General features: G+C 40.8%; 1 protein-coding gene across 1 annotated transcript; it reads right to left on the bottom strand.

The window, feature by feature from the left end:
- Positions 1-103,680: 103,680 nt before the first annotated feature.
- Positions 103,681-217,868, bottom strand: LOC122842958 (homeobox protein Meis1). The gene is made up of 13 exons (XM_044137292.1): positions 216,971-217,868; positions 214,849-215,069; positions 213,598-213,739; positions 213,087-213,137; positions 212,427-212,477; positions 210,930-211,073; positions 197,119-197,230; positions 159,223-159,368; positions 136,254-136,330; positions 116,187-116,245; positions 113,546-113,635; positions 112,649-112,746; positions 103,681-106,394 (listed from the first exon to the last, which is right to left on the bottom strand). The coding sequence occupies exons 1-12, from the start codon at positions 216,980-216,982 to the stop codon at positions 112,688-112,690; spliced, it is 1,164 nt and encodes a 387-aa protein (XP_043993227.1). The 5' UTR covers positions 216,983-217,868; the 3' UTR covers positions 103,681-106,394; positions 112,649-112,687.
- Positions 217,869-288,358: the final 70,490 nt, after the last annotated feature.

Below are 288,358 nucleotides of genomic sequence, written 5' to 3' on the forward strand. Positions count from 1 at the left end.
GTAATGCTTGCAGTTCTCTTCAGGGGGCATTATGAAGTAGCGTTAAAAGCTAAACAAGGTGACAGACAGTAGCCAAACAGGAGGGAAATCTCTTTGGGTTTTTTTGTTTTTTTGGTCCTGAAGACCTTCATTAATCTTGTGACTTTCTTGGGACTGTTGACCTGGGAGAAAAGTCAAATTTGATCACACAAACACAGGAAGCACCCACTATGAAAACACTCGTGGCTTTCTATGGCAGTTTACACGACCAGGATGATCCAATAAGCCACCTGGTTTTATTGACTTCGTGAATCAGAGCAAAGCATCGATTCGGCGTAGCTATGAGCTAAATGCTACATGCTACGCGCAAATCTCCAGTGTATAACTTGATACAGGCAGAGCAGATCTCTCCACTCTGCTCAAGGGATCTTTATCTCTGCAGCAGGATTGAATTAGTTCTTCTTGCTCAGCTATGGGAATTAAGTTATAGTGACCATAATCCTCAAAAACAGACTGCTTGTGTCATAGGTCTGTGTAAAGAAAACGTGAGCAGAGCACACAGCCAGATGCTAATTTGGCTGCAAGTCCAACGCTCTTGCCGACTATTCAGACACTTGGCAGCACAGTAAGACAGACAATGAGAGTCAAGGAGAAATGCTCTCCATATTCCTTTGACAAAGACATTTTCACAATAGCTTCTAAAGTTAGGAGGATTGTATGCGGCTTATTGATTTCTTTGTTGCAGTGTCCGGGAGATGGCGCCGAGAAAATTAGGTCTGGCTTGAAGGTTTATGTCCTGCCACCGTCAGGAAGAAACGTGAGCCGAGGATTCAGCTGGCCTTTTATTGTAAATGTGCTCCCTCTAGATGGACTTAAAGTGTCTGTTTTCCTGGCTATCGGAGACGAATTAAATATGAAGAGTATCAGTAAATGGGCTGGAAGACTCCAAACGAGTGCTCAGGGACAGTTTCCCATTATTGTCATCTATTATCTTGGACAGTTAGGGATATTGTCCGGTCTGTCGTCAGCTGCAATTGCACTGTGCATTGCTGTGGCAGGTGCGCAGGTTATGGGGTTATGTGAAAACGAAGTGGAGCATTTGACCATTAAATGGATTATTTGCACCTACTTTGCACCACAATAACAGATAGGACAGTCATAATTAATGCATAAGGCGAGACAATTCACAAGACAGCACGACTGAGTACAAGAGAACTTGTAAAAAAAGCAAAAAACTGATTTACTCTTGAATAGTAATGCAGCTGAAATAGAGTTGTTAAACAGTAAACAAATATTCATCTTTATAAGCTCTGACGTCTGAGCAGTAGGACACAATTAGACATGCGATCTTTTTATGAATAGTGTCATTTAGTGAACGCACCACATGTAAGCACAAAGACAGTCTTCAGTGCAGATGCTGAGACCGATTAAAGAAGATGTAAGGTATGGATCCTCATTCTCTGGGGCTGTAGTTGGAACAAGTATGAAATGTTTAGTTGTACTCAGAAGAAACCTGGGCACTATCATCTATCCATTTATCACAGGACACAGAGACACACAGAACAACTATTCTACGGTTGAAAAACACAGTGGGGTTTGGGATTTGGCGCAGCTATTGACCAGTCTGCTATTAGGACTGTAAATGTTAACACTTTAATACAAAAGGAAACCATATTGTGCTTTTGTTTTGATTTCATGTTTTTTGGCTTTCCCAGCCAGAGTTTTGGGTTTTTGATCATTTTTCTGACTTGAAACTTGAAAATTTCAGCTTTTGATTAAAAATAGAGTGCAGAATTCACTCATCCTTTTACTAATCAAGCAATGCCAATGTTGATAAGAACAAGTTAAAAAAACACCTTCCTGGCATACGGCAAACAAACGGAAAAAGTGCAGATCTTGTTGTGTAGTATCTTGTGATACTACCAAAACATAGTCAGTTGATTTGAAAACTGCTAATTGCTGCTAATTCTGTTAAAAATACTAATAAAACCTTTTTAACAGCAACTGCTGTCTTCAGGATGTATCCTGATGCTGCGTCTCTTTCTAATACAAATTATTACAGTTCTCAAAGAGAAATCAGAATTGACTATTTCAGGTCAACAGTTTACAAAAACTGGGAACAAAACTTACTTAATTATCTTATTTAATTAAAAAAAATTACTATTTTCTAATGATGACAAAGATTCTTATAAATTCCATTCAAATTTATTTATACTAAAGCGTTATTAAATGTTTCATCAGAGTCGTAGATGTTGTATAACTGTCTTGTGCTACAATTTCCAACCAAGGAGAAAGACGATACATAACGCGTAAAAGCTGACGGTAGAAAAATTCACATTTAAAGACGGCAGAATGTTTTTAAAATATGAACAAGTTCTCTAACCACAAAGGAGTGCGCCGTTTATGTGTGTGGATCTGCGTTACAGTACGGATCTTTCTGGATGTTTGGACTGCATCAGATCCCAGCGCAGCTCCAGGCTCACCTCTGCATATGGCGGCTGTAAAACGTTGCTCCTCACACCGACAGTCACTCTGAATAATAGGCCTACGAGCCATAAATGTCACCCCTTTAAATCACGCACAGGCCAAAGCTGCGTCTTAGAGAGAGAAGGCTTCATCACCGCTTAAGCTACAGATGCCCATTTATAATGTGTGTGTTTATAAATCACTAAGGAGACCTCACATTCCCGAAGCCTGCAAAATGGAGGGAGTGCGGGGGAAGAAGGGGGGACGACTGGAAAGGGAGGAAAAGAAAGGAAATCAAAAATATATAAAGTGAAGTCAACATCAACAACATATCTCATAGCTTTCTGCTCTGATCACCATGAAGTTGGATATTTTGGAAAAGTGTGGATATTTTCCTTCTTTGTGTAGAATTTTATTTTGTTGCACAAATATTTGCAATTCCTATCTTACAGGAGAACTATTAGATATAGGCATAATGATTATTAACTGTAAAAATTATAGTAGCTAAATTGGTCAAAATGATAGTAAGTGTTTCTATTTGTGACGTGAATTAAAAGAAATCCTACTTCAGGATACTACTATCCCCATGAATAAGTAATAAAAAGTTAATCATCTAGGTATGAGTCACAACATTTATCTAGTGTTCGGTCTCTTTGTTTGTCGATGTTATCTTGATTCTTATTATTATTTATGTGTGTTTTCTTCATATGTAGCCTAGTAAAACCCTGGTTGTACGCTTTACTCCTAGCAGAGGGGCTGGACTCCTAGCCATTAAGAAATGATTGCTTGTTGGGAGCCTGGACTCTGCTCGAGTTTTAAATGTTACCTATTCACCAACGTTTACTCGTGAAGTCTGTAATGCGCCAGTTCAACACTATGATGCAGTAAACTACCATCCTCTACTGCAAACGGAGAACGAGTTAACACTGTTGATGTTAATTCAGCATTTGGAAGCGTGACCAACACGTACTGAACGCCGTTCACTTCCTCCTCTAAAGCCATTGCTAAAACTACAAGCAGACTGTAATTGTAAGACTGTGCAGAAAATTAACGTCCTTGTTCACAACGTCTTCTCCTGCTTTCTCATTGGCCCCGTTGAAATTCTACTAAGGAATCCAAGTCAATGGGAGAAAACCCAGACGAAAAACTGAAGGGAGATTTAAGTTGAGTGGAGTTGAGTGGAAAGGCAATGACCAGGGTACTTTATAAATATAGTCTGAAGTAAAAGTGTGATCTGTAATAAGCCCATAAATGCAGACATGGAGGGATAAACATTCTGTTTTTTGGAGAACACCGTGATATATTAGTATAAACTCAAACCTATTTAAATGTGAAAATGTTTTTTCCCATGGTCTCTGTACAGGGAAAGACAAGTTTGTCTGCACAGACAGTCTCCTTCACTCAGGCGTCTGCTCAGCGTCAAGCAGCACCACCTTTCCACTCGGACTAACACTCTTGTTCTCGACGGTTAACATCAACACTAAATTTCTAAACTTCTGCCAGGGACACGGATCCACAGACTAAAATAACTCCTGCAGCGAAGATGAGTTAAAAAAGGCAATCAACTCTTGAATCCCAGCCCGTTTTACAGTCCCAGCTTGGAGATTTATGAAGTCCAGCAGCAAGAGGTCCGATTGAGGAATTCATGTACTGTATATTTATACTTTTTATGGAGTATAATGCTCCATAAAAAGTCATTTGTGATAAAACAATATGGCACACCTAAATTTTACCCTTTGTCTAACTTTTTCCTTTTCTTCTACCTTGTTCGGGCTTTTTAATTTATTTAACATTTTAAAATGACACAAGAGACAAAATAAAACATTTACTTATTTGGAAATGTATTTATTTTGAGGGAAATTCAAAAATAGCCAAGGAGCTTGGAAAAGTCTTAAGTGCATTATCCAAATTTAGACACACACATTAAACGGTACTGGACTCACTTTACTGTGTTAGCTACCTCTGCTGAACACACCATCTTTGTCCCACTTTCTCTTTTCCCAGGCTGCTCTGTTTTCCCTCCGGTTCAGTTGGTAGTTAACCAAACAGAAGAAACCGCATCTCGTCTTAGATCCTGCTTAGATCCCTGTTGCTCCAGGACACAGTTTCAACTCTGTGTCACTTGAATTTCGAATTAGGGCTTTGTATAATTTTGTCAAGTAGCGGTGAGGCCGACTCTTAAACGTGGTTACTAAAAGGTTGCCAATGTAGGACTGATCCAAAAACTATGAACCCAAGGTAATTATTCGGTATGAATGCAACTGAAGCAGTCTCAAATATTTGTTTAGGCTCTGGTCATTTCACTGTTTGGACATTTCATAGCTTTTAGATTTTGGTGGTTTTCACAAAAAGGAGCTGTCTGCCAATGGAACATAATGTACCAACCACGTGTCAATTCATGTCCACCTTAAGAATGATTTGTACCCTATATCACCACTGGTGAATTAAAGTAATTTTCTTCAATCAACTCATGCAAGGACAGTTAATAATATGTACAAGCAAGAAAACTGTAGAATCAACAAAACTGAACAGGCTGTTACAGGATCACAGTTATGACCATTTTCAGGATGTTACATTCCCATTTTGACAACCAATGGTTTAAAGTAATTTTTCTTGAATCAAGTCTGTCTAGTGTCAGAAAATGTGGGTTTATGGCTCCAATAAAGAATATCTCCCTGCAGTATGACACAACCAGTCACACGTTGTGTCACACTTGTCTTTGATAACCAATGAATTAAAAGTAATTTTCATCAACTAGTGTGATGTGGGGAACTAAGGGTAATGACTCCAGTAAATGACATCTACGAAACAGGAGAACAGATGCTTCATACCAGCAACGTATTGGTTCATTGTTGACTTTGGAGCGTTTTGTACGTTCTGTGAAAGCCAGTGACTTAGGAGTCATTGTCTTCAATCCTGTTTTAGTGACCTGGAAACCTCTCATCTCTTTCAAAGGCACAGTAAGTTATATGATGTTTAAGGTCACGTTTTTCTCAGAAATGTTGATTTTTACCATAAAGAATGGAGCGAGGGCCATTTCTTTCAGTGTTTGAAAATTGGTCTTGAAAGCTGACTCTTTTTTTTTTTTCTCCCCCAACTTCACTGTCATGCTGATATCCTTATGCATCTTGATAAACATCTCTTTTCTGCGTCAAAACGTCGTTCAGGAACTCCGCTTACGTGTCAATACAACCCGAGGCCCGGTCTTAATTGAGACGTATCTGTATCGAGCAGCCAAATCTACAAGTCCCTCATTGAATATGAAAAATGGAATGTGGGAATGAGCGGCGAGGGCGGGAGAGAGATCAATGATATGGATCTGCATGTGCAGACTAAGCCGATCCCACTCCCCTCCGACCCCCACGTCTTGTGTGCATGCATGCGTGTTTGCACGTATGTGTGGCGGGCGCTGCAGCATTATTGGACATCTGAATGAGTAATGACGTCGTCCCAGACAGGGCAATTACCACCAGCGCTCATTTATTAAAGAGTGGATTGAGAAATGGAAGGAGCAGGATGGTGGCTCTGGTGCTAAGGGAATAGACGATGAATAGAAGGAGGAAATGACCCAGGGAACAAATTCAGGAAATTCTGTATTTACTCTATGTAATTCATTGAAAATGTGCTTCATCAAATGTGCGTTTAGGCCTTCTTTGTGAACAGATGTGACGCTTAATTTAAGTCCTTAGTTTAGTAACCGTGATGCGTTGATTGTGCTGCTGAGAAGCAGCTCATTGTTTCCCCAATAACTCGGATCGATTCTGATCTGAGATTATTTTAACTTGTTAGTTCCCACCTATAGATCACGCTCGCTCTTTCATAGATACTATTGGTGTTTAGTTGATCCAATTATTTTTATGATTCACAATTACAACATCACCTCTTGGCGGCACAAATGCACGGCTCCCATCCCAGTTTTGAGGTTGGAAATTTTACTAAGCGGGTTTTGTTTTTAGCAAACTGCGGTTGAACACTTTAAATAGTAAATATTGGTGTAATTGATTTAGCTGTTCTCACTGAGCCCTATGTTGGAACCAACGGGCAAGTGACCAGACACACACATGCTGTAACACACCAAACAACTGTGCAATCTGACTACTTGGCTTCATGCAAATCCAAAATTCAACACCTGCTGGCACAGATTCTGTTTCTGAACCGCTCCACAATCAGGAAGCAAACTATTGTGCAGGGTATTCTGGGTAAATACAATCAAAACAAACGTGCAAGTCTATTGCTGGTGGAAGAAATGGCTCATGGTCTTTTACCAAAGACAAAGAGAAATCCTAGAACTGCTAAAATTTGATGCTACTCAATTTTTGAGAAGAAGAAAGTTGCTCTCACGTCTTCTTCAGAAGTTTTTGTGTTGTTTTCTTTAGTAGTTGTTGCTGCAGTTCCACCACAGGCGAGTTATGGGAAGAGGTTTGCAATTAGTTTGGATCGTTTGGCACAGTGTTGTGTGAAAGTTAACCACACCAACTGAAAATGTTACAAATGTTGCAAATTTTGGACTTCTGTCAAACTGAGTTTACCAAACTTTCATACATGAAAACGCCTGTCTGCACTAATAATGACACACTCACCCCAGCATGCTGGTTGCTTGAAACTCAAAGTGAAACTACAAGCTTCAGCTGCTTTGTGACCAAATTCTAACCACCTGGTGGCACGCCAAGATTGTATCCCTAATAATAACTTAATATTTCTTTCTTTCTGATGTTGCCTTGTGATGAACTGGTGGGTTGTTGACAGGTCGTCCGCGCCACGACCCTGTAAGGATAAGCGTGTATGGAAACTGGAGGGATGGAGGGATGGATGGCCAGTTAACCCTTAAATATGAAAAAACGAATAAAGCGAAGAATGGAGATGTGCTAATCAGAATGGAAACCCGTCAAAAGGTTCACATGCTTGAACAACATGACAAAATACAATGTTTCACAACTTGGTTCTTCAGTTCCTCATGGTTAGAAAAGTATTTTTCTTTACACCAGCGTACATGACAACACAGACAGTGTGACCTAAGTTGGCAGTTTTGTGGGGGGGGGGCTGGGGGGGGTTGTATGTCGTATGTATTTATAAATCAGATTATATAGCTCAGATTTGTGGGAAAATCTTAAATAATTCCAGGGAGGACTAGAAATAGGGAAACTCCATCTGAGCTCACTCCATCCCATAAAGTCAAAAGAACGTTAGTTCACATTTTATATTGCTAGCCCTGACAGTAGAGTCAAATTTCACTTTCCCCTTATTAGGACAGAGATATGTAATCTTTTGCCTGAATCTCTGTGTCCGACTCAAGCTAGTTCCATATTTCAGGATAGGAAAGGACAGGGGGACATTGTCCCACTCCCACACAATCCTCCTCTGCTCCTCTCCACCCCTCGCCCCTTCATTTTACGTTTTCCTTCCCACTTCTCACCTCCTCCCTTTTCTCACCCTGTCTGTCTGCATGTCTGAAATGCTAAGAAAACATTGTGGCTATGTAGGCTATGCTGAGAATCAGTCAGCAGCTGCTTGGTGATCAATGGGAAGGAAAATAAATCCCAGCCAAAAAGAATTTAGGTTTTTTTGAACTTTCCCCACCCTGCTCATAACCCAGAAATCAAGCGAAGGAGTGAAAAACCATTTGAAAGATGACGGTCAGCACAGAGGAATTGCTTGTCTTTGTTCGCTGCGTGTGGAAATATGGAGAAAGAACAGCGTCTATTTTAAAGGAATGTCAACATAAACTTGTATTTGCCTCGAACATTCGGCCTAAAAATAACCCCTCACCAGCCCTCAGGTCCGTCACATGAACAGCGGCTCAGAAGTAAAACCCTTTTGTTGTGCATGCACACATTCATAGTTTGGCACGGCGTGCCTGACTCATGACTCAACCTCAGACGTCCGCCAGTGTCATTATGTTGTTGTAGTGGTGCCACAGCAGTCGAGGCATCCTCATTTCAGCCCCGCCGTGTCACGAAAGCACACAGAGGGAATATTGTTTGCCGGTCTTGGGAAAGACCAGAGTTCAAGGACATTGATAGCCGTAATGTGTAATTTCCCCTCCTGCTTTCTGCTGTTCCACATCCTACTCATTCACCATTTGAGAAATTATGGTTTGGACTTGGGCATTTTTGTTTTTCCTTTTTCTGGGAAAGCACCATTGACAAAACCTGACTGCTTTCACTAAGAAGTGATTATCTTTTCTCAGATATTTCTTGTCATGAACATCTATGAAAGGTTCTACACCAAATTTATTTTGTATTGTTTTGCAGTATACAGACAAATTTTTAGATGGTGACTTGACTTAATGTCCCTTAGCACACACTATTGACATAAATAAGCTTGTGGTATAATTCTGGCCTTTATATTTGGTCTTTTCTTTATAATCAAGAACAACTAACTCATCCATCATTGTCAACCAGCAGTGCTGGTCATGTTACTTCAGTAAATACTAACTATTTACCCATTACTTCCCCAAGTAATGTAAAGTAATCCAGCCACTTTACTAATTACTTATTTTTAAAAGTAGTTACTTAATTGCATAGTTTCTTTAAAAAAATGCCACTAGGCAATACACCATTCAGTTTATTCTATTCCTTCTTTCAAGTGAAACTTGAGAAAATGATATGCACCTTCAGCCTGGTTTTTAATGTAATATTTGGTAAATATTACATCTTGAATGCTTTTAAGTGTTTTTATAAACTGCACAACAGTGCATCTCAATATTTCTAGTAAGTTGTTGTGGATGTTAAGATTGCATGCACCAGGATTTTTTACATGATAAGGTTCATATGAATATTAAAAGCTAATTTCTTTTCTTCCGATCATCAATTTACGTAAAAGTGAGGAATGTAGCAACACTGTTCTAGAAATCTCTCCAGATTCAAAGCAACACGGGGTTTGAATATTATCGTAAAAATGTTTTAACCTGCCTTTCTCCTTTTATACATTATTCACCTAAAAGCCAGAATCACATCAAACGTGACACAGAGGAGCTGGAAACCATTGGTTTCACTTTGTCTCTCCTGCGATGATTGCTGAAAAGAACATCATGTTCAGTGTAATCTTTTAGCCAAAAATAATAACTGATTACCAATATAATAACCAAATTATGGCTTTGATATGGAAGAAAATCTTTATACACATGGATCAATGTGAAAATGTTTTTAAATCGCTGCTTAATGAAAAGATTTACAATAAAATGGCCTAAAAAAAGAGGAATCCTATTCAGATCTTTGTTGGAGAAATTAGCTTCAAATCGGTGGAGTCGATGTTTGTTGATTTTGTAAGGATTTAAATAGCTAATATTCAATGAAGTCATTTGTCAGTTTATGCTATTTACACAGTGCTAGTGTCATGTTTTTGCCACCAGCGGTGTTTCACATGGGATACATGGCTGCCTACCCAGGGCAGCATGAATAGGGGAGGCCGCATCATTAGCACTGAAAATCAATAAGCAGTTGTCTGTTAGTTGGTTTCTAGAACTTGTTAGTGTTACACCACTGCAGGATGACTTGGAGTTTGAAAAAAAGAGAAAACCAAGAGTTTGGTGACACTTGAATGTTTGTAATTAAACAATAATTATTAACAGAGTTGGTCAATTTTAGCAATACACTTAACCCTTCCTCATTTCTAAGAGGCAGGGTCACTTTTATGAGTTCTTTTTAATGTGGTTTCGGGAACTGACGGTCTGATGGGGCACTCTGATCACTTCCCCGTTGTCTGACCGTGATATCTGCCATGCTCTTGAGCGTCGCACTAAGACTTTGGGAGGGTCAAGCAAGTTGTACATTAGTGAGCCCACCCAGGTCGGAGAGGCGCCCAATGTAGTGTTTTGTACCATGGAACCACTGTGAGAAAATAAGGCTTAACAAACAGGACAAAATCACACATTTGATTATTTTCAGGTCTAAATCCAAAATGCTTTGACTGGTTCAACAGAATATTCTGCATAAATATTCTTGAAATAAAAGGTAAGATTAATAGAACCTTTAGGCTAATCATAAAAAACACACAAAAAGTAACATTTCTATTGTTAATCTATTTATTGTTTGGCAGTAGGATCGCCTTACACTGAGACAAACATTAGAAACAAAATGTGAACTCATGTGATATCTTTCTAAAATAATGGCCTAAGCCACTTTTGGCCAAGAGTGATTTCTTTATTTATTTATTATTTTTTTGCAAATATTGCTTTTTAGGAATGCGACAATATGAAACTCTTTTATTGTAGCATGAATGTAAAACAGAGCCATTGGTCAGTTCTTGATGGTTTTATCAAATTAAATGTGTTCATTGGAAAAGTGTGTGTATTTGTGAGCACTGGAGGGGATTCATACAAAAAACGCCACTGGTCATCACTAAATTTTACTTGTAAAACAAGGCATTTTTCTTTAATTAATATTCTTGATTTATTTACTTTCTATACAATTCACACTCATGTCCTTCCAAAGAACTACTGGTGGAGATGGTGGCTAACGTTGGCAAAAAAAAAAAAATCCTGACTGAGAGGCCTGAACTCAGCATGTAAAGAATGCGGGCCATTGTTTTATTAGAGGTGTCACACATATGAATAAGAAATCAGCATCTTCTTTAGGCCGTACTCCCCTGGCTCTCAACACCCCTGTGTTCTCTTATTTTTATGCAAAACACACCGCGAAAGGTCAAAGAAGAGACGCGGCAGACGAGAAACGAGAGCATGAGCGAGTCGGGTATGAGCGCACATGCACTTATTTTTATAGATATATACATATTTGCGAGAGTGTCTACAATTATGAGTTGTGTGTGTGCGTGTGTGTGTGTGTGTGTGTTTCCAGCAGGGGTTAGAGCCGGTCTCCTGTGCACGCTGTGCTCATTGAGAAGTGCTGTCTTGTGCCCGAGGGGGAGCGGAGGGGGGGGCAGACGGGCGGCGAGGCGCCGAAGAAAGAGGTCACATCCATATTCATCGCGTTGGACATGCACATGTAAAGCACCTTTAATATGCCGTGACAGGGGAAAGTTGTGTTGAGGCGGAAGGAGACAGAACGAGAGCAGCCACGGTGACAAACGGGGATGTTTGTGAGAAACGTCCACATGTTCATCGGGACCCGGCTGGCCTGAATCTCAATGACCTGCAAAATCGAGTGACGGGGCAGCGGGCAGCGAGCGCGTCGTTATCATCGCTGAAGAAAGAGCTGAGTGGTGCATTCCTAATGAATGTGACTTGATTAATAAATGTTGCCCCTTACATATTCAATCCAAGTTAATCCATGGGATTTAAACTGTCATGACTGACGAGTGGCTTGATAGACATAAAGTGTCTTAAAAATGTCATCTTCTTTCAACTTTAAGGGTTGAAATACAAAGTTTTTGTCTTATATTATTTTAATATGATGCATGAACACAATGTAGCACAGTTTTGGAAGTCATTGGAATTCTTTCCAAAATTAAAGCTGTCTAGAAACGGGTGTTTGTGCCAATTCTTATTTAAAACCTTAGTCTCAGACTGGATGGAGAGTATATTTGAACAGCAATTTCAAGTGTTAAGCCTTGAGGCAGAATATCTATTTACTTTGATTTTCGTCTGGACTTACACTAGGCCATCCTAACACATGAGTATGCTTTTTATTTAAGCTGCGGCTGGATGCTTAGGGTTGAGGTTTTGCTGGAAGGTGAACTAATCCCAGGCTCAAGTGCATTTTCAAACAGATTGTCTTCCAGGATTGTCATATTGAGCTTAATCGATCAACTCTGGTCAGTTCCCTGTCTCTTTTGAAGAAAAAAAAAAGTATTCCTGTGCCTTGATGCTCTCCCCATACTGTTTCACAATGGGGATGGTTTGTTTGAGTCTGTTAATAGTTTTCACCAAGACGCAGTGTTTTTTGCATGTGGGGAAAATGTTTAATTTTGATCTTGTGGACATGTCTGTTCACATGGTTGCTGTGTCTCTTACAGGGCCAACAGGCTGGAATCGGACCTCATTGTCGCAGTTGGGTGACAAAAATCCCGTCATTTTGTTCTCGGCCGCTTGTCGTTCACCTATTCTTGTCACAGCTCCTCTGCGTGTGAAACTAACATGTAATTGACCAAAATGTTGTGGTTGTGTTTGTTTATGCTGCAAAGCTCTCAGACCTCAGATTATCACGATGCCGGTTTTTCAGTCAGACACCAGGATGGACAGTTTTTAGGAGCAACTGTCCAAGGCTGAGGAAGTAGATGCATCTGTACGACTCTTCCAGGCCAACCCACAAAGATTAATACCTGGCAAAAAAATAAAAAATAAAAAAATGCATGGAAACAGCACAGACATTGTGCAGAGAGGAGGCCAAAAAGTGTGGCACTCTCCACATGACTGTTTTGTGAAGGCCAAGCCGTACTGTTGAAAACAACACCTGTTTACTCCAAACACCATGACATATTCCTCAGTGGGAGGGGTTTCACAGGGCCTCGTTTAGAACCCATCCCACCACATTTCTACTGGTCGACTTCGACCGGACCATGCTGGGCCCTGTGCATGTCTCCTGGAAAACAGAATTTCTATGGTTCTAATGGCTTCCTTTCAACAATAAAGACTTGTGGCACAGCTAATAGTTTGATAATAGTTCCTGTTCTGTGGGCCAATGGTGATTTTGGGCCCAGGGATCTTTCTTTTTTGTTTTGTTTATTTTTATGATGTTTATTGGTACTCAAACGTGGCAGATCAGCGGCCCATTAGTCACGATTGATTCTGCGCTGGACCGATTACAGCAGCCGAGGGTCATTGCTGTCAATCAGTCAGTCATAAACACAGGAAGATACGACGACATGGAGGGTGGAAAACAAACAAAAATCAGGCTCTGAAAAAGAGAGGCAATTCGTCAGTAATTACACATAGACTGTTTAGCAATTTAGTTTTAATGACAGTATTCAAGTGACGGTGATCTTAGTGCTTCAGTAACTATTTTATTCATTTAGTTAGTTAAAAGGACTCTTTACTTGTTATGTATTTAACAATCTTCGTGTTTCTTACTTGATTTTTACTCAAACAGTTAAAGCTCAACAGAGCAAAATTATTTCATCATGAGCCGTCTAGACTTGCAGATACAATTTAGACCGAGTCAAACGAGGAGATGAGATGCTGCTCATTAACATATAAGTTGCATGACATTTAAAAAAAAAAAAGAAACAAATTTAATGAATTTGGTGTTTAAATAAAGGAAGCCTATTTCTCATAAATATCCTTTCTGTCCAAATTTTAGTATCCTGTTGTATATTGTTGTGGAGGGCTGCTGGCCTTCATAGAATAATGGGGCCTGATGGGCCAGTCTCTCCTCAAAAGGCAGAGTTTTTATTTATTTATTTGTTTGTTTATTTATTTATTTTTGCGTGTTCCTTGGTTCTCGTGTTGGTTTACTAAAGTAAAATACTAATTAGTATCAGAATAAATGAGGCCTTCACTGAACAACTTGATTCTTGCTGAGATTAAGTTACACACTGATTAACTGTAGTTAATAATTGGGCTGTACAGGATTTTATTTAGGGGTGTCAGACTAAAGGAAGCAGCATAGAAAAGGCACTTTCAGATTATCATGATGAAAGGCTGTAAACCAGATGTCTTTTCTGTTCCAGTTTAAAGTGTGCTACTTTGTGTTGGTCTGTCACATACAATTCTAATAAAACACAACAAAAAAAACATGAAAAAGTGAAATATTCAAATTCAAATTCAAGACAATATACAGATTAAACAGTTAACTAAAACGTATTAAGATCAGGAAGCTGACTGTTAAAGAGTTATAGTTTGAACATGTACAATGTATATAATATAATTTAAGCAAATCTAAAAGAAAAAAAGGGACACTGGTTATAATGAGTCTCTTTGAGGTCAGCAGGAGGTCAGCGTATCGTGACAGGGGGGCCCAGGCTGGCTGTTATGAAAATGACAATGTGACATTATATGGCATCTTTTGAAGTTCAACGCTGACAGTCGCTCAGTGTAAGTCACTGACCGCCACTTTGAAGTTTATGAATAAAGACCAAAAACAGAGGGAAGAAGAAAGTAGAACCATATCCAGTTCAGGGGTCGCGGTAAAGCAGCGTCCTAGAAGAAAGGATCGCAGATGTTGTTAACGGCGAGCTGAAGTACAGCACCGGGTTGGTTTTGTGTGTTGTGTTTACAGGCTGAGGGTAAACTATTAGGTGGCACTTCAGACAGAAGCGACAGAATAGGGCCTTTCTCCGGGACACTTAACCCGCTGTCACGAAGCGCCGCATTCAGACCTCACCTGTACGGGCCCACAACCGGATCATCCCACGGGTGGAGACGGGGTCACGGGCGAGGTCGGGGTAAAGAGATGGGACTTTGTGGAAACCTTACTCCTGACTTTTCATACGACTCTAGACTCCCCTGGGCTTCCCCACCTTTTACGGGCTTTAATTTGAACAAAGCTTTAGGAGCAACAAGAGCTTCCTTAAGTGGACAAATTATACTATCGTTTTCCACGCTCCCGTTGTGGACTTGAGAACGCCGGGCTTCCTGTAAATAAAAGAGAAGCCCTCCATCTGGAAATGCGTTTACAGTCAGTCAAATTAAAGCTGACCCGAATTTCCAAGCACATTTAGCACATCGTGAACATCAGAATTAACTCTTATCTTTTGTCTTTAATGAACACAGTACGTTAAAACCTCAGTGATATTTTTTCGGGGGTTGGGGGGGCAATTAGGACGACAAGCACCCACTGTCTGGCAGTGAATCTTTCTCGGCTCTAACCTCCAGCTTCTCTGGAGCAGTGGGGAATCCTCCTCAATCACCATAAGCAGGTCGCTTTAGCCCGGCTCATATTTTAACCAGCAGCAGCACGCCACGGGGAGCTGTGTAACAGGACGTCAGCGGCTGTAACCCAAGCGCAAAAATTGCATTCTGAGGCCGTAGCCGGTGTTGCTTTAGGAGCGCCGGCCGGGCCCCCGCGTCTACCAAATAATGATTTTCTCACTTACTTTTCCCCAGCAGGGGGGCAAAAGGAACGAGAGACCGAGAGGGAAACTGAGAGGAGCATTCCAAAGCAGTGAAGGAGAGACTTTACGACGGTTATTTCCGCAGCAAAAGAGGGGAGAAAAACCTCTTGCGATGCAGTTTCTTAAAAGGATCTGGTCACAAGGCCGAAGTCGGGGCTACTCCTACGGAGACGGGTCCTGAGGGTGAAAATCCGAGCAGGCTTTTAATCAACAGGCGCTGGACGCTACGCAAACAAAAACCTGCGCTGATGTCATGTTGAAAAATTTCTCTTAAATAGCCGACCTCCGCTCCATAATTTAAATCTGTTGTTTTTTTTGCTTTATGGATTTATGTTAGTCAGACAGCACCTCAGACACAGATTTTAATCATTTCAAACTCACCCATTTGCACGATGGAATAATAATAATAATAATAATAATAATAATAATAAAAATAATAATAATAAAAATACCACTGCTACTGCTAACGTTAAGGTGAAGTTGTATCTGCAGCAAACATGTTGGGATTTTCATGAAAAAGTCCGGTCATCTGTCACCTTTCTGCTCATCTCTCTTCTCTTGGAGAGTTTCTTCCCACACGCTGCGTGAATCGGGTTGGTGACACCCACTTGAGAGCTTTGAAGCTCTGTGTACACACAACCACAAGTGGTGTAACTGTTACCGGGGATCATCTTACCCACTTCCATCAGTTACATGTCTGACAGCAGCGAGGTGTGCTTAACGCACTGATACAGTCCTTCATGCTGAACTGAGCCTCCATCACCGTCTTCTTTGCCGCTGGAGGATTTCATATCTGTATGTTATCTTGCTTTACTTTGCTTGATCTGAATTTTGTTTAGCAGCTCATGATAAAAAGATAAATGACAAGTTGTCAATTAAACATTACCCAGAGATTGGAAATATATTCAGAGTTTCCTAGATTCTTTGTTCTTTACAATAAATTTCTCTTTTATTGCATTAGTATAACGTCACACTTAAAAAAAAATCTTATACAATGAAGTTTTTTAAAGGACCGTTTCTAGCAAACTTAGTGGTGGCACAATTATTGGTGGTCAATTTCCTTCTGTCAAGAGGGCAGCTTTAACATTTTACAAGGTCGAGGCCAGCAGAGAGAGATCTTTCATATCATCACCTTCTAAAATAGTAACTCAAGTCATTTTTTGCTAAAGTGTTTTTTTTTTTTGCCTAAAACAACATAAAAAGAGTATATATAAATATATAATTTGTTTTGTTTTGGTCAAAGTCACTTTTGGCAAAAAATGACATTAGTCGTTATTTTTGGAAAGTGAAGGTAACTTTCCTTTTTTTACAATTCCTCTACATCATCCAACCTTGTCTCCTCACATCTTCAGCTCGCAAAGTTCAGAAATCAACATGGCCATGAACAAGACTGGTTTCTCTGCGGTGATGAAAACTTCACCTGCGTAGACTAAACAGCTGCATGGTGTATTATGAAATTGAAAATACGTTATTGCTGTTGCGGTGGGACCATGCTTATAAATTATCTAGCGTAATGTATATTTGTTTTATCCATGTAGCTTATCATAGCAACATTCATGATGATAAACTTTGTGACAACCTGACATAGCAGGGGATCAATTTTACCACTTTTTTTTTACAGTATTGTAAAAAATGCAATTATGGAAAGTTATTAACTCAAAGCTCAATATATTTTCACATCATTAAAAAAATAAGATAGAAATTCAAAAGTTGGATAGAATATTAAGCATTTTGGCTTAACAACAACCCACTGTGTTGGGAACTGCTATTCTCGTCCTAGTTCACTGGTATATTAGCGGACTACTTTTGTTCCAAGAGGGAATCGGTTAGCTTGTTTCAGCATGTGCACATTAATGTTGAGCGCTTTAGCTTTAATGAGTTTATACGCCACAGTGAGAATAGCACTTTGGGTCGCTACCCAAGATGTGTTTAAAAAATAATAATAACAAAAGCGTTTTTCACGTTTTGCGTTTCCGAAGTGTGCTGCCCTCAATGTGTCTGGTGGCGACTCGTCCAGAAGCCTCTCGTGTCCCTTCGAGCAATGTTTTTTTATTTCCTGCTAGAAGAGACCAAGAACATGAGTCAAAACACATGAGCTCAAAATAAATCTGGCAAAACTGCAGAGATGTGCAATAATGTTTAAAGTTGACTCACAGGACACCGTTTGTCATAACCAAGTCAGTGTTAGCTATCCTAATTTACACTCTTAAAACGTCACACTTTCACCCTTCAAGGAGTTATGTGTAGCATCATTTGAGTTGTTCTGGGTATAAATATGATGAATGAACGGCAGGCAAAGGTCAATGCATAATAAACTGAACTGTCTGCATTAGGTTAGCCTGACATTATATAATATTGGTCTTATTTATTTTCTATCGATCTCTGAGAATAGGTCGCAGCAACACAGTTTGCTTCAACGCTTTAGTTGGATTTAGCTGCTGGGCTTGTCAAGAATCTGGGTTTCTGCTCCCTGTTCAGAAGCCAACATACATCTACTTCCACTTTCCAACACTAAGGAGACGTGTATCCTCAGCACTAAATCCCAAAAAAAAAAAAAAAAAAAGAAAATGCTGATGCCGGTGTCCTTTCAGTATGTCCTTGTTTCTTTACACCACCCGGCTCCCCCGTTCGCCTCCCCAGTGCCTAACCAACCTGTGATTGTAATGACGAACATCATTTATGCAAATGTAATTAGGCCTGAGAAACACGATAGTGGAGCGCGGAGTGGAAATTTATCACTGAACACTCGGGCTCTAAACATTCAATTAAAATATTGAATTTCACTGGATTTAATCTAAACGCAATAAATTAAGCAGGGGAAGAGGAGTTTGCAGTAGAGCAGGCTGACATTCGGCTGCCAGTGTAACACTTTAAGATATTTGCCGATTCTTTGTTGACTCTAATCCTCCGGACGCCAAACTGGTGAACGGAGAAGTACGATGTCTGGTCCTGGTTGTTGTGTCTGATGTGGGAAAACAGGACAACGTGGAGGACACACCAGTAAAAAAAAAGAAAGTGTTCAGGAAAGCATTCATTGCATAAAAAAGGAGGAGTCAGCTTGCAAAATGATTGCATTCAACCAACGATGGGCCAAAAACACATTTCTTTTTTGTAATTAAAAAAACATTTGACACTAGTTAGAAAATATAAGTCGGTCTTCCTGCATCATCACAGCTTAAACCAATTCCTGATAGTTCTGGTTTAATCATTGTTTTGTTTGGTGTGTCTGAATTAGGAGCTGTTGTATGGCGTGAATTTGAAAACAGCAGTCGAGTTTCTCTGAAGGGGCAGTATTGTGTGGTTCTAAGCACAAAGTGCCATTTTAAAATTGCTATATATATCAAATATGACTTAAAAGAAATTTTACTTCATAGTTTAACACCTTCAAATTGGATCTCTGTCTCTTTAAAAACCCGTGTTGTTTCTGAAACTCCGCCTCCAGGAAGTCATCTCAACATCGCTCCTCTATTAATCGTTCACGTTTTTAACAGTGTTGCACTGAGAAGTAGCTCATACAGTGACGTCAGCAGAAGACATTAGGTGTTTGCTAATTGCTGCTGGCTAGTCTGAAGGAGCTGAGGGGTGGAAGGGCCGCTCTGTGAAGCGGAAGCCTGGAAACTGCGTCTCCAATGCTAGATCGTCTTGCCCAGCTGAAAGGATCAAAGCAACACTCCAGGCATGTTTTTGGATGGATTAACATTATAACGTGATGTAGAGCTCAAAAAAGTGAATTTTACATAACACTGACCCTTCAAAGTAAGGCTTAAATAATCTTTTTCTTTTTTTTACTTGTTGGAAAAAAAAATTAACAACATAATTGATCAAACACACATATTCTGCTGCAAATCTCTGAACCTTCTTCTTGTAAAAAGAAAAGTCTTGACTTTGCATGCACATGTGATGAGTTCACATGTGCATGCCAGTCTCAGCTTCATGGTAATGAGTTGCCATTGTCCCAGTTCTGTTAGTAACACATTAGAATTTCATCTGTAGGGATGGCTTCACTGCAATTATAAGAACTCTGGATGTTTTATGGATAAGACTGGGGAGCCTCTTAAACAGCAGAACATGACCCGGGTCGCGCTCTATTTCCACACAACGCCTCTGGAGCTCAGTGATATTTTGCCGAATTATGCGTTGCATTTAAAGCGCAGAGTAAAACGAGGCTTGTCTTCACATCCAGGCTTTAGAAAAGGAGTTACTCGTTTCCTGAAGTAATCCCATCCACAGCTGACGTCGATTGCTCGTCATGGTGTCAGCGTTGTACGCTCTGTGACGTACGAGGTTAACTCTGTTCTATCTGTTTAGCGCTGAAGTTGATCCCTGGCCCGTGATCGGTCTTTTCCATTTGCCCACATGTTCTTTATGTTTGACACCAGGCCAGGCAGGTTCCACACTAAGATGAGGATTTTCTTTTTCCTTTCGCTAAAGTGCCGTCCAATCCGTCCAAACCTCAGAGAGTTTAATGCAGAGCTGTGTTAAAAAGACGAAAGCAAATCGTCGTCAGGGATAACAGTCCTACTTTGGAGTTTGATTAACTTTATTTAGCTGGCTTTGTAATTAGCACTGAAAAGTATAAATGTTCATCTACTTGCATATGATTAGTTTGTCTGCTGGCCTGCCTAACCCGACTGAGTTCATTTTCCTTTTTCTTCAATCTCTATAAAATTTGTTTATTTTTCCTGAAAACTGAATTTTTGCTTCATGTGCAAGACATTTTCCACCACTATACATCACTTCTGAAAAAAAAGTATCCAAAATTAATTACAAATGCCCCAATAGTAGTTCTGTTGACCTTTAGCTAATTACAATTTCCTCTTTAGGAACTTAACAAAGAATTTTAACTAAACTTTTTTGTTTTTTTATCTAGCAAAGATAACTTCAACAAATAGAAACAAATAAACTTTTGAAATCATTATTTTATCTATTTGGGTTAAAAAGCTATCCTCTCCCTATGTGACGGTATATTTGATTCCTTTAATAAATCACAATTTTTTACACGATTCACCTCATTATTTTGTTCCAGTTTTAAGCCAATGTAAACGCCCAATGCCATGCGTTCACTCACTGCAGCAAAACCTTCCTATTGGGACAATAAAACATCCATAATCAACAAATTTCTAATCATGATATGAATTTTGAGCTATTATTGTCAGCATAAATTCTAATTATGTTTTTAAAAAAACTTTCCATAATGTCTGGATTGCAATTTTCAGTATTTTCTCTGCGTTTTGTTCAAATAGAGTTTTACTTGCCGTGTGCAGCTTACTGATGCAAATCACACTTTCTTTATTAGACTGGCGTCGCAATTCTAATTAGGATATTTTTCAAGAGCAATGTTTGTGTTTGTGTGGCTGTGGCACTCAGCCACAACCAGACAGTTACCTGAAAAATAAGTAATAAATAGTTCGTACTGTCACATTCACTGACAGTAAGTACCAACAAATATTGTGACAAAAGTCTTAAGCCCATATTGTTCACCGTCGTCCTTGAGAACTGTTGCTGTATACAATGATTTGAAAGCGTGACAGAGTAAGTTGCGGTAAAATGCGATTTCCCTCTTTTAAACATTGACCAAACGATGAGAGTCGACAGTTAGCATTGCTATATCTGTAATTGTGTATTCCTGCTCTCTTTAAGTTGCAGCCTGAATGAAGTATCTGGAAATTTATTTTGTAGATTATTTGTTCTTCCTCTGATTTCACGTTTAAGCATCACACTATTATTGAAAATGGCTAACTGTGAGTCTTTTTCTGTAATTATTCCTGCACTAAAGAGTGTTGATCAGATTTTCCAGCTTCCAGCCAGAGGTCCAGTCAATGATCTGAAAATCTTCCAGTTTTGATCACAAGTTGATCTACATGCGTCTCTAACATTAGCTTTCATTAAAAGCAATAATCTGTGCATATATTACTTCATTCTTGGGATAAATGACTCCCAAAACCAAGGAAGGTAACATGACAGTCACTCAATATCTTCTGCACTATTTGGGCTCCAAATCAGTGCCTTTCTAAATGTAATCTTTCACTAACGTCAGTCTGATCTCCGTTGTGTCTCGGACCCACAGTCCGACACCAAACACCAGCCCTGGAGTTACAGATAGCTTCCCATCACTTATTTATCTCTAATTAGCCATTGTTCATCTGAAATCGTGAAACCGCAGACCGGAATAGACAAAACTTACTCCTTGCGTCCGTGCCAGTGTTTCGTCTGGGAGAGCAAGATTGATCCACCTTTCTGTATTTGATAGTGCCACGATCCATTATTCACAGAAGATCAAGTTTTAAAAGCACGCCTGATGTGCACTATTAATGACCCAGTGCGGGAACGATTGACAAGGGATTTCTCTTGTTTTGCTTTGTTTTGTTTTGAGTCTCCTCTCCGTCCTAGAAAGTCGGAGAAAGGATTCTCAGCTCATTGATGTTGGCATAAAAAATAAAAAATAAAAAAAATCCCTTATTTTATTTGGACAATCACCTAAGAGTAACAGAGAAGATCTTTCCAGGATAAACTCAGTGATCCGAGGCTGAAACATTCAGCAGATGTAGAACAAATATCCTTCACTGGACGCCCCATTTTCACACCAGGTCACACAACCTTTGGCCTAAACTGTAAAATAATTAACAGTAGCAGCTCCTTTGCTTTCCTTTCATGTGTTGCTATTTGGCTTAACAAGTCTGTGCCTTTCAGTAGCTCTCTTTAACTGGTCTTTATGGGTGAAGCGTTTTGACTTTCAAGCAGAGAGAGACAGAAAAAAAGGAAAATCTGCCCCACAGACCATAAAACGACAGCACTAAAAGACTTTGAAGAAGATAGTTAATAGTTGGTTCATGCATGAGGTCTTTTTTTAAACACAGTTTTGTTAAACAGCACGTGTAACGGCCATCCCGCTAAAGAAAGTGTTCTAATTGCCAACATTTTGCAGCGTCTAATACCCCTGCAGCTGTTTTCCAGGACCAGACTTTATGACTCACTATATAAATATTTTATCTGCACCATAAATATAGCTCTAGTCTGTGATGTTAACTTCGGTCAAGTGCTTATTTTGGACAATCGGGAGACCTACCGAGACTGAATTGGTTTTGGCTCATCTGTGTTTTTCACTTTTCGCTTCTGATACTGTTACTTCTCCATGTGCAAAGAGAGGCGGATTATAACGGCAAAACTTCAACGTCGACTTGGGGGAAACTGTTACAGGGGGAAAAAAATTTAAAAAATGTTTACTCTGATTCTTCATAACTATCTGTCCTTGAGAGGAAAAAAAGAAAAGGTTGCGAAATATGCAGCGCTTGCAACATCCAAACATCCTGGATGGTGATGACTGGTACACAAAATCAAAAAAAAAAACTGCCTCCTCGTTCCTCGCTTTGAATCGAACAGAGAGTCTGTTGAGGAGCGATTGCTTCCTGAAGGCGTGGACTCTGTTCAGGTTCTACATTTTACCCAGGCTCTAACTTTTACCCGTTGACATTTGTGGCGCGCGGGTTTGACTTTACGAAGCTGACCGGAAATGACCTGTGCTGTAAACAACCACCCTTCACTGTGAAGAAAGAAGTTCGGAGCTTAACGAGGCGGCTGTTGATGTTAATTCAATATATGAATTCACTTCCTCTGCTCACATCGCTAAAATTACAGGCACACTGCATCTCTAAAACAGAAGTCAATGTCATTGTTCACAACTACTTCTGTCACCTCCAGGTAAATGGGAGGATGCCCGGCCTGTGCTGGGAAGCGAGAATTGAATGAAGCTGAATTACAATGACTAGTCTATTATGTCTGGCTAACATGCAGGGTATTGATTAATAACAGTTTTATTTCTGCAGTCTTCGTGGCTTTCCTCAGACTTTGTCTCTTGCAGCCGTTGTAACTACCTGAACCTAAGATACGCACTAATTCCCCCGGTCTCTCATAATGGATGTCCTAATGTTTTATTCACCTGTCGAGACTTTAATCAGGTCCCTGATTTCCTCTGTTACACACCTTACCTTGAAACATAGCCTCCCTCTTATCTGACGGAGCCAGCTGAGCTCGCCGCCCGGCTGCCAACGCCAGACTTGGAGGCGGTAGACGGGGAGCATGTGTCGCGCCAGCGTGTGTGTGTGCGTGTGTGTGTGTGTGTGTTGTTTTTTTGCGATACGTTTCAAAGGTTGCCTGTTACAACCCTTTTGAGTTCGTGCTCGTCGTCGGGTGTTTGCATGTGTGAACGTTAATGTGTGTGACAGGTGCCAACTCCTGTGTCAGGAGTGAGGTCGCACCCTCCCACCTCGGCGCAGGCGTCTGCGGAGGTTTGCGTCGACTCAGCAAACCGCGGGGTGAACACCTTTTACCGCCTCTGCACGAGCCGCGCACACCCGACCCGCTGGATCTCATTAGCCTCGACGCTAACAGCAGGCCTTCCAGACAACTTGGGAAAAAAATGCGGAGCGGTGTTAGCACATGTTGGTCGCATGTTTTTGGTAATGCGCTCAAATGAATACGTTGCGCATTTGTTGCTAGGGCAGCTGTAACGACGCAGCGGTTTAAGAATGGATCTTGATTAAAAAAAAAAATTATAAAATTACGGTGAACAGCTGTTTAGACGATAAAACAGCCCCAGCTCAATCAGACTAAAGATAAAATTACACCTTTAGAGTGTTTCTCTGATGTGCTGTATACGTTTCCATTAGTTATAAAGTATGCTGAACTTACTTGTGGGTGCTGGAGAGTTTGGAAAGCACATTCAGAAATGGGATAGGTTAGCCTTTCCTATGCAACTCCACTCAATTCTCATCTCTATTCTACAGATTTCTACTATTAACTTGGATTTCTTTGATTGAATTTCATCTGGACTAAACAGAAGAAGTTGTGAATGTCGACTTAAATTTTCTGCGCTGTTTCAGTATTGTAAAGCCGTTCAGTCCTCGTTGGCTGTTCAATCAGTTGTGCCAAATCATAATTTTGCCTGCCTCATTCTTAAATGTTACATTAGTTGTTGAGAAAAATCGTGTGCTTTTCAAACCCTGTTTGTTCTTGACATGCATGGTCCATTTGGATATTTTTATCTTTTCCATCTTCTTGATCTTTTCTACTCTCATCCTGAACTATTAAAAGAGAACTCGGCTATGATGGGTTAGAGATTGCTAGACAAAAATGTTTTACTCATTTATACTTATGTTTTTTACATGAAGACTGATTTAATTACTTTACTTAATATGAATTAAAGAAACTCAAATTTACAATAAATATATTCAGTATTCCACTGTTATTTTAACAAATTTTTCTCAGTAAGACAGATTAAAAGTTTGCTCTCCAGTCAGTAGATTGTTTTATTTTATTTTTTTTCAATACATTTCATAACTCCAGGATTTCCTTTCAGATGGATATCGCAGCTACGGTCTGTTTATTTGCTCTTTCTTTTCTCAAACATTCCTCCTCGTTGAACCAGGCCTTGGGCTGCCAGTGGAGAACGCGACGTGAAGTCACAAAGCCAAGGCCACCGTCGGCTTCCAGCGGTTGGAGAGAAACCTGGGAAATTCAGCTGAGACTCGTTCTGGCAAGGAATGTCAGACAGAGATTACTGATGAATGAGCGTTTAGGTCAAATGTTCATCTTCAAAACTCTCTTAAAAATGAGATATAAAATATGTGGGTGTGTGGAAGCTTCATGTCAGCCAGTCTACTTATTAGCAGCTTTATTTGTTTAGTGTGCAATACGTTTCACTTTAGGAATAGTTTTCTTCTTTGAGTTTGTACTTTATATAGCACTTAATATCAGTACTTAACCCATGCTGTAGCACTCAGAGTTGGTGTTTGAGCACCAGGGAGAAGCCTAAACATATTCACTTTCACAAGTGGAGCTTTACAGATTTTGATTTGACATCTGTAAAGAAGAAGGAGAGGAAGAAGTTTTATTTCTATAGCCCTTTTTCAGCAACAAGGCAGATCAAAGTGCAAACATTATTAGAAATTCCTTTGGGGTTATTTCAAATGCGGTGGACACAAGGACGGAAAAAGGACAACAAGAAAAGAAAGGGAGAGAGACGGGGCAATACTTTATAAAGGAAGGAGGGAGATAAGGCAAGGCAGTTTTGTCTGTACAACACATTGCACTGATAGGGTAAGGAAAAACAATGAGAGGAGAAAGATGGATAAAGAGAATACAAGGAAACACTTGAAGTCTGTTTCTACACCTGCAGGAAGAGAGAACAACAATACATGCACATGTAACAATAACAAAAGTTGTCATATGTGCAACCACTACCAATTAATACAGCTGCTCTGTATCTGTAAACACCTCAGTCCAAACACCTGTGGGTGTGTGTGTGTGTGAGCAAACTGGGTTTTATTTAAAAAAATGTTTAAAACACCAGGAAGATAAAGTTAATGGCCTTTGCCTTAACACAATCTTCCCAGTGTCAGATGTTGTTTGAGCTCATTCTCTTCTCGCTCCTTCTCGGCCCTCGTGTGCCTTTGACACGTATGTTGGAAGGACACGCACTATCCGCTTTCCTAATTACTTATTGGTCATGATCAATTAGCAGCATTTTAAGTCACTACGGTAACCTTGTATAAATACACCGGTGGGGCTCAACAGCCATCATGGCTGACAATTAAATTGGTCTGTCACTGCCGGGCCCTTCATTAATCTCAACTTGTCATCCTTGTTTATGCTGGTTATAACGGCCTGCGCCAGTGGTGTGTGTGTGTGTGTGTATAGACGCCGTATCAGATTTTGTTGTGAGAGCACTTTGAAGTTCTGTGTGTGTACGTTCGTGTCACGTTCACATGTGTGTTTATTTACATGAATCCGTACGCGCACATGTGCAGGAGGTGTATATTTTTTTATTAGTGTGGAAATCTTTTCCGCTCGGCACCGTGAAGCCATTACCTCATCAGTCCTTGACTGATTGGCCTAAATGGCCGAGGATTGTTTAGAGCCGTTTTCACCATGTGAGAACTTTTGACCCGCCTTCACAATGACGGAGCCGCTGTTGTGTGTCGTTTGGTGTCGGGGTTGACTCATCCCTCGGTGTGAGTTCAAGTCGGGGTAAACCTCACCTATAGGCGCCCCGGCTGAAGATTGGTTTAAAAAGCTTTAAAAGAAACTAATTTTTTATTCCAGTAGGATGGTTTCAAGTTGAAACATGCAGAAAACTCTTTACGTTCTGAGCCAGCAAATTTTATTACAAGCTTGTGACTTTTTTAACCGGAGAGTCAGGTTTTTATTTTAATGTTTATGAATTTCAATGAATGAGTGTGTTTTAATTTCTATGCCAGCAAGAAAGTCTGGTAGATAAATTAAGAAAAATATGTTTTTCTTATCTTTTGTCTTTGTTTGAGGTTCTGACCAAACTTTTTACTTTGACTTGAACACCAGGATCTGATTTTGTGGCTCTCATTTTGTTTGTTTCATTTCCAAAACAGTTCAGTGGGGAAAAAAAATTATGTTTTAGCAAACAACTACATTTTTATAATGTCACCACTGACAGAGTTATAGATCCCCCTCATAGCCCATCTAAAATAATCCAACTACATATTTTCCTTTTAAATGATCAGAGTTTCTGTTGTGTAAACTAAATAAGGTGAAAATCAAGTCACCGTAGCAACCATTTAATGCTATTTAGTTGCTTGAAAATGATGCCAGAAAATGTTTTTCCACCCTACTGTCACAAATATTCACATAACATTTTCTAGATGGAAAATTGGAACTATGTGCTTTGATAAAAGAAAAAAAAAATTACAGCAAGAAACAGTAGAGCACTATGTAAGTTTTACAAAAATGTGCTTTTCACATGTTTGTTCAAACGGTCACTATGCGAGACAGATAATCTACAACAGGTCGAGTTCCTCCTCCTCCTCCTCACTGTGCTACTATAGTTATCTGCAGTGACGTGCGGTGAGGTTCATAGCTGGTGAGGCACTGACGTCATCAGAATCAGATTTGCAAATAGATGCATAGATTGACAGCAGTTTACAGGTTATGTTTCACGGGACAGAAGGTTAACTGCCGGTTAACCTTCTGTCCCGTAGTCTGAAACAAACCTTTCAGCTCCGGCGTTGGTCTTCCTTTGGTTATTATCTCCTGCTTCGATTGAAAGTCCACTTGAGAAAACTTTTTTAGTGTTGTAATGTAGTCATCCATGTCGAAAGTTGGGATAAGCGAGAGGAAAAAAATCACTATCTCTACTATAATCTATCGCTGCACTTGACTTGCTTGTTTAGCCTAGCTCGCTGTCACTTACTCGGCAGTTGAGGAGTGAACAAGGCGCGTCTGGAATCTTGGCGCCCCTGCCATGAGGCAAGAGAACTGCCTGCCTCACCTCGAACCTGTTCTCTGCCGTTTATAATCGCTCATTACGAAACACGTTACACAAACACAGTTGGTGACAAAAGCACTGTACATTATATACATAAGCTAAATTATTGGAAATAAGTTCACATATTAAATTTGTTTAAACCATTTTATTGACGCCAGTAAAAGCAACATGCTCTCTCCGCTTGGCAGCCAGCGCAGAGTCAGGGGTTGCAATCCAAGGTGAGGCAGAGCTAATGGGAAAATAAGAAAATTCAGCGATTTTGAACAAATAAAAATCGAAATTGGTGAAGCTACATGAAAAATAAATATTTTTTAGTACAAACCACCGGATGAATATAACAATTTAAATTACTTTATGATTATATATTTTCTTTCTTTCCATGATGGCTGGTGAGGCACTGCCTCACCTGCCTCCCCTGACCGCACGTCACTGGTTATCTGCAGAAACAACCAGAGACAGGACAGTCTTAATGCTGTTAATCATCTTGTGTACGTGCTGCTAGATGTGCTAATGTTGGAGAAACAACTTACCGCTATGCTAGCTAATCATTCATGGCAGACTCTACTGACAGAAAGAAGGTGTGGTGTAGCAGAGAGCAAAGGGAAGGGTGTGAGCTGTGCATAAACAAGGGGGATTGACAGCGCTGAGTCCCTCTTCCTGGCTCTGATTGGTTGTTTTGACTGAACTGTGTATTTCTGCAAATGGCAGTAGGACTACAGGGAAAAAGCCTGGTTTTTACACAGATTATCTGCCTCGTATTATACTGTGATGAAGTGGTATATTATTACACATATATTTTTGCAATAGTTACGTAAAATGCAAACATGACTGACTCGTCACAAAACCAACTTTTTTTCCCGTGGCGATCGCACACTGAGATCCAGTAGAAAACATGTGGAGTGACCTGCAGTGGGAAGAGATTGTTGAAGTTTCGCTTTCAGTTTTTGTTTTACATCTAGTGTGAGACGGAGCTGCTCCAGTAAAAGCTGGAAATATTCAGAAGCTTTTGCACTCGTCGTTCCTGTGGCCGCCGATAAACTGTAAACTGGAGCTGTATTTGTTTAGTTTGATGACATTGTTGGTTATTTTAAAAAAAGGATAATAATAGGATCCCTATATGGAGTGATAGAGCACGGACGGAAACACGCTCGCATACTGCTGGGAAACAACAGCAACACACGGATACGCTCCATAGTAGCTGACCTTTGACCCTGTCCACTGTCTTTTCATCCAGCCCTCCCACCCCCGTTGTGACACCTCCATCCCTTCGGCCTGTGTACCTCTTTGCCCCCTCACTGGTCCAGGCTCATTGTTTTTGGGTTGGTGTCTCTTACTGACGACGAACAAAGCAGCGTGCGGGTTCTTGTGAGCGCCGGGTCGCCCCGTTTTCTATTTACATATGAATGTCAGCACCTATTTGGCAACTCGTCCTCCATCTATAGATTCCTTTCCACAGTAATGATATCAGTGTGTTCAAGTGTAAAGAAAAAAGTGACTTTGAGGAAACTGGACTTCACTCAAAGTCTGTCTTGGACTTCACTCGTTTTAACCGAACTGAATTGTTTTGTCTTTACTTTTTTATTAATTTTGTTTTTTTAATATGCTTGTTTTTTTTTGCACTACAAACAAAATGACGAAATAAGATGAAATAAAACCAATGTTTTTTAGAATTTTTTTTTTTTCTGATTTTCATTGAAAATCAATCAGTAAAGCTTCTGTGACTTTTTCGCTTACAATGTAAGCCCTGCCATAATCATCTTTTATTATACAGTATATAATAATAATCACATCTTTGACCAATTAAGAATAAATACAAATCTGTTCACATATTTTCTCCAAAATTAAGTGCAAAACAAAGTAATGTCATTTGATATAGACAAAGACATAAATTGTAAGTAATTTAATACTTAGAAAATGAAACATGGAATTAAAAGATTATTTAAAATATCAGATTTAAAATGTTGCCCAGATTTTGTGGCTCATCGTTCCTAATTTGCAGACAACACATCAGCACATGGTAATGAACTGAGAACATTTGCACATGCCAATTTTTAGTCCTTTTTTTCCTTTCCACACCCTGTTAGTGTCCATCAAGTCACGTACCTTGACTTGGCGTGCGCACACACACACACACACACACACACACACACAAAGCCATAATTAGCAGGGTGCCCATGCCTCAGTGGTTTTGTGTTGAGCAGCGGAGTGGACAGTAAGGTAGAGGGAGGAGGGTCACGGTAATGCAGACAGACACGTCACAATGGTGGGTGGCTGGCATGTGGGCGCCAGGGATGGAGACGTCGCCTGCTAATTAGGAGCCTCTAACACGAGGTGCTGCATGTCTGCCTGTGTTTATGTTAATGCATCGCCGTCGGTTCTGTGCCAGATGACAGCTACGCGCGGCAATCATTCATTCTCACATCTCCGACGTCTTGGAAATACGATCGGCTTGTCTGTGATTAACTTGATGCAGAAGGTTTTCTTGAGACGCTTCACTAAACGACCGTATTACGTTAAACTAATGTTTTTTAGTGGTCTTGTGAAAAAAAAAAAAGTAAGATTTTATGTAAATATTAAAAATAGGTACTGGATTTAAAAAAACAAAACAACAAATATAAAAATAAATCTTTTAGTCAAATAAAAATTAATCCAGAAGTAAAAAAGTATAAATGTGATCACAGCCCATCAACTTTTTCACAGTTTCTCGCCCACAGAATATTTTATGGGACAAAACAAAGTAATGTCATTGTGATATAGATAATGATACACAGATCTCATGGCTCTCAGACAAAATTACAATTGTTTACCCACATTTATTTTCAAGCAGCTTCTACATCAACTCTGAGCAGCTTTCTCCATTCTGCTGCAGACGTGCATTCCCACAGCATGATACTGCCACTGCTACTTTAACTTCACTACTTTCAGGGTGAAACGTAGTGGAAGGTAGCCACCATGCGTAGTGTTTAGTATATCTTCCCAAAAGTTGTGTGGCCATAAAGTAACAAAAGCTAAGAAAACGTTTTAGTGGTTTGAGTATTTCAGTAAACTCTTGTAGCTTTCATGTGATATGCTGGGCAGTAGCCCAGGGCACAAACTTTTGTGGGGTGCCAAAGATTTGGAATAATTTTGTGATGAATTAATGGTTTAGATTGTATCGAATGTAAATCTCATATTAAGTGGATTGATTTTCTAGTGTTATTCAGAACTTATAAAACATCTTTTTGGGACCAACATGGAGCCATCTCACATAGGATGTTTTAAATCTGCTCTAAATGCACTGTAAGTTTTGCAAGAGTAAAATGCTTATTTATTCATTTATTTATTCATTTATTTATTTTTAGATAGGGCGCCAAAACTGGCTCTAGCCCAGGGGCCCTTATCCTTCTAAATGCACTAGACTTTTCTCCTACAAATATTTGATTTAAATTAACTTTGCTTTTTTTTAAAGCCAACATATGTCTATTTCAGAGTATTATTTCTTCCCCCAGCAGCAGAATGTCCTCATGATATGTGACTGTTAATTGGAAATAGGTAGAAATGTAGATTTTACTCCCTCCCTTTGTTTTGGACGGATGGACTCCACTCACAGATCCGCGTTCTCCCCCACCCTCCGCCTCCCCGCTCTTCCTTGTTCCAGCTGAGCAAGACCAGGCCCGCGTCGTTTCACATCAGGGGTGCCCGCCGGGGTCAGAGGTTATGTGTAATGGCCCAGAGCATCTCTGAGCACTGTAAGCCTCCTCCAGCAGCAGACACACTCCAGTACCTTGCACCTCTCAGCTCTTTTATCAAAGCACAGAGAGTGACAAGGGGTGTGTGTGTGTGTGTAATTTCACATTTAAAGTGTGTGAGGACAAAAAAAAATTGTAATTAGTTTTATGCCTGACGCTGTGCAGAGCGAAGCGTAAATTCACATTGGAAAAAAAAAAGAGTGGATTTGTTATAAATAAACATATCAGGCTTATTAAGTTATAATAATATGATCACATGTAACAAAGTAACGCCATTTTAAAGTTTGAGCTCCATTCTCTTTTTTTTTTTTTGGTGCAGCTAGTTTAATTTTTTATTTATTTTTTAATATATATTTGTCACAACTCAACATAAAAGTCCTTTTTATTTCAAGAGTGTAAAGAGTAAAACATTTACAGTCAGAGAAACATTACATTGTGGTTTTATTCAAATAATAGAAAATGAGGAATAATAATTTGATCCTTTTTTTCATAAGACAAACTATTGTACATTGATATTCCACCTACAGTTTGTCATAAAGAAGCAACTCTACGGGATGCAAAGTGGCTCTTTTAGGTGGTTTTCCCTGCTGTCTCCACCCCATTACTGTAACAAAAAAAACATAATAAAATAAGTAAATAACAGCAATATTGTTTAAATAGGCCGTGATAGATCCACCTGTGAAAATATGGAAAACATTGGACTAAAACTCTAGAAGGGAACTATGGTATTCTATATTATTTGCTAACGTTACCAAGTTTTAGATTTGGAAATGTAATATTTGGTTGTAGTTTTTGTAATTTTAGGTGCCAGTACTTAAAACCATCATTTTGTACTTTGAGGTAATATTTTGCACCCTAACACTGCAGAAACTGACGTTTCTCCAACTGTGTGTTGGAAATGTTTTACCTGCAAGGCGTATGAAAAGGTAAGTCAGTGGATACGCCTTTATGGGAGCTTCACACAACACAGCAACACAAAGTGCTTCACAGAACTACCAGCTCAACCATAGGTTAAATAATAAACAATAGAAAAGAGCAAAGTTACCTTGTAAGAAATGATACCCATCTGGCTAACGAGGCAGGATTGATATCGAAGCAAATATTATTGAATAATTCTAGGTAGTAATGGGGATAAAAGTAAATGTTTGGGTTAATCATTGAGTTGAAAATTGATAAAATGATAAAAAGCATAGCAGATTTATCTAACATCATGACACACATTCAGTAAAACCTTCCTCTGTGAATCAAAATAAACAGTCAGTGAGGAAATACTTGCTTTCCGCTTTCTGATTTCGTCACAAACGGGAGCATGTTGGTAAAACATGCTCTCTGCCATCTTTAAGCGTTTTTCAACCCGATTTTACAGTTTATGAATGTGTGTGTTATTGCACTGCAGTGGCTGGTGGCAGTTAGACGGTGGCATTAGAAGTTGGAAGTGGCTGGCACTCGGATGGAGAGAGAATAAATTATGACCTCTCTAAATCCGAATGACAACTCTCTCTTTACTTTTACACAAGGTCGTGTCATAGTAATTTTATATGTACAACCCTCCTGAATATTAAGTATTAATGTTAAGTTGTTTGAAGAAAATAAAATCCAGTTTTACTGCAGTAATCATAACGTTTTTCACTGGGTTTGTCAGTGAGTTCAAGGATTCAGATTTTTGTGTTTTGACAAGTCCGCTTGCAGCTCTCTGTTGGGAGTGCAAAAGGAGGAGAAAAGATTCATTTGTAAGTAAAAGTGTGACCAACTATTCATTTAATGAACAAATGCCTCTTCATTTCACTTAACAAAGAAACAGTTCTCAGAACTTTTTGCACCTGTAGCCAGTTTTCGTCTTGATCTGATGACTTAGTTTGATTCTTCGTCTCTCTCTCTCTGGCGCGTTCTCACCTCAGCCAGCTTTCTTCTGTCATCACCTGCATGACAGTCCTGCTAATTGCGTCAGTACGTAAGCGCATGAATGTAGCTGACACTTGTAACAGCAGGCCAATAGGTGAGACGCGCACAGAAACTGCTTTGCGTCTTGGAAATAGAAGCATAATGATCGTGAAATGTGTAATAGAAAGGCACGGAAAAAGTAATTTTTCTTTTGCTGAGGCTTTCTTCGTGTGTATTTTCTGCATTAGCGTTGTTGTTGGAATAACAAATCTTACCAAGAAAATGAAGACATTTCATAAGAACAAGAGAACTTATGTGAATTTCCCAGCTAAAATATATCTAATAATTTCCAATAAAAATGAAATATGTACCGTTATTTTCTGGATTATAAAATGCATAAATGCCATAAAATGCATAATAAAGAAGGAAAAGTAATATATAAGTCGCATTTTGGGGGGAAATATATTTAATAAAATACAACACCAACAACAGACATGTCATCTTGAAAGGCAATTTAAAATAAAAATAGAATAGGGGCAACAACAGGCCGAATAATTGTATCAAAATAAATCAATATAAATATCAATAAAGTATCAATATAAATCTAAGTGGTATTGAAACCGTTTCCATGACTGCCACATTTAAGTTGTAGCATTGACAGCCGACCTCGCAGGAGGGTTAAGACACTTAGCTCGCTAGCAAGTTGGACGTTAGCCTTAGGGCTTCTGCTAAACTTCTTCTGACCACCTAAATTCTTTCTCCAACATATGTATGCTAACGTTAGCATACATATGTATGCTAACGTTACATGACACATAAACAACAAATTGAGAACGTGCCTGGTATGTTAACATATTAAGAGTTATTCAAATAAATATAGCACAAATAACATGCTAACAAGTTCACCAAACCATCCGTGTCGCTCCAAATCACTAAATCCAATGTAATCTTCATCCTCGGTTTTAAACAGCTCCGCTAACTCAGGAGGTAGAAGATGCGGCGCTTCCTCTTCTACGTCGCTTACGTCAGACTCATCCTCAGTTGCAGTTCCAATTATTCCAGCCTTTCTGAATACTGACAGAATGGTTTCGGTTGTCACTGAAGCCCACGCTTTGTCGATCCATCCAATGTTTTTATAAGTTACCGCCAATGTTGAAATTATCAACCCAGGCTCCGAGCGCCCTCTTGCTGTTTAGTGTCAACATAACATGTGATATAATGTAATAATGTGATAATAATTTCACACATAAGTTGCTTCAGAGTATAAGTCGCAACCCCTGGCCAAACTATGAAGAAAACTGCGACTTATAGTCCGGAAAATATGGTACTTTATTTTCTAAGTAAGTTAAATTCCAAGTAATTATTGTGATAATTTTACTCGACTTGTCTTTCCTTTCTAAAAAGAAGCCAAACATAAGAATTGGTTATGATTAAGTCACAAAATATTTGTGAAACAGCAATACATTTTTTAAATAAATCTAAGAACAACTGCTTCAGTGTTGAAAGAGTCAGCTCACAAATACGTTCGACTTGTTTAGCTTTATTATTGTTGCTAAGCTAGCCACAGCATAAATGTTTTCTGAAATTCACATAATCTATAAATTCTATAAATCTATTTTAACAAAGTGGCATAAAAACCGTTTTGATGATAACCACATTGACATCTGAGGCAGGATTAAGAAGCTTAGCTTGCTAACAAGTTTGGGATAAGCATTGTCACTGTTGCTAAGCTAGCTACAGCATAAAATATTTTTGATAAAGAGATTCAGTGTATAAATCTAAGTGGTATTGAAACCGTTTCCATGACTGCCACATTTAAGTTGTAGCATTGACAGCCGACCTCGCAGGAGGGTTAAGACACTTAGCTCGCTAGCAAGTTGGACGTTAGCCTTAGGGCTGCTGCTAAACTTCTTCTGACCACCTAAATTCTTTCTCCAACATATAAAATTGCTCAGTCATTTATGATGTTTTAACTAAGTTGACATTTTCATTCACAACATTACAAACATGAACAACTCTGCCTTACTATTCTCTCCAGATATGACCGAGAATGGCTAGCATTTGACTCAACTAGCATCTTCTGTTAAGCTCTAATACAAATCTTCATGCAGGATTTGTTAGCAAAAGATAAAAATTCTTGTCAATGTTAGCATACATTTATTAAAATCACATTCATAAAAGACACATTTGATAGAAATGCAAACAATTTGGGTTATTAATAAAACAGCTGCTCTCAGGGTGACTCATCCTGTGGAAAATACAACTTTCACCTTTTACTTTTCTGTGAGAAAACTTTGGTGCGACAGAATTAAAATGGGATTAAAAGCAGGCCTTAAATTAGGACCAAGAATGTGTTTTTGAGTGTCGTGTGATCAAAAGAGAGGGGTAACTGTCTAGCTTCCTAATTGACATGGTGATATCATGTTCTTGTGTTTTCACATGAGAACTTGATAGCCCTGAACAATCCAAGTCGAGCAATTTTTGGCTCAAGCACACTTGACATAACAGAGCGATAATTGCAGGCTTTGTGTCTGTGAACCCCCCTATGAGATCCAGCAGGATCAAACCGTCTTGGATTTCAGACACTTTGATGACGCGCTAATGCCTGGAAAAGCATTTACCGCCCCAGAGATCAAACATGGAATGATGTAAATATAATGCAGTTCAAGTGAACTTTCCCCGGATATCGCGTCGCCACTTCAAGATTGAATTTTTTATTTTTTAAACCTTCTCTTCAGCCTCTGCCTGTGCAACTGTTTTTTTTTTTGCATTTAAATCCATTGTCACCTTCAACCCATGAAGTCATTGTTATAAATTACATCTTAAATATTTTGTGTGAAGAAACCCCCAGAAGGATTTCTGGTGTGTTGGTTTCGACTCTAATAAGAACAATTAACTATTACTGAAATCTAGATCAATGGATTTTTGTTGTGTCACTTAACATTAATTTAACACGTAGCGAATTAAAACACAAGTTCTGGTGTTAATCAGGTGGGTTTTTTTTTTACCGTTGTTGATGAGGATGGGAGAGTAAAAACCTAGTTGCTTTTATTTTGACATTGTCTTTGACTTACTCTTTATTTCTCAGAAAACTGTCACAATGTTTTAGGGTGCAATCAGTTCTTGCGAGTTATGACAAAGTATTCTTAAGCTCTTTATGACCGCAGCCTTTGAAAGGGGAAAATGTAATTGCTCTCTCTTTTACAAGAAGGAAAAAAATCGTATTTCTTAAGACGGATTGCCTCGAAGCGAAGCTGAAATACCTTCTAGATTGTAAAGCGTCTTAAAAGCGTGAGAATGAGCAAATACTTTTAAAGCTACCTTTAAAACTTAACCGTCCTCTTTCTATTATTTGACACCTGGCATTAATGACAGGCTCCGGCAGGAAACTTCTACTTTAGGACATTTTGTGTAAGAAGTTACAGATAATTTAAAATGGCTGATGTGTTTTAAAACCATTCGTCTTACATTTTGAACATTACTAATTCCAGTGAGAAAAATCGTCTAAACAGCTTTATAATCAGATTAATCCCTGAATTCATCTTTGTTCCTCCATCACAATGAAATGTTAATGAGCTTTGCTTGGACCATCAATCTTATTGCACAGTTTTTCTTGCATAATTTATAATAAAGATGCGCCGTAGATCCTGCAACACATCAAAGGCTTTTCTTGGCGTTGTGGAGACAAAAAGGCTCAAAACACCACAAATCACCTCAGCGGAGGAAATTGTGGTCATAAGTGGCATTTGTTGACCCAGCTGAAAATAAATACCGAAGCACATGCAATTTGATGCGAAAGAAAACCAGTTATGTATACAGAAGTAATTTTTTCCAGCTCAAATCTTCAAGCTGTAGCCTCAGTTCACTGCAGCCTCAACAACAGAAAATCACAACATTTCCTCATCAAATCCCCAACATCTAATGCAGCTTTAACTCTGTCCATATGTAGGTAAACCTGAAGCTTAGAACTCCAACCTGAACTGTCTGTTCTTTGGCCCAAATGACCACATGAACATTTAATATTTGTCTTTCAATTTGTTAATATGTGTTATATGAGTTATCTTCTAATAATTTAACCTTCAATTTGGCATCCAGAAGTTTGTTTATGGCTGATTCATATTAATTTGAAAATTGTTCAAATGTAAATTTTACAATAAGTAAATGAACAGAACAGGAAATGCCATTTTTAATATTTCCAGCTGGAGGCGTCATTGTGATGATTTACTGGAAATGAACTCAGTTCATTTAAAATGGTGGAGAGAAGTTCACATGGTCCTTATTATGAAGCTACAGCTAACATGAGCTGATTTTATAAGCCATTAAATCACAATCCACCAAAGTCACAGTCTAAAAACTGCTACCAAGACTCCAGTCGCAGGCCAGGAGTCCAAGTCGAGTTTGAAGTCTTTGATTTTGGCGGCTTAAACGCAACCTGAGTCTTAAGCTCAAGTCACCATCTCAGTGAAAAAGGCTAAGATACATTTAGTTTTAAACAAAATCCCCAGTGGCATAAACTTGTTGCCATGCGCTCTAACTAGCTGATCTTTGCAAATTTAACATGACCACAGCATCATGGAGCCTCCACCATGCAAAACAGTGGCTATGAAATGCTTTTCCACATAGTCGTCCTTTTTGTTCTCTGTGAATCCTAATCAAGTGTTTGTCCAATTAAAGGTCAGTGTCAGGATGTGGTGTGGCGGGGGACCCAATCGCAGCAGGCAGTGGACGTGGAAATAAATGGATGTTTTAATGAAGAAAATTAACCAACAAAATCTCCAACATCCAGCGGTACCAGAACATCCAAAAACAAAACAAACTGGAAACACGAGGGAACAAAAGGTAACCCAGGAAGGGAAGCATGGGTAGTTACAATCAGAGTGACGAGACGGACTGGCAAGTTGTGGCTGGGCTAGAGGAGCTTAAATACTGGGAGGTAGTAGACAGAACAATGACCTAGCTAGATGAGAAGAGTGACTGCAGGTGTGAGTGATTGGCACAGGAGCTGGCTGAGGGGCGGAGAGAAGATGGCACAAGGAAACTGAGGAGATCTGATGGGAACACAAAAGGGAGGAAACCAGGAACTGAAAAATACTAACACAAAAGACACTAAGAGTAAAGAAAACCTGATGAACTAGGAGAGAAACTATAACTGAACCTAAATAGAAACAAGGCTGATCTAACAACAACAATAAGAACTAAGGAACATAGAGCTAGAGAAACTAGAAGATCCAAACAAAGAAATAACCTAACTAGAATTACTAAAGAAAGATATACAGTACATAGACTCGGACATGGAAGAATAACTGAACCTAAGGTGATGAAATAAAGAAATAAACAATTACTAGAAACACTGCAGGGAAGCACTAAACCTAGAAGCACTATAAAAGACTGAAAATAAAGAAAGGAATAAGACAATTCTTATTTCACTAAATACCTCAAATAATAATAATAATAATAATAATAATAATAATAATAATAATATCAAAAGGACCATGAAGGGCTAAACTAAAGTGAACTAAAACATGAACCTAAATAAAATGAGAAGCAAGACCAACCCAAAAACCCAGAGTCCTGACAGTCAGATAGTTTTTATTATTATTTGCCAATTACTGCTGTTCTAAATATATAATAACTTTTAAGGTCTTTTTTTTTTCTGGAGATGCCAATAAATGCAATGTAGCTTCTCCTTACTTCAGGGTGCAATCATAGATATTTTTTTAAATAAAATCTTAATAACCAAGAGGTCATAACTTTTAGTTTTCTGTTGCTGCAAGACAAACTCAGACCTCCATGTTTTATGTTTCCAAAATCGTTCTGACTCCCTTAAAAAATAAAACAAACCCATAAAAAGACTCTCCGTCACACTTCACAGGACTCTAAATCATCACTCTGCTACCTTGTTGCTGACATTCCAGTCCAGTTCAGACAGAGTAGCCATTCAGTAACACACAAGCACCACGTTCTGCAGAGTCCTGCATCAAAAAGCTCTTCAGACTCCACATAAACCAGCACTTTCAAATTTCTGTGTGCTGCCAAGAGGTCGCTTGCTTTACAGACGCCCATTTTAGGCACTCCGGCTATTACAACTCTGGTTCTCGCGTCCATAAATTTATCAGTGGCTATCATGTTGACATGATGTCACGCAGCGGAGAAAAAATAACACGAAACAGGATTTATTCACAGAAGAAAAGCCTTCATGCACGTCTCAGATTATGTGAAGGATTGTCCTAATCTGATCCTAAGTGTTGGTTTTTGGGTCCCAATCAAGGCAGTTTTGACTCGGTATAAATGCAGGGCCGGATTTAGAAGGATAAGGGTACCTGGGCTAGAGCCAGCTTTGGGGCCCTTAAAAAAAAAAAAATTACTCAGGCAATTTACTGTACATTAGTAGGCAGAGCTACACATCGGTAGCTTTAAAACACCTCATGTAAGATGGCTCCACGTTGGTCCTGAGACGGTGTAACAAAGCTTCAGAGTTTAAAAATATTTCAGTATTTACATTAATAAAAATGTAGTAATATTAAAACAACTCACATCACATGTCTGAGTTTTACATATACGTTATAATGTTTGTAAAACAACTCACTACACTCTCTTACTCATCTTAGCTGTTGGCACTAAAGCTCCCTCCATTTTGTTTCTGGCTTTTATTTATCAGGCTAAATGTTCACTGTGTCACTTTTTCTGGTTTATCTTTGAAAAACTCTTATTTATGGTATTACACATTACAACAGCCGACCCCAAGACACTTGTTTCCTTTTTAATTCATGTAAAGCACTTTGAATTGCCTTGTTGCTGAAAATGTGCAATATAAATAAAATTACTTTACCATGTTAGGAACCATTTTGATGGAGAGCGCCGGCTACTGTTGCTAACATGTATGCCGCTTCGAACTAACAAAAGTGGCCAATTGCAAAGATATCAGTTTGGATATTTGTAGATATGGTAGTGAAAGAGCCAGACACGCGAATTAAATGAGTTCACCGCGATATCTTTACCAAACGTCAGGAATATCTAAAGGAACTCTTCATACTTCAAAATACCTAAACATGCATAAAGCAACATCTGATCATAAACATGCATCTGTTATGCTACCTGCAAGGATGGGGTTTTATTTTACTACTATAAAGGTCAATAAATTATACTTTTGTTTCTGTTCTTTTTTTCATTAGTTTAAGTGAAATTAAGTATTGTGTTGTGCTGGCGTAGCAGAGCATTTGGGATAACAAGATCTTTATTAGCATCTCAATGTAGAAAAACAATCTTATTAATAGTTCCAACAGGCAGTTCATGTCTTCTCTCATGTTATCTGCACACGAGGGAGTTCAGGCTGCTAACTCTGATTTATGGCCCCGGGGTCCAACTCTGTATATTTACAGTCTCATGACCTGAAAATGACACCCACAGAGCCGAGTCAGTGGGAGAGAGAAGGCCAGGGAGGGTCACGGACACAAACACTGCATGCACACTCTCACCTTAAATCATTTTCTTTTTATAATCCAGCTAAAAGGAAATTTTCTTATTTATTTAATCTCATCTCTTATTAAGAAAAGGGGAAAGTTTTCCCATGGCCAAGCCAGAGAAACTGACCCGCCTGGTTGTGTTAACGATTGCCTAAACGGTTTTTAGAAACCGAAAACTGTTCAGGTTTTACAACACTGACTGATTGTGAAAAACTCAAGATGCTAATTACAGCACATTGACACGAATACAAAATGGTTCAGGAAAAGTCAAAACATGTCAAGGAGCCAGAAAAAAGTTAGAAAAAAGAAGAAGAAGAAGCGGATCAGCTCCAAGTCTGAGGAATTCAGCAGCCAAAAGTGACAGCAGCATGAATTGACACCTCAGCTCCAAACTGCCAGAGAAACGACTTTAGAGAGGCAAATGGCGCTTGGCAACAAATACAGTCCACACGGTGTGGATTAAACCTCGAGTGATATTTTGTACCTTTGCAGCAGACTGCTAAAAAGGCTGAGCAGTTTGAGAGTGGGGGAGGTAGGACATTTGCATGTCGTAGTGAAACTTCACCAGGATAAACAGCAACCGCTCGTCAGTGTCATCTGCAGTCTCTTCCCTCATCTTCTCCTTCTCACCTTTGCGCCTGCAGCTTTTTCTCCACTGCTGTTTCCACAAACCTTCTCATTACCTTTCAATCTAAGGTCATGTCAACACAAATTCTTCTTTGTAGACGTGGAACAATATATGAAGCTTGGACGATGAAACAATACAAAATAAGGGGTTCATTTTAGTAAAATATTTGGGAAAACTTAAGTGTTTTTTTATTTTCATCTTAGAAATGCAGAAAAAGGTTTTACAGCTAACTAACCATGTTTAAAAACATACAGACCAGAAAAAAAACACTGAATTGAAGAAACTTTTGTCTTTTCCAAATTCAAACTGTTTAAACGAAAGACCAAACAGGTATAGATGATGAATGGATGGATGGCTGATCAAAAAAAAGGCTTAAAAAAAGCCTTTTTTTAGCTTTAAAAAAGGCTTTTTTTATGCTAAAATAAAAAGAGTTGTATTTTAGCATTGATTCAAACCTCTAAACCATGTTACATAATGGCTAAAAGTTACCAAAAATAATTTGTGAGTCTTAGACTTAGATTTAGACTTATTTTATTGCCATTGCACAAAGACACTTAAGTGAAATTGGCCATAAAAAGTATCTAATTGATCGTGTTTCTTTTTTCCACTGAACTAGATGGTAGCTTTGGTGTAGCTAGTGGCTAATATTTAGCCACAGCACTTACAAAAGTCCTGCGACAGACTGGCGAACTGTCCAGGGTGACCCCGCCTCTCGCCCGGAACGCAGCTGGAGATGAACCAGCAACCCTCCCGACCCCACTAAGGGAAGAAGGGTGTAAGAAAATGGATGGACTTACAAAAGTCACTTATATCTCATTGGCCATGTTTCTGTTTTCCTTTCTTTTCATTAAAATTTTCTGTCTTTTTCAGTAAGTGAAAATGAAATGCACAAAACAATCTACATTTAGCATTTAAGATAAATAAAACTGTAAAACCTCTAGTGCTAGTTTTAGATGAAGTTTTAGCTTCATCTGGTTCAAAAGAGTCAACATATCAGTCCAAATTACAATTCATCTGATTAAACATGATTGAAATTAATCGATTAACCGAGAAAATTTTATTCTGTAATTTTGTTTTTTTACAGAATTAATCAGATTAATTTGTGATTAATCGGATTAGTTTTACTAATCAAATTAATTAATCAGAATAATCGATTAATTGTTAATTATTGATGCAACCGTCATCTAATTTAATAATGGATTAATTGTTAAGACTCAAATTGAAACTTTTTCAGGCATTAAGCCAAAACCGTTCAAAAAATATATAAATGTATTTTATTAAAGATAAAAGAAAATCATTTGTCATTAAATATGTTCATACGACAGTATTAAGAAAATGCTACAAAAAACTAAAATACAATTATGACAATAAAGTTTATTAATGAGTTAATCTAAAGTTGATTGACTATTAATTAACGATTAATTAATAAGCATCCATTTTCTTAAAAATTTGAGTTTTGTCTTTTTAAAAGAAGATTGGCCTTATTTAACTGATTTGTAAAAGTCTGCGCATTCTGCAAAGTTATTCATTTAACCACTTAAACTTATTTTATTTTACATTAGAAATTCGTAAAAGATAAAAACTAAACATTTGTAGCAAATAATGAGCATTTGCAGCTAAAAAAATGCTTAGAAATGTGAAAAGCTGAGTCGATTTTCTTTATGTAACATCAAATAGGGCTGGTATACTGATTATTAATTTGATAAAAAATTAGTTTTTTACAATATTTGGACCAAGTGAAGATAAAACTATGAAACTCTGAGTAGAACATATTTACGGACAAAGAAGGTTTTTCACTGTGGCAGAGTGGTGCTCGAATGTCCTGTAGCAGCAAACGCACCATCTGGACAGCTGCAGGTGCAGCCTGGATATTCTGATTGGCGCCACTTGTAAGAGAAAATGACCCAAATGACTCCCCCCAAAATTTAAGATAAAACAATATAAGGCCATTATGGGAACTTAAGCACAGTTTTTAATTGGAGCTGAGGTGAAAACCACCGTTCATGCTCGGCTCTGGAGAACTCGAACAACTCTAAGTTTGTATGTTTGTTTGTTTTCACCACATGAACTATTAGAACTAAAACCAGAACCTGCTACGAGCTGAAAAATAGAGCAAAAAATGTCCAAACAGCTAGCAAAGAAACCACAGGCATATATAAAGAATCGAAGCCTCATGGACCGCTCCGGCCTCTTGTCGTTGACGTCACATAGAGCCGCCATCTTTGAGCGGCTCTCTCCACTCGGTGCTATGTTAGGGAAGGATCAGCGCATTTAATTTATCATAAATCGCTAAACCCCTTTTTGCTGGAAACCTTATCCAGAGAGCTATCATAGCTATCGTAGCTATTAATTTTTTTAAACAATAAAAAAACACACTGACTCCAAACAACTTTTAAAAACTATTCGTCGCTCTGTTCAATACTCCCGTCCCTCACTTCCAACGTCAGTCATGGCGTCTGGAATGATTGAGTGATGCAGTTGCAAAGGATCAACTTTTTGGGTCATGTGGAACTGATCTGATCGTTTCCATAGAAACAAGACATTGCCTCAGAAGTACAGTGAGGTCATTGTAGCTATGACCTCATCTGTGATGTAATCAGAAGATCAAAGAACTTCTGAGGTTAAGAGAGAGTATTTCAAAACATCAGTTCATACTTGGTCAAGTCTTGGAATCTCAACGGTGTCTTTCAAGGATTTTAATTATGAGTAAGATATTAGCTGGCGTGTTTTTCCCCCTTGGATTCGGTGTTGGATATTTGGTTAGCACCAGAATGCAGAAGTTTTTTGATAAACTACTGCCAGGTAACGATTCGGACAAAAGTGTCTCCAAGAAAGCAAGCACTGAGTCTGCCTACGATCCTTTTGATGCTTTCCCTGTTGAACCTTCCTCGACGGGGAAGGTTCTTTGCAATCCTTCTCCGGCTGGGGAAGCTTGCTTGTCTGAATATGATCCGTTCAATGCTTTTCTATATGAACCTTCCCCGGTTTTAGAGGAGGCTTCCTCTGTGGAGAAGCAAGTTTCCCCGGCTGGGGAATTTTGCGATGTTGAGTACGATGCGTTCAACGCTTTTCTATTTGGACCTTCCCCGGCTGGGGAAGTTTTAGAGGAAGCTTCCTCGGTGGAGAAGCAAGTTTCCCCGGCTGGGCAATGCGATTTTGAGTATGATGCGGTCAATGCTTATCTATTTGGACCTTCCCCGGCTGGGGAAGTTTTAGAGGAGGCTTCCTTGGTGGAGAAGCAAGTTTCCCCGGCTGGGGAAGCTCGGATCTCTGAGTGTGATGGTTCAACGTCTGATTTGACAAAGACTGCCTCAGGGAATGATTCTGCCAATCTTCCCAGTGAGGAGACAGTTAAGCCTGAAAACACAGGAGTTGCCTTGACGAAGGCAGCACTAGAAGATTGGTCCCAAGCGACAATTGATGCCTGGATCCAACAAGACCTCGCTTACCAGGCCAGTCTCCGAGAGAAGGAGTTGTCCAATCTTCCCTCAGTAGTTGTTGGTTGAGTCTGAAAACTCAAGCTTTGCTCTGATGAAGGCAGCACTAGAAGCCTGGACCCATTAAGAGAGCATTTTCCAGACTCTATGGGTGCAACTTTTGTTATTGTGGTTTGCCTTTATTTTAGTGTTTTTTTTCTGGATCCTCCGCCTTCCCAAGACAATCTGATGAAGAGGATGGTCAGGATTGTCCCTAATATTCTTGATCCTATGAAGAATCCTTCTCTGCAGGGGCGATTCAAGGATCTGACTTTTAGGGGGTCTTAGCCCCCTGCAGGGTTTTTTGTTGACTCTTTCGTTAAAATATGAAGTTCAGGGACTTAACAAGGCGCTGTAAAATCCAAGCAATTACGTGACTTACTAATTACGTGTCTGTTGTTACCCATCGCCTCCTCCTTTCACTCGCACGCGGAGCTCCAAGACATTCGCAATGGTTTCCTCCAAGCAGGAGATGATTCTGTCTAATCGTCAGTAATAGAATTTCGCTACATAAATAATAAGATTTGGCGACATGTAAACTCAGCAGCGTTTCACTTACACAGACGGTGGAAAATTCGTCCAACTTTTAGTGTCACTTGGAAAGGAAGTTTAAAGAAAGGTAAGCTATGAGGACATGATGTTAGCAAAGCTAGCTGTACAGAGACACATGTGCTGCATCTGCGATGAAAAAAAGTTGCCAGTCATGCGCTTAATTATTGTGTGGAAGTGTTGATTGAGGATATATGGGACAACGCTGTGACCAAAGTCTGCTAAATATTGAAATGAAATTCACAAACAATCCAATTCTTATGGACGGATCTTTACTAAGTCCTATAGGACTGAAGCTTCACTGAGAGCCGTTCTTTGTTCTTGTGATGCTCTGCATAAACTGCAGAGCTGACATGGGTGATATGGGCAAACATCCAGGGTGGTATCTTTTAGGGATGGTAGGAAACCATTGCGGATTGTGGCACAGAGATGGAAAAAAAGCAGAATGAAGAAGAGTTTGAATTGATAATGATAGTGGTTAAAGTTATTTTAACTCTAAGTATTTAATATCTAGGTGTTTTATGGGAATGTGGATTTTTCAAATCAAATTGAGAAGCAATTTTGATAGTTACACTTAATTTTATTGTGTCATGTAGCGTGGGGCGCTGGTCTTGACTACAACACTGCTACGTGGCTCCTTGGCTGCATGTTCTCCCCCTCCCACAGTCTTTCCATCCCCTTTCTGTTGGATTTCTTTCAAAATAAATGCCACTAGTAGCAGAAAAAAGTTCATGCTATGTTCAGGAGACAAGAAATTTCCATCCCTGAAATTATGGCGCAAAGAATCACATATCGAAGTCTAAACTATGTTAAACACAATGTAAACACAATAAAAACATGCTTTATCTGTGACATTGTTCATTAAAATGGCACATATCTGATGCATTAAAATTAAATACTATAGGTGCACTTAATGATATTGTAATTAAAGATTAAGTAATGGGCTGCACAGTGGCACAGTTGGTAGAGCTGTTGCCTTGCAGCAAGAAGGTCCTGGGTTCGATTCGATTCTGCATGGAGTTTGCATGTTCTCCCTGTGCATGGTGGGTTCTCTCCGGGTTCTCCGGCTTCCTCCCACAGTCCAAAAACATGACTGTCAGGTTAATTGGTCTCTCTAAATTCTCCCTAGGTGTGAGTGTGTGTGTGAATGGTTGTTTGTCCTGTCTGTTTTCAGACTGGCGACCTGACCAGGGTGAACCCCGCCTCTCGCCCAGAACAGCAACCCTCCTGACCCCATCAGGGACAAAGGGTGTATAAAAAATGGATGGATGGATGGATGTGTATACATATATATATATACATATATATATATATATATATATATATATATATATATATACATATATATATATATATATATATATACAATTAGCAGCCATTGTGCCACAATTCCCGTCCCACTGCTAAAACATTTCCAATTTCCTCCCTCAAAAAAAGAAATCTCACTAACCTCATACATAGTATATATATACATATATATATGTATATATATATGTATATATATGCTATGTATGAAGTTAGTGAGATTATTTTTAGTTTTTTGAGGGAGGAAATTGGAAATTTTTTAGCAGTTGTAAATAGAAAACCTTTTAAATAAGTTTTCACGTTACGCTTCAAGAAAATTTATTTTGGGGAGCACAAACAAAAACATGAATTGGAAATTATAAAAACAAATTCTCCAGAAACAATGATATTATATTATTAACGTCAGACAGATTTTCATGACCTGAGACGAACATTATGTGGGAAGATTTCCAGAAAATTCTTTAAAGGATAAAACAGGGCCACCAATTAATTACAATCCAGTGAAACACACTAAAGAAATACAAAATCAAAGTATTTTTTGCTTAGTTTCTAGTGAAAATATCTTGGTAAATTTGACATAAGACAAAAGTAACTTTCCACCAAGAGATAGGAGTGGATTTTAAGTCAGTAATTCCTAAACATAAAAAAGTACTATCTCCACTGGCAGATTATTCTACTTAAAACATGGGAAAATCTGTTATCTTAAGTGAAATGATCTGCCACTGGAATTGCTACTTTTGCGTTACCTAGCAACCCCAGCCAAGCCTAGCCCGTTACCTGTTGTCGCTGATGTCACAGAGAGCCGCCATCTTTGAGCGGCTCTCTCCACTCGGTGCTATGTTAGGGAAGTATCAGCGCATTTAATTTATCATAAATCGCTAAACGCCTTTTTGCTGGAAACCTTATCCAGACAGCTATCATAGCTATTAATTTTTTTAAACAATAAAAAAACACACTGACTCCAAACAACTTTTAAAACTATTCGTCGCTCTGTTCAATACTCCCGTCCCTCACTTCCAACGTCAGTCATGGCGTCTGGAATGATTGAGTGATGCAGTTGCAAAGGATCAACTTTTTGGGTCATGTGGAACTATCTGATCGTTTCCATAGAAACAAGACATTGCCTCAGAAGTACAGTGAGGTCATTGTAGCTATGACCTCATCTGTGATGTAATCAGAAGATCAAAGAACTTCTGAGGTTAAGAGAGAGTATTTCAAAACATCAGTTCATACTTGGTCAAGTCTTGGAATCTCAACGGTGTCTTTCAAGGATTTTAATTATGAGTAAGATATTAGCTGGCGTGTTTTTCCCCCTTGGATTCAGTGTTGGATATTTGGTTAGCACCAGAATGCAGAAGTTTTTTGACAAACTACTGCCTGGTAACGATTCGGACAAAAGTGTCTCCAAGAAAGCAAGCACTGAGTCTGCCTACGATCCTTTTGATGCTTTCCCTGTTGAACCTTCCTCGACGGGGAAGGTTCTTTGCAATCCTTCTCCGGCTGGGGAAGCTTGCTTGTCTGAATATGATCCGTTCAATGCTTTTCTATATGAACCTTCCCCGGTTTTAGAGGAGGCTTCCTCTGTGGAGAAGCAAGTTTCCCCGGCTGGGGAATTTTGCGATGTTGAGTACGATGCGTTCAACGCTTTTCTATTTGGACCTTCCCCGGCTGGGGAAGTTTTAGAGGAAGCTTCCTCGGTGGAGAAGCAAGTTTCCCCGGCTGGGCAATGCGATTTTGAGTATGATGCGGTCAATGCTTATCTATTTGGACCTTCCCCGGCTGGGGAAGTTTTAGAGGAGGCTTCCTTGGTGGAGAAGCAAGTTTCCCCGGCTGGGGAAGCTCGGATCTCTGAGTGTGATGGTTCAACGTCTGATTTGACAAAGACTGCCTCAGGGAATGATTCTGCCAATCTTCCCAGTGAGGAGACAGTTAAGCCTGAAAACACAGGAGTTGCCTTGTGAAGGCAGCACTAGAAGATTGGTCCCCAGCGACAATTGATGCCTGGATCCAACAAGACCTCGCCATTAGGCCAGTCTCCGAGAGAAGGAGTTGTCCAATCTTCCCTCGGAGTAGTAGACGGTTGAGTCTGAAAAGTCAAGCTTTGCTCTGATGAAGGCAGCACTAGAAGCCTGGACCCATTAAGAGAGCATTTTCCAGACTCTATGGGTGCAACTTTTGTTATTGTGGTTTGCCTTTATTTTAGTGTTTTTTTTCTGGATCTTCCGCCTTCACAAGACAATCTGATGAAGAGGATGGTCAGGATTGTCCCTAATATTCTTGATCCTATGAAGAATCCTTCTCTGCAGGGGCGATTCAAGGATCTTACTTTTAGGGGGTCTTAGCCCCCTGCAGGGTTTTTTGTTGACTCTTTCGTTAAAATATGAAGTTCAGGGACTTAACAAGGCGCTGTAAAATCCAAGCAATTACGTGACTTACTAATTACGTGTCTGTTGTTACCCATCGCCTCCTCCTTTCACTCGCACGCGGAGCTCCAAGACATTCGCAATGGTTTCCTCCAAGCAGGAGATGATTCTGTCTAATCGTCAGTAATAGAATTTCGCTACATAAATAATAAGATTTGGCGACATGTAAACTCAGCAGCGTTTCACTTACACAGACGGTGGAAAATTCGTCCAACTTTTAGTGTCACTTGGAAAGGAAGTTTAAAGAAAGGTAAGCTATGAGGACATGATGTTAGCAAAGCTAGCTGTACAGAGACACATGTGCTGCATCTGCGATGAAAAAAAGTTGCCAGTCATGCGCTTAATTATTGTGTGGAAGTGTTGATTGAGGATATATGGGACAACGCTGTGACCAAAGTCTGCTAAATATTGAAATGAAATTCACAAACAATCCAATTCTTATGGACGGATCTTTACTAAGTCCTATAGGACTGAAGCTTCACTGAGAGCCGTTCTTTGTTCTTGTGATGCTCTGCATAAACTGCAGAGCTGACATGGGTGATATGGGCAAACATCCAGGGTGGTATGTTTTAGGGATGGTAGGAAACCATTGCGGATTGTGGCACAGAGATGGAAAAAAAGCAGAATGAAGAAGAGTTTGAATTGATAATGATAGTGGTTAAAGTTATTTTAACTCTAAGTATTTAATATCTAGGTGTTTTATGGGAATGTGGATTTTTCAAATCAAATTGAGAAGCAATTTTGATAGTTACACTTAATTTTATTGTGTCATGTAGCGTGGGGCGCTGGTCTTGACTACAACACTGCTACGTGGCTCCTTGGCTGCATGTTCTCCCCCTCCCACAGTCTTTCCATCCCCTTTCTGTTGGATTTCTTTCAAAATAAATGCCACTAGTAGCAGAAAAAAGTGAAGTTCATGCTATGTTCAGGAGACAAGAAATTTCCATCCCTGAAATTATGGCGCAAAGAATCACATATCGAAGTCTAAACTATGTTAAACACAATGTAAACACAATAAAAACATGCTTTATCTGTGACATTGTTCATTAAAATGGCACATATCTGATGCATTAAAATTAAATACTATAGGTGCACTTAATGATATTGTAATTAAAGATTAAGTAATGGGCTGCACAGTGGCACAGTTGGTAGAGCTGTTGCCTTGCAGCAAGAAGGTCCTGGGTTCGATTCGATTCTGCATGGAGTTTGCATGTTCTCCCTGTGCATGGTGGGTTCTCTCCGGGTTCTCCGGCTTCCTCCCACAGTCCAAAAACATGACTGTCAGGTTAATTGGTCTCTCTAAATTCTCCCTAGGTGTGAGTGTGTGTGTGAATGGTTGTTTGTCCTGTCTGTTTTCAGACTGGCGACCTGACCAGGGTGAACCCCGCCTCTCGCCCAGAACAGCAACCCTCCTGACCCCATCAGGGACAAAGGGTGTATAAAAAATGGATGGATGGATGGATGTGTATACATATATATATATATATATATATATATATATATATATATATATATATATATATATATATATAGACAAATGTATATATATACAAATAGCAACCATTGTTTACAATTCGTCCCACTGCTAAAACATTTAATTTCCTCCCTCAAAAAAAGAAATCTCACTAACCTCATACATAGTATATATATACATATATATATGTATATATATATGTATATATATGCTATGTATGAAGTTAGTGAGATTATTTTTAGTTTTTTGAGGGAGGAAATTGGAAATTTTTTAGCAGTGGGACGGGAATTGCTAATTGGTTTTCTGCTAAAATAGAAAACCTTTTAAATAAGTTTTCACATTACGCTTCAAGAAAATTTATTTTGGGGGAGCACAAACAAAAACATGAATTGGAAATTATAAAAACAAATTCTCCAGAAACAATGATATTATATTATTAACGTCAGACAGATTTTCATGACCTGAGACGAACATTATGTGGGAAGATTTCCAGAAAATTCTTTAAAGGATAAAACAGGGCCACCAATTAATTACAATCCAGTGAAACACACTAAAGAAATACAAAATCAAAGTATTTTTTGCTTAGTTTCTAGTGAAAATATCTTGGTAAATTTGACATAAGACAAAAGTAACTTTCCACCAAGAGATAGGAGTGGATTTTAAGTCAGTAATTCCTAAACATAAAAAAGTACTATCTCCACTGGCAGATTATTCTACTTAAAACATGGGAAAATCTGTTATCTTAAGTGAAATGATCTGCCACTGGAATTGCTACTTTTGCGTTACCTAGCAACCCCAGCCAAGCCTAGCCCGTTACCTGTTGTCGCTGATGTCACAGAGAGCCGCCATCTTTGAGCGGCTCTCTCCACTCGGTGCTATGTTAGGGAAGTATCAGCGCATTTAATTTATCATAAATCGCTAAACGCCTTTTTGCTGGAAACCTTATCCAGACAGCTATCATAGCTATCGTAGCTATTAATTTTTTTAAACAATAAAAAAACACACTGACTCCAAACAACTTTTAAAACTATTCGTCGCTCTGTTCAATACTCCCGTCCCTCACTTCCAACGTCAGTCATGGCGTCTGGAATGATTGAGTGATGCAGTTGCAAAGGATCAACTTTTTGGGTCATGTGGAACTATCTGATCGTTTCCATAGAAACAAGACATTGCCTCAGAAGTACAGTGAGGTCATTGTAGCTATGACCTCATCTGTGATGTAATCAGAAGATCAAAGAACTTCTGAGGTTAAGAGAGAGTATTTCAAAACATCAGTTCATACTTGGTCAAGTCTTGGAATCTCAACGGTGTCTTTCAAGGATTTTAATTATGAGTAAGATATTAGCTGGCGTGTTTTTCCCCCTTGGATTCGGTGTTGGATATTTGGTTAGCACCAGAATGCAGAAGTTTTTTGACAAACTACTGCCTGGTAACGATTCGGACAAAAGTGTCTCCAAGAAAGCAAGCACTGAGTCTGCCTACGATCCTTTTGATGCTTTCCCTGTTGAACCTTCCTCGACAGGGAAGGTTCTTTGCAATCCTTCTCCGGCTGGGGAAGCTTGCTTGTCTGAATATGATCCGTTCAATGCTTTTCTATATGAACCTTCCCCGGTTTTAGAGGAGGCTTCCTCTGTGGAGAAGCAAGTTTCCCCGGCTGGGGAATTTTGCGATGTTGAGTACGATCGTTCAACGCTCTATTTGGACCTTCCCCGGCTGGGGAAGTTTTAGAGGAAGCTTCCTCGGTGGAGAAGCAAGTTTCCCCGGCTGGGCAATGCGATTTTGAGTATGATGCGGTCAATGCTTATCTATTTGGACCTTCCCCGGCTGGGGAAGTTTTAGAGGAGGCTTCCTTGGTGGAGAAGCAAGTTTCCCCGGCTGGGGAAGCTCGGATCTCTGAGTGTGATGGTTCAACGTCTGATTTGACAAAGACTGCCTCAGGGAATGATTCTGCCAATCTTCCCAGTGAGGAGACAGTTAAGCCTGAAAACACAGGAGTTGCCTTGACGAAGGCAGCACTAGAAGATTGGTCCCAAGCGACAATTGATGCCTGGATCCAACAAGACCTCGCTTACCAGGCCAGTCTCCGAGAGAAGGAGTTGTCCAATCTTCCCTCGGAGTAGTAGATGGTTGAGTCTGAAAACTCAAGCTTTGCTCTGATGAAGGCAGCACTAGAAGCCTGGACCCATTAAGAGAGCATTTTCCAGACTCTATGGGTACAACTTTTGTTATTGTGGTTTGCCTTTATTTTAGTGTTTTTTTTCTGGATCTTCCGCCTTCACAAGACAATCTGATGAAGAGGATGGTCAGGATTGTCCCTAATATTCTTGATCCTATGAAGAATCCTTCTCTGCAGGGGCGATTCAAGGATCTTACTTTTAGGGGGTCTTAGCCCCCTGCAGGGTTTTTTGTTGACTCTTTCGTTAAAATATGAAGTTCAGGGACTTAACAAGGCGCTGTAAAATCCAAGCAATTACGTGACTTACTAATTACGTGTCTGTTGTTACCCATCGCCTCCTCCTTTCACTCGCACGCGGAGCTCCAAGACATTCGCAATGGTTTCCTCCAAGCAGGAGATGATTCTGTCTAATCGTCAGTAATAGAATTTCGCTACATAAATAATAAGATTTGGCGACATGTAAACTCAGCAGCGTTTCACTTACACAGACGGTGGAAAATTCGTCCAACTTTTAGTGTCACTTGGAAAGGAAGTTTAAAGAAAGGTAAGCTATGAGGACATGATGTTAGCAAAGCTAGCTGTACAGAGACACATGTGCTGCATCTGCGATGAAAAAAAGTTGCCAGTCATGCGCTTAATTATTGTGTGGAAGTGTTGATTGAGGATATATGGGACAACGCTGTGACCAAAGTCTGCTAAATATTGAAATGAAATTCACAAACAATCCAATTCTTATGGACGGATCTTTACTAAGTCCTATAGGACTGAAGCTTCACTGAGAGCCGTTCTTTGTTCTTGTGATGCTCTGCATAAACTGCAGAGCTGACATGGGTGATATGGGCAAACATCCAGGGTGGTATGTTTTAGGGATGGTAGGAAACCATTGCGGATTGTGGCACAGAGATGGAAAAAAAGCAGAATGAAGAAGAGTTTGAATTGATAATGATAGTGGTTAAAGTTATTTTAACTCTAAGTATTTAATATCTAGGTGTTTTATGGGAATGTGGATTTTTCAAATCAAATTGAGAAGCAATTTTGATAGTTACACTTAATTTTATTGTGTCATGTAGCGTGGGGCGCTGGTCTTGACTACAACACTGCTACGTGGCTCCTTGGCTGCATGTTCTCCCCCTCCCACATTCTTTCCATCCCCTTTCTGTTGGATTTCTTTCAAAATAAATGCCACTAGTAGCAGAAAAAAGTGAAGTTCATGCTATGTTCAGGAGACAAGAAATTTCCATCCCTGAAATTATGGCGCAAAGAATCACATATCGAAGTCTAAACTATGTTAAACACAATGTAAACACAATAAAAACATGCTTTATCTGTGACATTGTTCATTAAAATGGCACATATCTGATGCATTAAAATTAAATACTATAGGTGCACTTAATGATATTGTAATTAAAGATTAAGTAATGGGCTGCACAGTGGCACAGTTGGTAGAGCTGTTGCCTTGCAGCAAGAAGGTCCTGGGTTCGATTCGATTCTGCATGGAGTTTGCATGTTCTCCCTGTGCATGGTGGGTTCTCTCCGGGTTCTCCGGCTTCCTCCCACAGTCCAAAAACATGACTGTCAGGTTAATTGGTCTCTCTAAATTCTCCCTAGGTGTGAGTGTGTGTGTGAATGGTTGTTTGTCCTGTCTGTTTTCAGACTGGCGACCTGACCAGGGTGAACCCCGCCTCTCGCCCAGAACAGCAACCCTCTTGACCCCATCAGGGACAAAGGGTGTATAAAAAATGGATGGATGGATGGATGTGTATACATATATATATATACATATATATATATATATATATACACTTATGTATATATATACAATTAGCAGCCATTGTGCCACAATTCCCGTCCCACTGCTAAAACATTTCCAATTTCCTCCCTCAAAAAAAGAAATCTCACTAACCTCATACATAGTATATATATACATATATATATGTATATATATATGTATATATTCTATGTATGAAGTTATTGAGATTATTTTATTTTGAGGAGGAAATTGGAAATTTTAACAGTGGGGAAATGTAATAACTGAAGTGTAAATAGAAAACCTTTTAAATAAGTTTTCACGTTACGCTTCAAGAAAATTTATTTTGGGGGAGCACAAACAAAAACATGAATTGGAAATTATAAAAACAAATTCTCCAGAAACAATGATATTATATTATTAACGTCAGACAGATTTTCATGACCTGAGACGAACATTATGTGGGAAGATTTCCAGAAAATTCTTTAAAGGATAAAACAGGGCCACCAATTAATTACAATCCAGTGAAACACACTAAAGAAATACAAAATCAAAGTATTTTTTGCTTAGTTTCTAGTGAAAATATCTTGGTAAATTTGACATAAGACAAAAGTAACTTTCCACCAAGAGATAGGAGTGGATTTTAAGTCAGTAATTCCTAAACATAAAAAAGTACTATCTCCACTGGCAGATTATTCTACTTAAAACATGGGAAAATCTGTTATCTTAAGTGAAATGATCTGCCACTGGAATTGCTACTTTTGCGTTACCTAGCAACCCCAGCCAAGCCTAGCCCGTTACCTGTTGTCGCTGATGTCACAGAGAGCCGCCATCTTTGAGCGGCTCTCTCCACTCGGTGCTATGTTAGGGAAGTATCAGCGCATTTAATTTATCATAAATCGCTAAACGCCTTTTTGCTGGAAACCTTATCCAGACAGCTATCATAGCTATTAATTTTTTTAAACAATAAAAAAACACACTGACTCCAAACAACTTTTAAAACTATTAAATCGCTCTGTTCAATACTCCCGTCCCTCACTTCCAACGTCAGTCATGGCGTCTGGAATGATTGAGTGATGCAGTTGCAAAGGATCAACTTTTTGGGTCATGTGGAACTATCTGATCGTTTCCATAGAAACAAGACATTGCCTCAGAAGTACAGTGAGGTCATTGTAGCTATGACCTCATCTGTGATGTAATCAGAAGATCAAAGAACTTCTGAGGTTAAGAGAGAGTATTTCAAAACATCAGTTCATACTTGGTCAAGTCTTGGAATCTCAACGGTGTCTTTCAAGGATTTTAATTATGAGTAAGATATTAGCTGGCGTGTTTTTCCCCCTTGGATTCAGTGTTGGATATTTGGTTAGCACCAGAATGCAGAAGTTTTTTGACAAACTACTGCCTGGTAACGATTCGGACAAAAGTGTCTCCAAGAAAGCAAGCACTGAGTCTGCCTACGATCCTTTTGATGCTTTCCCTGTTGAACCTTCCTCGACGGGGAAGGTTCTTTGCAATCCTTCTCCGGCTGGGGAAGCTTGCTTGTCTGAATATGATCCGTTCAATGCTTTTCTATATGAACCTTCCCCGGTTTTAGAGGAGGCTTCCTCTGTGGAGAAGCAAGTTTCCCCGGCTGGGGAATTTTGCGATGTTGAGTACGATGCGTTCAACGCTTTTCTATTTGGACCTTCCCCGGCTGGGGAAGTTTTAGAGGAAGCTTCCTCGGTGGAGAAGCAAGTTTCCCCGGCTGGGCAATGCGATTTTGAGTATGATGCGGTCAATGCTTATCTATTTGGACCTTCCCCGGCTGGGGAAGTTTTAGAGGAGGCTTCCTTGGTGGAGAAGCAAGTTTCCCCGGCTGGGGAAGCTCGGATCTCTGAGTGTGATGGTTCAACGTCTGATTTGACAAAGACTGCCTCAGGGAATGATTCTGCCAATCTTCCCAGTGAGGAGACAGTTAAGCCTGAAAACACAGGAGTTGCCTTGACGAAGGCAGCACTAGAAGATTGGTCCCAAGCGACAATTGATGCCTGGATCCAACAAGACCTCGCTTACCAGGCCAGTCTCCGAGAGAAGGAGTTGTCCAATCTTCCCTCGGAGTAGTAGATGGTTGAGTCTGAAAACTCAAGCTTTGCTCTGATGAAGGCAGCACTAGAAGCCTGGACCCATTAAGAGAGCATTTTCCAGACTCTATGGGTGCAACTTTTGTTATTGTGGTTTGCCTTTATTTTAGTGTTTTTTTTCTGGATCCTCCGCCTTCCCAAGACAATCTGATGAAGAGGATGGTCAGGATTGTCCCTAATATTCTTGATCCTATGAAGAATCCTTCTCTGCAGGGGCGATTCAAGGATCTGACTTTTAGGGGGTCTTAGCCCCCTGCAGGGTTTTTTGTTGACTCTTTCGTTAAAATATGAAGTTCAGGGACTTAACAAGGCACTGTAAAATCCAAGCAATTACGTGACTTACTAATTACGTGTCTGTTGTTACCCATCGCCTCCTCCTTTCACTTTGCATTGAGCTCCAAGACATTCGCAATGGTTTCCTCCAAGCAGGAGATGATTCTGTCTAATCGTCAGTAATAGAATTTCGCTACATAAATAAGATTTGGCGACATGTAAACTCAGCAGCGTTTCACTTACACAGACGGTGGAAAATTCGTCCAACTTTTAGTGTCACTTGGAAAGGAAGTTTAAAGAAAGGTAAGCTATGAGGACATGATGTTAGCAAAGCTAGCTGTACAGAGACACATGTGCTGCATCTGCGATGAAAAAAAGTTGCCAGTCATGCGCTTAATTATTGTGTGGAAGTGTTGATTGAGGATATATGGGACAACGCTGTGACCAAAGTCTGCTAAATAGTGAAATGAAATTCACAAACAATCCAATTCTTATGGACGGATCTTTACTAAGTCCTATAGGACTGAAGCTTCACTGAGAGCCGTTCTTTGTTCTTGTGATGCTCTGCATAAACTGCAGAGCTGACATGGGTGATATGGGCAAACATCCAGGGTGGTATGTTTTAGGGATGGTAGGAAACCATTGCGGATTGTGGCACAGAGATGAAAAAAAAGCAGAATGAAGAAGAGTTTGAATTGATAATGATAGTGGTTAAAGTTATTTTAACTCTAAGTATTTAATATCTAGGTGTTTTATGGGAATGTGGATTTTTCAAATCAAATTGAGAAGCAATTTTGATAGTTACACTTAATTTTATTGTGTCATGTAGCGTGGGGCGCTGGTCTTGACTACAACACTGCTACGTGGCTCCTTGGCTGCATGTTCTCCCCCTCCCACATTCTTTCCATCCCCTTTCTGTTGGATTTCTTTCAAAATAAATGCCACTAGTAGCAGAAAAAAGTGAAGTTCATGCTATGTTCAGGAGACAAGAAATTTCCATCCCTGAAATTATGGCGCAAAGAATCACATATCGAAGTCTAAACTATGTTAAACACAATGTAAACACAATAAAAATATGCTTTATCTGTGACATTGTTCATTAAAATGGCACATATCTGATGCATTAAAATTAAATACTATAGGTGCACTTAATGATATTGTAATTAAAGATTAAGTAATGGGCTGCACAGTGGCACAGTTGGTAGAGCTGTTGCCTTGCAGCAAGAAGGTCCTGGGTTCGATTCCCGGCCCGGGGTCTTTCTGCATGGAGTTTGCATGTTCTCCCTGTGCATGGTGGGTTCTCTCCGGGTTCTCCGGCTTCCTCCCACAGTCCAAAAACATGACTGTCAGGTTAATTGGTCTCTCTAAATTCTCCCTAGGTGTGAGTGTGTGTGTGAATGGTTGTTTGTCCTGTCTGTTTTCAGACTGGCGACCTGACCAGGGTGAACCCCGCCTCTCGCCCAGAACAGCAACCCTCCTGACCCCATCAGGGACAAAGGGTGTATAAAAAATGGATGGATGGATGGATGTGTATACATATATATATATATATATATATATATATATATATACATATACACTTATGTATATATATACAATTAGCAGCCATTGTGCCACAATTCCCGTCCCACTGCTAAAACATTTCCAATTTCCTCCCTCAAAAAAAGAAATCTCACTAACCTCATACATAGTATATATATACATATATATATGTATATATATATGTATATATATTCTATGTATGAAGTTATTGAGATTATTTTAATTTTGAGGAGAGGAAATTGAAAACTAACAGTGGGACAATAACTCAATAACTGCTAATTGTTTTCTTCTTTAAAGTGCAAATAGAAAACCTTTTAAATAAGTTTTCACATTACGCTTCAAGAAAATTTATTTTGGGGGAGCACAAACAAAAACATGAATTGGAAATTATAAAAACAAATTCTCCAGAAACAATGATATTATATTATTAACGTCAGACAGATTTTCATGACCTGAGACGAACATTATGTGGGAAGATTTCCAGAAAATTCTTTAAAGGATAAAACAGGGCCACCAATTAATTACAATCCAGTGAAACACACTAAAGAAATACAAAATCAAAGTATTTTTTGCTTAGTTTCTAGTGAAAATATCTTGGTAAATTTGACATAAGACAAAAGTAACTTTCCACCAAGAGATAGGAGTGGATTTTAAGTCAGTAATTCCTAAACATAAAAAAGTACTATCTCCACTGGCAGATTATTCTACTTAAAACATGGGAAAATCTGTTATCTTAAGTGAAATGATCTGCCACTGGAACTGCTACTTTTGCGTTGCCTAGCAACCCTAGCCAAGCCTAGCCCGTTACCTGTTGTCGCTGATGTCACAGAGAGCCGCCATCTTTGAGCGGCTCTCTCCACTCGGTGCTATGTTAGGGAAGTATCAGCGCATTTAATTTATCATAAATCGCTAAACGCCTTTTTGCTGGAAACCTTATCCAGACAGCTATCATAGCTATCGTAGCTATTAATTTTTTTAAACAATAAAAAAACACACTGACTCCAAACAACTTTTAAAAACTATTCGTCGCTCTGTTCAATACTCCCGTCCCTCACTTCCAACGTCAGTCATGGCGTCTGGAATGATTTGAGTGATGCAGTTGCAAAGGATCAACTTTTTGGATCATGTGGAACTGATCTGATCGTTTCCATAGAAACAAGACATTGCCTCAGAAGGACAGTGAGGTCATTGTAGCTATGACCTCATCTGTGATGTAATCAGAAGATCAAAGAACTTCTGAGGTTAAGAGAGAGTATTTCAAAACATCAGTTCATACTTGGTCAAGTCTTGGAATCTCAACGGTGTCTTTCAAGGATTTTAATTATGAGTAAGATATTAGCTGGCGTGTTTTTCCCCCTTGGATTCGGTGTTGGATATTTGGTTAGCACCAGAATGCAGAAGTTTTTTGATAAACTACTGCCAGGTAACGATTCGGACAAAAGTGTCTCCAAGAAAGCAAGCACTGAGTCTGCCTACGATCCTTTTGATGCTTTCCCTGTTGAACCTTCCTCGACGGGGAAGGTTCTTTGCAATCCTTCTCCGGCTGGGGAAGCTTGCTTGTCTGAATATGATCCGTTCAATGCTTTTCTATTTGAACCTTCCCCGGTTTTAGAGGAGGCTTCCTCTGTGGAGAAGCAAGTTTCCCCGGCTGGGGAATTTTGCGATTTTGAGTATGATGCGTTCAACGCTTTTCTATTTGGACCTTCCCCGGCTGGGGAAGTTTTAGAGGAGGCTTCCTTGGTGGAGAAGCAAGTTTCCCCGGCTGGGGAAGCTCGGATCTCTGAGTGTGATGGTTCAACGTCTGATTTGACAAAGACTGTCTCAGGGAATGATTCTGCCAATCTTCCCAGTGAGGAGACAGTTAAGCCTGAAAACACAGGAGTTGCCTTGACGAAGGCAGCGCTAGAAGATTGGTCCCAAGCGACAATTGATGCCTGGATCCAACAAGACCTCGCTTACCAGGCCAGTCTCCGAGAGAAGGAGTTGTCCAATCTTCCCTCGGAGTAGTAGACGGTTGAGTCTGAAAAGTCAAGCTTTGCTCTGATGAAGGCAGCACTAGAAGCCTGGACCCATTAAGAGAGCATTTTCCAGACTCTATGGGTGCAACTTTTGTTATTGTGGTTTGCCTTTACTTTAGTGTTTTTTTTCTGGATCCTCCGCCTTCCCAAGACAATCTGATGAAGAGGATGGTCAGGATTGTCCCTAATATTCTTGATCCTATGAAGAATCCTTCTCTGCAGGGGCGATTCAAGGATCTGACTTTTAGGGGGTCTTAGCCCCCTGCAGGGTTTTTTGTTGACTCTTTACATCCAAGTTGCATTGCGCTTTTTTTTTTTTGTTAAAATATGAAGTTCAGGGACTTAACAAGGCACTGTAAAATCCAAGCAATTACGTGACTTACTAATTACGTGTCTGTTGTTACCCATCGCCTCCTCCTTTCACTCGCACGCGGAGCTCCAAGACATTCGCAATGGTTTCCTCCAAGCGGGAGATGATTCTGTCTAATCGTCAGTAATAGAATTTCGCTTCATAAATAATCAGATTTGGCGACATGTAAAATCAGCAGCGTTTCACTTACACAGACGGTGGAAACTTCGTCCAACTTTTAGTGTCACTTGGAAAGGAAGCTTAAAGAAAGGTAAGCTATGAGGACATGATGTTAGCAAAACTAGCTGTACAGAGACACATATGCTGCATCTGCGATGAAAAAAAGTTGCCAGTCATGCGCTTAATTATTGTGTGGAAGTGTTGATTGAGGATATATGGGACAACGCTGTGACCAAAGTTGCTATATAGTGAAATGAAATTCACAAACAATCCAATTCTTATGGACGGATCTTTACTAAGTCCTATAGGACTGAAGCCTCACTGATAGCAGTTCTTTGTTCTTGTGGTGCTCTGCATAAACTGCAGAGCTGACATGGGTGATATGGGCAAACATCCAGGGTGGTATGTTTTAGGGATGGTAGGAAACCATTGCGGATTGTGGCACAGAGATGGAAAAAGAGCAGAATGAAGAAGAGTTTGAATTGATAATGATAGTGGTTAAAGTTATTTCAACTCTAAGTATTTAATATCTAGGTGTTTTATGGGAATGTGGATTTTTCAAATCAATTTGAGAAGCAATTTTGATAGGTACACTTAATTTTATTGTGTCATGTAGCGTGGGGCGCTGGTCTTGACTACAACACTGCTACGTGGCTCCTTGGTTGCATTTTCTCCCCCTCCCACATTCTTTCCATCCCCTTTCTGTTGGATTTCTTTCAAAATAAATGCCACTAGTGGCAGAAAAAAGTGAAGTTCATGCTATGTTCAGGAGACAAGAAATTTCCATCCCTGAAATTATGGCGCAAAGAATCACATATCGAAGTCTAAACTATGTTAAACACAATGTAAACACAATTAAGACATGCTTTATCTGTTGCATTGTTCATTAAAATGGCACATATCTGATGTTTTAAAATTAAATACTATAGGTGCACTTAATGATATAGTAATTGAAGATTAAGTAATGGGCTGCTCAGTGGCGCAGTTGGTAGAGCTGTTGCCTTGCAGCAAGAAGGTCCTGGGTTCGATTCCCGGCCCGGGGTCTTTCTGCATGGAGTTTGCATGTTCTCCCTGTGCATGGTGGGTTCTCTCCGGGTGCTCCGGCTTCCTCCCACAGTCCAAAAACATGACTGTCAGGTTAATTGGTCTCTCTAAATTCTCCCTAGGTGTGAGTGTGTGTGTGAATGGTTGTTTGTCCTGTCTGTTTTCAGACTGGCGACCTGACCAGGGTGAACCCCGCCTCTCGCCCAGAACATTAGCTGCAGATAGGCACCAGCAACCCTCCTGACCCCATCAGGGACAAAGGGTGTATAGAAAATGGATGGATGGATGTGTATATATATATATATATATATATATATATATATATATATATATATATATATATATATATATATATATATATATATATATATATATATACAATTAGCAGCCATTGAGCCACAATTCCCGTCCCACTGCTAAAACATTTCTAATTTCCTCCCTCAAAAAAAAAAATCTCACTAACCTCATACATAGTATATGTGTGTGTGTGTGTGTGTGTGTATACATATATATATATATGCTATGTATGAGGTTAGTGAGATTATTTTTAGTTTTTTGAGGGAGGAAATTGGAAATTTTTTAGCAGTGGGACGGGAATTGTGGCACAATGGCTGCTAATTGTTTTCTTCTTTAAAGTGTAAATAGAAAACCTTTTAAATAAGTTTTCACGGTACGTTTCAAGCAAATTTATTTTGGGGGAGCACAAACAAAAACATGAATTGGAAATTATAAAAACAAATTCTCCAGAAACAATGATATTATATTATTAACGTCAGACAGATTTTCATGACCTGAGACGAACATTATGTGGGAACATTTCCAGAAAATTCTTTAAACGATAAAACAGGGCCACCAAATAATTATAATCCAGTGAGACACACTAAAGAAATACAAAATCAAAGCATTTTTTGCTTAGTTTCTAGTGAAAATATCTTGGTAAATTTGACATAAGACAAAAGTAACTTTCCAGCAAGAGATAGGAGTGGATTTTAAGTCAGTAATTCCTAAACATAAAAAAGTACTATCTCCACTGGCAGATTATTCTACTTAAAACATGGGAAAATCTGTTATCATAAGTGAAATGATCTGCCACTGGAATTGCTACTTTTGCGTTACATAGCAACCCAAGCCAAGCCTAGCCCGTTACCTAGCAACCAAGCTTGAGTTCCACTGGCAGGTTCCATTCCATTTGCTGAAAAGTTATTTGTGAGTTAGTTTTGTCTTATTTCAAGTATAATAAGACATTTCCAGTAGAAAGTGGACCGAAACGCTTTTGTTTTTGTAGTCTGATTCATTTTATGAAGCTGTTGAGTGGCTCTGATTGAAACCAGAGTACAGCAAGGAAGTAAAGAAATGGATGTTAATAAGAAAAAGAGAAATTAAAGGGGGGGAAAGAAAGGCAGCAGCTCACAGCTGTCTGGCAATCAGCAGCTATGTGTCAGGAGGAAAGGCTGAGTCAGACGGGATAGAGGAGAGAAGAAATACTCAAAGGAGTACTTTTCACTAAACGATTTAAATGTAGTTTGGGACTTTATAGTGCTTTTGTAACAAAGTGTTGCTAGAGTAAGGACAGTTTCTCAACACAAGAGAGCAACCCAAGAAGTATTTCCTTACTTACTTCAAAATAAGAGGCTTTGTGTCGGAATATTTCAATCCACAACTACTTTTTAGTTTAAAAGGTTTCATTTAAAATATATCTTTCATCGGATAAGCGGTGGATATCATTGCACTGGCAAAGGCAAGTTGAAAAACATATATGCGATCCACTAGGTGAGTGAAATATTGGCCTAGAGTTGAATTTGATGGGTTAAAACCAGAAAGCAACAAAATGTCAGAGATAACATCACAATAGATAAATCTATGTCCTTGAGGGTAAAAGCTTGTTCCAGTTTTATAAATAAGAAAGAGAAAAATCACACTGAGTTTCTCTTTGTCTTTCTTTTTTTTTCCAATCCAGACTGTAACTGAATCTGCTGAACTGGAAGATTTAGTGTTGGAGATGAAATACAAATTTTACTCAAATACAAAGCCTGAATCTCACTCCTATATTATGTTATGGTGCCCCGAGACTTATTAAAAGGGAATCAACAATCATTTATGAGGACAGTGTCAGAGTCTGGAGATCAGCCAGCTGGGTTTTGTTCAAGTACACGAAGGCAAACGATAGATTGATGATGTAATGTGACAACATTTTGTTCTGTAAGGCAAACATGCCGCAGAATTAAAACAGAAAACTGCTTGAAATACTTTGCCATTTAATAAACACCAACATCTCTAATAAATTGTTATATTTCAGTCTATTTGGTCAGAAAAAGGACCGTTATGAAGTGAACCTATCAAAAACAAATCATAGCTCAAACCAGTTCAGTGCCAAACTCAAGGCTTTAAGTTGGATGGCATCGTAAAAAAATAAAATAAAAATCACGTCTTGGTGAACGTGCCCTGACTTTAGCTCTAAAATTAGCACACAGAATTTGCCCTCTCACTTTATTGTTGTTTATTTCTTGTGTTTATTTCCTCAGAATGCTAAGCTATCCCTTTAACCCTTGTCCTAATCCCACCGCTCTGCTCCCCTGTGTCAGAAGCATCCTGATTGGTCCAGGCCGACAGGAATAAACTCTGTGAGTCTGTGCTGGGAGAAGGGGTCACCGTGTTTTATGAGCTATTAAAGTTTTATTCATCCCTGCGCAGATGCAGCCTTCAGCCACAGGGTCACCATGCTTTAAATAAACTCCCATCAACCCCCTCTCCTCCGCCCCCCACCACCTCCAACCTCCCCAATATCGGCCTTCTCACCCACTGCCTCCCCCATCAAACCCTTCCACCCACAGACTTAATGGACTGTTTATTGTTTGATGTTCGACTCGGACTTCATCATTTTTCCCTCCCTGGCTGCCTCTCTGTGTTTTTCAGCCGACTCTTGTGTTTAGTGGTGCGGAGGTCTGAGTGATGTGGTCCGTCTGCATATTTGGCCGGCGTGCCTCGCTTCGTTTTGCGTGTGATTCCGTGCAGATTTTTTTTTATTTTTTTCGGGTTGGGGCTACAAAACGTGCGCAGTGTCTATAAATCCCGTTAGTGCGTCGTGTTTATGTCTTCGGTAACTCTTCCCCACTCTCGTCGCTCGTTTGCGTCCGCGTAGTGCATGCTTTTCTTTTAAGGTATCTGAGTGGAGCCTTGGTCGTCGTCCAAAAGAAAAAAAACAACTTGTAAAAACACATTCCTGAGTTGCTGTGTCTTTCTTGCCGGACGCTCCGTTACTGCCTCTACAGTTTATGTGGACTCACTTCTATCACCTTTCCATATATGTGTATATTTTACACATGTAATTTCCAAACAAATACGAGGCGCAATTAAATGTTGAACCAGCTGCACGGTGAGGTCAGATAGTGGCAGAATAACATATGTTACTTATGGCTATAATAAACAGAGCAGAGAGCGGAGCGGGCGAAGAAACAAATGAAAACCTGTTGCGTTGGACGGATATATGAGGAAAAAAATCCAAATAGACCGTCGTCCTTAGAGACTAAATAGTGGACAGCGTGATTATTCACCTTTGTCAGCTGGCATTAAATCAATTCCTTTTTCTGCATTAGCAGAGATGTGGGATTGTTTATTTGAAGTAAACGTTGCTATGCTTTTTTTAAAAAAGTACATTTTAACATTTTAAAAGCTTGCATAGAATTCCAAACAGTAATCAATTGTGTGAGAAAGTTAACATTAAATGCACAAAACGTTAGCGTAATCATGTGCTTACTTACCTGAATCTTAACTTGCAACTTTTATACGATGAAATCCCAACAATAAACGTGACAAATCCTCAAGATTGCAATGTCCTCATTTTGATAAAAGGTGACATATTTGAGGTTAAGCTCAAATATGTCACCTTTATCAAAAGGTGCACAGCATGAAATCCCCTATCATTCAGTTCAATTCAAATCCAGATCAAAAATAATGTATTGATGCCAAAGGGAAAATAAATGTGGTTGTAACTCATGTTAATTCAGTATTCTTCAAATAACTACAATATACGTAGTCAATGAGGTAGCAGTCAATATTACAGCGCATTTGAAGAAGCCTCTGACTGAAGACTCTGTTTTTCTGTAGTCTCATGAAAAGGAGGTTCAGGGTTAAATCCTTTGCGTCACAGCAAAACTAAAAAGACAGGAAAATAATTTGTGTAAAATTTAATGTCGCTGCTGTGAAACTTTGTCGAAGCGTCACAGAGGCCTTATGAATAAGCAAAAAATATATGTAAAAATACACATTGAATGGAAGAATACATTTTTTCATCCTAACATGGAACCATACTGACAAATTACTTTAACTTTTATTCATCTTAGAAGCAGATTAATATTGTATATGAGGTCAGATATTTTGCTGAAACTAAATTCAAACTTTTACAGAGATATTCTTAGATATTCTGTTGAGATAACATGAAATATGAGCAGTAAGTAGACTCTGGAAAAGATCATATTTATATGTAAATAAATAATACCCTTCAAACATCAAGGATGTTTTGTTTTTTTTTTCAAATACAAATACTTTGGAATAAAAGGCAAAATGTTGATAAAAAAAAAAGAGAATTTGCTCCTCTAGGTCCAAAACAGGATCTTTTCTTTTCCATAGAGAAATCTCTATTTTAATGGAGCTTTCTCTTTAAGGTTCAGAACATCACATCTTCTAAAACCTCTGTTTTTTTTTCCCCGTATGAAAGCAAAAACAAAAGCCTGAACGCAAGACCTCGCTCTGCGCCCAGCAGCCTGGGAAGTGGGCGTAGCTTCACTCCGCATGCTGCACTTCTTCTGTTTACATCGCGATCACTGGAGCAATTGTCACTGTCATAACTTTGCACGGCTGTAAAACTCTGGCCTCGGCGGCCTTGTAAACCACTGCATTGTCCTGGCGCCGGAGCAGCGTTCTCTATCCAATAACTGTGAGGTCTGCGACACGTTTGCGGGGCCACTTTTGTTTCTTTGTTCATTTCTTTCTTTAAACCGTTGGATTTATCTTCATTAAACCTCAGAGATCCACCGGTTCCCCGTCCAGGAGCTGGGGACGAGGGGGGGACGAGATTGTTTGCGAGTTGAGGGCGGGAGGAAAGAAAGGAGTGTTAGTGTTAATGTAGGCAGGAGGCTTTGCAGAGTTCTCTTACAAGTTGTGTTACAGCTGACCCTGTCCTCAACTTTGACCCCTGACCCCGGCAGGGATCTGTCATGAGAGGGAGCTGCTTAACACAAAATGGAGCCTGGTTCAAGAGTCAGAAACAGAGAGGGAGACACAGAGTGAGGCAGAGAGAGCTTCACCGCTCAGAGGACTCATTTATCCTCTCCCTCGCTCGGATTGGATCTTTTCTACTTCTTCTTTTTTTTCCCCACTCTCTTTTTGCTTCCTCTTTTGTTTTCACTGCAGGGACATTGTTGCCCTTTCTTCCTGCACATCTTTTCTGCACCCCTCCTCCTCTCCACCTCCAACCCCCACCGCCACCGCCACCTCCTCCTCTCCTCGCCCCGTTCTGGTTGAATTTGGACTCCGACGCGGCGTGGATTCAGGGCGGCGACGGCCAGCAAGGACTCTAGGAGGAAATTCTGCGAGACGAGGCTTTAATGAGAGCGAGGCCTCGTCAGCCGGGGAAGGGGGGTGGGGAGGGTGGAGGGTGAAATATATGCTAATGATATGCACACAGCAAAAAGGGGACCCCGGGTAGGAGAGGCAGGCTGCTGGCCGAGCTCCCGCTGAGCGCTGAGGAGGATGAGCAGCTCAGGTCAGAAGAATGGCAACAGAAAAGAAAAGACAAAAAAAACAACAACCTCCTCCTTCTTCTGCTTTTTTCTCCTTCACCCTGCGCCGGCGAGGGGCACAGACAAAGGCAAACTGGTTAACATGTAATCTGAGAGAAGAAGGTTCCATGTTAATGTTGCTTTTGTCTGATATCTGCTTCCTTTTTTTGGAGATTTATTGGTTTATAAATTAGCTGAATTTAAATATGAATAAATTAGTGTGGAAAAATACTATTTTTTCTGGCACTGTTGAAAAAAATAATTATTACAGTATGAAATTTAAAAAAAGATTAGCTTTTAGCTACAACCAGTGTCTTGTACTTTTATTTAACATTACATTATTTGACGAGAAATTGTTTTGACAATTTATTTTCGAAGTTTAAATAAAAAACAAAACGAGTTAATTATTTTGTGCATGTAACTATCAACATGTCCACGAGATAACCTTCTTTAAGTCTAGAAACTAAAAGGCTCATTAAGTAGGAGTAACACAGTTAGAAATGTTTTCAGAAGAAAAGAAAAAAAATTTCTCCTTCCTGTTGAACATATATTTTTTTAAGTATTTGAAATTTTAAATCCATCTTGACTAATTCATAAACATTTAAACCTGTGAAAATTGACAATTATAATTTTAACAGCTACATTAACGAACGATGTTCAAGAATTAGCATAAAGATCAATCAATATTTTATTTTCGGGTTGAATTTTAAGCAATGAAATGTAACTTGTGTAGTCAAGCACGCGCAGTCAATTGGAAAATTGGCTAAAATAAGTGTAATTTAAAAATGTTTTTCAAGCAAAAACTAAAAAAGACAAAGCAACAATATTTCACCCTGTCGGTTTCGGGTTTTAAAAATGGTGTTAAATTTTAAATCAGCAGCGCAGTTTCTCCTCCTCTCCTCTCCTGACTCTTTTCATCGGAGCGCAGCTTCTGCAGGAGTTGTGCGTCGTTAACCGGCCGCTGCTAAAAAAAAATAAATAAATTAAGATAACTACAAAAATACATAAATGAATAAAACACAGAGCTAGCCAGAAACGAAAACGGATGAAGGACGCGGCGTCGACGCCAGGACGCTGACGATAGTGATCGGTAAATGCGTCACAAAGCAGAATAACGAGAATCCTCTTCATCATTATTTGTTCCCCTCACCTTTGCTTTCGCTTTCTTGTCGGACTAAATAAATAAGACGAAGGGAGAGGGGGGAAGAAAATCCTTTAGGTGTCGGGAAGGAAATGAGAGTGGCACCTGATGATGTCGGCTCTGACACGTGTTAATTGCTGCTCAGCTCCCCTCATCAGGGAGCCTCAAATTATTTTAGCGCTCCGGGCCACAGAGCCTTGTTTGCTTTGCTGAGGAGCGGCAGTGAGCTGGCCCTGACTCCGGATGGCGAGACACCAACCGCACAGGCGGAATGAAACAGAAATAAACGCGTTTAATTATTAACAAAAACACGGCGCAGTCTGCATTCGTGTAGATTGGAAGTTGGGAAAGCATAAAAATACATCCCTTCAGTGGGAATTGTGTTGAAAACTCACTATATTAGTAATAAATATAAAAGCTCTACTTTCTTTATTATTAAAAATTTTTATTCTCTATCAGTAAAACAAACAAACAAAAAAAGGCAAAAAAAAGACATGATGTCTCAAGCTAGTAAATTAATTTAACAACAAAAAATCCTATACATTTTAACATAAAATGAAGATTGATTTTTTTATTTTTTACTACAAACTCAATAAACTTCTAATTTTTTATTTGTAATGGTTATAGTATGAGTAATTATATTGGTGGCTGTAAGACTCATTCAGTGTTTGTGTTTGCGTGGGACTTCAGCTATTTTAGCAACAGTGCTATTGCTAAAACAAACCTTGCTAGCAAGCTTAGCTTCTCAACCCCGAGGCTGTAGTTACAGATGAAAAATAACAAATTAATTTATGAAATTACATTTTCAAACATGTTATTGTTTTACTAATGATATATGCTTTAGGTTATTTAGTAATGGTGCTAATGCTAAAGTAAGGATGCTAGCTTACTGAGTTTCTTTACCATGAAGCTGTTGTTGCCAAAGAATGATGTTACCTGTGGTTGTCACTGAAAAAAGTTTATTACATCCCACTTGTTTAAACTGGATTTTTTTTTTTTTTATTCTACAAAATTTTGTGGGTTAACAATCTTTGCGACAATGCTAATGCTTTAGCCACAGGTTTTCTGCTATTTCATTGACTTAGAACTAAATTAATTTAGTTGTTTGTGTTTAGATGGAAGAAGAAAAAAATATGATCAATTATTTAGGATTTAATTAATTTAGCTGAGGAAGTAGATAATTAACATTGTTTTGTAAAAAAAAAAAAACAGCTTAAGGTTAACAATAATTTTATTAGTTAAATTTAAAGATGTTTTCTTATTTCACTAGAAGTGCACTGCCCCAGTTCCATAATATAAGTAAAATCAATAATATTCTTATACAATAATCTAATCGTGAGATCAATTTGGCAAAAAAAAAGAAAAAAAAAGCCTCACTGACTGAATTTTAATACCAAACTCATTTATTTTGCAGCCCATCACAGCTATTTCCACACAGTGAAATCTTTTATTTTTACTTATTTATATTCCAAAACAGACATACAATTTCACACAAGATGTCTGAAAGCTTGCCGTTTTCATCCTCTCTGCTAGATTACTTGTTAACCTGTTGGCATGTATTATATGGCTGCACATGGTGAATTGTAAAGCCTTTGTTATTGCCCCGGTTTGAGGTTGGTCACTTGTTTATGACACCAGTAATGGCGGTAATTGTTATTGTTGAGATTACCTGTCAAGAGGAGCAGGACGAGGGTGAGGGGAGTGGAGGGGGTTTGGGGAAAATGTCGCTGTCTTGACGAAGGGTGACAGGAGGGGACGGGAAGGAGGACACCGTGGGGGTAGAGGGAGATTGCGGTGGGAGGGAAAGGCTGCGACGTCCTGATGACTTCTCCGCTGATAATCAGCCGCTGCGGCCTCTGGGATAATTCAGCTGTCAATGCCACCTAGCAGGGCCCAGCATCAGGCGGTCGGCCCCAGCTGGCGTCTCTCGCTCGAACGGAAGGAGGGGGAGAAAGGAAGCAGTGGCAGCAGAAGATGGAGTGAGGACGGCGTCTTCATCTCACGTCGGCTCTTTAAAAGATTCAAATTGAAGCCATCATGAGGAATCTTGGCGAATGTGTGTCAAATTCAACGAAATCCTCGGGGTCGGCCGCTTATGTGATCTCTCTTAACTGACTGGACTAAATTAACATTCACTTTGATTAACAATTCATACTAAAGGGTGCCCAAAGTGTGGCCCCCCCATTTGTTGCCGTGGAGGTGATTTTGTGCAGTCCTTGATGGCACAAATAATTTTTGATGTTGGAGGCTGATGCAGACTATAAAAAAGGGTGAAATTTGCACTTTCAAAAACAAAAAAGGTACAGACAAATTCTTTTTTTTTATTGGAAGGTACGACACAAAGTACCCCTCTTTTGTCAGCCAAGTTTTTAGCTTTTATTTCAAGTTCATAGTAAACATTCAGTGACTTTTACTCGAGCAGATCTGGGTTGTAACCTCAGAGAAATAAAGCAATAGTTTTTTTGTGGAAAGACCAAAAAAATATTTTAAGATATAATAAATAAATGTTGGTTTTGAAACATTGCTGACAAGGTTTTTTTTTTTGCGTCCCTTTTAAACAAGGTGAAGTTGTGAGATTTTAGATCTACACTGTAAGTCAGTGTAGATCTAAAATCTACAGAAATTATACTGCATTTGATGAAACAATCAGATAAAAAGGAAACGATCGCAATTCTGAGGAAATAAAACGGACAAAAAAAAATCTCAATTCCTCTATTTCTTACAAACTGACATCTTTGGCCCACATGGCGCGATGTTTGGACTCCTCTGATTTAAACCTCAGGGAAGTGAACGTTTAACGGCTTTCCTTAAACCTGGAACATTTCTTCTCAGGTTTTAACACAACTGACACTATCATGACTTACGTTAAATAACAGAACATTCATGTTCATGAACATTCATGTGAAAAGTTGATGTTCATTCAAATTCAATGAGTGGTTGCCTCTTTTAGTCCTAGTTTATAAACTTCGTGGTCTTCCTCAGTTTGTCTCCATCATGGCAGCGATATGACGGGACTTTGGGGCCGTCATCCAGGAGTGTTTTTATCAGTAACACCGGCAGCAGCGGGGTCTGTGGGGGGGGACTGTGGAGGTTTCCACAGTTGTCATTTTTCCAGTTTAGGAGCAGAAAGCTGCCGTGGACACCAAATCGTCCCTGTGGTATACGCAGGGACGATGTCCTCTATATGAGTTCCACAGTGGGGGCGAGTGGGGTTGTAACTCCACATTGCTGCTTTTCCCAGTGGGAGAATGTCACCAAGGAAATAGAGACAGCAGGAAAAATATCAGCACTGTGTATTTTTGCTTCTCTTCATGCGCAGAGTTCAGAGTTTTCTGCTGCTCTTGCTGTTTTTGAGTTTTAATTTGTGAACGTCTAGATGTTCCACAACAAGTTTTTGCCAAAATTGAACAAGCAGTGACATTTTTGTGGCGTCGTCGTACATCATTGCACTTTTCAGCTCTACGGAAACTTGGACACTGCTTGGTATGAGAAGTCAAAATACACGTTTCAGACTAATAGTATACTTACACAAAAATGTTGTCACTTTTACAGCTACATAATTGAAACTATTTAGAACAGAAAATGAAGAATTATTCCCACTGTAGTGTAAATAGAACAAAATGATTATTTAGATCACAATGATATCTAGAAAATGTATGCTATTTTGACTTTGATACTTTTGATCAGCATTTACACATGTTAAATTTAGTAGTAGTTTGTAGTTTGGCATAACTAGTTTTAGAACAACCTTATTTTACTTCCTTGCTGCTTACATTTATCTAGTAAAAACATGCATTCGTTGTGTTTTTTATGTCAAGCCTATGGTAATTAAATCAAAGCTGGTTTATGTGAATAAAAATGACTACAGCTTATAAACCAAGTAAAGTATTAAGTTTGATGCAAATTAGCAACAACGGGCAAAACTGACTGTAAGAATTTATTTTTGGATTTTATAGTTTATTGGAGGTAGATTATTTTACTATTGCTGCTTTGGCTAAACAAGACTTTGAAGCTGAATTATGCAGCATTCAACAAGTTGTTTTTTTACACACTATTTCAAATATAGGTTACTATTGTAAAATCTCAAGTCTAATTCAACTATTAATATGAGGATTCAGTAGCATTTCAAAGCTGAGTAGTTCAGAAACTTTTTAGCTTCAATACGTCACATTTGAAGATACTCATGACAAGGCCTGGGAAATAAAGACCTAAAGTAAAAAATACCATTGTTATAGGTTCTTATTTGAGGCAGCTGAGCAGCAGTGTGTAGCAACATGTGGTATGTTTTCTGGCATTTCATTAAAAGGATGGTGCTTCCCTTTCTTTTCCCCAGCTTTAAAGCCAGTTTTAATTTTTTCAACACTTGATATACCTCGATGCTAATAACTCTCCCATGCCTTGTGAATGATGATTTTTGTGAGTTTTAAAGGATGTGGTCACTCAATATATAGTTTTAATAAAAGTTTCCATTTACTACCCATGTTTATTTTACACATCTACCGATTTATTGAGAAATCATTTTGAGTTTGCGGTTATTTAAATGAGTCCAGGGCGTAAGTCGCCTGCTCACGGAAAGCTTGTTATCGTTTTATGCCAGTTCCTGTATAATTTGTCATGTCTGGGGAAGAATCGCTGTTCACTTCTATAAAGTGCAGAGAGTTTCCAGGGTTACCAGGGACTATTCATCCGTGGCCCGTGTCAAAATGAAAAACAAACAAAGACAAAAGCTTTAACACAAAGGTTAGCGCCAACGTGATGTAAGACCTTCCTCAGTGGATTGAATTCATCCTCACAGAGACTTCTTCCTGCTGTATTTAAATTTGTCAAGTCGCTTTCTATTTCTTTTTGTTTTTTTCCCTCTTGCTTTCACTTGAATTAAATCGTCTCCGCTTTTAACCACTGATCCTTATCTCTCTTATTGTCACAAGCCATGAATCAAAAAGCAATTGCCTCATATCTTACGCCGCATCTCTGCAGCTTTATTGCGGCGGTTTAATCCTTCGGCTGGTTGACAAAATGGAACATCATCGTGATCACCGCCGTCATAACAACTTTACCGAGAAAATTATATTAACACAATCCTCCCCTCGATATTAAAATAAAGCATGATCTCATTTTTTTTTTTTTTTTTTTGTCTCCAAATGATGGCATTAGCTGCACGTTTGTCAGCAGAGAGTATAAGAGTGAGGTTATAAACAATGCCATTCATTATCTGGCCCAGATGCAGCGATTGTTGATTAAAGGGCGCCGAATATAACAGCCACACACACACACACACACACACACACGCACCCACACAGATGGGTGGACATTAGGAAAAGAGGAGAGGCCATCTGAATAGGCTGGAGGGACATTAACGGCAACAATGATTGATATTTGCCGCGCAGGCTTTTTAATGGTATTGTTATTCCTCAGAGTTATACCCCGTCCTCCCCACATCTCGTCTCGCAGATAAATGGAGGTGTAATAATGAATAGAAATTATCCTGATTATTTTTGCTGGAGGTGTGTGGGAGAGCGAGTGGGGTGTGAATCATCATCCAACGTGAAGCTTTGGTCGACTATCTCTTGTGGATTTTTTTTTTTTTTTAGGTTCTACATAGGAAAAATATATAAAAATATTTATATATATAAATTATAGCTGTCTTGAAATTGCATGTCAGATTTATGTCTGTTTAGTGTTTCCATTGTTTGCTACATTTACAATGGAGCGAGACATTTCTGAACAGTCTGCAGCCACGTGACAAATCAAACACAAATCGATAAAAACACAATATATAACATCAGCGTAAATTCCAGTTCAGGATTTTAGCACCTTAAAGACAAAAAAACGTGTTGCAGTCTGGCGGTTCTTTTATTATTTCCAAACCAGCACTGCATCAACTTTTTCAGCTCCCCTCACTATCCTCAGCAGGGACATTTTGTTGGCCACAATATTTACTAACCTCTTTGTAACATTAAAAGGTGACACAGATCTTAAATGTACTAAAATATTGAAACACTATCTTTGAATTTAAAGGCTGCTTCTTGCATGTTTTGTATCGTCAAAGACGTCTGACAGTATTTCTGTCATATTTTGGATATTTATGTACTCCTTTGAACATTTGTAACATGTTTAGAACGACCATTGTTTTATGTTCAATTCTACCACTACAACAAGCCCTGTAAATAGCAGTTCTCACCAGACTTCCTTTCTCTGTGAAGGCACTTCTACACTGCACAAAATATCTGGTATAAATTACAGCACTTTTGTTGTCTGCAGACCCCAACGAGGATTGCTCGCGTGAACAGCTGAAGTGGACATCGCCAAAAACACAGCATTTGATGTGAGAGGCCAGCTTGTCCGAGGCAGTTGCGTTTATTGCACACTCCTCTGGCACCTGCTGCTGTGCAGCCGGGCCTGCCAGGACACACATGCGAGCGCACTCACCGCCTCCTCCGCCGTCCTCTCTATTTAAGCCTCTAGCCACCCAAAATGACGGTCATTATCGCTCCTCGATTACATTCGCAGGCCTCGGCTGCTGTTTCGCTGCTCCGCCACTGCATTGTGTAACTTTAGGAAATTCATCCAGCCACTGAAAACACTTCATGTACAGATTACCTGTCCCTTCTATTATTGATGAATGTTTATTTGTGATTTTTGTAAACTGTAAGACACTGATTGCCATCGCGGCCACAGAAAAAAATAGCAAATTGTGAGTGCTGGATTTTGTTGTCTTTCGCTGTTTGATTCGACATTCATTTAAACCCCTAGAGCTCTTATTGTCTCATCCGTAATGTTTAACATGTTTTCCTCATTCTTCTTTTCCTCTGTCACCTGCATCCCTCTAAAACATTAATTTAAATAGTTTTGCTTTAAAGTAACAAGGAGATTAATAATTAGGGCTGTACAACTAACCAATAAACTATTTTAGTTTTATTCCCAAATAATTAGAAAACAATCAATCAACAAAAAACTATTACCATACCATATCTCTTTATGCCTAAAGCACTTAAAATACAACATAGTGCTGTACAAAAATCAAAACAAGGAACAACAATTAGACAACTGTAAGAAAATAGAAATTTAAGATGCACTTTGCTCATTCCACTTGCCTATAATTTCCACGGTGAGAAAAAAAGCAGAGAAGAGTTCACATCAAATAGTATGCAGTGGAGAGACCGAAGTGGATGCTGCGGCTTCCTTTCTGTCTGTGTGACTAGCGCAGCTGTGCTAAGTCACTTAGACAATAGCGAAGTGCTGAGTTGAAACAGGAGTCCGACATTCGAAGGTAAGCAATAAATTTACAGAGGGAGAAAATATTTTAGTTTCAGCTGGTCTTAGTTTAGGTTTACATTCTGCCTTGCTGTGAGCGACACCATCAAAGATACGCATCAAAACAAAGATGCAGCAGGCTAGCGCTAGCTTGATACTTTAGGTAGCTGTACCATATGAAAACATTGTGTGTGACATGTGAGTGTATCAAACACGTTGATCCCCTTTGAGTGAGTTTAGATGTTTCTTTAGAACTAAGTTACACAGCTGCATGTGTTTGAGGTCAAGTTCTGGCGACTAAGGCAGCTTTGTGAACCAAGTTAGCTACACATTGGACCAGAAAGCAGAGGAACATGAGTTATGAACAGTAGTGAGTCATTATCACACAAATGTTGACCACTTCATATCAAATAAGAATTTAGAAGTATATCCCAGTCATTAAAAACTAACTTTAACTGTCGCTGTATGAGACGTACTCTATTTAAAGTAACATTTAATTTAGTCTGCCATTCTACTGAATCACAACCATATCCCATTAGTCATTTCAAGTTGGAAAAATGTTTGGCTTTATATATCTCCTCAAGAAAAAATCTGAATGGAAAAAACAAAACACATTTCACTGGGCCTTATTTCACTCTTTTAATTTTATAGGCACAATGTTTCCAAACTCAGCAATTAATGATTGAGAATTTTGATTGCAATATTGACCAAAATATTCACAGTTATCTTTGTTTAGTTTTTTTCCATTATCAAAGAGCCATTGTCTCATTACACTTTATGTTGCAGAACTTTGATTTTGCAGAACTTTTCATTACGCATAAATACATCATATTTAATAAATAAAAATGTTACTGAATCATTTCAGTAGCTTAGTTCAGCCAGGAGAAATACTTTTGTTTTTCTTCACACACAGTTGGATGTTTTCAAGGCTTTATTAATTCTGAATTTTTACATTTAAGATTACAATATTTATCAGACCAATAAAACCATTTTTAAAACAGAATTGTGGGCCTAATGAAAAGTATGATTAATATCTGAATATAGGTTATTTTCAGAAAAGTACTCATCAGAACACAAATTGCAGTTTCTTGAATGTGACCATATGTTGTGGTTTACAGAAACTTTTGATTCGTCCAAAATTAACCGTTTTGGATATTTTGTCGCTACGTTCTCAAACCAAAGTAAAAACAGCAATTGGATCTTGTTGAGTACATAAAATATTTGCTTTTTTTTATTAAATTCCTTCAGCTTTTCCCCCACTCTCCTTCACTTCACCACTAAGCTACCATTAAGAACTCCTTGTTCTCCCTCTGGTTTTTTTCATCCTCCTCCTCAACCATACCAACACGCCGCGCGCCATCCTCTCCTGCGGTGAAATGTTGTGATGCCGTTCCTCCGACATCTTCCTCCTCTCCGCTCCGCCACCCTTATTCTGCTCTTTCAGTAATCAAGGCCAGATGGAGGCAGAGATGGAGTGATTCGGGGAGGGAGGATTGGGTTTGGTCCTAGCAGTGTCTTAGAACGTGGTGAGCTGTCAGCCCTGCAGGGAGAGGAAAATTCTCCGGCAATAAAATACGGATTTATCACCACTCTACCATGGAGAGAAAAAGAGGGAGAGAGAGAGATAGGGAGAGAGAAAGAGGCAGAAAAAACGAACAAAGAAATTGGGTAGGAACGGGTGATGTGGGGGAGCGAAGAATATAGAGGTTTCGATGGAGAGACCCACAACGGATAGAAGACTCCTCACCATCGAAGAGACAGACTAAAGAAGCTAAGAGAAGAAACTAAATGAAGGACTCGTGAAGCTGGAAACAGCCTCGACGCAGAAGACAGGACAGGAGGATAAAAATCGAAGAAGACAGTTGCGTGAAGACACCCACAGCTCATCTGCTCGTTCTAAAGCGGCCTGACAAATTCCCTCCCGCCATCTGCACGATCCGGAGAGACGAGCGTCTGTCCAGAAACCGATGCCCAGTTGCTATCAAGGGATGTGATGTCAAGCAAAGAGAGTCCACCTCCCCACTGGGCCAAATGAACCTGCTAAAATAACTGCTCTCCACAATCGACTGTGTAATTGAAACCAGAATGTGCAGGATTTGATAAATTGCTTGACCCTGCTGGAATGTTAAGGTCATAAATTTGTAGTGTGTTTCGGTGGCGCTGAGATGTGCAGGCTTGTACGTTGAGTATGCGGATGTCTGTCTGAAATTCACAGGAAAAGGGGCTGTGTGTGTTTTATTCATTCAAAAAAAAAAAAAAAAAGGAACAGTCCTGCAAAGAGCGCAGAAATGCCGGCGCACTTAATGCGGAACGTTCAGCCATGCACGCTCCTTAGCAACCCACGAGTTCACAAGCTGTACTAACACCATGCGCCACATTTTCCTTCACGCTGACAATAGAACCAGTAATTGGTTCTTTATCCAACATCTGTGAGGGCTTACCTTAAAGCCCTCACTTTAAAATCAACCTCAGATCACACATTTCCATTGCAAGACTGTCCACTAAATGGCAGCCATCTTGAATGCTTTTTCATTTCTAAATACTCCTCTATTCAAATAATTTGTTGGTTTGATACAAATTTAGGTTTAGGGCATTAGGGTTAACCCTAACCCAACTATAAAAAATGGGCGGGGAAATAAAAAAATAATGATTGATTTTTTTATTACTATAAAAAATTGTCATGGTTTGTAAGATTTTGATGTCATGTTGACAACTTTGTTAAGAACTTGAAACCTGGGCAGACGTTTGTCATCCAAATTGACAGTATCCCTAAGCACACCGCCACATTAATGACCAACAAAGTTAATATTTTGAGGTCTTAATCTCAGCTGAATATAAACTTTGTGTGTGTGAGCAAAACTTCTTACAAACCAATCTCAGTCAATTCTGTTTGGACATCTATTTAAATCTTCTCTTAACAATACTCGGTCATTATTGTGGCCTGTAGAAATGGTTTTGGTTATTCTAACAGACTTAAAACAGGAAAGTATTATTTGATTTAATGTCAGACAGTTCAAAACCAAGAGTCTTTTTATGCAGTGTATATAACTATCTTGCCTAGTTGTAAACCTCAAAGCTTAATCGGACCAAGTTGCATCTGCAATGGGGTATCTGTGGTTGGTTGAATGGTTGAATGATTGTAGCATAAATTGCTTTGGAGTCCACAGACTTGATCAAATACTATGCAAATAAAGGCTATTTTCCATATCATATATATACATCATATTTCTAAAATAGCCCTGCGACAGACTGGCGACCTGTCCAGGGTGTACCCCGCCTCTCGCCCGAAACGCAGCTGGAGATGAACCAGCAACCCTCCCGACCCCATTAGGGAAGAAGGGTGTAAGAAAATGGATGGATGGATGGATTTCTAAAATATGGTGTCACGTTGATGTTAGTTTTATTTCCTGGTTTGTTTTTGGGACTCTTAAGTTATATAAAATATCCATTTCTGCCTTCAGGAGGTCAAAGGTGAATTAGTTCCCACCTGTTAGTTAGGGAAGGAAGAAGGCAACTGAAAAGCATAAACTGTGGGACCAACAAGTCACAGTCATCATCTCTGTATGCATTTTCTTACTTTGTTCAACAAACATTTTAGAAGAGAAAAGCATGAAAACCTAATACTGAGCCGAAGCCTTCAGTCCTTCTTCATGTCTATCAGACTGGCTTGGCATGTTTTAAAGTTTTCTTGAGTAGTAGTTTCCATGGCTGTCTAAACGTTTGTTACCGTTTTTATGTAGAAAATGTTTTTGGTTACTCAACTATCACCCCCAAAATGTCCCAAAAAACTTTTATTTTTCCACTTTCTTAGAAGCAGCAGCTCCTAAAGACACCGTTTCTTTACAGTATCATCCAACAATAATCACACCTCCTCCACTTCTTCTAGTTCAGTTATTTTAAACAATGTGGTTACCTGGGAGAAAAAGATTTGAAGTTTTTTTTCTTTTTCAATGTGCAAACTGTACATTTTTATTTATTTTCCCAATCTCACACAAAAAAATCCAATCCAACTATTTTTCATCAGAAATAACTTAGTAAGTAAATGGAGTCCACCAGAGTGTGATTTCATCTCAGCTTAAAATTTTTTGTAAAGGACAGAGATTTGTGAACAAACCTCATCACAGTGGGGAGTTTTTTCGCATCCTATAAAAGAAAACGGAAGTTTCAGGAATAAAAAGCTACAAATGTAAGAGACCAATATGCAAACAGCACGCAGAAAGGCCCCCGCCTGATATGTGACCCCTGGCCTTTCTTGCTGTGAGGCAAAAGTGTTAACCACTGTGCCCTTGTGTGCCCTCACTTATAAATACTTGCTTAAAAATCTGATATATGGCAAGAACACAAATTGAACTTAAAGGTGAATAGACCGCCGTAAATTCAACTTTGCCAGTCTGACAACAACCCGAGTTTAAAACGGAGCAACGTAGCCGTAAAACCCTCGCAGATTTTCTCCGTTTCTTAATTCAGACTCGCCTGGTGTATATTTGAATTAGCCTCCAAGTGACTCCGTCTGAACTCGGAGAGCCGGAGTGCAAAGAGGGGTCAGCAGAACGTAAACAGAGACCTCCCCACGATTTACGATGTTTTCTGGCTGCTAAAATGAGGGGTCTGCACATTCTCACAATCATAACAGCTTTTTGCAGCTTTTCAATCAACCTGACTGGGGCTGACATTGTTTTTGTGTTTGGGTTTTCCACCTTTAATTTTCCCGTCTTGTCATCTGTGCTGCATTTCTGACGTCTGTTTGTAGCTTTAATCATGTCACTGCCTCGTAATTGAATTCGTCTTACTGCGACAGTTGAGAGCTTCGGTGTTGTCTGAGTTGTCTTTTGGTTAGAATCAGGAGAACTTATCGTTTCACTTTCCTCCTCTGTTTTTCTTGATACTCTTTAAACCAGAGGTGTGAAAAATGTGGCCCAGGAGCCATTTGGGGCCCTTGAAATTATTTTGTTTGGTCCCTGATCACAAGTCAAGTCAAAGTAGAAAAATGACCAAATATATATATTTATTCATTTACTTCTTTTTTTTTCCAATAAAGCAACATTTATGTTTTGGATCTTTAATGATGTACAGATTTCACTTTAAAAAATTATATTTTAGCAGGTTTAAAAAAAAGAAAAGAAAAAAGCACAGATTAATTTTTTTATTCAATAAATTTGGTGACCTGCCAATAGTTTAAATTTTTCAGCTTTGGCCCCCAGGGTAAGAAGTTTGGACACCCCTGCCTTAAACCCAACACGGGGAAACCCCGTCACACATGTGGACATCTGGTTCAACATTAGAGAGCATTCATCCCAACAGCATTAAACGCCCCCCAGCCTCACCGCTCTACCCCAAACCCTGCGCCTGTTGACAGTCATTACCTGTGCCCCAGAGGGCCCTCGCTGCCCCACGATAAAACAACCTCTACCCAGAGCCAGACACATAAATATTTCTTTTTCTATTTTCCAAAATAGCTTTTAATTTTACAAGTTTTATGGCCTGAATATTAAGTGCATATGTTTTACAAGACACAGTGTCCTCTCCCTCACCCCTTTAGGTTCACTTTGGGAGTTTTCTTCTTCAGTCATCTGAAGGGGGAACTAAAAGAGGGGGAGGAAAGTGAAAGGCATAAAGTGATGAAGAGGAGGTTACTCAGGAGTTTTCTGCTCATTTCTCCACATATCCACACGTTTAACTGAAATCCTTGCAGGAAAGCGGATCACAGAAAGCAGTTTAGTGCTCCTACTTTAAGTTCTTGTGTTTTAATGCTTTCATAGAAAGTAGGTTTTTCTTTTGCACATAATACATTTCGTGTGAGTTTGGCAGCTATGAAGGGTATCAATTTTTATGTGCATCTGTTTTGTTTTTAGGAATACATTTCCCATGCCATGAACACAATGGACCAGAGCCCCAAGGGATTTAATACTTTAAAACTGAATTGTGGAAAAAAAAAAAGGCAAAGTGCTCAAGATCTCAGGCCAAATCTTATAATGCCACGGTATGGCCGTCTGTGAAGCTCATCTATGACATTTTTAATAAACCCTGACTTGTAATTGTGTCTGTACCCATAGTACTTCAGAAGTTAATTCGCTAAATATTCTTTGACACATTTGTAACTGGAATGACAATAAGGAGCCACAGAGAAGAACAAATTTGACTGACGAGTAAGTTTGGAGTTTCAGTATTAATAGACGGAAACACGGCCCACTGATTGGTCTTAACAGAAAACAAAAACCAACTTAAAGGGCAAGAATTTACATATATTTGTTTAAACCCACCATGTCATGAGTGTAATATGACAACCTGTGAAAAGATCACCACTCCTCCCAATGATACCATTGGCATCTGAAACCATCAATGGAGAAACAACTTAATGTTCCAGGAAAACTTTCAGCTGGATAATTAAAAACAAAATTGTGGAATTGTGTCATATTACTGGCACAACATGGTGATAGATCCAATAGAAAGGAAAATATTTTATAAAAAGCTACACAATGCAGCTTTACATAAGTGTCACGTACATGATGAAACCAATGAAATTGCTATTGTGTGTCACTTTAGAGCAGGTTAAGTCAGAAGTTGTCTGAGGCCAAACCATGGTAGGCAGACCTTTAAAAAAAATAAAGTAAGGACTTGATGCAGATGGAGTTGGAAGGTAGGAAATGCAGGTGCTCAAGTCCAATCTTCCTGAAGGGAAAACTGTACGAAAGGAGAGAGGCGACACAAGACAGACCTCCAAGCATGAGCAGCCTCACACACACAAACGTTAAGACAATCCAGAACAGACAGACGACAGGCAAGAGGTGCAAAATAAATTTAAAAAAATCTACAGGGCAGCAATCAGAGTGCTGAGAATTAAGAGGGTTCAGCACAAAACACAGAATTACTCGCATTATGAGGGAGGAGACAGAAGTAGGTCAGGTACACTATAAAGACCACAGACAACTCACAGGCTGTGCCTGGAATAACAACAAACCACCTCACACTGAGTGACTGAAGAGCAGGTGTTTAAATAGGGAGCAGCCCAGGTGAGGGCAATGAGCTAATCAGCAGGACAGGGAGGTGCAGTGAGCGGTGGAGCAGTGAGCAACGGAGCAGCACGTACATGTTAGCAAAAACCAATAATGACGTCCTGACTGGCTCAAAACAAAGTGGCTTTGTCTAAAAGTTTGAACTTAAATCCATTTAAAATTCTGCAAATAAGAGTGGGCCACAATTCAGCTACAGCAATATATAAACGTATTACCAGTTATTCCAAACACTTGTTGGCAGTTGTTCAGGTACATCCATGATGGGAGACTTTCCCCGTAAGAAAATGAATTACCATTTTAAACCTGCATTTTGTTTTTACTCTGGTTAACTTAGAAATTAAATGATCACAAAGTGAAACACATTATGCAGCTTTATCGCACACATATAGATGTTTGAACGGCTTTATTTCAACTACGATAATTTTCCACTTACAGAGGATGAAAACAAGACATTTAAAATTAAAAATATTACAACAGAACAGAAAACTACTTTTAAAAACAGAAATGTGAGCTTACTGAAACCTGCTTAAAGGTTATTTTCAGAAAGGTACTTTAAAGGTACCTCATTTGAACGCATATCCTCATGTTCTGAATATGACAGTATAAAAGTCAGATTGTCGTCAGAACAGTTTAAAAGATTCAAACTCCTAACCCATGACTATAACTCAATAAGGTTTTGAAAGGAGAGACAAAATGTCTTGAAGAGAAAGAAAAGAAGAGCAGCTGCATTTTAGTCAAACACAGATGAGAAACGACCTTTTGCTGCTACGGTTTGTGGTCAATAAAGGGAATTGAATGTGACTTGAAGAAATGCAAACTGAGACAATAGCCGTGTTCCTACTGACCATGTAATTGTGCAAATTGGTTTTACCAAAATGAATTAGCTCAATGGAAACACAGCAATTTAAAAACCTCTCGTCTTTGGATAAAAAGGTTTTGCGCTATGATGAAGTGATTTCTTGGCTAGATTGAAATGCCTTTATTGCGCAAAACAAATTTAATTTCAAAAATACTTTCTTGGAAACTCAGGAACACTTTTTCCACATCTGAGGAGTCACCTGATCAACAACCAGATGTTATTACTTCCCACGAAGAAGACAACAGGAACGCAGGTGGGTGTGTTTTTTAATGACTTATTGCGAAAATACGAATTTAACCCCATACAAAACGCTGCCATTGCGAAATTTTGTATTTTTGACATTAGCTGAATATCGACAAAGTTTTACGCCCTAGTGAAGTTAGAAAGACATTCCCTCATGATCTTACATCTGTGGTTCCTATGTAACTGAGCTACTAGTGTCTAAAACTTTGTTTTTACTGTTTTTTTTTCCCCAAGCAAAATGACATCAGAGTCCTCTGACTTGAAAAAGCCTCTCTGAAAAAAGAAACCCATCCATTTACTTGAAATAAAGAAAAGCTTATTTATAAAATAACATGATTTAAACTTCCAACAGCAGCATCGATAACATGAACACCAAAGTGGTCTGTCTTCGAGGAATGCGCCACGGGTTTCTCTGCCTAAACACAGAATGATTAAATATTTACAGATCACATCTGGAAGATAATGTGCAAAATAAATATGAATCACGGAAAAAATGTTTTAAAAACGTTTAGTCTGATGCAAAGCTTAATTCTCAAATTTGAGTTATTTGCCTGACAGTTGGAGCTTTTTACAAGCTGAATTTACATCAACATTTAGATCATAAACAGGAGTTAGGAAACAATGCACCAGTGATACCACAGCGGAAATAAATCGAGGCAAATCACTCCTTGATCCCCGTGTTTCCCCACAGTGAGCCACATCATTGATTTTCTAATTGCCAAAGCAGATATTACCAGTTTTGGCTCTGCGTGAGATGAGACGCAGAGCCGTAAATCCCTCCGAATCTTCACCCGGCAGGCTTGCATCACTCTGCGTCCGCCCCGCTCAGACTCGGCTCCGGCGGTGACATGAGTTACAACGCTCTGTCCCGTCAGGATTTATCACTGTGGCGTTCAGCAGATCTGGATGGAGGGAGAGGCTTCAGGAGGAAAATTGATCCATCATGTTACCGTGGCAGAAGAGAGGATGTTTTCGGGGATTTGCTGAATTTTTCAAATAAAAAGAAAAAAAAAAACGAAAACTGATTTATTTTTAATTTTTTTGTAATCTCAAGTTTTCTGCGTTTACGAGATGCAGACTGATGAACTTTTATTTTTATTTTACGAGGCAGGTGTTTTTAAATGTGGTGCATAAATTTCAGAAGTTTAGGGAGGAATCCCACTGAAGTTTCTTGTGCGATCGTTTTTTGCAGATGGTGGGACTAGAGAATGATGAAAGAAACGAGAGGGAGGCGCTAAGAAGTCTCTCATCTGATGTATCATCTGTTCTTTTCCCTCTTTTTTGCTATAAACAAAAACCACAATAATAGTAATTCAGCCAACAGTGTCCACACACTCTCCACATCTGCTGCTCCAACCAGATGCTGCTGACTTGTTTATATTTTTCCAGGAGGCGTTTTAGATAACTGCGGGGGAAAATGGTTTGGAATTAACTAAATAAATTCTCTGTAAACCTTCGTAGACTTTTGAAAACATAATAAACTTAAACACTTTATCTGTAGATGTTCTCTTGAAGTTCACATTATTTCCCTTCTTGTGGGTTTTTCTCATGGATTCACAGTTTTGGTCCGAAGCCCAAATCACTGCAGCAGAAGCATACAATTTAACTTGCATATATTTCTTCAGTATTTGGTAGAATTTGTCTTTCAGAAGCTTTTCACAATAGTTTGAAGGAATTTTGGTCGAGTCCGCCTGAGATTCTTGGTGTCACCGACTCTGGTTTGTCAGCCATATTACTTGCAGACACATTTCTACATCTACCAGCAAGTTTTCTATGAGATCAGAGCTTTGTGATTGCCACTCCAAACATTGGCTTTGTTGTCTCTAAGCCCATTTGTAGCTAATTTTGGGGTTGTGGTTTAGGGTCACTGTCCATTTGTAAGACTTACTTGGGCCCAGAATTAAAATTTCCATTATATTTTTTGTAGTCTCCAGAATTTCAGAGGTAGGTTAGGCAATTGAAAAATTAAACAGGTGTTATTGACTAAATGTCATTGCCTTCCTATGCAATCCTGCTCGATTCTCATCTACGTGCAGTGCTCTATCTGGGCTTTCTCCCACTGAATTAAATTCCTCTGGTAGAATTTCAACTGGGCCAATCAGTGAGCAGAAGAAGTTGTGAGTGATGTCATTGATTTCCTGAGCTGTTTTAGAATTGAAGTCATATTTACAGCAGTGACCATTGAGAAAGTGAGCGAAGGCCACACATCCAAATATTAAAAAATGAAAGCTGGAGCAAGACATTTTATCGCTAGCAAGTACACCGTAGCTCTACTCCCCAAGGAGCTGATTATAGCGCATGCAGTTTCCAGAAAGTTTCATCGAGTTGGCGCTCTACATAATTCACGCCCAAATGTTAGCAAATGGGTAAAATCTGATCCAATTATTTAAAAAGCAGAGTTCACACCTCCAGGAAGCAATCATTCCTTAATGTTGAGGAATGGAAACAAGTGAGTAATCCAGGTGGACTTATAGAGCAGTGGCTTTAAGTCCTTCAGTGTGACATCCGAAAAGGATGTCACACTGATAGGTGAACAGAAGATCCACACATGCAAAGGGAAACGATACAAACTCCAGGCTGAAATGTCCTGACTCAGAATTGAACTCAACCCTTGTTGCCGCAAGGCGATCATGCTAACAACTGAGCCATTCAACTGAAAAGACTACATAGATTGACTGAATACAGCTCTGAGAGATACCTCAACCTAAATCTGCATTAAACTTTTCCACTACCTTCTCCCTGACCTGTCTGCTGTCTGTCATGATACTATTTGTTCACCGACGTTCTCTAACAAACCTCCAAACGGCTTCAGAGCAGATGAAGTTATGCTGACAATAAATCACACACAGTTGAACTTTATTTCCTGATTTGATGACTTCTGAAGACATTTGGTCACATTGGATTTTACGGAGGTACCTTCAGTTTCAATAACGGGGACTGAATGGAAACGCATCACTACCCTCTCATTTTTAGTTGCATTCTTCTGTTGGCTTTTCACATAGAACCGAAGGGGTATCGATACTTTTGCCAGTTACTATAAGCAGTACTGATACCACATCTCTGTGTCCCGTCTGGAGGGGAGCGGAGTGTCTTATCAGGCTTTTCCAGATGTTTTTAGGGGAGTTAGAAACAAAAAGACGGGCATTCTGGCAGAGAGGCGTGAAGAGGTTTGGGAAGCTGGCCAGGGGCCCTTCCCCCTACTGGGACAAACTGATGTCAAGTTTCTGGATCCAGACGGGCTTAAGTGAGTGTTTGCTCTTCACATGGAAGAGACCAGGTCAAAGCAGCATGAGGATCTCCTCCTGAGGAGATGGCTAATCATTTTTGTCTTGTCTGAGTAGAAGCTCAGGATCAGGTGAGCAAACTCTTAGTGACGTTAAGCAGCTTTCAGCTACATTGGATGTATATTTCCATAAACAGATAGTTGTTAGAATGTCGCTTCAGTCAAAAAATCCAACTAAAAGCAATGCTCTCAGGTATATTCTTAGCACTATTTGTATGACTTATTGGGAAATACATTTTTATTTCTCTAACCTGTGTTTTCATCGATCATATGTGTAATCTTTCCACATCTCCATCAGACACTCTTTGTTCTTTTCAGAACCGTTGGCCAACAGACCATAGATCCCTCCACCTCTGTGTTTAAACGAGCCTCTCCGTCCATAATGCCATATAACACACACACTTTGTGTTTGATTGGTAGACATAAACATCCACTGCGGCTGCAGCGCGGTCTAAACGCCAGGCCACAATCCGCGACCGCCGTTACGCCATGTGCGACGAAGGCCAAGGTCTTCGGCGAGAGGGGAGAACAATAGCGAGAGAAAAATGTGGAGTATTTGTCACAGTTGGTCTGACAGTTTGATCGGTTAATAAAACAGGAAGAAACGTTGTTCTCTGGTCGCAGTAAGTTTACTTTGTGTTTGTTTTATGAACCCATGTGAAACTGTATTCAGCATCGTTATTTACTGTTGCTTATTTGCTTTGTGATTATAATTTACAAAGATGGCAGACGGACACCAGTATCCAGTTGAAATGTAATACCTCAACTGGGAGAAAGTACTGGCAAGAGTTCAGACACGGGTCAGAACAGAACAGAAACCCACACAGAATGTGAAGAGACTGACATTTACAGTGTTTCATTGCTCTGTATGAGCAAACTGTCTTTTGCCAGCAGACAGTAGATCTGTGGTAAACCGAGACCTTCACAACCTACTGAGACGTTCTTACAGATACAGTGTGGGTTCAGAGGTTCACATACACTAATTGTCAGCATTCATTTCCTGTTGATTTGGGTCTCACAACCTCAATGAATAAAACTTCGGTTCTCAAGTTTAAATTGATTTTAAGTTGTTTTTTTCTTATCCAACTACAGTGATGTGAAAAAGTATTTTCAGCTTGGGCAAAGTAGGCTTACATTTTTTGAGGGGTTTTCTCTCAGTTCAAAATTACATTATTTTTTTTTTCAAAGTCATTTCTGTTGATTTTAAAATTGTTTGATGATCAACATCTGCGACAGACTGGTGACCTGTCCAGGGTGAACCCCGCCTCTCGCCCGGAACGTAGCTGGAGATAAACACCAACAACCCTCCCTACCCCATAAAGGACAAGGGTGAACAGAAAATGGATGGATGATCAACATTTCAACCTCTGAGGTGAAAACACTTTCTCGTGATTTGGACTTGGATTCCTGTAAAAGTTCCTTTAGCAGAAACTGTGGAGTTGATATGATGTGGCTGGTTTCCAGACATGCACTCAGCTTTGACGTCCTTCATTTGTAGAGTTCAGGTAAGGGCCTTCATCAGGTCCAGAAACATTGTGGATTTCTTTGGCCTCAGTGTCCTGTTGGAATGCCCAGTTGTAACCAGGTTTTATCAGTCTTGCTCACATTTCAGGGACATTTGAAGAATTTGCAGATGGTTTTCCTCTTTACAATATAAGATCTGATCATTCAGTGAGAGGCTTAAAAATAATAGTGAGGTCGTCCACTAGTGTGATAACAATTGAAAATGCATGGTGTGACCAAGAGGTCTCGACTAGCCTCCACATTCTTGAACTCTTCACCTGAACCCTCCTGAATTCAGACGTATTAAAGGGGCAGTACCCCATTTTATAGCACAATAAGTCATACAGAATGTTTATAACAACTGAGGGTAACATATTTACTTAATATATGTGAGGGTAGCATATATTTACTTAAAATGTTACCCTCAGTTGTTGTAAAAAAGCTGCATGACTTAAAAGAAATTTGACTTTGTAATTTAATAACTTGAAATTGGGCCTCCGTTTCTTTTAAAACTTTTCTCTTTTTAAACACTGCCTCCAGGAAGTCATCACAACATTTAACAACGTTTTACCAGCGTTGCAGTGAGAAGTAGCTCATATAATGAGCTGAGCAGATGTGCAGTTCCACCAGGTATTTGCTAATTGCTGCTGGCTAGTCTGAAGGAGCTGAGTGGGGGAGTTAGGAGGGAGTTCTGACTTTGCGAGAGAGGTGGAAGGGATAAGTATCTTAAGTCAGCCCCAACCAATAGGGTCTCATCTTAGAGTTTTTCCTCTTTAGGCCCCGCCTACGAGTGATTTGGACTTATCTCTCAAAACTCTGACTTAAATTAAAAAGACGGAGCATCGAAACCAGAAGTTTTCTGACATGTGCAAATCAAAGTTTCTGTTTTGCAAGGTTTCTCTCTGCGACAAAGAATAAGTGATTTGATTAAAAATAGACAAACTTTTATATAAAAATAAAATATTGAATTCCAATCCTAACAATTTTGATCACATTTTTTTCATTGAAATGACTTTTTTTAGACAAATGTCCCTCCATCCATACTTCAGGGAATATTTATGTAGACAGAAGGAATATTTTTCTCGTTTGCCTAAAAAGAATGAATTAAGTTTATTTACTGTTTTAAAACTTTAATGGCAATTATGACTTTTGCTGTTCGAAGATAAACAAGCAAACATCAATAAGACTGGAAATCTAGCGGATCTTCGCCAGCTGCTGGCAGAACACCGCTCATTCATCACGCGCACCGCTCTGTCTGTCTGCCTGACTTCCATTGCGCCGCTGCCGAACATTTCTCAGGAAAACTTCACAATCTCTCGGCCCTTTGTGGCGTTTTGTCCTTTGGACTATTGTGAGGAAAATCCAGCATCATTGGGCTGTGTGTCTGATGGCGTTTAAAGTAAAGTAAACAGACGGAGCGGTGCTTTGGAATAGGATAGGAGAGTACACGGAGTGCTGTAATGTGGCAAACAGATGTGTTTTTTTTCCAAAAGAAGAAACATTACAGTACAATCTGTTGCCTAGTTTGACAGAAACGTTTTGCCATCCTGAATAACCTGGATATTGATTCGACCAATCATACGGCAGCAGCTCTCTTCTTTAAGGTATCCAGTGTAGATGTGGTACGGTTCAAGCCAAGCATCAGAAAGAAAAGGTAATAATGTTAGCTTTATTAACCATTGATTACAATCAAACTACGCAGATTCGATTTGAAGTCATGTAACCTGGAAGCAGAAGTTCAAACCCTGGATGATATTCACATAAAGTCACCAAAACTAAACACAGGCTGCATTCACACAGTGAATGCAGTTGTCCAATGTTTGTTCAGACTGCTGATCAAACCCGACCACAATGAGACTTCTGTGTGAACGGCTTACGTCCCCAAAGCAACCGGCTCTGTTTATGAAAGTTATAATAGATCTAGCTGTTCATGGATCGATTTGAAAGTTTATTCAGCAATAAACCATGTTGTCACAAGATCATAACGAGACGAGGGAAGCTAATAGAAACAAAGCACAACTAATAGCGGTGGCTTTTTTCGATGCAGAATTATCACGCGTCTCACATCAACGACCTGAAAGTCGGTAAAATGCGACACGACCGTTCTTTGAAATGTATTGGATCCAAATTGGATCCACATGTGGAAATGGCACAGATCGGATTTTTTTGGGGGGGCGGGGCGGTGAAAAGTTCAGAGTTGGGCTGATCAGGCGAAAAATCCAGATATGTGTCGCATATCGACAAAAGAAACATTTTAAAAAGCGTTTCTTTTAAAAACCAGTTTTCATTCAGCAAACAAGCGCCTTAAGCTACGGATGATGCCTTTCCTCTGCACATGAGTGCTTTTTATTTACATTTAAACAGTTTTTGGCTCATTAGCGTTCCATGCGAAGGTGATGACCCTGCTTATCTGTTGTCGGCGAGCGCCAGCGTACCGCTGCGTCATCCATCATGGGGCCCAACAAAAGATGTGTCTTTGGTCGCTTCTGCACGGCTAACAGCTTTTCACGAGAAACCTGCCGACCTGCTGTGCGTGTGTTTCAGAGGGAGTGGGGGTGGAAGAGCAAGCATGTGTTCGTTCGATGAATCAAAACTTTTATCAGATGGGCGATGAATTGCTTCTATAACATTAGCATGTACCCCCGATGAAAGCATATGACTCAAACGTTAATCCGTAGGATTTTAGTTACAACTCTCTTTGACGTTAAGAAGCTTCAAAGCTACACAACACATAAAATAACCTTATATTTGTCTCTTTCCTGCTAAGGATCACTTAAAGAGCCAATGATGGTTGAACGGAACGGTGTGTGATCAATGACATCTTCAGATTTGTCAAGATAGCGAGCCGGTGTGACTGGTCAGTGTCTCACGGGTGCGGCGTCCCCCACATTAGCATAACAAGCTATCTGCGTGACACCAACGCCTCAGCAGATGTCAGTCTGGTGACCTAAGTTTTAGCTTTCCATCATGTCACTGCTTTTGTTCCTGCTCTTCTTTCGTCCCTCAAACAGGCATTGTCTCCTGAGGTGGGGCTCATGTTGAGCTTGTTGCGGTTGTCAGTGTCGGAGAGTGTGATGGTTGTACATGACACGCACACACACACACACGCACACACACATGCACACACACAAAAAGAACCCCTCTGTTGTTTGGTTTTAGGAATCACTTTCCGTTTGTGTCACTTAATACGTCGCGGAGGTGACATTCTTCCACAAAGCCAGTTTTTTAAAGCCTTTAACGAAAGTAAGGCGTTATGTTGAGATCACCACAAAATAGAGCAGCACTACTGGGAGGAAAATTATACATGAACTTCAATTTACAAATCAAAAGTTGAGCTAACTTCTGGGGAGCTTAACTTTGAGGTATCGGAGAATTTGGGGGTCACACCAAGCAAATCTTTTCATAATTTTATGTAAATTTGGTCTAGAAAAATATACAGGGAATGCATGTTTTCCTGATATTTATTTATGTCTAAGTAGGTCAGATGTGTATTACATTGTTATATTACACTAACTTGCATTAGTAGAAGTAAATTTTAATACAGTCTGGAAAAGATTGCATATCTTTCCTCAAGTTATTTGTTTATTTATTTTTAAATAAGCAGTTTAACATCTTATAGATGAATCAAGAGGAAAACAGTTTCCTCTAGGAAAATACATATTAGTGTCAGAAGTACTGAGTTGGGGTTGGCTATTTAAAGTTTTAAATCTAGATATGCGACTGCATTTTGAATAATCTAGTTGTTTTTTGTAAAATCAGAGTGAAGATTCCCTCAAAGATTTGGGAAACTTGACAGAGATTTCGAGAACTCTTCATGCAAAGTTGACAAGTGAAAAAAAAGAAAATGGCAGCACAGAAGTTTGCCTTCGTATTTGGTTGGAGAGGTAAGTGGCCGTCGATGCTCCCTGCTGTTTCACATCGCAGGAGAAACATCTCTGTCAGGCTACATATTATTCCAAAACACAGCTTCCCGCATGGAAGCCATCCTCCTCGCTCTCCGTTCGCCCGCCTGTCCGGACGGAGTGCATTGCTGCTTATAAACCGTCCATGCTCCATAAATCGGGATGTGTTGAGCAAGGGCCTCCGCTGAGTTAGACGACATGAGCGTTCACAACCCTGGAATCGCCTTCCAGCCGCTCCAGCATCAGGTTTGCCGGATTTGGCTTAGTAAATTGTGCCAATGCTCCAGAGTTTCGAGAGAAGACAAGGAAAGCAATAATGAGCTCAACAAACGCCTGTGATTAAACAGCTCAGTGATTATTTGATCTTGAAGATGTACATGTGTGTTTATGTACATGAAAGTAAAATGGACTTTGTGAGTAAAATGATTGGATGTCAGTTTCAACTGGGTTTGTTTTTGTACATAAATAAATACTTCCTAGAATGATGAATTTCAGTATTACTGCCATATATATATATATATATATATATATATATATATATATATATATATATATATATATATATATATATATATATATGTGTGTGTGTGTGTGTGTGTGTGTGTGTTTTCTGTGCAAAATATTGATATAATATAAACTAATCTAAACCTCTGCATTTGGATACAGAGGTGCATTAAATAATAGCATAAAGGGAATTTTAAAAAAGTTTAAACTTGCAAGTACAGTAGTTAAAATAACCAATTCTTTTGTTGCTGAACAGTGGCTGCATTTCCCTTACAAATCTGGGTAAACCTTTGTCGATATTCCACTAATGTAAAAAAAACAACACAATTTTGCAATAGTGATATTTCCATTAAATAAGAAACAATTCAAATTGCACACAATAAGTCATTAGAAATGATGCCACGCCATCGTCACCAATCTTCTTTCTGTCATCTTGTTCTTTGTGGTTTTCGTCAGTGGCAACTTCCTGTTGTTGATCATGGGACTTTGTGTGATGTGAACAAAGTGTTTCATTGGAGTTTTAAAGTAAATCAATTACGATACAGCCACAGAAAACAAAACAAAACAAAAAAACACTGCTTTCTAGCACTAAAACATTTGTTGGAAAAACTGTGCCTGCAGAGCTGGAGCTGTGGCTCTGGGATGAGAAGTTGATGTGACGTCACACCTGCGTGGTCTGTAGGGCCGAGTCACCCAGCCTGTGGTTTGGTGGAGTCCAGTGACCTTCAGATTGGTCACTTCAGGACAAAATGAATCTGATATGTGTCAAACTAAACATAGGGAGCCTTTGAAAAGTGAACACAACCCTCATCAGATTTCAGGTAAAAATGAAATGACTGTAAATAATTTGAAAATGTTGGGTGTCAGCTACAGTTCTGAACTTTGGCTAGGCCGTTGTAAAGCTTCAATTTAACTAAACTGAAGGTATTATAAGAATTTGAATCTCTGCCACTGTGGTGCTGAAAAAAACAACACTTTAATTTTTGTTTGTTATTCATAATTTCATCCACTTTGACTTAAAAAAAAAAAGCCCCCAGCTCTAGCTGAAGAAAAGTGATCCCAACATGACGCTGCCACCTCTGTGTTTCATTGTGAGAACATTTTGGGACCCATCTGGCCACAAAACACAAATACAGTTTTGTCACATTAAGAAACAGAATGAAACGTTTCTGTCTTGGATATACAGGAGACTGTACAGCCCAAACCGAGTGCGGTCAACCTCTTCTGTGAACCGTTTTGTACCCTTCTCCTGACTGATACATTTAGATTTGTAGTTTTATTTTAAACTTTGTGTAATCTTTGTCTTGGGCAACTAAAAACCCAACTAGGGACAATCATGGCAAATTAGCTTTTGTAATAAACATGGAATATTTCTATAAAATATTTCATGTACAGCTCAACGTCAGGCAGACAGACAGACAGACAGACAGATATTTGTCTGGATAGACAAACAGAAAGCTAGCTATACAGTTAGCGAGACAGATAGACAATATTGCCCTTCAGTTCTTTTCTCTTCAATATGTTTGTCCATTTTTGCAGTTGGGTTATGTTTGTGGATGTTCGGACAGACAGACAAACTTACCTCAACTTAAATCTAGCTATCGAGAGGAACTGCAGGCTAAAAATCAAGTTTTTATTGCTGCTTTTTGGTTACAAATTTTAATACTTATTGTCTTTTAGTGCAGCAGGCATCACTACTGGCAAAATGGTCTTTCAGAAAAAAACAGAAGACAGTTATCTTAGAGTAATTTTGGCAGGCTGGTCACTACTGGATAGGAGAAAATTAATGCTTCTGCAAAAACAAAAAAAGCCCCAAAATGATAGAAATCTGTGCAATTTACTACGCAGACAGAAGCGCTTGTTTACTGCTGAAGTCTGTTCACAGCCACATCAGTGTATAAAATTAAAAAACAATCAGAAGAGAGAAAGCAGATTTCTTCTTTTTCTTTTCTTTTTTTTTTGGTAAATACTGTTAGAAAAAAAACAACTTCGAGTAAATCTGTCAACTTCAGTGTGACTCTGAACCTCATAAAACTCCTCCAGTAAACAAACTTTTCCTTAATTAGAGAAAAGTGTAAAGAGAGCGGATCCACTGTAACCTCTTCCCTGCGTGTTCTCACCAAACGTATCAGTTAGACGCAATAATTTGCCAACCTTGACAAATTAAACCCGAACCGGGTTTGGCACTTAAAATGACGGGGTCAGAGCTGCTCTCAGCCTGAAGCGGCTGTTCTGCCTTCCGCAACAAACTCAAAACTAACACTTTAGGAGTTCTGCAACTTGCAGCAGGCGAGAAGAGAAGGAAGTAAGAAAAAAAATGATGCAAAACAAAAGCAGCAACAGCGATCAAGACGCACGTTTTCACGGTTTGGAGGGCTGACAGGGTGAGAGCGAGCGGAGCTGACATTTTTTTCTTTCCTCATCACTGAATGTGAGCCTGATGAATATGTGAGACGGGTGGCAGATTCACGGCAACCAATTACCAGAGAGAGACAGGCAGAGGAAGAGGGAGGGAGAGATGTCTGCACACTGGTTTCCACTTAGAGCAACTTTGCAAAACCAACACTAGCTCTGCTGAAGCTAAATATAATCCAATAAAGACAGGACATATATAGGCACATCGCTCAGAAACGTTAGAAAACAGCGAGAAACGACGCGCAGCCCCGACTGCCGCGACGCATTTTCAGATTCTACGCAGATTGGATGGAAGAAAGCGGGAGCTGTATGAGCTCAAACAGTGCGCTAATGTAAAAGATGGCGGAGAGCCAGCAGCAGGCTACACTTTAGCTGGAGGTTTCAGGCTGGAGTTCCGGCCCGCTGTCCTGTCTGGACCTGCCGGTTTTCTGTTTACCTTCAGAGGCCAGACCCGACCCACAGCCGCCCAGGGCCGCGTCTGAGGACGGCTAGTAGCTACTGATATTTAACAACACGGAAATAAATGCTAATCATGTCGTTTTTAAATGTAATTTTTTTCACGTTTGCTTAAATTGTTACCTTTTTAAACGTTACTGAAATAATAAAATTGAGCGACAACCTTTTTACTTTAATATTTTTTATTTATTTGGTTATTTGTGTATTTTTTTTATTTATTTTCATTTATAAGGTTCTTTTACACCTTGTTTCCCGTGCCTAGAGAAAGGCACTTTATGCCTTTCTCTAGGATTCGAACCTTTGTTAAAGGTTACTTTCTTAAAGTTGCCCAACAATAAATCTTTAAAACGAATAGACAATCTTTGTTCAGATTTACTTAGAACACTTTATGTCGTATTCTTTGTGAGATTGGCTCCAGTTCGCGGATTCCAGAAGGTGAGGGTCTCTATTTTTGGATCCACGGACCCACCAGGTGATCCTGTGTGCAGCTGAGTAAATCTTCCCCCTGCCCTCCTCCTTCTCCTCCTCTGTGATCTTTTGGCTCCTCTGTCCTGCCTGGGCGCCGCCAAGGTCACCTTGGGGGGAGATGAGGGGAGAGGTGGAACTTGAGGAAGGCGTTGACAGAAACATCTCTGGTTCTGAAACCAGCCGTGGTTTTTGCTGTTCCTCCGCTGGGAAGCTCGCGCCTGCCAGCCGCGTTTCCCTCAGCCGCAGCAGGAGCGCCGACCAAGCTGCAGGGGAGCTGCTGCACCTGAGCCAGGAAACGAGCTCCTCCAAGCCGCCGGAAGTGTCTGGTTATAAGTTGTGGAGCGGAGAAAGCACACCGCGCGCCCACAGGGACGCTGCGTGCATTGCGCGCCCACGGGGACGCTGCGTGCATTGCGCGCGCCAGTACGCCCGTCGCCATGACGCGCATCAACCCAAAGCCAGAGTCTGAAACAGTCATCTGTAGCAAAAAGTAATTAGTCATAAACGAGCAGGTGATGGAGTGGTTCCTAGAGCTAATAATGAAGTTTTACTGTATAAAAATTGGTGCTAATTTACAATAAGTGACACTTTATCAGGTAAAAGATGGAAATAACTGATTTAGAATTTTTTTTTAAATGCCTCAATATTAATATTTTGTTGGAGAAATTGTAGTTAATCGTCTGTCCATTAAAGTGGACGTCATGCGTCATTGTCCGCATTAAAGCTGATATTTTGGTTATTTTTGCGACTATATATTCTGCGCATGTCTGCGTTGGAAAAACTATATTTTAGTTATTAGGCAATAAATGCTATTTTTATTTATCAAAACGGGATTTTACAAGTTTGTTCAACTGAGTAAATTGCTGTTTATTTTTTAGTGTTGGCAGCTGAAGTGCAGAATGTGAAATAAAGAGCTGTTGGTAGGTCAGTGGAGATCAGTGATTGGTTGATTTATAGTGACGGGACTTAGTAATGTCTCCCAGAAACGACAGATTGGGATTTTGAAAAAAAAAAACAACAACATATATCTATATATATTTATACATATATATACACAAAATGTCATAAGTTTCTGACATATTTATGTTGCTAAAATTTCAAACACATGTTGTCGACTTGTTGAAATGGGGAAAAATGTTTTTTTCTAACTGAAATCAATGTAAAGCTAACTGCTGCATAGCTTTAGCTTTCATGGTGAAAAACTGACTCAAATGAAAGTTTCTTAAAGTGTGTTACTTTATCATAGCTGATTTTGTGTCAGCTTTTGAAACGAAAACAACATAAAAAATAAATACTGTGACTCATTAAAATGACACATAGCTCCTCATGGCTACAAAACAGGCCAGGCTGAGTGGATACCAGACTGTCAGGTCACAGGAACTAGGATTCTAACAATCTCTCTGCATATCGGGATTCGGCTGCACACTTTAAATGATCCAAAACGTTTCTTCTAAAGCAGAAATCATTAGACGATGAAGCAAAATTAGATGCTTTCATGTATGGGCTTTAGTGAAAACTGGTCAAATCAAAAATGTTTTTGCAAAAACTAACTCCAAATAATTGTTTTGTTTTTTCTTTTTCCTTTTTAATTAACAAATCAGTTAATTAAAAACCGATTTTTAATTAGTTTTTTGACAACAGACAGTGTGGTGAGAAGCATTAAGTGTAACCATCCAGTTTCTTTAGCAGCTGTTCGGTCAGCACGTCTTGAACCTCAGAACGTTTTCCGTTCCAAACGAACGTGTTCTGCTTAAAGACAACTGAGTCCGACTTGTGAGTCAGACTCCTCCGTCCTCAGCTTCCCTCAGCCGGCCTGTGGTCCATCTGAACTCTCAGACGTGACGAGCCGTGGCTGTAATTATCACAAAATGTGGAGAAACGTCCGACGAAGAGAACTCTAAAGCTACTTTAGCCTCGTCTCCTCGCGTTCACAGCAGTAATTCTTCCCTTTACCTGGATTTTCTCAACAATTCTATTGTTTATCGGCGATGTGCAGGGGTTAAACAAATCAAAACAACTGTTTGCCTCCCTTTTTTCCATCCGCTTCTTCCTCTCATCACAGCAGAAAAAAAAAAAAAAAAACCTCAGAGGAGAGCAGTGCAGGCTGGAGAGGTTGCAGATAATGAGAGCCTGCTTGCATTAAATGGACAAACAGCAATCCGGCATCTCCTGACCCCTCTGTGCTCCTCTCGGCTCCATTGATCATCCCCCCCTCCCCTTATGAGATAATGCAATTACAAACATCAATAAGGAGCTGCGAGGGGAATCATTATGTGGTGACAGTGATAAATGATGCTGCAGAAAATAGCGGGCTCCTCTCAAACAATCCGCGCGCCCAAGGGGCTTTTGAGGGCCGGGGCCCTGTCGCCAAGGAGACAGATGACATCCAAAATGGCCCTCAACAGTCCTTCTCGATTCTTTTTGCTCCCCGGCTCTCTTTTTCCTCCACCAACAGATTGTTGGAGGGTTTTTTTCTTTTCTTTTCTTTCTTTTTTTTTTTTGTGCCTCCTTTTGTTTCAGAACCAGCTGCCACGCGACGTTCCAAAGAGGAGGTTCTAGAAAGTCTGTCCTCTGAGGTGTTCACAGGCCAGCCTTTCATCTGGATTCTGCTTCAAACTGATTTCATAAAGTGGGAGAATGTTGACAATAAAAAAAAAACTATCTGAGCTCTATGTTTTTGATAGATCCAGTTGTTTTCTGAATTACCTGATAAAAAATGAAAAATTGTAGCAACAAATTGGAACTTAATCAACAATCCTGAGTAGAGATTGTGTATATTTAAACATACAAAAGGGACCCTAACTAAATTGGATGAATTCAAATAGGCTTTTGATTTAATTTTACTCAAAATAAATAAATTAAAAGAATGCGGCGTTTGCTTTTCTGTTTTAAATGGACTTAAATCTTTGACACAACAGCTCACATTAGGCCATTTATGTTTACCTAACCTTACAAATTGTCGTGTCGATTCAGAGCTAAAAAACAAAACATAATGAAAGAGTGGCGAGTAAAGTAGATAATGTCAAAAGGGTAAACATTTAAAATGTATCAAAAGAAAGACACAAAAACCTTTCACCTAACATCTACCAACACTGTTAATTAGCAGTAGCTGCTTTGAGGTTATGAAGCCTAGCTTGCTAGGAAATTTGCTCCATCGCTAAACCAGGTAAAGAATAAAATACTACTAAAATAGTTCTAAACATTAAAAATCTAATGTAATAATTTTGCCTTTTAAAGCACACCATTTATTAGCAATGGCTACATCAGAACTAAAAAGCTTAGCTTGCTAGCAAGTGTGACTGTATCTCTAACTAGCCAAATTAGCTAAACTAGCTACACCTGATACAAACTTAAATTCCTGCTCGGACTCAGCAAGTCTTTCTGTGGCCACCAAGATGTCATTTATAGTCCAGCCCTTTTAAACGTGTCACTGCTGACCCAACCAACATCTTGAGTTATATTCCCATCAGTGTGTTTAGGTGGGATTTGTTACTTGAGAAACTTAGTTAATGTTTCAATATTTAACAAACCAAAATACTTGGGTGTATTTTAAGTCAATTTAATTTCTGAAATTTTACATTCTCCAAAAATTTATTTTACAGTGTTTTGTGTTTTGCTAACTGGTTGCAGTCTTATGACAGTTCTTAACTTTCACGACTTTGTGTACTTCACCATACAAACACAACATACTGGTGGACTTACTCCAAATTATTATTAAAGAGAATTTAGCTATTATCCAAGTGTTTTTTAAGTATTTAATATGGCTATCTAAAATAGCAATTTGTAATATATATATATATATATATATATATATATATATATATATATATATATATATATATATATATATATATATATATATATATATATCTATATTTCAATATAGAAATTTGATGGCCTGTACATTTAGCGTGGCTGACCCGTTTTTCGAATATTTTGTTCTCACGTCCAATATTATATGCAGTGACGTCTTTACATTTTCAAAACCCAGCAGTTTTTAAAGCCAAAATTATCGACGGAAAAGACAGAAGAGGGTGCAGGACTTAAATACGTCTCAAGGTCTATAAATACATTTTCTGGCGACCTGAATTAATACTCCTTCACACCGCTTTAAAAGTGAGATAAATAAACTAAATGCATGGGGGAGGGGGGCGGGAATCAGATTTTACAGATGCAACTTCACCAAGAGATTACAAAACCAGCAATAAGTGAAAACACATTTAACAAACAATAGTGGTCACTTCGGCATACTCAACTCCGTGTTTTCTGCTTTGTTTTTCAACTGAAAGCTCCTCCGCTTGAACACTCACCGAGATTTTTAGCCGTCTCATACGAAACGCACAGCCTCCTTGTCTGGGTTTCCCTCACTGAGCCACAAACGCGCAAACATATGTGCCTTGTGGGAGGAAGACAGGCCTGTGCGGACACCTCCACTGCTCTGGAACACGTTTCTGCTCCATTCATTATACCTGATGGTTCACCCCGCGGTCAGCGTGTTTAAAGAGGACAGCCGAAGCCTGCAATCACTGCGACAAACTACAATGTTCTATGTTTTGTCTTGATAAAAGCCTGAAAAAAATAAAAAGAAAAAAACAATAAAAAAAACGGGTTAAAAATGTTGAAGACAGTTGGAATGTAGGTCAGCTACGTGGGAAAAAAAAATTTTTATTCCCCCAGGGCAAACAGTGAGGAATAATGTGAAGGTTTTCATATTTATTAAAAACACAGACAGTACATTTTAAATTTAGATTTATTATTATTTTTAACGAGCCTTGATTCTTTAATCAAAGCTTAGTTAAACACCAAAGTAATAACAGAATCACTTAATAATTTTATTTTCCTGATTAAATTTTTTTTTTAAAGCCGTACACTGATGAATATAACGCAAATCAAATTAAAATTATTCAGTTTTTACACTAGAAACAAATTAGATTAAAATGTAAAAAATCAATTACTCTTAGTTCTACTTTTAAGGCAGTAAAAAAAAAAAAAACAACAACGTTTTTTTGATTATTTTTATTTGCTTTTGTAAATATTGTGACTCACTGCAGCTCTTCAGCTCTTAACAGCGACAACAAAATACTGACCGCAGTGTTTCTGTGCGCCTTGGAGATCCGTGCGTAAAAGGAGACGTGGTTGCATTTTGCGCCGTCTCCAAAGCTTTCCAAGCCTCCATACGCTCGGACAGTTACCCGGCCTCCCTAAAGAGGGCAGTCATGCATGGGCTTTCTGCTCCACGTCTCCACCGCTCCCAGCGGCCACAGGCTCAGGAATTCACATTTCACAGCCTCGGATCTGCCAGCCATGCCGGAGAGACGCGAGGCAATTAAAACGTCGCCGTTTGTTTTGTTTTTTTTGTATCTTTTTTTTAGACTGGAAAGTGTCTCCTGTTTTTTTCTTTCTTTCTTTTCTTTCTTCTTCCTTAGTGTAAATAGCATTCAGCCCGATAAAAGCGGTACAAACACAATAGTTGCTCGGAGGAGAGACAGAAACGGAGGGAGCTGATTTATACGCGCATATTGTTGCGGATGAAACAGGCTCTCTGTTGTTCACCAAAAAAGAAAGAGAAAAAGGGGAAAAGACTTTTAAGGGCTGCTCTTCCAAATGTTTAATCTCGCGCGTGCTCTATCTCTCTCTCTCTCTCGGCTCGGGCTCGCGCTCCTCCCTTCTCAGAAGCGCGGTGTAATCCCGCAGTCAAACCCCGGCTTCCGGAGCGCTGCTCGGACTGCGAGCAACACGGCATGAGGGAGAACTAATCTCCAATATTTATTTTTATTTTTACTTTTTACGCGTTTGCAACAATTTTAGCTAAATTACTTATAGGAAAAAAAGGAGTCGGCTCTCGTGCGCGTGCGCGCACACAACCTCTCTGCATGTGTGCGCGAGGAAATTACAGCAGAACTCATGCATTAGCTGCACATTTTCCGGCAGCAGTGGGAGATACAGGCCGACTCAAAGTCCATGTCCCCTCTGCTTTCTTCAATGTAAACACGGTTTATGGTTGATTTCTGCCTCGGAGCAGCGAAAGCCTCTAATAACATGTTACAGTTTGTCAGAAACTTTGATCGGAGAATTTCAACTCGCTCAGATCGTTGCCAGCCACTAGCTGGTGTGTTTTTGTTGGGGGGGGTTATGAGGATCAGTTATTATTTAGTAATGGGCAATAATACATGTTTTTTTTTTCCTCTTTTAAAAAAACCCCAAAACAAAACAAAAAACATTTGTGTTCCGACCTATTCACAGTTATAAGTCTTGTGTTGCAGTTTGCCAAAAGTCACATAGGGGACACATGTCATGTGTGACAGAAAAGTAGCACTGTGCACCAGTGTCACTATCATGACACATGGTGGTGGCAGCATCATGCTTTATCATAACCAGCCAGTTACAGTTGGATGCATTCAAACAAAGCATGTTACTTGTGTTAGATTGGCCCAGTCAAATCCATTTCAGTATCCACGGCAACACGTGAAAATTGATGTTCAGTGATTCTCTCTATCATGTCTGACTCGGCTTGAGCTACCCTGCATGGGAAAATCGATAGAAAATTTGGACAATCTCGTTCTCGAAAGTATTGAGTTTAGTGGGAGTGAACACGTAACGCAAACCGCTTTTTGTTTTTGGAAAAATGGTAACAAAAATAATAAAAGAAAACATGCATCATTTCCTTAATCTTCACAGATACGTAAAACTTTGTGCGGCTCTGCATCATAATATCCCAGTAAATCTCGTTGGCGGTTTGTGGGGTAGGAATACTTTTACAGGGCACTGGGTCTGTGTAATAATATAATCTGAGACTAGTTAAGTTGTGTTATTTGAAGAAAAGTATTTATTTACAACACACATGTACACATATACCCTTCAAAGCAAAAGCACACGACTCATGACTTTGTCCTCAAAGGAATTTTAAAAGATGTGTGTCATACATGTCTGAAGCAATGGATAGTGGAAGCATTGATAACACACACTTTCACACACCCACTCTCTACAACACACACATGTTCCCAGTCACATCAATACTGTTCCACACACGCAGCACACATAAAAACTGCTGGGCTTTTATTTTAGCCCTCTGCCATTGGGACAGATGTTAGGTAGTTGTAGCTGCAGATTTAGTTAAAACTCAGGACGCAGTTTGGTGAGTGAAGAGACTAAAAGGAGCCTCATCGTTCTTCAACAACCCGCCATTTTGAATACATCGACTTGGTCGGACTTCAACAATCCTCTTCAAACAGGATGAAGGAAAGAAGTTAGATGGTTAAAATGTAGCTGAATGAGAACAATAATTGAGTTATGAACTTTAGTTCACACCAGAAAACCAGTTTTTTCTTTTTTACTTAAAACAAAATTAGCTTTTTACATGCTAGGTAGCTAGTGCTAGCTAGTGCAAGACTTAAACTTCAACTAAACAATTGGTCGTAAAGTATACTAAGTATAACTTCCAAATTCAAGTGTTTGTCAGTAAAACGTCTAAAGATCAAAACTTTTTTGACATTTAGTTTTTACTGCAGTTTAGTGAACTGAAAATAATACATTTTAGCTTAAATATTAAGTCTTTATTATCCTGGTAATTGGTCACTCTATTCATCCCCTCTTTAGTAGCTTTAGTGTAATACTCTTGTTTTAAACCCAAATAGTGGTTTATGTTTGAAGATAAGGAACTTTGAAGCACTGTTAAGTCTATATACGTTATAGTCTCATATATAGTAGGTGATGTTTTGATTCTTCTGACTTTTATATACAACAATTTTTACTTTCAGCACAAAACAGCCAGTAGAAAAAAAATCAGCAAGCCAAAAATGCTGGAATGCACTTTAGCCAAATACACATATAGTTATTTTTTCTCCACTAAGACATTTTTGCTGAACGCTAGAAGACGTGTGTATTAGAATGGACGAATGTTGGACCCAGGAAAGGGTTAACAAAATGACCTGGACTGGGCTGTTTCTAACCCAGCAGTTTTTAAGAGTGTTACTTTTACATTCTCTCCTGTCTGTTGATCAGCATTATACCATCCTAGTAAAAAACAAAAAAAACAAAAAAAAAAAACAAGAGTGGGCCGTGGCATAAATGTTGTTTTCCCAAAGCATCTGCATCGAATTATGAGAGGGAGAAAATCCATTGGGCGTGCGAAAGCGAGTGTGCCGCCATGTGACGTTAAACGCACCGATAAGACCCTGGAAAAAAAGTTCAGTTGGATACAGATGGAGAAAAAAAAACCCAACATGTCTTCTGGGTTATACTCGCAACTTCCCCATCAACCACGACGACACTAAGAGGATCTCCCCATCCTACACATATAAAATGAAAGCAGTAGAAAACGGGACGGTGGGAAAAACTTCGTTCATCTGGTCGTGAGACCAGTGGAAGTGGCATAGATTGGAGGCAAAAGAAGTGCAGCCAAATTGACGGAAACATCTGCATCTTCTGTGTCCACGAGGAAGCTGTGAGGAGCGGCAAATGAAAAAAGAAAAAAAAAAGAATCCAAGCAAAACCAACGCCTGGATCGCGGACCTTTCCGATCTTCCACAAAAGGCTGTGAGAAAGTGCGGACATCGGATTTTACTTTGTTTTAAAAATAAAAATGCAACGTGGTTCAATGCAGCTGGAGGTTGAAGAGGGCAGATTTGTTGGGGACGGTGAATGCACACACACACACACACACACACACACGCAAGCACGCGCACTCACCCACACACCCACAGATAAGAGAATCTGTAAAGAAACCAGGAAAAAAAGAGAAAAAAGTTCACATCCTTTTTTAAAAAATCTATTAGAAACAACATAATATGCAGAACAATACAATAGCATTTACAATACTTAGTTTCCCAGTTCTTGTGAGAGTCCAGCGTAATTTTACAACAGTATACAGTATATTTTTTTCTCAACTCACTTCCCAAACTAGGGCTTGATATAGTTTTATACTTTTTAATTTCATCACTCTTGCCATCTCTCCATCCAGGTCTCAATCCACTGTATTTTATTTTATTTTTTTTAAAGGGCACCTCCTCCTGTCCTTTACAGACATTGGCTTCTCTTTGGTCCACATCCTCCGTCCCAAAGAGTAGAGCGCTCCTCTTAAAAAGAAGTCTTAACATTTGCCCTCAAGAGTCGAGAATAGATCAATCGGGCACCACATTCGCCGGAGGTGCAGGCGAATCGCCCGAAAAGAGTCAATCACAATCACTTTGATGGAGGAATCCGCGTGGGGCGACTGGGCAGCAGCAAAGGGACTGAAGTCTTGTGCCAACCAGAGAACAAGAAGAAGAAGAAGATGCGGTATTCTTTCAGGAGTCAGGTCTTCCTGTACTTGGCCGAATTTTGATCAGCTCAGTTCGATTCTGGTGGGAAGATTAGAGGCAGCCATGGAAGACGTCCAGGTGACGGGCGTCAGCCAGACGAAACGGTCGCTGAGTCCGGAGTCTTGTTTTCGTTGGTTACCGGCGTCGGGAAGTCGAGGTGTGCCGTTCCTAAGCTCCACGGGCCTCTGGGAGACACACGATTCCCCTCCAGCTCTGAGGAGAGAGCATATTCAACTGATCAATACTCAATAATCTGCTTTAAACTGGCCACATCAGAGAGCACTGTAAACGACAGAAGGTGTTCAGGTTTATGTGTAAATGGCGTTTTGGGTGTAAATCACAAAGTTCTCATTCAACCAAAGCCCCTGCTTCCACAAGGTCGTAAGAAACTGGAGATGGGGAATTTTTTAAAATGGGTATTAGAGTAAAGGGGAGCAGGCAGAGAAACACTCAATGCTAAATCAGAATGAAATACATTTATTTTCTGTTGTAGCATGACAAAATGTTACAACACTTCAAAGAGTCTGCAGTACGTCAGAGTCTACCAGTAGAAACTATTTCAGCAGCAGAACTTGTAACAATAAATAATTATACTAAATGAGTTAAATAGCAATCAGTCACTAACAACAATAATCAGTCAGACAGAACCAGACATGTTCATGTTTATGCAGTTAAACATTGTCAGATTTCCTGTTGGAGTAGTTCAGTGTGCTGATGTGCACACAGCAGGTCTTGATGCTCAATTCTCATTTTTAGAAATGTGATTTTTCTCGTCATTCATTTATTAATTAAATGTGACGAATAAGACTTCTGTGTCAACGGTTTAAAGAACGCTGATGCCACACAGCAGCACAGAAGTAATAATAGACGGAAACTTTTGTGGATCGATTTTACATGCATCGGCACACAGAGGGTTCTGACGGATACAGTGAGTTAATCCTACACCCAACAGTAATGCTACTTTTAACAGGAGGAAAGGACTTACAGACCAAACACACATGATCAGCTTGAAGCGATACCAAGGCTGAGTGCATAACATTTCCTGGATAATCCGTTGAACTGGACTACGAGGTAACTCCGAATTAGCCCTAGGTATTCTCTCTAAAGAGAGACTTGTCAACAACTGAGACAGACTCTCGTAAGCAAGCCCTGAAAGCGATCCGAAACAGCCTCAAACTGGTGCAGCTTGACGGCAAACTCCCTCAGAAACATGCAGAGGGTCAAGAAGAAGTCAACAAAGGCGCTCATCCGTCTGTCAGCAGGAGGGGAGTGACCGGCCAGCGCACGTGACCGGCGTTGTTGTCAAAGCCAAAGAGCGAGAGGCGAGAGGTGCAGACGGCCGTCACCTGAGAGTGAACACCACACACACACACACACACACACCTTCACACACACATGTATACACCAGAGGACCATTACAGACGAGACAAAAGCGCAAAAGGAAAAGGATAAGGAGCACGAGAACAATAATGGTTTCCTGCCTCCCCTCATCCATCAGTTTTCAACAAAGTAGAAAAAGTGTGGCGTGTTAAAGACAAGTGTGAAATATTGTGCTAGCTTAGCTGTAGTTATTTATGTTTATAGTGGGTTCTAGTTGTTATTTTCTATGTAACAGGCACCAAATGTAAGACATAGAAAGCAGTGGGTAGTTGAAACATAAAAATGACACACCTTTAATTTTTTGTCCCCAATTATTTCAACTTTTGCTAGTGTAAAGACACAAGCACTTTTCCCATGATGTAAGTCTTCTGGTCCAGTTCTTTTTTTTTTTGCAAAAGGAGCTCGAGTTCAGTGTTATTGTACGACGAGTCGAGATAAACATCAATTCTCAATTCCTGTCAGAAATTGTTTTAGTGCCGATCTCAATCAGGCCATTCAAACAAATAAATATGCTGGACTTTAGCCAATCAGCAGCAGAATCTAACAGGTTCTTTATTTGCTATTAGTCTACATTTAGTTCCAATTGTTCCATCAGCCTTACTTCCTGCTGAAGCAAGTTTTGTATTTTATTAATTTTTTTAACCTAATAAGTGACTTTAAAGGCTTGCGCTACATTTCATGACAAGGTTTTAAGTAAGGTGGGTGGAAAAAATTTGAACATGTGGGCTGACATTTTCATATTTTCACTTCAAAGACAAAATCTTTTTGTCTAGGTTCTAGAGCAAATATCTTAGTACCCTGGAAATAACTTGCATGTAACTTTTCAGCAAGATATAAGCATTTGTTTTAAGTCAATAATTTCTTAATTTTGATGAAAAAGTACTCGCTCCATTGGTAGATGGGGAAAATGTCATTATATCTAAAATAATCTGCCAGTGGATCCAGTAGTTTTGGCCAATATTAAGGAACTATTGACTTAAAACAAGCTCCTACAATCTTGCTGAAAAGTTACTTTGTCGGTAAGTTTTGTTTTATTTCCAGTGCACTAAGATATTTGCAGAAATACTTGGATTGATTCTGTTTTTGATCCTAAAATTCAGGATTTCCAGTCAGCAAAATTGAGTCAGATTTCATAAAACCTTAACAGGTGAACTCTAACAGACTATAATACTATTGGCGCAGTCGTGTGTCTTTCCTGCATTATTTTTTTCCCACCTCAGGTTAACTAGACGGCACTGATTACTGCGGCAAACTCATGTCAAGAGGCCAATAATGCTATGAGTGCTTGGAAGAGCTCAACGTTGCTTATAGGGTTTTTCACCTAATAAGCAAATCAATACATTGAGCTGTAAGTCTCATTTCCTCGACTCTGAAAGGGGCGGGGGGAATCCACAGGGGCCGAATCAACGGGGACACACATTCACATGGACAATACAAGGGGCCACGCAAACTCCATGGGGACCTGTCTTTCCTTTTTGTTTTTTGCTGCGTTCCTTCTAGCTGCTCAATAGTCAGAGTTCCTCCACAGGAAAACAAAAAAAAATAGAAGAAGTTTTGTGTGATAGTTGGAGGGTTTGTGGGAGGGTTTAGGGAAGGGATCTTGACCCCTTCCCACCGGCGGAAGATTAACAAATTTGCGCTTAATGATTTCAGCGATGAATTCTGGGACAAAGGGTCTCCAGCCGAGACTGGCGGAGAAAGCATCCGTTCATTCAAGCGTTGTCGATTTGGGGGGTGAAGCTCCTAACGGGCGAGAACCGAGAAACAAATTCCATACTCTCTGCGTCGTAATTAATTCTTCCACTCTGTGATAATTCTCCTGAAGCCCAAAATTACAGTTTTGCGGAGGGGGGGAGGGCGCACATGGCTAATTCTGTGTGAGAGGGAAAGCAAAGAGACAGAGAAGGAAAGGAGGGAAGGAAGAAGGGGAACCGGGGTAAGGGTCATCTGAGAGTCATTCCCGTCGCAATCAAAGGCTCGGCTCGCTTCTGCTCGACTTGCTGGGCTTCATGTCTGCTGACAGGTGTATTGTTTCGCAAGGGGATATAAGCTCCGTAATCATCATTGGGTGGAAGGCATAACGCTCTCCACTAAGCAGGACTAATTGGCTTTAGTTTTAACTAATGTTGCGGTGTGACTGCCAGGCACACCTTCTGTAGCCGAGGCTCGGCACAATAACCGCTCAATTTAGCCCCTGCAGTAACAAAAACCTCAAACGCCGCTAATGAAAATTGCTTATAAAATATAATGAACCTGTGCTCTCTTAATCAAATAAGATAACGGTCCCCACTCCTCCCTCACGTAATAACCTATTAATTTAATTGGTCGTGAAAGAGTATAACACATCGCTTACTTTTAAATGACCTAGAAAAAAAAAAAAGAAAAAAAAAAGGGGGAGAGGGGAAGAAAATTCGACGGAGCTGATGAAGCTGTACGGGGGGAAAGACTAGTTTGGGGAGACGAGGCTTTTTTTTTTCTGTCATCATCCGTCTCTCGGCTCCTCTACTCTACTTCCTCTCTCTCTCTCTCCATCCGCCCCTCCCGTCTTCTTTCAGTCTACCTCGCCATCTCTCTCTCTCTCCCTCCTCTCTACTCTTCCCGTCTTTTCTGCGCTTCGCCCCGTCTCACCCAGGATTCCTCTGGTGGCCCAATTACGGGATTCAGCAGGCAAATTGAGGCTGTTTAAAGCGCGGTCTGCTGGGAAGGCGAGCAGCTGCTTGGAAAGAAAGCTGCCGAAACCGGCCCTCGTGTTTACTCACTTCACACGGAGGCGGCGGCGACGACGACAACGCGGACGAAACAAAACTAAAAAAAAACAACAAAAAAACATGTTTAGCTTCTTCTTCTTCTCCTACCTTACACTTCCTGCGTCCCGCGTGAGATGAGATCGCCGGTCTTCTGTTGTCGAGGCAGAATATATATGTATGTTTTTCCCACTACAGCGTAGGAGCCTTGTGCAGAGGGTTAATGGTCCCTATTTTTGCAAACTGAATAAGTCAAATCCATTGGTCACACCTCCGGTGACGGCATATTTAATTTGGATCTAGTCAATTAGGCCCGGCTAAGCTCCATACCCTGCTGGCTACCTCCTCCATTTTGCAGTAGTTTGTGTCCCCTCTCTGTGCCAGGAGTAATCCTATTACCATACACACACACACACACACATATACCACCATACAGGCCAGCATGGATGTACACAGGCTGACACCCACACATCAGCATGTATTTATTTCACTTAGAAACGTTGTGCGGTGGCACACACAGCAAGGGGAAAACAATGATGTTCGGCTGAGATTGGACCCGGCGCCGCTTTATCACAATGTGCGGCTGTGACACCATCCACAGCCAGTATACATCCAGAATTATGTGGGAGTCTGTTTTGCCCTGGGGCAAGAGCGAGGGAAGGGGTAAGAGAGGGAGAGAGAGAGAGGAGGGGAGTGAGAAGGAAGAAGAAGAAAAAAAAATCTAGAAAAGGTGTTGTGTGAAAGAGAAGGAGAGAGGAAAATTGACAGTGAGAAAAAGCACAATGTTGGAGCGAGCATGAGGAAGACAGTGCAGGTAGGTAGTGGTGGTGGAGGTGGTGGTGGTGGTGGAGGTGGTGGTGGTGGAGGTGGTGGTGGTGGAGGTGGTGGTGGTGGTGGTGGTGGTGGAGGTGGTGGTGGTGGAGGTGGTGGTGGTGGTGGAGGTGGTGGTGGTGGTGGGCTCCCTGTAGCTGGTTAGCATGTGTGTATTAATGCGGCTCATGCATCAACAGCAACCCGGCAGATTTATGACACTTAAGGGGCGCGCACTTCTCTCGCTCTCCTTGCACCAGCAACGACTGCTTACATTTTTGCCAATCAGTCTGTTGCCATAGTAACCTTCTACCTGCCCCCTCCCTTCCCACTAGAGGTCCCCTCCCCACACCCCTCCACCCATCTCCTGTCCCAACCCATCTTTGCCCCCTTTCCTCGTCCTCCTCGCCACATGCTAACACAAAAACAAAACAAAAAAAATAATCAGTGAACAAACAGTTTATTCTTTCATAACTTTGTCTCGATTCTGAACATTTTCTTTATTAGTAATCCGTATTGTAATATAGTATTACACTGCATGTTACTTCAAGCCTGCGTAGTTCTTCTCTCTGTTTTGTTTTGCTTCTCCGGTTTGATTTTGTAGCTTTTGGACGTGTGACAACGACACACAGTGACAGAACGTACACAAAGAGTTACACGGATGAGATGAAAGGCTCTTATCGCCGCACCGAGGGTGGGAACGCTGAAGAACAAGCAACAGCGCAAATCCGCTTGGTGGAGAACAAGAGAATGTTTGCATCTAAAACCCATTCAGACACGAAGAAAAATCAACTTCGGTTGCTTCGAGTTTTAGGTTTGAATGTGGAAACATTCAAAGACAAACGTATATTATTTTCAGTATCACTGAAAATGTCTAAGGGAAGGAAGGAATAACATACAACGCTAACACGTCATCTGAAAACAAAAGTCATTTTGTCTTTGTTTTATATCAGACACCTGTTTTAGAGAGGTCTTTTTCAATCCTCTCTCACACAGTGTGACGTCACCTCCACCATAGCACATATTTAAAAAGTGTATGATTTTTGGTGCCCTGATAAATATGGGTATAACGAAGTAGACCTAAATGATACTGATCACAATACATTTATTTTTTATTAGCAGCAGAGCCTTGAATTAAAAAAAAAAAAAACTACCCCCAATTTGAGAAAAATCTAAACTGATTGCTAAAATCTGACACTACTCCATTTTAGTTTCCACTTCGAGAAGAAGGAAGGAGCGCTCCCTGACTCTTCAAAAGTTTTTGTATCTTTTCCTTCCTCAATTCTTGGTGCAGTGCCACTACTGGCGAAGAGGTTACCAGGCTATCCAAACGGTTTGGTTTGTTTGACACAATGAACCGCTGCAGCTGAAAAAGTAACGGCAACTTTGGTCACCAACCGAACCAAGTCTACAGGACAAATCAGGTGTGAAAACAGCTTTCGATGTTTCACAGAGGTAACATCTAAAGAGTGTCAGAAAAAGGGTTACATCAGTCTAAAACCAGTTTGTTTGAAATCAGTTTGTTCTACTTACAACCCCCATTGCGTTGTGATTGGTCAGACTCGGGTAGGGCTACATGTAGTGCCACTGACCTTCCATGCCCATGTTCATGCCCATTCCACCCATCGGCCCTGGAGGACACAAAGAGGAAACGTAAAAAATTAAAAATGTGTACTCTCTAACTTAAATTTACTGTTGATTACTTCAAACAGGGAAATTGTTCAGAGCAGACCGCACTTAGCAACAGTGTGGTTTCACTATGAAGCTGATTTGACAGACAGCATAGCAACAAAGCCCCGTGGATTTGGCTGGGAGAGGTGTGTGTGGAAGTGTTTTGAGGTGGGGTGCAGGGTGGTTAAGTCGGCCGGCAGTTTATCTAAACCTGCTGACTTCGAGTGGAGGCTGAGATTGGGTTGCAGACTTGAGAGAGAATCACAGAAAACAGGGGATAGAGGAGGAGAAGAAGAGCTTAAGGACAAACTCTGGGATTAAAGCTGATGGCGTGAGAGAGGGACTGAGTTTTAAGGGGAGTGCGAGTGAGGAGGAGGATGGTGGTGTAATGTGATTGAGCACACCTGTTCTGGTGTAGCCAGGAAAGAGGGGGAGGAAACGGTGTGTGTGCATATCTTTCTAAGTGTTTTTGGGAGTGCACATCCTGCTGTTTCTACCCAAAGCAGCAAGCAGCGACTGTAAAAGTTCACAATAAGAGCTTTTCTGTCAGCATGAAGATTAAATTAAACGTCAACATGGCAGATATTGGCTGAAGAACACATCTACGTCTGAAGAAACGCAGAGGAGGACACAAAGGTTGACGAGGGCGAGGTGATGTTGGAAGGAAAACGGGTGGAAGCGAGCCAAAGAAACAGACTGAAGACAGATAGGAGGAACAACAGAGTGAAGAAAAGGACAGACACGCGGAAAAAGCCGTACCAGGTGGTCTGATTCCCATGTGCTGCTGGCCGTCCATGACGAAGCCACCCATTGGCTGGCCATCTGGATTGTAGGGAGCTCCTTGACTTACTGTGGACGCAGGAGAAGAAGAGGGAGGGAGCGGTGGGAGGGAGCAGAGTGGTCAATTAGTCCTTTTAATTAAAGCTCAGCGGACGGTGCAGGATCATCTGTTGGCTGCTGCACGCACAGGAAGACTCTGCTGTCTTTCAACGTCACTCTGCTCCATGCTGCTACGGCTAGCTGTCCGCTGTAAGCCCCTGGTGGACTTCAACGCAGATAAATGCTCTAATAGGGATCAGAATAAGAGTTTAATCTACGTTATGGCACATTTAAGACACCGACTGACTTTGGCTTGAGGGATTGACGTGTTGAAATTTTAATTTGATGCTCACGCCGAGTTAAATATAAATGTCAAGACTGCAAGATTCTGCCATGGGGCCAGGAGCTCTGAAAACAGTGGAGAAGTCTAGTTTGTCACCAAACATGTAATATATTTACTTTAATCATTTGAAAGACCAACACAAAGAGGTGGGTCGATGGGGAGGTGAAAAGAAAAGGATAGCTAGTTTGCCAGATTGGATTCAGACTTCCCTGTCTGCACTAAGGAAAACTATTTTTTTTATTTACGCTGAAATGACAAATCAATACTGTCTGAGTATTGTGATTTTAAACTGGTTTCTTATCAAATGAAAACACAGAGATTGTAAAGTTGTTGGTTTTTTTTTGTGGTTTTTTTACATTAGCGGTATACTCGCAAAGTTTTGCAACAATTTGTAGTGGCAACATCAAATGGGTCAATGAGGACACCGGTGTCGTCATGACAGCGAAGGGTTATTAAACATGTGGAGTCTTATTTAGTAATAAGGAGACTTTTGAAGACAAATTATTACACTAGATCTTATTTAGGGGTGAAGGAGTAACCTGACAACTATATATCCCGTTCTGTCCATTTCTCTGTTGAGCATTACATTGTATTAACTACTGTGTACAATTTCAATCATGAAATTTGAGATTATAAGCAGAGAAAATATGGAAAAGTTTCAAGGGACGTGAATTCTTTCGTAAAGGCTAGTAAATGTTTACCTGGCAAGATTCTTTGCAATTAAATGTAATCTTATTTGCCTGCTTAAGCAACCAACAGGTAGATTTTTAATGTCGCATGCCGGAACATTTCAAATTTCATTTTGTAAATGCAAAAACATTTCACTTATTTCATTTCGACTGTCAAGCTTGACATGTCCAGCCACTCCAATAGATATTTAATAAAAGACACGTTGGCACGTAACGCAGCAATGCTTTTAACGTAAACCTTTCGCTGCCCCCCGATGTATAATTATACATACGATCAAAGGAGCAAAATGAAATCCAGGTTGAGGCCCGATCCGGTTTTCAACAAAAGTTCATTCTTACTGATTGGTCCCAGAATCTGCTCCTATCTTAATACTTTATCTTATAAATACGGACTAAAACTGAGCGGCAAGAATATGTGAAACCTGATCCGGTTCCTTATTTTCTGCACCCCTCCATTGTTTCTGCTCCCATAGAAAGCCACTTACCTTCGATTTAGGCCGTTTGGCGGCCAGTCAAGCAAAAGCAGGACCTCGGCCCCACTGAATGCCTTTGAACTTTACTATGCCCCCCCCCCCCAATCACCCTACCCTCTCCCTTAATGCCGCCATGACCTCTCACCCCTATTACAGGTAATAAAGTTTACAGCAGTCCAAAACCAAGCCATGCACCAGGGGGACTGCTCACTCCTTCCCCCCTTGCTCCCTCGAAACAGCCGCAAATAGGGTTGAGGGAGGGTGTTTAAAGGAGTTGGGAGTTGCGGGGTGGAAGGGTTGGGGGTAAAAACAGGTCCAGAGCCAAAAAAGCCAATCAGCGGTCAAACAAAAAAAAAAAGAAACAGCCGTAGATCTCTGTAGGTTGTAGTTTGAGCCTCGGTGGAGGATTTGTTTTTGTTTTTTTCTTTTTTCCTACTATGTACCTGTTTGGTGAAAAGGGGCGGGAAGGGGTTAAGAACAAACTATTCTGAGAACACAGCTAGCTTTGTGAGCAGGACAACAAGGAGGGGGGAAAAAAGTCTCTCATTATTAACGAGAGCTGGTCGTTTCACCGCTTTGCCATTTCATACTTTAGCAGCTTTAGTTGTGTCCAATGGTGGGACTTCGTAACCATCTTGGAGATGTTTTTACTGACCACAAATCAATTCAAAGCCACCATAAGAACGTTTCATGCAAACCATGTATCAACTTGTACCTAGTTTGTCATCCAGGGGTAAATCTGACGTCAGGACTTGTCCAAATTGTTGGTAAATTGTAGGAAAGGCCAACATGTGGGTACAAAGTAGGGTTACGAATTGGCAAAGAGGTGAATACTTTACTTTTTCACTCCACATGGCACGTCAAGGTTGATTAATGGTTGCTGTTAATGTTGGGATATTTCGCCTTTTAACTTTATTGGTCAGTACAGAGGGAAGGGGGGGAATTCCCTGAAGGATTTGGACATTCCAAGAAGGGCGCATCAGTCCCGTATTTACCCACTGAGAGGCCTCCGGGTGCATGGACTCGGGCTGGTTTAAGCCTGCGCGACTTGAAAACAGTAACTATAGGAGACTTGCCTGCACGGTTTGACTGGTCGATCATGGGCTGCACTATTCTCCTCCGCGCATTAATGAACCTGCAGAGAGAGGGGAGGTGAGGAAGGGACGGAGGGGAGGATCGCAAGGGGGAGGAGGAGAGAAAAGGAAGGAGAGGAGACAAAAACACAGAAACACAGTCAGAGCTTTACTCAAAACAAGATTAAGGGGGGAAAAAAAATGCTGACTAATACCCTGAAGATCTTGGCAGGCAGCACAAAAACCACCACATTTCCAAAGTCGCCTTTTTTCTCTTTAGCAAACCATAACAGTGATAAGGAGTAATTATTCTCCCATAAGCGACGTTGAGCCCCAGTAAAGCTGCTGCAGCGCAACAGCGAAAGTCACATCTTAACTGCCTCAGTTATTAAAATAGTTGTCTTTGAACAGTCAGGGACTGGAGAACTTGTGGAAACCTGCCTAAAAACTCCCCCCCACCCCCCGAAAAAATCAAGAGCCAGCCTGAACACTGGGGTCTTTGTGGAGGCAGGATCTTCTCTCTGCGCCTGTCTGGAAACACTGCGGCCCATCTCTTTTTATCCGAGGCATTCCGCCTCCCGACGGGCTGAGATTGCTGACGGTTTAACACGCTCTGCTTCGAACACGGCGGGGTGTTGCTGACGGAGACGCGTGGCACGTTGCCTCTGGTGAGAGGCATTGTTTTTTTTTTTTTTTCCAGTGACAGGTGACCGTGTGTTACTTCTTTTAGCCTGCGCAGTTTTTGTGCACTAACCTCTTCATGACCTCCTGTAAAACTGCAGTCAAACCATTGGTATTTCTATCCTTAATAGGACACGGTCTTGAACTCTGTTCATTCTTTTTGTTACTCCATTAATGCCTAACCCCAACATCACCCTGAACTTAGCCATTGCCAGTACATAACTCAAGTCTTTCACACCTTCCCTGTAACCCTTAACCCTAGGAATCTGGTTGGGCTTTTGCTGCCTGGAAGGACTATTTCTTTTTAAAGCAGGTAAGTTATTGTATCAGAAGAAGTCTTAAAGACATAACAAGTACAACTGGGCCTGCTAAGATACAAATAAATTCTGCTGGATTGTCCCAGACATTATTGCAATAAACGATAATATTGTTGCTGTGAGGCCATTTTCAAGTACTATAATAGTAATGGCATAACAGTGCAAGAACACAGTGTCAAAAATGAATAAACGATGGAACTGGAAGACATTTTAAATATCCAACATAATGCAACAGATAAAATGAATTAAGTTTCTATTTAAAAAAAGTTGTCCTTCAAAAAAAATGGCTAATTGAGACCAAATCACCAACCTGAAGACTTTTGTCATCCAGTTTTTGGCAAAAAGGGAGAGAAAAGACAAAAACGATAAATTCTAAAAAAATAGAAACTATTGAGCTCATTTTAATTTATGTGATTAATTGATTTACTGCTTATTGCGATAACTAGAGAACAGATTATTGCTCATCTTAACAGGGCGTTATGTTTACTTTCTACATTCAAAAACAACATTGTGACACTCTGGAACTGGGATTTGGTCACCTTTAGTCTTACTGGCCTTCAGAAAACGTTTTTACGCTGGAAAACACCCCAAAGTGGCAACACAAACAAACAAACTCATTTTCAAAACAGATTCTTGCACTTTTATCACACACAAAGTCAATGCCTCTCCTACATGTATTCACACCTATTAATTGTGCATGTTCACATAGGAACCGATCTGGCCTCGGTCAGCCTGACCCCTTCTGAAATGACCCCTTGGCCTGTCATGACCCCAAGGAGAGAGGACTCTCGGGGGGCTTCTGACTTGATTTATGTGTTCCTGCTGTTGCCCGACCGGACACTCCTGTTTCATCTCTGAAAGGGGAGGGAGGGGCATTAACCGAACTTAAGGGGGGGAACAATGGTAGTGGGAGACTTTTTTAAAAAGCTGGAAAATGAAACGTTTATGAGCTCAGGGTTTGGGCGAAAAGGGGAGGAAAGAGACAAAGGGACGCAAACATGCCGCATCTGTTTGGACCCCGAAGAGCGAGGGGAACTCCCTTGCTTTAAATTTCTTTAATATTCCCTCATCAGAAGTGCTTTTGTGTTCCTCCTCGGGTTTATGGTTTGAAGACGGACCTGCAGGGAGTTAGGGAGACAGAGGATGGCAAAGCTAGTCAGTAAAAAGAAAGATTAACAGCCTTATTGTTTGCTGGTATTTTCTTTACAACTGTTATGTCCTTCATTGCAAAAACACAAAATACCAAGTGTTTTTGGCCTACCGTATTTTCACGACCATAGAGCGCACCGTACTAAAAGGCGCAGTCTCAGTTTTGTGTGCCATTACTGTATTTAACACACACATAAGGCGCACCGTGTTATAGGGCGCGGGTTTTACATCAACAAGCATACAAGTGTGTATTTAAAAATAGAGTGGAAGCAAAACTGATTTTGGTTGTGCTTTATTTAAGTATTAATTACAAAGTACTAACATCAATCATCAATGTTTTACCGGTAATGTCATCAGTCAAACCCCTCGAAGTCCTCACTTTCCTAGGCTATATATATTGTAGCGTAACTCGCCCGCCGCTGCCTTCCACTCTTGGTGAAACTGTGGTCTCCATCGGTCATCCATCGCCCCCACGCCGCTCGCAGCCTGACTTTGAACGGCCGGTTGACACCGATGTCCAGCGGTTGTATTTCCTTTGTCAGGCCTCCCGGAATGACAGCAAGCTCAGAGTTCATTTGCTTTACTTGTTTTTTGACATCGGGTGTGAGATGGGCACGCATGGAGTCACAGACCAACAGCGATGGTGATGCGTGGAAAAAACCACCTGGTCTCTTTACATACACCACCCTCAGCCACTCTTTCATCATTTCTTCATCCATCCAGCCCTTTTCATTAGCCTTAATGATGACCCCTGCTGGAAACTTCTCTTTAGGCAAAGTCTTTCTCTTAAAAATCACCATAGGCGGCAGTTTCTGTTAAGCACAACAGTAAACGAAGACTTTTAGCGTATCTGTGGAGGTCCCTTCTTCCACCGTGTGACTCACCGGGATGTCGAAAGTGGCCTCGTCCATGTTAGTGATGTGGCTGGGCTGGATGTGTTTGTCGGCTGATGTGTTTGCGGCAGTAGGAGCGAAGGCGCCAGCTTTTCATTATAATCCGCTGGAAGTTGCTGCGCTACCGTAGTCCTGGTCCGGATGGAAAAATGGCACCGTTTCATGAAACGAAAGCACCAAGACGGACCTCAGCTGCGTCTTCTTGACCTGTCGGAGCTCGTTTTTCAGCTTCCTCCACTTGCGAACCATAGATTCATTAATCTTAAATTCTCTTGCGGCTGCACGATTCCCATGTTCCTCCGCGTAGCTGATGGCCTTCAGTTTAAGCTGAGCTTCATATGCGTGTCTCTTCGCCATTTTTAGGGGTTGTTAAAACAACAATGTTCTGCATAACGCACATACCCGTTCTTTTATACACAATCCACGCCCACTTCACCCTTTAACGTTCTCATGGTGTTCCCTAATACGTCCGCCTTACAACACACACAGGGCGCACTGCACTATAGGGCGCACCTCATATTTTGAAGAAAATCTAAGACTTTTATGTGCGCCTTATGGTCGTGAAAATACGGTAATTTCAAATACAAATATCTTAGTGTCCTTAAAATAAGACAAATCTGCCTCACAGTTCACTTTTCAGGATATAGAACTTGTTTTAAGTCAATAATTCCTTGATATTGATGAAAAAGTATTAGTTTGTCTTGCAGACCATTTCACTTATAAGATGGGAAAAATATCTTGATAGAAGAGAAAAAGTCTGCTGATACATTTTCATCAACATTATGAAATTATTTATTAAAAACAAGCAAACAAGCTCCTATTCTTGCTGAAAAGTTACTTCTAAGTCAGTTTTGTCTTATTTTCAGTGCACTAAGACATTTACAGTAGAAACTGGACCAAAAATGGAGTTTTGTGTTTTTGCCGTGTTTAAGATGCTTCAGAAATACTTCCTGTGAAAAAAAGCAAAGGCAACATAATTGGACGTCGAGCTGGTGGCAGTTTTCCTTCGATATTTGCTACATTGAAGCACGCCGATATGGAATTTCAAAGGAGAGAGGAGAAAGAAATCTAAAAAGAAAAGGGAGGAATGCAAGAATGCACTGACATGGCAGAGCACCATCAAATGAGGGAACGTCTGGAGTTTTATCACCAATGCTCGCTCTCCCGTTCTTGTCCCCCCCCCAACTGTTACCCTGTTTTTGCTGGGGGGGGAGAAGATATGGGAGGCAGAGGAGGAGGAGGATCGAGGGCAAAGAGGGTTGAGGGAGGCCTGAGCATTCCTTTAACTCTTCTCTCCTCTGCACTTCAAACTCTTCACAGAAGGGACGAGGTCATCCTGAGGCCAGCGCTGGCTAAGGATTGACCTCTTCTTCTTGACGTTCCCTAATGTCTCCTTGCATCTGTTCTCGCTCTGCTTTGCCCTTTCTTTTTCTTCCTCTCTATGTCTTGCGTGGGAAGTTAAGCAATCAGCTCGAAAACCCGACGTCAGTTCTCAGAATTAAACATTTTATTGCGTTGGGCTCGCAACTCTTGAACAAGTTCCACTCTGCCTATCTGTATCTGCTTCCTCCTCCAGCTGGCTCTTGCTTATCGTCCTTTACGGTGGAAAATGGCAACCCAACTCCCTTAGCAACGAATCTACAGTCTGACCCTGCACAATCCCTCCGCCTCTCAGAAACCCACGCCGGTTTCCTGTCCCTGTCGTCCCCGTATCTGCGGCCAGATGCACCATGGGGCCTGGAACAAAGGATAAAATGCCTCTCGTAATAGCAGCCGAGGGAATGGAGAGATGGAGAGGAAGAGAATAGGAGGAGTGAGGGCGTCTGAGGGGGTGAAAAAAAAAAGAAAAAGCAGGGCGCTCTGCAAACCAGACACTCTTGCTGTGCCCGTTAATAAGCTGACGTGGAGACTGGAAGAGAAGAAGAAGAGGAAGGGAGAGAGAAAAGAAAACCAGAGTGAGGCTTCACCTTTGCGCGACCCCCCGGGTGCTATAGGGCCGGTGTTTATGGCCTGCTCTCTCCCCGGCCTCCCACCCAACACAATGAGCTTCACTATCCGGCCCAGCGACTGGGCGACAATGGCCGGGCTATTTTGGCGTGACTCGCCGCCGCTGGTGGTACGCATAAAGTTGGGTTAAAAAAAACACACGACCGACTTACACGGGTCGGGGAATCCATCACACTCTGAACGCCGTCAGAGGTCAGGAGTTGGAGTCCAACCAAGGGCGCATACGTTTGACATACGAATGAACCGATGGAGCGATGGATTCAAAAACATGTGAACCAGATGCAGTCGCCAGAACCAGAGCCAACGAACTGTTGTTAAGAGACTGGGTCGGATTTATTGTTTCTTTATCCAACGTTATATATACAAAGGCTTTGTAAAAGTATTCGTGCCCCTTTTAACTTTTTCACATTCTCTCATGGTAAAAAAAACAAACAAACTGCATTTTCATCTGTTTATGGAACAGATCAAACTAAAGTGGTTCACACTGTTCATTACTGCAGCAGATCAATCTGAACGCTGCTGATCATGTTCTCGCTAAAACCAGGAGGATAGACCACATCACCCCAAACCTGAAGTCCTTCCACTGGCTCCATGTAGCTCAGAGGCTTCAAATGACTTCTGTTAGTTCATAAATTACTGAACGGCTCAGCACCACAACACATTAAAGATCTGCCGTCGTCGTAGCAACCATCCAGACCTCTCAGGTCTTCGGGTACTGGTTCTGCTCTGCGTCTCCAGAACCAAATATAGAGAAGCAGCATTCAGCTTCTATGCATCACAAATCTGGAACAAACTTCAGGAAAACTGCAAAACAGCTGAAACACAGAGTTCCTTTAAATCAGTATAGAGTTGCCTTTGATTAATAGTAACTGGAACATTGATCAACATACTTGATGTGTACTGATGATGGCATTTGACAAAATATGTTTATTACTTGGGCTGCACAGTGGAGCAGTTGGTAGAGCTGCAAACTCCAAGCTTTCTGCATGGAGTTTGCATGTTCTCCCTGTGCATGGTGGGTTCTCTCCGGGTTCTCCGGCTTCCTCCCACAGTCCAAAAACATGACTGTCAGGTTAATTGGTCTCTCTAAATTCTCCCTAGGTGTGAGTGTGTGTGTGAATGGTTGTGTGTCCTGTATGTCTCTGTGTTGCCCTGGACAGACTGGTGACCTGTCCAGGGTGACCCCGCCTCTCACCTGGAACGTAGCTGGAGAGGAACCAGCAACCCTCCTGACCCCATTTGGGACAAGAGTGAACAGAAAATGGATGGATGTTTATTACTTGTTTAATAATTGGTGACTGTATTATGCTTTTACGATGCAAAACACTTTGAACTGTCTTGTTGCTGAAATGTGATGCAGAAATAAACTTGACTACTCGTGTGAAAACAAACGTTTGGTTGTCAAGACATGAACCTCTACAGACGGATAATTATTGGAAAATTGTTTGTTTGCAAGGAGCGTTTAGTTGGGCATCTTGTTTCAAAGGGTAACCATCTGATCACCTTCCTTGTCTTTGCCAAAGGACGCCTTCCACACAACATGATGCTGCCACCACCGTGCTTTGGACATTGAAAGTTAAATCTTAGCCTTTTTTCATGTTCATCTCCTTTCTTGTATACACTTGTATAAATGACAGTTAAGGTATTAATCTCTAAACTCTTTAAAAACAACAAATCATTTTTATTCCACTTCACAGTTCTGCATTACCCTGATAAAATACATCAAAGGGTGAGGTGACAAAATGTGCCAACGTTCAAGAGTTATGGCGACTCTTGCGAGGCACCAAACACTTCTAATGTGACGATTAATTCTCCAACCTTTTCTCCCCTCCTTCACTGGGAAGAGTGGAACTGATTGCGACGGCGTCTGCCAAGCCCTTGCCAACGTCCCATTCTGATGACACACACAGACACTCACACACAGACACTCACACACATGCACCCGCAGATGCACAGACATACCGAGTCGAGTCGGCTGCACACAGGTGTACGCGAAGCGCACGTGAAATGCCCAATTAAAAGCAAGAAATTGTCTTTTTCATCAGCTGCCTTTGTTGCGTGACCAATTAGGGGATAATTTAATAACGCGCGTTGGAAAGATGCAGATTGGATACACAAAAGGTTACTCTGCGAGCTCGTCCATTTAAATTCAAGCGCAGTTCCTCGGGATCTGCGGCGCACGCCGTCACACGTCTCCTGAGCCCACAGCCGGCTATCGCGCTGGTAAGACGAGACTGAAACACACACAAGCCGAGCGCCGCATCCTCGGCGCTCACTCATCAGTTAGTAACCTGAGACAGTTTCTGCACACTCATGCGGCCTGCACAAACTCCCCACGTTTGCAGCACAGCTGGATATTTCGGGATCGGCTCCATTCGTTCTGAAGCAGTCGGCACATTTCGGCGCACGCCAACAGAGAGTCTGACATGCATATTCATATCCGAGAGCCGCTTAAAATAACTCTGCAACCACACACACACACACACACACACACACTCCTCCTCCTGCCTGCCAATCAGTTTGATTTAACAAAGGGGAAAAAAAGCAAGCTCTGACGGGTAGCCGTGTACTTATCATCAGGTTGTCACCGCGCTTCCTAGCATGAATTGTCTGCCGCAAAACCACAATTAACGCCCCGGCCCCCCGTATCCTTCCTCCACACGCCGGTGGCGCAGCCGCACTAATAAATAGTGGCCCTGTCTTTAGTCCTTAACGTGACTTTGTGGAAAAGCTGCATGCATTTTGTGGACGTTTGGAGGCGTGCTGCTTGATGGAAGTGCAGTTATGAGTTTATCTCCCCGGCTGACAAGTCGGCTTGATCCTCCCTTCGCAGCAGCACTCCCTCCCTCGTCCTCCTGAATGAACCAGATTAGTTTGTATTAACTGACATCGACCGCCTGCACAAAGGCAAACTCTCCCGTTCAAGCGAACATGAAGGAATAAACACGAGTGGAAACGAGGATCTGGGATTTACTTGTTTACTTTACAAGCGAGAGTGAATTTATGTTGTTTATGGGCGCCTCAACTGGAACATTCACACTTCTCCCACTTTTTACAGGACAGACTAGCGCAAAGTAGTGAAGTCTGCACTGATATCCTGTGTTGCAAACAGTCTGTCTTTTTCAATGTTCAATACAAGTTATGTACATTTTTAGAAAAGTGACTGAACTCGGTTATACATCCGATATTTATATTTTTCATAACTGCAGGGTATTTTTGTGTTATAGCCTTACTGTTTTTTTTTTTGCATATTGTTTTAACACCTTTTTGCATGAACCTCTATATCTGTTGATGCTGTTTAATCAAGTTTATTTGTGCATCTCAGCATCAAGGCAGTCCAAAGCGCTTTACATCACAAATGTGTCATACAGTCCAAATGCTGGGACCAGGAACAAACACTGGATTTTGTCGAGTGCCATCATCAAAATCATCAAGCAACTCTAAACAGATCAGTCTTTAGTTTCGATTTAAAGGAACTCAGTGTTTCGGCTGTTTAGCAGTTTTCTGGAAGTTTGTTCCAGGTTTGTTACACCTGAATTTCCCCTTTATAGGACAATAAAGGCTTTTTCTATTCTATTCTATTCGATTCTTGTAAAGTGGACTGAAAATACTTTCCTTTTCTAATGTGGGTTGCCTATATGTTCCGACTCTTTTATTACGCTACCCCGAAATAAAACCAAATGCAAGAAATTCCTGTAAGAAGGCTCTTGATTACCAATCATCGTCAGTATAGATGCACAAAACCAATTTTGTCGAGGAACGCTAACACACCATCCCCACTGTAAAACATGGTGGTGGCAGCATTATGCCATAGTGGGAGCTGGTAGGAAAATCATTGGATCTAAATCTAGAGCATTTCTGAAGAAAAGAAAAAGTAGTGAAAACTGCCAAATCCTGTAGAGGTTCACCGTCTGACAGAATGATAGATGGAAACATAAAGTCAGAATTACAATCCAATAGTTTAGGTCGAAGCAAAGTTTGGACCTGAAGCCCAGAGAGAAATTAACTGAAAAACAGGAAAAAGGTTTATTTTGAAAAGATATAGAGGTATAAAGCTGATGGAGACGTACCCCAAGTTATAATTGGAGCCACAGGTGACTCAACAAAACTTTCACTGGGCCTCTCTGCATGCATTCACTGCTTATTTTTATATATGAATCTCTTTGCCGCGGCGTAAACGTAGATGTTCTCCTTGCTGTTGCTTTCTTGTGCTGTAAAACCTCCCAAAAATGATGCCTGCACTACCTGCACTTCCTTATCTCAACTTAATCCCCCTTGGAAATGTGTGAAAACAAAATGCATTATCGGCTAATGAATATGTTTTCTTCCCCAGTCTGTATCAATCAAACTGTGCCCACCGTGGCTGAGCGTCCTGAGGGCATTTGTGGAAAACCTGAGTGCAAGATAAGAACCACTGGTTATGAGGAATTTTAAGCTTCCAGCTCAGATGCGGATTTGGAAGAGGGAGAAAAAAAAAAAAGGCTGCAACTATTCATTAGCAAACCATATTTAGCACTGAGTCAAAAGATTACGCACCGTCCCTAATTTGTCTGCACAGCTTTCAGCAAGTACAAACACCTACATGCCTTGTTACAGACGAACAACGCGGCTGCGTGCTCTTGCTTGTCGGAAAGTTTTCCTCATTCTTCCCCCTCCTTCTCCCCTCTCAGAACTTTTTGGCCCAATCGCAGCGCCGTACTAAAGTATTCACAGCCAATCACAAATCTAATGGAGCTAATTTGGACTTTATGCATGAGATCAACTCAAAACAGTAGATAATTGTAGGGGAAGTTTGATCAAATCGAAAGCTTTCCAGGATTTGTTTACAACTAATAATAACTGTGGAGTTGTATTCGGCCCCCTTCACCTTTATGTCCCTCAATAAAATTCAGCGCTTTAAGGATTTGTAATTATATGTATGGGTTTTATAACAAACGTCCGAGACTCCTACACAAAACAAGCGACGCGTTGCTCAGTCTGCTGTCCTGCCCGCCGCCTATAGAAAGCGTCAGTTTGCATCAGTTCTCCGAGGGGAAAAAAAAAAAAAAAAAAAAAGGTGCGGCCAAGTGCTCATTACTTCTGCATTAGGCTGTGAAGGATGCAAAAACACACGCCCGGAGGTTTGAAACCATATGGACGGAGAAACGCTTGAGAGGTTCGTTCAGAGTGAGGTCATTTAGGAGTCAGAAGACAAAGACGGAGCGCTGTGAGACTGCACCTAATATGTTATGAGACAAGAGGCCTGTGTTTGGAGTCAGCACAACTTACAAGCCTTTATTGGCAGGCGAATGCGTCCTGAACCATCTCCAAACGCATTCGCAGCTATGCAGCGACACACCCACGGACACGGACACCGACACACACAAACACGGCGAGTACATGGAGGGGCTTTTTCAGTTCCAGCTTCTAATAACATGAAGTGAATTAATAGGGTCACATATGGAGGGGAGGGGGGGGAAAACTCAGGAGAAACTGTGTGAAGTTCAACTGGAGCTTGGGACCGCAAACAGACACGGGGTCGCTTAATCTTCATTGCTTCTCCCACATGAAATGCAGGCATGTCTGCGTGTGCGAGGTACAGACAGTGTCCCTGTTGCTCCACTACCTAAAGAGCCCAGTGTCCATTAAAAGGGCCATGAATCCACCACTAAAACTGGTTTCACAGAGTGGAGCAGCAGGCCGGCAAAGCCGCTCACACAGACTGGAGAAGAGCTCAGTCTGTTTATGTGCGTGTCCGTGGCAACCAGGTGCCTCACAGAGTCAAACAGAGGAAATATTTGCCACTTGAAAACCACACATGAACTCAGTGACTCTCACAGAGCTGGTTCTGCAGCCACTACTGACATCTGAATGGGAGGTGCCAAAAAAAGACATTTAGAAACACAAGACAGTGAGAGGGGCATGAAACGCAGACTGGGGCAAATATAACGATGGCAAAAAAAATAATAAAAATAAAAAGGATAAAGACAGACATTTAGACATTTGAATGGAGATGCAGTGGTCAAATGTGACTCCAGCTCCTCTTTTTGAGTCAATCAAATTTACTCCCCTAGCCATTAAGGAGGTGAAATGGCATCGAATTATGTAGGAAGAGTAAAGAATGGTAGGATAAGGAGAGAGGCGCAGTGTAGACTAGCATGTGGAGGGTAAAGTGGAATATAGTAGAGTATGGTGTGGAAGATAAAGTAGGGTAGGATGGAGACATTAAACTAAGGTAGGATAGAGAGGGCAAAGTAGAACAGAAAAGGGTGAGGAATGTAGGGCAGGACATTGTGTAGGGAGGCTAAAGTTGGGTAAAGTGGAATAGGATGGGGATGTTTTAGAGGTTTAAAGAGAATTTCACTATGCAAAGTACTCAACTAGAAGCATGAAAATCACCCTAACCAACATCTGGTTGCCTGCTTCTCCTTCGTTGCTTCAAAATAAGAGCTAAAAGCAAAGTCCCACACTAAGTCCGGGCTCAACAGAACCAAACAGGATTCAGGCTTCATCTTTGTCCCTGCTTCACTTCTGGCACATTGTGCCGCTGTTGAACTCAGCCACCTTTTGTCCATCAATACTGGAGAGAGAAAGGGAACGGCTGGAAGCCTGGTGCTGGTCAGAAACAAGCGCCGCTGTCGGCTCCCCGACCGCAGCGGACCCAGCCTGTGTCCTCTAGCCTTCGGGCTTGGATCGAACTCTCACCGTGAACGGACGTCACACGCTGAGAATGGACCTCTGTTCCATTTGAGCTACTTCAGGGGTGAGTATTACAAATGTATCGCCTTATTTGCAGTGTGAGAGGTTGTTGACTGTAAATATAAATACGCTTAGTTACAAAATGAATCTGCTACACGTCTCAACAGTTTCCAAATAGATAAAAAAAAAAAAGAGAATGTGTGTGTAGAGCGGCTACACACACACAGGCTGTATTGCTGACGGGGCTTGCTGCAAACGGACTGGGTGACCTAAATCCCACTCCATACTGCCTGTGTCATATCCTGCCACTGTGCGTGTCACTTCCCCCAGCAGCTCGCAGCAGCTTTCACCACGGGGGATCCTCACTGCTGCTCAGAAACAAGTGAAGGTACCCTTTATTTATTTATTTATTTATTTATTTATTTATTTATTTTTATTTTATTTTTTTTGTGGGGGGCAGCAAATACCCGCTGTCAGCAGACCAAAAGCAAAAATGGATCGTTATTTTTTTTGTTCCCCCCACATGCTCACTAGCTTGGCATTGGCCATGCAAACACAGCAATAATTTATTGAAAAATCGACATAGCCCAAGAGTCATATTATGTCTTTTTACAGTAGCAGCGAGTAAGATTTTGACCCAATAGTTTAAGCAGAGGTTTGGAGGGGCCACGTTTCACCAGAAAGCCAACAAAAGCGAACGCTTTACGTTGGAAACCCCCGTGATCTATTAGCAGAAAATGAATGTCATCCCTTCATCCAGTCTTTGTGTTTTCTTTGTTGCTACAAAACACTTTGCCTCGTGTCCCGCTGACTCCTTTTCCCAGCGAACGTCAACGTGAGAACGCCCCACCGACCGACGGACGGCGGCGACCATGTGGGCTTCCGCACAGACCGTGGCATTCACATTCTGTCACCCTTTCATGTTTTGGAACTAGCTCCGCCCCCCCCCCACCACCTCCCATCCCCACTATAAAAGGAGGTTGAAAAGCAAAGGAGAGGAGTGGGAAGAAAAGAAGAGGGAATAATAAAAAATAAAAAAAAAGACAGAGCGAGGGGCGGATGAAGAGCAATGCAGGTTTGGCCTTGGGCGGCGTGCTGTGATGTAAGAGAAACACGGGGAGGAAGAGGAGGAGGAGGAGGAAGGGTGGCATTCAGTGGAGTGGGTGCATCTTTTGCATGTGTGTGAGGTTGTGCACCGACACACCAACCACGCGGATTTCTGTTGACATAACACAGTAAAGATCAGGTTGTGTCGGCACAGGCTGAAGATTCCCCGTAAAGGGCTATTGCTAGCAGCTGAGAGATTCCAATACTGGTTTTGAAACTGTTCGTGCATCTTAAGCCTGCACTGGAAAACCAAGGGTGAGGTCATATCTGAAGTGTGTGTGTGTGTGTGTGTCTGCTGTAATGTCAGAGAGTTTCAGAGTGAAGCAACCTGACGGAGCAAAGTGTACGAAACAGGCTTGGGGGCATGGGTTGAAACTTGGCCTGCTAATTCTAAAACACGTACACACACACACACACACACCTTAGAAGAGTTTCTGTGAACAAGTTCCAGCATCTACCTTTCTCTGGCCTGTCAACATACAGAGCCTCACAACTCGTCTCACTGTACCCGTTTTCCTCTCTTTCTCCTACATTTGATTGTTTCATTATTTACCACTCGGACCTGGATTATTTAGTTTTATTCATGGCAATAACCGGCACTGCAGGCGATCCGAAGAGACAGCACTCATACTGGGGATAGTTTATGAGCTCCTGCCTGATTTAATCAGCAAATCTGATTATTTAATCGTTTAATATGAAGGCAAAACAAAACGTACTTGGCAACACAATGTTTATAGACAAGAGGTCTGTAAGGAGGAACCAGAACATCCATGAGCCCAGCAGAATATGCATTTCTAAAGGGTTTACAAATAAAATATTGATACAAGTGTTGAATATAAGCAGATAAATTGGTTTCCTTCCATAAAATTGGTCTTTTTCACACAAAAAAAAAGAGAGGAGTGAATCAAAACTCCTTTTACCAACTTTTTGTTTCTTTTCTCAAGATCGTTTGATGTTCTGAGCATTATATAACAGCAATCACATAAAATATCAGATATTGAGGGTGTTTGTTGTTATCAGGAGAGAGAACAAAATCAAAATGTTATATATATCTGCCGGCATAAGTAGAGTTGCATTTCGTCACCTTCCTAAAATAACGGCATACATCAGGTTTTGCAAAAGTGTGTGTAATTTTTTTGTTTGTTTTCTTTGAAAGAAAGAGGTTGTGATTTATTTTTGCTAAAATCACTCAAGCCATTATTTTAGGAAGGTGATCATATGCATTCTCATAGGGTTTACTAACAAAGTACTGATATAAGTGGTAAAAATAAATAGATAAATAGGTTTCCGACTATAAATTTAGTCTTTTTCAAAAACTTGGAACTCCTTCCACCAACGTTTTGTATCATCTTTTGATGTACTGAGCATTATGTAATAGAAACGACATAAGATATCAGGATGTGTGAGTGGTTTGTTAAGCATAAAATGAAACCCAAACACTTTCTGCCTTCATACATGCCAATAAGGATAAAACTTTTCTTTTCCGCTTAGCGAATGATGAATGTTACATTTTCTAAATTTCTTTACTTCCCAACACAACTGGAAGGTTTTTTGTGGGTTCCTCTGTTCATTTTAGAAGAACTAAACTCAAAATGTTCCACATTCTCGTTTCCTCCTCCTCTATCTGTGTCTGTTCTGTTCCTCTGCCTCCCCCGGCCGGCTCTGTTTTGTGTCGACCCCGGCTTTCAGAAACCCGATAAGCAGCAGATGCTCTCGCGCCGCGCCACACCACGCCCTCTTCGGCTGCATCACCGTTCGTCCAGCCAGCTCCTTCTGAATGCTCTCCTCCAAACTCTCTCTCTCTCTCTCTGTCCAGGCTTTTAAGACGTTCGTAAAAGGAGGTCTTATTGACAAAACAATTGCTCGGCGGGGCTTAAACACTGCCTTTAAAGGGGTATTATTAAATTGCAGGCAGGAAGGAGAAGGGCAGCCAACAAGGGAAACCTGATGACCTGCCCATCGATTTTTACATCACCGGAGCGTTAGGAGAACTTAGCGCAGAGATACTGACTGCTGCCACAGAGAGACGTTTTATATGATGCACACTGAGCTTTTAGCTGCTGCCTGTATTTAGTGCTGCGTAATTGTGTTGTGTTGTTCTAAAACACTTTGATAAAGTGGCTGCAGCGAGAGACGCATGCAGATACACCCGAGTCTGTGCAGGTCAGCATCGGTTTTATCTCCCAAACAAATGTGCAGATTCTCACGATGGCTTATCTTCATGAGCCTGTGCTGCTTGTGGTTCGCTGTGATGAAGACTTTTCTTCCTGCTGAGGTGTGATCAATGGCCAGAGGTGGGTAGTAACCACTTGCATCAACTCGGTTACATTTACTAGAGCACGTTTTGGAGAAAAATGTACTTTTAATTGAGTAATTTCGCTATGAGGTACCACTACTTTTTCTGGATACTCGACCCAGCGAGTAACTTCACCGGATGAAAAATGAAAATGATTTAACCTAAAATTTACCGGACAACGTCACAGACCTGCAGAACTTGTTAAAAGTTTTGTAAACTTTATATTGTATGAGAAAACGATTTGGAAAAATGTCAGTTTTCTCTGTTTTTACCTTCACAGTCGGTCAGAATAAATGACTCTCCCTCGTTTTGTCTCCTGACTGACAGCATTTGTGCTGAATTTCGACTCAAAAATGACGGACATGAATACTTTTGCATGTTTATTGCATGCATCTGACAGGTAAGTGTACATCAAACTCACCGCAACTCGCTAAGGGGTATATAAGTCCACTTGTATACTGATGACATTGTAATCTACTGCTCAAAGACTTTGAAGCATCTCTAAGTATCTTCCAATAATCATTAAGGCCACATTCATCATCATCTCATCAGAAAGCTCGAAATCTTGTTACTAATAATAAGAAGAAATCAATCAGATCTTGTATGTGTCCACATAAGTCTAAGATCATTACACTTGGTGGACAGTGCCCCAGTCCAGCAAGTGTATCTGTAACTTTCCTCATCCGTGTGTGTGTGTGTGCGTCTCCATTCAGGCCTTCCTTCGTTTCAATTCTCTTTCTACTCTGCATGAATCTCTCTCCATTCAAATTGAGATTCCCTGGTGCAGCGTACTTCTGCCAATAATTCATGAGTGATCTGCGGCCCCTTGCCGGCCTTTAGCATTTTTATTTAATCTCGGCGAGCCCCACCACGTGCTCGCTCATCAATAATGCACGGAGACATGTGTGTTAACACATCCGCGGTGCGCGAGAGAAAAGAGCGAGAGGAGAGAGTTACACGAGTGTGCAGCAGACGCTGTGTGATGAAGCACATGACGATGAAGGCAGTCTGTGTGCGTGCTCGCCGGCGTTTTGCCGCTGTACCATGTGACAGGGCGTGCGTTTCCATCCGCGAGCGCGGTCGTACGCTTTTCATCTTTAAACCCTCCTCTGCTGGGACGACATAAACACGGACGACCCCGCCGTGCGTCTGTGGCCGTTTGACATGAATTAAACTCAAATGGCTTTCGCGCAACTCGAAGCAACGCTCCCGCTAAGCGCTCCGTGCCCTCTGAAGTTGCGGGGAGGATTCGGTGAAAACTGACAACGATTGGGCGCCGTGCATGTGTGTGTATTTGTGCATGTGGGGGTGCACGTGCACGTACGCGTGCGTGCGTCTGAATTTGATCACGTCTACGTGCGAACGAGTGTGTTTTTCCAATAGCCGCTGACAAACAGAATCACATCTAGGAAAATTGACTTCACTAAATCAGTGGGTCAGGAGGTAACATCACTAGGGGTTGCTATGGAGACACCCAATGACGGGGCTTCCCATCCAGCGCAACACGCCAGTGAAATGGCAGTTCCCTAACATAACCTCCCTCTATCTTTCCCTCTCTCTCTCTATCACTCCATCATTGTCCGTCTTTTATTTTTCCATTTCTTCCCCACCTCTCTCTCTTTCTCTCTCTTTCTCTTTTTCTAATCGTTCTCTTCCTGCTTTTATCTCTTTCTCCTCGTTTTCTTTGTATTTCTTTTAATTCTCAGCTGTCCTTTCAAGCCGCGACTTGCGGCTCGCTTGCTCAGACAACCGAACCATGCATGGAAATCTGCCTGTGGACAAACACCCCCCCTCCCCCCTCCACACACACACACATACACACCAGGACACACTTGTATATATCGAAATGTGAGGGGGCAGTGGGATCCCAGCATGCAGGGTTTAACAGTTAATACCCCTTAGATTAACCACCCCCGGTTCCTCTCTCTCTCTCTCACACACACACACACACACGCACGACATCTTCCACAAACCAAGATTAGCCACCTACGATTTGCACAGTGTGTGTGGTGGCCTTGCTTTCTCCCTCCCTCTCTCTCTCTTTCACTCACACAGACACACACACACACAAACCTTCAGGGTTTGTTGCCATACCCGTACAAAAAACAAAACAAACACACACTCAAGGTAAAGAGACCAAGCTACAGTTCATGTGACTGTGCAACTCTATCTGTCTCTTGCACACACGCACACACACGCACACGCACACACGCAATATCACAGCTGTAAGAAGTGATCCCCTCCTTTGGATTTTAAAGGTGGTGGGGTTGAGGGGGGTCATGCGATTTGATAACCTCTACAGGATTCCCTTTGGTCAGAAGGCAGTGTGTGTGTGTGTGTGGGCGTGTGCGTGTGTATGTTTGTGTTGGGTATAATCCTCCACAGACTGATCCATCATATCCTAATCTAACGTCTCTGAGGTCTCAGACTGAACAATGGCTGTGAATAATGTTAACAACATTAGACGGCTGGTAATGGGGGAGTTATCAGCCCTGATCTTTTCCCCTCCTTCTTGTCCTTATCTCACGCTTCTTTTTTATTTTTTTATTTTTTTGCTCTTCATCTATTTTTCACTCTCACTAGGCCGCTCATCGCTTTCTTCTTGCCTCTCCTCCACTTGTTTTTATGCCCGCACCTCGCAAGGCGCTTTCAAGGATTATTTTAAGGGCTGCGCAGATCAAACGCGCTCTGCCAGGGCCGCGCCTCAGCAACCCGGGCTTCAGCCCCTTTAATTAGACACGGCTAATAACGCTAAGCATGTGCTGATAGCTATCTCACTGATAAGACTGGCCGCGCGAGGACATAGGGCCCCTTTCTACCTTTAACAGTGTTACCTAAGGTTAAAACGGATAGTTAGCAACCTTATTTTACGAGCCTGACCAGTCACACTTGTTTGCAATTAGCTGCCTAGTTGGCACTCGCAGAGCGGTAATTTGCAGAGGCAGGTTAGCAGCCAGGCTGTAGACTTCCAAGTGGGGCCCCTTGTTAACAAGGATGACTTTAAAAGCTAACGTTGTTCCAAACATATTTGAAATACTGGAGCTATGAGATCTAGGGATATTGATTCATTTAAGCTCTGATGTAATGGGGAGTTAAAACGCTTGTAGCGAAGTAAGAAAGAAAGTAATTGTTCAGATGCATTGCTCAGTTAATGAGCACTGCTCTTTGGGCTGGGTAACAACCAGGGCCGTCACTAGGTTTAAAGGACAAGGGGGGGGGTTTAGCCCCCAGAATCTGAGCAAACACAGCAAGAAGGTAGAAAGTCTCTCAAACAAAAACTGAGAAGTTGCTTTTTTTAAAACTAGTTTCCGGGGTAATGCTAACCTCACACCACAAAATATGACTGAACAGCTGATCGATATAACAAATGATTTCTTAGTAAATGTTGCCAAGATAAACATAATTATTTGTGGCATAATCTGGCCAAATTATAATGAATTTGTTGGCAGTTTTTTTAAAACAGCACGATAAAAATAATAATAATAATAATAATAATAATAATAATAATAATAATAATAATAATAATAATAATAATAATAAACACCAAATTATTTAGAGGGGCTTAAAACAATTTTTCAGAGGCTTCAGCTCCCTAAAATAGGCTTAAAGACACCAGATAGCACTAAAGACGTTCCCAGAACTTTCAAAACATTTAAGTGTCAATATTTAATGTAGCCAGTCAAAAAAAGAAGAAAGATAACTGGGTAACAGAAGAGATACAAACAATTCCTACACCCTAAGATCAGATAGGCATGCATGAAATCAGCATCTGATTTGTATAGTCAATCTAAAATACATAAGTTGCTCTCATGCTGTTGCCTCGCTTGTCATGTATTCTGTCTTAATGAAAAACACACATTCAGCACATCTAAAGATGAGGAATTGGTGCAAACTTTAAAGTTTTTAAAGTGTCACATCTTTAACGTTTTCTGTTGCTTTTGAAGCAGCATGAATTGTGCGCGTAGGTCGGGATGAAAGATGTGACATTTACAGTGGTCAGAAAAGCCACGAAGTAGGTCATGCCACCAGTTTCACTTTCAAGCATCTGGAATGCCATGGTGAGTTGTCATCAATGCAGAGTTTGTGTTTCAGAAGACCTGCATGATACCAGCTGGTCATGGTTCAAATACTGTAGTAGTGGCACAGACATACGTGGCATGTGAGATCTGAGACAGTCATGGCAAAGTTAGGATTATTCTAGACTGCTTATTAAAATGCAGTTTGGAAAACCTATACTGGTAAAAACAAACTGTAGAATCCTCCAAAATTAAAAAAAAAATGTCATCTCATCTAGTGACCCCAACATAATGTCTTATCTTCCCTCATGAGCTGCATGTACTGTTAAAAAAAATGACTAAAGTCCCTAAATAGGACAACAAATCAAAGCAATTAGTATTTTTTTTTGCTATTATGAGTAAAATTAATCCTAGATTTTAAACATTCTGCTTAAATATCGCAATCAACTTAGACAAAATAAGCCCAAAGATTAAAATAAATGTTAATTACAGTAAGGCTAAAAAAGAATCCGTAAACCCTGAAATGAATGGGCCAAACACCTATAATCATCCTGTAAGCTTCCACTTTTCACGTGATCATCCTCATCTAACTTGCACATAATGAACGATGTTATTGGATTTTTTTTAAAGATAGCCAATTTACATGGATGCTCATGTCGGGGCTGAGATAAGCAGTTGCTTTTTGAGGAAGAAAAAAAAAAGAGAGAGAGAGAGAGAGAGAGAGAGAAACCACTCCAGGCCATATCTCCTCACATGGATTGATCTGGGTTGAGGAGGAATTCAGCAAGAGAGCGATGAAAAGTAGGGGAGGAGGGGAGGCATTAATTCCGATCATTAAGAACTGGGATAGCCCCAGGCGGTCCCACCCCGACAAAAAAAACAACAACAAAAAAAATCGACTGCATGTAAACTCTGGAGCGACTTACCAGTTGTTCACTTGTAGGATGGTGAGTCCTGTGTCCTGCGCCAGCTGTTTCTTCTGTTCTTCTGAGGGGTAGGGATGCTGAGGGAGGAGAAAGACAACATGCATGAGAAGATGAGAAGGAAAATTTTAAAAAATAATCACAAATTGATCAATGAAGCTTCTAGTTGAAGCATCTGCATTAAGAGAAAAAAAAACAAACAAAAAATCGCAGGTGGAAATGAGACGTCTGTCTTCGTGTGTGTCTATATCTAGATTTATACTGCAAGTCGGTGTGAGTATGAGCGCATCAATAAGCCCCCCGCCCCCACACACACACACAATTCATTAATGGAATATGAAATCTTGTAATTAATGGCAGCCAAAAAGGCAAGCCAATTAGAAAGTTAAGTGAAGTGGAGAACCAGCTCTGATAATTAGGCAGCCTCTTACACAAATATATTCGCATCGACGGCCCCCCTTCACCCCGCTGCATATGTAATCAGTGAGATGAGAATATGTAGCGCCAACCCAAAGGAATAAAGACAAGTGAAGACGGTTAACACTCACGTAATCCTTTGTCTTCACTCCCGCTGTTCATAGATCGTAACACTGATTTAACCGTTAAGTTTGCTCTTTTTTTATTTTTGTTGCCAAGATTGATACATTTTCACTGTGGAATATCGAATGCCTCCTTGCTTTCTTTCATCCTCCATCTTAAAACAGGAAGAGGGGATTCCCCAGAAATACATAATACCTTCTCAGTGAGGCCTTTAATCCAGTTTAATTGGTCTTTAAAGGGTTAAAAAACTTCAGCTCCACAAATCCAAACGAGCTCTCAATACCTTTAATAAAGACTGTAGGAGCGGGAGTCTGAGATTTTTACAAATTCCAATGGACAAAATGTTGCAATATTAAAAGACCTCGATATTTAAAGGGTTTGTCTATTGAAGCGCAGTAGGGTTCCTTTACCGTGATAAAGTCCCACACACAGAGAAACACTCCAAGAAGCTGCGTTTCCAGTATAAGTGTACGCAAAGCTTTGTTAATATCGGTCGAAAAACCACATTTTCACAATTGCGGTGTTTCCATTACAATAAGAAATACAGCTCAGGTCACGTGAATGAGTTTGTTCACATGATCAATCATTAAAAAAAACATGCCAGATCATCATCTTCCACCAGGTTCCTGTCGTCTTCTCCGTCTTCAGTGGGAACATCTGGTTGTTGAATGCGCGACTCGTTTGAGGAGAAAAAACAAGCGTTTCCATTGCAGCTTTACGAAACACAAGAACTTTGATACAGCTGAAACATCACCTCACCCTCGGGCAAAAAATGTTTTAATCGAAAAACACGAGTTCTTTCAAAATTGACCCCTTTTTCCATTAAGCAAATTTCAATCTGCGCACTTTTAAAGTCAATGGAAACGCAGCTGTAGTCTTCCCTGAACGCTCTGGCAGGTCAGACTCATAAACTGGAACTAAATGAATCAACTTTAGGTTGCTGGCTTATTTTTGGATGCCAAAAGGAAACCTGGATGCATATTGTTGTATCCGACTGGACAGTTAAACTGAGCCTGTTTCAAAGTGGCTTTACGAGTCGCCCCCACCACCAACCAGCTGAGAACAGTTAACGCTGAGCCACCTGTTCATATATATATATATATATATATATATATATATATATATATATATATATATATATATATATATATACAGCAGGCGGATGTGCACTGAAGTAGTATGTGGAGTTACATTAGAGCGTGTGGTGTCATGGCGGCTCGGACTCTTTTTCATGCAGTACAGCGTCCGGTTCATGAGTGAGACAAATCCGGGTCTGTGCCGTGAGCAGAGCAGGCCTTAAAAAGGGAAGAGGAGGGAGGATGAAGAACAGCTAGGGGTGAACGAAGCAAAGTAATTATTGTGTATCCATTTACATAATATATGCTAATTAAAAAGAAAAAAAAGAAAAAGAATGACATTTTACTAACCATGGGGTTTGATTTACTCAAACATTTAGTTTTTATGAAACCAATAAATGTCACTGAAAAGCCTAAAAAAGACACAATAAGCATAACTTCTGTTGCTGGCATTTATTACTTGCATCCCGAATTAGGGTGACCAGCTCTGACACCACACATGTGGCCGGTGTGTGCAGTGAGCCTAACAAGGCGACGGACTCATGATAGTCAATCAGACAAGAAAAATCAGTCTGGCGCCAGCTTTTTCATTTTTTTTTATTACAGTTTTTCCAGCGCATAATGACCAGGATTGTGTTTAATGCTGAGCAAGGAGGAGAGAGCGTGAGAGGAGACTCATTTTTTCTCTTTTCCCCCAGCATTCCCTTATCCATGTGATTGGTTGCGGGGAATGGAAACACAAGGAGGCTAATTTCATGCGCTAAGTTATAATTGCATTGTCGCCTGCGGCCAAATTTGTGTCCACTTCATCAACCGTTTTTCTGTGCCCCTTCGCTGGAAGTGTGTGTTTGCAGAGATTACCCCGTCATTGTGTAGGTTTGCGGACGTGCGCGCGCACGAGAACACGTCTGAAGCCGATCAGATAAGGTCGGATTTGCGAGAACCGCAAAATAAATTTGCGTGTAAAACGCTTACTGCATGAAACGCGACAGCGCTACTGTTTCAGCCGCCCGTCTCATTTCGACGCGGCGACACGTCTACGAAAGCAGAGGTGTATTACAAAGTCGGTTGTATATCCATTTATCAGTTTATCTGTCGGCAGGATGTCATAAAAACTAATAAGAGCAATTTTACAAAATCTCTGTGGAAATGAGGAGCGTCGGCGAACAAAGGATTCGTTAACTCTACCAATACAAGACGGGGCATTGTGGAGGGCCAAGTGCCCTCCTGGCTTACAAACAGGAATCACATAAATTCTCCGCTGACATATTAATGTCAACAAATCATGTGAAAAAAGATGTCTTCTTCAAAAATCTCCCTTCTTCAACAAGGAGATCTGATCAAACCTGATCAATGAGTCTATTCTGCGTGCCGTGGAACTGAAGGCTGGAGTGTCTTCCTCGTGATACCGAAGGGGCTTCAGCCATGCCAACGGCCACAGCTCAGCACAAGCACGCCCTTTCTCAATGTTCCCCTCTCCGTAGCTCGTAGGCATGCGCACAAAACCTGATCCACAACACTAGTCACACTCATATAGTCAGGATTTTAGGCAGTGGGAAAATGGGGCTTGGTTGGGCGAGTGTGATTTCGAGCGACGTCAAGAAAAGGAGGAGGAGGCCGATGTGAAGAGGAAGTTATTTTTAAACTGGCTGGTAGGGGAGTAACAATATGTGAGCTCACGAGACAATGCATGACACCGAGTTCATGGGAAATACACAAAATCAGAATTTTGCAATATTTTTCTAAAAACATAAGGGTCCCCTGTTTTTTTCCCCCCCTTGTTAACTTCACAAATTGTATATTAAGGAATCTGTAATCAGTATAAAAATTACACTCCAGCTTACTCCAGTTTCTTATGTTTGTTTTATTCTAAAATCGTCGTAAGGCCAGAAACGCACTGTAAACACTCCCCTTTCGGATTTTTAGAACAAAGCGCTCCCATTCTGGGATTGCATTTGAAAAAATCTTGGTGCATTGAAGAGTTATCCAGTTCAGAACCGGCTAACAGCCGTTAATGGCTAACGGTTGTTACTAGATAACGGTTAGCCAGAGGCAGCTAGCAGCTGGTCGTGCCAAGCCAAATGAGGCGGCTGTTATTAATTCAGTATTTGGTAGCGTGATCAACACGGACTGAACGGCTTTGTTCACTTCCTCTGCTGCCATTGCTAAAACTAAAAGCAGACTACAACACTAAAACAACGCAGAAAATTGATTTCATCAGTCACAACTTCTTCTTGCTGTGAAAACACAGGGTTTCTGTGAAATTCAACCACAGAAATCCCACTTAATGGGAGAAAACTCAGACGCAGCACTGAAGGGAGATGAGAATCGAGCAGAATAACATAGGAAGGCAATGGCCAGGCTCTGTTTATCTGATTTTTATTCTCACTGCCTGTCAGGAACCAGGCTAATTTCAAAGTACTCCATTTTAAAATTTAATTTAAGTCTCTTACAAAACACACAGTAAAGGTTGACCTGTACACGAATCTTTCAGACAACAGTGGCAGACGTAGCCCTTGGCTGAACTTTCCTCTTAAGTCAGATAAATGTGTAAAACTATGAATAAATGACAGCGCTTGCACTCGAATCCCTTAGAATTATTAATGAACAGCATCTTGAAGAATTCAAACTAAACCAATCACTTTCAGAAAAATGTTACAACTGAATAAAAAGAGCTTGTCTTATTCAGGAGGAGGAACCACAGACTTAAAACAGCATTTTATCTGTTCTCCATTCTACTTGTGCACTTTACAGATTTTCAAGCACACAAGACAAAATCCTGCCATAGTCTGACATAATGAGTGGAAATGACAACGATAATCCAAAGAGAGAGTTTGAATGACCTTCAAAAATGCCTATTTATTGGGATCCCGAAGGTTCAAAAAGCCTGGGTCACTGGAAGGAAATAAGCAAAAGAAGATTTCACTCATAGCTCTACTTCAGTGGTTTATTCTTTATTCTGATCCTGCTTCTAATTTTCCGTAACAGCCTTCCTAAAAAAAAGAAAGAAGTAAAGATAAACAGAGCGGAGTGACAAGCACAACTTAGCCAGGAAGCCGAACAGGCAGTGAGGAGGACAGAATAGTTTTTGTCCTCCTCAATGCTAAGCCTCCAAATTAGCTCCTATCTGACAAAACACTGTGATTTAGTTTCTCGCCCGGCAACGAGTCGCCGGGTTTCACCATTGTCTTTGAGTGATTCTGGCTGTGGTTGGGCGGGTTGGACGAGGGAGGGAGGGAGGGATGGAGTTAAGGAAGGCCTTGAGTGCGAAAAGCAATAACACGTTCTTTAGAAGAGCAGATGGAAAGTTTCTGCGCATCCTTCCCTCCCTTCGCCTCTTCCCCGAGCCTATCTTAATGATGCGTCCTCTCCAAATATACAACTCCTTTCATGAGAATTTCCACTCTCTGCAGGGCCCACAGCATCTGGGAGGGCGGAACTGTTTCTTCTTCTTCTTCTTCTTTCTCCTGTCTGTGTCTAATCAAATGGAGCATGTGTCAGAGTGCCATGTGTGTCCATTATGACCAAACAATAATTCGCCTTGCAAGTCAGCGTTGACGGCAAGCCGCGCACATGCGAGAGCTCAACTTTGCGCGGCCGAACGGACAGGTGCACGTGTGGGTGGGTAAGAGGGGTTTCGGTAACGTCTCCCTCTCCCTGTCTGACCGTCTTCCTCCCAGGACGTCCTCAGACCAGAACAAGACGGGGGGGGAAAGGAAGCGAGAGAGAAATGCGGAAGGAGGAGACGTGGAAATGGATATGCGAAGCCCCAGGGTTTGACAGAGAGATAAAGACACAAATATTCGGTCGGATCCCTATTTTAGTCCTACTAACCCGTGTCCAACCTATAACCGAACCAATACTCGCCATGAAAATAGAAACAGCACTGTACAAAATAACTTGGAAGTAAATGTAGAACCAAAAAGACTCAACAAACAAACATTAACCTATATGTTCCATTGTTAATATCTGTATTGATCCAAATATTGGGTAAAATAACCTCTAAATGGGGTATCAGTGACAATGTCCCCTATCCATAATGGCAGATCTATCTATGCCTTTGGGATTGTTGAATTTCAATGACATAAATTTGATTAATTGCTCAGACTTAAATCAAACTGCTTCGTTCGCATCTCGATTGCAATAAGAAGCAAAACAATTAAGTGGAAGACACATGCAGCGTGCAAATATGCATAAAAAGAAGACGCACTTCTAGGATCCTTCGATGTTTTTAAACTCTCCTTTTTATCTTTAAAGAAAAAACAATTCCACATTTTATGGTTTGGTTTCTGAATAACTGGTGGATCATTTCAGATATATAATTAAAAACATGTACACTACATTTTCTAAACACACCATCTCAGTGTGTGTATAATTACACCCTTGTGCATTCCCTTCTTAGCCATTAGGTGTTATCACTGCATTTTCTTCTATTTAAAGCTGAGCTTCCCGAGCCTATGTGCATCATGTTAAGAGCCTCGACACGCCACATTAGCGTTATAAAAAAGCAACCATTGAAATATGGGCGGAGGGTGGGGGAATACCAAAGAGGAAAATCATATGTTGTCGCAATGTAGCGTCCCGTGGAAGCGAGGCCGTGACACTGCACAATCTGTGGATCGCAGACATGGGTCGACGATATTTTAAGTCTGCTTACTTCTCCGGCAGATGGTTGTGCTTGGCCACAAGGCACGACGATGCGAAAAGAAAAAAAGAAAAAGAAAAAGAAAGAAAGAAACGGAATGGAATGATTCACAGTAAACAACTTTTAATTAGAGCGCATCTTCGCTTCCAAAAAGATTTTTAATTGCTGTAACCGTCCCGCCACGAAAAAAAAAACCTGGTGCTCACATGGCCGAATCCTCCGAGTCCGCCGGTTAAATCTCAATGGAAACTGAGCTGTCCATCAGGAATGCCTGACAGCTAATCCCGAGGCCTTTTGGCTGCATCATACCAAACTGTCTCATGCGCACACACATATAAACTGTGGAGCCAGCTCCTGCCACACATGTATGAGATTACTTTAAATATTTGGGGAAGCAAAAAGCGCTAACACATATCCTGAAACCCTGGAGTGCGAGCGGGCTTTAAAACCAGGCGTTCCGAACCGTAAGCCCGCGCCGTCTAAGCTACAGCAAGCCCCTTCAATTTCCCAATTTTCCTGCTCATTCAGTTGAAGTTTCATACTCGTGTTTGTTCACGCTGCTTCTGTGAGAGCAGCCACCGCCATTTCAAATTCCTTTCTGTGTAGGTGGCAGCGACTGACATCCCTTTGACTTCATTAGGGAGCAGGGACCCGGCAACAAGGCGGGCTCTGGGAGGAAAGGGGGGATTAAAGACAAAAAGAATAGAGAGTGAGGGTGAACAAAACAACAACAGAGCCAGAGAGGAAAAGAAACAAAGCACCCCTAACCTAATTTCCTCTGATTCGAGCTGCGCCGATCCGAAATCAAACTGTGGAAAACAGCTCTTCTGAGCTAAAATGTTTTAGCTAACTAATAAAAGCTCATGTTTAAAAAAAAAAAAAAAAGAAGGAAGTGCAAAGTGTTTTTTGTTTTTTTTTACGGCGTTGGTCCATGGCAAATCAGCTCAAAGCCTGTATGAATAATTCACCATCCTCTTTTAAGGGGAAAATTTTGATATATGCACAAAAATTTGCAAAGTAAGCCACTTTGAAAATGTTTTTGTTGTCAAATCTCTCAATTGCCTCTTTGTGAAATGAAGACATGGCAGGTAAAAACAGATGTTATTACACTTTTAATTCGTTAATGAGCTTTTACTCGTTACTGTCTGAGGAAAACTTGTGCCTTTAGGAATGAGATAAATCTTGGGAGCAAGGCTGAAACCATAGATGGGATTAATCGCTATTAATCGATTATTTAAATAGTCGACAACTACTTTAGTAATCTGTTAATCGATAATTGGAGTGCAGAGTAAAACAAGGTCATTTGGTGAAAAAGAAAACCACATGCAGAGCAGCAATTAAGCCAAACGGTACAAATAATACATATAAAGTTTGAATTAAAGATAAAAAAAACATTCAGTCAATATGTTTTAGCTAAAACTCCTCAGGTGGCAAAGGTTTAGATTTACTAAAGGGATGCTATAATATTGCATTTTAGGTAATAAAATGTTTATTTAATTGAATTGTTTGCTAATTTGTGTCTGTTAATGTATTTCTAGTGGTGGTTAAACGTAAAATCTGCAGAATGTACTTTTTACCCGATTTATCGTCACATTAATTGATTACTAAAATGATTGTTAGTTGCAGATGTACTTGTTAGCTTTATGAATGAGGAATGACATTTACTCTTTAGACAATTTACCTGCTTCTGCTTGGGGACAACAGATCATTAGTATCATTCAACACAGTCTGAGGGCTCAGTGAATGATGTTGGGAGGCAGCCATCACTGGAGCTGTTGCTCCGTCGTTTCAGGGCGTTACGATCCAACAGCTACACAGTTGAGTGAGTTTCTAACCTATATATGGAAGCTTTTTAGCGTGCGCGAACATGTTTAACAGGAAGGTTTCGGCGACTAAGGTATGTAAAGAATGAGCCCGGTTGACAAAAGGATCTTGTATTGTTTTCAGGCGGTTGCATTGAGTGAGAGTTGAAGGCGTGCTTCATTAGTCCCCCCCCCACTCCAGCTCCAGGAAGGCAAAATTTATTAAGGGGGCCGGATGTTGCACAACACCTGCCGCTGCGGTTCCCTCTGTGCAATAAAGGAAAAAGGCAGTGCGGCGCGCTAGCTAGTGCTAGCGGTAACTGCTGCTCATTGGACTGAGGCTGATGAGCTGGGGCTAATTCAGGGGGTGATTATGTAGTTTGCTGGACCACTAAACCTCTTTAAGCCCGTAATTACTGCCTATTTGAGCAAGGGGGAGGCACTCCAAAGCGATCGGTACTTGCACCAAGCGGTGCGGAGAACAGCAGCCACAGCTGGAGGTGGGCTGCCTCAGGGCTGCCTGGGAATGAGGGGGTGTCTAAATGGGAGTAAGAGGAATCTACAAAGCCCCATCGCAGTCAGGTACCGCGGAAAGCTGAGAGAAAACAGTGGGATGCCCCTAAGACCACCAGCAAGCTTCGAGCAACAATGCTTGGAGCTAGCATTTTAGCAATGATTTCTAAGCCTAAAAACAAATGTTCTCTTGTTATACACAAACAGTACGACTGGCTGGTAGGACAGGGCCGCACAGAAACTGCGTGCCACTACTGGGGAGTTCAACGCAACACAGGCTAAACAAAGGCACTTTGCAATCTTCCTAATAGAACTAAACGTCAAAGTAATTGAAGGAAATACCATCACGATGAGAGAATAAAAGCTTGTTTTAGACTCTTTGACGTACAATTGGGAACCTAAATCTCAGATCGCAGCTCTGTCATGAGGGAATTCATTTCATTTCACCTGACTTTCAAGGAAATCTGACTTTACATAATGCCACTGAAATCCGATCTCTCAGAGGAAGCAATTTAGCGACCGGAGAACATTCTAATAACCTTGGCGATATTATTATGCCATTAAAATAATTACCCTTTTGCCCCCAACGTTTTAATTAGAAACTCACCGATGGCCCCCACAGGGGTTGGTTAAAGGAATCGGAGTTGGGGAGTTGCTGGAACTAGGTAAAGATATTTCACAGTTGCTGCCTTATGCTCTTTGAAGCAGCAAGTACAAAAAGTCAGAAAGAGGTGATGCAGGGCTCTTATAGACAGATGACGCTCTCGCTCTCCAGCTCTCTTCCTCGGTCTTTTCCGAAGATCTCTGGTCTATCAGAGAACATTTACCCCTCCCTCCTGCCTCCCTCTAGCTCCACCACTTCACTCTATATTTAGCATTTTGTTAACTATCCATCTGGCTGCCACCTTTTCCTCTTCTGTTCCATTCCATCTCCATTTAGCTCACCTCTTTGACAATTAGCTCCGATGTGCTCTGTACCCACATTCTCTTTCAATCCAGACGGTTTCTCTACATTCCCCTTATTCTGCTCCATCCCTGCCCTTCCTCATCTTGTGCAGCAGCAGGCCTTCTCCATCAGTGCACCCCTTTTACAAATCAATGACTTAATCTGTCGTAACAAACAAGTGAGCAGCACCCTCGGCCTCGTTCTGCTCTCGAGAAGCAAGCGGGGTAACAAGACAAGGAGGCTAACAGCTGTTAAACGTAAAACGCTTCAAACGAAGAAAAATAAATGCTGAAGTGGATGAAGTGGGAAGCTGTTGCAAAGCCTGGGTTCTAAAAAGCCTCAGGAGGACGTTAAGACAATCAAGGGTGAGAAGCAAGACAAATGGATGGCCATTGGTGCAGGGTTTCAGATATTTCTTCTTTCAGCTCGAGAGTCCAACTCCTCCACCATGAGTTATTGCCCGCCTGCGTTCACCTCCTGGTTCACTAGCTACGATTTCCCTCACTCCACTGGACACACAACCGTACACAAAAATCACACAAAATGCACAAGCATTGACATGCATACTTGTGTGTTTGGGTCGGCGTGCGTGACTGTCCCCCGTCACAATGACTCTTTGGGTCAACTGGTCAAGAGTGAACAAACTACCAATCTATGGCCATGTGTTTCATGCGACATTGACCTGTACATTACGCACTTTTTCTGTGGTTTAAGTTTAAAAAATGTCAATCTTGTTATTATAGGACAAGTAGAAATTACAGTATCCCAAGAGCTCATATATAAGTATCTGCCGTCTTTACAGTCCCTTAAAAAAAAAAAAAAGTATCATCGTTCAAAAATGTAAGCCAAGACAGATGTGTGTTACAGAAAAATAAAAAAAAATGACAAAAAGTCATGGAAGAAAGGAGTAATGGGCGAGTGAAGTCAGAGAAGCAGAAGACTTGCATAAAAGATAGGGAGCCTGCATGGTCTTTCAGAAAGGAGTGTTTTGTCTGAGGCGGAGAAAGAGAGCAGGCGAAAGAGAGAGGGTTCACGCATGGGCGAGAATACAAGTGGGAGGAACTGAATTGATAAATTAGTTCAGCCAACGTGCAAACTGATTACCACAACAGCAGAGCCGGAGCATCTATCAAGCGCCGGCATGGAACGAGGCACAAAAGGCACGCACACATTCAACTCCGCCTTAACAAAAGAGACATGAGGCTGACAGTTACAAATAATATAATAGCAAGACTGCATATGCAATCGCGAACACACCCAACACATGCATCTGGGGCAAGCTGTAGCAGTTGGCTGTAAGTAAAATGTACTGAGCTGCTGACTCCAGACAGAAAACATCTATCCATCCTCTGGATTGCCAAACACACTCCAGTGGATAATGGCAAGCAGCTACTGCTAATGTGATTTCACACCTAGCACAATTATTGTACAGTATGAATGACTGAACAAACTCGTGGGACACACTCAGAAGCTACGCTGTTCTGGTGGGAGGTAAACATTATATTATATTAGGGTGCTGGCCATTTTGTAACTTGGTCATTTTGTGTGAGACTAAAAAAAGAAGACATACCTACCAAAAAAAACACTGTACACGTTTACAACTAGATTTATATAATCAACTCAGTCAGCAGGGAAAAAAATGGAGTTCAAGTAAATAAAATCAGCCAGCAGAAGCTTGCTTACATTCATTTTGCTTTTATCAGGGGTAACAATCAATAGCCCAACTTGGGACCAAAGCTGCAATCAATAAAATAGGAGATGTTAACATCCTTGGAAACTAATTTACAATTCTATTCAATTAGGCTACAATTTGGCAATGGGAATTGGGGGGATTAGGAAACGCTGGTTTCTAGCATACAAACTGCTAGATGACAACATAGCATCAAGCTAGCAAGACTGATCTCTATTTTTTCCTTTCCAAAAGGAAGTTCAAATTTGTGATGGTACAATTGAAGCCTTGAACTCTTCAATATGTTGATACATTGATTTTGTTTGTGAATCTGTCAGTTTGTGTCTCTTTCTAGCAACAGCACACGTCGTGTCATACAACTTATATATGTAAGCATGTTCTTTTTGTATTTTAAAACATAAAATGAACAGAAGGACATTATTATTGACTTTCATTGGTAGCTAGCACCAACTCAACATATAATTACCACTGGTTTTTTTTTATTACTTGGAACAAGAAGCCAGATATTATGCACTTCCATCCTTCGAGTTTCCAAGCCGAAATGAATCCCTCCTTAAGACAATATTTATCCCGATTCTACCACATGTCAAACTTGCCACACACTCTCTAATAAATTCCACAGCAATGGTGGGGAACTCCGCACCCTAACAAACAAAGGCATTGTTGTAACACCTTTTTAAAAATATTGCGTATGGGCACTGGGTTTAAATTTGCCTCCAAGTGTAGGCTTTCAGTCGACTCCCTCTCTGGGTTTGCAGATTGCCGTAAACTGATTAGTGGGTTCCAAACCAAGAATGGTTTCGCATATCTGAGTTACTGAGTCTGTAGCCACACACACACATGCTGCTCACGTAGAGCTGATAATGAAAAATAGAACTGAGGCCATCAATCTCTCTGACATACAACAATGAAACCACACACTGAACTGTTTCATAGTTTCCCCAACTGAGGTTATATGGGAGCTGGGGAGGGGCGCAGGGGGGTAAGCAGAAAGAAAATGATGGCAAGAAGGGACACAACTGCAATGAATTACTTTTGGTAAAAATGAATTGTGTCGTAATCACAATACTTGTAAACCAACCAAACAATGGAATACTCTACGAATACTTTTGCAAGTTTTGTACAGTCTAAAAACAAGCTGAGTTTGAATATTCAAACTGATTCTGGGCGTCAGGTCTGTTTAGCTTCGAGAGCCATTAGATCTCTTGATGCCTTCCAGCGCTACTGACCGACCTTGAGGGTCTGTAAAGTTCTCACGTTCTCAAGAAAACACACAAACCTACTTCTTGACTAAACGCCAGATCAGCTCACACACACACACACACACACACACACACACACACAAAACGCACACACAAATGTGCAAGCTCTTGGTCCAGATCTGCGGCAGACGTCTAGGAAAGAGTTCAAAGGTGACATGAATTAAAAGTTAACTGCCCTTGAGGGCTTTTAAATGGTGGGGTAAAACGATACAAGAAGCACAGAGGAGAGACTGGAAGAAAAAAAAATGGAGTCAAGCATTCTGGGGAATGTAGAGGAACTTTGTAAAAGGCTGGAACTTGCACCTATGTATCGCTCAAAAAAGTCACTTGAAACGTTGCGATAAGGGGAATAACAGTAAAAAATAATCAAGCATTTAATACAGCAATATAATACTCATCTTACTCTGTTTGGAAGAGCTTCATGCTTATGTTGCCAACTTTTTTTGGGAAGTCTGTTTAAAAAATATTCAAATTTAATTGTCAAAGACAACAGCAGAAATATATCTAGGTACAACGAGACAGAGATAGTACTTAAATACACTGACAAATTGAAATTTTACAGTGCTTAAAACTAAAGATATACCAGTTAGTAAACCAAAACGTAGGTCAATTACATGTTCCCTTTGTCAAATACTGAAAATCTGCTACTTTCACTACTTGATAAAAGCATATCAGAGAAGCATAAAAGGTATATAACCCTCCTAGGATGCACTTTGATTCACTTTTTTGAGTTTAATAAAAATCTCATAAAGATTTGAGAGATATACTTTAACAGAACTACTCTTGTAATTTCTTCATTTGCTGCTGCTTTCCAAATGACCAGATCTATTCGACAACTTCTACCACATTTCCTTCTTTTACATATTAAAGTCCACAAAAAATCTAAATCAGTCAAAATCTGAATCGGGAGGTCAGACTTGGAAACAAAAGAAGCAAGATCTACTTGAAATAGTCTATAAACTGATTCTTGTTAGATTGAAACAAGATGGGAATGAAACTTCCCAGAAGACCTAAAAGTATGTGCATCCCATCAATTTAAAAAAGACAAACTACAGGATGGGAGAAAACAGCTTACAAACTTCTCCAGAAAGAGAGATTTTAAAAAAACAATATCTCCAGAAACCAACATTTATCTTATGAGTTGCAAACCTGTGCCATGTGTGAGTCGCTCTGTTACCTACTGTATGGCTCTACCCATCTGCTCATCTACTCAACCATCCATCAATCATGACACAGATGGCCTTTCAGGAGTCTCTGTCAAGACTGATGAGATCTCTCTGCCCCAGCCCCACCATTATGCCTACCCCACCCCATACCCTCCCTCTGAACCCCCACAGTACCCCACACAAGGCACTCACACCTCCTGCTCCCCACACCTTGACCAAATGGACTCTACCATCTTGAGCCTGCTGGCAAAGCAAAGTCTTAAGATTTGGATACAAACTACAACTGAAGCGTGAGTGTTTCTCACAAAAGGGTTGGAGAATCGCAGAGTGTTTTTCCGTGAGGGTCACTCCAAGAAAAGAAGCCCCCAAAGAAAGCTTTCTGTTCGTAGGTCCCTGGGGCCTGTCAAGACGGATAATTGATGATGTTTTCATTACAAGGTGTGGGGTAATGTGGGGGCTGGGGCACAATATGTGTGTGTGTGTGCCTGTGTGTGTGTTAGTGGGGGTGGGCAGGTTGACTCAGCTGCCGCCTCTTTGACACCGACCACTCCTGCGATCGGTACGGACAAGACATTGCTTCCAAACTCCCTCGCACAAACACACCCGGGTGATCGCATGAACATTTGCACAAACACCAAGCGGCAAATCCTCACTGGCAGATGCACACAAACACACAGCTGGTTCCTTTCTGAAGTTAAAGTCTCTAAAAGCAAATAAAGGCGCTCGTTATTCCATTCTGTCGCGGTGTCATGCCAGGCCTTCGGCAGATCCGTCCATCTGCCTGTCTGTCGTCTCTCAAGACCTCTTTGAAATCATCATGAAGTGGCGCCAAAGCTTCTGACTGCCACTTAGATTAAATTAGGCCTTAATCTGAGACACCAGCCTTCGAATTACTGTACAGTATCAAGACGGACGTCGTGCCTTCATTGTCTTTTATGAATAAATGAATGAAAACACATAAATAGTCAGCTGATGTTTCTCCTTTCAAGTCTGCTTAATGATGCCTCTTCAAAAGATATTAACAAGGCGTCCCTGTGGCTTTGACTTTTAGTTGCAATTATGTTTTATGAGAAGCCTTATTTCTGTGGCGGATAGATAAGATAAACAACAATCACAGGACAAGAATGTTGGAAATATGACCAAAAAAATAAAAATAAAATACTGTTCTGGATTGGGTTCAGGCTTTGTATCTTTTTCAGAATTTCTCCATGTTCCTTGTTCCTCCTTATCAGTACAATTGAGTAGTAGAGATGAAAGGGAGCAGGAGTAACCCTCTGATCTCGGTTTGAAAACACAACCAGAGGGATAAAAACCTTCTCAGAAACTTTCTCGGGTCAGCCAATGCTACCCGGGCGCTGACACATCCAGGTTCCAGCAATAAACAGCCCAGGAATAATGGCGTCTGAGGCAACGGTGAACTCTGTTACCTCAAAAAGCCAAACAATGATTTTCTTCCAAAATCATTGTTTAGTGGACAGTCTATAGTATGTGGTTTCTGTTCTCCAAACTTCCAGGAACTAATGTGTTTTCAGTAAAGAGTAGCAACATGCTGCAGATTTCCATACTGATAAAAAAGTTCTGATCGCCTCAGTGTGGTTTGAGTAGTACAGATGGACCCTAAATCGGTCCATCTCACTAGCTCCTCAAGCAACCAATGAGCATCAATGGGCTGCTGTTCACTACAACCCTTCATCATTTCATACCTTTGTACTTTGGTCGTTTTGTACATCATAGATACATGATTTAATGTTTGATATCAACCACGTGTCCAAACAGTTGGTAGGCATGGAAAAAATTGGTACTAAGACTAATCTCAACTATCTATAATTCACTCATAGTCCATTGTAACATAATTTTTTTGTATGACATACAAAGCCCTCAGATATAATTGTTAACTTTACTTCTGTGTGACATTTGAGCTTTTTTTTTTTTTTTACTTTTCCCATAATTCACAAAGATACTGAAGATTAAAAAAACTGATCCAGAAAGTTTATGTGTGTACAAAATGTACAACGGCAAAGGGACAGACTGACCTAGAGCCGATTCAAGGTCTTGTGTGATTCAACCATCCAGCCAGCTCCAGTTTCTGCCGGACTGGACTCCATGCCATCTGCTAATGCAATATATTCTGAATTGTACAAACACGTTTTGCAAAAACTAGAAAAAAAAAGTATGTCTTTTGACAATCACACAAGGACAGGACGACTACTTTCTGGCAAGACTATCAAGACAACGGTTGTCTTTCAGTCATACATCATATTCGGTTTATTTATAAAGAGCTAATTTACAACAAATATCATCTTGAGGCAGTACACAAGTCAAATAAGGCCAATTCATAACAACACACAAAGAATCTAATCACTTGTAGAGCGTTTTCTCAGAGGGCCACAAAGTGCTTCACAGTGCATGATGAGTGAACTGATATCTGTTCAGTTCAGTCCAAATTATTCCAATCACACAGTCCAATTTAGGGTCCAATTATATCCAATCACTGTTATCTTAACAGTCAATTTCAATTGATCATATATTGTCAACTGCTAAAAACAGTTGACAAGCATGTGGTGACAGTGGAGAGGAACAGCTATGCTGTTCTAACAGGAAAACACATTCAGCTGAACCTGGTTCAGGACAAGTATTGGATCTGCCGCAGCCCTGTGGGGGACATCCAACCAGTTTTCTCTAAAGTTGCTGGCTTGGAGTTTGTGTTGTTGTTTATTTTACTCAAAAGATTCTTATCAAATCTGATACTATTTGGGCTTTCCTAAGAAAAAACTTTATACATTTACAAGCAAGAACAGCATGTTCAAACAAGTTTTACCAACTATACAGACCGGTTTCTTTTTAAACGGCAATAATTGGAATTTATCACGACAACGATAACCAAAATTCTTATCATGATGAGAAATTTATCACGATAAATGATAAACGATACAATAAATGCCCAACCCGACATCGATCAATTGCACACAACAACCAGGCTTCTGGCCTCGTCTAACGGTGCAGAAATGAATTATATCACTTTTCACACCTGTTTCTGCTCAACGCCCCCCAGCCCCCTACAAGCACAAGCTGCTTTGTTAAAGAAAAAAAAAAATCCAAGAGGGGGGCGGGGGGGTGCTCCCCCAGCTCGGCTACATCTGCGTATACTAGCATTTAAATTATCCTCTAATTGTATTAACGGCAGATTATGCCTTCCTGTTGGATCTTTTTTATGTTCTCTCCCTCTTCGCATTTTACACATTTTAAGGGAAGGGAGGAGGGGGTGTGACGAGGGGGAAGCAGAGGCGACTCATTGAGGGTTTGCGGGTTGGCTTCTTTTATGAGCTGCGATCATGGCTGCCCCTCGTTACTCTGCATATGTGTACAAATAAGAGGGGAGGAGAGCCAGGATGTGAGTGTGTTAGCGATAATGTGTAGAAAAGTGTGCGAATACACCAATGCTGACACTTCAAATGCCAAACTGACTGCTACACACACACGCACGCTTCTGCGCACCTCTCTGAACCCGAACGAGGCGGCAATCTAAATGGGAATATGGTCGGTGTGTGCAGCAACACACAGGCGGGGTGAATTCCATCTAATTACTCTATCACATAATTTCACAAATTGCCTTTTCATAGGGGAGTGGAGAGCAGAGCGCGGGGCGCGTTGGGGATTCGAGGCCTGAGCTTTCATTTACTACTCATTTCTTGTTAAATTAAACAAGAAAATACCATTTGTGTGGAGGGGAGAGCGCAGGTTAGGCGGGGCGGACGGAACCAGACCCCACAGTGGGGAGGAGGGACTGTGGAATTTCTTAAAACTGGCGTCTGACATTGTAAATACATAAATATGAGCTGGATAAGTGCAAAATTACTGCCAACAATCTTTAGCTATTCTCTCTGAATCACAAAAAAGTTGATTTCTCTGATCAGATGTGCACAGACAGTCAATCCAATTAATTAAAAGGGACAGTATTACATGTTTTCCAGGCATGTAAGTCATTTTAGAGCACAAATAACTATGTTAACTTCAGTTACAAAAATGCTATATATATATATATATATATATATATATATATATATATATATATATATATATATATATATATATATATATCAAATGTGACTTATTATCTATTAACCCAACATTTTTACCAGTATTTCACTGAGAAGGAGCTGCTATAATGAGCTCAGCAGATGCATGAACCCACCCGCCAGGTGTTGGCTAATTGCTGCTAGCTAGTCTGAGGGAGCTGAGTGTGGAGGGTCCTCTGTGAGGAGAAAGTTTGGAAGTTTTGAAACCGTCCTGACGGTGAAGCTATGTCCACCCAGCCACTTTGAACAGCTAAATGGTGGACATTATTTCTCAAACATGCATTAAAAATTTCAAATCGACACTTTGGGTATGCTTCTGATAAGGCAATAACTTTATAACAGCTCAAAAAAGTCAATTTGACATAATACTGCCCCTTTACCGAGTTTGTAAATACGTCAGAATTAGCAAAAAGCTATTTTTCATCTGTTGTCCCTGGACAATGAATAATTTGTCTTACTAAAAACAAATGTTAACCAAACAGGGATAAAGTGCCTTGGCTACACAAATATTATCAATAAATATGACCAATACAAAAGAGAAAAGACGGAAACTACCATACAATTATTATAAAAAGAATAAGAAATATCACAATGTGATGAGCAGACAAGTGGAAAAAGGCCTTTTCCCGTTCCTCTTTTTTTATTACAGCCTCCTACCCGGTTTACAGCTGCAAGTCGAGCTGGCAGCGGACTGCATGCCTTGGCCATCGGTGACAGGCGGTTAACGCTAATGTTTTGTAGTCGCTCCAAGCCAGCGCAGCCAAATTCTTGCGCTGAACCCGTCCCACAAGCATTGTCAACAACATATGAGCTCATTGGGTGTGTTGGAGAGAACTCAGAGTTGCAAACGTTGTCATCATCGCAAATTCAATACTGCTGCAGCGAATCTCAAATGGAAGCGTGTTTTCTCCCAGTCAGACGAGCAGCTCATGAGGAAAACAACAATCTTGGGAATTAAATGATTTTTTTTCCCCCCTCCCCGTTGTTGAGGGAAACAATCTTTACCTTTCCCTGCCAAAGTAGTTGCTAAACACCTTTGGTGGATGAAATGAGCGACTTTAACACAACAGTGAAAGAACAGCTGTGTAAATGCCACCTACCTCTTACCCTGCTGGTGCACTCATAGCCCCATTTCGCCACCCACCTTCCCTTTCTGCTTCGATACAATGGGAACTCCCCTGAGGGTCCAGTTGTGGGGGCGACTAACATATAATACACTGAAGTTTGGGATCTAAACTTCGACTGTAGTTCTTGCTATTTTTCCCACTATTCTGTCAAACTTAAGCCTCAACTTTAGACTCAACCATAAGCCTTCTATGGGGATGATGTGCTTTTGCAGGTAAATGCCATGACTGAAAAGGCCAACTGGCCATTTTAAATGATGACAGTATCAAAGAATGATTCGTATGAACAGATGGGACTGGCATCTACAAAACTGACCAACTATGAATGTAAAAAGCCTTGAGATAAATATTTTTATTTTAATCCCATGCTAGCTGCCATTACAGCTAGTTGTATTGCATTGGCTAATTGTTACAAATGTTCGCGAAACTTTGTTAATGTTCTGCTAATGTTGAAAAACAACTTTGCAATTGAGTTGTTTCCAATAAGAAGGAGAAACACAATTAAAATCTCACTCAATAAGTCATTTAAAACATGCCTCCACAGGATCCGTCATATACTTCCTGTCATCTTTGTCATTTCCGTCAGTAGTATCATCCAGTTGTTGATCATGTAACCGGGTGATGCGAAAAACGTGTTTCCATGGCAATTTTGCACAAGACACAAATTTTGATAGGGCCGTAAAACCACCTCATCCTAGCAGAAAAACTTGAGGATTATTTTTTCTAAAATTGCCGTTTCCATTAAGTAAATTTATTTTTGTCATTCCAGTTAGAGCAATATTACAGTTAATGGAATCACATCTACTGAAGCAATTAGAAAACATAGCTAATGATTTCACCACTTTTACTTATCGAGGGGAAAAAAATCCTTTTTAGCAAAATTACACAGCTATTGGTATCTCTGCTTTGTAAAATGACCTTTTCTAGTAAGAAAACTCTTAGTCCTCTTTTGAAGCATCTCTCAAGGTTAACGACCTTATTTAACATGTTTTGCTAACTCTCACAAGGCTCCCAGGGGCTGTGGAATAGACAAGCATCATGCATCCTCCACCTTACCTAACAGTTGTACAGTTCTACATATTCATCCTTTGTTTCAGATCAGATCCATTAACCTCATCAATCTTTGTCTCATCTGATCAAACCCATACAAATCCAGCTAAATTCCCTCTAAACTCCACCAATTTACAGAAAAAGCTTTCTTTCTTTTTTTTTTTTTTTCTGGCATCACTTCCAAACAACCGGTTGACATGTAGAATTAATGGTTGCTATGGAGACTCAGTGACCCCCCATGATGCCTGGACTTGCTTGACTTGTCTCCTGACTTCTCCACTGAGAGTCAGAGATGTGTCATCATTCTCACTCTGCTTGCTGGTGAGATAAATACGGGTCTAGCCTGGAGCCCAGTGGCTGAAAGAACCATAATAAAAGGAGAACAAAAAGTCCTGGCTTGCTTTTAAACAGTCGCTATAAAGCTCTGATCAGCTTTAAAAAAAAAAAAAGGTAAAATATAAAATAAAGAAAGGCTTCAGTTACATTTTGTGACCTTGTTAAGAAAAGCTGGGATTTTTTGCCCCCTACTAACTAAATGCACTCAATATATATATATATATATATATATATATATATATATATATATATATATATATTCTATTTTCAGCAAAATGATGCCGCTGCCATAAAAGATGGATGTAGCTCTTCTGATTCCTTCCAGTTTTGTGCCGTAAAGTAGCTCACCAGTTATGTCCATTGTTTTAAAACTCGTCTGCACGACTTGGTTCCTCCCTCTCTTTCTTTTTGTTCGTGAGAAGGAGAGTTTCATGCATCCTCCCTTATCCCTCTGCTTCTTCTCCTGAAGCTCATGTCCTACCAACTGTTTGAAATCCAGTGATGTCGAAACCCCTCATACGCCTGATTAAAATGACACAGGAGGTATGTTGGCGTGTATGCGTGTGCGTGTGTGTGTGTGCTGCAAACACCTTCTCCCTTTGACTCTGAAGGGTTCGGGGTGTACGATTAAAGATCACAAAATGGAGAGGGGGAGGTTGAAAAAGTTTGACAATGCGTCACATGCCGATGTACGCAGACATTAAAGTCTGCAATATCCACAATCTTCCTCATCCTCCTGTTTGGCCTGTGCAATCCAAAACCGAGAGCCACTCAGCCGAACCGTATCATGTTCTCCACAAACTCCTGAGGTCTGCAGATTGCAAGTGAGTTGGAAAAGTACTTCTAAGACATCTTTCCTTGGAACGGCTCTTAGAGGAAATGTTAATAAAGCCTCTAAATGGCCAAACACTTTCCAGTTCCTCTATTGGCTTTGCCCTAAACTTTGAAATCCAGTGCAATTTGGCTTAATGTAAACTGAACGTTTTGTTAAAACGCTGGGTTATATTTCACTGCGACGTTCTTTGAAGGAGCATCAGGAGCGAATTTACTGCTTTTAGCCATTTTTGAAAGAATGAATTTGATCGGAAATACCATTTATTTTCTCAAGTTTTTTTTATAGAAGATGCAGAAAAGATGAATGCAAAAACAATCTGAAAAAAGTCTTTTGGTAGGATTCGATCAACTCACTAAACATTCTTGGTGTTGCTTTGATATCTTATTGCAGTTCTGGTTTACAACAGGGATGGCCGCTGGAGAGACCATCAGCAAACAAGTGTTAGCAGAAGAAGAGCACACAGGCGGCGCATCCATATGCAACTCCATCAGGGCAGTGTGCAAGAGATAATCTACAGTAGTTTCGTAAGTTTATAAAACATCTTGCAACAAATGATTTGTCTGTGGCCAAACCTCTCCATCTAAAAACAAACTCTGCTTGCAGACTGTTGCGGTATACTTCCCGTTTGGCGAAGATCACTCATGCCATAAGCGACAATCCTACAAAAATAGATATGGGCACACTAGGCGGAAACAACAGAACATTTAGCTATGTAAAAGTACACTCTGCTTAGCATGACATTACCAATCAAGTCTGAAAATCACTCTGACTGTGAGAGAACCAGAAAGAACAAGCTATTCATTCGTTTCTGATTAGCGCAGCTACACTGCGCTAATCAGAAACGAATGACAGTCATTCTTTGTACCTTTATTTTGTCTAGAAATCATAAAATGACTAGATGGAGAAAGAAAAAGAAAAAAGTAATAATAAACAGAGCTGATATTTATTTTTTTACTTGTACCATAATGTAAAACTGGGAAATATTTGACTTTATTTTGAGCTAGTTAGTTTATTTATTTATTTTTATTTTATTTTATTTTTTAGGTAGAAACTTGTAAAGTTGCCACTTAAATTGCTTGCTCAGAAATATACAAGCAAACGCATCAACTAGGAAGATGTTGCGATTGTTGGGACCACTCTGGAGAACCTGACTGCACTGAGGAGCTTATTTTGATCCTATAAATCTCCCTGTAAACCTAAGTCTAATTCTATCACTCGAAAAATAACATTAGCTTCCACCAAACTGTTTGTGTCCGTCTCAAACGACGAGTGGATTTAATTAGAAATTTAAATAGGAATAAAAATAAGTTAGATATTAGAAGTTTGCTTCAAAGATCATCGGGGGATGTAGTTTTTAATAGTATTTTTAATTTTCTAAGGAGAACAGGTATTATGGGAAGATTATAGTGATTTTACATCTGATCCATACTCCAGTCTAGAAGGTGGCGGTAATGCACCTAAAAGTTGTTTGCCAACCGCCATAAAAAAAAAACAAGAAGAAGAAGAAGAAGAAGACAAGTGGATTTCCTGCTAATTGGGGGAAAGCAAAAGCCAAGCCACTGGCCTTTCGCGGCGTCTCATGCATTTTGCTAACTAATGTAACGAGGTTCTTCGGCCTATCTGCACAAACTTGCCCGGGGTGCTTCTGCTCTGATTCTCCCTCATTCAGCTTCAGCGAATGATCAGAGATTCTCTCCAACATTACACGGATCTCCTGTCTTTGAAGTGTTCGGCGTACAAACCGGGCCCGAGTGCGTGCCAAGTGTTGGATGGCGTGTGTTTCAGGTGTGCAGAAGTCTTTCTGCCCAAACACTAGCAGCACAGAGCTAGCAAGACATGGGGAAGATAGCTGTTGGCGGTGAGTTGAGGATCACACGTGACGTGAAACACATATTGTTGGGCTGAACTCACCGTTAGGTGTTGGAAGAGCCACGCTCTCATGATGTTGGTGGCCACCTTAGGAAAAATCCCTCTCTTCTTGTTGTGTTTCTTCTCTTTGTCCGGGTCGTCGTCGTCGCCCGTGCTCGGCGAAGCCACGCTGTTGTCCAGGCCGTCACCTGTCACATGACGGGGAAACAGGAAGAGACAGCTCCGATCAGACGCCAGGGAAGTTTGTTTGCTTCCTGCAGCTGCCGCGTCTTTCGGGTTCAAAGGGAATAAATGTGATTTCGGAGAAAAAAAGGAATTCTGGAGGCTCTTTGTGTCGGACGGGGTATGGAGCCTTCGACAATGGCTGGCAGAGAATGGCACCTCACTAAATGCATTCACTTTTAATACATTTATAAATAAACCCAAGCCTTTTCATTTTTCTCCCCACCGTCCCTGAAAACACAGTAAGCGCTGGCATCCTTTCGTGAGGAAAAGAGAGATGGGGGGAGCAGTGGGGGAGCACAAAGGACTTGTAAGGTTGCATTTCCCCACTCTCCCATCCAAGCCCGCGCAGAATTGAAAATGACAGAGAGATTTAGTCTTTATTATCCTGAGGGGAAAATAGTTATTGAAGCGTCGCCCCGGCGCATTCTGCCATTTTACCTGGGGTGGAAAGAGTAACACGGCACTACAAAAGGCAAGGTTGCGAGGATGTGGGAGGGGGAAATGAAAGGAAAATAGATGGGAAGCACAAACATCGCTAACAAAGCTAGCTGCTTTTCATAACAATAGCATCATGGCTGCTTACAGCAACCTGTAGGGCTTTGATAAGACTCTATTAAGGCCAGTTAACCTCACCTAAGGGGGTACAGTGAGACAGCTCAGAGTATCTGAGCATTGAAAGATAAAGGAAAAGTGCTCCACAGGCCTTTTCTCCACAACATTAACTCTTCAACACAAACACACACACACACACACACACACACACACACACACACACACACACACTTGCATTCAAAGACGCCCAATTACTGTACGGATTCCATACAGCTCCGGTTGCAGAGGAAGTGGCTCTTCCCATCTGTGGCGATGAAAAGCCTAATTGTTATTATCATTATTCAAAAAAAAAAAAAAACGTGAGCCGCCCTGAATGAAGATGATAATCATTAAAGAAACATGAGGCGAGGTAAACAAATGGCACCCTCACATGCCGGGGTATTCCGGCGTCAAACAACCCGACTTTTGTCCCGCAATGCCTCCCTCGCCTGGAAGTGAGAATGTGGAGGGAAAAAGCTATCTATATATATAAACCACAGAAACTAGTCACAGAATTGGATTCTGTTATTTATTGATTACACGCTAAGCACTTCCAAAGCATCTCGCTTTCCTCACTCCGGCAAGAGTTGTGGGAAGTTCACCAACTTCCATAGGGCGACACCCGGCACCTTAGCAAAAAAACAAAAAAAAAACAAGATCCGGTTCATTGATAATTAATGGCGATGTTGGCGCTAATCCGATTGGAGATGACTTTTTTCCAGTCCGCCACATCAATGGAATAATCAAGGGCCTAAAACCCGGGCCTTTGCTCCCCATTACCTCAGGCAAAAGAATTCCTGAAAGCATGCCTGGAGGGCACCTGAATTATACACGCCATTAGGAGAGAGAGCCTCTCAACAAACCAAACGAAACAACACGCTCAGCCAGCTCTCCCTCTCTCTCTCCGACTGTGCTGGCAGAAGGAGATACATATGCACACATATTGAAAGGCTTTCTAATGAACCTCATGTGGAAGTGGAGGTGACGGCATGAGGGGAGTGGGCAGGGTAGAAACAAGAGCTGGCTTGGCATTGATGCAAACACCACCTACTGCGCATTGTTAATGCACATATGAAGATCAAGCGCGTGCCTGGCTCAGGCTAATGTAACACAAGCAGTGGATAAAGCAATGGAGAATTAATCATCTGGTCATTGTATTTGAATTACAATTCAAATATTAATATATATTGGCTTTAGGGCCTCTTCAAATTAATTTACTCTTTATTTTTGAGAGTTTTTAATGTCCGTCACAATACACAGTCTGAACTGGAAGTGATCCGCACCACTGAACCGCCATCTTGGTAGGAAAGAGCAGCATAAAGTATAGATGAACCAACAAAAAGGCATGGCAATGGAGTAATAGATGCAATCTACTTACACTGTTCATAAATTAGATTGGAACAACATTATAAGCTTGTGGCTTGTTTATTGTTGTCATAGCAACTAAATAGCAACTTCTGTGACAGTTTATTATGAATGCCTACCAAAATGGCTGCTACAAAGTTCCCGAAAGTGTCAAGTCACATGAGAACTATGTAATAGTAGAAGAACGTTTTCTAGTAAGGTACATTAAGGTTTGAACACGTTATAGTTTAAAGACACTGAACACCTGCAGTGTTCCACATTTCTCTGTTTCGCTGTTTTGAGATATTTCCATTGGTTTCATCAGTCATTGTGTGTGAGAGACTGGCTACCAGAGGAAAACAGTCTGACTATATAACCAGCTGATAACAGTTTTTATACTTGTGTTACTCTACGAATAAAAGAGCAAAGAAGTATATAATTCGGGGCAGTAAATGTGTAAAACATATACACAGTTTAATGGGTGTAATTGTGCTTAAATCAATGTATAAAATCAAAATTAAAGGAAAAAAGCACCAAAAGACTGTACAGGTAATATTGATGCAACCTCAGGCATCAACAAAGTTCATATATTTGGTCTGTATATTTGATGCAGACCTGTTTTAGGTTTGCTTGACAGGCTCAGACTGGTCACATTGGGATCACAACGTATTTATAGACGAAGAGCTACACACTCACAAAATAATACATTTTATACAGACAAAGAATAAACAATTCCTCATCTGCCTCACTTATATTTTGGGTTATGACTAAAGGCCCCCACATACTCAGGGTTCCTCTGTCTGCAGAGGCGAAGCGGACCTCCACCGGACATTTCCACGCAAAGATAAATTTTTATGACTGCGTAGGCGGTCCGCTTTGTGGATTAGATAATTGATCTGGTCGACGGAGATAAATTATCTCAGTAGACCAGATTACTGTGCACTCGGTGTCACACAGTAAACTGCCCGGTGAAAAACAGTCTTTATTTTATGCAACGGTGGAGGCAAAAAGACTTTTCCTTTACTTCTTTATCAGTCTGAGATGATGTCTCGTTTTTTGAGTTCTTATAAATCTGCACAATACACTATATCAATATTTGAGTGAATATAGTTAATAAAGCCTGGTGCTGTGAAGCGTTTTCGCTTACGTTTCTATGACGTCACCGTGACAACTCTATAGCGACTTTTATTATGTTGATGTCAACTTTAAGACAATATTGAATAATGTAACCCCCATTCTCAAATTTATCAGGCCGGTGTCACATGAAAACCAGTTTGATGTGAACACTGTTTCCACCGGGCAGTTTAGTGTGCGACACCGGGTACGCCTACGCGGTCATGACAATCTATCCCTGCGCGGACATGTCCGGCGGACAGAAGTACACCCGAGTATGTGGGGGCCTTTACTGTGCGCTTCAACAAGTTGTTTCTTAGTTAATATTATATATACATATATAAATATGGTTCCCTGTATATATTAACTCAGTGAGTTTATTTCACTCTTTACATGGGGGTATCTTAGCAATTTCTCAGGTTCATGGGGAGCACTTCCTCCCGCTGTCATCTTCTGGGTGGACCGACCGGAAGTCATATGTGCCGAATTTATGGACTGACGTTTTAACTCGTTTAGGCCACACTGTTTTGCTTGTTTTGGACCTAGACAACATGTACAAGTCTAAATCAGGGCTATGTGTCTCTGTGTAGCCACAGTGTTGAAATCCAAAACATTTCTCCATTGCTTTGTGGGTTGCTATCTGTAAATGAAATTACATCGTGTTTTACTGTGCTAACAAATTTGTCACAAAAGTGTGGATTTTTACTTAAGGTCAACAAGCCAGGAGAACCTCATGACAAGAATAAGTTTTTTTCTTTCACTGATCAATCAATTGCAATTGTTCAGCAACTGATCCATTAATTGATTAACAAGACTTTTCAGCCCTGCGCTCACCAAGCAGGCACACATTGAGCACATTATGCAGCTTCTCAGCCTCTCTCTGTCCTGGAAACACACTCACACTGCAAGCTTCAGTTACATCATTAGCCTAGGACAAGCACCGTCTGAGCCCTGTGAGTGAGTTCAGCTTTTTCTTCCTACTGTTTCAGGGCAAAAGAAATACGCCCGCCCCCCCCTAACCCCGCCGCCGCCGCCGCCTCCCTTCCCAGCTGCCTGCTGGAAAAAGACGGGTGAGCCGAGTCGGGGCCCTGTAATCTAAGACCAGATTTTCATTGGAAGCAAATGCTTTCAATCCGTCGTAAAGACCGGCTCATGTTCAGCAAAGCCTACAATAACAAACCCAGGGGCTCGTCCCATGCGAGTTGAGAGAACAGAAGCAAACGGCCGGAGAACCGGCTTGGAGCGGGATCGAACGAGTGCCAAGGCTAAGGGAAGAAGGTGAGGTACGATGAGAAGAAATGAAAGAAGTTGAATGTTTAGAAAATACAACAACAAAAAAATCGTTCACTATCAACATTCTCCCTCCTTTTTTCTCCAGTTTTATCACCTGCAACCCAAAACAGGCAGGGAATTGCTAACACATTCCTATCCTTTACACTTCTAAGTCTGACCTATGGACTCCTACCTTCCCTAGGAGGGGAGCAAGCATCCATAGGTCAGACTTAGAAGTGTACATTTACTTTACCTAGAAGGGAAGAAAGAGGCAGAAGGCCGTCGGTTTTATTGGCATTTCCATTTTCAGTGCAATTTGAAACCAATCACCTCCACGAGGTCTGGGGCTAATTTCTGCTTTTTCTCTACCTCCGAGCACGAGGGAAGTCATGGAGGAGAGAAAAGGGCTGAGCCTGGAAAGGTGCTGAAGCTGTTGTTTCTGCAGCCATGCCGAGGAAATGTCAACGGTGCCACGGCAGCGTGTGAAGCAGACAGAGGCTACACAACGGAGCGGAAAACAAAGACGAGATAAAGGGTGAAACGGCGCAAGAAAGGATGGGGATGGAGATGGAGAGAAACGGGAGCAAAACGTGCAAACTCAAGACACTCATGGAGGCAACGAAGGGAGAGAAAATAATGAGTAGGAAACGGTGCAGGGGAGTTAATCAGATGAAAAAAAAAACAACGAGGAGCAGTCCGTTGTTGCTTCTTGGGCATTATTTATCTCGATCTGACGTCTAAGACCTATTCAGAAAGCCTCTTCCAAACTAAATACAACTGATAAAAACAACTAACACAAATACAAGTCATGATTCTGGACAAAAAAATAACAAGAGTATTTATAACCTGATTTTAACAGATTATTGTTTTGAATCCGCTTAAAACTAGTTTTGATGCAACAAACGGCTGCGAAGCAGACTTCATTACTTTAATGCTCGTCAAATCATGACTCCAGTTCATCTCGAATACATCATACGGAATAACAAGGATGATAATGTGAAGAAATGCCAGAATATCAGAGAATGTCTGCTTCTTAAGGAATATGGAAAGACTTGTCAGTGTCGTGATCAATGACGGGGGTTTTTTTAACACGCGTACACTCTAAGCTTAAACTGGGCATGCTCAGTAGACCTGATCAATTATCTAATCTGAACTTGTCTGTGACATTATTCATAGTTGTGTACGACACAATAGTAATATACTACGATGCTCCTCGTTGGGCTTCCAGACGCTATCCAGTTGGGAGAAGCAAGACTTCATCTGGTGAAGTAAGTCTAAGCGATTATCCAGAAAGTGGCCACCAGAAATCACAGAGTAATGTTGGAGACTTTTATTTTGGTGAAGCATAAAAGGGAGTCCTTCTGTGTTTTGTTGAAAGAGTCGACTACAAAGAAAACTATTTGACGACACTTAGTTCCCAAAGCGCCTCAGACGTCTCCATCACATTTTAATGTTAGCCATAGCGACATTTTGCTAACCTTGCTAAAGAAGAGACTGTTAAGAGACCAATACAAACGACTTGTAAGCACTGTGAACTGTTAGCTGCCAACGGTGCTAAAGCGAGGATTTCCCTCAATGTTCCTCGTTGGAATTGAAGTAAGAGACTTCTTCATGGTTTTATAATGAGTGAAATAATAAAACACTGTTTCTATTTGTCTTAATAATAGAATTATGAAGTTTTAAGTCCATTTCTAAATATTCCACAAATCTTGTTTTGCTCCTTTGAACTCAGTATATCTCATCTTCTTAGCTGAATGAATCATCGCACAAGAACCATTCAATGTTATGCTTGAATGAACAGACTTTTTTTACTTATTTACATTTAGTAAAATACTCTTTGAGATGTTCGGTCAGCCCGCTGTGTTACAGTCCCTTTTTAACAGTCGTTTAGGTCAGAAAGCCAGCCAGGCAGCTGATGAGCAGCTCATTCAATAAAACAGTCAGATACTCTCCATGCACAGTCTGCCAGCCTTACTAAGGGCCTCAGCAGGCTGTAACCCTGGGCTGCATGCACTCAGCGTGGAGAAGCTAACCTAGCAAGCTGCAGTCCCCACACAAGAAAAAGCCACAGGCACAGCTCTGGGCCTGCCCCACATGATCGGCCATGACAACGTCTTCGCAACTAGTTATAGGAGGGACTGAGAGGGGGGCGAGGGGCAACGGGGGGGAGGGGAGGAAGGGAATCAATGCAGAGAGGCGGGGGTGCATGTTTGTCTGTGAAGAATGTATGCATGCATAGATGTGCAGTCGTCTGTATGTGCGTGCATCCTTCTGCCTTTCCCCATGAATGTGTGTTTCCAACCACAGAGGGTCTGCATGCATGCAGGCGTGTGTGTGCGTGTATGCGTGTGTGTGTGTGCGTGTATGCGGCAATTAGGAGCAGGCCACTGACTGGAAGGAGCCAGGGGCAGTTGAAATGCCCCGGGGCCAACCAAGGGAAGGAATATTTTATCGGTCCCCTCACAGGGTGTATACAAAAATACACACTCAGACACAAATCCCAGTCATGTTTACTGTGAGCGAAGAGACAATGATGTAAAAAATTGGCTTTGCTTCCTTCGTTCATTACAAGGCTTGTTAGCATTAGCTAAACCGATGCATTCTTCTGTGTTAAACTTCAATTGGCTGTTTTCTGTGTTCTTCTCAATCCCCCCCCCTGCCTTCCCCTCCTTTTTTCTACTTCATTACTGTCCTGTCTCCTCCTCCACTCCATCTGCTAGCTCGACATTTTGGGTTTAAAGAAATGGTTAAAACAGTTTGGAGCAAAATCCTTTTCTTACCCGAGTATATAAACTCTCTTGTTGTCCTCGTTGGCTCTAACTCCAGATTAGTTGGTCTCTGATAGTCTTAGAGGGACCAAAGCTACTGTCAAACAACTCCATTCTCAAAGACGTTTGCTCAAAACGCCGATGAGCCTTTAAACGGTCGTCACTTCATGCTGTGGGCCAATGATAACTTACACATGAGACTGATGTGAGGGGTGGTGAACGAACCATTGTGAAATAGAAAGTGAAAACGAAACATGGAAATGGAGTTTAGTATTTTGAACTGAACTGAAACACTTCCAGTCAGGGGACCTATCTAATAGATAAGTAAGGTATTATAATTGGGTCATGTCAATTTGTTAATGCTGTTAAGTCTTCCTAAAAAAAGTACTGTGGAATATGGTGTTACTGTTTGCCTCGAAAGGTTTGTAATGTAGTATAAGTGAACATCATTATGGGTATTTCATAGATTTTGGCAGCATTTATGTTTTCATTGTTCAGAAGATGCCTCACTTAAGCTCTTATTTTTTTAAAAATCTTTAAAAAAATGTTTTGGATGTGGAGTGAGGGGTTTAGATTGCTTCTGTCTCTGAGAACAACATCACTCTCCACACTGCAAATACAACATGTTTACAAAGCATTTCTGCCACGTTTTCCAGTGCAAATATCTTAGTGCACTTGAAATAAGGCAAAATGAACTTACAAAAACCCTTTGGCAAGATATAGGAGTTTGTTTTGAGTCAATAAATACTTAATATCGATGAGAAAGTTCCAGTTCGACTGGCAGATTATGTCACTGACAAAATGAGAAAAACGTTTTGTTTTAAGTGAAATAATCTGCCAGAGGAACGTTTTCATCAATATTAAGGAATTATTGACCTTTAACAAGCTCCTATATTAGTAAGTAAAAGGTTACTTGTGGGTCAGCTTAGCCTTATTTCAATTATAGTAAGATATCGGAACAAAAAAATACTTTGTAAGATTTTGTGTCTTTGCATTGTTCACAATTTGTCTTGCAAAACTTACATAAGTTTAGTTAATAAAGACATTACTACAGGTTCATGCCACACATTGGTAAATCAGACAAGATATCTAAAGCTTGATTGTGGTGACGTTACCATTCCCACCTGTGAATCACATTGACTGAAGTACGTCGACACTTAACTCGAGGTGTCGGTGTAGAGAAAGTTGCAGAACGGGAACGTCAATAGAAGAAGCGTTAACGGGAAGGACATTCTTCACACACAAACAAAAAAAAATATACAAAATGCAACACTTTTCAACTTATCTGTCAAACCTAGTTTTAGGCAGTGTAAAAATCAATAAAGCAGCATTCATAAAACCCATATTTTATACTGTGTTACCTTTACGTAAGCCAGTTGTTCTGAGTGGAAACATGCATTCCTTTCAGTACATTTCACACAGGAAGACTACAGGAGGCACAACCCCCCCCATTCTCACGGGAAATAATCATAGCCGCAATGACTAAATGAAGATCGTTTACAGCTTCCTAAAACTTAGTTGGCACCCCACTGTGATGATTTTCATATCGGAGTCGTTTCAGAACTACACTGTGGTTGTGGTCCCTCCGGGGCTAGCTGTTAGCTCCAGCCTCAGGGACAACTAATTAACTCTCCAAAATGATTACTCCTTCAAATCTAGAAAACCTGCAAAACGTCCTTGGTGTAAGAGTTAAGAATTTTCTCTACGTCAGGTTTCCATACTGTAAGTGAAACAGCAGTTAATGATATCTTGTCATAAAATAATACAAAGGCTGACATTTTCCTGTGTCCACTCTCGTTACGTTTTCATCCGGCGAGTGCAAACGCCTCTGTTTTATCGTCTCCCTGTCGCGCTGTTATCACCCCTGTGCATCTCTCTTTCTCAAGGCACACTCTGACATTATCATGCTGTATCTAGGCTAATCAGTTATGATCTGATTATGAACCATCTCTCAGAATAAGAGCGTCGTTGGCACTACCTGCCCCCTGCACATGGGCACAGGTGCCACGATGAAGGTGTCAGCCATTTTTCTGCTGCCTGGCAAATTAACAGCCATGGACTTGCAATTCACTCATCTGCGAACTGCGATCTTGTCGCTTCCAGCGCAATGAAGGAGATGTATGACATTTAGCTTTCTAATAATGTTTCTTCTTAGAAACCTCGCCGTGATGAGGAGGAAAGCTTATGAATATCAGCTCTGTACCAGATGTCATGAGTGGGACACGGTTTTAGGAGTCATTCGCAGATGGCTAAGAGTTTCCCGTGAGATGTTTTATTGGCTGTGGATGAACCGCGAGGAGAAGAAGTGGAGACAAGTCTTTCGGCTTTATAGGGGCGTAGGTATTCCAAAGGTTTTTCCCGATCAAAGAGAAAAGAGCGAGTCTTTGACGGAGTCCAAGTGACCTGGAGTTGATCTTCCATTGGCCGCTCGTTGAGATTCACACCCCAGAAAGCTCACATGACCCTGGATTGGCTGCTCGGGAAAGACCCAGGCCTCAGGGGCCTGTTATCCTTTTCCACATGGGATACACACGTCTCATATTGGCAGGCGAGAAAATCATACATACTCACACGAACACTCCGAGCATGATGGACAGAGTACGCGCGCGCACCCTCGCTGATGTACATTCACTAAAGTGCTCGCCCTCTCACTCTATTTTTTATTTTTTTCCTCTTTCTGGGACTCACACACAAACACACATACATTACATTCCCAGAAATCCTCAGAGGGGTAAAGAAGGGCCTGCGAGAGGGAGGGAGTGCAGAAAAAAGTGGCGCTTATTGTACTCAGACCATTCATAAGCTCGGGACTTGCTGAGGGGGAGTTCAACAGGGGGGGAAGGGGTTTCAGGCCTTGGTAGAGGGTGGGGGGGGACGTGTGGGGTTGGGGGTGGGGGGGGCTCCCTTTCCATGACTCTAGGGGTCCCTCCCACCTCCAAACATTCTGAACATGCAGACATTCCTTGCAATGCATTTCTCAAGCAGGAAAGGCCCATTCGGTCCACCAAAGAACACTTTTTCCTCTTGCTTCCCAAACTCATCTGCGAGGCAACTTTCCAACAATGACTATAAAAGTGTTCAAAACCAACACACACAGACGTTTGCCTCAATACAAAACACTCTCTGTGACCAATGCTGCTTTGCTTCCCCCTCTTTTCTTTTCCTTCCCGGCTTGACGGAGAGATGGAAAGCAATCCCCACGAGTGCTCTGCGGATAATGACATGCGCTGTCAGGAAAACAATATGGCTAGTCTAGACTTCCCTTCCTGCCTTTGCCAGAAGGTCTTAGCTGGTTTTAGATGTTCACCTCAAACTTCAGCCACTTTGTTTGGATCATGTGACTCTGAAGACAAAAAAAAAAAAAGAAACAACTGATCTTTGCAGAAATTCCACCGACTACAAAAAGAAAGAGAGAAAAAAGAAAGAAAGAAAAGAGAAAGAAAGTAAGGTCCTCTTGTAGTAAAAAAAAAAAAAAAGAAAAGAAAGAGCTAGCCAGGTAAACAACAATGAGCAAACTGAAGTAATTGCTTCCTGTAATCAAAGACAATTCCATTAAAGTAATTACAATAAATAAAGAGCACTTTGCAAGAACAAAGCAACACTTCCTTGAATGATGACAGTTTTGTGGATGGGCGCTGACAGATTCAATACCGAATGCAACTGGTGAGTCATCTTCAGGCATTATTTGTCATTAAGGCACACTGGAGTCTTGTTATTGTGAGAGTCTGAGCCAAGTTTGGGGCAATTATTTCTGCTGTGGTGATCCGATTGAGGAAAGTAGGAAGTCAGATAAGAGGAATGTCTTCAAGTTGCAACAAAAAGGAATGAAAAACACAAAGTTGGCGTAGATATCAAAAATTTGTGGGAGCCGATTGGGTGTGTTGTTGTTTGTGAACATACTAAGCACACTCCGTTCTCCCGGTGACACCCCTAATAAAGGACCATGAAATATTAAAGGGACGTGAAAAAGCAGGATCACTTTCAAAACGGTAAAGACAAGAAAACAAAAGTTAGGAAGCGGACACAAGAAGATGTCTTGCTCAACTTATCCATATGGTTAAAAATGTAAAGAAATAACATTTATCTTGCAGGAAGGTTGATTAAGTCCACCGGCTCCACTCTTAGTGCAAGAATTTCACATGTTCAGCATAAACAATGTAACAAAACTGAAGAAATCTGTTAATAATCATGGCGGATTTGCTCAAAATAACAGCGTCACAAAGATTTCTTATTGTAAGATACTTAAGATATGACAAACGACCCTACTGCTCTCATCAAAATAGGAAAGGCAGCAGAACATTCCATTCAGTCAAATCAGATGTTTTGGCAACAGGAACATAAATACTCTCCCAAACTTGCCAAATCTGAGTAATGATTCGAAAGTTTAAAGTACCTGGAAGTGTGACAAGCAAAAGTGAATGTATGAGGGCTCAACTCTACGTTAGTAAGTGTGATAAGATGTGCATCAGATTATGCTACTGCAATAAAGGGTGAGAGTTTTTTACACAACCTTATGTTCCAGTTAAAATGGAGGAAGTTGTACATATGTATGATCTTTTCCTAAAGAGATATAATTTAAAGCTTTTATTTAAAAAAAAAATGTTTTTAGGTATTTTTTTGAAATGATCATTATATTGAGACAGTATAAGACAAATAATCTGTAAAATATATATTTCTTACAATTCACCTCCTCACATTCCCCACTGAAGTCAGAAACAACCAATCAGAGTCAGGAGGAGGGTCTTAGCGCTGTCAATCACTCTCGTGCCCAAACCCTCCCCTTTGCTACAGCTGTTTCAGCACAACACAGCCTGCCACAAATGCTAAGGCAATTCACCATCCATCATCATGGCCCCTGATGATACTGGATTAACAGCTTTCCTGCAATGGTAAGTTGTCTCTCCACCAATAGAACACTGAGCATCATTGATTGACTGCGCTAGGACCCTCCTCCTGGCCCTGATTGGTTGTTGTTAGGTCGGGAGCGTTGCATTTCTTCAGACGACAATAAGTGAGGGAAGTGGCAGGAAGTGAGGGAGATCGATCTTGTCACATATTATCTGTCTAATACTATACTGTCAGAACGTGGGGACAGCTTTAACAAATAGGTTTAGACTTATGGTATAATAATACTCTATTTATTGTCTAATCAGAGAATGCATTTTAGTTTCATTTTTGTAGTTGGTTTCTAATGTATCTATATTGATTGTTCTGTTTCCATGTTGGTGCTGCTGTACTGTGAATATCTTAGCTGGGGCTTAGTAAAGACTTAGTCTATCCTATTCTATTCTACTTGTGTTGGTAATGTAATGACAGCCTAAAGTTTGACCCATTGGCCTCTTTATAAACCACATCTTAGGGGATGTTCATTACTCTATTTAGGGCAGTTCTCCCAGTGCAATAGTTCTTATGCTGCTGTATGTTTGTGCTGGGGCCCAATCCACTGGCTATGGAAGCAGGAGGGGGTGGAGGGATCAGGCCTGTTGACATAGCCATAGGTGATGGCAAAAATGTCAGTGTAAATGTGACTGCTCCCTCTGTGCCATTTTCCCGAAAAGGGTCACCACCACAGGCTGCCTGACACGCTGGAAACTGCCTCGAGCGCAGGGCACCGACACGACATTAAACTGCAGCAAGCCTTGGCGTTCGCAAACACAAAACACACATCCGCATTGACCGCCTCGTGTAGTGTTCCCGCTCCCGGATCAGCTGGGAAAGAAAAAGCGAGGTAGAAGGAGACGCACGCCGCAACCCTAAAATGAAAGTGCAGGGCGATGAATTCAGCCTTTCATGTGCAGCACTTTTTCTTGTGCAGCTATTGATTTTTTTTCCTCTCCTGTCTTTGTGTTGCTGTTTTCTTCTCCCTTTTTTTCCTAAACTGGAGACAGAAGGCCAGAGTTATAGTTCAAATAGCAACGCCGGTGAGAGCGGCGCAGAGCTTCTTCGCCTCCGACACAAAGGCTAAAACAGGGAAACTGTGGAAGACCGTGCCTCTTTCGCAGCCGTCTCACTCTTAACTCTCGCTCTCGATTGTTTTGCAGCCTCTCAGAGCGCTTTTGACACCTACAGCACACCAAGCTGCGGTCCAGCTTAACACACGGCAAACAGATAGAGAGGGGAAAATAGACCATGGAAGAAGGACGGGAAGGGGGGAGGGGATGGCAGTGGAGGACAAGGACTATAACAAAAGGTAAAAGCACTTAACAGCACAATGGCACCACAGTTCTTTCAAAAAGTCAGCTGAAGTGCTGAAGGGCATTCCAAAGTCCTTGAATGTAGATGTGGGACAAAGAGAAGGAAACTTCAGCTAATCTAAAGGGAAAATATCCTGTTTGACTTTACTTTGGACCAAAATTCAATAGATAGAAGTGGAGGGGAAACACTTTGAAGAGACATCAAAATGGTCCCCTGTGAAAGTGCAATTAATATCTACTAATACAGCAATGTATGTTTTCAAAAAAAAAAAACATCTGTAGAGGAAGCATCCCTTTAAACTACAAGTAAATACATTGCTGTTCTTCAGGCTCTCCAAACTACGTTCAGGCAGTTTAAAGTCAACATGAGTTGAATGAAATACAACATTTCTTATCCCCAAAGCAAAGTTTTCTTAAATAATTTTCAAACTGCTGACTTATTCAACTGCACCGAGTCAGATAAAACTAAAAACTCTGTGCAAATGTCAGTCTGTGCTCTCAGTAATCACACTTTTATGTTTGCACTGAAGGCCGTGAACCATCTAATTTTAGTGGTGCAAAAGGCAAAAATATTTAAGTGGTTTAAAAACGCTAATTTTATAGCCTTTGCTCCCCCCTTTACTTTTTTATCAGGCGGTTACTCTGATATTCTGCTCTCACTATGTGTTTGGCACAGGAAGCTCACTGACTGTGCCTTCATTTACACTGTAAACAACCATGGTCTCTGTTAATAACCAAAGATTCATAAAACAGTGGCGACTGAAGTCTGGTTTGGCGTCTGTCAGACCATAGCTGCTAGTTTCGGTTTCAAGGAGAATCTAATTTGGATTCATGCTACGTGAAGATGGCAAGGGAGCTATCTACAGCCAGAAAAATGTTACCTTTTAACAGAATCTCACTTAAAGTGATTCAGAACTCTTTCGTTGCTCGTTTTTGCAACTTTCTACAGTGTAAGGTCACGTCTGATACAACCTCTGACAAACAATTTCAGCACACACGGCTTTTCCCACTGCTAGCTTATCAGTGCAGGCCAAACTGAGACATGCACTCAGATAGTAACACTGCTGTGGCATGCGCTAATAATAGTGCATTAGCATCCAGATGGCTGTTATGGAATAACAGAAGATTTTTGTATTTAGTTTAGTATGGTCTGTGCTAACAAGTTGGATGTTAGGGAAAGACTGGTAATACAAAAACAATCTAAGTCCCTGTTTCTGAGACACAAACCCACTTGTGTGGTTGGATTTGCATTTCAGGGGTTTAGGACATTCAGAGTCATAAGATATGTTATTAAGCCCCTTTTCGCGTTAAATATTCAAAATATTCAATCTCCTTTCTCGTTGAATAATAAACTCTGCGCCAGCCCACAACCCATAAAAGAAGAACACTGTATCGCTGCTCCCCCCCCCAAACGCCTGCTTGTCATGGCCTTGATAGGTACAGGATGCGGTGTTGCATGGATGGGGAGGATTAGGAGTCCTATCAGCCGACCCATACGCCGCCCTGATAAGGCTTTTAGGACAGAAGCAGAGGAAGAGGAAGTGAGTGGGTTTACAGCGACCCGTTTCCTGTGGAGCATGGGCCCATGTGGACAGAAGTGATATGCCCCCCATGGATGCTGGTGCTCCTGCCACACATTCCCACCGAGTCACTTCCTGAAAGAGGCAGCCCTCTCTGGAGGGTGACTTCCTGGAAGAGTATGACCTCCCTTCTGCTGAAGAGAATCTCAATGCAACAAACACTCCAAGGTTGCCCCTGGAAGGTGGTGGACCCACACACACATAAATATATATATATATATATATATATATATATATATATATATATATATGTGTGTGTGTGTTTAACGACACCATTCAGGCCTTTAGTCCAAAGGTTATCACTGGTTGGGATCTCTGCCACCAGTACCTGCTCATCTCTTTAGGTTTCATTGGCCTGGAGCGAGAAGGGATGATCAGGTTACGTCCCAATGTATGCGTGTTCACAAGTTTGTGCACCGCAAGTGGCAAGCTTTTGTCGCTCTGTAAACACACAAAATAAACGCCCAAGCTTGCCCTCCAGCCCAGCCTACTGTTGTGTTTATCTACAGGTATTTGTTATCTGCCTCTCTTTCTCTCTCTCTCTCTCTTTCCGCTTTCTCCCTCCCTAAACTCTTAAAAAGGTTCACTGAGGTCTTTATCTCTCGGCCGAATCCCTCTTGCAGGTATCCATGTCAAAGGGACCAATGGGAGGGGGCCTCTGGGGACAGCATGTTTGGTCTGGGTCAGCCCTGGGTCAAGCTTTAAACCAGAAGACTTGCATTAAGCAACTCTGTACCTCCAACTTACTGCATTCCACATTACCTCAGCGTACAGCGTGACATTTCACTTGTGACTCTTTTGCATCTTTATATTTCTTACAAACGTAATGGCACACACTCAAATGACCATGAGCAACCTGGCACATGCGTTGCCGCAGAGGGCAAACACTACAAATGCAGAACCTTGCGTCTTGGTTGAGTACAGCAAGGTTTTGAAAACCAGTTTCAGGACACACTTTAATGTTTTTTTAATGAGGTGGCAGAGGAAGTGACCAGAGTTTTCTCCAGCTGTATGCATCCAGCTGTATGCAGCTCTGCATTAAGTGATGCAGAGCTGCATCCACCCAACTTGTTTCAGTGCCCTTTTGGTGTTTCACTTTTTCTTTTCACACAAGAAAAGCAAATCCAACCACCGATTGTACGTTTATTCAAGATCAGGTTTTAAGAACAACAGGTTCCAGAAAGAGAACAAACATTTCTCTGCCTAGTGGCATACACCAGATCACTACGGGGTTTCCCAAGGATTTCCCAAGTTAGAGGGGCCACATAGTCCCATCAGTGTTTTCTGGGCATGCGAGGAAAACCTCACATGGAAGATGTTGAGGAGGTATCCTGATCAGATGAGTGAACCGCCTTCACCAGACTCCTTTCAATGTTGAGAAGCAATAAGGGCTCTCCATATAATCGCTAAGACTAGCCACCCTACGGAGGAAGTGCATGCCATCCCCTTAACTCCAGGGTCTAATTCTTTGAGTCATTACCCATATCTCATGATCAAACGTGATAGTCAGAATGGAGACAAACCATTAAATTGAGACCTTCTCTTTTCAGCTAAGCTCTTTCTTCACCACTACAGACTGGAGAAGTGCCCACATGAGTTTGGACAAGAACCCAATCCATCTACCCATCTGCTCCTCCCACCCTGTAATTCCTCCCAAACGAGATGACCAGGACGCTTTAACTCCTCCACTTTGGGCAGAAACCCAGAGGGAGAGTCCACCCTTTTCTGGCTTAGAGGAACAGACTCTTACCCCCGAAACGTCATACTTGTTTACAAACCGCTCTAGTGCACAGTGAAAGTGATGGCCTGCAGATGCCAACAGAAGGACATGTAAACAACTACAACCCTAATATTGCCAACCCAAGACACTCTTACACAAATCCACTTGTTGGAAATATTTATAGTTAAAAAACACGCCCATAGCTCCACCCAGCCAGGTCTCAAGTTGGCAAGCAAGTCTTTTAAGTTGACTGCAGGCTAGCAACAAGAACCGATAACATGACTAATTTTTATTAGCTTATTATAATTTTTGCTCTATAAAGACTCAAACAGTAAAACAGATACCATTTTCCACAGAAAGGACTTGGAAACAACCACTAAATTGTGTAAAGTAACAAAACATTACAATAATCCCAGTAATCAACATGCTGTTATTCTAGAAGCAGTAATGGTGTTATAATGGCGTTTTTGCTGTTTGAATAAGAGAAATTAGACCTTGTTCTGTATTTTGTTCTTTTCATTACAACCGTTGTGCTCTGATAATGTGGTATTTTTGCTCAAAAGACATCATCCCATGAGAAAGTCCCACTGGCCCATGCCCAGTAAACAGCAAGGCAGGGCCACAGAAGGGTTATAAAACAGTAACATAAGTAGCATCCAACCAAAATCATTGATATGATTTTTAATCCTCATATCAATGAGGAATAAAAATCCGCCGGGATGAAGGTTGTGACCAAATATGGCACTTCTGCTGGTGTTTTCCTGGCATGAAATTGGCTTTGTGTTGGTAGCGTTTGGAGAGCTGGATGGTAAATTCTCCCCCGTCTTTTGTTCGGAAAAAGGGAGAGCGATTGGGAGGTGGAGGAGTGTGAACGGGGGGGGGGGACCCCATGCATAATGCTCTTAGCCAGGGAGGTCTGGAACTGTGTCTATAAATTGAATTATTTCAATTTGAGGGAGAGAGTGAGAGAATAATGGAGAGTAGCTGTGAGAGTGTGTGTGTGTGTTGCATTTACATGTGAACATATGCATGTGTGCCGGTCGAGAGAGAGAGAGAGACTCATTTTCTATTCTTCTGCAAGGTTCATATTTACAAGTGAGAATATAAACCAACTTGCGTGAGATTACAGAAGAGGCCAAATGTTACCTTGCAGCTGGAAGCTCCAGTAATGGATAAAGAAAGGGCTGAACCATCCGGTTTCAGCATCTTGATGTTCTTATCGAGAGATTCGGGGTATGAAATAAAACCAAATTTCTTTACCTCGTAGGCTTCGTCTAATATTCGTGACATCAAAACGTGAAAACAGCCCTTGTGGCCATAGGTGTGAATGTTTGTGTGCGTCAGGGTGGCGGCGGGGCTGAAAATATTCCTGACACAATATAATCGGCAGGAGACCATATGGCAAACTGGCAGCAAGCTATTTATCCTTATCCTCTTTGGAGGCTAAAATTAGCACTTCGCTGTTTGTAGCTTTAAGCTGGACTCCAACCTCTGCCACTGAGTTAATAATAAAGAAACACCACCCTCCTCCTCACAACCCCCTCTAACGTTTTTGTGTTTATCTTTTGCCAGCTCTCAGTACTTTCCCCACTTTAACTATTTTCCCCCTCTCTTAAAAATAGGATCTGCCTATTTTATTATTTAAGAGTTATAGTATGAATTTCTTATCATAAGTATTTCCTTAAGCTGCTGTTCCCTAACAGGAGTTTGTATCAGGAAAGCCAGGATTTCCTGAACATGGACCCCCTTTGCTAGCTTGAAAGAGTGGGATGATGAGACTAATCTCTTTATCAAAAGGCTAAATAAACATAGCCTCTCTGTGGCTGTGTGTGTGTGTGTGGGCAATGCTCTGTGTGTGTATTGCTGTGTGCTGTTGGGTCACACTAAGCATGGTTCGGTTCCAGCAATGTATTCTTTCTGTTTAAACCTCTTTTTACTAGACAACCCCCCCGAAAAAAAAAAAAAAAAGATAAACACCAGAATTTTTTCTACCTGTATGGAGACTATATTGATATGACATTACCCCTCCCCCACCTATTGCTAAACACGTTTGGTGTAACCTTGACAAGTAAGACTCCCTTATTGTCTCTCTTTTTGCTTTCACGCAGCTGCTAAACATTCAATTTATTTATCTCACCTGTTCCTTCTATCTTGTATCCTCCCGGTGCATATAAAGCTTTAATCCATTTATAAACATGTCAGGAGTTTTTTTTAAATATATAAAATCAAGAAAATTATCAACAGTCCTACTCGCCATCCTATTCACAAGACTGTCTAAGAAAAAAAAAAAAAGTGTCTTCAGTCAGAGGCTTCTTCAAATTCACTGCAACACAGGCTGCTACAGGAGATCCTTCCTGCCCACATCCACTCATTAAATGAGTTGCAACAATATTTAATTTCCCCTTGGGATAAATGAAGTATCAGTATAGTTTTAAAATGAACTGAATTAAACTGAATAGTATATCTTAAAAGCATCTTTCAACAGCAGGTTTGCTTTACACTGGTGTTATTAATGCTCAAGGTCAATTGATGAGCCAATAACTACATTTGTATAAATTTCATCTCATCTTTTTACATATAAAAATGCAACAAACAGTTTGTCTTATATATAACTTTCAGAGGTGATTGCCCCAATTCTCCAATACAATATGAGTTATTAGTTATATTTTGACCCATATAATAGTAAAAATGCATATCATACCCCTTAATAGGTAAAAACAAAATACTCATTTAAACTCAGACATATACAGTAATATATATACAGTGAGGACAAGACATTGTCTGAGTCATCCAACTCAGTTTTTCTACAATAATACCGTATTTAGATATCAGTGACATCTTAACACGACTCTGATCAGAGGCCTCTTGGGCCCTGAGCTCAGCTCGGTTTCCAGTGAGGAGGAGGAAGATGCAGTCGGCAGTGACAGGAGTGCAAAGTCAGGAGGAGCGAGCGAGAGAGAGTTTAAGGTCATTTTCTGGACCATTCATAATGTGTTGTGACACATCAGCAACGAGCCGCTGTGATTTTACTGTCAGATTCCCTTAGAACCTGTACTACTACTATTAGGGGAACGGGGCATTGTCTTTCTTTGACAGTTTATCTTTGAATTATTCAGGCTGTGTGTACTGTACACTACCAAGCACAGGAGTTGACATGTGACTCCAGCTAATTTGGAGCTAAAAACAGAGCATAACAAGGAGCCCAAACTGGTGGCCATTCCAAATTTGTCACTTTTTTATTTTGTTGTTGTAATTTTTCATCCAAACACCCACATGCTCGACTGCATCAGCGAAAGCGTATGCAATTTTTTTGTTTTGTTTTCTCCTTGTCTGCCACATTGATTTGCATGACGAGTGCCTCGCCACGCTTCAAAGTGCTTGCATTTGCAAATCCGAGCTGCAGAATTTACTTCTAAACGCAGCGATATCTAGTAATTTGACGAAACCAGCGTGTTCCTTTGGGACACGGCTGCACTACAATTGAGCAAATTGCAGTGGCGTGCACAGAACTTGAACCTGAACCGGGGCTGCCAGGTCATACGTTTTCAGATCAACTTCGAGACGCGCCACCGCGCCAAAATGTCTTTTGAGTTCCAGGACAGGTCGTCAGCGTAACAGGACGTCTTGTTATGTAACGTTAAGTGAAAAATCAAAGGAAAGAGAGAGAAAATCTTCCAACGCATTCAAGCATTCTTTTGCTAATCTCTCCCCCTCCGACACACGAGAGACATGGAGAAGGCTACAGAGGGTGTGTGTAAACAGTATCTTTTAGCAACCACCAGTAATTAGATATAGGCATTTGGCATTCGCACCAGTCACAAATTAAAGAAGAGTGCTTCCTGTAAACAGACAGTGAGAATGTGTCTACATCATTAGTGTGCCACAATTATAACATACGAGCTAAAGATACATTTCCCTCCCACTAGCACTCCCTGAGTCAAGCAAATGAAATGAAACCATTTTTTTCTTCTTCTTTTCTTTTCTTGCCACCAGACTGTATGATTGTATCCATGTGCATTAAATACAGAAAATAAGTTGTTGCAAAGCAATATATATATATATATATATGTTTTAATGTTTACAGACTTTCTTGAGGGAAGCCCAGAGACTAAGCAAAGGCACGTGAAGTGGGGGGGTGGAGTACCAAGGATGATATTTTGTGCAGATGCTTGTCATGAATGAATATGTATTTCATGTAAATTCTGCACACAAGGCATATTGTAATGGTCGGGGCTAGACTTTGCATTTCTTTGGTCATGCAAACATGCCCACATGTAGCCGGCAGACGGACGGATACACCAGCCGAAGGGATGCATGGGAAACTTAAAGTAACAAGGAGGAGAGGCAACAATAACTCCGCTTCAAAACGTGCTGGCAATTCCACCCGATGTTATCGCAGAAAGTCAAAAATGAGCAAACGGCAAGAGGGAAGACACAGAGGAGAGTGAAAAGAGGCAGGAGAGGGGAGGGGGAGCTAACACATGCATCCATGCTCTGCCACAAGTATCACTTCTGGCACTGGGGCTGACTTAGTGGCAGAGATGTTGGTATCAACTATTTGCAGGGTAAATATAAAGCAATTTAACCTTTGTAAACTGAGCTATGGTTCAGAGCTAATATGTACAATGTAGTCAAAAAGATAAGTGGACTGACTGCTTGTGTTGTGTTTCATTTACCTCTGAAGATGGAAGTTACATTTGTGGTTCACTGAGCTTAAGGTTGTTTTCACACATGACAGTCCAGTCGACTGGTTCAATTGGGGACCAAAATTGCAACATTTGTTACATTTTCAGCTGCTGTGGTTTACTTTCACTCTGCTTAGTGTGAAACAATAACAACCCTTTGAAAATCCTGTTCTCTCCTCCGCCTGTGGTGGCGCTGCACCAAGAACCACTTGAGGAAACGACACAAAAACCTCAGAAGAAGACAGGAGCGCAACGTCCTTCTTTGCGAAATATAAACCAAATGAAGCAGCGTCAGGCTTTAGCAGTTGTAGGATTTCTCTTTTTGCCTTTGGTAAAAGACCACGAGCCATTTCTCCTGCTTGCGCTAGACACACGTATTTGTTTTGGTTGTATTTACCCAGAATGCCCTGCCCTATTTCCGCTTCCTGCTTTTGAAGCGATCTCCAGAGCGCTTGGCGGTTTGCATTGAAACCGTGCCAGAGTTCACTTCAACCCAAAAAAGGCCGAGGATTGTAGGTGGACCACAGTGTTTGTTCCCCATCAGTGTTTGATTGCACATTCACACCACTCCAAGCAAAGCGGACTTTCTAGGCATACAGACTGAAGTATGATTAAAACGGACTGAACAGGACTGGTGTGAAAGCAAGTGATCTAGTTGCACGTTGGAAAGCAACTGGCAATCTAACACACCAGCTGCTGTACCTTCATGTTCAAATTGGATGGACAGATGGATGAAAGTCAGGAAATCCAAGCATTTTTCTATGCCACGTGTTTTATTTTTCCTTAGGAACACGGATCTGGAAAGAATAAAAATCTAAATTCATACTTTTCCAGACTGTGTGGGAACGCTGTGATGCATCCAAGCACTCTGGCCTAATGTTCACTTAAACAGGAATTGTACAATACTGGGGCTGGGAACTGGTTTATTGCTAGTGGAAATAGAAGTAAACAGCTGGTTTTATAAGTGGTAGTCATGTTGAATTTTGAGATGAGAATTGGTGACAAACCCTCAACTTTAGCACCTCCCAGGTTCCACTTTTTGTTTTTCCTCAGTGAGAAACTGTACATTCAAGTTTCGGGGTATAAATTGACCACAAAATCAAACTGCATCCCTCATCAAAAACTGCTTTCAGAATGTATTTTAAATGCATTGTGAAATTTGAAAACTTCCAAATTTTCAACTTGGAATTACAAGTCAAGAATCTGATTGGGGTTTTTTTTCTTCAACTTTGGTTTTTAGCACCAATGTTGGTGTTCAGATGGAAAAGAACATTTCAGATTGTGTTCTTTCTTCCAACAAACCCTAACAGTACTGCCCTGTCTAGTTTTACTCTGCTGTTTCTAAACAGCCTGTCATTATGACGCTCACTGGAAAACCTAATATACTCCAAAGTTATTCTCGTTCTAAATGTTTGATAAACCCTCACGTAATTCCCAGAGTCTCTCAGTCAAATGTGGACGTACATCTTATCCGATGGGTTTATGATTATTAGCTTCTCACACATGAAATATTGACTCAGGCCAATAAAACCAAGTTTGTGGATGTGATTGAACCGGCAGAGGATCGTTTCATGTTAAATGATGTATAAGAGAAGGAGAGGCGAGGTGGAGGAAATCATGCTGTTTGCTTTTATTTTAGGCTCTTTTATTCGTCGCTCCCTCCCGTCTCCAGCAGATGTGTGACAACAACCTTAATCCTAAATGCAAACGGACTCCGCTCTGTGGGAACCTGAAACAATTTCCTCTTTTTTTATTTCTTTCCTTTTGAGAGGAGCAAACTCAGGCCACTCGAGTTTGCTTGCTGGCCATAAAATCTTATCAGGGTACATCGGTTTTCAGTAAGACGTGCCATTACTTGACAGCGGACGCGTCAGCCGCCGCGATAGCGAGAGTGAGAAGTTGTAAAGCCCTCAGTGAGTTTGACCGAGGAAGGTCAAGCCCGGGCGCCGAGCAGCCTTTACTTTTCCCAGGTAACTGCAGGTAATAATGTTTGAGAAGCCGTAAATCTGGGGAAGGTGGAATAAACATTGCTACCAGCAACACACAGTCCGGGGCTGCTTTGTAAGGACGTTTTCTAAGCAATCAGACTATATAGCTGTCATATATTGGTGTTTTATAAACTGCGTGTGAACAAAAAGTTTGGATCACACGTTTTATGTTGGAAGAGTTACCTTAATGTCTCTCCACAAGAGATGTTGCGCTTCTTTACCGGCGCATTCAGCTCGGTGAAGTCCCAAATGACACTCGGCAGCACTTAACGCCGTGATTAGCCACAACTTTTCCACCGCTCCCTTCTCCCTACCGATTTGCACACACACATAAAGACACAGCTCCACCCTCCAAGAGGCTTCCGCTGCATTTACGCGGAGATTTCTCCCCTTTCATCTCGTCTTACTCTTCCATTTTACACGCTTTCTTTCAGCCTCTTTTTTTACTTTTTTATTCTGCTTTCGCTCTCCTCCCCTGTACTCACACCCCGAGGAAATCAAAAGGAGAATCATGTTTGCATCTGCCAGCTACCTCTACCTCCACACCTCCTGTGATACCGACAGAAAAAAAAAAATCTAAACCAAGGGAACCGCACACCTTTTATCCACCCACAAGAGCCTCGCGTTTGAACAGATTACTGGTAAAGCTGGACACCAGTAAGACAATTACCGGACCGAGAGATCTTGCTCGATCACGTCTAGACATCGTCTAGACGAAGCGCACCTCAAACCGAGCAATGATCATCCTTGATTTTTTTTTTTTCTCGAATTAATGCATTATGACATTTTTCTAACAGAGGAGTGGAACCGTTGGGCGTATCGTTGCTGCTGTAAGGCTTTACGCCTTTGCAGAACTTGGTTACCACTCCAGATTCTACAGCATATTTGAGGCACTGGAAGAGTAGAGGAAGTCATAGAGGGTAACAGACCACACAAACAATCACAGCTCCCTCTCTTCCAGTCTACTGGACAATCGGACCAATTAATCGGTGACTTTGAGGGGGCGACAGGACGCTGAACGATTGGACGAGCAGAGGCCGACCGCTGATTGCTTGGCTCCTGTGTCCGTATCTGCAAAAGCCCACCCTGACTCTGGAAACTACCCAATAAGACGAGCGCAAACAGCAGCTATGAGCTCTGACCTTGTTGGAGGGTGGATGCATGGATGGATGGATGCATGAAAACATCAGAAATATCTCTGGCTGGTCGATGAAGACTCACAACCCCTGAAGGTTATATGTTGTGATTGATGAGGAAAATTGGTGAAATTTATTTCTGATATTGTTTCAAGACATTTTGCAGTGAATAACCCTATTTCACATAAAACAACTCTAAAGTATCCAGTAAAATTGAATAGTAAAATTCACTCTCACTACTAATTCTCTACAATCGCAATTTTACAAATGTAGAAGAAGTTATTTTGTCCGACTTTGAAGTTGGAATGGAGGCAATGGGTAAAGAAATGATTGGACATTTGTGTGTTTTGTTAAAACACAAGCTCAAATCTCAGGCCAATACTAAGACACCAACAATGAACACAGAGGCCATCATACCAGGAACCTTCTTCACAACGTTTTATTTTTTATTTTACATTGCTCAAACGGAAGGCCACCTTTTTCTCTACAAAATTTAGTTTTCTAATATAAAAAAAACAGCCAAAGTTTAAAGAAAAAAAACATGGACAGACTTTTAAACAGCCTGAAGATCCTACTGATCAAGACCACTGGAAATCCTTACAACAAAGTCTAGCTACTTGGGGGGGAAAAAAGAGCAAAGAAAATTGGAGCGGTTCAGAAAGTTCTGCATACTACTTGTTTTTCCAGCGCAATTCAGCCGAATGAAAAAGCCTCAAGCTGGATATCATAAACTCCGAAAATCTCAAACCAACACTTGGACACCAGCGAACGAAGGCAGACACCGACATGAAGCTGAACAGGGAGCCATTTGTCTTGGCGCGGCGCGCTGTACTTTGTACAAACAGTCCGGGTAATTGGTGATACATATCTAATATCAGCAGTCGTCGCCTCGCTCCCGGGACGATTCCGACCGGCAAAGAGGCCGAACCCTGTAGCTTTCAGATAGAGAGAGAGAAACAGCAAACACCCGACCGCACGGCTGCAGCTGACCAAGTCGCAGCCTGAATGTTATTCTGTTTCCCTCGCACGCAATACGAATTCACACAGGCAAAGAGGAGCCACTTCATTCGGCGAGAAAAAGAGACGACATGAGGGACTCCCAGCCGTCGCCGGCGCATATGATCTGTTAGCTTTTCCCTTTACCCTCCGAGCATTACTTTTCACACAAGAGTACGATCCAAGGCAGCTTGTGGGGCGCTAAAACAAAGCGCGGCTGTTGGTAGGAACTAGTTAGCGCACAGCTGGCCTAATAGAGCGGGACTAATTAGCTACAGGGAGTTCTCTCGTCAGCGCTTTGCTGGATGTTTACAAAGAATCTCCCGAAGAAAGAGAGGAGAAATAAAAAAAATAAAATAATTAAAAAAAAAGAAAAATAAGCGTCTTTCTTAGTGTGAGTCCTCGGGGAAGAAAGGAAGACACCCAGAACTGATTTTAATGACATGTGTGAAGCAAATGTGATCCTCCCTCTATTTTTTTTTTTTCCCTGTGACTGCCAGTGGAATTTGGAGCTAAAAAATACCATGGGCATTGTGGTCAAAGCATAAACACCATAACTGAGGATGCAGCATGTGAGGATTGTCACCACATGTAAGAATAAGAGCCGGGCTTCGTCTCTCTCCCGCCGCCTCGCTGACACTGACGAAGCTCTGCAAAACATCTGCGAGGTTTACGAGTTGACGTTAACCATCTTATCGTGGAAAAAAATGTATATATCTTTCATGTCGATCCATAGTTCTCACGGTTTCTCTGGCTCTTTGATTTTGGAAAGAGAGAGAGAAAGTACACTTCCGGGTGAAAACAGCGATTTTTATACCATTGGGCAATGACCCGGTAAGAAGAGACCAGAGCAGAAGCATGTGTTTTTCTCAGTAATAGCCCTCCAGAAAAGAAAGGCAAATTCAGTTGTTAAAGGGCCGTGTCTATCCAGCATCCTTCATCTGAGCTGCTTCGCTCTGCTGGAGGACAGGAGATGATAAGCAGAGGAGGAGAGGGAAGGAGAGGTCTGAGGACAGAAGTGAGGAAAGAGGCAGAACTAATAGAGACTGGTAAAAGAAAAAAAATTGGCAAACATTTTCCTACGCGTTTTACGTGGAGAATTAAAACACCTCCAACGAGATTAAACCATCTTTCTCTCAACACCACTTAGTCTTAGTAAGTCTTTAATACAGTGTATATCATTTTAATTCAGGTGCATGTTTATTCAAATTTAAAAAAAGGGGCGATGAAAGCTGCAGTATGTAATTTTTATTTTTTTTAAAAGCAAACAAAACACATCATTCAGTAAGTTTAGTAAGGTGGACTCTGACCGTAAGCCAATTGAACAACTTTGGGATGGGTTATAATTGAGACTTTGCGACAGGCCAACTCATCCAACATTAGTGTCTGACCTTAAAAATAAGCGCCAGGTAGAATGAACAAATATTTGCTCCGAACTCCTCATGGAAAGCCTTTCCAGAAGAGTTCGAGCTTCTATGGCTACAAACAGCGAGACGACTCAATTCCAACGCTTATGTCCAAAGAACGGGGTGTCATTAAAGTTTGTGTGTGCATACAGGCAATTGCCTTAGTACAGTTGTGTTCGAAATAATAGCAGTGCCTCAACAGCAGCAAGAAAATCACTGGTTTTATTAACATTTCAAACTCTATACCCCAGATAAGTTTCTGGGGGGTAAAATAAAGGTATAGAAAACCAACAAACCCAACAGGACAGCCATGCATACTGTGGATTCTGTGAAATTGAATGATTAACTGAAAAGGGTGTGTTCAAAAAAATAGCAGTGGTGAGTTCAATTAGAGAGGGCATCAATTAGGGAGGGTATTCTGGGAAAAAAGGGTGTTAACAGGTGATCCGTATTTAAGGATCAAGACAACTGGCATGCTGGCTGTGCATTTCTCCTGAAAAAACAATGAAAATGGGTCGTTCAAGACACTGTTCTGAAGATGAGCGTTTCCTAATAAAAAAATTGATTAAAGAAGGGAAAACATACAAAGAGGTGCAGAAAATCATTGGCTGTTCAGCTAAAATGATCTCAAATGCCCTGAAATGGGAGCAAAAAACTGAAAAACGAGGAAGAAAAAGAAAGACAACCCCTCGAATGGACAGAAGAATAGCCAAACTGGCGAAGACTCAGCCAATGATGGGATCCAAGAGGATCAAGCAAGACCTTCAGTTGACAGTGAGTACTGTGACAATCAGAAGGCGTCTTACTGAGGTTAACCTTCCAGCAAGAAGCCCCATAAAGTCCACTGCTGAGAAAAAGACATGTGCAGAAGCGTTTACAATTTGCCAAAGAGCACATTGACTGGCCTGAAAAGAAATGGCATAATATCTTGTGGACAGATGAAAGCAAGATTGTTCTTTTTGGGTCTAAGGGTCACAGGCAGTATGTCAGACGCCCTGCAAACACAGAATTCAAGCCACAGTACTCACTGAAGACCATTAAGCATGGTGGTGCAAGCATCATGATATGGGGATGTTTTTCATACTATGGTGTTGGTCCGATTCACGCATACAAGGGATCATGGATCAGTTCCAGTACATCAGGATCCTGGAAGAGGTCATGCTGCCATATGCTGAGGAGGAAATGCCTTTGAGGTGGACCTTTCAACAGGATAATGACCCCAAACACACCAGCAAGCGAGCAAAAGCATGGTTCCAGATGAACAAGATTCAACTGATGGAGTGGCCAGCACAATCCCGGACCTTAATCCCATTGAAAACTTGTGGGCTGACATAAAAAGTGCAGTGCATGAGGCAAAACCAAGAAATGCTGAGGAATTGTGGAATACAGTGCAATTATCCTGGGCTGCAATACCTGTGGAACGATGCCAGAAGTTGGTTGACTCCATGCACCACAGATGTGAAGCAGTCATCGGAAACCGTGGTTTTGCAACAAAATATTAGTTTAGGATACTCAGCTAGGTTCACTTATCAAGAATTTCTTTGTTTGTACAGTACATTTTTGAGTTTCCAAGGAAAGATGGCAACACTGCTATTCTTTTGAACATGCCATTTCTTACTTTATTTGAAATATTATTATTATTATTTAAGTTTTGATGACTTTGCGCAATTGTTTTGCTTTGGAATAGAATGTACTGTGTCCCCAATGTATCTGTGTTCATTAAAGTACAATTTCTTTGAAGAATTTTGACATTTACTCATTTTTCTAAAGGCACTGCTATTATTTCGAACACAACTGTACATTACACTTGGCAATACAGGACAACTTAAGAAGTAATGGAGAACTGTGAAAAAGTGTGGTCTGAGAAGAATAGGTTGCAAAGAAAGGAAACAAAATGTTCAGAGGCTGAAACGATAAAGTGTAAAGAAAAACATGGACAAAGTTGGGAAAAATGGAAGAGAACACGGTAGGAAATGAAAGCGAACACACAGGGAACAAAGAGGGGTAAAGGGAGAGGGAAGACGAGGGATAGACAAAAGGTGATGTTTGAGAGTGAGTGGGAGGCAGAGAAGAAAAAAAAAGGGGGAGGAGAAAAGAGGAGAGAAAGCACAGGGATGCATGAGGGAGAGACACAAACTGACAGTCAAATGAAAGGGAGACTGAAGTGTAGGTGGGAGACAAGGGAAAACAGCAAATGGGGGGGTGAGACATGAAGATGAAAGAGCGAGAGAGAGGGGAAGAGAGACAACTGTCAGGGAGAGAGTGAGCAAAGTGCCAAACAGATAAATAACCAGCTTACTGGGATTACCAAGTGAATGACACAGAATTTGCCCGAGCCAATATGACGTGGCAGTGATAGCTGCTAACCCACATAAACCTGAACGCGGTCCAACGCGTCCCGCGGCGCTCTACCGTTGTCACCGCGCTCTGATGCTACGGGAGCCCGTTGTTTATGTGGGCTCCTGTTAAAACGAATCGCGGCGGCTGCAGGCTCTGAAATGGAAAGTTGTTTGAGACTTCCTGGGCCCTCACAAAAAAAAAAAAAAAAAATTGAGATTAAGAAAGAATACGCTGTGTGGTTAAACATGTACGGGCGGGGGTCACGTGATGCAGTTACCCTGAGCGGACGCTTGTCGCTGGGCTCCCACTTCTCCCGAGCTAATTTGGCTTATTTTTTCATCCTTATCCAAGATAACAAGCTGTAGGCTTATCTTATAGCAACCGGACACCATGCCCAATCCTAAAACAGCCAAATCTTCCGCCTGCAAACTAACTGAAGAGCCAATGAGGAAGAATACGCTAACTAGCAAAGAAGCTAACCAGGCAGCTCAACAGCACGAGGTGCTTGCTAGCGACCCTGACTCTCTGGCCGCCGATATCTCTCAATCTGTCATCGAGAAGATTTCAGCCCTGATGGATAAAAAGTTTACGGAGTTTGCCACCACTTTGAGTAACATCTCTGCTAAACTAGAAGCCAACACGGAGCGCATCACGGATGCAGAGCACCGCATTTCAGCAGTGGAGGACGACATGTTGACGGTGGAACCCAGGCTGAAAGAGCTGGAGTCAAAAGTGCATATTCTGACCGAGAAATGTATCGACTTGGAGGGACGGAACCGAAGGGATAATATCTTGATTTATAACCTCAAAGAAGATACGGAAGGCCGACAGCCAGTTTCATTTTTTGAGAGATGGCTCCCAACTCTTCTTGGCTTGGAGTGTAAGCGGGGCGCCATTAAGATCGACCGGGCTCACCGGAGCCTTGGTCCGCCGAGACGTGACCGGCCGCGCGCTGTGATCGTTAAGCTACATCACTCCAGAGATACATCCAGGATCTTGGCGGCGGCAAGGAAGCAGGCTCCGCTCACATACGAAGGCCAAACGATCGTTATCAGACAGGATATGACTGCTGCTGTCAAGGAGATGCGCCGTGCGTTTAATGAGGTGTGCGAACTTCTTATCAAGAAGGAGATTAAATTCTCCATGAGATACCCGGCTGTTCTATCTTTTTCGCACGGAGGGAAAACCCGATCGTTTCGCTCACCCAAGGATGCACTTGCTTTCCTGGACGAACTGAACTGAGACCATGGTATAGGCTGGTTGGTCCCAGACGCTGGACCTGATATGGAGGTTGATGCTCTACTTTTTCTTCCCTTCTTTCCTCGGTGCAGAGTTGCAAAGGTATGCGGCTAATTGTTGTTCAGATGTTACGCGATTTGGACCTTTGCTCACTCTGTGTCTCATGTGGATGATCAATATATGATAAAAATGTGTTGGTTGCTTAAAATTTATTAGGTATGCGGCTAAATTGCTATGGCTCGGGTTGGGGTGGGGGGGCTTAGCTTTAGTGAGGATGTCTGGTCTTCTCTTCTCGGCGGCGACTCTTCTCGGATTCATGTGCCCCAGTTTTCGTTTTCTTTCTGCGGCTGGAGTTCCAGAACCGCACAGGGGGGTTGGGGGTGGGAGTTTGTGTGGGGACCATCGTTTGGGGATGGCTGTTCTTTCATTCACGAGGGTTCTTTTTTTCGTTATTGTCTACGCCAATGTACAATGTAAGCTACCTATTTTTCATGTCACCAAACTGCCGATTTTTCAATTGCTTTTTGTAAATTTATGGAGGTTTACTGTTGCTCTTGGCACTCTCTTTCACAGACTGCCAAGCTTTCTTTAGCTTTACTATGAGTGATCTCAAAATAGTCTCCCTTAATGTTAAGGGAATAAATAATGTGATAAAAAGACAAAGTATCCTAACATTTTTGAAAAAGGAAAATACAAAAATAGCTTTATTATCAGAAACCCACTTAACTGACAATGAGCACCTTAAACTGAGGAGGAACTGGGTGGGCCAGGTGTTTTACTCGTCACATAACTCTAAGAGTAGAGGAGTTGCCATACTAATCCACCGTAGTCTTCCCTTTACATTGGAGAAAACTATGAGCGACAATGATGGCCGATATGTCCTTATCTCAGGATATCTTTATGGAGAGCACATTTTATTAGGTTGCATATATGGTCCAAATATATATGAGGCTACTTTCTTCCCAAAACTTTTATCGGATATTGCTTCTGTACACACACCGTATATTGTATTGGGGGGAGATTTTAATTGTATTCATGACCCATGTGTTGACCAGTCTCCTCCTAGATCTACTACAATATCAAGAAAAAGTCTGAGGTTGCGAGAGTTTTGCCAAGACCTAGAACTGTATGACACCTGGAGAGTCACTAACCCGAGAGAGAGAGACTACACTTTTTTTTCTCAACCCCATCAAACGTTCTCTCGGATTGATTTCTTCCTATCTTCAAGAATGGTGTTGGATCGAGTAAGAAATTGTTCAATTAGCACATGTACAATCTCCGATCACTCTCCTGTTATCTTATGTATTAGCCCACCTTATGCTGATCCTGCTTCTCGCCACTGGAGGATGAATCCGTCTCTACTGAGTTATCCATCTTTTATTGATTACATTACAGATCAGTGGAATCTCTTTATGGATACTAACAAGACTCCAGATGTCAACCCCTCGTTGCTGTGGGAGACGGCTAAAGCTTTTATTAGGGGAAGTGTCATATCATATACCACAGCTCAGAAAAAAGCTGCTATTAAAGAACAATTACACTTAGAAAGAACAATACAACAGACAGAGTTACAATTTAAAAATACACCTTCTAGAGCACTCTCTAAAAAACTAGAAGCAGCTCGCTCAGCTTTAAATCAATTACTAACAAAACAAGCAGAGTCGTCCATCTTCTTTGCTAAACACAGATTATATCAATCAGGGAATAAACCAGGCCGGCTACTAGCAAGACTAACAAAAGGCAGAATGGAAGCAAACACAATTTCATCATTACAAGACAATAACCGAGACAGACACCACAAAACAACAGACATTAATAGGGTTATGAGGGAATTCTATCAAAAACTGTACTCATCTGAATGCGATTCGCCCGATGCTAAAATAACAAAATTCTTAAGTGGAGTGACTCTCCCTCGCCTGACAGAGGAACAACAAGAAGTTTTAGGTGCTCCAATCTCTCAGAAAGAAGTCAGAGAAGCCATCACCTCCCTTAAGGGTGGAAAAGCTCCTGGACCTGACGGCTTCTGTCCAGAATTCTATAAGAAATTAAGCCACCTCGTGGTAGGACCACTTACTGACATGTTTATACACTCGTTTGGGCGTGGAGGCTTGCCGCCAACACTTAACCTGGCGAACATTAACCTCATCCTTAAAAAAGATAAACCATCAGACATCTGTGGTTCATATAGACCTATTAGCCTTATCGGGGTAGATAGTAAGCTGCTCTCTAAATTGCTTGCAATGAGACTGGAGAAGCTTTTGACTTTTTTAATAAACCCCGATCAGACTGGGTTCATACAAAATCGTTTCTCCTTCACTAATATGAGAAGATTACTTAATATAATTCAGTACTCAAACCAAACAAACTGTAAAGCCTTTGCTGTATCTTTAGATGCTGAAAAGGCATTTGATAGGATTGAGTGGAAGTACTTATTTAATGTTTTGGAGAGATTTGGGATAGGAGGCGATTTTCTGAAATGGATCAAAATACTTTACAGTTCCCCGTCTGCCTGTGTTATGACTAATGGTGTTCTGTCTCCACCTTTCACAATACATAGGGGAACTCGACAGGGGTGTCCTCTGTCCCCACTTCTATTTGCTCTTGTGCTGGAGCCCCTAGCAGTGGTTATTAGATCACAACAAAATATACATGGCGTGATGATTGGCGGTAAAGTTCATAAAATAGCATTATACGCAGATGATATCCTGCTATTCGTAACAAAACCTGACATCTCAATGCCATCTATTTTGTCCACTATTTATGAATTTGGTTCTTTCTCAGGTTATAAAATCAATTTTGATAAACCGGAAGCAATGCCATTAGGTAGTGCTACTGTCCAGGACCTACCCTCTAGCTGTTCCCTGAAATGTTCCCAACATGGCTTCACTTACCTTGGAATTAATGTGTCCCCTAACCTGACAGAGCTATGGAAACTTAACTTCTCTCCCACACTTCGGAAAATAAGGAGGGACTTAGAAAGGTGGTTTGACCTTCCCTTATCACTTATGGGGCGGATAAGTTTAATTAAAATGAACATTTTCCCACGACTTTTATATCCCCTCCAAACGTTACCCCTTTGGCTATCCAAAAAAGTTACTACGGATATAGAGAGAGCATTTTCCAGATTCATTTGGCATGGCAAGAGGCCACGGCAGAAAATCACAGCTTTACAGCTCCCTGTGGACAGAGGTGGCTTGGCCTTGCCAAACTTGTATTATTACAATTGGGCTTGCCATGCTCGTTATCTGTGGGAGTGGTTACATGCTCATCTCAACTCAAACCCTTGCCTTGAATCGTGGGCCTCTCAACCTGCTTCCTTGTGGAGCCTCACAACCGGAGATAGGAAAAAGCTATCGAGAGACATTAAACATAATCCAATTATTTATAACACAGTTAGGGTGTGGCAGGGACTTTGGAACCACTCGGGAGGTGGGCTCTGCTCCTCACTCCTGACACCCCTCACAAGAAACCAGGATTTTATCCCAGGCCTTGAGCCCAACATTTTTGACCTGTGGCATGACAGAGGAGTGAGAGTGATCGGAGATCTGTTTACAGAAAATATACTCATGACATTTCAACAATTGCAGACAAAATTTGGTATCCCTAAAGAACACTTTTTTGGATTTCTCCAAATTCGCCATTTCATTGGTTCTATGAGGTTTTCTCATTCTGGCTTGGTCACACACAATGAGATTGAGAGGTTCCTTGTCGACCGGGATAATCCTAGGCATTTTATCTCCGCTTTCTACACAGTCCTGTACTCTCTTACCCCAGGTGGTGCTGGGGACATTGCAAGGAAATGGGAGGGAGATCTTGGCACAGCGTACATTGAGGATGACTGGCAAGAAGCCATTAATGTGGTCAATTCAACCTTTATATGTAATACGCTCAGAGAGACACAGTATAAAATACTACATCGTCTACATATAACACCTTTTATACTCAATAAGATGGATCGCCAGCTCTCTCCCTTATGCAATAAATGTGGAAGAGAGGTAGGAACATATTACCATTATTTCTGGCAATGCAGACTAATTAAACGATTCTGGGGTGCAATTTCTAAAGAGCTGAGCGACGTATTTCATGTAAGAATCAGGTGTGACCCAGGTCTGTTTCTTCTTGGCCTCCCTTCAAAATCAGTCACTCTGACACAATTGCACTTCAAACTCTGTGACAAATTATTACTTTTGGCTAGAAAATGTATTTTAATTAATTGGATTAAGGATAAACCACCAACAATCACACAATGGTATAGAGAAATATTTAGGGTCCTCCCTCATGAAAGGCTTAGTGCAGTTCTTAAAGGTAATGAGAAGCATTTCATTGATATGTGGTCTCCTGTACTAAGCTATTTGCCTAAAGAGCTGACACAACTTGTGATGAGAGGTCAGACTCCTATAAAGTGGAAGGTTTCAACAGGTCACAACTAATGTACATCTTCCTTTGGTATTACTATGTGTCTTTTTTCTTTTTTTGGTCACCTGGCTAGTTATGATTGTTTTGATATCAGGCTCTTCAATATGTTAATGTTTGGCAACCACTGGAGACATGATATAACTGGAATGTGACATTGTATGGCGGCTTCCTTTTATTTATTTTATTTTATTTTATTTTTTTTTTTATTTTGCCCTTTGTGTTTGTTTGTTTTCTTCTGTTGTTTTTGTTTTGTGTCCCATATTCATGTAAGGTAACTGCTTGCACAGTGTACAATTTTTTTTGTTTTTGTTTGTGAAAACATAAAACTAATAAAAATGTTTGAAAAAAAAAAAACAAAAAAAAAAAAAAAAACATGTACGGGCACAACAAAGGTTTCAACCAGCTCGTAGCGCAAACGTTACGCAACAGATTCGCATTGTTGCTCTCCTTCAGCTAGTTAAAATCAGTTGACTAAAGCTAAACGATCTGTCACGCTTTCAGGGAAATCCTTCTCGCAGTCTGGAGTTTTAGATGTGTCTGTGTCTTCTTCTTCTACCACAGTTTAGTCACACCTGAGCAGAAAATCCTATGGCTGAGTGTATAAACACACTTTGTCCTTAAAAGTGACATTTAGACAAGAATTTCCAGGCGATGTCAAACTGACCCTGTTGCCTTAACGTCCCAGAGGAACATAAAAGGAAAACCCAATTACGAATCTGTAGCTCATTTTATGAATTTTAAAGCAACAAAACTGTTCTAGGGTAACATTTCAATGAGATCATGTGGCATAAGTGTTTCCAGTCTGGGTGTTAGCATTCATTTTGTCTGGTGAAGTAAGTGTTTGCTGTTTTTAGGTTTTTCAGATATCAACCTCTGGGACCCTGTTTAATCTACGCATAATAATCTATATTCAGACCACTTCAGCTAATTCTTTTCAAAAAAGCGACCAGCGACAATTCTAGCAACTATTTCTGTGTTATTGGAGATTTTGGTGACAACGTAAAACCACGAGTTGCACTGCAGCTACAGTAAACTTACGGTCAGGTCAGTCAAAACCAGCAAAAAGCGGCTCTGAAAAGCTGAAAGTGAAGAATCAACCGACACTTTTTTACCTATTTATGTGGCAATATGTTGGGTACTCAGCAGAAAGCAAACAGTTAAATGTCATTGATTTGTAAGCATAGGCTAACTGTTAGCTACTCAGATAGCTAAACGTACCTGCTTAGCTTCTTCCTCTAGGTGCTAAAGTAAAAGTAAAGTAAAGCACTACTTTTCTGTTTATGAATGAGTCTTGGTCCCGTTCTTAAATTCAAGCTCTGTTTAGACTTTCAATAATCTTGTCATCAAATGCTAACAAACACTGTAGTGTCTCATCTTAGGTGAACGTACAGCCACACCAAAACAACTGAGGCTAAAACCATAAATTGCACATTGGCAAACAGAGATTACATTTTCTTCAGTTTTACGTATACTTGTTCTTATGCTTAGACGCTAACAATGCTAACAGCTTGCTAACCATGCTAAGCTAAAGAGAAATTTAATCATTTAGTCATGAATCTGAACTGTACTTTTTCAAGACTAGTTTACAGTCTGACATCCCGAAAGGCATAAAAACTGAAGTGTGACATGTTGAACATGGATCTTCTGTTTTGGGAAAACCAAAATTTGAATAATTTTTTGGCATTAGGCCCCCCTTGAGACAAGACAAAATAAAACAAGCATGGACCGATCCTTCGAAACATAGTTTGTGATTAGTCAAATCTTTGCCGCATTTGTGAGAGAAAAAAAATATACTTTTTAAAAACAAAACGTCAAATAACTTTTTTTCAGAGGCAGTTATATTATTACATCCCGAACTGTCAACTAAAACCTGAAGTTATTAAAGCAATTTTAACAAACATAGTCATGTTTTTTTTAAATAAGTTGACCAGAAATTATGTTTGTACTCGGCTAAATTCATCGCAGAGATACAAAACACACAGCTTCAGCAACAAACATACAGACGCAGACGCTCACTACTCCACATTTTACCCTCTAATGAAGTCCAGTGGCAAAACAAAAACCTACGAGAGCCCAGACAGAGTTAGAAAATCAGAGATGTGAGGTGACAGAGAGATGATGAGACGGAGTCATTGTAGTATAAGGAGCCAGTCTATAATTGGAAAGATGTGAAAAATGAAGTGTCAGTTTGGTCAATAAGGGGCAAAGGTCGCAGAGACAGGAGCCCAAACTCGGCACAGAGCATGCTCATTAGAGCGACCAATCAGCTCTTGGCTGGCTGCTCCCAGACTATTACGCATCAAAGGAAGAGGAGTGGACACACACTTGTACAATGTCTCTTTGTCTCAGGCCCGGTAATTTCAGGGCTCTTTCATCAGCCCGTTCCTCTCTTCCACATGATCTATTTTTCATTTCGCTGTAAGCTAAACGTCTGAGCCCTCAGCGCTGACCAGTACTGGCGAAATAAAAAAAAAAAAAAAAAAGAAGAAGCAGGATTTTAGTTGGAAACACGGCGTGTGAACGTGTGTGTTGACTTCGTAAGGAACGGCAGCGTTCTCTGCTCCTGCCCAGGCTCTGCCTCCTGGCACAGGCAGCCCTGCAAACTGCTCGCCCTGACATCAACCTCAATAATGCATAAAGTTGCATTTCTGTGTGCAGTTGGTTTGCAGCCTTAATCCCAACACAACCAGCACCTCTGCCTCTGCCTCTCTTTAAAACACACCGAGCTTCACGATGCACCAAAGGACAAAGGAAGAGAACGTCAAATCTAGGGTTCTAGACACAAAAACGAGGAGAATCCGATTCCACCGACTTCTGAGAGAATCTACTGAAGCTCAAAGAATGTTAGGAAGGCAACAGGCATAATATAAGGAACTTTTCTCTTTTCGTTCATTTTTCAAGCTTCTGCTGCGGTCGAACCCTTACCCTGTTCGCTGCTGTTGTCCCCGCTGTGAGACGTGTGTCCGCCGCTGGACGGTCCCGGCGTGCCTCCGGAGCGCGTGGACGCCGTGTCGTCGTGGTCTCTGTTCCAGGATGTCTGTTCGGGAGAGAGACAACCAAAGAGACGGCCATTGTTAATACATCTATTGGTTGTTGTTTCTGTTTTTAATCCATTTTAGTTTGTGAATTGCATGTAGATATGTAAAGATGCACCAATCAAGTTAATTCTGTCTTCTATTTTCCTTTGCCAGTCCTAACTTTGACTGATTTTGTTATTTTCTCCTTCCCCTCAAATACCATTACATATAAAAAAAAAAGACAAAAATAACTATTTTGAATCCATCGGAAAAAGAAGAATTTGTATTTATAATTTGTTTCTACATCAAAATACGTATCCCTATCAATAGTTTTACTGTATGATGTTGATGAAGGCATTTATAGGTCAAATTTTGTTCTTTAACTGAGTGCATTTCAAGCAAAGAAAACCCTCGGTACTACAAAATAAAACTCGTCCAGAGCCACAAAAAGCAATTTTCTAAACACAGTACGTCTGGCTAAAGTAGTTTTATTGTGAAAGCTGGAAAAATAAACTAAATTGTATTTCTGTTTTCTGGCTGTCATTGGATCGCTGATCGCTATGTCAAACATTAACAAAAAACAGCAACTTTTGAAAAGTATAAAATATAGTTTGATGCCAGACTCTACTTTTTTTGATTGGAGCATTTCCAGAGCAATGGCATAAAAAACAGACACAAATTCAAACTTAAAAACGAACTCATGATTCAGTCGAAAGCTCACCCTGCAGTTCATGAGGCCCTTCAACATTTTGTTTTTCTTCACAAAATGCAGATTATTAGACGTTTCTCAAAAAGGCCGGTCCAGATCAATAGAGAGCAAACATGTTGCTTCAGTTCCCAGATTTCTGAAGCATGCAATCCGTGGCCGCCTCCATTTGCCCCAAACTACTAGCAGATGAAAATACGAAACAGCTACAACTTAAGATAGGCTACGGCAAGCGCCAGGGAGTGATGTCATCCGAGCAGAAAGGGCGAGAGCAGAAGGTAAATAACTCATGCATTCCCCCGTCGCTACAAATTCTCTGTTTGGTCCAAAATTGAAATAAAAATAATAAATTTTTTTTTTTAAATGGACGACCACTCGCACTGAAGTGGAGCTAGATTTCATTTTGGGCACGGCAAAAGCAAAATTAAATAAGCAAATGCTTTTCCGTAATCTTTCCTTAAACAAAATGAAACGCAATACCGATCGGGCCGAGTCTGAATGAAAACAAATGAAAATGTTTGAGCATATCCAACTTCAAGAACAACAACAACAAAAAAAACTTTACGGTGCAAAACTGATGCTCTCCTTCCCCTCTGAGTAGCTACCGACTGGACAAGAGCTGGAGTTTATATATAGCAAGTCGGTTCCATGTAAGGCCAGATGAGGGTCATCTGGACACTGGACAGCGGTTAGCAAATGGCCCAGATACGACTGAAAACATTATGACCGCACGCCACAAATAGTGAATATGTCAATGCACATTGAAGCCTTCGTCGCACTCAAACATGCAGATTTGCTGCCTCACAAAAGTATTCACTCCCCCTTGAGACTTTTCCACTCAAAAAGCCGCTTTTATCCCCACCACTACAAACTAAAACACGCATTAAAGAATTTTGTAAATACACACTACATCTAGCTAAAGTGTTTAATTACAAACGCTGACAAACTCTTGTTGCATTCATAATCAAAACTATTTCATTTTCGGTTTTGTAAGAGTGGCACAGTTGTAAGACGGTCAGGGGAAAGGATACATGGTAGACCTGCAGAACATCAGGAAAACGCTACAATGTGACACTATTACCCACAGTTCTGGTGACAATAACAGCTACGGCTAATTAAAAATGTTCCATCGCGTCTCTTACTTTATCATAAAACACGAGCCTCAGGGGTCAGTGTGAAAGATGTAAGGCAACTCTGTGTAACATAAGCCACACATTCTTTTAATGCTAAAAACTTAGTAGATTTCGGAGCGACAAAAAGAAAGAAATCCATTTCAGAGAAACAGCAAACATGTGGAAGAAGACACTCTGGCCAGATGAGGCCAAAACTGAATCCTCACTGAGAAACTCTTTTCTTTTACTGATTTGTATTCACACGCTGGAGTGGAGCTTCACTTTCCAGCAGCGCAAAGATTATAAACATGAAGCCAGAGCTGGTAGTTTAAATCCAAACATGTGCTATGATGGCCTAGTTAAAGACTTGATGTGAACCCAATAGAAAATCTGTGCCAAAACGTGAAATTTGATGTCCACAGGTTAGGGATGCAGCGATCCAGCTTTTTCACTTCCGATACGAATAGCGATATCTGAGTTTTTATCATCGGCCGATACAGAACAACAGAGCTGAGTTTAATTAAAATGTTTCTTCTTTTTTTAAAAAAACACTGACACAAATTACAGAAACACAAATTAATTTGATAACTTTGCACCACTACAGAACACTTGATTGCTTCACAAGTTTCATCAAACATGTAAAAACAACTTTAATTTGTTCAATCAGTGCAATTAGGAGTGTAACGGCCAAAGTAAAATAACTAATAAACTGAATCTGTCAAAAACAATAGGGAACTACAGTACTTTGGTCAAACATAAAAAAAAAAAGTAGCAAATATTTCAAATGGTTCAAAATGTGCAAGAAAAGGTCAATTAAATAAAGCATAAGGTCGCACATAGAGTTAGACTGAATAGATCGCCCACATTGTCATCGATCCTGGATCTTTTTCAATATCGGACCGATACAGATATTGATATCGGATCAGGTGCATCTCTACAGACTTTCCGTCCAGTCCGAACGGCACGGCACACTTCGGACTTTAAACGACAAAACGTTGGAGTTGTTCCGCTTCCCTTTCCTGGTTACTTTAGTTCGTCCACCACACGAAATCCCACCGAAACATATCAAAGTTTGCCGTTGTGGCGTGAACAGAACGCCACAGAACTCAACAGAGACGACTGCTTTGGCACCGCGCTGCACATGAGCGTACACAAAAAAGAGCAAAGAAACCGCACGGGCCCTGCCGAACGCACAAAGGCTGCTACATGTGAGTGAAACCAAACCAGATGTCTCCCGGCGCTCTGCGAAGCAACGTTAGCGCTGAAGGCAGGGGTGAGAAAGGCGACGTCACAGGAGAAGGGAAACGGAGTCAGATGCCTCCAAAACGACTCCATATCACAAACAAACAGTACGCGAACGCGACGCAAACGCTCATCAAGCCTCCTCCGCCCGCCCGCCTGTCTTTGCTCTGCGAAATCAAACGAGGCAGATATCAAAGTGGGTGCACGTGTGCTTTTAGGTCGTTTTGTGACGAAATGAGTGATAGAAACCCGCAAGGAGGACGAGAAGAGAGGAGAGGACAGGAACGCTGTGGGAATGGGAACAACTGGTTTCAATTGGGATTGGCGCTGCTGCCGCTGCGTGAAGGGTTTGCAGTTGATCTTTGCTTTATTAAAAGAAAAGAAGACATTATTTCATGACATGGGATTTGTTTAAAACAGAGTGTAGACTTGAGCGGGGAAAATACAAGTCAGCAAATTCAACACATTTGGAGCGGATTAGAGCTGCTTTGATGTTCCCAGGCTATGAAATTATAATCCAGTGATTACATGGACGATATAATCGTTTTCCAAATTAGACTCTGAGGCTATTCAATAAAAACTGAAGTTCCTGCGCGACGGCATGACTGGGATAGGGACAGGGATGCTGATTCTAACGGGGATAAGAACCAGGATGATTGTTTTTTGGGTTGTTGTTTTTTTTTTGTTGTTGTTTCAACTCTTTAGAAGTTCTTATTTGCTGAACGTGGAACAAGAAGCCCCCCAAAAAAATGAAACACCCATGCATGACCGAGTGACTCCAGAGCACATCAGAAGTGAGGTAATCCAGACCACATGCGCAAAACACAAACAGTTAACGGCAGCTTTTGCCAACTTTATCCAAATCTGCTGTGTTTAAAAAAAATTTTGAAAAAAGAGAGGGAGAGACAGAGAGAGAAAAAGAAAAAAAGAAGCCAAACATGTTTACTCAGAGCTCCGTAAAGAAGACTAGTACAGCACCCACCCACCCCGGGGAGTCGAGCAGTGAGAAGTGAAAAAACCCAAGAGTGTCGGCTTGTGAAAAAGGACGTGATTCCCCTTGTCTTTTTTCTTTTTCCATGTCCTTTTTGTTGTAATTCTCTAACAAATTCCAGTTGAAAATATAATTAGAACGAAGGAAAAAAAAAACACAGAGAGGGGAAACGGCAAAAAAAAAAAAAAAAAAAATTACTGCATTAGCTGTAATTGAACAAAAGAGCGCTTTGCCTGCTGGGAGGTGGCCACCGCGGCCCCATGGGAAACGGGGCGGGGCCGAGACGGGGCCCTGGTGGCATCTCTGCGGGGACGGGAGAGAGGGAAGGGGAAGGAGGGGGGGAGTTTATTTATAATCACAGGCCGCCCTTTGGATGGAACGGGGCCCAGCTCTGATCTAACACGCAATTAATACACACACGGCTGAGATAACACAACCGATGCACACAAGGCTGCGCAGCATGTGTGTGTTCTCAAACACACTTCTCTTGCTTGGTCACTTAGCTTGCACAAACACACACATACAAATAGTTTTTTTTTTTTTTTTTTTATTCCGCAAACATATGCACACCTGCCATAATAACAAAAAACCCCCACAAACACACACACTTACCCTGTGCTAAAAACAGTTTAAAAGCACCAAAAAGAAGAGGGACACCTTAAATGTATGTAAATTCAGAGGATGAACAGATGAATAAACAGAAACAGAGAGAAAGAGAAGAAGATGAAGGAGGAGGAGGAGGAGCGTCCCTCCGCGCCCAAGGCTTCACACTTGATTCATTCTGTTCACTTAATGAGCCGCCGTGGTCTCTCGCTCAGAAAACGCCTCCCTCCCCTTAAAATTTCCCAACCTGCTCCATGTCTCCTGCGCAGGATAAAGATTAATTCAACGCCTAATTGTTCAGTAAATTCAATTTTCCACATTCTATTCTGCCCAGATTTAGCTAAACTTCTTAAATCTTCCGCGCCAAGCTAAGGGAGCCCTGTTTCTTTTTCTTTCTTTTTTTTTTTTGAGCCACACATACCTTTTTTCTCCCTCTCCCCACCCTCCTCATACCCTCCTTCATCCCTCCTAATTCACCGTGAAAAGATTTTCCTTGCTGGAAATTCTGATTCCGCTATGATCGGTGAGGCATTCCAATCCGATGCCTTCTCATTGTGCCTCGTCTAAGATGCGAGAGGGGGCTTCCCTTTCTCGCCTTGCCAGACCCCCATATCATACAAGCGCTCATGCAGGAAATGCTGCCTTGCCAATTCATTTGCAATAATAAAGAAAATGGTTGGGGTTGTTGTGCTTTGCCACCCAGCTCTTCCCTCTTTTTTTCTTTTTTGAGCCCAAAATATCTTTTCTGATGTTATGGATATTTACAGGAGAAGACACATTTGTTGGCACCGCTGGTAAAGATGTGTAAAATTTTTTATTTTTTTTTTATTTCAGTACTATAATCTCACTCTGAAAATTTTAGCTAAATCCAACCTTTTACTGTAAGTACATCTTGTTATTGATTCGATACAAAGCGAATACGGGCCCAGCGTTGTCGATACGGTTACCATTATCGATACTGATGTTTTTGATTATTTACGTCTAATACTTTATCAAACGTCAGACCTTCAGTTTTCCTGGTTTTTCCTTTGAATTACTTAGTTAAACCCCATAACTGAATTTGGACTAGATTAATCAACGTGTACAAAATACTATAAGAACATACTATTGACATTTAGAAACTAGAGAAAAACTAAACAAATTTGTGTGAATGTTCTTTCATAGTTAAACAAGGTACAAAGCAATCCTCACATCAGATCAAGTCTAATTTTTGTTTTTAGGTAAAGTTCAGAAACTATGATGCAAAACTAAAAGAATATTTCAACAAGGAATCTGAAACTACAAAACCATCCTTACCATGCTAGTATCGATCCGATACTGATATCGACATGTTATCAATATCAATAATTACTATCAATCTGCCCACCTCTAGCTTTTGTTGCTAAAAAGTCCAACACTATCCCACTGTCTCACTCCACAAATGTATTTGATGATGTATACTTGTTCAACTAAGCAAATAATGCTTTGCCGTCATCTTCCTTTGCATTTAACATTATATGATACACAATTTGATCACCAGATAAGCCAGGCAACCACAGAACTGTAAGGCAGGCTGAAAAATTCTGTCGCATGATCGTCACCACACACTGCTTCCTAAACTGTTCAATATTCACTCACCTCAATATGGTAAAATCTTGAAACTGAAAGTCAAGCTGACACCTTGCCATGTTTCCTGAATAATTTGGCCAATGGGTGCCTGAGAACTCATGGAGCTTAGAGATTTCCTTCCGAGATAGTCACGTTATCTCAACTCTTACAAAAAAAATTAGGCGAAAGTAACAAACCCTGCAAATTCCACACCTTTTATCCCAATACTAATGAACTATTCAGAACAGAAGTGCATGGAAAGTAACACACATACTCCGAGAATGTGAAAGGTGTAAATGTTCCACAAATTCCTCTTCATATCCTCACATAGGACATGTGTTTTTATTATGTCAGTTTACTCATCAGCAGGTTCACTTTAAGCTGACAAAAGCACAGAGTTCTGGTTAATGTTGGTTTGAAATGATAGGACAAAAAAACTATTTTTCTGGCATCTGCCTTTAAACCCCCCATTTGGCAGATATATAGCATTTAATATGTACCACTGGAGACTTTGTGACTTTCTTTGTTGCTATTCTTAATATTAAGTTATGTCGTCACTTAGCCTAGTGGCTAGTTGCTAAAAGAAAAGTCCATCTGTGTCACTTAGTATTTGTAACCCAGGGAAGCAGGAACTCTGAGATTCAACTTAAAAAGTAAAGTTTATGTGGGAATTATTTTGCCACAGTTGATTTTTTTTAAGAAGAAGAATTTCTTCACACAATAAATGAGGATATTAAAATTTTTACAGTTTGTGATTACATCGCAGGACTCCTACACGATTCATTTATTTCCATCTTTTCTAACATCTTTATCAAAGTTTGTTTCCCTTTCTGAACTTTTCAAACTGTGCCAGGGAAAGTCTATATATATATATATATATATATATATATATATATATATATATATATATATATATATATATAAAAAACCGAAGATGACAGTCAGGCTTCTCAGAATTCCTCATGCATCCTTCCCCTCTGCGCCTGTTTTCTTTAACACAATTTTTGACCTTTTGCAACAGCGCTGCTTTCTTGAGCTGAAATGCGCGAGAATACCATGTGTATGCGGCGGCAGTGGCAAGATGGCCTGCAATAACTCCGGACACATTCTCCCACTCAAGCGAGCGCTGGTGGGAAAGCTGTGAGTGAAAGGGGCAGAAAGGCCAGCTATTGTAAACTCTTGTTTGCTTTTGCCTTCAACGGCGAAGAGATAAAGCAGGATCTGCCTCTCTGATAACCAGCCAGGCAAGTGCTTGCCCAACTACCTCTGCTTTCTCAGCCCTCTGCACCCCTTCTTCCCTCCCTCCCCCTTTCGCTGCAATATTAGCGCTTCCAAAATGAAAAGAGAGCCTGATAATGGTATGCACGGTGAAAAAGAAAGAAAAAAAAAAGTGTGTGTGTGTGTGGGGGGGGGGGACCAAAAGGACCCCAAACTCTCTCCCTCCCTCCCGTTTTGTTCTGCACTCCCTAACTCCTAACATAGACAAAGAAAGGAGAAATAACCTTATAAATGCTGGAAGGAGGGGGGAGAAGAAGAAAACTGGATTTTGTCTCTTGAGTGCGTAAAGTATGCTATGCTGAATAGCCGTCAGGTACGCTTCAAAACTGGTGGGTCAACCTCGCAGAGGCAAGCAAAGATAATTACATGTTTGAGATAATTACCGGAGCTTTCAAAGTCTGCTTAGACGGCACTCGTAGAAACTGACAAACTGATTTTGTTTCTCCGTGGCCGTCTTCCACTGCGACTCTCCACGCTGTACGCTCCGTGTTTATCCCGCGAGAGCCGAAATCCAAACAAAAACATTAACTCCAGTGCTCTCCCTTAACCACCAGACAAAGCACATCCCTCCTGGTTTTTTTAGTTTTTTGTCATGTAGCTACAAGTGAACAAAAAAAATAAAAAGGTTTGATGTGATTTCTTCGTGGCACGTTTCGCAGCGGGTTTCTTCTGCAGGTTAACTCGCTGGGATTTTCTCAGCCTATTCCTTGGAGACGAGCTGTTTGTGATGGCGGCCATTGTCGGAGGGCTCACAAGGGGTTAAGGGGGAGAGGAACTTTCCATTAGCTAAGTACACATGCGTTAAGCCAGGTTATTGTTTACTTAGCCTAAGAAACCACAGCGGGCCTCGAGGACAGACATGGCCGCTCATCAGAGGCGTCAAGAGTCACAAGCCAGAAACTTTTATATCTGCATTTGGGATCCTGTGGTTCGACTAAGCACTACTTTCCAGCAATACTTGCGAAATCTTAAAACAAACAATAAATCAACAGCAAAATAAATAAAGAAAAATAAAACAATAAACGTATGGTGGTGTTTAGGAGGCTCCCTACATTCTTTATCTTTGATGTCACGCCAGCGTGGAGTTGCATAATCATAATCACCCCTACTTGTTATTCGCAGCACAATAATGAAGAGGCTATGAAACACACAAGTCACGTGGTCGTCTCTTTGTATCACTTGTTGAATCCTCAACAGCCGCCCTGCATTCACAACTCAAACGAGAGGAGAAAAGGGGGAGTTTAGGGGAGGAGGAAGGTGAAGGGGGGTCAAACCCGTTCTCTATTCAACTACAAAAACAGCTATTACCAACAGTCACTACAATGATTTAAAAGTTGGTGTTAAGAACAGCAGCGCGCCACTGTAGGCGAGCCGGCGAAGTCGGGCGAAACTCCATACCTTGACAAGAAGTGGGCTAGATTAGCAACGTAGCGGCGTAGCGATTAGGAAGGTAGTGGAAGTTATAGTTTCTATTGGCTTAGGAGGTTAGAGGCTTAGTGGGGAGGAGAGAGAAAAGGAGAGGGGGGAAGAGAGGTCAGCAGTGTTTGACAGCCAGAGTTACCTAAACCAACACCGCTGGGTCCCACTGACCTGGAAGCCCGCACTTGTATAGCAAAACAGCGCCATTTGTTAGGAGAAGATAGCATGATAGCGCTATCAGGAGTGAATTCTTACACCGTGACCACAACACTTCTCTCACACACAGGCTGGGCTTGTTTGGGGGAGAAAGAAAAAAAAAAACAACAACTACACATCCCAAAACGTATAGATGTGATTCCAGATTTGCTTTCTTTTTACGTGAGGGAGACTTTAAAAAAAATATGAATAAGTCCAAAGGAATTCAAGTCAGCAGAGTTGGGCAGTAACTGGTTATATTTAGGTAGTTACATTTACTTGAATAACTTTTTTGGGTGCGAAACAGTACTTTTAGGAGTATTTTTACTACAGCGTGCTTTTGACTTTATTTGGGTAAAATGTCTGAATGCTTTTCCCACTGTGAGCAACTTTTGCTGAACAAAGAACAAACATGTTTTAATCAAAAATTCACAAAACACAGACACACACAGCTGTAGTTTTTGGGAAAGTTTCCTAAGTTTTATATTGAAAGAAATAGTTTATTTTGCTTGATTTAGTCGTTTTGTAAATTACGTTATTTATATGACTTATTTTCAATTTTGCTCTTTAAGACAAACTTCATATTTTGGTCCATTTGATGTTGTAATTTTCAGATATTAAATGATTGGTTTTTTGATCAGTAACCCAGAACTTGAGCAGTGGATTTACAAAATACTGGACATCGAAACGTCGACGTAGTGCTACTCTGACTTGAGTACAATTTTTGACTATTCTACCCACTTTCGCACATCGGTCGCCGGGTATTCACAATCATTTAGGACTCCTATGTCAACATAAAGTCAAGCAGGAATTTTTTTGAAGAAAAAGAAGAAGTTTCAATTATTTCCAGCCCCACTTCAGCCCGCATGGCTCAATCAAGCAGAGGAGCTCTTGAGACTTGGAGTGAGTCCTCAGCACTATTAGCAGTGCTCAGGCTCGACGGGCCTCGGAGTTCATTAGTAAATTGCAGTAACACTCCCCACCCCTCTCCACCCCTTTGCTCTCTGTGCAATTAAAGACAACGGTGCAAACGACATTCTACAACATTTCCCTGACTCCTCAAACCGAGCTGGACGTGTGTGTGCCAGGCAAACTGGGCGTACTGCTGCAGTTGTACTCACACAACAATAAGCTGATATATATATATATATATATATATATATATATATATATATATATATATATATATATATATATATATATATATATATATATATATATATATATATGTAGTCACTGCAGCTCTGCAGGATAATTTCTTCCCAAAGAATTCGTACCTGCAAGAAAAGTCTCTGCAAAACCAGCAAGGAAGGAGTTAAGAGAGTCCAACTGGTGCTAACCAATCACTCCACTCACATAGCACCTGAGGGGGGTGCTGCATTTATCAGGCTGGTCTGAACACACACACACAATCACACATGCTCGCACGGAAAAAGACACACACAAACATTGGGAGGGTGAGCCCAAACTAGCTGAGCTGCATTCACAAGCCAGCGCAGAGCCTCTGACTTCTTCACCTCTCGGCTACGCTCTGCTTTTCGTTTTGAAAGTGCCGCTCGATCTCCCCTTTAGACAAGCTACGAAAAAAAAAAAGAAAGGGAAAAACACAACGCAGAGACACCTAAAGAATGAACCCAGAATCACTGCTATGACGAGGGATCATGCAACTGAGAAAGTCAGCATTGTGAGATTGGTGAGTTTAATAAATTCAAAGTATATTTTCTTTCCTCCCACTGACATTTTTTTTCCCCTTCTCCTTCTGCTACAGTCGCCTCGCCGGAATAAATTGGTTTGTGAATAAATGAGCCCAGTTTCTCCTTCTTGTTAACATTGTTCTTTTTGTGCAAATTCACTTTCCAGTCCACTTCAACTTTATGCCCGAGGGCATATATTAAAAATACATATGGAAAGAGATAATGCTCGCACAATGCAAATTTGTTAAGGGTGCCACTGCCTAACTACCACAGTTGAGATGAAGCACGAAAAAGTAATTTTTCTCTCTGTACTTTCAACATTTATATATATATATATATATATGTTGTCATGAGATTCAGTTTTGTTTGAGTGACGATGCCTGCATTCAGCATAAACAGGCATGCACCCGCTGCCTGTTTGGATATGCCTATTTGCGCGCACACACAAAATAAGCTCATCCTTCAACATGACACATCTGTCACAAAGTTATCTTATATCTTGATTTGCTTGTAGGTCATTTGTGTTCCTCTGTCAGAGTAAACACAATCCGGTGAGGATCCGTCCTGATTGGGCTGCACAGGGACCATCATTATGTTAAAATAGGCCACGTCTTCATACAGTCAATTAAAGATCTGCACGAGTGCCCCCGAGCACAACATCACTTCCTTCATATACCTCAAAACCCCAGGGTTTTAACTCGCTATTTGCACATCTTGCACGCCATGGAGCTTCAGTCAATCCTCTGACCTATCTATTTGAAATCATAATAATATAAAGGAAATTCTCCTTTTTTCCCGCCTCCCAATGCTGAATCCCTGAGAGAATAGGTGACAATGCAGCTCAAAGAGACACTTAAATGCACAAGTGGCGTTCTGTGTTATTTAATTATGTCCCTGAATTAAATGAAGTATTATCTTCCACCATGATCTCTCTCTCTCTCTCTCTTTCTCTCTGTCTCTCTCTCTTTCTGTGTGTCTCTCATTTCCATAATCAGACATAAGGGCCAGGAATCGGAGGAGCAGTGCATGCGCGATGGGGCGTGAGGTGGGGGGGGGGGGTCTTCCCTGTCGGGCCCCCAGTCTCCTCCCAGTCCTTCCATTCAGTCCAGAACATAAAAAGCCAGTGGCTGCCCCTCTCCTCCACTCAGACCAACCACTCAACCATATGGAAGTCCGTGGATTTAAATTATTTAGTCTAATCGCTTCATTACTTTTTATGTAGGACTATCCAGCTAATCCCTTTAATTTGGACACTTGATTCTCACCCCCAACCCCCTCGCTGCCATCTATAGGTTATAACCTCTATTATCATAAGCCCCTTTAAAACTCTGGGATAGTTTAACTTGTTCTCGTCTATAGAGACTAAAGATGCACCGATCAGGTTTGTCGTGGCTGGGAGCAATTTTTGGTTTTCTTTGCGAGACCAGCCGGTTGTGATTCATATGTTTTGGTCTAAGAACTAAAATGCAAAGATTAAAGTTGTAACTCCAACAGAAAATGAAAGATTCACAACATTATCCTCATGTAAGCATCAAAGTGGAATTATTTGTTAAACCACAGAGAAATCAAAATACTGGTTCAAAGTACAGTTGTATCATACATTCATAAATTAATATTGTCACCTTTCTAAAATAATGGCAAAAAAAAAAACATAAAAGAAAAAAATCACCATCTTTATAACAAAACAAATCTGATTTAGGCAAAAATAAAAAATCGCATTTGGCAAAAAAAATGACATCATTCAGTATATTTCTATAGCACCAATTCGCAACAAATGGTCTCGAGGCCCTTTACAAAAAACACAAATCATTTCGGTTCAGCTCCACATACATTCCAATTGATCCAGTTCATTATGCTCAAGTAATTATCCAAAGCAGTTTGAAAAAGTTTCTATCTAAGGAAACCCAGCAGATTGCACCAAGTCACTAACTTGCATCGTTCACGAGTTACTTTTGAAACATCGGCCGGTTCCAACAACGGGCCCGACAGATCGGTGCGTCTCCTGCTGCAGCCTCGGCTAGCTCAAACAGACCCGCGCTATTAATAGCCAACGTCCAGATTTGCATAATTCTAATCATCAGTTACTGTTATCATTATTTAACTGCAGCCTACGGACCATTAGGGTCATGCATGTGAGCATGCTTGTCCCCAGAGTCCCAACAGTCAGCGGAGCACATAATGAAGGCTGTGGTTATCTCTGATATCTGCACAAACGAAAACACTCCCTAATCTACCTATTGATACCGCCAACTGCTTCTATTGTTTTGTTTTGTTAAATTTTTTCTAAATAAACCTTCCTATTGGGGTAGAATCTGTGCAGAGTAAAGGACAGGCAGAGAAGAGGAGAGGAGAGGACGGGGGTCCCGATAAGCAATGTGCACTCATGTCTAAGGAAAAACACTGACAAGACGAGTAATGAACCGTGAACCCTACAGTGGAGAAACCACAGTCTGCAGCCCCACAACGCTGCACTCTCCTCTCAGCTCCACGTCACCCAGGAGCTTTGCTTCATTTCTGGTGAGGGGTTGAGGGGCGGGGGCTGGAAGGGGCAGGCGGGGGGGGGGCTTTCCAAAAAAGAGAGAGAAAAATGAAGAGGAGCTCTAAATTAAAATCGACATGAAGCAGGTCAGGTTTACGGCGGTTCTTTGGCGAGGTAATCTCCTCAGGTCGGTTCCGGGTTCAAGTCTTAATGGACCAATAATAGCAACATTATTCAGATTTTTCTTCTTTCATTCCGATGGATGGAATGTAAAAGGGGCTTTAATCATATGCAAATAACAGAAGAGTGAGGCAGTGACCCAGAATAGCTGAATAGCCAGCAGGGAGAGAACACACACACACGTGCACGCCCGCACACTTATACGCCGTTACAGATGGAGAGACGCAGCTTACCTGGTCCAACGCCACCGATCTTGTGATTTCCTCGTTGTCTGATTTGGAACCCCCCTCTCGGTCGTCTATGACCAAGTCGATGGGCATCTTGCCTTTCAAGCAGCTGATGTACCGGTGACAGAAATTATCACACAGCTCGTGTACCTGCAGGGAGGGGAGGGGGAAATCACACAGCAGGGCCATGATTTAAAAACATTTTTAAAAAAAACACCTACAAAGATTTCAGGAGGCAAAACAATATGTCAAAAAGCATTGACTGAGCACTGTAAAAAAAGGTTTTGTTATTTTAACAGTAAAATTACAAACATTTCTTCAGTGGGGAAATAAGGTACAGTAAGCGAGTGTGGAGAAAAGTAGCACTGATTTGCACGAATCATCTTAAGCAGAAAACAAACTACTACACAGTTTTGAGACCATGTGACTTCAGGGAAACATGTTTGAATTTGTGATAATCCTTTCAGGTTTACATGAGCTTAACACACCTAGCTTATTATTCACTTTAATTCAAAACTACAAGACAAGAGGGAGTTATTTTGACAATAATCAGTCAAAGATTTGACTCTATTTTTGTGAGCGTAAAAAAAAAAAACTTTCAACAAGCTTATATTAAATTAGCAACATATTAAAAGTTGTACATTTATACTCCAACTGTAAAGTTTGGTCATTTTAAACAGTGTTTTGGATTCCAATTTGCCACTGCTGCTGCTGCTGCTGCTGCTTGCTGTGTGACTTTAATTTCTCTCCACTCAAAATAGAGATATCGTCGAAAATTGACAGTGACAAGAGGGCTCAGAGGCTACAACACACTCAACACCCGTGCTAAATTCATCATCGGTGCCCCGGGTAGTGGACCATTAAGCCGAGGACGACCCGCTTGACTGACATTTAAGGTAAACTGTTTAATGTCGTCTCAGAAGGGCTGCATTCTGGGACTGATATTCCTGCACCGGGAAACCTAAACTTTTGCGTCCTTTCAATCTGAGCGCAAGATCTGTGTACAGATCGCAAAAAAAGAAAGAAAAAAAAAGAAAGCGTAGTATTAATTTATAAAAGTAAAAGTTGACGGCGGGATTTCAGCGGTCTATCTGAAACAGAAACAAATTAGACTATATCACACTCATCGCTCGGTCTATCCACAGATGGCAGCCTGAGGGCCTTTCTGCCCTCCGCAAAGAATCAATTCTGGGGAAAGAAAAAAAAAAAACCCCGCAAAGTTTGCCTACATGTTTCACCTTGCGTGCAGTCGCTTGCCAACATTAAGCTTCATTAGAAATATTTGGGCACAGAGAGTATCCGTTCCAGTTGTAACAGCTTGCGCCGTGATTAAACTACGCAAGGCAAAAAAAAAAAAAAGAAAAAAAGAGGAAAAAAAAATGGCCGCATGATTGATTTCGACGCTAATTATAACCGACTCGCAAAAATACATTTATGCAGATACAGCCCATAGGTCTGAAGTGGCATGCTGGACAGAAAAAAAAATGGTGATGGTAATATTACCTTCTCCAGCTCCAGAAGATGAAATCGTAAAACTTGAATGGCTTGAATCATCTGAAAAATTAAAATAACAATAAAAAAAATGAGCACTTCACATCTCTTGATATTAAACACGCGCGTTTTTCTCAATGCAAGTGGCTGCAGATGAGCGAAATATTCATACGGATGGATTTTTATGTGGAAGTGATATTAAACTTGGACGTTATTGCAATGTGGGAAGTGCAAGAGCGCAGACTGGAGCTGCAATAAGCCTCAGAGTCAGAGATCTATTAGCCTCCGCTCATCTAATCTAATGATGTTCAAAAAAGAGAGGAGAAGAAGAAGGAATGTTGCTCCATAGCATCACATTTAAAACATCAAGTGGTTAAGAAAAGGCTGAACAGAATAACTTTGCTGAGTTCAAAGGCAGCGTTCTAACAGCGGCCCTTTATGTGCACATACAACCAGGGGCCATCATCATATCAAACAGCACAAATCGTGTTTTTTTTCGTTTTTTTTTTTTTGGGGGGGGGGGGGGGGGGGAGACATGATGTGCATTCCCATTTTAAGTTTTTCAGCACCACGTGGCTCTGTGGCGAATAGGAGCAGCCCGCCAGGAGACGTCCCAACAACATCCAGAAATACTATCTGAAATGTGCGACATGTGACGATTGGATTTCTTACCAGATTATCCAACTCTGGATTTGATGAAAACAGAGGCTTTTCTGCCCGAATCTGCAAGCAAAACGAGCGCTTTCAGAAAAATGCATGGACATAAAATAGGGTCGAGTATTAATGATGCCTGGCACTTTTGAGAAAGGAAGAAAGAAAGAAAGAAGGAAAGAAGGAAAGAAGGAAAGAAAGAAAGAAAGAAAGAAAGAAAGAAAGAAAGAAAGAAAGAAAGAAAGAAAGAAAGAAAGAAAGAAAGAAAGAAAGAAAGAAAGAAAGAAAGAAAGAAAGAAAGAAAGAAAGAAAGAAAGAAAGAAAGAAAGAAAGAAAGAAAGAAAGAAAGAAAGAAAGAAAGAAAGAAAGAACAGCGCAATATTTGCGCACAGCTGAAAACTAATTTTCTTCTTTCCATGCAAAAGTTATAAAGCAAGAGGCACTTAACTATAGGAGCTCAACCGGTATCAACATGCAGCAGAAGAAAACAAGAAAGAAAGACAAAAAGCCAAACTTTTTATTTTGTTCTGACCTGCTTTGCAAACACCGCTATGTCTTCATTGAAAGATTCCGACGAACAGACGTCTCCTCCCGCCACCCCGGGCTCTCTGGGGGTGCAAGTCGCTAATTCACATTTCTCAAAAATCAGTGCAAGCAAGGGGAACAGGGGGTGCCTGGAAACACACACACACACACACACACATATACAATAGCAAATGTCACCAGAGAGAACAGCGCCGGGGTCAACACTACTCCGGGCTATAAGATGTAGCCAGCCGTGCGGCTATAGCCTCGTTCCCCGTTCCAAAGCTCTTGGCCCGTGGGGACTGCCGCTGCCGCAGCCCGGTGCGCCTCTTGCCCCCCCCACCCGTGTTTATGCGCAAAGAAGAGCTGCAAACAGCGAGGGGACTCCTTTGACTAAATCTGCTCTGCCTCTACTAGCATAAAAGTCTGAGAGTCCGCCTAACACTTTCAAACACAAGGTCTCCCGTTTGGATCTGAGACGTGTGTGATTCAGTGTGTACTGTTGCAATAAGTGTGTGCGTGCGGTGTGTGTGGTGCGCGTGTGTGTGTGTGCGTGTGTGTGTGTGTGTGTGTGTGTGTGTGTTTATTGCTTCTTTTATTTAAAAAATAAATAAATAATGTGTAGCTTTACAACGCTGTTAAGAAAACCTCTATCTACAAATATTGGAATAGTTTTTTTTGTGGAATTATTCATAACTAACTTGTAATATTATGTCAGATAAATTAGCATAAAGAAAACCCATATTTTAAAATTATATATATAAATATAAATGCTCAGTTAGAATTAGCGGTAATTGTTAAATAAAAAAAAAACGGTAATTACTGCTCCTACTCTAAGAGTTACGCCGAAACAGAAATAAAATGCGTAAATCGTTAAGTGAATATATAGGCTGTAACAAACGAGAACAAGAAGTTTAGCAAACGTCGACTTTAGCTCAAAATGAAGGGAGAAACTTTATGCGGGAATTTAAAGCGACAGTACATCCAAATTGTAAACTTAAACACTTTTTCCCTCTTATTTATTTTTTGCAGAAACTCTCTTAAGTGCACATTTCTCAGAGTGTATCCAGAGCCAAACACGCTCATCTTTACTTTACTTTCTACTCCAAAACAGGCAAAATTAATAATAATAATAATAATAAGAAGAAGAAGAAGAAGAAGAAGAATAATAATAATAATGTCTCCCTCCCACCCAACTAATTTTTTTACACCCGCAAGCTCACTCCGGGCTGCACACGAACGCCGGTTCGCACCTTACCCGTAAATGGCGTCTTTATCTCTCTTGAGAGCGTCGTTGACGGAGGAGCCCATGCTGGGAGGCATGGAGTTGGTGTGCGCCGTGTGCGGGTACTGGTGGGAGTGCAGCTGGGGTCCGTGGTTGAGGTGCACCGCCTGCATGGAGCGGGCGCCGTGCGGGTCTCCGTACATGGTGGTCGGGATGCCCACCCCGTCCATCCCGTAGTGGGGCAAGTCTTCGTACTGCACACAACAAGCACGCAGTTAAAAGTGTGTGTTTGTGTGTGTGGATGGGGTGTGTGTGTTTGAGGGGGGTTTAAGCGTAGCGATGTACCCGAGTCAAACCAAAAACTTCAATAGACAAAATATCTAATGTGCTGCGTTTGACATTTTAATTATTAAAAAGAAAAAAATAGTTTTCAACAATCATCAAGGAAAGGGGAATTCTTTGGGTTAATTATAGCCTATATTTTTACATTTATTTAAGAACTATTATTGTAAGAATGTATATATAAAGAGAGTCTTTCCACCTCTTACAAATATTGACGCTCATATTAAGACATGCAGTAATGAAGATTTTATTCCCAGCGTTTCAGGTTATTCCCGCTCAGAAGAAAAGTTTGCAGGTCTGGAGCAGGACTCTGTTTCCCGAAGGCAAAATGCTACAATGGCGAGTTTTTTATTTATTTTTTTTTATTTTTTTGGTTTAACTCTCAGGTCAAGGACGGCGACTCTTGAAGCCAAAAAGGAAGAACAAAATTCATATTGATTTTTAAAATAAATTAAATAATAATAATAAAAACATCAGTAACGTGGCTCATGGAGGATTTATCGACTCAAAGCGGTGAGTTGTTGGGTTTCAACAAACATCAGCCTGTTTTTTTTTTTTGTTGTTGTTGTTGTTTTTCCTTTTTACTGTGCACGAAATCTCTTAAACTAGTTAATTGCATCGCTTTCTAATTTTAAAGGCTCATAATTTCGCCTACACACTAAGTACAACATGCATAGTGCACGCACGTAAAAGCGGATTGTGATATTTTTAATTTATTTTTTTCACAAGAAGTCAAGCTAAATAATCCTGCTTTGAGTTGGACATCTCCTGGTAGTTGCTTTAGAAAGCAAACACGCAATCAGTTTATTGGAGAAGCTCGGAAGAAAAATATAAGCTGATTTCTTTTTTTTAATAAATAAAAAAACGGAAAGTTAAAATGAAAGTTACGAGGGTAAATTCCTCTTTAGCAGACTGGAAGTGGGGTGTGTGTGTGTGCGTGTGTGTGTGTGTGTGTGTGTGTGTGTGTGCGGGAGGGGAGAGAGAAAAAGGGTCTGAATTATTGATGGTGCTCTCAAGACGTGACAAACAAGTGTCGTGGAGAGAGTAAAAAGCATTATCACTTATAGCTGAGCGTTTCGACCCTAAAGGCAAAGAGGTGCAAACCCCAGCGTGGTGCAGCTGCAGCGCAGTGCCAAACTAAGCAGCTATAAATGGGTCCGCTTCCCACAACAGCACCGCTTTTACACCCTGGAGTACTTCTATCCGAATCTAGCCAAACCTTGCTAAAAAATTAAAATAATAATAATATTAATGATTTTTAAAAAAAGAACAAAACTTTTTGTCTCGTTTTTTTAAGCACGATTTTGGAAGGAGAGCTAAAGTTTTCCTCTTCCCCTCCATCCTGCAGATATATCAGAGTAGTAAATATTGACTGGACGCTTCAAAATAAAGGGGGGGAAATGCATGGATTTGTTTTGCCTCTACCCGCCCTCCCTCCCCCGTCGTTCACTTCCAGTTACTGGCCTGTCATAACTAATCTAAAAAACATAGCCCGATGAGAGATATGATCGCGCTTCCAGTGTCCCGCGGCGGAGCCGGTTCGTGGAGCGGGGGCCGTGCGCAACACCGTGCCAAAAGACGCAAAAAAATAAAAACATTACATTTTGTATTTTTGGTCAGGAGGACACGCGGGGCAGAAAGTTTTCTTTCTTTTTTTTTTTTTTTTTTTTTTTTTGCAGCCGACCGTGGGTCCGTGTGTGCTGGTACGAGCGTCAATGAAGCCACGTTACAGAGCAAGCATCGTGGTGGACTTGAGAGAAACTTTTCTGTTTTCTTTTCTCTTCTCTGTCAGGGGAGGATTGCCCCTACGTACCCGTTGCGCCATAACCCTCCTCACTCCCTGGTCGTCCTTTCAGTTCGGGTAAATCCCCTCTGAGGCCAGGGTGGACGCGGGGGTAAAAAAAAAAAGAAAAGAAAAGAAAAAGACAGAAGGAAGATCCAAAACAAACGAGAAGAACTCTCAGCACAAAATCCCGAGTTTGTCTTTCACTCTTCTTTGCTGCTGCTGCTGCTGCTTTTTCTCCTTCTTCTTCTTCTCCTCCTTCTTCTTCTTCTTCCACGGAGTGGTGAAGCCAGCTCCCGCTTCGCTCTCAGTGCAAGTTCAACCCGGGCGCGGCGGATACACGTCCTCGGCTGTCCTCTCGGCAGCGGCGCCGGGGTTCCTTTCTTCCCCCGAAAAGCGGGGTGAAAATAAAACAAACCCCCTTTAAACAAAACTGTCCACTCTCATGGCTTTTTTTCTCCTCTCCTTCTTTTTCTTCTTCTCTCCCCTTCTCCCTCTGCCACTCCGACTTGTCAGTCACAACGCGAGGGGGGCTTGTCAAAAGTAGCGGATGAATGATGGATCCGACGCGCGTCTCCACGGGATCGGCACCACCTCAACGCTTAATGGTTCACAATCACCGTTAAAAAACGAAGCAGCTCTCCTCTCGTTTTCTTTGATCACTCTCGGCTCCCGGCTTGATTTTCTTATGCAAAAGCGTCTAGAGGAAGATCAAGAGGAGGTGGGGTGATAATTCTGGCTTGGGCTCTCTTAAAGGAGCCACGATCGATGCTGCGCGCGCGGGTGCGCGAACGCGTCCGGCGGAGAGTGTGCGCAGGGTGCGCGTGCAATGCGTGAGCCGCCTCGGCAGTTTTGCGCACAATGGGGACGTTGTGTGCGTCCCGAGCTCGAGGAGGAGCGCGGAGGATCTGGACCAGACTGCTGAAACCCGGAAGTAGCGGTGGCCATAACAGGTCGCGTCTTACACAACGCACCGGGCTGCAGCAAGTGGCGGCAGAGAGGAGGGGTGGGAGGACCCTGCGAGAGGAGCGGAGCCAGCCGCTCTGGGATGAACATTAAAAATATATATATTTATTTTAAAACCCACTTATGGTTTCGGATTCGAGTCTCATCCCCAAACACTGACTGTTTGTCTTTAAAACATGCAGATTTTTTATTTTTTTTTTTGCTGCTAATGGGTTCATAATCCACTTATGGAGCTTGTGAATAGTTTATGGACGACTAATTAATCCAGCTTTTAATTCGGTGGGAGTTATTGTCAGGTGTGTAATCAAGAACCCTGATTGTCAGGAGTGTAAATGAAGGGTTGGTCTGTTTTCCTAAAGTTTCAAAAATAATATTTTAACAGTCTGTCGTTACACTATAAAAAGGAATTTTGGAGGGTATTGAACATTAGGCGGTAAAATGATATGAAATTTGAATCAAGCGTTAACATTTTTGCTAGAATTTGACTAAAACAGCTGGTTCTGTTATCCTCACTCATCTTGTGTTGTGTCCAACAGGGAGCAGCCAGGATGATATTTATGCCGGGTGAATTATGAGTGGATAAATCAACTCAGTAAAAAAAAACGACGCACTCCCTTAAGATGTGTGGTTGTGATGTTTTCTGTGTTGGAGTAAGAACTCGGTTCGTATTCAGCTTTTAGCAACAGCGCTAACGCTTACGGTCAAACTTGCTAACAAGTTAAGCGACTTAAATCTGCAGCCGTCGTTAATGGATGATTCATCTTAACTGTGGGGGTCTTAGAACATTATTTTATTCCAACTTTTTAGAATAAACTTTAAATTTGTACTATTTCAATATCTTTTCAGCTTTAGCTAGCTTAACGCTAAAGTTGACGTTGCTAGGAGTCCTGAACCGAGTTGAGTTTTGAATGGTTCATTCTAGCTGAGGGTAACAGGGAACATTTGTGTGTTCCCCCTTTAAGGAATAAACCTTAAAAATTCACTATTTCAGCTCCATTTTGTGACTTTGCTAGATTAGTGTTACATTTTACAGCTTAATCGTGAACTAATTTTCATGTTTTGTTTTAACCATTGGAGAACAAACCAGATTAGAGAAAATGATCTTAATTGGAACCGAGTTAAATTTAGTCGAGTGAGAAAATCATATTTTGAGTTATTATCAAAGTCTCACATAGCTGTTGAGCTTCTCTGGTATCTAATCCGGAAGAATTTATCAAATCCTACCAACACAATGTGCGCAAATTATTACTTCAGTTTTATTGATAAAATCTTAACAGTTTGTTTTATTAATGTGGTCCATTTGTCTACAAGTTGCGGGCCTCCCCTTCACTCACTCAAACTACTCAGATTAATATTAACCTTGGAGCAAAAATTATGAAAATGAGCAACATATTTAATAATCGAGGAGAGAGAGCACACTATTACATTCCATGGGAATAACTAGGTTATTTGTAAATGATGCTTGCGTTTAGCCCTTCAATTTTTGTTGCTACATTAAAAAAAGAAGAAAAAAAACCTATTGGAATTTCAGTTTTGGTCGTAATCTTAAACTAAAGTGTTGCAAACTCTTTGTGAGCGCACCTTTTTAGGTCTGAATCGCAGCAGCTGGTGTCCGCTCCCCCGCAGCTGCGCCGAATGGGTCGCTCCACTCTGCCCGCTCTGTCCAATGGCAGAGAGGCGCAGGGCTGGGGGCTCCCCCTCTATTGGTTCTCTAAAGCGTGATCGATCCGAAGTTGATTGATAGAGTTCTTAGGCCACATTTGCGAGCTGGCGCAAACTAGAAAAAAAAAAAAAGTCGTTTGCGGAGAGAAAACACACAACTTTGCGCCTCCGCCGGTTTCCACGGTGCTGAACTCGATTTAAAAAGCAAATTATCTGACCAAAAAGGGTCTCTGTGTGTTTCTCTTTCAGTCTAACGCACACACACCCACGCACGCACACACACACACACACACACACACACACACACACACACACACACACACAAATATATATATATATATATATATATATATATATATATATATATATATATATATATATGATTTCATGCAGGTTTTCAAAACGTCTTTAAGTAAACGAAGTTAAACTCTGATCATGTTGCTAAAAGGGGGGAAACTAAAGTTAAATTAATGACTAACTGACTTTTAAAGAAAAACTGACTGATTTGCGTCAAATCGCTTTCTTTGTAGAGATTGTAATAGTATTTGGTGGACATGAATGAATTTTAAATGACGGTGCGAAACGTACAATGAATGCACTGGCATTATTTTTATTGCTTTATTTTTATTGCCGTGTGGTTTTAAATGATTACAAAGAAAAGATAAAAATCTGCCTCGTTAGATGAGATTTCTTAACAGTGACTTATTTGATTTCCATCAACCTTTCTAAAGTCTAATTTTACCTTTTACGCCAATCAAGACTACCTCGTTATTTGCTTTAAAAAATATATTTAATGATATATTTTTAAGCACGTGACTAGTGTTCACGAGGAAAAACATGGATGTAGAGCTTCCAGAAACGACCAGAATGATAAAATGTTAAATATACATGTGTATAAATAACGTTTATCTGATCTCGTTTCTGAGTTTTACGCATCTCTTCCTCCCACTGCTACTTGTGGATGAACAGAGTGAGAGTAGAAGAGCCCTAATGTCCCGCTGATGGAGCTCAGAAGGTGTCGTTAGTCGGTTTCAAGTTTTTTTTTTTTTTTTTTTCCCTTCCCCCTTCGCCCAGGAGCGTCCAGCCATCGATCATCTGCCCCCCGGTGCCACCGCCGGTGTCACAACAAGGATAATGCGGCTTCACACGTTCGGCGCTGATTCCTGAGCCACTAAGTCCCCGCGAGCGGTCGGATTCGAGGGGACGATTTTACGGGCATGTAATGACCGGTTTCCAAAAAAAAAAAAAAAAAAAGAGAGAGAACGACAGAAAGAGAAAGAAAGGCTGCCTCAGTCCGGCCGGCGCGCGGCTCCTCAGTGGAGCGGTCAGACGGCCAGAGGATCCGCCGGGGACTTACACGCACTGAGAAAACGCGGACCAACGCGTAGAATGACTTGTTGTTCTGTTTATTTCAGCTGTTTGGCTGGTGAGTATAACGATCCATCTCTTTTTTATATATGTATATTATTTTTAACTCAATTGTAAATAATTAATTAGACACTTTTTTAAATCGCGTTCTTTGTAGGGGAATTAATAAAAAAAAATTAGATATATATATATAAAAAGAAAACAAACACACGCTGAGATTTCTATCCCAGGTGATAGTGACATCACGAATTAACATGAAAGGAGTTGACATCAGTGGCTGCTGACTGCAAAATAACCACCGTGGCATTATAAAGCAATTAAGCTCCTTCAGTTAGCGTCCATAAAAATAATAATAATAAAAAGCGAATTGGAGCGCCGCAGTCTCTCCTGGAGCTGCTCTCTGGTGAGGGTCAGTGCGTTTTTTATTTTTATTTTTTTTTTTGTTGGGGCGGGGGGCGATCCTGAAAGAAGAGCGCGGAGGGCAAATACCGTCACTTCGGCTTAATCCGCTTTGCGGTGACGGTAATGCATTGAGTCGTTTCAATAAAATCACTGCGTATTACTTTCAAGTGGCTGGATGCAAATTGACAGCAGCGCGTTTGACCGGAGAAACAAATGGGAGAGCGTTCTTAGTTAGGCGGCCACAAAACGTCCTCTTCGCGTTTTCCTGGGTTTGGACAAAATGAAAGGTTAAATAGAAAAACAACAACAACAAATATTGAAATGGAACACTTATAACCTCTGTGTTCCATATTGATATGACCTTTAAAAAACAAATTCCACTGTTCAGTTTGAGATCAGATTTTTAGCAGGAAAAGATACGACTTTTATTTATATATATTTTTTTATTTATTTACTTTTTTGAAATCACCAAACTTCTAAGCAGTCAGGAGTTTTGGGGTTCTGGCCGGAGTTAGTTCAGGAACAAATGGCAGCCCCCCTGGAGAAGTCAAAATGAGGTCAAACTCCTCGCAGCCCCGCAGCTCTGCGCCTCAAACAAGTTGGGATCTGCAAATGGAAAAAAAAAAGAAAGAAAGAAAAAGAAAGGGCCACTGCTTGTCTCTCTGGTTTGTGTCACCGCTGCTGCACACATGCAAACCTGCTGCAAAGTTTTCACAGTTGATCTAATTAGGTGCAACTACCGCAGCTATGTTCTCGCCCTGTACGAGCTTCTCGTTTGTGGATCATTAGGGCGCATTTACGCGCGCGACGTGTGTGTTTGCTGTATTTACTTATTTATTTTATTTTGTTCTTATTAACAGCCCTGTTGTTAATCAGGGGAACATGCGCTCTTGCTTTGTGCATGCAAATGGTTTATTCTGTTTGGGGTTTTTTAATCCAAGTTGGTGTCAAAATATTACAGAACATACGGCATCAATATTGTTTTAATCAGAAGGAATTATTATTATTGCTATTATTATCATAATTTAGTACTTTCAGGAATTGTTTTTTTTTTTAAGTAGAAAAATAAGCTGTTCTATGAAATGAAGTAATCCTGATTAGTTTTTTATTATCTAAGCAAAGTGGCAGAAATACTTGTTAGTAAAAACAAATGTGTCTGTGTTGCTGCCTTTAAGTTTTTGCACAAAAAAAATAATAATAAATAAATATTGAAGCGCATCACATAATGACGCTCTAACCCTGAACTCAGCGACCGCCTTTAATTATCCGGGGATACTCTTTAATCTGAGGTTCTGTTCCCTCCAACTTTGGCCAAAAATGTTCATCCGAGCCGCTCCTGCCTCCATCACCCATTAATGCTTAATCATTTGCGCCTTCTACCGGCTATTTTAGAAATTGCACGCATTGTCAGACATTAATATAAAGCGAACACAGAAGGAGAAAGAGAGAGAGAGAGAGAGAAAGAGAGAAAGAGAGCTTTACAATATTACCTAAATGTCATTTTCACGAGTCGTTATTTGCACATTCATCAGCGAGGAGTGAAGGCGGTGCGTGTTTATAACACGTTGTTAATCGTCATCATTTTTGTAGAAGTTTGTGATTGCTGCAATAAAGACTTTCCTCACTCACGCAACGGGGTTTTTTTCTTTGTTTTGTTTTTGTGTTTTGTATTTAATATCTGCTTCTTCGGTCTTGTTCTCTGCAACACAGCTGTTGCTATTACCCAGATTTCAACGGGGTCTGCTCAGTTACTGTGAAAAAGGTGCTTAAAATGCAAGTGATGAAAAGAGCTGAAAACCTTTGGATCGCCAGGTGAAGCAGTTCATACCTAGTTTTAATAAAAAAATACTGATTTCATCTGGTGTGATTTCTCTACATGTTACAGAACAATTCACATTCACAGCGGTCGTTTGCTATAAATGTGACACATTCAGACAACAGGAGGGTTTTCATCTGTAATTTCAGGCAGACTGATGGTGTAACAGTGAAGAAGAACTGAAAAAACCCCCATTCATTATAGCAGCATCTCTACAACAGTGAATTAAAAAAGACGTAAGAGAAAAGAGTCAGATAAAATGATATGTATAAAGCATATCCTGCTGTTTAAGAGGAGCCTTAGATCAAACACTCACAATGTGTCACCAGCAGCAGTTTATCCAGATATTGTAACACATTTCTTAAGGTCCGGATGCTACATGAATGAAATGATGAACTTTTTTTTTGTTAAAAGCTTTTGTCAAAATCTGCTGGTTTCCTGTCTGGCCTGAGGATCGAAATCAACTTCGTTGACCAAGTTTCTGGGTTCAGACAGGTCATTTGATCAGAGCGCAGTCGCAAGAACGCTGTAAAAACACTCAGTCTCAACAGGAACGTTTGTTCTAGTTACTGGTGCAAATATCTTAGTAGACTTGAAATAAGTTGAAATTAACTTACAAGTAACGCTTCAGAGAGAAATGGGAGCCTGTTCTACTGAATCAATAATTTATTAATAGTGATGGAAAAGCTCAACTTCCACTGGCCGATTATTTCACTTATAACGCAGGAAAATGTCTCGTTTTCAGTGAAAAACCAGCCAGTGGAACTAATACTTTTCAACAATATTAAGAAACTATTGACTTAATAAAACAAGCATATATCTTGCTGAGATGTTATTTGTAAGGTAAATTTATCTTATTTCAAGTCAACTAAGATATTTGAAATTGAAACTGATAAAAAAAAAACTTGGTAAGGTTTTGTGTTTTTGCAGTGCAGCAAAACCAGACGACAACAAAAAATAAAAAAATAAAAAACTTTAATAAGGATTAGGATAAGGACAAGAGCAGCATTTATGAGACAAACATGCAGATAATAAATACACATATATAAAACATCATGAACATAAGAAGAGGGATGGTCCTACTTGTTTGTTTCCAGCTTTTCATTAATTAGAATATCATCTACTTGCATTTTAGTTTGAAAAGTAAACTTATACATCCTACAGAGAAATCAGACACAGTGTGACAAATTAAACCGTTTCTGTTCATCCGGACGACTGTTGGAAAACCCAAACTCTGATTTTGACAAAACGATTCGTCACTGACAACCTCCACGAGGAAAGCAAGAGAGAAAAGATCACTAAAGAAGACTGGCAGCTCAGAGTACCGTGTCCAAGTATAACAACAGAAAGTATAGTGGAAGGAAAAAGTCCAGTTCAGCCTTGAGGGGGATTGTGAAGCCAAGCACCATTCAGGGGACGAAGACCGAGGAGTAGCTCAGGACAACGCAACACAACCATCTACTAGGACGTTTTAAGACAACTTCATGCATTTGGACAAAATCTACTTTATTAACCCTGGTCAGCAGACTCACCTGACCTAGACTGAAGAGAGAAACGAGAAACATCAGATCCAACGATCTGAAGGGAGCTGCTAAAGGAACCTGGGTTGGGTTAACGCCTCAGTGGATTCACAGGCTGATCCCGTCCATGTCACGTCGCACTGATGCAGTGATTCATGCAAGTGGAGCCACAACCAGGTGGTGAGCGTCCAAACTATGCAATATGTGGACATGTGCTTTATCAGGCTGACATGTAGTAAAACCCTTTTCTATTTCTACTTGCTACACTTTAAGGATTCATTCTCAAGCTTATCAGGAATGAACACTTAAAACTTAGTAACAAGTCTATGACATTCGAATACACATTTGAATTTAACGCAGAAAGGAAATCAATTGAGATACAATGGAATAGAAACATATTTTTATTGTGTCAAAATGGGGAAATCTCTGTGCAACGGCAGCAAAGCGACGGGTGACAACAGTGGAAAGACTGAATGCAAAATGTGCACAAACAAAAATGCAGAATGAAAATATGGTTGCAACAACTGAATTCAACTTTTATCATCCTCAAATCTGGAACAAACGTTCGGAAAACTGCAAAAAAGCTGAAACGTTGACTCAAGACTAAAAGCTAACCTGTTAGAGTTGCTTTTGATTAGTAAGTGGAACATTGATCAGCGTCACTGCTTGATGGTTTTAATGACGGCATTTGACAAAATGCAATGTTTATTCCTCGTGTCATAACTGTGCTAATGATGTTTTTCTGCTGCTTGTTGCTGAAATGTGCCATAAAGACAAACTTCACTGATTGAGAGAAATCTATTTATTTCACATGCAAAACCATAAATGAAAGTTTTGCTTAGTTCTATGTGAATCTAAAGAAACAATAATAATGAAGTAAACGCCCTGCAAACGAGTGAGCCCACGTGCCTCGGTTGACGGCGATGCCGCATCACACCTGACGACAGCTGTGCGAACAAACGCACGTGCACCCAGAGACTTATATATATATACATATATATATATATATATATATATATATATATATACATATATATATATATATATATACATATATATATATACATATATATATATATATATATACATATATATATATATATATATATATACATATATATATATATATACATATATATATATATATATATATATATATATATATGTTTGTATATTTATATGTATGTTGGCGCAGCGGGTCCCGGAATAATACCTGAATGCTGCAAGTCAGTTTTCACATGGCGCCCCCTACCGCCCGGAGTCAGCAGCTGCATTTTTTTATTTTTTTATTATTTTTTTTTTTAACTCTGAGAGAGGCGGCTGCGACTGAATTAAGGGATGAGATCTCACAGGCCTCCTCTCTATCCAGACCCATCCAGCAGCATTTGTCACCGGCGATATTATTTCAGGTGTGCTAATGGTGTCACAGACACTTCTGCAGGGGAGCAAGAGGAGACAGATGGAGTTCTAAAAAAAAAAAAAAGGGAAAAAAATGGAGGCGAGGAAGAGGGTATCATCATCATCATCATCACATTAAAAGTCTCCTCCATCCAAAACCGGGGGGGTGGGAGGGAGGGTGAAAGGTGATGCTTCCTGGGCAATGGGTGGAGGGTGGGTGGGGGTTCTTACACCTCCCAGGGAGACTGTGAATTGATCAGCACCTTAAGAGAGAGAGAGAGAGAGAGAGAGAAAGTGAGAAAATATGAGTGCTGCAAAGCGGAGGGATGAAGAATGAGTGTCGGGCGCTGAGCTATAAAAGCCAGGAGGGGAGAAAAAGAAACAGAAAAAAAAACACAGAGCACTTGAAGGGAAAGGCTGCAGACGAGGTGTGAAGACTTATCTTCTCCAGGATGGGTGTGAGTTTGGGCTGGAGTGGAGAGTGGCCTGGGAGCACCAGCATAGCCTGGTGGTAATAACGCAGCAGACCCCCAGAGAAACAGCCAGAAAGAAGAGATGTGGAACCATCTGGAAGGCAGAGCCGAGGAGCCGGACTGGAACCGCCAGCGGACCGCCGCTTCAGATCCATGCTGCTGCAGCAAAGCATCCCAAAAGTATTCATACCCGCAGAACTCTCCCCTACACTTTCTCCTGTTATATCCACATACTTCAGTGATGTGCTCACTGGAATTTAAAGCTTTAAGAACCTATTTTTACGTCTAGAGAGCTGTGTTTTACATTGCTTCAATTTGAAAACCTACATGACCCTTAAAAAAGTCCACCTCAGAGGGGCAGCATTATGTATTTTCCTGCCACACAGTGTAATTTTTATAGCACTATTAAGTAATTATGTTACCTCCAGTTGTTATAAAAATGCTACATCAAGTGTGGCTCAAAAGAAATTACACTTTGTAATTTTAGGCCTTGAAATTGGGCCTCTGTCTCTTTAAGTACTCCTGCTCTTTCTGAAACTCCACCTTCAGGAAGTCATCACATTATCACTCCTCTATTGACCCTTTAACACAGTTTTTTACCAATATTTCACTAAGAGGCAGTTCCTATAATGACCTCAGCTGTTGCACAGCTGACACTGGATGTGTTTAGTGCAAGCACAGTGAGACTGTGCAGGGGGAAGGTGGCTCCTCGCAAGAGCACAAGGAGCAGTGGGAACAAGGCCAAGCAGACTACATGGGAATGGACTTATTTGATAACATAAAGAGGAAGCTTGACACTGTCCTCAAATGAATAGTGAAATGGGGGGGAAAGTATCTGCAGTCTGAACAAATGGTCACTGTGTCTCTAAAACTCTGTAAATGGGTTTCAGTCAAATTTTCACCACACACCTGGTGTTTGCCAATTGCTGCTGACTAGTCTGAAGGAGCCGAGTGCGGGAGTGACGGGGGGTGGGATGCTCTGTGAGGCGGCAGCTCGGAAAGCGCAGCTCAGAGTAAGAGCTTCGTCTTTGAAGGCGGAGCTAGGACCACCCAGGCGTTTTGCACAGCTGAATGGTTGCCATGGAGATAAAACATGGCCTCTCAAACATGCATGAAAGAATCAAGGCAACACTCCAGGTATGATTTTGATGAGGGAATAACATTATAACATAGAGTAAAGCTCAAAAAAGTTGATTTTACATAATCCTGCCCCTCTAAGTAGAATTTGTTGTAAACCTCAATTTGCGGCTCCATACTTCTGGTTTTTTCTGTGGAACGTGACTCCAAATTATTTGCTGCAATTCCACACATTTTTTTTTCTTTTCTTTTTTTTCGTCTCGCATTTGTAAAATATTCAAACAGAATATGAGAAGCTGACATACCTTGGAGAAATGCTACTTGACATGCTGTTAGCAAAGCAGACAATGCTGGATTGGTATTTATATTTACTGATTTGCTGTGCTCACACTAGCAGAGATAAGGAAAACTGTAAATATTAACCTCTGCTGTATCGCTAAGGCGGTTTCCACTGTGCATATTAATTTACATTTGGTGTCTGAACAATTATATTTTTAGCGGGTGGATTTTAATTATTGATAGTCGGCTGCGGACCCTAAATTCAACTAATCCTGGGTGTCCACTGTGTGTCTATTCACTTTTAGCAATAGAGTAAAAACAACTAATTAAATAGAGTACATTTGTGCATCACTGGATCTCAGTGTTGATACAGCTGCTCTGTCAAGGCTTTTTCTTGTTGAAATGAACGACCTTCTGGTTGGGGAACAGATGGCGCTTTTGTTTTTGTCCTTCAGGTGTACGATTGCGTTTATGAGAATGAGTCACTTCTCCTTCTCTGATTTTAATCTCAACACCGACCAAGAATCTGGTGACAGAAACAGAGGCGAGCATCCAAACACAACTCAAATCCGGTCCCTTTTTTTTTTTTTTTTTTTTAAGCATTTCAGGTCTGGGCCACCACATAAAATAATCTGACAGGCTAAATTAAGGTCCCTCATGAAGCTGGTTGGTAAAAATAAAAATAAAAAGTCAATAACAAAATGAAGATTTAGGGATTTTTTATGGACTGTGCTTTGAAATAGGTCAGTAAAACAATAAAACCAGGAGCAACTTTTAGTCCTGCCAGGTCAGAAATGTGCTCTGGAGTTCATCAGGGGGGCACTCATCCATCCCTGCAGAAGCGAATCAGATTACCAAACACACTGATTGACTGCAGCGGTTACTGCCCTCTCTTCTAAACAAAGTTATCTCCTGTTGAAGTTCACAAAGAGGTCAGCGATCACATCATCTCCCCGATACTGTACGCTATTCGGGGAAACCTTGTAAAGGAAGCTTTCAAAACAGAAATTTCTGTCATAACAAATGTCAGGGACTCTCTGGTGGTTCGGCTGCAAGTAAATAAGACAAACCACACCAAGGTTTTGTTTTCTTCTTCTTCTTCTCTTTTTTTTTTTTTTTTTTTGCAAAACAATGATACGCAAAGTTGTTTTATGCGAAAAGTTCCACACGCAAGCTGTCAAGAGAATCAAGGCGTGAATCAGTTCAAAATCGTCTTTTGCTAATTATCACAGGTGTCATAACCGTCAGGAGACAACAGGCGACTCGGCACATCTATCTTTATACCTTTTGTTCTGCCTTCTCTTTTCTTTCCCCGCAGTTGTTTGTGACACGTTACACCACACCTGCCGCCCACAATTATTCTTCTCCACTCTTGTTCAGCGCGTCCCGAGTTTCGAGAAGCAGAGACGGAACCAGGAGAACTGGCGTGAATCGTTTGGACCCGGAAGAGCCACGCGTTGCGTCGGCGGCGATTGTGGAGATTAGGAGTCGATATTTTGTCATCTGCGCAAAAGATGGATTATTTTTAGATTGCGTGGTCTTCGCATCGCTTTGTTTGCCTTCACGAGAGCGAAGCTGTTTCCAGAAATACGATGGGTTCACGTGACCCGCGTTGATAAAAAAAAAAACAACAAAAAAAAACCTTTCATTTTACACAGGCTTTAATGGTGGCCTAATTATCAAGTAATTAACTTTTGTAAAGATAATTGATCTGAGTTATTATGTTTTATAATAGCTTTAAGCCAATCAGTGGTTTGCTTAAATAAAAAAAATAACTTAATGACTTATGATTACTTTTGACATTTATTATTAACTTGTTAAAACTTTTCTTGTTCAACTTGAAGGGCTATAAGTAGAAATCTTAATCTGCTTTTGGTTTGAACTGATCATTTAACTTCAGCTTTTTAATTCTTGAAAGCCGAATCTTCATCAAAAACAAGGAACCAATTATGAAATCAAAACATCTGCACATTCTCACTGCAGAAGTATTTCCCATGTTAATCACTGTCCGCGACTAGCCAGAAAGACACTCTGAAAGTTTCTGTATTTCAACAGAAGGGAGAAACGGAGAACCTCGCGGCTGACCGCCTTTCACTTCCCGAGTGGTTTTGGGGAAAGAAAAAAAAAAACAGAGTTTCCATCCAAAGCAGTGACAGAGTTGATCAGCGTGGATTGACATGTTAGCAGTGATTACTTTGTGCCTGGACTTTCTCTTCACCACCAAACCCTCAAGAACCTCCCCTGAATCGAGAGTTTGTGTTCCTGTTACTTCAGCACCAACACTAATGAACATCTAACAGGTAAATATCTCTAAATAGAAAACTGGTGGAAGCAAAATGTGGGAAAAAACCCCCCAATGAGTTTATTAAAGAGGCAGTACTTTGCTAAATCAACTTTTTTTTTTTTTTTTTTTTTAGATTTACACCAGGTTATAATGTCATACCCTCATCATAAACACACCTGGAGTGTTTCCCTGATGCTTTCATGAATAATTGAGAAATTGTTTAGTCTCCCATGGCAACCATTCAGCTGTGCAAAACTCCTGGGTGGACCAAGCAGCAATTAGCAAACACCATACCAGCTGAGTGCATTACACAAGCTACTTCACGGCGAAACGCTGGAAAAAATGCTGTTAAAGGGTTAAAGAGAGCCATGTTGTGACAACTTCCTGAAGGCAGAGTTTCAGAAAGAGCAGGAGTTTCTTAAAGAGACAGAGGCCTAAATTCAAGGGGTTAAATTTGGAAGTAAAATTTATTTTCTGTCATATTTGATAGATTTTGCAACTATTGAACTTATCATAGTTACTTGGTTGTGTTACAAGATTATTCTTTGTGATTGCAAAACACATAATACCGCCCCTCTAATGCATCTCTGCATCATTGATTTATAGCATAAGAGCAACTTCAAGTATTAAGTAAGTAAGTAAAATGTACTTATAAGGAGCATCTGAAAGCATTAACAAAACAGGTTAAGGAACCAAATAAAAATAATTAATATTTAAAAAAATGACATAAAACCCGATCATGAAAAAAAAAAAATACTTGCAACTATATTTTTAAATGCTGAGAGTTGTGCCAAAATGAAAACTCATGAGCAAAATATTCCACAGACTGAAGTGGCTTACCTCCGTTGCGGTGTTAGCCTCGAACGAGGAACAAGCAACAGATTGTAAGTCTGGGACTGACGGTGAACACAAGTACTTTAAAACAAATCCCACAGTTTACTGAGTCACTCCATAAAACTTGTGTAATACGAGTTGATTAACAGGATTTGGTGAGACGTCTGGCAGCTGCATTTGGAATGACTTATAAAAACGTATGATTTGTCCAGACTAGTAAAACGGGCAGTACAGTAATCTAGATGTGTGTCTTTTTTTTTTCTAGATCTACATTGGGAGCCATGTGTCGTAAGTTAGAAATGTTTCTTGATAAATAAAAATAAAAAGACAGGAACTAGAAAATAATTTGCATCAACATATCAAAATATTAGCATCAAAGTTCAAAACAGAATCAAAAATAACTCATCCTCCAAGTACAATTAAACAGGAACTGTTATCTGGTGCTACATTGCTGGTATTAGAAATCAGGAAACTGCAGAATCAAATCTGAATATGAAATCACACTTAAAAACAGTTTCATTTGTGGTTAGTTTTAAACATTTGACTGTACATTTCGTTACATTTTGCAATCATATTGTCATATCAACCTCAGTCAGTTTAAACTCCACGACCAGGACTTCAATACACCTGCATTATTAATACAAGCAGAACTCAATGCATTTCCCAATGAGGATCATTTACAGATAGATATCCTTTTAAAAAGCTAGATCGCCGGAGGTTGGATCGCTGCATGTTTGTTTCACCGACTTACAGAAAGTTTTGGACCCATCTTCTGCATTATTCTGACCTGTAGTTCCTTGTCCAGCCAGTGGAAAAGTAAATCTGCTGCTGATTTAGGAGGTTAATCTGATCCTCCCAGGGGAGTCAACATCACAAAGCTGTGCGGAAAACATTTTAGAGATTGACCTTTCAACGACCAAGCCATTACGGATCTCATGCAATTTGCCTCAAACAGGTAAAATGACATGTCTGCAAGTCACATGTCGCCATATTTGACACCCAAACTTAACATGGACTCTTCTCTGATGAATTTTAACATGGATTTACTAAAATCTTTATCTCTGTGGAGTGTATCAGCACAAACAGGAACGAAACACAGAGTATGAGAGCCGGCCTCCACCTGACAACATCAGAGCAACCTGATCCATCTTACTTAAGGTCCCTACCTGCATTTACTGCTCCGTTAAAACACCTTTTTGCTGGTCTACCAATTCACCACGCTGTAATTGCTCTGAAGCAGCATATGGTCTTCATCTTGCGATAAAAGCCAGCAGGCTGTGGATGGACGACGCAGGAGAGGAGCGTGTGTGTTTGAGTTTGTATACGTACCGCCCGTTGTTTGTGTGTGAGCGCACTTTGGCATAGGTGTACACGAGCACCTCAGCGCAAATTGAACTCGACACAACCCAGGGGCAGCGAGAAAAACTGCATGATGTCACCGTCGTCATACGGCAAACCCAACCGACTCGGCTTGGAGGACATTTGGTCGAAGCCGCTTCGCAAACACAGGAATGGAAGGAGATTAACGCACAACGACCAAACCAAGTGTTCGCTTTCCATTTTTATCCCTTTTCCAAGAATATTTGGGACACTTTTACCGCAAAGTGATGTGAGGAAAAAGCCACAGCGGAGTAATTAAAAGAGCAAAATTAACCATCCACGAGTTAGTTTTAAAAGATAGTAGGTCACTTTCATCCAGATAAAACTGTACCACACCAAACAGTGATCAAACTGGATTAGAATATTGACTACTGCTTAAAACAGTTTTTTTTCCCTTCTGTTTAGCAAGAGGTTAAAAACACCAAAGTGCCAAAAGTGTAAATCTTTTTTACACTGCCATGTAAAAATATCCATACCAATTATTCCCATCTTGTCACTTTACAGCCACAGGCTTTAAAGTATATTTTTGGGATTTTATATAATCAATAGGAATACCCCTGGAGGGAATAACATACAGTAACCTGGCACCTTGTTGATTTAGTTTATAGTCCAAATATCTTTGTGCACTTGAAATAAAACAAAACTAACTTACAGGTAACTTTTTGTCAAGATAAAGGAGCTTGTTTTAATAATTCCTTAATATTCCTGAAAAAGTACCAGTTCCATCAGCAGATTCGTTGTCTGAGACGAAGACTTGTTAGAGGCTGTAAAACAAAAGGCAAAGATTCTGCTTGCGTTACATGTAAATTGGACATCTATGGACCAAAATTCATTTATGAACGACTTCCTAATGTCTTCTTCGAGTGCAAAAGGAATTTTAATTGGAAAAATACCCACAGAGTTCTGCTGAGATTACTTCTCTACCTTCAATGATCTGTCTATGACGACTTTGGCGCGAGAGCCAAAGCACTAAAAGAAAATCACAGTGGATGGTTCCAAACTAAGAAGATTATCTTATGAACAGTTTGTGACGTCGCTGTTTTTCTTTGTTGTTGTTTTTTTTGTTTTTATGTCTGCTCTGCTCAGTCAGGTTTCTAAAAGTCAGTCTGATTAGAGCCCAGCTGGGGGGGCAGTAAACCAACACCGAGGCTTCGGACTCCCACCAACATATACGAGTTCCCAAACAAACCCCGACATCCGCCCCGCCCGCCTTCATTTTGGGCTTCATCATCATCATTCCTCTCTCATTGCTTTTCCCCTCTTGCAGGCATTGCTAATGTGGATTTGCGCTGCGAGTTACACAAGACTCTCCAAACACAATACGCGCTCGGCTCCAAATTAAAATACCAAGGGTTATTGAGCAATGCCTCTCTAATGGTTTCATCTGCCAATGGGTGTATCTTTACACACATAAATACACAAACAGTGTCTCCACTCCAACCAAAAGGAGCCACTCTTCTCTCTTCTCATGTAAGCTGGCAGAAAATCTCCTAAATCCCTCTCTTTTACTGTTGTTTTGTTGCATTTCAGCTGCCACTGCTTCTAAAGCAACATCTGAGGATGTGGCAATTAGAACTGGAGCGAAGCCGTGGCGCATCAGAGCATTTAGCACGGATGCTAATAAGACAAAAGAAAGTAAAATCCCAGGTCTTTTGAAACATCAGAAGTGCATGCTTTTAATGTGTCACTTTAGATATGTGGTATTTCAAAGCAAGTGTCCAAATTTAAGTATCAAAGTACTTGTAAAGCTCCAAGGTTCTTCTAATGTTTCCCTAATAAAAAAAACCCTAAACATTTTATGCAGAATTGACTCTTTGGGTCAGTGAGAACTTAGACCAAATGTGTTTGATCTTTCAGTACTGTCATGAATCAAAGGACAGTCTTTTTTTTTTTTCCCACTGGGATTCATTGGGAATTAAATGTTACGATGAAAAACCAACAGATTGGCAAAATCTGCCTTCAGAATTGCTTTAATTCTGCAGAGAATCGACGAGGTGTCAAAACACATTCCTCAAAGAGTTTGGTTGATTTTGAAAGGATGTTTTCATTCTGTTACGGGAGATTTGTTGGCTGAACATTCCTTGACGCAAATGTTTTCACAAAGGCGCTCTACCGGGTTGAGATCTGGGCGACAGAGCATTTATCGTTATGTTCTAGAAACCATCAGATGTTGGTCACCCTGCGGCTGTGAAGAGATGAACATGGTCAGAAACTTTTGCTCAGTCGTTACGAAGGGTCCCAAAGAGTGGCAAGAAAATATGCAGTTTAATCCAAATTCTGATCGCACTACTTGAATGTCACATGTTGATCTGTTATGGTCCCAATTTTAGGCAGCAGAGAACCACATCTTTAGGGGTTTTGTCTTGTGTCAAAGGATCTTCCTGTTATGTTCTCTCAGGATACTCTGGCTTCCTACCATAGTCCACAAAATAGCTTGTAGACAGATTGACCTCTCTAAATTGCCCTTAGGTATGATTGTGTGCATAAAAGGTTGTGTGTGTGTGTGTGTCACCTTATGATAGTCTGCTGGTGGTGGTGTGAGAAAAAGCCGATCACCTTCAGTCCGTTCTCTGAAATCAGCAAGGCATCTTTGTTTAAGCAACTGCTGCTTTTTTGGGGCATTTCTCTTGAAACAAAGCAGAATGGTAAATGGCCTTGGTGGCTCTTAATCAAGTCCAGAGGATCCCAAAGTGCTTCACACTACATTCAGTCATTCACACACTGAACTGCCCTCTGATCACCACCAGCAGGTGAAGTGTTTTGACCACGGAGAAGCATGGAGCCGAGGCGTGAACCGGCAACCTACTGATCACGGGGCGAATTCCTACAACCGTCTCCATCATCGCCCAACAAGTCATCTTCTCTATGACTGGAACCCTAAACTCATCGAATTGCTTCCAGGCATTTGGTTGATTTGCTAATGTTGTGGCCAAGCAATTTAACAGGTGCACCTCATAAAGTGAGCAGGTAGTGCATGTTGACAAGCTTTAAAAACCCAAACTGAGTCCAGCAAAGTAGTGTCACGTACACAAAAGTTAAGGTCTACTGTATTTCTGACACATCCGCAGGTGCAGAGTGGACGCAGTGACCAAAGGGAAACAGAAGAAAGCATTAGAAACAACCAAGAGACAAAGGGTGTGCTGGAAACAATGAGAGGAAAGGTCGTGAAAACAGAGGGAGAGCGAATGAAGAAGTGAACGAGGCAGGAGAAAGGCAAGAAGGAGAGAAAGAGGGAGCAATGGAAGGTTGCTGCTAATTCTTCCATATCTAAGCCTCTTTGCAGAAACTCCCTTTGTCTTCCAAGTCCCAGTCATTAGAGCCTAATCCTATCAACCAAGGGCTAATCTGAGGGCAGAGGGTTCAGCCCCCTCTTCACCACGGGCCAGCACACACACACACACACACACACACACACACGCACACAATCACTGGCAGAAACACACACATAGGTACGCTGCTAAACTTTCTGTTTAAAAACGTACAAATTCCTACTCTACAGGTCTAACATCACATCAATTGCACACATTACATGATTACAATTTGTACTAAAAATGTTGTTTTGCGATGTTGCAAAACAAATATAAGCATTTACCTTCGCAAAGTTCACTTCAAGTCCAAACTTTCAAAACGGTGACGTTATTTCAGGAGCAGAGTGTTTGGCTTCCACTGATGTGATTCCGGGGTGTGTGGCCGCCCGGCCGGCCGGCATCAGCTCCCCACACATTCCTCCGGCGCCTCTCCTGCTGCCATCATCATTCTCCGCTTTATTTTCAGCTCTGACTATGCCCAAGATTAGTTATTGATTAGCGAAGATATAAATTATTCTAAAGTGAAAGCCCAACAACACAGTCATTACAGATCGACCACTGGCCAGCTCCAATATATCACTCCATTTCCTCTGCACTGCGCCGCTGCCATCAGCTGGAGAAATGCTCAAATAATGAGATGAAAAGAGAAGAGGGGGGAGAAGAAGGTTTATGACTCTGGCACACTCTGTTTGACCTTTCATATAAGGTGTTTGGATAATATCAGCTTCAGTTTCTGAGATGGCATGCAGCTTAGAGAGTTTCAACTGGTGGAGTAAGATGAAGCATGAGAGTTGGTGTCCATCAGGGTCATAAATGGATGCAAAACCTTTATGAAGTTTCCAGAAAAAGATGAGGATGATGGTGTTATTTATATGCATTTACAATCCACCAGGTTTTATACTAGTTGCCAAATCATTTTGATAATTATTTCAAGAACCCCCTTTTTTCATCATTTATAAAGACGAGTACCTTTAAAAATCCCAACATCACTTTTGCTCTCTCTTTGTTTAGAGAGGTCAGTCTCAGCGCCATGCATCGACCTAAGTTGCAAAAAAGCATGAGCCCGAGCTTTGCAGTATGTCCCGACTCAAAATATTCTAGTATTGAAGTAGATTCAGTCGCTCAGTGGCTACACTTGCATCTTTCATGGACCGCTAGAGCTATGACTTCTGGTTCTAAAGCCAAAATTGATGTTGTCCAGTCATCAATGTTGGACATGCCTCTTCCGTTTTGTTAATGTCGTGTCTTGTAATTTCTAACTGTGCTCAGTTAATGTTTTTGTTGTGTTTTGTAATTTGTAGTTGTGTTTGGTGAATTGTTGAAGCCGGTTTGCATTTGTGGCCCACCGTGGAGTCGGGAATTTCTTTGTTCTCCGTCATTTTGACTGACAGGTTCAAAAAATAAAAAAATTTAAAAAATCCCATGACAAAAAATCCCGCCATCAATTTTTAAGGCGACAGTAATGACATGTTCAGTTACATTTCTTTTTCATTTGGTTTGAATTAGTATTCAACAATCATTGACCGCAATAGGTTTTTAACATCAAGATAAATACTTTGGATTTAGATCTTTCCTAAAGTATACATCGGTCAGGGATATTACCACAAACATCACCAAAGACAGCTTACGAGTCTCAAAGAGATGCTAATGCGTCATGACAAAAACAGAATTATTAATAATAGGAGGCCCTGATTAAAAGATATTTCTGGGATAGATGGGTGGTTTAAACAGAGTGTATGGAAGAGGAGGATCAAGTGTGTGAAAGGATGAATCTTACAATCAAATATCCACTTACTGCAGAGCTCATGACTAAATGTAAGAATTGCAATTTTAGTTCCTGTCATGTTTCATTTAAGCAACAGGTGACATAAGAGTGCTTTACGCAATAGAGTGACCCTCTGTTATATATTTCACATTGTTGAATGGATATTTATTACATCTCAAATGAGCCTGTATTCTTTTTGCTTACACATTCAGACCAAAGTATCTCAGTAAGTTTGGAAATGAAATGGCAGATTGGTGTTAGGAAAAAAAAGATCATGGTTTGCCAGAAGTTACACCATATACATAACCTGAGCTTTTCTCACCAGCAGTCACGACATCACGACGTCACTGCGAATTCCTTCGCGTCACGTAACTGTGGTTTTCACAAATGTTGGCCACAGAAATCCGGAGAGACAGATCCGACTGAGTCAGAATGCAGATTGTGGTGGAGCTCTTTGGGGGTGGGCGGGATAAAAAGTTGTTTTCAGAGACAAATATTTGAAACCCATATCAAACTCTGCCGCTCGCTCCTTTCAAGCCGGCCCAAGGACATGTTTTTCCCAGCGGAGTCTAGAAAGTCATCATGTCGTTACCCATTGACATGCACCATTTGGATTTAGAGATAAATAAAACTTCTGCCGCTGACTTGTAGAGGTAATGTACCTACCTGACTAAAGGCTGATTGGATTTTCCTCCACAGCTGTGATCTCTCTCTCTCTCTCTCTCTCCAAGTGAAAACATGTCTAACTTGATTCCAGTTACTAGGTCATGGGATTGGGATAAGAAGCTGTTGGTATTACTATCCTTGGGACACGTCAAGGAATTACTTTGGCTGGGCATTAAAATTTGGAAGTGCATTGTCGTCCTCTAATCTGGGAACAGGAAAAGAGGAACACCTCAAACTTCCTTCCTTACTTTTTCTCCAGCATCGTTGGCCAGCTCCTTCTGGAGGATCCCAACATATGCACAGGACATAAAGCGTACCTTGGGACATAGCAGCAAACTGGTAAGAAGGTATTGTCTATGTACTGCTCACCCGAATGCAGCAAGTTGTCAGTCACTCCCTCTTGGTTCTGCAATCCTGGTTTCATACTGATTGTCGACAGATCGACTTGTATGAAGTGAAAAGAACTTCTGTCCACACCAGTAAAGATACTCTTCCCTCAGCATGCTGAACGCCTGAAACCGAAATTGACAGTATGCTTGTTTTAATTCTTTAATACTAATTGAAAAGTACGAGTTCCACAGGCAGATTTTTTCACACAAAACAATACATTTTCCATGTCATAAGTGAAATAATCTGCCAGTGGAACTAGTGCTTTTTCATTAGTGTCAATGAGATTTCTCGTATTTCAAGTGTACTAAGATATTTTCTCCAGAAACCAGACAAAAAAAAAAAAAATACTTGGTAAGCTTTTGTGTTTTTGCTGTGCAAGTGAACACAAATGATAATTTAGGAAACAGGCTGACAGCAGCTGAAGGTCTGCGTCTACGAAACAAATCTTTAAGCAGATAATTGTGAATTATTTTATCAACCTCTGAAACTCCCCTTACAACAGAGAGTGGGATCAAATGTGCAGTATAACTTGCTGCAACCAACTGTGCTTGTTGCAGCATCATTTTCCATTTATGCTGGAGTTTTCGTGTGGGGACGTAATGCGACAGAAGTGACATTTCTCACAATTCATGGGCCGTGCGAGCTCTTCGCCAGACGTCTCTTGCCTCCTCGTTGTGACAAGGTTTGATCACAGTTGGTTTTTGTTGTCACTCGGTTGCAGAGCCGCGAGGAGGCAGAGACGGTTCGGCCTGTACAAATGGGGGGATTTCATCCACGGAGGTGTCAGAGAGTTTAGCAAAGTGTAAAGTGCTTAAAGCATCAGGGCAACACAATCCGCTGCTGGTCACAGTATAAATCACCATATATTCTTATTGGTCTAAGCCCTTGTTATGAGTAAATACATCCACAGGCAATGGAGGCTGGCAAGGTTCACAGGAGATTCATCCAGCAATAACAGAGGGAAAGTCGCTGTGTGTGCTGGCGTGCGCGTGTGTGTGTTTGGGAAGCACACACCGCTTAGGGAGGCTAAGGAGAGGATAAGGAGATCAGCAGAGGGGGGAATATCATGCTTCTTAAGCATGTATACACTTTCTAACTTTTACTTTTTTTCACCCAAAACCTAAATAAATCCCCCACTCATCTGAGCATGATAGACTTCCCGCTCCCTCCCACCCCCGTCCCCCCATCCTCTTCTCTCAATTTCCTTGAAATAATCAAATGTTACCGACTTTTTGGCATTTTCACAACACCCTCAACCAGACAAATTTCAAAGAAAACCAAACAAATGTAATGACTGTTTATAATTCCCAATCAACAATGCTTGTTTACAAAATTTCATGCCCACTGTGCGAGAAACGCTCGCCCATAAATTAACCGAAACCACACACAATCAAGCCGGGTGCTTTTTTTTTTTTTTTTTGGTTTATTTTTTCCCCCCTAAAATCTCCAGGGCAAATTATTTGTTACTTTGACGTCCACGTCTTTAATGGATAATTTTGGGGAGAGAGGGAAGGGAGGAGGGCTGGATAAAGAGAGAGAGAGGTGTGTGTTTGTGTGTGTGTAGGGGGGACAGTTTCATATTTCTGTAAGCCTCAAACTTTTGGCAAACAGAAGAAAAGCGAACTTGGCCCTAATTCCATCTCACGCTGGAGTTTGTGCATTCTAAGTTCTGGAGGGCTGCTCTGGCAAAGGGCCTGAGCCCTTAAATTGGATATTAGGGGGCGATATAAAGGAGCCTGTGTGTGTGTGCTCCCGTCCCGGGGAATTATTGCCTCCCAATATCCCCCTGCGTATACGTCTCGGGCTTCCGCAGCCAGACCAGATAGATCCTCATCTCGTGAAGGGGGCCGAGACTATATCCATCGCTCCTTAACTTTTATGAAGCCTCCAAGCTCTACAATGGGATTTGCCAGGGTGTCTTTTCCCTTTATCCGAGCAAAGGGGGGGATGTGACAATGCAGATATAGCTGCAATTCTCTGGGCTTCTGATGCTCCGACGTCCTATTTGAATACCAGCGTTCCAAATTGTTAAGTGGCATTCTTTTTCTTCCTCTGTGAAGCCGGCCCCACAACAACATTTCTCCCTGGCTTTTTAGAAACGCTTCAATTTTTTATCCTTCTCTTCCTCCTTCTGCTTCTCTCCTCTTCCTATAAAGAAAACCTTTTATTTGTTTTGTTTTTTTGCCGTTTGTTGTGCTTTCTGGGTCTATTTTTGACACTAACCTTGTTTCAACTGACCATATAAATTGCGCAAATTCGAGTTACGAAAATAAGTGGGATAACGGAAGTATGCCAATTATGAAAAAAACTGTTCTTTTTTTTAAAATCCAGGTTTAGGCTGGGACAAGGTGATTTTTTTCTTTATATGGAAAGTGTTTCTGATATGGAAACACTTTCTTCCACATGAGTTTTGTGATCAACAGCCGGATGTCACTACTGGCGGAAAAGACAAAGAAGACAATAAATTCATTCACGTGTGATTTTAATTGCGTTTCATATTTAATGGAAACACCACAATTGCAAAATTGTATGTTTTTTTTTCCAGATTAGTGGAATTTTGCACACATTTTGCAATGGAAACGCAGCTATTGACTCCCAACCTTTACCAGCTTCCTCGGCCTTACTTTAGTCTTGTCCTTCTACATATATTGCCAGAGTGACAACCGCCTCCCCTTTGTGTCGCCCCTTCTTTTCCCGCCTTGCCCCTTGGGCTCGCCCCCTGTCCCTCTGGGGTAAGCCTAAGAAAGAGCAACACCAGCAGACTGTGTGAAATTAAATACATTACAGCACTCAGGATTAAAGTGTTTCATAGGCAGTTGCTCATCCACATCAAACTTTAGTTGTTTTTTTTTTTTAGGCTAACATTTGATCTGGAAACCAAGGCCAGAAGAGAGTCGACCCTGGAGAGTGAAGCCGTGTGTACCGAGAGGCAGGGGAAGGTGTTCTTAAAGTGGATGGTGTTTTCAATCTCATCCCGTTGCCAGGCTGGGGATGGAAAGGAAAAATGGAAGACGTAAAAAAAAAAAAAAACGAAGTTGGACAAAAAATTTACTGCAGTTACTGGAAACACCGGCTCGCAAGAAAATAAGGCAGCCGTCTGTTCTGTTTCACAAGGCGTGCATGCTGTATATGTGGGTATCGTAATCCAGGAATTATTAAACGTTCCTCCACATAAGTCTGCGTTCAAGTAACGCAAATACAGCGATTTCAGAAGTCATGAACGTTAATGTACCATTTCCCACTTAATGAGGATTAACTTACATCATCCATCACATCATCACAATCTGGGCCACACATGGCTGCCGTCTCACTCCGGTCCGCTTCCACTCTGCAAACGTGGACAGAGTTTCACTCCAGGTACCTGAATGAGCCGAGCTTCCAGTTGTTTCACTTGGACTGGAAAGAAAAGAAAAGTGAGCGTTCAGGAGCTAGACGTCTGCTCCGAACTCTGAGGTCGTTAAGTGGAGATCAACTTTTTCAGCACATTTAACTTTTTTATTTATTTATAGCTCAGTGGACTAATTAATATTATTCTATTAAATGTCTAGTCACACATAACCTTGTTACTCATCCATCAGCACAGATGGGACTTGGCAAGAATTTTTGTTTTGCGATTTAAACTTTACTTTTTCAGTCACAAATCTACATTATTAGTGAATGTTGGCCTGATGGTGGAACCTGAAAAGCACTTGGTAATACCTGATGATTTTATTTTCATAATAGTCTTAATAAATCCATGTAGCTTTATACGACAGACCACATACAGTTTCAACTAGATGCTAACTCATACAGCAGCCTTAATATTTATCATGCGCCGCCAAGGTGTAGGGGTTCAGGGGCGGTAACATAAAAATGTCCAGAGAAAAAGGAATTATATATAAAGGTGATTTATTACAAAAATGGAGGTTTCACAGAACCAAGACACAATAATAATCAACCCAAATAATACAGGAGAGAAGCAAAAAAAACAAAACAAGGAGAACTAACAAACTAAAGAATATTATGGTAAGTGTAAATGAAATTACAGTGTCCAAACAAGTCACTCTAAGGTAAACTCTAATAACCCGAAAGAAAAGACACAAAAGGAGCACCAAACCTCCCTTGCACAAGTTTCTAGCTTGAAAAAGCAAACTAAGTCAAAATGCTCTAGCAGACCAAACAAAAAGTTTAAAAATTTCCCAAAGCAGTAGCAAAATACAAAAGGTGGGGAACAGCTGAACAAAACCTCTTTCTACTAGCCGCCCCCACAGGAGGAATGATTTTTATAGTGAACAGGTGAGGCTCATCAACATCTGATTGGCTTGTAATCCTCTGCTGGTCCAATGAGGTGGAACCAATGAGCTTCCAGGCAGCCAATCAGAAGATGCGCTCTCACACCTGAACCTGCCTAACAAAGAAAAGAGCCTGCACAGCCTCAAGAGGCCATTCATCACTGTTAGAGATGAATAAAATCTTAATTTGTTTTTGTTGCTCCTCCCAACAATTTGTCTAGCATAAACAAAGCAGAAGCATTTCCTTAAATCCATACTTTTATTTTCCAAAGGATGTCCGAGGATTTTCCGAGGTCACAGTGGGAACATGCCAACTCTAACCCAGGACTGTCTTGCCACATAAGGCCCAAACCACTCCACCATCATGCAGGCCCCACAAGCAGAAACGCTAACTTTTTTCAAAGTCTTCCTACTTCTACAAAGCTGCTTAATGACCTCAGACTGACCTACAGCCCTGTTTGCCCCTCCCAGTATTAACCTGACTGGATACAGTTAGTTGAAATTCTGTTCATGGGAGCATTTGGCCTTCAGTCTCATAGTTTAACACCTTTAACAGCTTCATCTGCTGTCTGGTCTTAGAAAGTTGACCTGAAGACCGTCCATAAAGCGATGATGTCAGAGGTAGAGGAAAGCCTGTCCAGCTGTGATCGGTCCCTTTTTATCTTTGCCGTTATTCTTGCCTCGCTTTAATGAGTCTCCAGGGACGCCGGCTCCCACTTAATCCACTCGTCTATTTTGGCTTCCTCTGTAACCTCAGAACTTTGGTGAAGCTCATGTTCTTTTGGTTTTCTTCGCTTAAAAGTATTGATACAGACTGCTTGTTGGATGTAACGTTTCGAAACAAAGTTCACGAAGCATTATTATATCATTAAATATATGCACACATTCACATAAAGGGGAAAAAGGACTTAAACGAAAGATCCTGAAGGATTAGAGGATTGCTGTTTTTAAGAATGATTGGAAGCTTTTTTGTTATGGGTACCCAGGCATGACCACCTCAGCTCAGACACAACCAGCAGCTGCATTTACGACAAAACAAAACAACTACTTGAAGCTCATCAAGTCACAGAAGAAACATCTGTTGGTTTCGAGACATAAAAAGCCTGGTTCGCACGGCAAGATTTTAAAACGGTCAGTAGATTTTCAAAACCTGAGAAAGTCCCCACACATGACAATGGATCACAGATATAACAGGTTTGGTAATGCAGGGTGTGGTGTGCATCTGTACGCCAAAGACAGCACAACACACACAAACAGAGTTCCCTCACAAACACGACAATGTCAGATGGAAAGTCTAGCAAAATCTCTCGAGGTCAAATGTGAGTTCAGGGTAAACAACAAACATGGCTGACGTCCGCCTGAATTGTCAGTGCACCATGTACGGTTTGCCTTCTGTATTTTGGATTCCTTTCCGTGTGACTTCACTTCCTGATTTAAAGTGCAGGGCATCCTGGGTAAATACAACTGAAACAAATGCAAAAGTCTAGTGCTAGCCGGAGAAAGGACAAAGAAAAATGGGGAAAGCCTACAACCGCTAAAGTTTGACACACCTAAAGGTTTGTTTACATTTTGTGGAGACAGACGTTGCGCTCAGTGTCGTCTTTGGAGGTTTTTGTGTCGTTTCCCCTCAGTGGTTTGGATTGTTTTACACACTGCAGTGTTAACGTGAACCGCATCAACCAAAAATTTAACAAATGTTGCAACTTTTCTTCCCCCAATTGAACAGAGTCTACCAGACTATCAGGTGTGAGAACACTCTAAAATTATCTCCAGAGTTATCATGATAATCTGAGAACTCTTAAGATTGTGGAACGGAGACGATCAGTTCAAAAATCTACATAATTGTCTTGCTGTGTGATCCAGGAAGAAAGACACTAAGAGCTGAAGTCTTATTGCTTTAGACCACAGTTTAATTTGAGACTAAATGTTCCATCGGTGGACAATGACAATTTCTGAAACAACGCAGCTCGTACTCAACCACATCTTTTGTCTGGATGAATTACATTTGTAAAGTGCATCAAACAGATATTCTCTGATTATCTGTCTAAGGTTTAGATTTTTTTTCATAACATTAGCAGACGTTAAGCTAAGTACTGGCTGTCATTCTCCTGTTTGAAGTTTCCCGAGTTATCAAAACAAGAAATCTTTGGTAGTCGGAGCTGGATAGTTAAGACATGATCGTATTTATTCTCATTCGTCAATCAGTCGCATAAGCAATATGGAGGCAGGTTGATGTCTTATAATCAACGTGACAATATGAGATAAAAACGTTTTGTAGAATCCAGTGGATGAAAGCAATGGAACCAAGCCTGACTGGCAGATGTAATCAACTCTAGAAAATGCACGTCTTTCTGTGAATATTACGGTTATAATAACCGTAAAAAGAAAATCATAACGTCCCGCATTTATCTGTTGAAAAACAGCAAATAAGCATCAAAAACCTGAAGGAATCCGAAAACATCTCCTCCACACGTGAGCACCAATGACCATAATGAGAGCCAATAAGTTTCTACTCTGGCTAATCTGTCAAACGTATTTACATCGTCTCACTGTAGAAGGACGAAGCCTAGACCTTTGTGTGCAGAGTGACGGAAACACCCAGACTGATCCTCCTGTCCTACACCTTCCACTGCACAAAAAGTGTCTTTTCTCCAGCTAGAAGTCAATCATCCTCATCAAGCAAACAAACAAACAGAGAAAAGAGCCGCCACGTGCCAACCAGCTGGCATGACAGGACACTCTTGCTCACAAGCACCGCAGAGGGAAAACAGATTAATGGAAGAAAGGAAGACGACTAAAATGAAGATAAACACAAACAGAATGGGGAGCAGTCAGAGGTGAGGAGAGGGGAGTGAGGGTTTAGCAATGGTGCTGTGTGGTTTTTTTTTCAGTGAGACTAGAGTGTATAATATGGGCCCTTCATGGGATTGATCCAGAACATCCCCCTCCTTCACTGGGCTTTTCTTCCTGCTCAAATTGAGGGATTACCCCAGGAGGAAGTGCTTTGATTAGGCACAATAGGCATCTATCTTCTGTTGATTTGTGGGATTGAGGAGGCAAATCCCTGACAAAAAGCTGATACACACAGAGTGCGGACCGTCGGATGATGCCTGATTCAAAGGGGGAGACGGGGCTGTGAGGGTAGAAAGACTCATGGATGGCCTCCTCCAACCCTTTGAATCACTTTGGCAAATGGTTGAAAGGGTTAGGTCTACATTAGGTTTACATACAAGGGTGCTCACAAACGGGCACACACTTGTGCACTGATTGACAGACCTAAACGCAACTTCTTACTTCCTCCACTGCCAAGCACAATAACTGGCAAACATTTTCACTTTGTCTTCCTGTGTGAACTTGTTTAGCTTCCTATAAACACAGTAACATGCTTTTGGTGGACTCTCACAGCTGTGACAGTTTCGACTCTTCTGGGAAGGTTTTCCTCAAGGGTTTGGAAGGTGTGTATGGGGAACTTTTGACCATTCTTTCAGAAGAGCATGTGTGAGGTCAGACACTGATGTTGGGTGCGCAAGTCTGCACCAAGCTTTATGCTTCACACCAGGTCAGGCAAGAGCCGTTCTCCCGGCAACTGCTAAATTTAGATTTGTCCATTGGTTTGCCAGACAGAGAGGAAGATTTCGTTGCCACGGTGACCTCATCTTCACTGCTCTTAAGTCCAGTGGAGGAATAAGTTACAATCACTGCATCAAACACTTTGGATTGTACTCGCTGCTCTGCCATGGTAACGCATCCCATAAAACTCTCAATCCAACGCTGTTGAGCTAATCCTGTGTATACAGGGCGTGATGCGAGCAAACTTCCTGTGAACATCTCAAATTAACTTTTTTTAAAAAATATTTTCTCTGGTTACTGTTGGATGTCCATTAAAAATGTTGATTCAGATCCAGTGATTCTGAATCAAGCCTCTAAACACCGTTATCTACTTTCTGTAGGGACCTGGAGCTACCAGGCACAGACAAACGTGAGCTAGCATGGGAGGTTGGAGCGAGGTGCGGTGAGCGGAGTGGGGGGGATTTGTCGGATTTACACATATACAGTTTCAGATCTTTAAACTCCCCAAGGTCAGAGCATCAGTGAGAGGGGGCAAAAGTGTAGCAGAGACCCGCGTGCCAGACTAAATGAAGAATCAGGGAGCTAGGAGAGAGTGGGAGTGTTATACCTGTAAGAGGCTACAAGTAACAGCTAGCGCTATGGTGAGCTGAGAGGGGCAAAACTTCAAAGGAGGTGGGGGGAGAAGGGCTCTCATTTAAATTCTTCAGTCCAGTCCCTGGGATTTGGTTTAATGAGCTGAGAAGCAGGGGTAGACAGCTGACTCCTAACACCGTGTGTGTGGGGGGTGTGTGTGTGCGTGTGCATGGGCGTGTGCGTGTGTGTGTGTGGGTCTGTTCACATGCACTGGAGTTAGAGGAGTTTTCCCACCAATAACCCCCTGTGTGCGTGTATCTATGCAAGTTTGGGTTGCCAGACGTCTGCACAAACACACACTTCTCTCCTCTCTGAAGCTTCTCCAGCATTACAGACTCCCTCCAAACACACACACACACACACACCCACGCACATACTCGCACACAGGCTACACTGTAAAGGTCCAAAAGTTTGCCAAACTGCAGCAGACTGGGATTCTACTTAGTAACAGCTTTTTTCTTCCCTCTCTGTCTCTCCTGCCACTGAAACTGGTCAAAACTGGCTGTTTTAGTGGCTTCAGAGCTGCACTGAAATTTGTCTCGTGCTTCTTTTTCAATCGGGCCCGCGTCTATGTGTTAATCCTTCAAGCTTGAAGAAAAAAAAAGAAACTCCAGGGACGTTTTGTGTAAAATAATAGTGAGATTCTAAAACTTTACTCTGCTAAGAAGCCTCATCTGGAAAGAAAAAGGCCTTTTTCACCGCCGAGTCGAATGGTATGTCAAATCTGAAGGAAGTATATTCCAAGGTTTATTGCAAGACAAGAGTCTTTTAGGCATATTTTTATAAGCAATTTCGGAGATCTCTTTGCGCAGATTCAACACTTTCAGTTTTATTTGTGCGCAAGTTTGCATAACATATTTTTGTCCAGGGTTGTAACTCCTTCAGCCTGAAGAGAAAACGTTTTTGGCAGGAAGGGCAGGTAGAAGTGAATGTGATAAAAAAAGAAGAGCAAAAAGTAAAATCTAGCTTTTTCAAAAAAGAAATTCAAAAGGAGACATTCATAATAAAAAAAAAAAAGAGTGCTTACAGTTGAGCCTTGAGGTATCCCACAGGTTTGAGGACACAGAGAGGAAAAAAATTGTTGCCGAACTGTCCGGCAAGCCTGGAACAATAAAAAAAAGAATCATTTAATAACAAAGCAGGTGAGATGGCCCCAAAGACATAATGCTGTAAAATGGGAAAAACTATAGCATGCATCAGTACATGGAGGCTTAGTTTGAAGGAACATACCTCAGTAATGTCATGACTTGAGATGTCGTGTGATTAAATGACAAAATCTTATTGTGAGTGAAGTTAGGTTTATTAAGATTATTTATGAAACTTTGAAATGTAAGCATCCAGAAGGAGCTGCAGCTAACCAGCCAATGACCAGAAGAGCTGAGTTGAGTCATTTAATTGATCATAAGTGTTTTTTGTTTTGTTTTTGAAGATTAGCAGAGAGATTCTGTAATGACTGAATGAGGAAATTGTAAGTAGCTGCGTTTTTGTTATAAATGAGCGCAGAACTTTGTCAATATTCCACTAATGTAAAACAAAAACAAACAAAAAAAAAAAGCTATTTCACAATTGTTGCGTTTCCATTAAATAAGAAACGCAATTAAAATGAGACATGAACAAGTCGTGACAAGTATGCTGCGCCTACTTTGTCATCATCTTCTTCGTGGTTTCCGCCAGTAGTAACATCCGGTTTTCATCATGTGACTTGTTTGAGGCAGGAAAAGTGTTTCCATTGCAGTTTTGTGAGATAAATCAATTTTGATAAGACAACCACCTCATTTTATTGACAAGGATTTTCAAAATGGCCATGTTTCCATTAATTTATTTTCTAAAGAACAAATTGCGTGGTTATACGGTGAACGTTTCTTTGCTTTAACTTGATGATCTCTGTGATGGGTGGAGGAAGGCAGGTGGGTTGTGATGTCTTGGATGGGAGAAAAGGTCGATTTTTTTTTTATGAATGCTAAGCATTCCAACAGAGATGTGTCTCATGAGGAAATCCTTCCATTTGATCAGTTGTGTAAGGCATGAAGATACTCAAGGTAAGTCGTGGAAAACTGCTGAAAGCAGTTTGTTCACCAAGAGACGTAGGACAATCCGGCGCCACCAGAGAGTTCTGCTGGCCTTTTTCAGCTGTGGCTTGGCTGGCAATTAAATTTTCTTCATAAAAACAGACAAAACAAGACAAAAAAATTGCTTGTAAGATTTGCAGCTATTTCTTAGGCATGTGACAAGAAAGGTCCTCATCTGGCCCACGAGGCCAAATATGACACTGGTGTTAATCTCTAGCCCTGCAGGAGAAGCCGGCATACAGAGAGATCCTATTTCGTCTTTCATTTGGTCCCAGTAGGCCCCATCTCAAACAGTGGGATTAGTAGGGGCCCTTGCAGTCACTTAGTTGTCTGCTGCTGGAAGCCAAAAGATGACAATCCACCTCTAATGGGAAAAACATAGGAAATGTAAGCTATTCAAGTCATGTTTTCTTTTGTCTTAGTACTGCAAATAAATACTGCACGTCATTTTTATTAATAAATGGTCTCTGAGTGAAATTAATCTCATCGTTATCAAAGTTATTGTGTGGCACGTTGCCCAGAAGTGGGTGGAGAGCTGGCAGCTGAACAAAATTATCCCCAAAAAAACCCCAAAAAAACAAAAAAACGGAAAAGAAGAGACAAATGAAGATTGAGGCATTTTTCGAGTTCAAAATGAGGAAGATGAGAAATAAATGAAGACTTCTGCAGGCAGTAAGAATGCAGTTTAAGAGTTATGCTAAACATCAGTGTGCCAAAAGAAGAAAGTAAGCTGGGCGAGCCGTGTTTCATCAGGTGCTGCGTAGATGGAGATGATAAAATGTCTTTATTAAGCTGAAAAGAAGATGGCTTTGTCCACTCAGCTTCTTTGCTGTTCACACGTGTCCAAATATTTTTTTTATTAGTTTGTCTGTCTTATTGCTCTTTGGGAGGTGTTGTCGCAAACCAGGTTTGATGTATTATTTTCTGATTTCGCCTTGAACATAAAAAGCTGAGAAGAAAACATGAGCGCGGCTCCACAAAGAGTTCTGCTTTAATAGTTATACTGAGTGAACTCTTGAAATTAAAGACATAAACTGGCAAAACACCCAATGTGAAAAGATAAAAATTTGAGCCAAATCATTTTTTCATGTTAAAAAAGAAACCTAATTTTCAAACATGCTGAAATAAGTCAACAACACTACGCTTGTAAATAGACATTTATACCTAAACTAGCAAGAGGCTAATAATAATAATAATAATAATAATAATAATAATAATAATAATAATAATAAATATATACAAAAATATGACTTTAGTATGACAAATAAGCATTCTGGACTTTTTAAAAACAAAAATAATTGTATTATTGTCTCGGTTTACAAGCATCCCAAGAGACTGAAGCAACATAAGAGCAACATTCTTAGTTACTGTAACTAGATAAACTATAGGTTAAACTCAAAGTTCAGATTTCCTGATATAGAGGTTTTGTTGAGCTGTTACCAGAAATAGTTACCTTACCTGTACAAGACAAAAGAGATTTAGCAGAAAAGTGAATAAATTCTTCTCAGGTTGGTGTAAAGCTAACAGCTAGCAAGATTTACCGCTGCTTTAGCCAACTTAGAAAATCTGAAACGGCTCAACGTATAAATGTCTATATCAGCTGATATCACTGGATATTAAACTGGTATAGTTAACCCTGTTTATGGATGATCAATAGTTTAATGATCACCAGAAAACTAAAGGTTCAAATAATCTTCACTGCTGCTGCTGCTGCTGCTCCACATCGGCATGTTTGCTCTCCTGGCAATGGCAGAGTCTGATGGGACACTCTGTGAGCATCTCTGGCTGCTGGGCCTGGAGATCACAGAAACAACATATGCTCACTGGCAGCACATGTTGCAGGTGGACTGCAACCTTTTAACCTCCTCACACTCTCTCTCCCACTCTCAAAAGCCAACAGAATAATGTGGATAACATATGCAAACGGACTCAGAGATCAGTATGAATACACAAAAAATACTGTGTTGGCTGGTTTCTTTATTTATTGTTACATAAAAGGTCAGGCACAGGTGCTGGAGATCGCACACGCAACACACACACACGCTGCTTCGTACACACACACACGCACCCTAAATGAGAGAGAGAGTGAGAGAGAGAGAAAGAGAAAGAGAGAGAGAGAGATCCCCACCTAGCAAGTGATATTTTGTATTATTCATGAGGGAGACAACATTCAAATAATCATGAGCTTCTGCTGGCTGTGCCTAACACAGTTTCTCTTCTGCTCTACAGTCCAACATAAAAGTGAGAAAGTTACAGAAATACCACCACACTTTGTTCAGATGAAGTTTTTTTTTTGTTTTGTTTTTTTAAACACTGTTACTTCTATTTAACACGGGGTGAACAGTTAAGGTAGAAATAATATTTTGCCACCATCACAGATGTTGGTGTATCCTAAAGCATTTTATGTGCACCTAGAGAGCGTTATGTGTGGTCCAGTCACATCTGGAAACTTTGTGACACACTTCTGTTTTTTAAAGTACAACTTTATCAGAATGAAGAGCTGAGAACCAAATTTATATATACATATATATATTATGTTTCTGTCAGGTAAACTGCACTTACCTGACTGTCTTTGGTGGAAAGTAAAATATTTTGAAGACACAAAGTCACAAGAGACATGAAGTGGTTAAATAGTTATTAGTTGAATTACAGGAAATAGGTCTGACTGGAGGCATTTCAAGCATTCAGCATGCTGAGATGAGTAAATCTTCAGCAGCGCACTGCAGACAGAACGTCTGCGTGGTGCAGCATGAGATTCAGTAATGTTTGACATTTGACTAAAACTTGTATAAGGTATGTAGCACCAGAAATTGCATTTTTATACTATTTTACAAAAAACCTAAAGTGCAACTAACCCCTTAACATATTTTGCCAATAAACTGTAGGCTATTTAGGGCTGTATCTTTATGTTTTAGATCACATTTTGTAAATTTTAAAAACATTTTCAAAATTTGCCTGGGGCATGTCTATGCTTTCTCAGGGGGTTAGTTAAGCTGTTACATTGTCCAGTGTTGTTTATACTGCTTTAAGTGTCAATTAATCATCAAGATTAAATATCAATTTGTCCAAAATAGTCAGAAAAACCTACATGGAAACTGCTTGAACCAGATGCAGAGACAACGTCACACCACAATGTTTCCTCCTTGAACCCCAGTGGTGTGTGGTGACATTTTTGAACATGTATAGAAATCCACACTGCCTCACCGAACCAGACTATTCTCCTGTTCTGATGACCTGTCCTTGTTACTAGTTGTTCTAGAGCCAATTTAAGTTTTCTTTTTCTTCAGCAGTGGAGTGCAGCACCCTACCGTGCCAAAAGGCCAGTCCTTCTGAGAACCTTACGCAACCTCTTCATGGATAAACCGTCCAGGTCTTCCTGCTCTCTGCGGTGGTCACTGGCTCTCAAACAGGTTCTTCTGGTTATTCTTTAGACTCTCAGAAATCTTCCCTAGAAGTGTTTATTGGAAAATTCAGGAGGTTAGACTCGATTAGACCAATACGTTTGCAGTGACAAACTGGTTTTTAGGAATGACTAACTATCCATGCATTGTTTGTGCCTCCTTTCACTCAATATTTATTCCCTTTGTCATTTTATTTAATTATGCATAACTTAATGTATGAACTAATTTATTTATTTATTTGCTACTTTTTGCCATCTGTCAATTACTCAGGTTGTAACCGAGATCTGAAGTAAATTTGACGCCGTTAGAAACATATTTACTAAGGAAAAACATCGACACCTTTGATACTAGTTTTTCTGCTGTGGCTTAAATATAAAATTCTCTCGCCACTTCAACTTGTGCTATTTATGAGTTGAAGCATGAAAATCAGAGCAAACATGCAAGACAATTTTCCTGAAGAAAAGAAAAAAGAGAAATCGAAGATTGATGGAGCAGATAGATGGAACCTTAATGGACAGAGGGCATCACTTTGAGTCAGGCGCCAGCAAGGTGGGGAAGCATCAAAGGCTCAATGTTCGATAGTTTGAACCTTAACGCAGCAGAGCTATAGCCACACTCACTGCTCACTTGTGTTTTTACTGCAGCAGCCAATCTGGCTCCATGTATGTAAGTGTATGAGAATATACAGTGCAGCAGAGTGTGGACACACTCCTTAACCAACGTCCAAATAGGACACTGGATTTTACTTAACCGCAAAAATGACAGATAGACTCCTTAATTATGTCTCAACACTGAGTAAAAACGCTGCAAGTATCCACACATCGAGCCGCAGCATCATAAGAATGTTATAAATGAAGCTTTTGTGCCGTACTAGTTGTCAGACATTGATTTTTGTGGAGCGAGTTGCGGCATGTAACTAACAGCAATATCTACTGTTAGTTTGTTGACGGTGTTTCTGAAGCCTGTAGGTAAGCCAGAGGCAACACGTCGTGAATCTCAGTGGGTCTGCCTTGCGACAGAGCCAGCGGAGGCGGCCGCAGGGTGGAACCGAGAGGTTTCTTCTTCTCCTCCTGGATTGGACCGGACATGGATCGAACTTCTGAAGAGTTCTTCAATTGAGAATACAGAGAACAATCCCATCCTGAACTGCAAGGATATTTTATTGAGTTCTTTGATCGAGTTTTAGTTTGTGCAGATTTTTTTTTTATTGTACAGTTTTCTAAAGAAAACAAGTGCTATTTATTTATATTTTGCTCCTGCTGGGAGTAAGATAGCTTAACCAAACCTGCTCTCACTCACTTGCTCCCCCTAGTTGACAAAGACCGTATTGGTGTGTTGCTAAATCCTACCTGGTTAGTGCTTACGCATTTTGTCGTTGCTGGCAGGATTCACACCTGCATAGTAATACCCCCAATAGGTTTTTGGGCAATGATGCTCAACCTTATATGTTCCCTATTAAGACATTTCAATAAAACCTGTCAAACTTTTGTAGCTCAGAGAACAGATTTATAGTTGTATTTGCTTGTGTTCATACCCAGTGGATTATTTGTAGGAATTCACCATGACAAAATCAAAAAATGTTATTTAAAAAAAATATATAGAGAGAATTTTATTTTTATTTGTTAAAACTCTTCCTTACAGTATTGAATGAGACTGATAATCTGGAATCTCCATTCTCTCACAGATCGTACAACATTCAGCTAGAGCATTTCTCATTTTTAGCAGCCTTTACAGATAGAAAATCAAAATGATAAGATTACTACTCCAACGTCACCATCAAATTAAACTGTGTAACATCGACTCAGTAAAGTAGAGAATGTCTGCAGGTTTCGGTTTTTCGCTCAACCTCCTTCACCAACAAGTCAACGGAAACAAACCGGCTCAGCGGACCTTGTTGTTGTTCTCTCCATGTTAGCTGTCCGTCACTTTGATTGGCAGACAAGTGTCAGAGTGAGGGAATGTCACAGCAAGCCGCCAAGAGAGCAAACGCCACTATGGCAATCTCAATATTTCATCTCGGCCCTTGAAGAAGGTCTCAGCACTCTCATGGTTTAAATTGTAATCGTGTTAGGCCACAGGGGCATGTCATTTAGAAAGCCAGCCTCCGACTTGCCGTCCTTTTGCTTTCCGCCCTGGCCCAAACAAATTATTAGAAGATTCCATTATTTCTCCATTATGCATATGCGTTTGTGTATGGCTGGCTCTTACAGAGTGGGGAGAAAGTGAACGGGTAAATAGGATTGGTTTAGCTCATCACGGACCAATACGTCTGGGCCTGGACACAGCTGGGGTCCTCAGGGGTCTTCAAATTGGTCATCATTAGGGCCATAACGTCACTGTTTTGCTTCTGCTAATGCCTCAATGCAGCTGATTGGTGTGTAAAAAGCCTTTTCTAGCTCATTGTTGGTGGCGTGTGAGACCCTCAGACCTGAAATTATTTTCCTTCTCTTTACACTGCAAAGAAAAAACAAAAAAGAAGTCTGATCACATTCTGTAGCTTTGGGTGATTCATATTTAATGAAACATTTCAGAGGTCTTGGTGAATATGTTTATAGAAAATTCATCCAATGGCACTTTTGACAACACTGTAACAATGTAGAAAAATGTAAGCAATGATTTTTCTCATTTTAGATGCTACTTGTGTGGAATATTTGTTTACAAGCAATCCTTTGTACTCTTGCTTACGACGTAGAGGACATGTAGATGAAGACGCTCTGGTCAGACAAAAACCAAAATTAAACTTTTTGGCCTCCGTGCAAAACTGGGGGGCAAAGGGGTGAATACAAAGGCATCCCAGCCTATTCAGGTTTTTATTTGCAAGGAAATAAAGTGAATTTCCTTCCTGTTTTCCTTCCAGTTCCAATTATGGTGGAATACACTGCGGTTGTGAAATAACAAAATGTGAAAGGACAAGAGGTGTGACTTCTGTTTATTGTCTGACGTAGAGGAGTATTCTGTGAACCCTCTGAGACAAAATCAGTCCCAGGTGATAAATGTAGTTTATAGGGGTGCACCGGTTTATCGGTGCTGATTTCCTTAATTTTGGGAGATCGGCGATTGGCCAATTTTTACGTGATCTTTTCATCTAATCCACCGATGTAATCAATCTAGGCAAAGGTCTAAAAGTCAACCACTGTCCTTTTCTTTTCTCCCGTGAGAGAGGTTTCACTCACAAACATGTCTGCATGTTTACAGTTAGCAATAGTCACCCCGCTGTTGCCAATTCAGCAACTTTCTTGATATATTGAGCAACATTTCAGACATAAAACTGGTATCGGCCATAATTGGAATCGGTAAGTTAGGCTTTTTAAAAGATCGGTAATCTGCAATCGACCAGAAAACTGCAATCGGTGCACCGCTAGTAGTCTAGTCTCTGCTTATGATCCCAGTTGTAAAATAATCTCAATGGCAGAACGGATAAAAACACAAACACACAGGCGTCATCAGCTTAGCATAAAAAGCACCGTACACGAGGCCTTTCTACTCACCATAAATGAGAGCAGAGGGGGTATTACAGATCATGGAAGAAATAAAGTGAATTGTACTGCATGAGGCGATAATCCATATTTGTGCCCTGGACAGTGTGTCAGGGTTATTTTTGGCATTGTCAGCTGGCTGTTTTTTAATGCCCTGCATATTTACAATGTCATGCTTTTCTATTTTACAGCCTTGGACGGATTTCCTGAGGTCTCAGGGCAATAATCGCGGCCAGTTCATAACTCGGTGGGGATTATTGATGCACTTTCACATCCACATAACACATTCGCATTTGGTGCAGCGGGGTATTAGTCAATGTACCTTGCAGCATCGGGGATGAATATATTCCCGCGGTGTGTCGCTGCATGGGATATCACACCGTGTAGAGCGAGAGCCTCGGCGGTTTTATCTTTGCTATAGTTATTAATCTTTTCAGTGAGGCCCAGTCAAAATTATGATCATAAATTCAATAATGTAAGCACATTTTTTAGTTTTATCTGTACTAAAATTTCAGTATTAAGACCTTCCCTGGACAGGCAGTACAGATGGTGGTCTGGGCTAATGTCACACCTCGTGGGCAGTAAAGTCCAAATAAAACTGATTGCCTCTCAGCTGTAAAAGTATTTATAGACCAACACAAAGCAGTCATATATCTGGAGCAAAGGGCGAAATTATGCAGAATTTTATGAATTTTTTTTATCTTTTAATTAATTTTATTTATTTTTTTTTACAAGCAAAAATCGGAAAGTTGTAACATTTTTTATTCACTATAGAAAAAGGTATCGGCCTCATTTAGTCTGCAGCCGTTTAACAAACATTATAAAAATGTATGTCTGTAGATGTGCAGAGTTGGCAGAGATGTGCTCCAAAAACCTGTGCAACAAAAGGAGGATTAACAAAGAGTCGATTCGAGGTTCCTGAATGCTTTCTGCGCTCGACACTTTTAAAACTAAGCGAGTTTGAAAACCATGTAGAGCTTTCTTTCCATTTAACAATTCTGAGATGAGTTAGTCAAACAGTTTTGCAACTAACCAGTGGTCATTTGACATAAGTACATTCAGTTAGGTGGTGAAGCGGTAGAGTGGGCGGGTCCTTGATGCAGCCGCCAGGGGTTTGATTCCAGATCTCATGACCTTTGCTGTACATGACACGGATCAGCAGGTATACTGGGTATTTCGTAAATGTCCAATATATCGGTTTCAACATCGATATTGGTTGAAACCGATATATTGGACATGTGAAAGGACAAGAGGTGACATTTTAACATATCGGTATTGGTTTGGTGAGTAAAACTGGGCCGACATTACAAACCGATGTTTATTTCCGTATTGTTGCCATTTGTGTGTGTTTTGGATGGAGCTGCTCATGTGGCATTTGTCCAGTCAAGTTGTAATGATGCAGCGCAGAATTATGGGATATTTAACGGAAGCAAACAAGCAATGTAGGCAATGTGGTCACTTTAAAACAGCACCAAAGCGTAGGCAAATATATATATTATATACAATATCTCTAAATATCGGAAATCAGCCACAACAGCAGTGATACCGATATGTTAAAACATGACTAATGTCAACCAATATCGATGTTGAAACTGATATATTGGATATTTATAAAATACCCAGTACACCTGCTGATCCGTGTCATGTATAGCGAAGGTCACGAGATCTGGAATATTAATTAATGTTGCATATTGATATCAGCCCAAATTTTCACATTGGTGCATCCCTAATACATATTTATATATGTGTGTGTGGCTGATTTTAAAGATCTAGTCAAATTTTTTATATTTGAAATGATTTGTTTGATCTTCTTATTAACTGCTGTGGATGGATGGATGGATGGATGGATGGATGGATGGATGGATGGATGGATGGATGGATGGATGGATGGTCAAACTAAACATCTGGTGAAATATTGTGATGATTATGTATTTTAATAATGCAACAAACACATACTCAAAAACCAAATAAGTGTTATTATTTGTAGGTTTTTGTACACAACATAGAAATGTCAATTATCCAAATTTATTTAGCAAATCTAATGGTTCCGTACAATAACAGTTGTCTCCAGCAAAGAGATTTTAAATACGCTGATTGGAAGTGGAGACGGTTAAGCAACATGGTGTGGTGCATACTTTACCGCTCCAAGTAGATTCACTCCCTGCAACAGCCACGCCGCCACTCATTCCCTTCACTATCCAGTCCGCTCCGTCCGCACTTGTTACAAAGTGAAGACTCGTGTCAGTAAATCAAGTCAGAGGGGATCATTTAGCCCTAATGGCCCAACTACAACTGGACCCCCTGTCTAACCGACAACAGGCCCCTCAGCGCTACAGCAGAGTGCAGCAAAATGTCACCTCTGAAAATTAGCCATCAAGCGGGGGCCAATTTTCCCCCCGAGCTAAATTGCTAAATAAGTAGCCGGGCCGTAATAGGTAGCAATCTGGCGGCTAATCTGATGAGATCATTTGGAAAATGTTGGACTGGGGTTTGGAGAGCGCCAGAGTGGAGCTTTGTATGTGAAAGTGTGTGCCTGCCCGAGCGAATTGTACTGAACCGGTTGTTCTTTTTGGCCATTACAAGTAAAAAAAAAAATAAAAAATTAGCCACCTGTGATGGACGTACATGTGAGGGCATTTGTTTTACTTATCTGTTTGTGGGGATGCAAAGGCACACATTAACATGTTTCTGACGGTGCACCAAAGTGTGGCAAAGCCCCGTGTCATCTGCTCCCCACCTGCGACAGAAGAATAGTTTGTATTCAGCTGGAGAGTCACATGACCGCCGGCATCCGGCGTAATGTGTCGGGGAAGGAGGGCGAGCTGATGACAGGGGTGCCGGGCGACTGTTATTGTCGCCGGGCACCAGATGCCAGCTGGCAGGGGCACAAAGGGAATCGACACGGAGTGCGTTGAACAATCGCTGTTATTGATGGCTGAGCCAACAGAGAAGGTCTTCACCGTCAGGAAGCGCACAAAGCTGGATTCATGCATGTACATGCAGACGTAACGCCATGGCAACGCAAGAGAAAATGTGCACGTTGTTCATTTATTGAAAACACACGTCGCTCTGAAAGATATTGATATTTGTGCGAGAAATCCCGTGTGATTACACAAGTAAGGCTCAACATCAAAGTTGACAATCACGACTAAAAAAGCCTGGAGGACGACTTTTCCTTTGTTTCAGCGCTACAGTTTCTCGTAACTACACCTCCTCATTATCTCTTGACCCATTTTTTATTTTTTTATTTTACGGACGGCCATAATTGTTATTAAATCTGTACAGAATGAGGTCAGTCGCTGGAACCACTCACCACTGTGTTTAGTAATTAATGTTTTACAGTGAATATCTCATTAGGACAGACAAAGGTTGATAATAGGAAGCTGAGTTGGTGAGAAAAGGGAGCAACAAAGCCAGTCTAGTTTTATTGTGCTTCTAAAGTCATGGTGGTGTATGGCAGCACTGACATGTCTGAAAATAGTTGCATTTTTTTGCATAACATGCTTTACAGCAGCGTGCAGCACATTACAGTGGGGAAGTCTTAATTCAGCATTAAGGGACTTTAATGCTATTTGCTGTCTGAAAATTATCTTTGCTAAAAGCTTGGATAAAATTTGAAGTTTAACTTTTAATTCATCAAAATATATTGTTTCCTTTCTGTCTCTGATAAAACCGAAAGTCAGAAAATTATTTAGATAACATGTCATGATATGCCTGCGTTGTTTTGTATATCGGTTGTTTGTTGTTTTTTGTTGTACTTTAGCTACAGTGAAACTTCTTTGTGTCAGACAGAATAACCTTAATACATTATGAAACTACGAATTAAAAAATGCTCTGCACTGTTAATTAATTATGGTGACAGGTTATTTAATCTAATAGAGCCTAACACTAAGCAATAAGTAAGTAAAATGGGTAATACCTAAATAATCTTATTTTCTCAAATCTCAACTCAAAGAGCAAAAAGTAGATGTGTGCGATACTGCAAATCTTTTGGTAAATACGGCGCCAGTGTTGCAGATACAGACACTTTTTAAGTTTGATATGGAAACAAACTTCTGACCATTAGATGTTTTTGTAGTTTTTCTTTTGAATTATTATTTTTTTTAAACCTAGAATTTTAAACGTAATTTGTGTGCATTTTCCCCTCATTAAACAAAGCACAAAATAAAAATGTAAATCCAGAGCAAATCGAAAACCAAATCTTTTTTGAGGAGGATTTGAGAAAATGCAGTGCAAAAACAAAACAAAATTTCAAGAGGCGATCTGAAACTGAAATATCAATCTTACCATGCTAGTATCAATCCGATACTGATACCGACTTGGTATCGATATCACTGATATTTTTAGATCAATCTGCTAAAAAAAGTCAAGACACTGGAAAAAAAATATCACCTACAATCTGTCCTGAAAAACAGGTAAAAATAATAATGTATACTCCCTTTAGGGTAAAATATCTTGTAGCCGTATTTTCCCCGCTACCTATTACTGGAAAATGACTGTCGGTGTCACATTGTGTGAGCTGCATCTCTCCTTCTCCTGTGAATGAATAAAGGGGAAGGATTGTGAGTTTGAAAGAGTGCTTCTATTGGTGAAGCACCTTCTTTGATCTGACAGACCTGAGCCAGACCTCAGAGGCCTCATCTCCCTCGATAACAAGACAAAGAGGATAAACGTGTTGATAGTGGCAGACGGCGCAGGAATCCTGGGCAAATGTGTCAAATTAGTTCTCACGTCTCGGCTTCATTCCTCTCCACCTCACTGTGATCTCTCGTTCCTCTCACTCTGCTGCACCTTACACCCACCTCATTTTACCACTCACTCCTCTCTCATACATCCCGTAATTCCTCCTGTGACCCCGTCTTCTGTGTCTTTCTCCACCCGTTTATCTGTACTGGTAAAGATGGAAGGGGATTAAAGCGTAGAAATCAAGCAACAACAAAAAAAACAAAATAAAAAGTGATCTGATCAATAATAATGACCAGATTTCTGAAATTATGTCAATATGTGTATTATTTACTATATCAGCCACATTTGGAGATCTGTATTTGTTTGTATTTTTTTTTTTCATGACTCATGAGTTCAGAGATTAGACAATGCGTCAAAGACTCCTTGTGATGAAAATATGCTCCTGATCAGAATCTCAAACTGGGAAGAAATCACAAGTATAATTTCTAGCATACAATTGCTCGGGTAGATAATAACAAGGCTGTGAGTAGACAAAAAAGAAACAGACACAGAAGGCAAACAAATGCAGTGGTCAAGTTACACATTTAACGCCAAACAAACTGTCCGTCAGCTGATGAAAAGTTGATCAGACGTTTAAAAATTGTGGACATGAATCTGACTTTCATGCTAGTTTCTGTGAAACTCAAAAAGGCAAACATGGTAATTTGAACATGGTAACTTGGTTGAATTGCACAAGCAAGGTCTCTAGCAAAGAGCCATTGATCAGTTGGGCACAGTAAGTCATTCTGCAGTTACAGGATATTAAAGACAAGACCGTAAAAAATCCAAAGACAAAATACAATTCTTGACATAAAATTAACCATCCCACATCTTAAAAGATGGGGTCATTTCAGCCCCACAAAAGTTTTTCACTCTCTGTGCCTGTCAGGCGGTGTTGCACTGATCTCACCTGCACTTTTACGAGTGCTTTCTTGGGGAATTTATGTTCTGATGGGACAACCCTCCTGCTTCCCTATTGTCCGACCGTATCGCTCTCAGGAAATGCCAACTAACTCTAGACGTTCACAAAGTGCAGTACTAGCATCCATATTTTTTGCCGCCAAAATTAAGATAATTGCACACCTAGTGGAGGCTACTTTCACGTCGCTGGAGGCTATATCCCTTTTGAATGCAACGACCTGTAACTAAGCAACCACCAAAGTGGCCAGTGCTGGAAAATGAGAAGGAGCAAACTCACTTGCATTAGCTTTGGAGAGGCTAATGACTAGCAACCATGGGCTGGTCATCCACTGGATTCCTCTGTTAGCCGTTAGGCATGAATAGGTTAGCGTTAGCATTGGCTATGCTGGCCACTAGCATGCCAAAGCTGGTCACTCACAACTGACTTTCTTCTTTTAGGGAACCTTCATCAATAAAACTGGTTGGCATACAATACCTAAAATCTCCATACATTAGATGATTTCACTTTTTCTGAGTTTCCTGTAATCCAAAATGACAACAAGCACAAACATACTGGATAATACCGAGCTCAAGTTGGCTTTAATTGTGTTGCATTAGCATATTTATAACATGCACTGCTTAAGATGAGGCCATCTTAAATTCTTACTCACTGTCACTGAACTCTGTTTTCTAACAAACCCATTTGGATTCTGTAGCGACAATGAAAGTCCTCACGATAAAGTTCAATAATTGATGTCATTTAATTTAGAAAATGTATGTACCCTACTGTGATGTCACACTTTGCATTGTGGAAATTCAAGAACTACTTAGACATCCTCACAAATTAGAAACAAAAGCTGACACCAAAGTTTCTACGAATATTCAATTAAGAAGCACTGCATCGTTAAAATGAACACAATTTAATTTAACTTTTTCCAATGAATTTCTTTTCATTAGAAGTGTAAGGTCGTCCTATTTAAAACTTCCAGACCCAAGCAGTTTCCAGTGTGATGACTGAGGTTCACTGCATGTAAACAGAAGCAGGCAGTTTGCTAAAGGACACCAGAAAGGCTGAAGGGGGTCTGAGGCTGAAATGAAATGATACCAGATGCTCTCTGCGTGCAAGTTTCTGTGTGAGTTTGTTGTCAAAGTTAAAGAAAAACAAAAAGACGCGCACAAACACGCACACAAGAAAAAGAGATGGTTCAGATATGCAGAAGCACATATGCAAGAAGTATGCTGATGTGCATGACCCAAGGACATTCTCCAGTGTTTTGTCCCAGGTTTCAGAGTTGGCTTCAGATGTTTTCTCCTCCAACTCAGCGCCCCACAATCCTCCTCTCCCCCCTCCTGCCCCCAAAGACCCAGGTACAGAGAATTGTCTTACAGCCTCTAGATAATATGGTATAAAACCTCTCAGTAATGCGCTCTGTGCTTCCAGCCAAACCTCTGAGCAAGGTTATAGTGCTTGCATGTACTGTATGCTTTACTTATGCATGAGCCACCCTTCTATCCAGGGGAATTCTGATTCTTTTCCCGTGATAAAAGTTGCATGGCCCTACCCACTCCAAAGGGAGTAAATGATTTAACGCAGAGACTCATGGTATGATAAGGAAGCAGCTAATGTTAATTCAGCTTCTTTTTCTTTTTTTTAAAATAGGATTCCAGGTAGAGAGCGGAGCGCTGCTGTTATAAACATGTGGAAGAAGTGCAAAGTGAGCGGAAGACGTGTTGGGTTACAACACTTTTAAATCTGAAGTGGCAAAAAAAAAAAAAACAGAACAGTGATGTCATTTAATAATAATAAAGTTAAGAAAAAACTTTTTATGCAGGGGTATTATTGAAACTTGTGTAAATGTTTTCTTTTGTTTATATATATTTTTAAAACTCTGCTTACTTATCTCAGGACAAAGAATGAAATTTAGCTATTGTGCTAATAGCTAAACTGGCAAAATACCTAATTTAGCTACTAGCTAATTAATTAGCTATTAGCTAATTTAGCTAGGAGGAAAATAAGTTCCTAGCTAAATTAGCCATTATGCTAATTTAGCCCAATTAGCTAACTGAATTGTGGTAGTATTAATGAACATGCCCCATCCTAATCAATAAAATTATTTGTCTGAAACAGGTTTAAAAATTAAAACTTTCACTTTATAACTATAGTAAATAAAACGACAAGGCACTGTTGTTGTTTTTTCTCTTAAACAAAAAGTGATTACGGTTTTACAAGAAGTGCTAGAATGATTGCACTACTTGTAATCATTCTTACAAGATGAGTCTTCCAAAAATGCATTTGTGCTTTATGATTATTTACTCCCACCCCTCAGCGTGTGCTCATGTGTTTATGATCTAGCCCTATCCTGGCTTCCCTTAATCAGGAGTCTGGCAAGAAAAAAAAAGGAGGCCACATGTGCTACTGCAGCCTCCCTCCTCTACTCCTTTGCCCTCCTCTCCCTCCGCCTCAGAAAGCATCAAAAACTCAAATCAACATTAAAATAGCTTTATGTGTAAGTAAGATTCAGTGAACTCCATTATTTTCCCCGCACTATTTGCTTGAATAATTTAGGGTAGATGGCTGAATTATGGATAAAGTGTACAGTTTGAAGAAGGGGGTTCATGTGCAGCCCGGGGCAATAGCCGAGCTTTAATGATGTCTGGAGTGGTGGACGGGCGGAGGGAGAAGTCGTTAGCTCCGCAGTCATTTTCTAAAGGATTAAAAACACACTTTTAAAGCAGCAGGACGGACGGAGGGGCGTGCGAAGCCAAAAGAACCGAGAGAAAGTGTGTGTATGTGGTGGGGGGTATTTTGGCGGGCTGCGTTAAAATTCTGGGGAAATTTCCTCATTTTCTCCTTCGAACGGGACAGTACGAAAAGCTGGGAAGCAAGTTCTCGATGGAGATGATCAAACGACGCGAACGTGAAGGGTTTTAGAGTCGCTCCTCTTCCCACCCGAAGGCTTTCGGCGTTAGCTGCGGAGCCAGCGGGAGCCGCCGCCGGTTTGTGTTTTCCTTCGCTTCAACACGGACCCCCGTTTGAGCGTCTGGAGTCTTAAACTGGCACAGCGAGGATTTATACCATTAGCCGGTAGCAGTGACATCCAAAAACACACTTCCCCACTCACACACACATAAACACCCCTCGACAGCCAGCAGGGAGTCTTCCTGTTCCCACTCACTCCGACCGGGAAGCCAAGCCCAGACTACGCTCCTAATTACCCACCTTCCTCTAATTATCCAATCATAAAGCCATTAGCAGCCTCACACCATATTAACATGGTACCGCCTACATGCCAATTTGTGCGGTGCCAAGACGCGAGTGGAGGGGATTTTCAGTTCGTTACCGTAGACTGTGCTCTTCTTGGCCTCTCTCAAACATTAGATTTGCAAACAGGTTTTAGCAGCAATTGTTTTTTTCCTCCCTCATTTAACAATAAAAATACAGCATTTGACTCATAATTTTTAGTCTAAAATCTCTCCTAAATGTGTATTTAGGTCTTCTACTGATTACTTTCTGCTGGGTTGTTTATTCTCACTGGCATGTTCTCAGTCGTCTAGATCAGTTTAGCTGAATATGCCAGATTAAACTGACAAGTATTTATACAGGTCAGGATGTTATTTTTTTAATGGCAGGATAATTTGTTCTTAGCCAAAATAAAACATAAATACATTTTTAAAAAGCATTTAGGACTTTCAAAAGCTTGGTTCTTATGCTAATTTATGAACTACATACAATTAAAACACTTTTGTGTTTTAATTTTGTTATCTTGCGTCCGCCCATCCATAAACTGGACACATAAACCTGCCATGAATCAGTTTCTACTTACCTTAATTACCTGTTCTTTCTGCTATCTACTCATTGTCTGCTGTAAGGAAATGTGATTTTATGAGTATGAATTTTGTCTATCACTGAACAAAAGCCTAAATCTCTTGTGAGCACTTGAAAAACACAACGTCTATTTTTGTCTAGTTTCTAGACCAAATATGTTGGTGCACTTGAAATCAGAAAAAGAAAAATTACAAGTAGTTTTTTCAGCAACATTGTTTTAAGTAAATAATTCCTTGATATTGATGAAGAAGTTCTAGTTCACTTATAACAAGACATTTTCCAAACGTCCTACCTTTAATAGTATGAGATTTTGTGTTTTTGCAGCGAGATTGTGGACTCACAATACGCCTCAGAGTAGCTCTGTATCCCATCAACATGAACTTTTCAGTCTTAGTTGGGGTTTTTGTGTTGTTGGGATTTTTTTAAATGGTTAAAGTCACGTAATTCTGACTATTAGCAGGAAAACGATCCCAACGCGACTTTCATTTTCTAATGACAACGAGATAATTGGAGTCAGAGTTCCCACTTGAACCCAGTAAAGAATGGCAACAAGGAGTTGGACGCTGCAATGCATGAATCACAGAACTACCAGTGGAAGCAATAAAAGCTGATCAGGCAACAAAAGAAGCGTTTAACTGCTGACCTGGCCGAAAAGGCTTTTATGCTGTTTATCAGAAACAGTTTTTTTTTTTTTGGCATAAACTTTTGTGTTAAAATCTAATAAAACAGATTTTCTTTTAAAGTCATGCACATTGTTTTCTCTACTGGGAAATTGTCCTTTCAAATAAGGAACAAATCTCTGTGCGGATTGGAACCGGCTTTGTAAAGTTAATGAAGAATACAGAGATTAGAAGGAACAAATCTGTCTGTGCTTTAGGAAGGTAAAGGACTAAACTGACCTGGAGTCACTCCAAACACCCACATAAAGGAAAGAATTACTTAGAGCAGATTTAAAAACAGCTTCACTGATATTTCACTGGATATTTAAGAAAAACTTGGCAGCAAAAATCAAACTGCGTGGTTGTTTTGGTTTTGTTTTTTTCCCCTCCATAAAATAAATAAAAGTATCCATGTATTGAGGGGATAATTATACAAAGTATTTGATGATCCGTCACAGCAGGTGGCTTATTACAGTGAACAGAAAAACCAAAGCAGATACTGCTGGCAACAAATGTCACGTAGGGATAAAGAAGAATTTCTTTGTAGCCATTTTCCGTTTACAAAAAAAAAGGATCAGCAGTGGACAATTTAAGATGCACAGTTGGCGCTTTCAGTGACCTGGAGACATGGAGGCCTTTCATAAAGCTTTGGACATTAAAGTGAGATGACCTGTCCAAATTCAGACTAAAATACCTCTCTAACGGCAAGACCAAACCAAACACAGACAAATTCACAAAGCTATTTGCAAGTCCTAAATATATGCAAGCTAGAGTTTGCACAACCACCTGCTTTCCAGAGTGCATGGAAATGGAGATCTGCTCCAAAAGTAGCTCTACTGAGCAAGTAACTCATGTGCTCTGACGTAGCTCACTAGCATATAAATTAGGAATTATGCACAAATTCAGGAGCTTGTTCACCAATATGTATCAAGATTATATTTATGTAAATTGTAGCCTGAGCAAAAAAGACTAGAGCTTTGCGTGATGTGTATGGGATGGAAAAAAAATACCAGCTGCTGAAAGCCGGCGATTTCCTTTTAGCCAGGAAAAGAAAAATACCAGCTGTGTTTACATTAAGCATAAAACTACGCAAATAAGAAGTCAAAGAATTCATTTGGATGATGTTGAAATGGATGTATTTTGCCAAACTGTTCCTTCTGGCGAAACCGACAAAGAAGACGACAGGAAGTGGTAGGAGGATGATGGCTCTTGTTTTTTCCACATTAGCAGAACATAGACAAAGATTTGAACACATTTGTAGCAGAAATGCAGCTATTTACAAACAGGCCAGGGGATGAAGCACAAGGAAAATAAATTATTTAATCGAAACGAATTCTTTGAGATATGTTTAAAAAGTTTAGTTGTTTGTTGTTTTTTTTACCCAATAAAAACCTTTAGATTGTCCTCAAAACACAAACTCATGTCTCCCTAAACTCATGTTTAGGCTCAGCGACCACACAGAGCAAGTGAAACTATAAAAATTTAACAGGGATTAGGCACGGGCAGAAACAGAGCAACGAAAATGAGCAAAATGTATATTTGTACATCTTTAGCAACATCAAGCAAGACAAACTTTTTACCTGTTTTTGACTGGTCACCAAAAGTCTCTAAACAATTTCAGTATCCACCGAATTCATCGCACCAAACACCAAGTTAAGGTCATGGAAACAAACCGGTGGCCTCTTCAGCGGATGGCTCTTTGGCATCATTCACCAAATATTAAACTCATGCAAACTAAGTTGAAGGTGAACTGCTGCTAAATGTATTATTGATGCGCTCAGCCCCAGCAGCATGTTGCGCAACAGAGCATCCAGATTGTTCCCTCCTTTATTCATACCCATCAGAGGGATGGCAGGTTATTGGAGGGAATGGGGCGGATGAAGAAGACACACAGCACAGATGTTGGTGCAGCTGCAAAGCCGAGGAGATATTCGGGTTAACGGCCGGTGCAAGACGTGTGCAGACTGTGTTAGAGGAACTCGGTGTGGCCCTGGATCAGACACTCAAATGAGCTGGAAGTCCAAACATGCAGCAAAATTAAAGTTGAGCAAAATTGGAGTTATGCACTTTGGAACAATTCACTCCATTTCTGATCACTTGGAGAAAGGATCTGATGCACAGCTAACGATTCTACCCACATTTACTCAAATGTTTCCACTGTCCTACCATGAAAGCAGCAAATGTAGATGAAATATCTTTTGATGAGTTTCCAGCACGCAGTCATTCTGGGAACACGCCTGATGTCAATTAAAGGGAATCTGATTAACTGTACCTACATTGTTGCTCTCCTAAAAAGGGTTTTCTTGACACTTGCTCGTTTACATGCGTTATCTGAAGCTAAGCTCAGCAAAGAGATTACAAAGGATGAAAAGATGCCAACTATAAAAAAAAAAAAAAAGAAGTATCGGCATGGAGAAGGTACGGAGCAAATTATGACATATCACAGAAAATGAATGTTTCTCTAAAGCTTTGTAAAAGATGTTCAGAAAGGGTGATCAGAAACTGACACTAACAATAACTGCATTTCCATCGACTTTAAAGGTGCGCAAATTAGAATTATGGAAATAAATGGATCTAACGAACCCAAGGCGTCTTTGAAAAAAAAAAACTCACGTTTTCGGTAAAAGGTTTTTCAACTCGTTTGAAGTTTAATTTTCAGATGTGTAAACTGCAATGGAAACAGTTTCTTTGCATCACGCGAGTCGACAGCCGGATGTTACTGGTGGCGAAAAAGACGAAGAGGAAGACAGGAAGCGGTGGGAGGACGATGGTGCGTCATCTTTTTTAATGACTTACTGCGTGAACGAATGTGTTCCTGTGTGGTTTTAATTCTGTTTGCTATTTAATGGAAACACTGCAACTGCGAAATTGGGCTTTTAACACAATATCAACAATGTTTTGTGCATAATTGTAATAGAAACGCAGCTACTGAAGGAGTCAAAGTAACACAGTTTAAGCTGCTTTCAAGCTTTGCATTGTGCTAAAAATACAGAGTGGGCCATAAGTTTCCATACATAGGAGAATGTAGAATGTATATTTCTTTTATATTTCAGATACCCAAGAAGATGCATTTGACAAAACAGCAAAGAATCTAAATTATACTGATGGCTGGACCGGGAAGCAGTCGCATGGTTGCTCAAAACTCTAACAGGAAACACAGAGCGAGCATCACACACACACAACACTGAGGCGAAACTTGTTTGCAAGTTTCAGAAAACTGGAAATGTTGTAGATCAACCACGAAGTGGTCCAAGACGTGCAGCGTCTACATTGAGTCCCACAAAAATAAAAACGGTGGTCCAATATAAAATGCTTATTTTTTCTATGTATGGAAACTTATGGCCCACCGTGTGTAACGCTGAATACATATATCGGGTTTTTCTGTCTAATCCAATAAACTTTTTTGCTCTGAATTCTTTGCGGATTCCACGTGTGATCATGGACGATGCGTCCATCAGAGGCGGGTTTTAATAGACTTCCAGGAGAAGCGTTGGCAGAAAGTCAAGCCAAGGCCGGGAATATAACCGAGCCTGTCAACACTGGCAGAGACACAAACAAACCACAGAAAAACTGTTACACACACACACACACACACACACACACACGCGAGTCGCTGAGACGAACCCATTCATTCTGCCTTCCTACGACCGAAAACTCTCAACACCAGCTCTACAATGACTTGGCTTTATGCCGCAACTCCCCCAGTCTGTTTCTCTGTCTGCTTGTGAAAACATCCTCATTATTTGACCATACGAGCAAGGTGACGGCGAACAATGGCGCTTTGTCAAAACCGATCCATGCCCAAGGTATGGACTGACAATGGAGGATCTCAGTGTCTCGTCATTGTAGAGACACACAGCTGCCTCCCCTCCCAACCCCCTCGGTGCACAATCAAACCTCTGCCATTCAGAGACAAACTAATAAACGACGCTTTTGTTTTAGCTCCAAACCACTTTTTTGTCTTCATCTTTGGCACAGATGCTTTTCTGTTCGCTTCCCAAACAAGCAGCATTTTTTCTATTTGTTTACTTGTTAGTCACATCGGTATTTACTGGATACTTCTTGTACAAGCATGTGAAGGTTTGCAAGCCGCGTTTCCTTTTTTTTTACATTCTTACTGCTAATAAGAGGAACTCCTAGATGTTGGTAAGACAGTTGATAAAAATGAACTCCGCTGTTGCTAACCTATTAGCTTTATTTGGAAAACTAAACAGTTTCTTCTCGTTAGCATAAAGCCAATTTGAATTCCTTGAACGTAGTATGTAGTCAACATCACATCACAGTGAACTGAAAACTGAAAATATAAAAATTTGTGAGTACTATGTCAAACCGCTGTATTTTAACACGAGACCAGATGTTGAGTTCATCTCAACTTTCTCAGTGCAATGGACGATGTTCTTACCTACGCTTTTCACAAGACATAGAATAGATTCAAAAAAGGTAGAATACATAATTTTTTGAGGTATTTTGGAATATTATTTCTCTAACGTACATAAAATTGATAATCCTGTCAATACTTTTATGACTGCAGAACATTATTAAAGGCGTCCTTCAGGAACGTTTAATAAACAGATTTCAGCATTTAATACATTTTACATCTTTGAAAAATGATGTAAACACATCATTTATTTACATCCTCTGAACATCTCTGACTTTTGATAAATGTGCAATTTATTTGCAAACAAGTGAGCACAAGAGCTTCATTCTTGTTCTAGACAGAATAGAAATGAGCTCATTACACATACAGAGCACTAACACTGGTATTAAGCTAGGATTAGCTCATTTTAAAAAATTAAGTAGAAAATATATACAGAATATATCTACAGGATAACATATCAAATCCCTAAATTTCTACAAGACGCCATTTTGTTGCCGTTTACTCAGCCGAAAGCGTGTTTCTTTGTCTCATGTTGGCAGTGAAAGCAAGCTGCTATGAAAGTCACAGACAGAAGGTTTACATGCCTGGACCAGCCAGCGAGAATTTGTGGAATTAAATGAGGAAATGTTTGAAAGAATTGACACTTGATAGAAAACACTTACTTGTTGTTTTATTTTATAATTTATTTTAAATTTTTTTTTAAATTCATCAGCAAAAATTGGGACGTATCCCAAAACCTACCAGACCTGGTGAACCGTAGCTCAGTATTACTTCAATGCTTTTCAACTACGGGTCAAATCTCAGTGGGTTAACGCATCAGTCAGCACTCGGTGATGCAACTTTGCGTGGTGACTTTTACTAACTTTGTACACACAGATGGTATATTGAAAGAAGGTAAAAACTGACCTAGAAAGTTTGTCCTTTATCAGCGTAAGCAAACAAATAAAAGAATTAAGGACGAATAAAGCAAAAATACATAGTAAAAAAAAAAAAACATACACAATGAGTAAAATCCCCCCAAATGACAAAGATGGTGGCAAAATAGATGCAGCAATTCACTAAACTGCTTTGCAGCGCCCCCTGTTGGCAGATTACTCATGCTGACATGTTTAATTCACCTGCAGTTTCATTCAATAAAGCACATTTTGAAATTTGCTAAATCACAATCATGCTGTTTGAGTATTTATTGTATAAACTACATTCAAAACAAATAGATTTTCTATGAACAGATGGATAGAATATGGTAAACAAACATAACGGGGAAGCAAATCTTGGGTACATTCAGGTTTAAGGTCATTTAGAGGTGAAAAATTGAAGCATCTCAGCTGATCTTCCTCAGCTTTACGTCCAGCACCTCCTCCCTCTTGCTTCCTCCTCTCTCCTCGATGTCCCCCACAGCCCCCCGTCTCCATCATCCGAAGGTCATAATGTAACATGACACCGGTGGTTGCAACGAGGACGGGCCGGCCAACCCCGAGCGTTTAAGACCAATGAATATCATTTGCTCCCCATAGGATCCCTGGCGCTCTCAGGAGCTAGCGCCGCCACTCTGAATCAGCGTTCGCGCCTGTCATTTCCCCGACATGACAAAGGCGTGCACAAAAGGCACAATTCGCACACACACAGTCAGCGTTGTGATTTATTGTAGATATATATTTACACGTATCCTACTGTAAGGGTGTGTACACCAATCTGGGGGCCTGCAATGGACGCAACCGCTCACCCCAAAGTAGTTTAGCCCAAAGGACAGGCATCATCACACACTGCCGCACACACACACACACACACACACCAACAGGGATATTGTCAGCCTCCAGAGACCACTTTGTTGTCTCTGATGCTCCTGTCATCCTGAATCCACTTCACGCCGCTCTTACAAATCCAGAGGTTTCTCTCATCTCACACTTCCTGTGACCCTCTCTTAAGAAAACCAGCAGCTTTCAAAGGTTATCGCCATGCAAACCACATTAGGAGCCTTTACAGGTGAAAGCAGCCTTGGTGAGATCCCCTCCCTCATTAGGGGGATTAAAAACAGGGGCTGGCCCTCTCCTGGGTTACAAACAGCCACAATACACCCCCCACTCGCCCCAGCAAACCTTTGCTTCTCGAACCTCTGCTCTGATTTCCTGGATAAGACCTCTGTTTAAATTCCCTCCTGCCCCTGAAAATGTCCTCCCAGGGGGCATCCCCTGGGCTTTGATCAGCCGGTATGCACCCATCCACGTTCACACCCCTAACCCCTCCCACACCCCAACACCAGGGGGAGTAAGTGGACCAAAGGGGATGGGGGGGGGTCAGGGGTAATCCTGCTGTAGATAAGAGAGGAGAGGCAAAGAATAAAAGGGGAGGGAGGTCTTGTAAAGATCAACTGGAGTTGGGTTAAGAGGTGGATAAGTAACGGGGGGAGTGGCGGAGGGCTAATGAACCTGACTAAAACCCCCTCCATGCACACACACACACACACATACACACATTGAAACGTCTTTAATTAGACTAATTACCTGCCTGGTCTGAAGCAATGAGGGTACCTGCAAAGAGGGGTCAAAGAGTGCGGTCTGGATGGGCTGGAAACCTTGTTAGGGGACGCCTCGTGGCAACGAGGGCTGTTTGTGCTGCGTATTTAGATTCATGCTGATCTTAAGATATCCCCACTAAGGCACAGACCAGGTAATAATCACCTAACAGGGAGAAAAGCACTGGAAGCTGTAATCCTGGTCCTATAGGCCAGTTTTAAACTGCTACACTGTCTTAGGAAAATAAATTACCTCTTAAATTTGTTTTACCACGTTATGCCTCGTTAAAACCCGTACAATTCAATACATTTTACTGGAATTGTAGATGGTAGGCCAACAGAAAGCATATAGATACAGCACGTCCCCAAAGTGCCGAGCTGTCGCTGCAACACCTGAAGAGGATGCCGACACGGTAAAAAAACAAAATCTTTTGGGTGTAAACATCTTAGTACACTTGAAGTAAGACAAAACTAACTTCCAAGTAACTTTTCAGCAAATAAGTCAATAATTTTTAATAAATTTCTTAATAATTTCAAATTGCCTACCGATCTGCATATCGGTGTATGAATGGGTGTGTGTTTGTGAGTGCGAATGGGTGAATGTGATGTTAGTGTGAATCGCTTTGAGTGCTCAAAATGACTGGAAAAGCGCTATATAAGTTCAGTCCATTTACCATTTTACCATTAATATTGATGGAAAAAGTGCTACGTCCACTTCAGATTGTTTCATTTACAACAAGACATTTTTCCCACGTTATAAGTGACACAATCTGGAAAAGGAATTAATACTTTTTCATCAGTATGAAGGAATTATTGACTTACAAACATGTCAGAAACATTTGTTTGGTGCTGTATCAGATATCATCATTTGTCAAAAAGACACATGTTGATTTGCTCTGGAAAATGCATATTTTATTCTTTTACAAAACCTCCAAAAAAACCCTAAAACAATGGTCTGTTTGAACTTATCCGATGATTTTACGGTGTATTTGCTTCATTGTGAAGTGGAAATATCCAGAAAATGTCCTTCTAGACATTTAAGATATCAACACTGATTAAAAAGTCTTCCAATGCTCATCTAATCAAATCATTTTGAAGATAAAATGACTGATAGGAACGTCCAAGATAACAGCAAAGAAAATCTTCATCCCACACCGAAGAAGAAAGAAAGGAGAAAGCGCCTGAGGCCAAAAACCGCAGCCAGATAAGATTTCAAAGTGATGAAGTAAATTTGGAAATATTGGGGGGTGGTTTAAACAAGGCGGCAACGCGCTGCTAGGATATTTCTCCTTTTCTCATATAAAAATGGCAGGTGAGCCAATTTGGGCTGAGTTATGTTGTACATATAAAAGCTGAATATGCACATTAAGCTGTGAAATGTGGGGAGAGTTCGGCGCTTTGAGCTCATCAGTCTATCGTCACTGAGCATTTCCTCTTTATTACATCAGTTACTTTGACCGAGAGCTTATGATTATTCGGAAAATGATCTCTGCACTGGAACACGATCCAAAATGTATCTGTGATTTTTTTTGTCTTGCTTTGTCACATTCACGTTTTTGATTATTAATGTTTACCCAATAACAAGCCGACGTACGACGCATCTTTCCTGTCTAAAAAGGCAAACAGAAGACGGGCAGCGGCCTCCCCATGCAACCCGGTGAGCACATTTTCCAAACATCCAATGGCTCCTTTAGGAGCAGTTATGGCCAGCTGGTTGCACATTTAAACATGCTATTAGTTTGCGGTTACACATTTTGCAATTTTGCTTTGGTATGGGATTTGAGGCACCGCTAAATGCACATCTTATCTGACATGAGCTCATCCCAAAGCAACTTTAAGTCCCCCTGTTGTATATAAACTACCACCTGCACTTAGCGCGGCTGCATTAATGCCCCGCATTCGATGCTGAGTGCTCGTTAGGGTTCCTCGGGTCAAATACTTTTTAAACGCCACCCAGCTGCATTCAAACGGAGAAACGACGCCCATAGATCAAAACATGGAGAAAGAGCATCTCAATCGCTTTGGCTTCACTGATGATTCCTCACTAAACAGCTCTAAACAAACTCTTTCAAAGTCCTGATGAATAAGTGAAGGGATAAAAGCTACATCGATACCATTCTGGCGCATTAAAGTGCCAAATAAATAAATAAGTGGTGATGTGTAAGAGGGAGAGCGAGGGAGGGAGGAGGAGGAGGGGGAGGGGGGCGGTGTTGCGCATTCTTTCATACATTGAATCTATCTTATCGGAGCATGTAAAAATAGCTCAACAGAGGCTAATTGTGCTTGTTGCTGAATAATGGATCACGATGGAAAGGGCCTTCCTGGAAGTGGGGCGGGACTCTGCTGCTCCCTGTCGAACCTTTTGGGTTCCTGTCTTCGTTTTCGCCTCCAGGTAAAACATCTGCCACAGCTCCGCCCTCCTTTTTTACTTCCTCACACCCCTCTTCTCTCCTCTCCTCTCCTCTTCTCCCTCACTTTTGACGCTCCTGATCTTCGGCATCTGTGTCTCAATTTCTCTCCCGTTCCGTCAGCAGGTGTTCAAAAGTTTCTGAACTACAGGCGGATGTCAGGTTGACTCTCAGGTTTTGGTTTTTCATTTTATTTTCTAGGTTTCAACAATTTCTCACTCATATTTTTTATTTGACTGCATCTCCGTATAGTTTCTATTCCCTGAGATTAATTTGTAATTTAACACAAACAAACAAAAATATTTTAACGTCACAGTTATTTTGTCTTTTCCTGTTGACACAGTTTGAGGTGAAAAAAAAAAGAGTTAATAAAATAAAAACTAATCTTTTTTACCACACATTCAGTAAACATGCAGCATGTTTGTTTTGATTGGGTGCAAATCAACAATTTGCAGCTGCCCTGCTAAAGTCCTGATCTGATTCAGATAGAGAATCTGTGGAGGGAGCTAAAGATAACGTTGATGAATTTCCAACTTGAAAAATCTGGAGGTCATTACAATAAGCCACAAAATGACCAGTGGAAACATGCAAGAAATCTGATAGGAAACCATCAGAGTGATTTGACTGCATGGTAATGAAGATTTTTGAAGACTGTTGTGAATACATTTTTGACCGGACATTATTTTCCTTGGTTTCATCTTTTGAGAGATGCTGGTGTCATTTACTATCATAAACAAAGTCTTTGGTGGAGACAAAACAAAACTTTTAAACCCAAATATTCCAGGGATATGAACAGCATTGCGCTTAAGGGGGCAGTATTATGTAAAGGCAACTTTTTTGACCCTTACGTCGTTTTCTAATGCTATCCACTCACCAAAAACACACCTGAAGTGTTGCCTCCGTCCGTTCGTGCATGTTTGAGAAATCCTTTAAATCTCCCATGGCAACCATTCGGCTGCGAAAAACACATGGTTGGACCATTGCAGCTGATGCAGCTGCAAGGAGGAGTTGCAGTTTCTAAGCCTCCGAGCTTCCGCCTCCCACACTCAACTCCTTCAGACTAGTCAGCAGCAATTAGCAAACGTCTGGTGGAACATCCGCTGAGCTCATTATATAAACAACACAAGTAGAATAAATTTTTAAAGGGTTAATAGAGGAGCGATGTTGTTTCGACTTCCTGAAAGCAGAGTTTCAGAGAGAGCAGGAGTTTTTAAAGAGACAAAGGCCCAATTTCAAGCCCTTAAAATACAAAGCCAAACTTCTTTTAAGTTATATCTGTCATGTGCAGGATTTTATAGCAACTGAAAGTAGCAGTTACTTGACTGTGCCATAAAATGGCATTATGTGTCTAGAAAATACATAAAACTGTCCCTTTAACAGCACTAGTGTGGATATATGTTCTAAGTGAAATAGATTAGTTTTTAGTAGTTAAGGTGTTTCTTAAAGAGGCCAGGCGAAGCACAAAAGGGATAAATTGGCCTAAATAAACTGATGAGTGCATCACTAATATTAATCTTTTTTTTTTTTCTTGTGTAGTTTAGATTTTGAACTCTTACGGTTTTGTAAAGGGGATTTAAATTACTGTCTTTGTACAAACAAACATCAATTAATTTACAAAGTTGCAGATTCTTTATACCAAACAGCAAATAGGGGAAAAAAAACAATAATCCTCTTACTCTGCAGACGCCACAAGTAAAAAAAAATAAAAAGAAGAAGAAGAAGGCTTTGTTGGTAAATACCCGTATCAAGTCTGTTGCCTCTCGTCTAACATGGAATCAAAGTTGTCGTCCATGTGACTGGGAAAGTTGAAAGCGTGAGGTTGCAACTTTGCATAAACGTCTTAGCCGCTATCGTGTCATCAGAGGAATGTGTGCACTTGATGGAAGACTGCTTACACTTCCTCCCCCTCGCCAGCTAAAGGCTTGTTAAAAACTGCTTTTCTCCCTGTGTGTTGTTTGAAACGTGCGCGGAGCTAATGAGTCACATTCTTTGGGAACTTGAAAACTGTTTCTGTTTGATGTCAAAGTGGGAAAATATAGTTACATTTTTGCTTAAACTAGTTCAAGTCTCCAAAGGTCATTAAGGTCCTTCACAACGTATCAATCTGGGATAACAGCTAAACCGTTCTTCTCTCTAAAACACCGATTTCTGCTGTGGCGATAGATAAGACGTAGATAGCGGCGGCGATAATCTCTTTGACAAACAACGCGGCTCAGACTGATAACTCTATCTTTCATCGCGGAGTTGTTACACTCTTCCCAGCGTAAATCAAGATAAACATCTCGGGATGAGGCATCTCCTTTTGAGAAGTGTGCCCGTGTCTTTTAATTGAACAAAACCATTAAAAGGAGCTGAGGGCGAAACAGCGGCGGGGTCCATCACTGCGGCAGAGTTCGCACGTTGGCTTCTTTGATCACGGCTCGGATTTATCAGATTTCCTTCTGATAATAAGACGCGGAGGTGGTTCTTATCCGTCTCATGCGGCGGACTGAGACATTGGGACGGGCGTTCAGACTTGGAAGACTTGCGTTCTGTTTGTCTTGATGTTCGCCGCAGTACAGATGGTGGATTTCACATGGTAAAGTGTACCGAGGTTTTGAAATAGTTAAAGTTTCAGGATGGGCGAAGTTTTCCTTCATCCTACGGTCAAAAAGGTGCAAGACAATGTGATGTTTGAAGGATGACATAGCCCCTCCTCCACTTGTTGCTGATGGTCGGTTTACAAAAAGAAGGCTACTATATTTCCATCTTACTTAAAAGAACAACAAATTCATCTGCTTGGGAAAATGTGATGAAAAACACAAATTGTTTTTAAATTATCCACTATATTATGATAATACTGTTTTCATATTGTTGGTTAACTGGGCAACAAACATTTTAAAATTGTTACAAAACTGAGCAGATTTTTATTCTGTACTATCAAGTTAATATGAAAACCCTGTAAACAATGTTAGATTACTTTTGCAGCTGTTGCTTTTCTGTTCTAAATAAATTGGATCGTGATCCACGTTCTTCATTTAAGTTCTGTAAAGATTTCCTGTGTTTAGTTAAGCTTGTCAAACAGTGGAAACCTCATAAAGGCCCACTTTGGAATATTATGTTGAGGAACCATATTTGGTTATTTGATCTCCTCCCTGTGTGGTTAAATTTGTTTATCTGTCCGTGACTCTACACAGAAAACTGTACAAAAACAAACCCAGATGTTTCATTTTAGATATTTCAGAAATATTACATTTAAGACATTATTGTTTTTTGCAGAATAGGAAAAAATAATAAACACATTTTAAAGTTATAACATTGCAATCTGTGTCAATTGGTGTTTTATAAGCCTGGGTTTCCCCCCCAGTGTATTAAAAGCCTGGTGGGCCACCAGGCTCTATTTGTGCCCCCTCCAGAAAACAAAGAAACATTCTTTTTATGAATGTTTGCATTTTTAAGACTTTATTGTTGGTGTTGAGGTATTAATCTTTCAATAACACATAATTATCAAGTGATATTTTCAAATTCCCTGTCAACTTTAAACATTGTTTTAACTCAAAAACACAACAGGCCGCTGGATGAACGACTGCTGAGTCATACCCTGACCAACGGGCTTGGCAAGTTTTCCGTGGGAAAACTTTCGTAAAGGTTTGTGTATTATCCAGTATGGGCTAAAGCTAAATAAAGTTGTAAAATATAAATACGTAGAAGAAAATCTGCGTTGAACTTTGACTCTGTTGCCTTTTCCTCTTTGTTCATTACACAGGCTGCTGTGTCCGGCCAGGGCTGGTCAGTTGTCCATTTATTTCTCTGATGGGAGAGGAGACCACTCTTATCAATATTTCATATAATCGTATGATGTTGTGTTTGGTCAATCTGCCTTTTATGGTCTCTTGCTATCTTAAGCTAAGGCCGTCAGTACTTAGGGCCGCAGAGGAAATCAATGGGCAGGATAACATCAGTGGCCTGTGTGTTACAGTAAGTTCAGTAAGACTGTGTTAGCATTTCCTGTAATGTTGACATCATGATGTTTTTAAGACCCTCTGGGGAGGCATTTTAGATACAGGAATATGTTTTTGGAGGCACCCATGAGACTGATGAGTGTCTTAATGTTTGACAAAACAAAAGTTCCTTTGAATCTGAGTCAGGTCAAGTTTTTCAGCTAATAAACTTTCAGAAAAGAGCTTGTATTTAGCTTTTTTTCTTTTTACATTCTGACTGTGTGTAATTTATGTGCACATTATTCAATGAAAGGAAAATAATTAATTTTTCAATGTACCTTTAGCAGTCTGGGTTGCCATCTGTGTGTCCTCACGCTACCTGACATTTCTGAACTGCTATAAAATTCCAGTATTATTATCACCAACTCATAATGCAGGCTCCATGAATAATTTTAGTGCATTTAGTCGGGGCCTCGTCGGTTGAAACAAGCTCCGTTCCCGGGCTCGTGCGTCGCCCGGTGGATCCGGAAACCCCATTAGCCAGGTGGTGTCGCATGAATTAAAAATAGACGGACATGCTTTCCCAGTTAGGACCGCTTCGCCGACTCCCGCCGCCGACCAATCCGCAGGACGCACGGCGTTCTCTGCAGCCCGACGAAGGACCGGGAAAAGACGCTAACCGATCAGAACACGGAGCCGCAAACCTGCCGAACCACCTCCCTACCGCCCCGTCCTCCTCGCCCGTGGTACGACTGTCATCCCAAGATGTTTTCACAATGTTTTACCATCCAATTCTTTTTTTTTTTTTAAGAGTGCGCCTCGGGGAAGTGTGAATTAGATGGCAAACAGGAGAAAATGTGGCGGAGACACCTCCGCTGAGGCGCGTTAGCGAGCTGTCACCAAAAACCCCGAGATGGCCGAACCCACCGACAGGAGAGAGGTTTCATAACATTCTGAATTAACTTCCAGGTCAGCTTCGATTTTTATTTTTGTTGTTGTTTTTTTTGTTTTTGTTGTTTTTTGTCTGCCGTTGAAATGAGCACTTCCGATAAAACATCTTTTAAATCAGGCAGGACAGCAGGATTCATAGCTGTTTTATGCAACTTTACGTCACCGGCCTTACATCCAGCTCAACAACAAGTTAAGAAAGACAAAGGAAAAGAGATGAAAGATAACAGAGCAGAGTAAGAAAGGTTTCAAAGGTTAAAATTTCAAAGGTTGAGCCATGTGCCCCCAGAATCCCTAAATAATATTGAGCACAATCAGTTAACTTGCCAAATAAATTCGATCTCTGTGTAACTTCAGGTTTAATGTAGCCGTTTTGTGGAGGCCTCATTAGTCTGCCAGGCTACATTCACACAGCAGGTCTGGATGCTCGATTCAGATTTTTCGTATGGGCATTCAGTCTCACTCAGACGGTTTACGTCACCAAAACGAAATGCATGTGCAGAAGATGAACGCTGACATCACACAGCAGCATTCTGTTTGTGGGACTAATAATTAATGGAGTTATTTATAAATCAATTTTAAAGTTTATTCAGTTAACAGTATCATCACAAGAACATAAGACGAAGGAAGCTAATCAGAAAACAGCACAACTAACTGAAACACCTTGTGTGGAAAATTGGCTGCCATTTCTGCAGAGAAATCTGCTAAAAGTTTAAAGCGGTTCTACAATGTTTTGCCGAGCTCAGTACCATTCAATCCATCATCTGGGAAAAAAAGGTGTAGCAGAGCTGGAAACCTGTCTGCAATGTAAATACCGAGTTACCCTTGGTGACTCTGGAGCAGCTGCAGAGATGTGCTGGTCTGGTGTTTTAATCTGTCAACAACTATTGGCTGTTCCTGCCACAAACCTATTCTTTACAGAAAAATGGCAATAAGAAAGCTATTGTTGAAAGAAAGTTACTTGATGTCCTATTCAAAGTTTGTCAGAAGCCATGTGGAGAACTCAGTCAACATAAGGAAAAAAAACGTGGTCTGATCAGATGAGAACACAACCACAATTTGTGGCTGACATTCAAAACAACATATTGATAAAATCAAGTTGTCACTTCAAACACAATTTCTACAAAGTAAAACACGACGGTGGCTGAATCATGCTGTGAAATTATTGTGACAAACACTAATCTTGTTATTTTGAGAACATTTTCAACTAATATAATAATAATAATGGCGCATTAATGCAAGTGAACCCAGTCAAAAATAAAACCTGGAAAATGTTTCAGATATCCAAAACAAAAAACTGGAACAGCAATAATTAAAATTGGTAATGACGTCTCAGTAAGCAAAATTGCATTTGAAAAAAATAATAATCATTCAGCTCAGTCAGGGAAAACAGGCTGAAGTGTCAAATGTTTGCAGAGTTTCTTAAATGCTGACTTTTCAACTACGGTACATGAAATGGGAGCATCTCTTTAAAATGATTACAATCATTTTAATTTATTATGCAATTAACTGGTTTATTTCTGATTGTGACAGGCTTACATACACAAGCAATAAACATTACCTTTTGCTGAACGTCATTGTAAAGATTATCACACAAACACCCGATCCCCCAAAATACTTTTAAAGAAAAATCACTCCGAGCCGCTGGACGCCACAATTATGAACTACTTTGATTTGAGTCTGTTATCTAAAATCCCCATAAAACACACCACACTTTGTCGATGTAAAACGGAGAGACGTTAAAGGGGAGGGACGACTTTTGCAAGGCATTGTTAAATCGGTGGAAACTGCTGGTGGAAATCATAAAGCAGATGTTTAAAAAAAAAAAAAGTGACAGTGAAGTAGATAAAATGATGATTCTCAAATGAGACAAGATATGGGGGGCAAATTTCAAGGTTTTAAATAAAAAAATAAAAAAAAACAAGCAGGACCAACATTGATCAGGATGTAGAGCACCAACATGATATGGAAAACAAAGAAACGGAGCTCCGGTGGCAGCGCTGTGAGGCAGGAGCTTCCCAACAGCACCCCAGCCCCGTGCTCTTCACTGCCTGCTGTATATTTAATAGCCACTCCATCATTCTGCCTCCTTTCCTCTCTCCCTCTCTGCCTCTCCATCCCTCCATCACCCCCCCACACACACACACACCCCCTGCTCATCCCCGTCTTGCCCGAGCAGATGGGAGATTGTAAGGCTAGGTGGCCCATCCAGGCAGTGCAATCTGTCTCCGCGTGCTGCACTTCAATCCGGTGGAGTAAAAAAAAAAAAAAAAAAGAAGAAGAAGGGGGCCGGAGTGTTTCCAGCTTGACTCTTCGCATATGTGCAGCTTCAGCTTGTGTTATAGAAAAATAAAAATCAGTGGAACGGCTTGGACTGAAAGCATGTCAACAGAGGCAGACAGAGAGAGCTAGGGGGGAATAATTGTAGGGGAATTAATCAGTTGGGAATGCTTTTTTACCAGCCCCTGCGTGGGTGAGAGTAAATGCGACACCAGGCCAAGTACAGAATTAAATTTACACCATTACAAACATGTTTATCTTTATCCGTGTGCTCTGTAGTGTGAGTGTGTGTGTGTGTGTTGCAGGGGAATCTGTGTGACGCCAGTTCAAAGCATTGTCACATTTAAATGTGTCACAAACTTATCCTCCCTCTGGATTATTTTTTTTTCCTCCCCCTGGAATTGTCTGTAAGTGGCATAAATAAACAATGACTGGGTCCGGCCAAAAGGCAGCAGCTTCTCTGGGCTCCTGGATACTTTGTGACAGCAGCCGCACACCTGGTATGTAGATGTGTAAAAAGCCCCAACATAATTGAGTCTTTTTTTTTTTTTTGCTTAACCCATCCTTTATGTGTTTTTATTTAATGACAAAAAAAATGTTGTTTATCACACTGTTTCACACAATTGTGCAATAGAACGGCACTTAGTCTAATCATCCAGAGGAACGCAGCATCACAGATCCTTCCCCATGTTTAACAGTGGGAATGATGTGCTTTTCCATTTTGTCTTCGTTTTACCCCAGCTACACAAACCTGGATGTTTGTTGCTCCAGCTTAATGAGGGACTCTCTTGCCCAGTACCGACAGGCCGAATGCCTGCTGCAGGTCCATGGCACTCCCTTACAAAAAAATCCCATGAAAATCACATGTGATTCACACAAATTTTACATGTGAATCACATGTGATTCACAGGTGATTCACACATTTCCACATGTGATCACCTGAAAATCACATGTGAAAACATGGGATTTTTGGTGTGATTTCCACATGTGAAATCACATGTTTTCACATGTGGAAATGTGTGAATCACATGTTATCACATGTGAAAATCACATGTGATTTTACCACAAAACTCACACGTATGACACGTATTCATGTGTTTTCACATGTGATTCACATGATTCACATGTAAAATTTGTGTGAACCACATGTGATTTTCGTGGGATTTTTTTGTAAGGGACTGTGGTGGAGGACCTCTGCTTGAAAGGAAAAGATGCTCTCCATTTATTAAGGTAATGGTTCTGGCCTGTTTTTAAGTAAAGTTTGCATACTAAATGTCTGTAGCAGTACATCTGTTTAGCTTTGTCTAGCTTTGGCTGATTAGCCAGCTAGCATTAGCTTTCGGTGTTTCTGAAGGAACACTGCCAGGACGACCCACATGGGAATATTCTGTTGTAATGTGGGGGGTTTGTTTATTTGCTTCATCTAAATTCGGCAGGTGTTTATTCCGTATTCTGGTTTGCACTTCCACCTGTTTGTGCATTTGTAGCCAACATATCTTGAGCCTTCTTCTGTTTTTAGGTAACGCTGCTTGTGCTACTTGCTTCTTATGACTGAATTTTTTCTAAATATAGCAAGAAAATTCATTGCTTATTGTCCTCTGATGTGTGTTCTCAATAACAATGGAATAATTCCATATGTATTAATATTATGTAATATTCAATACCGTGTTGGCAGCAGCTTTGATTTAAAAACAAATTAGGTAATTTCTTACATTATGGTTTTTGTTATTTGCTTTAATTCCATGGTACCTTGGTGTTTCTACTTAATGTTGCCTATTTAAAGGTCTTAAAAAAAATTGAAAACCGTAATCTTTTCTTCTTTTTCTATTAAATCGTTCTCGAAAACCTCTCCCCGGTGATGAAGTTGTTTAGCTAAAGCTATCCTACAAATAAATGTGACTTGACTTGCCCTGTGGGTAACATCGCAATATCATTTCCATATTCACCTAATTGTGTCAGTCACTCATCGTCTGCTAAAACAGTCTTTCCAGGTCAAATAGATGCTTTTGCTGCAGTTTTCAAAGTTCAACACAAACCAGAAAGAAAAAGAAAAAGAACCAAAGGGGGTTGGGAGAAGAAAACAAAACACTGGGAGAACAGCCTGTAAGGTGGCAACTTGACTCTGACATCGCCAAAAACTCGGCGGCGTGAGGAGAAGAGACACAAAAAAAAAATTAACGACAGTAGGCGATAAATTTTTCATCCGCGCTACACACTCGAGGTGAAATATGTGAACTGCAGCTGCAGCGTGACGTGTAAAATGTGTTTGGATCTGACCTGCAAACACTGCTGAGGAGCCTATGAAAGATGCATGGGGCCACTGGAGAGGTATAAAGAATTTAGAGATATAAAGGATATATGACAAATAAATCAGGATGCAAATCTAACCGGGTGCCACTGGGACTTCTCCAATGAAAACGGCCTGAATAATTGAAGAGGAAGAGGAAACATTTCATCAATGAGAGGAGCAGTGGCAACCGTTCCTCGCTTCATCCTTTTTTCATTTTTTTTTCTTCTCCCCGACCTTTTTCAGGGGGCTTTCCAAGTCTTTGAAGCAGAAGGGAACTCCAGTGAAAGACACAAGCACGGAAGCACGCAAAAACGGTTTTGAATAGGAAATTGATGAACAAATCGTTGCGACAAAGTTTTTCAATTATTTAAAAAGCAAAACGCAACTCAGACAGAACGAAAAGGAAGAAGGCATAAGAGAAAGTGCAAGTCAAAGAGCCGTCTCTCAAAATATGAGTTTTGTTTTTTTTCTGTAACTCACTGCTTTAGCAGATGAGGCCTCTGGGAACACAAAAAAACCAAACATCAAAAAAGATCTACACTTTAATCTCTTATCCTCACTACTTATGTTTCCTTTAAGGTCAGCAGTCCAAATGTCTCTGTTTTCCACTTTATTCCATCAGTTCCAACTTCACCTCTTAGTTTTCCATTGGCAAAATCAAAAATCTACATAAAAACAAAAAGGCATTCTGAACTCAGTCGCTCAACATTAAGAGAAAAAAAGAATAGTCTAACGGGAAATCATGATTGCAAACCTGGGTTGCCAAGCATAATCGTCACTGGCAACTGCGTCACCAGGGATACTCACTCCCCATAGGTGGAGTTCATTGATTAGAGATGGAGCTCACCCCAGAGTCATAACACTCATTAAACACTGAAGATCTTTTTTTTTTTTTGGAAAAAGGGAAATGAGAGCCTCGGGAATTCTGGGAAGAACTCAGAGGTCGTATTCATTAAGAGGTTAGAGACCCTGTTCTGAGCCCAATCTGTATTTCACCGCCTGACTTCCACCTTTGTAACATCACTGTTGGAATAACCTTCATTACAGAAACTACAACAATCATGTGGAGGCTGGTTTTTATACCGCTGATGTGGTGGAAACTTTCAACAGACTTCAGGGCTAAATGAAGGTCATTTCATCAGCTATTAGAGAGTTTCAAGCTATTTGAAACTCTCTAATAGCTTTGACTTTATACCAAATAAAAATACATAAAGTCACAGCATTATGTATTTTCCAGGCACATAGTGCTGTTTTATAGCACAATCAGGTAATTATGTCTCCTCCAATTGTTACAAAAATGTTGTTCATATCAAATATGACAAGAAATTTGACTTCATAAAACTACAGTGCATGGACAGAACATTGTCAGTTATCCAATTTTTGTTGCAGCTCAATAATCATTCAATTTATTTGCGGTTTTCTTGCCAACGACCAGAAAAAAAAACGTGACAGGCAACCTCCCATCACTGTGATCAAGCAAACCTCAAAGACAGAAGTTGGTTATGAATCTACACCATGAATAATTTATAGCTGGAAAGACTTATGAAACAGGTCAGTGTATCTGAGAAAGATTATGCCTCCATTCAGGTTGGACACAGTCTTTCTTTTTTGATTTTGTCTCGCTTGAGCGGTCACAACAGCAGCTGGTTTAACACGGAGTCCCGCATGATCTGTCATTCCGAGTTAAAAACACGTATGCTTATGAAGTGATACGGTGCTGTTGTGACAAATACGTGAGCTCAGTGTCACATCTCATAGCACTCAGTGAGTGACATATCAAAGACCATAGACTAACCACTTGACAGAACCTGTCCACACTCTTTACATTTTAAATGCGGCTGAATTGACAGACTGAATGTGTCCTTGGATGTGGAGCCGCTTCCTCACTGATGTGAGTAACTGATCTGCACTTACAGTTAAAGGGGAAACGCAGCCTGCTTGTTTTTTGTTTCCTTTTTAACATATTGCGATCTGCTTATTGGTCATAGATCCTAACACCTTTTCATGTCTGTTGCAAAGTTTCTGTGTGTATGTGGCGTAATTTCATTATCGGTTTCTTTAGCAAACAGATTGTTCTTAATAAAGTGGAAAAATAACTTTAAAATAATACAATGTATATATTTAATGAAGGTTAAGAATACCTCATAAAAAATAACTGACTTGATCTTTGTGTTTTATGTAAGACAATTGACTTCAGGATTTTAAAGACAGTAGTTGAGGGCATTTCAGGGCACTTTATATATTTATATATTGCACTAGCATTTAGCCCATTTCTCATTTCAGCTATTTTTGCTTTTTGTTTGTTTGTTTTTTTGTCACGTTTTCATGATTCAAATTTAACAAATCTTTATATCATGCAAAGATAACCTTGTAAATGCAAACTGAAGGTATTTTAAATTATGAATTCATTGATTAAAAGAAATGAATGATTTCCAAGGCAACATGTTCCTATCAGTGGCGTCTGAAGCATTTGTAGTGGGGTTAGAGCAGGATTGGATGACATGGGGCTCATTTGTCTCCTGCTGACTTGCCTTCTCTGTCAAGATTCCCATTTTAACTTGTTTGTGAAGTATTTTATTTTGAAGAATATCAACTTCTTTTCAGCAAAGACTTTACACACGTCTGCAGATCAACCATCTCTATTGCAGTTACTTCAACTGAACCTCTAGCACTAGCACAATTACACCAATATTACCTCATGACAAAAGCTAGACATTGAGAGACGTCAATGGGACTCACGTTGCCTCATCTAGTTGTCAGACTGCGCTAACGATTCACTTTCTTGTTAAAGGGCTCTGCGTGATTGAGCCAAACTGATGACATCAGCTCTCATTGTCACAGACAACTAAGGATAGCAAACAAAAACTGACCTTTAACATTGAACACACATGGGAACAGAAAGGCTGCAAGTAATAATGGACGTAAGGTAACACAAATGTTGAAACTAAAACATTCGAACACAAAAATGTTTCCAGTTATTAGCATGTAGGGCCCAATACACACAGAGATGATTTTAGGTGTATCCGCAAAAGTCTTCTGTTATTTAGACTTTGCATCCACATGTATTTGGTGTCTTTGAAGACCAGAAATGGTCGTTTTTGAAATCGGTTTACAGACCGGACAATTTCAGAAAGCCAGTTTTATGTTTCTGTGTGATTATGCAACCCACACAGTCTTTATTTGAATGATAGCACGGTCACTCCATCTGTCTCTCTCTCTCTCTCTATCATGCATGCGCCTCACTTTCACAAATACCAAACTTAAAAAAGATTTAAGTTTGAGAAAAAGACCAAAACCGGAAGAGGCATGTAAGGAAGCAAATGCTTTGTCGCTGCACTGCAAGCGTGAAAAAACACAGATTGTCTCAAACAAGTCCATGTAGCCCTTTCATGCATAAAGGGCTACATGCATTTGGGAAAACTCTGTTATTCCCTTTGCACAGTTTGGCCTATTTTACATTGGATGTGTAAGAGAGGGTCAAGGTCAGCAGCGCTACCTTGAAAAGGACATGAGAGGAACTTCCTCGGCTTGAAGCAAGCACAAAGTAGCCGGTGGTGGCATGTG

The sequence above is a fragment of the Gambusia affinis genome, linkage group LG13 (assembly GCF_019740435.1).
Source record: "Gambusia affinis linkage group LG13, SWU_Gaff_1.0, whole genome shotgun sequence".
In the NCBI taxonomy this organism is placed as follows: domain Eukaryota; kingdom Metazoa; phylum Chordata; class Actinopteri; order Cyprinodontiformes; family Poeciliidae; genus Gambusia; species Gambusia affinis.

Excerpts from the sequence above, each read along its gene's own strand:
- LOC122842958 (XM_044137292.1), bottom strand. Across the intron at positions 211,074-212,426 it reads ATCTTCTGGAGCTGGAGAAG|GTACACGAGCTGTGTGATAA; the intron begins GTAATATTACCA and ends CCCTCCCTGCAG. Across the intron at positions 112,747-113,545 it reads CATGGGAATCAGACCACCTG|GGCCGATGGGTGGAATGGGC; the intron begins GTACGGCTTTTT and ends TGTGTCCTCCAG.